The sequence below is a fragment of the Miniopterus natalensis genome, chromosome 2 (genome assembly GCF_054644295.1).
Source record: "Miniopterus natalensis isolate mMinNat1 chromosome 2, mMinNat1.hap1, whole genome shotgun sequence".
In the NCBI taxonomy this organism is placed as follows: Eukaryota; Metazoa; Chordata; class Mammalia; order Chiroptera; family Miniopteridae; genus Miniopterus; species Miniopterus natalensis.
In genome coordinates this window covers 105,467,876-105,702,259 of record NC_142082.1, presented here as the reverse complement: position 1 = coordinate 105,702,259, position 234,384 = coordinate 105,467,876, and the positions used below count along the sequence as shown (strand labels likewise).

The window sequence follows — 234,384 nt, the reverse complement described above, 5'->3', positions numbered from 1 at the left end:
GCTGGACAACTCCACTTGGTAAACTTAAAGTACCTTGAACTCATATTTAGTTTTCCACTGTTTTTTTTTTTTTTTTCTTCAGTGTTTCCAATTTCTATGAATGACTTCACCCATTGACTCAGTTGCCTGAGCCAGAAACCTAAAAATAATCCTTAACTCCTGCTTTTTCGCTATCCACATGTAATCGTGTGTCAAGTCTGGAGATTCTATCGCCTAAAAATCTTCAGTCCACCTATGTCTCTCCATACCTTTGATCGCTGTTCCAATTTAAGTTCTTTCTCGCCTGAACTATGGTAACCGCTCAGGTCTTGCCCCTGTCAGATTCCTCTCTACTCAGTTGTCATATTGCTTTGTCTAAAAGCAATCTTGTCGTTTTTCATCTCCAAACGCAACACCTCCAAACTTCTTTACTGTTTACTGTCCGACTCCCAAACTTAATCTCTTACGCTTTTCCATATACTACGCAGAAACTACTGTGGTGGTTTGAATGCACCGTGCTTTCCCTCACCGCTGAGCTCTCACAGGTGTTTCCTTTGTTGGAATGTATTTGTACTCTCCTGACCCCACCCTACAGTTTCCTATACCCCCGTCTGACTAAATTTCTACTCATCCTTCACCTGTCAGCTTAAAGATCACTTCCTCTGGAATGCCTTCCCTAATGCTCTAAGTTTGTTTAGTCAGCAGCAACCTGTGTTTTCTTACCAAGTTTTTTGAAATTGTTTGTTTAATTGCTTTATTCCTCAGACTATAAGCTATAGGAAGGCAGGGACAGTGTCTGTCCCAGCTCCTAGAATAGTGCTTGGTGTTTAGAATGTGTGCAGTAAATATCTGTTAAATGAATTAATTAATGAATTAATACATTCACCCAATGAATTTGTCTTTTGTTTTATTGTCTCATCTTACATTTACATATAATAAATTTTATTTGAGACTCTACTAGGATGCGACATACATAATATCCCTCCATTTGATTATAACATCCACAAAAGTTGATCCCCAGTTAGTTATACCCACCCGTCTAAACTTCATACACAAACACTTTGAGGGGATAGTTCTATTTCAGTTAGCCTTTGTTGTGTGACAAACCACCTCAAAAGTTCATGTCTGAACATGGGAACTTTATTATTACAATTCTGTGGGTTGGGAATCTGGTATTCTCATGGCTTGACCTGGAATCACTCATGCAGCTACAGTCGTCTGACAGTTTGACTGGAGCTGAAGGATCCAAGGTGACCTCACTCACATGTCTGGCAGTTGGTGCTGGCTGTTGGCTGTGAAGCCTCAGTTCGCATGACTTCTCATTCTTGGTAGGGTAAGTGGGGCCTTTTTCACAGCATGGTGTTCTTAGTGTTCCAGGAGTATGAGAGTAGACTCCTAGGCCTAAAGTCTAGACTCCAAAATGTACAAGTCACTTCTATGACGTTCTATTAGTGAAAGCAAGTCATAAGAAAAGCTCTGATTCAAGAGAGCGGTAAAATAAACTCCATTTCTTGACAGGAACAGCAACAATATTAGCTTGCAAAGAGGTATAGAGAAAGAAAGGTGTGATTCATTGCATACAATTAGGATGATTTACCACAAAATTTAAGGGTTTTTACTACTTAAATCTGGACAACCATATTATTCACACAAAAAAGGAAAACTAATGAAATTCTAAATACAAGTAACATTGAAATAATTCATTTAATTAAACATTGAATTAAAATACAATGGTTTTGCTTTAACATTATTAGAGCAGCAAGGACCTGATAGACCTTTAGTATAAGCACAAACTCCCAAAAGTTTTTATTGTTCCTGTTTATTTCCTATTATTCTTTCAAGTTATACTTATTATTATTATTTTTTTTAATATACCTTTATTGATTTCAGAGAGAGGAAGGGAGAGGGAGAGCGAGAAACATCAATGATGAGAGAGTCATTGATCGGCTGCCTCCTGCACGCCCACAACTGGGGATGGAGCCCGGAACTCGGGCATGTGCCCTGACCAGGAATCAAACTTCGATCTCCTGGATCCTAGGTCGATCCTCAACCTCTGAGCCACACCTGGCCGGGCTTTACTTATTATTTAAACTATCTCTCTAGTAGAATATAACATTATAGAATAATGATTCTCAGTCATTTTTATCTGCCTTGATACTCCTGAGAAGTCTGCAGCGGTCACTCACACTAGCAGTGAGTCAGGTTCTAATTTGACATACAAAGGGCTGTATATTTTATTTTTAAAGAGACTTTTTTATTAGCCTTCATATAGTTTTTATCTACTAAAGTATATAGTTTATGATAAACAACGTTATTTCAGACTATTACAGAGGAGACGACTAGGGAAGGCACGCTAATGTAAAGGACGGTGATGTTCCTAAGATACTAGACTAGCTACTACCGTACTGTATAAATGAGTAATTCTGTCTCACAAGGACGGTTTTAGACTAAGCACACTGAATTTAGACTAGGTGAAGTTGAATTGTATTATTAAATTCCTTAATTGGTCAGTTCTATTTTCCCTGGAGGAAAGACTTTTTTAGAATATTAAACTTATAAATGAGCTGAGAGAAACAGCTTTCTTGCACCTCGGTATTATTTAGAGAGATTTCAAAATCTGAGAACACTTTTGCATTGTTGTTTTCTACTTGTAATTAGGAAAAAAGCATTAGATGACTTTAGGATTTGCATTTTTACTTTTATTGACTAATTTCTTGTGACACCTTGATGGGGACAGAAATTTATTTTTTTCTACAAATAAAAACGCTAAGATTCTGTAAAAATATAAAATAAAATAAATGTTTCACCTTTTCAGATAATTGTAATTTCTTAAAGGTTGGCAATGTGGAATCTAAAGTTTTATATATAAACTTTTTTTACTCTTACATTAAAATGGTAATCAACATTGTCCTTGAATGGTTTTTTTATCTAGTTAAGATTTTTATAACTTTAAAATAAATATAAAAATTTTTTACACTGTATTCTTCTAAAATACAATGAAATGGACTCTCTACATTCTTTAACTTTGCAAAAAATCAAATATCATTAACAAAGCTTTAAATTCATTTAAGCCAAAATAATTACAGTTTATTCTGCATTTGGTGATCTGCGATTGAATGTAATTAAGTTCAACAGTTGAATTCAGTAAACAGTTCTGTTTAGTTCCCACCCAGTGCTATGTCTGAACATCACTTTAAATCAGTATTTCTTAATGTGTGTCAGAATAAGGTTTGGAAAAGGCCTTATTGCTAGAAAAACCAGATTTAGTATTTAGAAAACAGACAAAAAATGTTATTTGTATTACAAACTACAGAAAGTAAAATTCAACAGACTCGATTATTAGGAATACATATATGACATACTTAATACTCATTTTTGAGTGGGATTTGGAAAACAGACTTTACTTCATAGGGTACAAATCAGAATAGGAAAGAGAAATTCAATTTTTATGAACTGTAAAGATTGGAAAGCTATGATTTAAAATATTCCTTTTTCCTTTATCATGACATTAATAAACAATCATCATTTGAAATATGGCATTTAAAAATGTTAAATGACTTTATCTACCGATAATGTAGGCCTGAGATGTATGTTATCTGCAAATTCTTATGGAATGCCACCATGCATTATCAAACTAATCCCTTCCTTTATAACTTCCTTTTATATATTTTAATGTTTAAATGAAAGATCTGTTAGTCAGTATGTTCAAAATTCTGGCATATGCCCAGCTGGCATGGCTCAGTGGTTGAGCAGCAACCTATGATCCAGGAGATCATGGTTCGATTCCGGTCAGGGCACATGCCTGGGTTGTGGGCTCGAGCCCCAGCTGGGGGCATACAGGAGGTGGCTGATCAATGACTCTCTCATTGTTGATGTTTCTATCTCTCTCTCCCTCTCCCTTCTTCTCTCTGTATTTAAATACATTAAAAATGTATTTTAAAAAAAATTCTGGCATAAATGTAGTCTCTCTTTTATTTTTAAAAAATTTTTCAGTTACTGTTTACATTTAATACTATTCTATATTAGTTTTGTTCTGGGGTGACCCGCGACAGACGACCACCAGAGTTTGTGTTTGAATTTTGGAGCCTTTATTAGCTGGCCAGCGGCTACAGTTGCAGCATCTCACACATGTAAGAGCTGAACTGCAGCCCTGACCCTTAGTTCTTCCTTCATTTTATACTCTAACTACAAAGGCCCTGCGGTAAAGGGGTTTCCAATAATTTGTTAGGTTGTCAGCTTTTGTTACAGGAAACAAGGGGGGGGGGGGCTTTAGCAACATAAAAGGGATGATTTAAACACAATGTCTTACAATGAGTAATGGGGTTATGCTTGGCTAGAGAGTGACTGGTTTATTTTTTCTATAGGAACTCAGGGGGAGTGGTAATTATTGGGCTGGCTTGTTGGGCCTTGTCCTGTACAATAGGGATCTTTTTCTACCTTTACTGTTAGTTCCTTAGGTATATTCTTCTGGCCATGGTGGCCAGAACAGTTTCAGATTTACAGAAAAGTGGTTGGAAAATCATGTACTTTACAGAGTGGTGCCCCCTGCTTCTTTGAGTTCCCAACTGACCCCAGGCATATTTATCATGATATTATTGCCTATGTGCCCTATGCTGTAAGCTACATCTCTGTGACTATTCTGTAATCACCAATTTCTACTGCTTAATCCCTTCAACTTTTTCACCCAGCCCTCCTAAAGGTAGGCTCTTAACCAAAGCTTTTCTGTATATGCATTCTTTCTCTCCTGGAATACAATCTCACACTCATTAGAATGATCCTATTGTTTGGTATCATTGCCTTCACTATCACCTTGAAGTTCCACAACTTTTTTTTCTTTAAATATGTCTTCATTGATTTCAGCGAGAGGAAAGGAGAGGGAGAGAGAGAGAGAACCATCTATGACGAGTCACTGGCCACCTCCTGCGCCCTCCCGCCGGACTCCAGCCCGCAGGTGCCCTCACCTGAGTCCCACCGCGATCTCAGGGGTCATAGGTCACGCTCACCCGCTGAGCCATGCTGGCCCGGCAAGTTCCACAACTTTTGAAAAAATTTTAGACCTTTGCATATTCCTCATATGTAACTGATAGGTTAGTTTATCTCTTCTTCAAGATAATGAGTGCGGCGCCGAGGGCGTGCCTGAGGAGGTGGTTCCGGCGGCCACGCTAAAGTCATGAGGGAACCCAGGAGGCCCCTGGGGCAACTGGGCCTGGCCCCACGCGTGTCCTGACGAATTTTTCACCAGCGGGTCCTCAGTCAAGGTGGACCCACCCCCACCCCCACTCCCGCAACGCATTCCTGGAGACAGGGCAGTGAACGGATTCGCCTGCACCGCCCCCGGGACAGCGGAGCGCGGCGCTCGCGCGGTGGAGCCGTCAGGAAGGGGGGCGCCCAGCGAGCCTCCGTGGTGTCCCCTTGGCGCTTCCTCCTGGCTTTCTGGCTTCGAGCGGAGGCACCCATGACCCCTGGGGACAGCACTGCCTCCAACCACCTGCATTTCCGCTGCTCCGACGGCGGAGCTGGAGCGGCGGGGCCTGGCCTGGGGCGACTTAGGAAACTGGAGTGAGAGCCTGGGCCCCAAGGGGCGCGCGGCTTGCGGAGCAAGATCCAGCAGCCCAGAGGCCTCGGCGATGACCCGCGGTTACCAGCGTTTTTTCTGGTGCCAGTTGACTCCTTTTGCCGTCCTCTCCCCGGTGCACTTTGGGCTTGTCCCACTTCCCACCGTTAAAGCTTCCTGTTGGGGGGAGCGGGAAAGAGATAATGAGTAAATATATTTGTACCTATAATTAAGGTCTACAAAAACTATTTGTGAATTATCACTGTCTGTTGTCCTCCCTTACTTATCAACAACTGCTTTCCAGCCAGACCATCCGAAACTCATAGAAGGTAGTCTATGTCTACCTTCCCTCAAAGTGCCCACAGCTTACGTCTACCCAACTATCGGTATTATTTACTTGAATTTTATTTACATTTGTAGGCCTTTAATAATTTCCTAATCAACTATTCAACTGAGGAATTAAAGGGCTGTTATAAGGCTAAGAACAAGATTACCAACGAATTTAGGTGCATTATGAGTTGTTCCATTCAGCAGTAAGACCATGGACATGTATCAAAGAACATCTTATTACTGCCTTAACCGTTTTTGCTCAGTGGTTAGAGCATCAGCTTTCAGACTGAAGGGTCTCCGGTTGGATTCTGGTCAAGGGGAGGTACCTGGGCTGCAAGCTACAGAGGCAACCAATTAATGTGTCTCAATGTTTCTCTCTCCCCTCCACTCTCTGAAAAGCAATGAAAAAAATATCCTCAGGTAAGGATTTAAAAAAAAAAAGAAAGAATATCTTATTACTGATTTGAGGAAAATATTCTGTATTTTTCAGTTTATAAGGTCTTTTGCTGTCTTTTTGGATTATGGTTTCATTTTGGATTTTAATATGATATCCCCTACTGCAAGTGGGGATAAGTGACAATTTGAACTTATTACATAGAATAACTAGTGAAACTTTCAAAGCGTACTGTAAAAAAAATAATTTAGCTAGGTAAAACATGTCATTTGAACCTCTAAATCTGTGTTTACCAAAATATTTGTGTAATTTGTAAAGTAATCTACCAAGAGCTTCTAAATTTAAAAACTGGGTGAAATATTCTCTCATAATTGGTTTAGATTAGCCCAAATATATTCCAAGGACTTTATCAATAATTTTCTATACCACTCATGACTTTATAGAGGACAGATAACACAGACCTTTTTCTCTACTGTACCAACCTAGATATGAGAGTAAAAATATAAATAATAATAATGGAGAGGAAATTATAAATATCAGTCTTCTACCTTCTGTCTGCTCGTGGTTTTTCAAAATTTTAAAATTGTTGCTGCCTGGCTGGCTTGTCTCAGTGGTTGAGCACTGACCTATGATCCAGGAGATCACTGTTCGGTTCTAGTCAGGGTACATGCCTGGGTTTTGGGCTTGCTCTCCAACAGGGGGTGTGCAGGAGGCAGCCAAACAATGACTCATCATTGATGTTTCTATCTCTCCGTCTCCCTTCCTCTCTCTCTGAAATAAATAAAAATAAATTTTTAAAAAATGGTTACTAATTCTTTGTTTCCCTGGTGTGGACACCCTGGACAGACATGTACTCACATTTTCTTTAATGTGTTTATATGTGTAGTGTCTGTTTTTCTGTTCTCTCTCAGAGGACAAGAGCTGTTATTTCTTAAACATACCATTAAGTGAAGGAGCACACTAAATACATGCTACTTCAATTATATTGATTCTTACACTAAGGTATATTATTGCTGTGAAGCCTATGATTTCTCCTGCACAACTAAGAGAAGCCAGAAATTTACTCTTTAGTTATTTGTATTGAGCTAATTAAAAGTTAATTTTTCCAGAAAGGCAATGGTTCTTTCACCAGAAAAAGAAAAATCAGTACATGGTTCTAAGAATGAATAAAGGGAGAGATTTGAGAGTATTTTCATAGTCATCGAGTAAAACTTGGAGAAAGGTAAAAATTGGCAACAGTACAAAATGCCAGAAAGAAATCATGTGAGATAAGACAGGTAATAACTAATCATTAAATTTAGAAATTAGTAGGTCATAGAGCAATTTAAATAAAGTTATGGAGTCAAAATGCCGTTCCTAGTGAGTTGTGAAGTGAATGGAAGGTGAAGAAAAGGAGCCAAGCATAGACTCAAGATTCTTTGGTTGTAGAGGAAAAGGTGGGGTATGGAAAGATGGAAATTATAAAGGAGAATCAAAGAAAGCTTTTACAAGCTAGGAGAGATGAGTATTTCTAAGTACTGAGAAGGAAGAACTAATGGAGAAGTGGAAGTTGAGTATATAAGAGAAAACTCAAAGTCCCTGAAAAGATAAAAGAAAAGAGAGCATGATGAGAAGGAGAACACACCTGTCTGTAAAGCAGGGAAAAGAAGGAAGGAAGTATAAGTACAGAGATGGTAAGTAAGTGGGTGTGAAGACAAGAAGTTGAGGCAGTTGATGCCTTTGAGCTATAAAGGCGGAGGTACTGGGAGGGCAGCATTAGGGGCTTGAAGCAAATGGTGAGTGTCCAAAATGGCAACTGTGGAAATTAAGAGGAGGAGCAAACATTTCCTATGAAGTGTTGTTCTTCACTTCTGAGGTCTTAACTAAAGTCAGACACTGTAAATTTATAGTGGTATTGTAACCGAACAAAAAAATGGAGGTTCTGCTACCTGCTACAGTGAAAGCCAAACTCTGAGACAGGTGCTGGTGCAAAAGGAAAGAGGTTTATTCAGGTGCCATGACATAGGGGAATAGTGGGCTCCCATCTCAAAGATCATGTCTTTTCCAGCTCAAGCCCGCCATTCTTATAGGGATAGGAAGGAGAGGGCTTTTTTTTTCTATCCAATTATCTTGCTAGATTTTGACGTGCTTGGGGGCCCTATCCATTTATATTTCTAGCCTTAGCATACTGGGGTCCTATCCATTCATCTTTCTAGCTTTTTGCCCTCAGTGTAAGAACCTACCATTGCTTCTATCTTGGCCAACAGAGGAGACTCCTCAGCACTCTGACTGACTTTCTACAGTAACAGTATCATTTCCCATAAATGTGAGCCATTCTCCAGCAGCATACATAGAAGGCAGATGGTAAGAATAATCTCAAGTACAGGTATTATCAGCATAATTACAACAGGAAGACAAAAAGAGGTGAGATTATTGGCAAGAACAGTCAATGTTATGTACCCAAGAACTAAGCTGAGTAGAAAAGTAAAGTCCTGGAGTTAGAGAATATATCAAGTTATTGTCCCCCAGGCTGCTCTTCTCACAGCCTCCATATATGTTCTTCCTCTCGTATTTCCCATTCTGATTAATGTCAGCTACTTTAGCTACCTTCCCTGTTCTGGGTCCAGTTAATTGGAACTTTCAAATATCTCCCATTTCCTTCATCATATTAGCATCATTGACACTCTTGTTTAGGCCTTTGCCTTCATATGAATTATTACTGTAACCTCCCAAATCTTCCAGCATTGTGGTTTTTGAAAAAATATGTTTTTATTGATTTCAGAGAGAGGAGGGAAGAGGGATAGAGAGATAGAAACATCATTGATGAGAGAAAATTGTCTATCGGCTGCCTCCTGCATGCTCCCTACTGGAGATCAAGCCTGAAACCCAGGCATGTGCCCTGACTGGGAATAAAACCAGGGCCTCCTGGCTCACGGATCCACCCTCAACCACTGAGCAACACTGGCTTGACTTTTTTTTTAGAGAGAGAATGGAAGGGAAGGAGAGAGGGAGAAAAAAAAGGAAAAGAAGAAAGAGAAACATTGGTTTGTTGTTCTATTGTTCTATTTATTTATGCATTCATTGGTTGATTCTCATATGTGCCCTGACCAGGGGTCAAACCCATAACCTTGATGTATCAGGACAGTGCTCTGACCAACTGAACTACCTGGCCAGGGCCTGCATTATTCTTTTTTTTTTTTTTTCCAGCATTGTTCTTAATTCATCCTCTGCCACTGGAATGATTTTTTTTTTTTTTTTAATTATCAATCTGTGTTAGGTGGTTGCAAGAGACAGATGGATTGAGAATCACCTTTTGGCATTTGAGTGAATGATGACACATTACCTAGATATAGAATGAAAGAAGAGCAACCTAACAGGAGAGGCAACACACATGTAGGGAGAAATGTTATACATGCATTCAAAAACAATTATCAAGCATCTGCTATGTGCCAGGCACTCTTCTAGATGACGAATATATGACAACAACAACAAAAAGATAAATTACCTCCCCTCATAGAGCTTACATTCTATTGGTGAGGGGAGATAAAATAAAAAGTACAAGCAAATAAGTATATGCTATTTTAGGTGCTGATAAGGTCTTTTTAAAAGTAGATAAGGGAGGGAGTAGAGAGAGTGGAGGGTAGTAAGGGAGGCTAGGGTAGTCAGAGAAGGACTCAAGATTGATGACATTTGCCCTAGCTGGGTAGGTCAGCTGGTTAGAGCAATGTCCCGATATCTCAAGGTTGTAGGTTTGATCCCTCGTCAAGGCACATACAGGAATGGATGCATGGATAAGTGGAACAACAGATCAATGCTTCTCTCTTTCTCTCTCTCTCTCTTCCTCTCTTTCTTTAAAATCAATAAATAAAAATTAATCAGATTGATGACATTTGAATAGAAGCTATGCTATAAAAATACAATGACTACAATGAAAGTTTGCTAGATAAATATCAAAGCAGAAAGGATTACTTCCAATTAAAGAGACAGTATTTGTGTCGGCCTTGGTCAGAATTTTATGGGTGTGGAAAGGGTCAATCCAGATAAAAGGAAGAATATGAGGCAAAGCTTAAAAGTGCATGCTACATTCAGAAATTAACCAGTTATCTATAGTAATAGAAATGATAGGTTCTGACTGTGGCAGTGTTTGAATACCATATTACTATCTGGACTTACTATTTTCTATTTTGTGTGGAATCACCAAAAGTTTATGACCAGGAGCGTGACATGTCTAGAAATGTGCTTTAAAAATAATCATCTTTTATTTTATTTTGAAACAATCATCTTCTATAGAATGGATTGGAGTAGGGAAAGACTTGAGGCAAAAACACTAATTAGAAACTTACTTTAGCTTTTTTCGCCCCTGTAATGAATTTGTTGCCAGAACACAGGTGTGAAAACCACCACTAAATCCAAGCCAAAATGTGAAAGAAAAAGACTTATACCAACATCATTTTCATTGAATACATAGATTCTGGCAAGCCTACTACTACAGGCCATCTGATCTATAAATGTCGGACAGACAAAAGAACCATCAAAAAATATGAGAAGGAGGCTGCTGAGGTGGGGAAGGGCTCCTTCAAGTATGCCTGGATCTTAGATAAACTAAAAACTGAATATGAGCATGGTATCATCATTCATATCTCTCTGTGGAAATTTGCGATCAGCAAGTATTATGTAACTATCACTGATGTCCCAGGACACAGAGACTTCATCAAAAACATGATCACAGGCACATCTTGGGCTGATTGTGCTGTCCTGATTGTTGCTGCTGGTGTTGGTGAATTTGAAGCAGGTATCTCCCAAAATGGGCAGACCTGTGAGCATGTCCTTTGGGCTTATACTTGGTGTGAAACAACTAATTGTTGGTGTTAACAAATGGACTTTTCTGAGCCACCCTATGGTCAGAAGAGACCGGAGAAAGTTGTTAAAGAAGTCAGCACCTACATTAAGAAAACTGTTTACAATCCTGACATAAGTAGCATTTATGCCAATTTCTGTTTAGAATGGTGACAACATGCTGGAGCAAAGTGCTAACATACCTTGGTTCAAGGAATGACAATGCAAGTGGAACCACGCTGCTTGAAGCTCTGGATTGCATCCTGCCACCAACTCATTCAACTGGCAAGCCCCTGTGTCTGCCTCTTTAGGATGTCTGCAAAATTGGTGGTATTGATACTGTCCCTGTGGGCCGAGTAGAGACTGGTGTTCTCAAACCTGGTATGGTTAATTTATTAACCTTTGCTCCAGTCAACATTACAAATGAAGTAAAGTCTATTGAAATGTACAATGAAGCTTTGCGTGAAGCTCTTCCTGGGCGTAATGTGGTTTCAATGTCAAGAATGAGCTGATGCCCTGGCCAGTGTGGCTCAGTTGGTTGAGTGTCCGCCCATGCGCTGAGAGGTTGCTGGTTTGATTCCCAGTGAGGGCACATACCCAGGTTTCAGGTTCAATCCCTGGTTGGGGTGCGTATGGTGGGCAACTGATAGATGTTTCTCTCTCACATCAATGTTTCTCTCTCTCTTTCTCCCCCTCCCCTGAGCTCTAAAATAAATAAATTTTTTAAAACCCCACACACATCTATTAAAGATGTTCATAGTGGCAATGTGGCTGATGACAGCAAAATGACCCCCCAATGGAAGCAGCTGGCACCACAGTTCAAGTGATTATCCTGAGCCAGATCAGTGCCGGATATGCCCCTGTGTTCGATTGTCACATAGATCATATTGCCTGCAAATTTGCTGATCTGAAGGAGATTAATTATTGTTCTGGGGAAAAGCTGGAAAGTGGCCCAAAGTTTATTTTTATTTTTTGTTACATAAATTAACCCATTTATTATAGGCTAGCAATGTTTCAAATTTTGGAGCTTCTACTGGTCTTTCAATTCCTCCAGTCCTCTAATGGCATACTTTACTGGGTCGACAGAGGTGGTGGTGTAGGTCCAGGCCCCACCAGCTACAGTTTTCATGCAGGAACCATAGCGCCAGTTCCCACAGCTAGTCTCTTCATCTTGGTTTTGCCACAGGAGGAGCAAGTGTACTTGGAGTGCTGGCTGATTTCAATTTTCTTCACCATTATCCTTAGGGAGGTGCTGCAACTGGTTCTGTATTTACCGATGATTCCAACCTTCTTGGTGCATTTAGCCACGTCACCCCAAACTAGGTCAGAATCCAGAGAGTGGCTCAAAGTTTTTGAAATCTGGTGATGCTGCCATCGTTGATATGGTTCCTGGCAAGCACGCGTGTGTTGAGAGCTTCTCTGCGTATCCTCCTCTGGGCCATTTTGCTGTCCGTGATATGAGACAGACAGTTGCTATAGGTGTCATCAAAGCAGTGGACAAGAACACAGCTGGAGCTGGCAATGTCACCAAATCTGCTCAGAAAGCTCAGAAGGCTAAATGAATATTATCCCCAATATCAATCATTTCAGTCATAGTCAGTAGCGAAAGAACAGTATCAGAACTGTTTGTCTGAGTTGGCCATTTAAGTTTAATAGTAAAAGACAAGTTAACGATAACAATACATCATAAAACCTTCAGAAGGAAAGGAGAATATTTTGTGGACCATTTGGGTTTTTTTGGTGTGGCAGTTTTTAAGTTATTAGTTTCTAAAATCAGTGCTTTTTAACAGCAACAACTTGACCAAAAACCTGTCACAGAATTTTGAGACTCATTAAAACAAAGTTTAATGAGAAAAAATTTTTTTATTGTAGTTGTTCAAGTGAAAGGTAATGAGACCTGTAGTAGAAATAAATAGGAAGATATATATTCGAGAACCAGTATGAAGATAAGATCGCCATGATTTGGTTTTTAAAAAATGTAGGGGCCAAAAGAGAGACAAAAATATTGAACCAAGGTGCCTGGGAAGATCTTGATGTAATAGAGAAAATCACAAAAGGAAAAAAAGGCAGTTTTAGGAGAAGATGGCAAGTTTCTTTTAGACAACCTTAGGTCTTATATCAATGAAGAGTCTCAGCTTTTCCACAGCAGTAGGTGCGGCTCTGAGACTAAAGTTTCTCTCCCCTGACCAGGTATCTCAGTTGGTTAGAGCATCATCCTGGTATACCAAAGCTGAAGGTTCAATTCCCAGTCAAGGCACGTACAGTAATCACTCAATGAATCCATAAATAAATGAAACAACAAATCTATGATTCTCTCTCTCAGCAATTTTTTTTATCCTCACCTGAGGATATTTTTTTCCATTGCTTTTCAGAGAGAGTGGGGGGTGCGGAGAGACTTCGATGTGAGAGAGGCGCATCAATTGGTTCCCTCCCATAGGCGCCTGACCAGGGTTGGGCATTGAGCCTGCAACTGAGGTACATGCCCTTGGCCTGAATGGAACCTGGGTCCCTTCAGTCTGCAGGTTGATGACCTAACCACTGAGCCAAACGGGCTAGGGCTCTCAGATCAATTTTTTAAAAAATTTAAAAAGAAAAGAAAGTTTCTTTTCCCCTACTCCTGGGACACCTTGCTCTTCTGGAAAGGTGAGACCACAATTGGGTTTTGAACTAGCTTATATTATTAAACCCAATTTCTCACACCGCTCAAGAAAATAGAGTCTGCTATCTAACAAAAACAACAGCATTTATATACATAATCTCCTGACTGTCCAAATTGAACCAGGGACCCTATCTTGGTTTAAGACACCTGGGCATTGAAGGAGAAACAATTTTCTTATCTTCACCCTCTTGAAATAAGTTTGTACATTACAACACATAATAATCCTGTGATCCTTTCCACGACTATGCGTTTCTGCATCATTTTTCATGAAAACAAAGTAGTTGAGCAAGAACCAACTTGGAGTGCACAGAACTAGTTCGTTCTGACCCCAAACATCACACTGGTGGAGCTGGGTTGCAGCTTCCTTACGCCCTGCCCCCAGAGCTGTGTGCAGAAATGAAACTACATTTCCCAGCGATCTCTGCCCGGTAAGGCGCTAGCGGGGGCGGGTGGCAATGGGCGTGCCTCCTTGCTATTGGTGCGCAGTCCTTGTAAACTTGCGGGCTATTGGACGGATTCGTGCACGCTCAGTGGCGCCGCGACGCTCCCTGATTTAACTTCTGTTTTTCCGTTGGGTTGCGTGACTCGGCGGCGTTAGTGTCGCGTGAGTATAGTTTCGGGTTTCGGAGGAGGGAGCTAGGCTAGGGGTCTCGGGGAGGGAAGCCCTGGGGAGGGGAAGTCACTGTGGCAGCTGTGCGGGAGCGAGGGATGTGAGCCTGAAGTGTGCGTGTGTGGGGGGGGGGGGGGGCGGGGGGGGGTCATCAGGAAGGCTGGGGACCGGAAGAGGAAAGTTAAAATATGCAAAGGGAAAGATTTCGGGGTGCTGGAGCCTTGGGGAGCTGTAGCGCTGAGAGAGTCGAGAACGGGGTGGAATTGAAAAAGGAGTAGGAAATTAGCTCGTCCTGCAGATGGATTGCGGTATTCCCTCGCCCCGCGCTAATCTAGTTAAGCCTCAATTTCATTTGTTAAATTGAGGGATAATAAAAAATACTTAACAGAGTTGTGGGCGTAGATAAAATAAATGTCAGAGTGCTAAACAAATGTTGATTGTAGGTAGGCCGGCTATAAAAAAATATACCTAAACAAGGGTATCGCGGAGAAGGAGAAGGAGAAGCTAGGTGGAACGCAGTCATTTATAAGCAAGGGTGTTGTCTTTTTTGGGGGGAGGGGCGGAGGGCGATGCAATAAAGAGTAAGGCACAGTTTCTACCTGCAAGGAACATGCACTGTCATAGGAGAAATGATAGCAACAAAGAACTCCAATATGTTAACATTTAGAGAATTACAAGTGCAGTTCTTTTGCAGTAAGATCATTTTGGATGGAGAGACTCAGGAAAGAGGTGGAGGAGGTAGTATTTGAGTTTTTATATACAGACTGGGTTTCATTAAGTAAGTTATGAGAGTGGAGGGAGCTATATTCCAGTTGGAGAAACAAAGGCATGGAGGTGAGAAAGTTTTCTGGAAACCGAGGGTATGGTTAGGGGAGTACAGGGAAATAAGGCAGGAGAGATAGGTTTGTCCTTAGATAGAAAGCAGTGACCTCTAGGCTGAGTTTGATTTAATGCATTTGGCTCTGAGGAGCTACTGATGAATTTTATTAGGTTTAAGAAGGTAGTCCAGGGGAAACCAGGGGTGAGTAGATAGTGAAGTCATTGTAGTAGAGTGGGTAAGAGGATAGCGAGATCCTGAATTAGCATGGTTATTGTCGAGGTAAAATATAGATGATTTTTATATGGTTGAATGAGAGGGTCAAGAGAAGTAGTAATTAATGAATTTAAATTTTCAAGTCCAGGTTGCTTGGAAGATGCTGAATTAGTATCTAAAATAGGAAAGTCAGAAGGAGCATGTTTGGATGAAAAAGTTGATGTGTTAGGTTTAGAAAGTGTTAGTTTTGAGGTGCTAAAAAAATACGTGACTTGAGTGATTTTTTTTCTTTTTGTTAAACATGTCAAACTTCAATGGAACATATAGGTGAAAATGTCCATTATGTAGTTGGAAATTCAAGCCAGGAGATTGAAAGAGATCTATTTGTTCATTCAACAAGTAGTTGTTACTCTATGTCAGGTAGTGTTTTGGTGATAGAGGTAATCATAAAAGCAGTGAAAATAGTGACATTTCCAAAGAAATGGATAGAGGAAATAGTAAAGAAAATTGAGAGCCCGGCCGGGTGTGACTCAGGCCCGGCCAGGCGTGGCTCAGCGGTTGAGTGTTGACCTAGGATCCAGGCGATCCGGGGTTCGATTCCCGGTCAGGGCACATGCTCATGTTGTGGGCTGCAGCAGATCAATGACTCTCTCATCATTGATGTTTCTATCTCTCTCTCTCCCTCTCTTTTCCTCTCTCTGAAATCAATAAAGATATATTAAGAAAAAAAAAAAGGAAGTTGAGGACAGAACCTTTTGAACCAAGGGAAGAACATAGTCTGCAGTTACTGAGTACCTATTATGTGTCAGACTCTGTGCTCAGCCCTTTAATTCATTAGTTCACTTAATCCTTACACTAACCTTTAACATATGTGCTATTTTCCCTATTCTTTAAGAAGTAACTGAAGTTTAGGGAGGTTAAATAACTTGCCTGAAGTCACGCAGCTAATAAGGGACAAAGCTTTGACTCAAGCTCAAGTCTGTTTGATTTCAGAGCCTACACTCTCAACTACAAAGCAATATTTTTTAAGAGGGTGGTCAGCATTGACAAACATCCAAATCATGGAGTGACTTGTTGGATGGTAGATGGGAACCTAAAAGAGTAATTGAATTTATTAATTTGTATGTTCGCTGACCAAGAACAGCAACTTTAGTTCAGATGTTGTAGTAGAAGTCAGATTGTTAGAGATTATAAAACAAAATAAATGTGAGTGTAGACAACTTTTTGTAGATGTGCAATAGTCTGGAAGGAGAAGGAGTGAGACTGTCTTTGAGGGAGAAGAGATTGCAGGTTGTTAGAAGGCTGTTTTAAAGTTATAAATTACTCTTAAATAGTTTTAGAACAGTGATATTTGTCTTTAAAATGTCACCCATATTCATAAAATGGAATGTTATTTGGCCATAGAAAGAATGAAGTACTGACACATGCTACAGCATGGATGAATCTTGAAAACATTATACTGAGTACAAGAAGCCAGTCACAAAAGACCACATACTGTATGATCCCATTCATATGTAAGTCCATAATAGGAAGGTCTATAGAAACAGAAAGTAGATTAGTGGTTGCTTAAGGCAGGGGTGGGATGGAACACAAGGGTGATGGCTAAAGAATGTAGGATTTCTTCTTGAACTGATAAAAATGTTGTACAATTGACTCTGGTGATGATTGGATCTACCTGTGAATATACTAATCATTGAATCATACACTTTAAATAACTGAATTGTATGGAATGTGAATTATATCTCAATGAAGCTTTTATAAAAAATGTTGCCTGTAATCCTCTCATACCAACCCAATTACCATTTTTATTTTCTAGGTTGTTTTCTACAAGAGGCAGATTGGCCCAATTTGGAGTTTTGTAGAAGCACGTGAGTTTGAAGAAGGAAAGTAATCTTTTAAAGAAGAGAATAAAAAGAGAGATGGCATATTTGAAGGGTTGGCTGGTAGAAGAAAGCAGATAGAATGACAAAAGCAGGAACATTTTTTAGCTAGATTGGCTAGTAGAAGAAAAAGATGTTGAATAGAGTCAAATTCATATTAAGGATTAAAATTATTTATTTATTTTAAAAAATGTATAGAGTCCTGACCGGGTAGCTCAGTTGGTTGGAATGTCATCCTGTACACCAAAAAGTTGTGGGTTTGATTCCCGGTTAGAGCACACACCCAGATTGCAGGTTCGATCCCTGGTCAAGCTATATAAGGGATAGAACTGATTGATGTTTCTCTCTTACATGGATGTTTCTTTCTCTCCCTCTCTCTAAAAACAAAAAAAAACAATAAAAACAAAAAGTATTACCCAGCTGATGTGGCTCAGTGGTTGAGCGCCTGCCCAGGAACCAAGAGGTCATGGTTTGATTCCCTTTCAGGGCACATGCCCAGGTTGTCTCTCTATCTGTTTCCTTTCTCTCTCTAAAAATCAATAAAAACATGTTTAAAAAAAATAAATGTACTGAGCTCCTACTATGAACCAGGCACTATTTTAGTTAGTGGGAGTGCAGCAGTGAACACAATAGATAAAAATGCCTGCCCTTAATGAGTTTCCACATACCAGTGTAGGAAGTCAATAAATAAAATATGTCAGGTGGTAATAAGTGTTGTGGAGAAATGAAAACAGAAGGTGGGTGAGGGAATGCCAGAGTGTCAAGGAGGACTTCACCAAGAAGGCGACGTGCAAACCCTGAAGGAGAGGGAGCAGGCCATATATAAATGGGAAAAACGCATCATAGAAGAGAACTGCAAGTGCAGGAGCTCTCATGTAGTTCACCTGGCATGTCTGAAGAACAGCAAAAAGGCCAGTGTTGTTGGAACCACGAACAAGGGAGAGAGTAATAGATGAGGTCACAGAAGAAATGGGATAGCTGGACCCATGTAAGATCTTACATGCCTTAAAGACCTTAGCTCTCTGAATAAAACGAAAAGTTATTGGAGGTCTTTGAGCAGAGGAGGTTTGTGTTTTGATATATTTTAAGTAATCACTTTAACTGCTTTGTTGAGAAGAGACTGCAGGGCATGGAGGGGAAGCATCTGGGCAAGAGATTATAGTAGGTTGGACCAGGGCATTATTGACATGAGTGGTTGTCAGATTTTAGATATGTTGGTGGTAGAGCCAGTAGTATTTGCTAATTGATTTAGTATAGCATGTAAGACGAATAAATTTTTCTAGGATTGTTGTCCTAAACAACTGATGGAATAGTGTTAGTCTTTACTGGGATGTAGAGTTCTGAGAAAAGGTCAGATTTGGTGGTAGGAGGTATATGTCAGGAGCTCGGTTTTGGATCTGTTAAGCTTGTGAGACCTGTTAGACATCCAAGTGGAGATATGAAGTAGGTGGTCAGATATGTATGAGTAAGTGGAGGGCAGAGGAAGGACTGGAAGTAGGTGTATACTTGAAAACCATGAGACTTCATGGGGTCACCAAGGCAGTAAGTATAGATAAAGACAAGGAAGAACTGGCAGTGACTAAAAATTAATGACCTGTGAGGAGGAGGAGAACCAGGAGCATGAGGTGTCCTGTAAGCCAAATGAAAAAAGGGTTTCAAGGACTAGGGGAGGAGGCACTCTAGAGTTCCTAGCAGGAAAATGGTTATAGAATTAACAATAGTGGTTATCTCTTCACACTTTTTCACAAAAATCTTCCCTAAAGGACTAAAGATTGTAAGCAGACATATGCCAGGTAGAACACAAGAACAGAACATTACAATGTCTCTTTTAAATAATATATTTTTATTAATTTTTAGAGAGGGAGAGGGAGAGAAACATCAATGTGACAGAGAAACATCAATCAGTTGCCTCCCACACCCCGACTGGGGATCGAACCTGCAACCTGGGTATGTATCCTGATCAGGAATCAAACCAGAGACCTTTTGGTGCACAGGATGACACTCAACTAACTGAGGCACATTGGCCAGGGCTCCATCGTCTTTTGACTGGTTCAAATCAGAATGGATTAACAAAGTGTGCTTGATATGAAAGCTTTCCCCAAAACTAATTTTAAAAAACTTCCTCTCCCACTCTTCTTTCTCTTCTCCCTCCTTTACCTTGGTATTCCTTCCCTGAGGTTTTTCTTCCCCTAAATCTCTGTGATAAGATTGTTTACAGGAATTTAAGATCTAAGCAGCAGTTCTCCCTTTCAGGGTCAGGCAGTGTCTTCTCTTCCCCCTCTTCTTCATCCCAGTCATGTTACCTTTGCCTTTCTCTTTCCTAAGCTCCAAGGGCTTTTTTTTTGCTTCTGTAACTTGTTTCCTGAGCCTATGCAGCCCAGCTGGCTCACTTCTGCTACCTCTGTAGCTTTCTAAATAAATGGAGATTGTGAATGAACCTTTTAAAACTTACAAGTGATATTTTTCTTTCTCTAAGATAAAACAGTAGATACAGCACACCAAATAAAGATAATATCAATGGCTTTGTATTCATCTTAAATTTAGCATAATGGGTCCTCTACCTTAACTTCCACTTACTATCTCTTGCTTATTAGAAATTTTCTGCATCTCCCTCTCCTATAATTTCAGCAAAAAGATTATAAGTTTCTTTTGCATTGTTGCAGATAACCGTCATAGTAAGGAGCCTTTTCTTTTTGTGTTTAACCATCCAAATATTAAATGCCATTCTGATTTTATTTGGAAATAATGACAGAGAATACCTTATGAAAATTCAAAAGTCATAGAACTTCAGGATTCAGAACGACTTTAAAGAATAGTACTACATATTAAAACATCACCTTCTCACCGGCTGGCACACGAAATGTTGGAGAGGGAACCAGTCTGTATGTTCTGTATTGGTTTGTCATCCTGCCCTCTCATTCTGAATTTTTGTGTGTTTGACAGGTGTGAAAAAGACAGCATGAACTTTACCCCGATGTGTACCCCTGTCTGCAGAAAGTAAGACATTTGCTTATTTTTTGAGTTGTTAAAGAATCAGGACTTCGACGAACCAACATCACCGCAATTAATTTAATTTGAAAAAAAAATCAATACTTCTGGAGCCTTAGTGCAAGTTAACTTAGGAACTAGAAGGGTTTGGGAAGCATACTTCCAAACTCTGGATTTGAACTATATTAGACTCATTTCTCTATTCCTATTAAATGCAATTCAGATTAAAAAGTATGACATAGTAAATGGTAATAACAGAATCCAGACAGTTTGAGTGGGCATTGTTGGGTGCATCCCAGATTTCAGAGGAGACAACCAACATATACAGGCGACTTCAAATTCCGATTCTGCTGTCACCTTGCTGCATGACACGTCTTCCTCATCCTCACTGCCACAACTCTCATCTGCAAAATCGCAGATATACCTCTTAGTTCATCTACTAGCCTATTCCCTAGAATTGTTATAAGGCAACTGCCTTGGAAAACATGAAACATCGAGTAAGATACTATTTCTGTTGCAAGCTTTTTTTTTTTTAGATTTTTTTAATTGATTTTTAGGAAGAGAGGGAGGGAGAGAGAGAGGAGAATGTCGATGTGAGTGAATTATCAGTCTCCTGCATGCCCCCTACCGGGGATCAAGCCCACAACTTGGGCATGTTCCCTGACTGGGAATAAAACCAGCAACCTTTCAGTACATGGGGTAACACCCAACCAAATGAGCCACACAGGCCAGGGTTCTCACAAGCTTTTAATGATTGAGACAGTACTAGATATTTTTTCCTTTATGGTAGCTGAAACTACTTTATTTTTTTAAATTGTCACCTGAGGATATTTTTTCCATTGCTTTGCAGAGAGAGTGGGGGGGGGGAGGAGAGAGAGAAACAGAAACAGAAACATCGATGTGAGAGAGACACATTGATTGGTTGCCTCTCGCGTTCACCCTGACTAGGGCTGGGAATGAGCCTGCAACCGAGATACGTTCCTTTGGCCAGAATTGAACCTGAGACCCTTCAGTCTGCAGATAGATGCTCTAACCACTGAACCAAACTGGCCAGGGCTGAAAGTACATTCTAATACCTCTCCTATACATGCTAACTTATTAAAAGTGCTGACCATAATCTTCATTAACTACAACTCTGGGCTTCTGGTATCGTGTTTCTCCACTCTGCTGTCTGTTTTGTTACCTTGTACATTGCAATCAGTTTGCTAAAATGGATGTTTTCAGATGAGGGTTTCTTCACTTCTGCATCATTTATTTTCTAACTTTGATTGTTTTAGCTTAAAAACACTTCTTGTCCAAACTTTGATTACCCTTAGATCTTGTTGGGTCTTGTTCTGTGTAATTTAAATGTCTCCAATGGTAGAGATTAGGATCTGATGTGGTTGTGTAGTTAGTAACTCGGCTATATTTTCTAATGCTTACTCTTACGTAATGTTACTATCAACATTTTCTTCTGTGTCACCTTGTGCATATGTGCATGAGTTTCTCTAGAACAAAAGGAATTGCAATTTTACTGGATTCTGCCAATTCATTACCTGTAGTTTCACTAAGTTACAGTTCACCAGCAGTGTATAATTGTTACTGTTGGTGTATGTCTTGTGGTATTAAGTTTTCTAACTGTTACTGTCTGGTCTTACTTTATATTCCATTTTTTTAAATGAATTTTAAAAATTCATTAATTATACGCACTTTAAGAACATAAACCTTTTTTATTTAAGAAATTATGTTTTATAAATGTTTAGAAAGTTTAATGAGTATGTCCTTTCTAATTTCACATAGGCCGACAACTTTTTCCAAACATGATGCTGCGTGTAGCCTCAGTGGTTCTACCAGGTGGAAGGGAGTATCTTTCTCAGATTCAGTGGAGTCAACTCCTTTGCCTTCCATTGAAGATCGTCTGGCTGTTCTCTGCCCTTCTCAGGAGCTTCTGGAATATTATCAAAAGAAGATGGCTGAGTGTGAGTCAGAAAATGAGGACCTGTTGAAGAAACTGGAGCTATACAAAGAAGTTTGTGAAGGCCAGGTAAAAAAGAGATGATGCATGCCCTTTTAGGACTCTGGTGAAGTGTTGTCATGACTGAGAGAAGATCTAGAAGTGCCAGCTTGTATCACAAGCCGATATTTTTCAGTTCCCTTCTACCCCAGCCTGGCTACCTACCCTTTGAGTCCCTCATTGGACCATAATCCCCCCAAACTGCTCTACCTCTAAAATCTTAAACTCTTACATCTCGGTCCCTCTTATACTTCTAGTTCTTTCAGCCCCGTGCAACTGACTTTATTATTACCTCCATGGCTCCTTGACTTTTCAGTTTTCCAAATGTTGCATGTCAGTTTCTGACATTATGTCCTTCCCTTCTAACCTGAACCCGTCAGGCTTCACTTTGGTAATAGCTGTACTGCCTGCACATGACTCCTCGCTTATTCTTTTGCTCTACTTGCATAGCTAAAACCCTAGCTATAACTGAATCCTACTCTCCTGGAGCAGGGTTTGCCAACCTTGGCCTATCAACATTTTGGCCTTGGTAATTCTTTTTTTTAAATATATTTTTATTAATTTCAGAGAGAGGAAGGGCAAGGGAGATAGAAACATCAGTGATGAGAGAGAGTCATGGGTCAGCTGCCTCTGGCATGCCCCCTGCATCTTACTAAATGGTATGATTGCCTATAATTCTGCCCAGCTCTTATATTCAATTATTTAGTAAGTTCTGTTGATTCTGCTTCCTAAATATCCCTTAGTCCATTCAAACATCTTCATCATATTGCCTCACCACTAGTTCAAACTCTCATTATAGCTTACCTGCATTATTGCAATATCCTCCTTAACCAGTATCCCAGCCTCCAGTCTTATACCTCTTCAGTCTGCCTCTTGCTTTTCACTCCATTAATACTGAAATACTTGTAGTTGTCCAAACATTTAAGACTTTTTGATGGTTCTGTATTTACTGTTCTCTTTCCTGAGAGTACCCACCCCCATCTTGTTTCTAGCCGTCTTCATCTTTCAAGTTTCAATTTTATTTTTTAATCCTCACCCAAGGACATGATTTTTATTGATTTTAAAGAGACAGGAAGGGAGAGAGAGAAACATTGATCCATTGCCTCTAGTATGAGTCCTGACCAGGCATTGAACCCACAACCAAGGTGTGTGCCCTGACTGGGAATTGAACCCGCAACCTTTTGGTGTACGGAGCGACACTCCAACCAACTTGGCCATCCAGCCAGGGCCAAGTTTCAACTTTTTGATGGTGGTCTCTGACTTCCCAAATAGACTTGAGAGATTTTATTCTTGCTGTACTTTCCCCCTCTACTATTTTACCAGACATATTTCTCCTTTAAATAATTATTTTATTTTAATTGTTTACATGTCTGTCTCTCCACAAAATTCCTCTGCTCTAGGCAGGAAAAATACCTTTTCTTCTTTGTGTTCTAAAATTTCATAATGCTTATTGAATAGAAGGCATTTTTTAAAAATTGTGAATAGAACAGATGAATCATCTGGCATTCTGGATTCTATAATCTGTAAAAGGAAGATATAAGAGCTTTAACATTATATGCAAACATCATACACACCCTGTAGCTTTTAAACTCAAGTCTATATACAACTTATTGTCATTTGAAGTCTGTATTGGAGTAACCATTCACATTGTAATATTTCTACAAAAACTCACTTTCCATACCCAATAAGAGAGATCTTTTCAGCTAGTTTTTCTTTTTTTAGCACAAACTAGAATGGGATTTGCAGCAGAGGGAGGAAGAGATTGCTGAATTGCAGAAAGCTCTAAGTGATATGCAAGTCTGCCTCTTCCAGGAACGGGAACATGTTTTGCGTCTCTACTCAGAAAATGACCGGCTGAGAATCAGGTACCAAGTAGGAGAAGGGAAATGTGGGAGTTATATATCTAAATTAAGATAAGATTCTCTGTGGTAATTCTCTTAGGTTGTATTTCCCAGGAAAAAGGCTGAGATGGAGATTTTGCCTGCAGGATGGTTAGTAGGGAGGCTCTCAATAACATCTATGAGGAGACTTGAGCAGGGAAGAATTTGGACTGTGACACAGTGGTAACAGAAGCTTTAGCCATCCCTGTAGGGAGCTCTGAGACTGGAACAACCTTTCAGAGGCAAAGTAGTCAGACTTTTGTACCTACACAGTGATTGGTCAGTTGATGTAGGCTGCCGCCAGGGAGGGGGTATAACCTTGAGAGAGGCAGCCCTCTTCAGCCAAAGGCAGTTCCTGGAGAAGGACTCAACAGCTAAGGGACAGCTGTGTTCCACATCATCTACTATAGTACACTTTTTTTTTAAAATAATTTTTTATTTGTTAATTACAGTTGATGTACACTGTCATATTAGTTTCATGTGTACAACCCAGTGATTAGACATTCATATAACTTATGAAGTGATCACCCCAATAAAACTATTCCCTACCTGGCACCATACACACTTTTTACAATATTATTGACTATATTCCCTGTACTATATACACATCTCATCACTGATCTGTAACTACCAATTTGTACTACTTAATCCCTTTACGTTTTTCACCCACCTTTCAAACTCCCTCCTATCTGGCAACCATCAAAATATTCTCTAATCTATGAGTCTGTTTCTGTTCTGCTTGTTTATTTTATTCTTTAGGTTCCACATATAAGTGAAATCATATGGATTTCTCTTTCTCCGTATGATTTATTTCACTAAGCACAGTACCCTCTAGGTCCATCCATGTTGTTGCAGATGGCAAGATTTCATTGTTTTTTATGGCTGAGTCATATTCCATTGTATATCTGTACCACTTTATCCATTCATCTATTGATGGACACTTGGGTTGCTTCCATATCTTGGCTATCATAAATAATGCTGCAATGAATATACCGATGTATATGTCTTTTCTATTTAGTGTTTTGGGTTTCTTTGGGTAAATACCCAGAAGTGGAATTGCTGGATCAAATGCTATTTCTGTGTTTAATTTTTTTGAGGCACCACAATACTGTTTTCCATACTGGCTGTGCCATTTTACATTCCTACCAGCAATACACAAGGGTTTCACTTCCTTCATATGCACATCAACACTTGTTTTCTATTTTTTAAAATAATAGCCATCATAGTGGGTGTGAAGCAGTATCTCGTGATTTTGATTTGCATTGCCCTAATTAGTGATATTGAACATTTTTCATATGCTTGTCATTCATATATCTTCTTTATAGAAATGTCTATTTAAGTCCTTTGACTATTTTTGAATTGGATTGTTTGTTTTATTGTTGTTTAATTTTAAGAGTTTTTAAATACATTTTGGATATTAATCCCTTATGAGATGAGTGATTTGCAAATGTTTTCTCCCATTCTGAGAGTTGTCATTTTACTCTGTTGATAGTGTTCTTTGATGCACAAGTTTTAATTTCCATATAGTTCAATTTGTATATTTTTCCTTTTGTTGCTTTTGGTATCATATTCAAGGAATCATTGCCTCCAGTGTCACTATTTTTTCTTCTAAGAGTTTTGCAATTTTAGCTCTTACATTTCAGTCTATGATCAATTTTGAATTACTTTGTGTACGTGTTGTTTGATAAGAGTGCAACTTCATTCTTTTGCATATGGATATCCAGTTTTCCCAGCACCATTTGTTGAAAATATTCTTTTCCCCATCTAAGTTGAAAATCATTTGGCCATATATGTGGGACTTATTTCTGAGCTCTTTGTTTTATTGGTCTATATGTCTGTCATTATGCCAGTACCACACTGTTTTGATTATTGTAGCTTTATAGTAAGTTTTGAAATCAAGAAGTGTGAGTTTTCTAACTTTGTTCTTTTTTCAAGATTGTTTTGACTATTTGGAGTCTCCTGAGATTTAATATGAATTTTAGTGTGGATTTTTTTATTTTTGCAAAAAGTGTCATTGGGATATTGATAGGAATTGCATTGAGTCTGTAGGTTGCTTTGGGTGATATTGACATCTTAATATTAAATCTTCCTATCCATGGACATTGATGTCTCTCTATTTATTTGTGTTCTTCAGTTCCTTTCAGCAGTGTTTTTGGTATAGAAGACTTTCACTTAAGTTAATTCCTGAGTATTTTGTTCTTTTTGATGCTATTATAAATTGAATTCTTTATTGTTAGTATATAGAAATGCAATGATTTCTGTATGTTGAATTTGTGTTTTCCTACTTTGCTGAATTCACTTACCAGTTCTAAGAGTTGTGTTTTGGGTTTTGTTTTGTTTGATTTTTTTGGTGGAACCCTTAGGGTTTTCTAGATATCTTAGGGTTTTCTACATTTTTGATCATGTCATCTGTGAACAAAGATAATCGTACGTCTCCTTTTTCAGTCTGCGTATCTTTTCTTTTTCTTGCTTACTTCCTCTGGCTGGCACTTCCAATACTATGTTAAATAGAAGTTGCAAAAGTGGGCATCCTTGTCTTGTTCTTGATCTTAGAGGAAACTTTCAGTGTTTCACCATTGGGTATGATGTTTGCTGTGGGTTTTTCATACAGGGCTTTTATTTTACAGAGATTGTTTTCTAGCTTGTTTAAGGGTGTTGAATGTTATCAAATGTACTTTTTGTATCAATTGATGATTGTATATTTTTCCCCTTTCATTCTGTTAATGTGGTGTATTGCATTGATTAATATTTATGTTGAACTGTGCTTTCATTCCAGGAGTAAATTGCACTTAATCGTGGTGTATGATTATTTTAGTATGCTGCTGAATATGTTTTGCCAGTATTTTGTTGAGAATTTTTACATCGATGTTCATAAGGGATGTTGGTCAGTAGTAGTTTTCTTTTCTTACATTGTATGCTGCCCTCATAGAATGAGTTAGGAAATGTCTCTTTTTCAGTCTTTAGAAAAGTTTGAGAATGATTGGTGTTAGACCTTTAAATGTTTGGCATAATTCGCCAGTGAAGCCATCAGTTCTAGGGTTTTTGTTTGTCAGGGTTTTGATTACTCATTCAATCTCCTTAATAGTTTTAGCTTTGACCTAATGCAGAACTTCTTTTCAACTGAAAGCTCATCTTCCATATCACTTGATATATGGGTCAGAGCAGTATTTGAAAGTATAGAATATGTTGTCTCCAGAACCTGAAGAGTCCTTCCCAGCATTATGCTTCCTTCTTGGTGATGGTAGGTGTGAGGTGCAATAATTTGTCCTTTACTTTGAAGGGAATTTTCTGGCATGCCTAGAACAGACCCCTAAAACTTCACTGATGTGCTTTGTAAGGTTTACCTCAAACTCTCTGGACCCCATATATCTTACCATGGGTCCTAATGCTCTTGCCATTTCTTGTCCAGTTTGATTTAATATCATATCACCAATAGTGAACTAATGTAATCTGTAGAATGGCCAGATCCTGGTCGCTTCAGACTGATTTGATAGAGAGCAGAAAAGTTAACATGGTCATAGAGAAAGACAGAAGTATGCTGGACCTGGACCAAAATTCCATTTATTACATGATTCCCATATGCCCCAGTGCCATGATAATGCTTCAAGTCACCAGGTATCAATGTCAGCTCAGACCATATATCTAGCAGTCTTTGAAATGCTTGGGTATTTCTTTTTCCCCATTGTACAGTTACTTGAATAAATGGCCATAGACCCTTTGGGGAAGGACCAGGGGTATCATTACCATGTACACTTGCTGTGGTGTCACCAGGCCCTACCTCCTGGGAGACCCAGTTCTTCCTTCAGGTAATAATCTCTAGGTTTCAAAACTGGCTGAGGTGTGGAAAATTGAGTCAGAGATTGTGATTTTACATAGGGGCCTTCCTCCCTCTTTGATTTATTTTAATTGTTTAAGCTATACCCTGTTAACCCCATCTGTCTTACTGCTAATATTATGTTCTATAAATCATCTCCATATCACTGGCTCTGAAATCTCATTTTAGAGTTTGCTTCCTTGGTCCATATCTGATATAAACTGTCTTAGGTTGGGTTCCGTGGAAAACAAACTGCAATGAAATGTACTTGCAGGAGGTTTATTGGGGAGTGTTTTCAGGAATAACTACTTATGAGGGAATAAGGAAAGTCTGATTAGGCAGAAGTTGAACTGTGATTCATTTACAGCCAGACTCAGCCAGTGCCACAAAGTGCCATAAAGTTGCGACAAGAGGATTGGGCTTTTGTAACCCTCCATAACCAGACACTCGGTACAGGCTGTCCCTTGGCTAAGGCAGTTCCCCTTGACTGATGTCAGTTCTGGAGAGAGATTCAGCTGTGAGCCATCAGCCTGCAATGCTACTGATAGTTGAGAGAATGAACCTATCATTTTGGATGAGGAGAACCTAAGCAGTGTACCCTACCACCCACTACAGTGTTTTTCTAGAACCAACTAAGAAATTAGTTTCAGACCCCTTCTCTCTGAATTCCTAAATATATGTACCTGATGTTTTCAAAATTAGTGCTGAGGTCTAGATAAATCCTATTCAATTTTAATTTGAGGTTACCATTTTTTTAAAAAGTAAGAGGGAGATCCTTTAAACAAAAATTTACTTACTCTGGACATAATGTGTGCTTACTCTCTATGAGAATTACAGGGAACTAGAAGACAAGAAAAAGATTCAGAATCTCTTGGCTCTTGTGGGAACAGACACTGGAGAAGTGACCTATTTTTTTAAGGAGCCCCCCAACAAAGTAAGTAATCTTTGGTATAGAGAGCATGGTAAACGTGGCTTTTACAAAGTACAGTCTCAGGTCCATAATCAGAGCCATTTTGGTGCTTGCTAAAGAATTTAGAATGAGAATTAGTTATCATACTCCCATATCTACCTAAGTTCTCAGAGCATTTTCTATAATTATAAAATGCTTTATGATTTTATTCTTTTTCTTCAAAATTCTTGGGAAGTAGCATTGTTTACCCATTTCACTACTTGGAAATCTAAAGCACAGAGGAATAAATGTTTTGAATGAGATTAGAGAGGAAAGTTGGGATCAGACTTAAGTTTCAATACTCAAGTTTCTTTATTAATCTTTGTTTATACTGATTACAAAAATAATGCATAGTCTTTATTAAAAACAAACACACAGACATCTGTATCTCATAAAAGTGGCAGTTTCACATGATATATATATCCCAGAGATAAAGCTGTTTTTCCATTCATATAGGAATATATGAGTATATATTATTTACATTTTTTTACTTCTCAAAACAGTACCCCAGTGAGCATCTTTATACATATCTATATATGTATACTTCTGTGTTTTTATTACTTTCCTAAAGGCCCTTGTCAAAGACCTATTTATTTATTTATTTATTTATTTTCCTCACCGGAGGATTTTTTTTTTCCATTGCTTTTTCAGAGAGAGTGGAAGCGGAGAGAGAGAGAAACACCAATTGGTTGCCTCCCACACATGCCCTGAACGGGGCTGGGGATCGAGCCTGCAACCAAGGTACATGCCCTTGACCAGAATCAAACCTGAGTCCCTTCAGTCCTAGGGCTGACACTCTAGCCACCGAACCAAACTGACAGGGCAAGACCACTTTTTTTAAAAGCAGATATTACTAAATTACCCTGAAGATTTTGTTTGTCTGTTTTTAGTTTATATCACCAACACTGGGTTTTATCCAGTTTGTTACTTTGTCTACTTTGGTCATATGTTTGACATTCTTATATGAATATATCAATTTTGACCAATTTAATTTATGAATAGTGTTGATCTGTGGCACTAAAGCTCAAAAGTGAAACATTACATATATAGGAAGGCTATTTCTATACCTTCTTTTTGCTTTTTCAGGTCAGCATTCTCCAAAAGACTATCCAGGCTGTAGATATATGTGAACAGAATGAATCATCAGCTTTCAGAGCAGGTACCAACCATATTATACGTTCTCATTGGTGCAAAACTAAAAAACACAGTGCAAATAGGAATTTTTTCCTACTATACAATGATAGTGTTCATAATGATGCCCCTGGTAAGCTGAGATCTTACTGAGGTTGTGTTTTGGTTTGTAGTTTTTTTACCTTTCCATGGTGTTTGTTTATTTAGTTAGTTAGTTATTTTGTTTGTTTTATTGATTGATTTTGGGGAGACAAGGGGGAGAGAGAGAGAGAGAAAGAGAGAGAAAGAAACATTGATTTGTTGGTCCACTTATTCATGCATTCATTGGTTGCTTCTTGTATGTGCTCTGACTGGGGATTGAACCTGCAACCTTGGTGTATCGGGATGACACTCCAACTGAGCTACCCAGCCAGGGGTCCATGATGTTTTAATAGAGTAGAAATAAAGAATATGTAATTAGCATGCTTACTGTGATAAGTCGTAAAACAGACTTAGACAACTCCTAAAAGCACAGAATATTACTTAGCCTCTCTAAGCTTCAGTCATCTTATCTTTTTCTTTTTTAATGGAAATCTTAATTTTCTTTCTTTTTTTATTGATAACTGACAATATAACATTATATTAGTTTCAAGTGTACAACATAATGGTTTGATATTTGTATATATTACAAAATGATCACCACAGTAAGTAGTTAACATTACCACACACAGTTACTAATTTTTATTATTATTCTGAGGACTTTTAAGATCTACTCTCTGAGCATAAGCTTCTTTAATTTTAGTGTTGCTTATTTTAACAGTAATTTTTGTCTTTTACAAGCTGGGTGATACATCATAATCAAAATGTTCAGATTTTTTTTTTATTCCTTACCCTTTCTGATTAAATAAGATTTTACAAAGAAAATAGACATGTCGAAGGAAAATTTAGTAGTTTATTCTTCAGAAAGATGGATATTATTATTCAGGTGACATCCTAGCAGAGTTCCCTTGATTCCTATTTGAAAAATTAAGCACTAAAGTTATTGTATGTTTTGCTTTTTCTCCATTTCCTTCTCTTTTAGGTAAATGAAACTGAACTCCTATGCAAAGGTAATGCTGATGCTCAAATAGCAAAAAGCTAAATAAAGGTCCTTATTACTTTTGTTCTCTATTTTAGATTCTAAAGTAAGCAAAAGAAAACCAGCAATGAGAGAGAAGGAAGAAAGTTCTGAGCAGTACCAAAGAGACATACAAACACTTATCCTGCAGGTAAAGAACTTACTTTGGCAGACCAGAACAGTTTCTGCCCATGAGCTTAGCTCTGCGTGCCATGCAAGTATCTCCTTGTATACATGTTACATTTAGGCATCATGTGATTAATGAAATTGAGGTTATTTCTACTTTACAAAAGCTTTTATTTTAAAACCATTATTCTGTGTTAACCATTCTAGAGATGCTATTCTGAACCTTCATTTCACTCAGCTTATATGCTAAGCTCTACTCAACAAAACCATCTTACAATAAGAATTCCTTTTGTGGTTGCCTGGGGGATACACAAAGAGTTGCAGTTGTCTGTGCTGGTAGATCAGCCTTTGGGGGAACATCAGTTTATTTAGTGCATGTTTTCTAAGTCTAGGAAAGTAATGGATTATCCTCTTATCACCTGGTAATAGTCTGTCATTTGTAACCATGATTTTTCATCTAGATTCACTCAAGCTTCCGTCATTATCAGGGGGACTCTGTTGATTTAAATGACATTTTTGTCTTTGGCCAGTACTGTATCTCCATTTGTAGTCATGACAGCCAGACTCAGAGAAGGAAATTACATTGTATTCATTTTGCTTCACTTTTTAAATGAAAAAACGAAGAAAAGAATCATTCTATTTCTGTGCAACTAGGGAGTTTAAAAGGAGACAGTGCTAAAAGTTTAAGAAGGGAGATAGTGAAGAGGTGAGAATCAGGGTAGGGGAAACTGGGTTTTCTCACTTTCTCTGTATAATACAGATGCTTTGCTCTGTGTGTAGCCTAACCGCATTTATAAGTCACTAAAGAAGAGGAGCGTCCATTGAGGCTCTTCTTCTTTTATCTTGGTGCCCTGCTTTTGTTTTTTTTGTTTGTTTGTGGTTTTTGTTTTTTTGTATGTGAATCCTCACCAGAGGATATTTTTTTCCATTGATTTTCTTTTTTTAGAGAGAGTGGGAGGGAGGGGGAGACAGAGAAACATCAATGTGGGAGAGACATGTAGATTGGTTGCCTCCTGCATGCACCCTTACCCGACCAGAGATGAAACCTGCAACCCAGGTATGTGCCCCTGACGGGGAATCGAACCCTTGACCCTTGAGTGCATAGGCGGATGCTCGAACCACTGAGACACCAGCCAGGGCTTTTTGTGTTTTTTGTGTGTTCTTTGTTTTTTGTTTTTTAATTTTTCTGGAGAAAGGCTAACTTTTAGAGATAAGGAAAAAGAGGAAGCAGGGCAGGAGTGGATACCTCACCCTTTCTGCCTGTCTAGGTGGAAGCCCTGCAGGCTCAGCTGGAAGAACAGACGAAGCTTTCTAAAGAGCAAGTTGAAGGGCTCATGGAGGATAGACGGATCCGCATTGAAGAAATACAAGTTCATCACCAAAGAAATCAGGACAAAATCAAAGAACTTATGAAAAAGTGAGTGTTCAAAAAAGCTGCACCTAACAGATTTAAAATTTTTTTGAGTGGCTTAAAATTAAGTCCTGTACACTATGCTGCTAAAAGTATCAGACACCCCTGCCTCTAGGTAGGTAGTATCTGGACTTTTCCAGGAATGCTGTTGATTCTTTTCTTGAAGAGCTGGTAGGTATTTGACATGCTTCGTTTAACCCATTTGAGTGCTCCTGCTTGATCTTAGCGATTAAGAAATGTTCTTTTATCCACTGATAGGTTAACTGACTCAATACAGTAGGACCCTTTTCTTCTGTTTGGCCCTTCATGAATCTGGGAAGATATGGCTTTCCATACTCTCTGTACTCACTGCTTTTGTAAGTTATGTTCTTGTTTAAGTTGTTGCAGTAGCCTGAGTGTTCTTCCTATCACTGATTCCTTTGTATTCATTCTGTCGTCTTCCTCACTGTTACTAGTAGCTCCTCCATTAGGCCTTATCAAGTGCTTAAAAACATTTGATAGTTCCCTGTTTATCTTACGATAAAACCCTGATACCTTAGCATAAATTATTAGGAACTTCATCTGGCACTAAATTAACCTTTCAGTCTCACTTCCTTTTCTATTGCTGTAGTTCACTTTGTTCTTCAGCCTAACTAATAATATCTGTTGTTTATGGAACACTCGCTATGTGGCAGGTATCTTGCTATGCAGTGTTACTCCTCTGAAGACTTCCCCAGGCAGAATTAAAATTTTCCTCCTCCACATTCCCTTAATGATTAGCATGCTTCTGTGATGACACTTATCACCTATTGTAATTATGCCTTTGTTCCTGCAGGGTCTTGCCCTGTGTGCATAATAGGCACACAATAAACATCTGTTGAATATTTGGTGATGCTTATCAAGTTGCTTCTAACTATCTCTTTTCTATGTTAAACATCCTACATTTTAAAATATTTTTTCATGTTATATTCTTTATCCCTTCATTGTTTTTTTATTGTCTTCTCAAACTTTTCTAGTGTCTCTTCCTCCATTTTAAAATGTGATTAAAGTTGGATGTGATACTCAAATTAAGATTTCTGACCAATGCAGGCTAGAAAATGCCTTATTTTAGGTATTTTGTGCTTATGCATAATAGCACCTTTGCTTTTCATTGGATTTTAATTGTTTTTAAGGGAACAGTATTTTTACTTGTCATAGTAATTTGTAATTTTATATCTGTCTTCCAGAATATTAATAACCATCCTAGTTTAGCATCATCTGCATATCTGAGCACATGATCAGTTCCTTCCATTATGTCATCCTAAGGATATTAAATGTCATGAAATCCAAGGCCATTGATGACTGCCCTTTGGGTGTCACTTTCAAACCATTTGTACATTAACAAGACCATACTTTCCCAGTTTGTAATTGAGAACATAATGTAAGATAGAATAAAATAACTCATTGAAAGCAAGAGGTAAGCTTGTGGTAACTGAATCAGTCTCCCTTTACACACACACACGCACACGCACACACACATTTTTCAATTTGCTGACAGTTCCTCTACTTTGTGACTGGCATTATGCTATCATTTTTCTCATGAAAAGAGCTAAGTGGATCTGACATTATTGTTCAGCGGAAATTTATAGTGACTACCTCACAATATTTAATACTCTTTGCAAATAGTTTGATTATTTGATACAGTATTTTTCTAGGTGTTGGTATTAAATTGATGGGTTGCTTACTTCTAGGAATATTCTTTGTTAAAGATACAAACATCATTTTTCTATTTCTAAATCTCAGGAGTCAGCAGGAATCTATTTAGTACCTTGTGTATGTCTATTAGTTGCTACTGTTCTAGACAGTTTGGTGGTAGCAGGGCAAAAATATATATGATAAATAGTATATGCTTTCATTCAGGTTGGAAAACATGCATATTGACATGAGAGTTAAAACATGAGAGTTTATAAACAAGTTGAATTATAACACAAGACACTAAACTTAAACTGATAAGGAATGTCAGACAATGGAGAAATTAAATGGCCTGAAGCTGTCGAGATGACTGCATAGAGGAAGTTAACTGATCTTGAAAACAAGACAAGATTTGATATTGGGCAGTTTACATGTAGAGCACAGCATAAACAAATATAAAGCTGTTCTTGACATTTTAGAGTTTGTATTAACCCTCAGAACACCATGAGTTACTTCTTTATTGTAAAGTCTAGTGCCTGGGAATAGTCCATACTTATGCAGGCTATCTGTAAATATTTCTGTAGTCCTAATAATTGTATAATATGAAATTAGCACTTGGCAAAATATCTGTAAAGACCAGCCTGTGAAACAGTGAGCATGGGTAGGTACATTACATTTTATCCAGTAAAACACATTGGGTTGCCAGTGATCAGATTAAGCATTTTTAAAAAACTGCTAATAATATTTTACAGAATTTTTATATTGTACAATTTTTAAAGAACCTATGTCTTTCTTTTGTTTGACATAACTGTCGTGTGTGCTGCATAAGCATCTTCATGTCCACATTTGTACTTTCTTTCATAGTCTCCATCACACCCAAGAATTGCTCTATGAGAGCACCAAAGACTTTTTGCAACTCAGATTTGAAAACCAAAATAAGGAGAAGTCGTGGATGCTTGAAAAGGATCAGTTGATGTCAAAGATTAAGCAATACAGGGTACAGTGTAAGAAGAAAGAAGATAAAATTGGAAAAGTTTGGCCAGTTGTTCATGAGAGTCATCGTAAACAAAATGAATATATTAAGGTAATTTCTGTGTATTTACAGAAATTCTTTCTTGTTTTTTCTGCAAGAATTTGAAAGAACTCAGAGAATTCCAAAGAACCTAAGAATTATCATACAAGATCCATTCATCCAGGAAGCTGATGTAGCAACAACCTCAAGAAACAGGTTTCAAAGAATAGCTCATCTTTACAATGTTTGTAGATTTAGAAAATGAAACGATTGATTGATTCATTTATCAATTGATTAATCGATCAATCAATCAGTTGATTCATTTCATTCAATAATTTTTTGTTTTTGTTTTTTTAAATATTCTTTTATTGATTTCAGAGAGAGGAAGGGAGAGGGGGAAAGAGAAACATCAATGATGAGAGTCATTTATCAGCTGCCTCCTGCATGCCCCCTGCTGGGGACTGAGCCCGAAACCCGAGCATGTGCCCTGACTGGAAATCAAATCTCCATCTCCTGGATCAAAGTCAATGCCCAACTGCTGAGCCAAGCTGGCACAGCAACAGTTGTTCTTTGTTATTCTTATTTTTTTTTTGTAATCCTCACCAGAGAATACCTTTCCATTGTTATTTATTTATTTATGTATTTATTTGTGTAGTCTTTATTGATTTCAGAGAGAGGAAGGGAGGGAGAGAGAGAGATAGAAACATCAATGATGAGTCATTGATTAGCTGCCTACTGCACGCCCCCTACTGGGGATCGAGCCTGCAACCTGGGCATGTGCTCTGACCAGGAATCTAACCGTGATCTCCTGGATCCTAGGTCAATGCTCAACCTCTGAGCCACGCCCGCCAGGCTCCATTGACTTGAGGGAGGGAGGGAGGGAAGGAAGAAAAGAGAAACATCGATTTGAGAGCGACACATTGATTGGTTGCCTCCCATGTGGGCCGTGACTAGGGCAGGGGTTGAACCTGCACCCCAGGTATATGCCCTTGACTGGAATCAAACCCACGACCCTTCAGTCTGAGGGCCGACACTCTAACCACTGAGCAAAACTGGCTAGGGCCCGGCTATATTACTCTGCTTTACTTGGGACAGTTCTGAACTTCATTATCTACTCTTCACAGAGCCAAAAATATTTGTTTTATTTTAAAGGATTTCTACTGTGTACACTTTAGAAAAAGGCTAAGACAATCCTCTTTCAGACGTTCTCCAAAGTTCCTTACTGTCTTGTTACTGAACTCATTTGTACTGGAAATCCTTTCATTCCTTCCTTTCTTTACCTAAGTGCTGTTTGAATTACCTAAGTTATAGAACTGAGTGCTGTTGTTTTTCCCTGCAGTCCCTAAAAGATAAGTTAATACAAGAGAAAAAGCTGTCCAACATGTACCAAGAGCAGTGCATTTCCCTGGAAGAAGAACTTGCCCGAATTCGTGAGGAAGAGGGAATGAGGAGAGAGATCTTCAAGGTACAAAATTCTCTGCCACTTATGTGGAAAGTCAGATGGCTCAGGAAATGCTTCCCTCATTTTCATATGCCTCCCCATTTCCCTGTATTTAGGATCGCTCTAACAAGATGGGGAAGCGTTTACAGGTAATGAGAAAACGCTATGAGGCCTTGGAGAATCGGCGTATCTTGGAAGTAGAAGGCTTTAAGACAGATATTAAGGTTCTCCGGCAGAAACTGAAAGACTTGGAACAAATGCTCTATAAGGTAATTGCTGATCCTGAATTACTAAAAGGGAGGAAAGGGATACAGATGAGAACACATGGTTGTGAGGGCTCCTCAGAAGGAAGATGTGCTGTTTCCCTGAGGTAGGTACTAATGGATCAGCACCCTTTAAGTCTCACTAAAACTGATTTAACAAGTACATGCTAGAGGGAAGACAAAAATAGGTTGAAATAATTGAATGACTGCATCATTATACTTTTCTCTAAACTAAATTTAACAGAAATTTTCATCCCTCCCAATTTAGTAGATTAAAAGAACTGTTTTTTTTACAAATAGGGAAAGTAAATAATTGAGTAACAAAGTAATTTTTCCCTACCAGACACAGCTTTTTGTAGAAACAAAGTTGCCTCAAAAGCCTACTTACAGAGATTTAACCAGTTGTCTACATACCCTAAACGATCACTATGTTCCAAAGTTGATTGTAAAAAAGAAGAGGTACGCGCTAGCCGGTTTGGCTCAGTGGCGAGAGCATTAGCCTGTGGACTGAAGCATCCCGGGTTCAGTTCCAGCCATGGGCTCGTACCTCAGTTACAGGGTCCGTCCAAACACCCTGGTTGGGGCACGTGTGGGAGGCCACCAATTGATGTGTCTCTTTCACATCAATGTTTCTCTCTCTTCTCCCTTCCACTTTCTCTCAAAAGCAATGGAAAAAAATATCCTCCCTTAAAGATAAAAAAAAAAAAAGAAGAGGTAATTTCTTTGGCAAATTTACCAGTGATGTTTTTGTTGTTCTCTTTGCTCATTGTTGTTTCTTAATCTCTATCTTGAGGCTCCTTTACTGTTCTATGGGAAAGCAGAGTGTCTCGTGCCTTTTCTGCTTTAATTTGACTCTACATTACTATCTTTTAGTCACTAAAACTAAGGATTGGATTTACCTTATGTACCAAATGTCTCATAAAAAGGAGCCAGCATAGCCTGGTCTTTGTGACTGATTTCTTTCCTCTGGCATATGCTGTAATCATTTATTCGGTTTGGTTTTGTTTTTTTCAAATCTCTAGGCAACATTTAATGCCCGGGGAAACCAGGATCTTGCCATTTTGTGTGAGGTTCGTGACAGCAATAGACGGGCACATAAGATTCAAGGAGAACTGAAGAGCCTGAAGTCCAAAGTATTTGGTCTGGAGCATGAACTTAGACTCTGTTGATGTTTACTTTTAGAAATGGCCCTTGTCTGTAATGAGTCTATTTTCTGAAATCTGAGAAAAATGTCATCTCCCAGAAACTGCGGGCAGAGTTGACTAGAGTGGCAGTATCCATTATTATAAAGACAGGGTGAAGAATCAGGGACCACTAAAAAAGCCATTCTTGAATGCTAAACTTTCTATTTTTTTCTGTCCTATTAACCTTTTTTGTTTTGTTTTGTTTTGTTTGGGGGGGGTGTCTGAATTATAACCTGAATTACTTAGAGATGTTCTCACGTTATTTTTCCCCATTTATAATGGGAGAGTTTTGTTTTCTAAGAAGACAGTGACCATGAAAACTTAGGAAGAGAGGATATTTGCTGTGACCTTGCTGACTGTCATTAGGAGGAACACTTCCCTTGAGGAGAGAAAGGCATCCACCCAGATTGCCCTTCTCCTAGGCAGAGAGACAACTGTGGAATGTGAATAGGCAGTAATTCTGCTACTTAACTTTCTTCAGTCAAGAGCTCTGAGGTCTAAATTACTTTTATGGACACTCAAACTCATGAAGTTTCACCAGAGGGCGATAAGACCCTGCTCTTAAGCACAATGTTTATCTAGGAAAATAAAGGTGCCACTGTGGTTAGTATGAGTAAAACTTAAATGATCCTTGTAAGAAAAGTTCAGTATTGTACCAATAACATGTTTTTTTAAAATAATGTATATATTTTAAATTAACTATTTTTCAATAAAATATATAATTGAAAATATTCTCTCTGAGTTTTCTATAATTTTGTGGTAAAATCACGTTTATATTTTGTTAATGACTCTGTTTACTTACTTGGCCCATGGTCTCTACAATCCTGTACAAGTATTAAAGTTTTCCTAAATGTATCCCTTGAAGTCATCTGCTGTTGGAGATAGCAAAGATAGTACTAAAGATGATGGCACTAAGATTATCCATTTTTTCCACCTATATCCTCTTTTAGGCAAATTGCTGTGCATTTGATGCAAAATAATTGTGTGTGTACCTGGACAACCTCTGGGAAATTAGTTGGTCTTAGCTTAGTGTGGCATTTTATGATTTACCCAGGAAAAAGAAATGGAAATTACTCAGGTTTTTATGCTTGTGTTAAGGAAAGTGGTAATTATACGGTCCGTAGGAGATGCTACTTAAAAAAAAAAAAAAAAGCTTACGATAGCAAATCAGGCTTTTTTCACTAATAAGTTGAGACAGAAATTCCCAGAAGGACCAGCCCTAAACTTTAGAGGGATGTACATAGCAGATGGTTCTTCCTTTTGTCCTAATGCTTTAGGAATTGGCTCTTCATGACTTGCTGTTTTGATGCTAGGCAAAACACAAAGCCCTGTTGAATCAGAATTTCAGAGTAAGAAGCAATTATAGACCATATGATCCAACTTTTTAATTTTATATATGACTGAGACCTACCACCACTGACTTCAGCTATCAGTTAATAGTTACTAACACCCTGGCCTCAATTCCAATAACATTCATTTTCTTATTAACTACCCATTAGTGTAGTCAGTCTCTAAACACCATCAGTTAAAACTACACCGTCTTCAGTAGCAGTACAGAGTAGTGGAAAGAGCCTGCCTGGGCTTTGGAGAACCACAGGTATAGGTTCAATCATGTCTCTTCCTAAATCTCTCAAGGCTCTACTCTTAATCTGTAAATTAGAGATGAATCTATGTGCTTTAGCAGGGTGATTGTGAGGATTAAGAGAAAACCTAGTATCCAGAATATATAAAGAACTCTTACAACTCAATAAAAGGACAACACAAAAAAAATGGCCAAGGTATCTGGATAGACATTTCTCCATAGAATATATATAAATGGCCAACAAGCACATTAAAAGATGCTTGTCCTGGCCAGTGTAGCTCAGTTGTTTGGGTGTCATCCCATGCACCAGAAGGTTGCTGGCTCAGATCCTAGTCGGCAAATGCCAGGCTTGTTCCCCAATAGGCAGAAGGCAGCCAATTGATGATGTGCTCTCACACTGATGTTTCTCCCTCACCCTTTCTCTCAAAATCAATAAAAACTATTCTTTAAAAAGAGATGCTCAGCATCATTAGTTATTAGGAAAATGGAAATCAATAATGAGGTACCACTTCACACCCACTAGGATGGCTGTAATACAAAAGATAGTAGGTGCTACTGAGGGTGTGGGGAAATGAGAAGCCTGAAATATTGCTAATGGGATGTAAAATGGTATTGCAGCTTAGGAAAACAGTCTGACATTTGCTCAAAAAGTTAAACAGCTACCATATGATTCAGTAATTCCACTCCTTAGGTATATACCCAAGAAAAATGAAAATATACATCCCACCCCTAGCCTTTTTTGCTCAGTGTTTAGAGTGTCAGCCTGCCAACTGAAGGGTCCTGGGTTCTATTCCAGCCAAGAGCACATACCTTGGTTGCAGGCTCAATCCCCAGCCCTGGTTGGGGAGCGTGTAGGAGACAACCAGTTGATGGGTCTCTCTCACATCTCTCTCTCTCTCTCTCTCTCTCTCTCTCTCTCTCTCTCTCTCTCTCTCTCTCTCTCTCTCTCTCTCCTCCCTCCCACTCTCTGAAAAGCAATAGAAAAAAATATCCTTGGGTGAGGATTAAAAAAAAGAAAATACACATCCCCACAAAAACTTGTACATAGATGTTCATAGCAGCATTATTCATAATAGCCATAAAGTGGAAACAACCCAAATGTCTATCAACAGGTGAATAGGTAGGTAAAGAAAATATTATTCATAGTAAGGAATGAAGTACTGACATATCCTGCAACATGAGTGAACCTTAAGAACATTGTGCTAAGTTAAAGAAACCAGACACAAAAGGCCACACATTGTGTAAGTCCGTATACATGAAATGTCACAATAGGCGAATCCATAGCAATAAAATAGGTTAGCGGTTGCCAGAGGCTGAGGAGAGAGGTTTGGAATGAGGAGTGACTGCTAATAAGTGTAGGGTTTCATTTTGGGGTCATGAAAATGTTCTAGAATTAATAGCGATGGTTGCAAAACAATAAACTAAAAGCCACTGAATTGTATACTTCAAAAAGGGTGAATTTTATGGGTTGTATATTTTTTGAAAGCCCATGAAATAGCTTAGTTCTGTGCCTAGCATACATTGGGCATTCAATCATGGTTAACTATTATCTATATTTTGGCTTCAATTGACTTCCTATCAAGTGTCCAGTATTGTTATTCAGATTCCAACATGTATTTAATACCATTCATTTCTTCATTCAGCATCTTATTCTGAGGTGCTTTGTATGTACTAGAAATTGTGCTGGATCTTAAGTTTGTAGAGAACATGGAAATAGACTTTGGCCGGGGCACTTGCAGGGGGCAACCAATCGATGTGTTACTTTCACATTGATGTTTCTCTCTCTCTCCTTCCTCCCTCCCTTTCACTCTCTCTAAAAATCAATGGAAAAAATGTCCTCCTGTGAGAATTAACAACAAAAACAACAACAACAAACCAGCAGAGGCGACTTAAATGAGGTCATATTTGAGCTGAATTGTAAAAGTGAATTCGGAATCAGACAAGAGTTTGGGCATTCTAGGTAGAAGGACAACATGTGTGGCTCAGCACATGTTAATTGGCAACCTTGCCTTGACTTTTGGAAAGGGATAGTTAAATATTAAATAAAGGACCTGGCTGGCATGGCTCAGCGGTTGAGCATCGACCTAGGATCCAAGAGATGAGGTTTGATTCCTGGTCAGGGCATATGCTTGGGTTGTAGGCTCAATCCCTGGTGGGGGGCAGGAGGCAACCAATCAATGACTCTCTCATCATTGATGTTCCCATCTCTCTCTCCCTCTCCCTTCCTCTCTCTGAAATCAATAAAGATATATTTTTTTAAAAAATTAAATAAAGGGATCTAGAACCTGAATGAAACTAATATATTGTCATGAAGACTTGTATAAAATTTTATTTGGCCCCAAGCTCAAAAATGAGTCAAGATTGAACTGGTTGTCCTGGAGTTCTTTTTTCTTTTACTTAGAGTGATTTCTCCACTCCAGCCCTACACCTCCTGTACCTGATAAGCTTCTGCAGAAAATAGCTATGTTCTCTATTTGCAAAAGGCTCTGTTCTCTTTCTTGTTTCATTCCAAAAAAGACCTTATAAGCTCTTTTTTCTCTACATGTTCTCTGCTTAAGTCCTCCTAACACCTTTGGGATTCTGTATTTTACATCAACTCAGTCCGACTAGACCCCTCTCAAGTTCATCCCTCCCCATCTCCTGGTGCATCACAGCTTGTCTCCCAGCCTTACCTCCTGGGCACTGGCAATTGGGGGTGCTTCCCTGTCCACATCTGCACTGACATTGCCCCTGCTCTCCTGCTTCTTAGCTCACTTTGCTCATCCGACTCCAGTGTCTGCTTGGCATGCCCATTCCTTATCTCTGACCCCTCTTCCTCTTGTCCCCTCAGTGTTGCTGTTCCCAGGATTCTGACTTAGGCTCTCCAGCAGTCACCCATGTCCTCTCCCTACATGATCTCATGCTTTTTTCCATGACTCCAGCTACTAATGTTGAGAATGTTTGGTTTTTTTTTCTCCTACAGGTCTCTAAAATCAGGAGTAATCTCCCTTGAGAATACTATGAAATTTTAGGGGAAACTTACCTAAAAGCAAGATATTCAACCTAGAAACCCAGCATAATACAGGGATTGGACATTGCATAGCAAAGGGCAGATGACCTAGATGAGAAAAACAATTCAGAGACTGCTTTGAAATATCTGAGTTCACTTTCTAAATACTCTAAAGGAAAACTGAGAGTGTGAGCTGTTTTCTGAAAAGGGCTGTGGTGCCTGGCCAGTGTGGCTCAATAATTGAGTTTCTACCCATGAACCAGGAGGTCACGCTTCAATTCTCAGTCAGGGCGCATGACCAAGTTGGGGGCTTGGTCCCCAGTAGGGGGCATGCAGGAGGCAGCAGATCGATGATTCTTTCTTGTCATTGATGTTTTTCTCTCTCTCTTCCTCTCTCTGAAGTCAATTAGAAAGGCCTGAGCTGACAGAATGCAAGGTTTTCTATGCACATCTCTCCCTGATCTACACTGACAGTTCTCTTTGGAGGGCAAGATGCCTGGCTGAAGAGCAGAATCTTTGTCAAGCAGAAGACTGAGAAGCGCCAGGACAAGAGGAATGTTTGGGAAGAGCTCAGCACTTCGCTTTTTCCAAAAAACTGTTCTTCATGCCAAACACCTGCCCTGACCACCTTCCACCACCACCACACACACACACACACACACACACACACACACACACACACACACACACACACACACACTGTGTATGTGGCTAATGCATGAGGGAACAGGAAAACAAAACAAAATCTTCCTCGACATTACTAGTTTCACTGACTGTCCTTGTTTCAAATCACTAAACTGGGTTCATCTCCTTTCTTCATAGCTTAGCTAGATGAGAATGTTCTGTTTCAATTAGGTTTTGCAAACTGACTTTAAATCAGACACTCCCACTTGGAACTTAGTGTTGGCCAAGGAAGGAGATGAGAGGCTCCTTCACTGCTGAGAGGTTCAGAAATCATTCTTGTCCAGACCCTAACCCCTTCTCAGTCCTGACAACCTCAGCATTAATGAGGTTTGCTGCCTGCAGAGGGCGTTAAGACTAGAAGAGCAATGTTGCTCTTTCATTTTCCCTCTCCAGGGCCAAGTTAAATTCCGGACAACTACATACAGTGGGGATTTTTGTTTTCTTTCTTCCATCTCCAGTCCGGGTGGCGGCAGAGCTCAAAGAGTAGTCTGTTCTGGGGAAAAGACGGCGTCTGCCTCTCTCCCAAACCAGCCCTGATCAAATCCCAAGCAGCCGGTCCTTAGATAACAAGGCTGAGAAACCCGAAACCAACAGCTCTGACTCTCATCAGTGCCCAGCATCACCGTCTGGAAACCGAGACATGTTGCTGAGATGCCACAGTGATTGAGTGTTAAGTGGCATGGCTGGGGTTCTCTCACTGGGGTTTATAGCTTGAACCTATGAACTTAGACAATGAAGGTTTTCAGAAAGTCTGTCTTGGGCTTGAGCACTTGAGCTGCTCTGTGGCACTCTGCACATGTACCGGCCTTTAGGATCATTGTTCTCCCCTAGCAAAGCCATAAGGTAGGTTAATCCAGTCCTGCCATCCACTGGGCGGGCTGCCTGCAGCCATTCCAGCAGGTGAGTGCATTCAGTTGTGCTTGAGGCAAAGGAAAGAACATCCAAACTCCATTTCTGCTTTATTAGGGGAAGCCATCCTTAAATGAATAGGCTCTAGAAGAGGTAGAGCCTCATATGAATGGAGAATGAGAACATTTTCCATGCCCGGCCGGTGTGGCTCAGTGGGTTGAACATCGACCTAAGAACCAAGAGGTCATGGTTCGATTCCCTGTCAGGGCACATGCCTGGGTTGCAGGCTCGATCCCCAGTAAGGGGCTGTGCAGGAGGCAGCTGATTGATGTCTCTATCTCTCATTGATGGTTCTCTCTCTCTCTCCCTCTCCCTTCCTCTCTCTCTAATATCAAAAAATAAAAATAAAAAAACTTAAAAAAAAACAAAACATTTTCCATGATTACAGATTATAGAATGTAGAACCAAAAAGCTCTTTTAGTGACTGGAGAAGTTGTGAAGTCAGAGGCCTAGAGACCTGCCGCTTATCCTGAAAATACTGAGAACACCCTCAGTGCTGCAGAAGGTGGTGCCAGAGAGCTAAGGCATGCAAGCAAGCTGCCCCTGAGTCACCATCTGTGCAGCCTCACAAAGGGGAGTATGTACACACCTGTGTGTGTTTGTCCTTGTGGGGACCAAGCCTGTGGGATGTATCCTCGGGAGAAAAGAAAGAGGTACCAAAAGTTCACTCAGAGGTATGGGCACTGAGGAGCATGGGCCTGGAGCCACGTGGAGCCACACAGCTTCTAACATCAAACATGTGCCAAGACTTGGGAAGCTACTCAGAGTTGTGGGTCCTTATGCTTTAGCTTCAGCTGTGAGCCCTTCACTATTATTTGTAGTAGCAGACTGCTGGATGCAGGCAGGAGAATGTCTTTCTTGGGCTTGAGCACTTGAGCTGTTTTGTGGCACACTGCACATGTACTGGCCTTTAGGATCACTGAGAAGGGTGAGGATTTTTTCTAGTGGGGTTTACTGGTCAGAGAGAGGTGGGGCTTCAGGGAAGGCTCATTTAGCCTCTTTTTCAGCACCAGCTAATGAACGACCAAGAGTACTATTCATCCTTTCTCTTTGTAGGTTTCCCAGCAACAAAGCAAATCTGAGTGGAGGGAAATAATTGGTATTACTCAGTTGAAAAACCCACAAGTCAAAGTTAATTTTTGACTTGAATAATTGTCTGCTGACTTGCTGGGGAATCCTTTACCCTGGGGGAGGCCAGCAGGAAGATAGGTTGTAATAATTAGAGGCATTAATACTGCAGACTGGAAAGCAAAGCAAGACCCAACTATAGATGCCAAACTTAAGCTTTAAAGCATATAGTTCTGGTCTAGGTCATCATGCTTGAGGACTGTATCAACAACTTGTTTGTATGGGAGGAAGATGAAGTCCTACGCTCTCGATAGGTGAATTGCCAGGGATCTTTTTTAGCCAATGTGTTTTGTTCTGACCCTTCAGCATATCTTCTCTGCCCCCCCTTCATCTTTTTTCTGACTCTCCATGATGCACATCATCTTCTATAGGAATGGTAAATATTTATCTGTTTCCCTATCTAGTAGGCAAATATTTAGGACCACAGATGGTGTAACCACGCAGAAACTTCATTTCTTTAATATGACCTTTCTCTTTCCTGTTGATTCAAGTGGCTTCATCCAGCTCCCTGACTCACCCACCTCCCTTTTCCTTGCATAAACTCACATGTGACTCTAGGTTTGACACCATTTCCTTAAAACTAAACCTTTACTTTCTTGGCTGAAAACTCCTGCTTGCGTTTGATTGGGCTTTGATGCACACAGGTGAATGAACCCCTTTAGTTTGGTAACAATGGAGAAACTAAGGCTTGGTCAGAACTCATAAAATTCTTTCCATCATCCAGACAGAAGGGCCCAACTATACTGGAAATCAAGAAAATCAGCCAATAAGAAGTATTCAGTGAGAGTTTCCACCTTCTCCAGGGATTGGCCTCCATAGTAGAAACTCTACTGAAATATTCGTACAAGATGAACTCATGGAAGGAGGGGATAGGAAAAAGATCTCTTCAGTAAAGAGCAAAGCAGGCAGCATTGATGAGGGTGGGGATGGGGGGGAAGAGAAGAATTGTCATGTGGCTGGATGAGTTATAGATGTGCTGAGAGTGAGCTCAGAGTTTCCAGGGTGAATACAGTTCTTCAGGGGAACTTCCAGGGAAACAACATGTGTAAAGAGGGAGAAAAAAAAAGCACTGGTTCTGAAGTTAGGAAGCCTGAGTTTGAGTCCCATCTAAGATACAAGTCACCTACATCACTTTATTTTTCATTGATTTTTAGAGAAAGGAAGGGAGAGGGAGAGAGAATTATGACATAAGAGTGCAACAGCCATTGGCTGCCTCCTGCACACACCCCAACTGGGGATCGAACCTCAACCTGGGTATGTGCCCTGACCGGGAATCAAACCGGCGACCTTTTAGTGCATGGGAACGCACTCAACTAACTGAGCCACACTGGCCAGGCATTTGAACAAGTTATTTTAAATCTCTAAGCCCATTTTCTTATCTGTAAAATGAAATCAGTGAAACCTACAGCTTTGGGTATGAATGATTTAAATGTGTTGAAAGAGACAAAACAGCCCTGGCTGGTGTGCCTCAGTGGTCAGAGTGTCGGATCATGCATCAAAGGGTTGATCCCCAGTCAAGGGTGAAGGACATGTGCCTCGGTTACATGTTCGACGGTCCCAGTCAGGGCACACGTGGGAGGCAGCCAATCAGTGTGTCTCTTTCACATTGATGTTTTTTTCCTCTCTCTCCCTTCTCGCTCTAAAAAAAAAAAAAAAAAAAAATCAATGGGAAAAAAATATCCTTGGGTGAGGGTTAACAACAACAACAAAAATAAAGAAAGAAAGAGATAAAACAAATAAGTGTTTGTCAAGATGACCATGACCATGGCACTTGGGAATAGCTTTAGCACTGTCCTTTCTCTCTTAGAAATTCTCTCAAAGGAATTCAAACCTCCAGTGTCTCAGTCTAAAACATTGGCTTCGTGATGGCCCAGAGATCCACATTGACTTATCATCAGAATTTCCACTACCAAGATATCTCCATTAGATACATTTGGATAGCAGAGAGGCTCCTGAAGTAAAAACAACAACAACAACAAAAAACCAGAGGAGAGTGAAGGTCTGTATGGGCATAAGGGATTATGGAAGGTCAGGCCAGAGAAGGAGAAGTCTGGGTACAGTGGAGAGAAGAACAGAGGCTAAAGATCTGGTTCTAGTTTTGATTTCATCACTTACTGGTCATGTGAACTTGGGGCGGGTTATCTTAAGAAACTGAACTTATGAAGTTCATTTGCTAATTCTCATTTGGTTGTGAGAAAGAAAACAGGTGATATAGATGTAAAAATGCTCTGTAAGGTCAAAGGTGCCACATTATACATAGGTGTCAGGTTTTGGGAAATGGGAAGGGCGGTACTGGGCTCATGAGTTACTTATATTCTGATATCCATATAGACTAGAATAAAAAGTGCTCTGGATACGAGACTTCTGCTACCATACCTAATGGTCACTAGACACCACAAAGGATGATCTGTTCAAGGCTCCTCCAGAGTGCTGTTTCGGCTGCCCTGCGCTTGCTTTGAGCTCCAGACCCCTGTTAAGCTAGTGTCTCCATCTTCATCATCTACTGGGACCTCATCAGCCTTGATGAGATGTTCTCTGACACCTACAAGGTCTGGGGGATTGCAGATGGGGTGTGCCTGAAGGTGGAGAGGAAGATGGTGGGTAGGACAGAGGGTAACATGGTTGACTCACTCAGTGGAAATGCCTCCACTGAAGGCCTCAAGGGTGAAGGTACTGAAAGCACAGTCATCGCTGGTGTTGATACTGTCATGAACCATCATTTGCAGGAAACCAGCTTCACAAAAGACCAACCTATATCAAAGATCACATGAAACCAATCAAAGGGAAACCTTAAGAACGGAGACCAGAAAGAGTAAAGCCTTTTATGACAGGGGCTGCAGAACAAATCAAGCACATCCTTTTTAATTTAAAAAACTACCAATGCTTTATTGGTGAAAATACAAATCCACATGGCATGGTTGCTCTGCTGGACCACTGTGAGGATGGTGTGACCCCATATGTGATTTTCTTTACGGATGGTTTAGAAATGGAAAAATGTTGCCCAGCCAGCATGGCTCAGCAGTTGAGCATCGACTAGGATCCAGGAGATCCAGGTTCGATTCACGGTCAGGGCACATGCCTGGGTTGCGGGCTCGATCCCCAGTCAGGGGCATGCAGGAGGCAGCCGATCAATGACGACTCTCTCATCATTAATGTTTCTATATCTCTCTCTCTCCCTCTCCCTTACTGTCTCTGAAATCAATAAAGATAAAAAAGAAAGAAAGAAAGAAAGAAAGAAAGAAAGAAAGAAAGAAAGAAAGAAAGAAAGAAAGAAAGAAAGAAAGAAAGAAAGAAAGAAGTTAACAAATTTGGCAGTTTGGATCCCTGTCATCATATCTGGCTGCTGCTTTTCATTCACACACCAGGACTGGGACAAATGGGGCTGATGGTATCTTGAGCACTTCATTTATTTTGACCTTGATTTATTTGGAGCAGAGGCATTGTTTTTAAGAAAAAAATGCCATATAGTTTGTCTAAAAAGAAAATGCATTTAAACTAATAAAAATTAGCCCAGCCGGGTGTGGCTCAGCAGTTGAGCCTCGACCTGGGATCCAGGCGATCGGGGTTCGATTCCTGGTCAGGGCACATGCCCGAGGTTGTGGGCTAGATCAATGACTCTCTCATCATTGATGTTTCTATCTCTCTCTCTCCCTCTCCTTTCCTCTCTCTGAAATCAATAAAGATATATTAAAAAAAAAAAAAAAAAGCTTTAACAAGTGACAGGAGGGCACAGAATTAGAAGCTCTAACCTGATCTCTTCCTTTTCTGAATTTCTTTGGAGTTCACTTTTTGGACCAGCCTTTAAAGTGTGAGATTTGCTTTTCTGTGGGATATCTTTTCTCCTCAACTAACTGCATGCTCTGTTTTACATCTCTCCCCATTCTCACATAATAGATACTTCAAGGGTTTGATTGATTGAAGTGACTGCATATGTTCTCTCAGGAGGGCCAGTTTTGAGGCCTGTTTCATTGCAAAGTCCTGAAAGTGACTCAGCCGTAAATCCCGTCCTGCAGATTGGTTGTCCCCAATGAGAGGGAGACTCTATTTACATGGACCCTGGTCATCTCTCACCTGCCTCAGCCAAGCTTATGCATGCTGGCTGTTCCTGTCTCAGTCTTTTGGAGAGAAAGAGCATGGGAAGTGCACACAGCTGGGTTTGGGACTGTCACAGAGACATTTCCCTGGGGCCATTTATTAATAGAGATTTGTTCTTCAGGTTCACCTTTTGCTAAACAATTATACTGAAAGCTCTGGTGGGTGTTCACTCCAAGTGCTACCTTCATTCTCAAATATTACTGAATGCCAAATGGGCATGGTGCTATGAAGAGGAACCCCAAAATATGCCACTTTGGGATGGATATTGATGATTTTAAGCTGGTTGATTTTATGAAACAGCAGACCTGGGAGAAGTCTGAAAACCAAGTAAAAGTTACCCTTTGTAACAGAACATTTACATTTATAAGGGAAATCTCCATTTGTAACGGTGTCCCCTTCACTGTACCAGGCCTGCCTTCATTATTATGGGAGAAGGCATGATCTTACATCTGCTTAACAGTCTTACCCTTGCTTACTGTGGTTGTCCTGGAAACCTCCTATAACTGACTCTTCACCCGCAACATCCTTGTCTTTAGCTGAAAGTGACATTTAAAAGGTGATGGCCTCCACCATTTTGGTTACTCAGCTTTCCTGGGTCTCTCCCATGTATACAGAAAATGTACGTGTTATTAAACTGTAATGTGTTTGCTCCTGCTAATCTGTCTTGTGTTAATTTGGTTATTAATTCAGCCAGAAGAACTTGAAGGGTAGAGGATAATTTTTTCTCCCCAACATGCTACATACTGAGGATGCGAAGTTCCCACTTTTGAAGCCTCACAGTGAAGTTGGGGGGAACAAGGCTTACACTCAAAAGTGAATCTGTACATATCAGTGGGTGGGGCCGCTGTAAATTCTACTAAAGCTTCAGGGAGGGTGGGGTTGCTCAGGATTGGGGTGGTCCACCAAAGCTTCATAGAATCCGAAAAGGACCTGGAAGAAAGGGTCAAACATGACCAACTAGAAAGGAAATGTGTTGAAGGGCAGTGAATAAATTCATTATAGCTGGAGCAGGTTTCAGATGGTCACAAAGTTGGAAAAGGTTTTGGAAGATCTTGAATTCAGATTACAGTTTGCATTTTAATCAGGAAACAATGGGAAGCTACTAAATATTTCTGACCAGGTGTATGGATGTGTAAGAGAATTTTATAAAGACTATCTGGTAAGTGGCTCAGTTGGTTGGAATGCCATCCCGTGCACCAAAAGGTTGCAGGTTAGATTCCAGTCAGGGCATATACCTAGGTTGTGGGTTTGATACTTGGTCAGGTGTTGCTCATCACTGATGTTTCTCTCTCCCTCTCCCTTCCTCTCTCAGAAATCAATAAAAATATATTTAATAAAAAATAAAAAAATAAAAGTTACAATAGCCCAATAGAGACAATTGGACTATTTGAACATCCAACTAAGGTGGTAGCAGAGAGAAGGGAACGCATAGCACTCCATTCTCTGAGCTTGTCTTGGAACAGTATGTGCATGTAATTCGTTTGCTTTTAAAATATCTGGAACACTTTGGTACCTCCACTTTCTCCACAGTCTGCTGACCATTTTCCCCAGGAGTAACAGTGGGGAAAAAAACTGCATTATTACCTGCTGAGTGACTGAGGCACTTCACTCTGTTCCTCTGGACCTTAATTATCTCATTTAAATTAGATAATGTTTTACCTGCCTGAAGGCAGAGAACTGGAATACTACTGAATGTCTTCATCTTTTAGACTTGAGTTTCTATCTTTTTTGATTTTTAATTATTTTTCAGAGTTCTCCATCATCTATTCTTCCCCAACAGCTATTTCATCATAGTCTTGGAAAAGTTACTTGGGGTTCACTCTGGGGGCCATATAACTTCCCGGTGCCTCTTGGAGATGTGGTTGAGGCTGGGAAGGAAGTGTCTTCAAATCTGACCTGGAAGAGGAAACTGTGGCTGAATTAAGTGGCCACTGCCTCCCAGCTAATATCACGTCCACCCTTGTTAGGTAAAGTAGGGAGCAGGGTAGGTGTAGGCCAGGAAAGGCCCTGAAGCCAAAATCTCAGGCTTCACCCCAACCTGAGCCCCCACCAGAGCCCAGCATCTACCCAGCTTCACTCTTGCTTGGGGAGCAACACCATCCAGTGCCAGGGAGGTACTTCAGTTTCCCTCAGTCCTGCAGAGTCCAGATCGTCCCTCGCCCTCACCTGCACCCCACCAAACTCTAGTGGGCGGGGCGCCAGTTACTAGTCCCCGCCCCCCCCGCCCCCCCTGCTGTCCCAGGAAGGCCAGAGGGGCTCTTTCCCCTTCCCAGGGCGCCTCGGAGGCGGGGCCCACCTGTGCCCTGGGGGCGGGGCCTGAGGGGGGCGGGACAGGTGGGTGAGCCTCGGCCGCAGGGCTGGGAGAAAGCCGGGGCGGGAGGGGGAGAGCGGAGAGGCGGGCTGGCGCGCACCTGGGGAACCCGCGGGTGGGCGCCGTGTGCGAGCCAGCCAGCCCGCGAGCGGGGAGGGAGGGAGGTTAGGCGCTTGGACCCGCAGAGGCGTGGAGAGGAGAGCGGCGCGAGGAAGGCACTCGGGAGGAGGAGCCGCTCCCGGGGAGACCTGGGGCCGGCGCGCGGCGGCCGCGCAGCTGACCGACCCCTGGCGCGCGGAGCATGAGCCCGCGCCCTGCTGGAGCGCGGCCGGGGGAGGCGGCCTCGGCTCAGCCCTGAGACGCTGGGCTGGGGCTGGGACCCCCCGCGCCCGGGGCGCTGGGCCCGGCCGGAGGGCTGGGGCTGGCGGCTGCCGCCGGGGCGCAGCGGCATGGGGAGTCCCCGCGCCGCGCTGCTCCTGCTGCTCCTGCGCCCGGTCAAGCTGCTGCGGCGGCGCTTCCGGCTGCTGCTGGCGCTCGCCGTGGTGTCCGTGGGGCTCTGGACTCTCTATTTGGAACTGGTGGCGTCGGCCCAGGTCGGCGGGAACCCCCTGAACCGAAGTAAGTAGCACCGGGCAGGGGGCGGGAGAGGGCGCGGAGGTGGGGAGGGGTAGCACCGCCGGCTCCAGCGCTGGGGAGACCCGCCTCGCATCCTCAGACCCGATTTTGAACTCGTTTTTGTCTCCAGGTGCTCGGCGCCGTCCGCCGCCTACTCGGGGAGGAAGGGCCGAGCCCTGGCCTGGCCGCGGGGCTGCTTGGGGTCGGGGCATCCTCGGGGCTGCTTGCTCTTCCCTAGGAGGGCAACGGGGAGAGAGGGTCCCCCCCGCCCCGTGGAAATGCTGGCCGAGACGTGGGGTAGTTCCAGCGGCGCCAGGCTTGCGGCGCCCAGGAGGAGACACGCGCGGTCCACGCGCGGGCTGTAGATTTGTGTCTGGGATGCCCTCGCCGTCCTCCCGAGGCCGCGCGCTCTAGTCTGCGCGGCCCAAACTTTGCTCACCGCCTTTCTAGGGCTCGCTCCATTTCTTCTCCTGGTGCGTTTTCTGCGGTTCTTCAGTTTAACAATACCTCTTGGAGCCACCTCTCCTTCCCCTTCCCACACGCCATGCCCCAGCTCCTTCCTCTTCCTCCAAGTCTCCCACCTTCTCCTTGAGCCGTCCCCTCTCCTAGTCCTGGCCATCCCTTGCGCCTAGTTATTTGAAATGAAGCCCTCCTTGGGAACTCTGCCCAGTAATTGGGCTGGTTCAGGGAATTTACCCAATTCCCAGACCCTGCTCAAGGAAACAACGGACAGCACAATGGATCACTTAATGCCTTTTAACTTAGCCAAAGCTACTTTTCCTGGGCCTCAGTTTCCTCCTACGAAAATGGGGAGATAATGGTCTCTCTCTTTTTACTTCAATAGGCGTGGCATTCCGAGGTGATTTTCAGTTTTCTATTGGAGCAACTAACAAGTAAAACTCTGAAAGTATCAGGGACTGTAAAAGGTCCATGTAATAGCTGAAGGAGTGGAGAGACTCCCAGAACTACCAGGTTCCCTTCCCAAGCCCAAGGGGCAGAGAGGTTCATAGTTTCGGCACATCTACTCCCATTAGTGCACTTTCCGCTCTCAGGAACGGAAGGAATGCCTGATGAAATTACTGGTGAGAAGAGCCTCTGACATGTCCTGGCATCAGCTGCTTTGTAGAGAGTTGGGTGTGGTGCTTTGTCTTCTATAGCCAGAGAAGGAATGACTAGGGTCAGTAATTGGGCTGGTTCAGGGTTGAGGTTATGTGACCTCCCCTTCTTGATCATTTCCAGGGTCAGAGAGCTCAGCACATCATGAAGAAGGCAGTTCCACAGCTCTAAGTAGGAGAGTTCTTCCTTCTGATGACCCAAATCTGCCTTCCCATAGCTAGTTCTGCCCTCCCCTGAGCCTTGTTTTTCCCTCTGAAAGACGGTGAATCTACCCTTCTATACCCTTCATAGTGCCATGTGGATGAGCCCAGCTGGAGTGTGTGCAGGTGGGAGTCCCAGGGAAGGAACTTCCTTCTTTTCTACTTGGGATACCTCTTCTCAGTTTTATTCATGTGGTGGCCAGTGGGATCCTCCGCATTTGTTTTGTGACCCAGAAATCAGTGACCTCCCCTCACCCTCACCTTTACCTCAAATGTGCTTTTTCCTCAGAGACAAGAAGCATTTGCCATAATCAGAATCTCCCACTCTGTCTCCTGTGGGCTGTCTCATCCGTAGCCATCAATTCTTGGGTCTGTTTGGTTTCCCTTCTAGTTGAGTCTTAACTCTGACTGGATTTGCTTATTCTTGGTTTCCTTTTCCAAACTGACTCTTCAGAAAAATGTTCCCAGTTTCCTATTCCAGAATTGGCTTTCTGTTTCCTTAACTATCATTTTTAACGAGAGTCCAAGCCTGGACACTGATGGATCACTTCGAACCCTGAAACGCATCTGCTCTACAGGGTGGCCTTTCACCCTGGCCATCCCATTGTGTTCTACTTTTTCTTTTTGGAATGAGATTTAGACAGTGGCTGCGGTTTCTGGCTCCTTGTCTTCCACCCTTCTTTGTTTGTAAGAAGCCCAGACATCTTATATCCAAGTCCTCTTTTCCTTGTAGGTCTTACTCCCAGCTCAGAGCTGTTCCTCTGGAGGGAGAGCAGGGCAGGAGGAATTAGGAAGTAGAGAGGTAGGAAGGGAGTAGCTAGCATTCCCTCTTCTACATCTTGGCCAATCCACGGCCACCAGGGTAGTAAAAATGTCCCCTCCCAGGACTGTACCCGTGGCCTTGACCACAGCAGCTGGAGTCCCATCTTGGCTTTGCTCCCCAGCAAGCCACCCGGCCTCCTCCCTCTAGCAGTTCCTGCCAGCTCACTCCACCACCAGCTTTCCTGTCATCTGTAAGGCCACCCTTCATTAAAGAACCTTTCATTTGCCTGTCCCTGTGTGACTGGTACATCAGTCTGGTGCTGGAAGAAGTATATGGAGAGATGGCAGTCACAAACTCTAGGGTGGTAAAGTAATGACAGGAGAGCAGCCTTCCTGCTTCATCTTTATAGAAATAGCTCAGTAGTTTAAGATGTGGGTGAAGTGAAATTTGGGCTCCATATGTAAAAAAAGATACAACCACAATTGGAGTAACTTCAGAGAAAAGCAACCAAAATCATTAACGGATAGAAAATGGGTCCCTTGGACAAAGTAATTGGAACTGTTCACTCATTTAAACAAATATTTATTGAGCAAGGCATTGTGCTATGTCAGTTAGATATAATGATGATGAAGGTTATGGTTTCTGCACTCTTAACAGCTTTCTCCCTAGGAGAGGAGTTCGGGTGGTGCACATATAAAATAATTGTAATATGAAACAGTCATTAAGTTTTACAAGTGTGGAATTTAGATGTTGCTGTGACACTTCTGGTTATGGGACACAGCTTTTTCAACTAATTTCATGGAAATGGTGACATTTCAGGAGATCTTAAGGAGTTGGTAAGGTTTTAATGGATACAGAAAGAGAAGGCAATTCCAGTCAGAAAGAGCAGTGTAAACAAAGACCAAGAGGCAGGGGCAAGAGTAGTGTCGAGCCCCTGGTTTGGTGCAGCAGAGGGTATGAAGGAGATTATGGAATGGTGCTATATTATGAAAGACTTTGAATAACAACCTTAAAGAATGGCACTTATAGATAAGAGCAGTTGAAGGCTTTAGAATAGGGTAGCCAAATAGAATGGAACACGCCCGGGTAGTAGTAAAATAACTTAACAATACTTTGGTAGGGATGGTGGTGCCTGAACAGGGTACTGAAGGACCTTTGCTGTGGCTGGCATTAGCCTGTTAGCTGATGGGTCATAAAGCTCTCCTGGGGACAGGTCAAGGTGGTAGTGGGGCATTCAGAGGGCCTGAGGTAGTCACTGTATCCCAGCATGTTTCTAAGTATTTTAATAACTGGTACAGCTGTAACAGTGGTTACCGGCTGAAAAGCAGCTTTAGGAACAGACTATTTTTGGAAGTTAAAGCCTCTGCATTCTGGCAGGTTTTAACAAGTTATACCCATTTGTTCAGATTGAGTTAGCTAAGTTCTGCCTGAGGGGAGAGGTCTGGACTAAAATGGTTTCTAGGTTCTTTGCTCTATAATTGACCTGCTGGGACCAACTTGGTGCTGGAGCCAAGAGATCACATTTGGGCACAGAGCCAGGGCTGAATGACCCTGTGCACCAGCTTCTTTCTAGATCTCCCAAGGCTGGGTCTGGTGTGTCCCCATTTAAGTGCCAGGTTTACCTGCTAAACCCCAAAGTGTTCTTAAGCTCAATTAATTGGCTCAATTAATCTAATCAGCTTTCACTGCCTTAAATCTATAGCACATCTCTCTGGTTGGCTCTTGTGATTTCTAATTGACTTTGAGTGGACTGGGGAGCCACAGCCCCAGATGTCAGGCAGACACTTCAGCTCCTGGGGTCACCACAGCCACTCCGATTTGGAAAGGATACAAACCCTCCCTTAACAGAGGTAACGTGGGGCAGAACAGTAATCTGAGATGCAGGCAGGGAGAGAGGGAGAAACAAATGAGACAGATGTGTGGGCAGAGCAGGGATGGTGTGGCTTAGAGTTGAAACGCAGAGCACAGGCGAGTGGAGAAAGGAAGCACAACTGCTTCATGTGTTCCTTGCTGCCTAGGACTCTGTCTCTCGCTGCCCTGGCTGGGCTGGTCCTCTTTGCAATGCGTGGAACCTCTGGCTTCTGTTCCTGTGTCCTACTTAGCTGTCGTTTTGCTGCCATTCTGGTCACCCAGATGCTGCCTGTAACTTCAAATCAATATTCAAATCTGGTCACATACCAGGCACTCAAATAAACACCTTCTGGTTATGGATGGTAAGCTCAGAATTTCTGAGCACCTGACAGTTCAGTTTCCACTGGCAGATACTTTATCAGTAACCAATCTAAGAATAGAACCTAGCAATTGTTCGTGGTACCATAATACCTATAAACAATAGCCTTTATACACAAATGCAAGGATAAGAATTAAGCCATCAATGCTTTTTTATTATAAATGTGTTTTCTTTGGACCTACCACTGTACCAGGGATGCAGTATGTGACAACGGGAGACCTTACTTAGACATGGTGTCTTCTTTCCCTGGTCTCTTCAGTGTCGGTTTCCATGTGGCCAGCAGAATTGTGGCCACACAGCCACTCTCTCTATCCTGCCCACCACCCAGGGCCCCCCAGTCTGAGTAGAGGCCCCATTCACCTGCTGGGTGGCGCTGGGCTGCTTACTGCTCCCCGTGGTGGGAGTTGTTCAGGCGCCCTGTGTGGTTATAATTGCTTTGCAGCACAAGGTCTTCTGAAGCAACCACTTCTGTGCTGGTTTTAGGAGCGGCTGGTAGTCGCACTGCAGTAATTTTCCAGGCCACGGAGCCTGGTCTTGCCCCCCAGTGCTAAGCTTTATGGAGCAGAGCAGCGCAGCCGCCATAGCAGAGTTTGCTTTGGAATGGGGCCTAGAGGCTGTTCTTGGAGTTGGCGGCTCACTGTCCAGTTCTCTACCAAGTTCCACCAGTCTCAAAATCTACCCTTTTATTTTCCACTCGCACTTTTCCTTATATCCAAGGGTATAAATGAAGTCAACCATACATTTTGTGCTTTCAGACAATCCTCCTTTGACCCCGTGATCCATAATTAATAGATTTATATGTTATGTGATTTATAAAAACACGACGGGAAGAGGTGAGAATAATTTGGATGGTGTATATAAAGGGCGTTGGCCTAAATATATGTTCTGAGCAAAGCATGGCAGATAGATCTTTAAATTTTTATAGACTCTTAGGTTCTAACAAGTGCTGCCTTCAATGTTAGAAGTATCCATAAAGCAAGCAAGAATGAATGTTATTTTTACCTTGTGATTTTTAGTATGTAATTAATTTTTTACGCTGAAGGGTTTTTTTTGTTTCTTAACTAAAGCAACCTTTAGTAAAGGATGCAAATTGTCCTTGGGGTCCCTGGTTGCATGTGTGGTTTTTTGTTTTTTAACTTTTCACTGAAGTATTTTTTGTGTACAGAAAAGTGCACATGTAAGTGTACAGCTTGATAAATTTGCACAAACTGAACATACCTGTGTAAAGAGAACCCTGGTGAAAAAACAGAACATTACCAGCTCCCCTTGGGCTTCCTTTCAGTCACCATAGCCTAGATATACTAACTCAGGAGTATTCAAGGACGACCAAGGACCTACATGCTGTGAGATACAGCCCTGTGAAATTCTCCATTAGAGCTGCTGCAAAGATGGGATTGAGGAAGATTGCTTATCCTGTGTATGAGAGTCCTCCCAAAAATATTAGAAATAGCTTCTCTTGAGCAATCAATTCGTTTACATTTTTATTGGCCATGTAAGTTGTAAAACCACTCAGGCTTCTCACTTTTTTTTGTTTTTGTTTTGTTTTTTTGTTAATCCTCACCTGAGGATATTTTTCCCATTGATTTTTAGAGAGAGTGAAAGGGAGGAAGGGGGAGGAGAGACAGTGGGGGGGAAACATTGATATGAGAGAGACACATCGATTGGTTGCCTCCTGCACACACCTCGACCAGGGTCGGGGATAGAACTTGCAACCCAGGTATGTGCCCTTGACTGGGAATTGAACTGGCATCCCTTTGGTGCTCAAGCCAACGTGCTGACCACTGAGCCACAATGGCCAGGGTGAGGCTTCTCCCTTTGTGTTGATCATTAGAAAGCTTCAAATTCAATTTATGGTCCATCTGGGGAAAAGTGTAAAAGATTTTATGATCTGCATTTTGGTATCAATTTTATGTCTATACCTTTATTTTTAATTTTTTTCCTCCACAACTACTTCTAGTTTATGTCATTTTATATTATACAGTCCTTGAGCACCACTTTTAATTTTTTTTGGACCAAACCAAGGCATACAATAGATCAATAAAATTGCTATGGTACATAAAAATATGAAGGAGAAATTAACACTCACCTATAATCCCACTACTCTGATCAGAGGTTGTTGGGGGGGGAAAAAAGTATAATAAGTGGTGATAACCAGATGCTGGATTCTGGAATATCTTAAACAAGAATTCTCCATTAAAAAACAAAAAAGCTCAAAATTATTTTTGTGTTTGTGTGCGCGTGTCTTTAGTTTATTTAGGTATTGAAAAATTGAATGACATTCAAAAATAAATCCCCACCTTCTTATGTATGAAAAGAATATCAAAAGCTTGGAATTTACTGGCAGATGTTGGGGCCTGAGCCACCTTTATTTTAAACAATGACATAAATGCAAGGAAAATTCAATAAACCTTGGGTGACTCCTGACATTACTGATGAAACAACCCAGGCAACTGGCCAGGAAAGCCAGGAAGCTCAAGTTTGTCATGTGGGCTGCTACCCCTCCAGACTCCTTGGGGACACTGAATGTGAAGATCTGTGGCCACTGCCCAGCCTGTGGCTTATAGATGTACAAAATCACAAACATCAGAGATCCAGCCCCTTTACTAACAGATGAGAAAAAAGCCCAAGAAAGAGACATTACCTGCCTCCTCTACCCATTTCTTTTAAACTGTTCTGTGATGTGGAGCAGAGGCTGTGCTTGCATCCCACTCCACTGCAGGTAGAACTGTGTTTTATTGAATCAGGACCTGGGAGGAGGGCCCAAAGATGGGAAAAAGAGAAAGAAAGATTGGTGGGAATGGAGAAATGACATACCAGGCAGACCAAGGATTTTATATATAAATGCCCAAGAAACTGAGTGATGTGTATTTTTCAAATTTTATTTCCTTTGCAAATCTTGAATGACTGCAGAGATGATTCATTTTAAACGAAGTAAAATGTTTATGGAGCATTTACTCTTTTATGGGGGACTAAGTGGGATAAAAAGCATTGATGATTCCTGGAAAAAATTAAGAAATTTGAAGACGGCAGAGTTCAAATCCAAGGTCTATTACTCACCAGTTGCAGAACCTTGTATAGTGTACTTCCTTCTTTTCAAGCCTCAGGTGCTTCATCTGAGTAACGGGACTATAATGCCCTCTCTATAGAGTCTTTCTTATAACTAAATAAGATTTAGTGAGCCTACCACATATTAAGTGGCCATTTGGATTTAACATAAGAGTAGCACATATTAGGAGCTTGGTGAATGCTGGTAGGAGTTAGAGAATGGCTGGGCAGGCAGGAGTGGATAGATATATTTTTCAGCTAGCCCTTTTGCCAATGCTTCTTCAGTTTCTCAGTTCAAGACACAGCTGTGCCCAGTTCCTCAGCAGTCTCCAGGCCATCCATGGCCAGCACCTGCCACCTAATACACATTCTTTAACCACTCTTTCTCCTTAATGTTCAGCACTGCCTCCATCCTTCCTTTCTGACCCAGGCAAATATTTGCATTGGGGGTGGTGGTGAGGGGTATGTTAGAAGGCAAGGATTTTGCTGAGAATGAGAGATGTTGGGGGATGTTCCAGGTTACAGAAGCTCAGCAGTTGGGAAAAGCTAGCCTGTCCCTCTGCTGCATGCCTCTGGGCACTCTGAAGATTCCTGGGACTGGAAGGCAGGAACATTGGGCAGGTATCTCAGTTTCAGTCCTACCTTTGCAACTGACTTATGGAGGATCCTTGGGCAAGCCCTTTTTCTTTGGAGGGCTTCAGTTTTCTAATCATTGAAATGGGATGCCTCTCTCAGGGGTAGGCCTGGAACCTCTCCAGTGTCACTATGGGGCCAAGGGGACATTCTGACCCTGATCTTTCAAGACTCAGTTGCCTAAACTAAGAGGTGGCAGCAATCCCAGTGCTTCTGGCTACTTGGTCTCCAAGGTCATCTCTCACAACATGGTCTCCATACAAGCAGTTGCCTCAAAGATTAAAGGGCTCTCTGCTGAGATCTTCTTACAAATCCTCTGATCCACTCCTTTCCACCCTGCCTGCCAACCGAGGGTTCAAATGGATGCATGCAGGCATGTGCACATACACACCCTCCCTCAACCAGCTGATTTCCTTACTCTGCTCACCACCACTTCTGAGTCAAAGATTGCCTAGGGGAAGGAGGACATTGAGGATTTCCTCATGAACCAGGGACAAAATCTTTTTTATTTTTTAAAAAATATGTCCTTATTGATTTCAGAGAGAGGAAGGGAGAGGGAGAGAGAGAGATAGAAACATCAATGATGAGAATCATTGATCAGCTGCCTCCTGCATGCTCCTCACTGGGGATCGAGCCCACAACCCAAGCATGTGCCCTGACTGGAAATCGAACTGCAATCTCCTGCATCATAGGTCGATGCTCAACCAGTAAGCCTCGCTGGCCAGGCCAAAATCTTAATATATACTCTCAGTTCTTGGTTTTCTTTTATTATTTCAGCTGAGTTGAGGGCCTCAGGAAAGGGACAGGAGGATGGGGAGCACATTACAGGTAAACCTCCAGCAGCAGAGGCAGGGGAAACTGCACAGGCATAAAGAAATGGGAAGAAATTAGAGAAAGAAATTGAGGGAGAGACATCTACCCCATTTTTTCATTTGATTCAGTGACTATTTTTCTTTTTTTTTAAACTTCTTTATTTTTTTCCATTTATTTTTTAAATAGAGTGGAAGGAAGAATGGGTGGGGGGTGGAGATAGACATCAATGTGAGAGACACATCGATTGGTTGCCTCCTGCATGAGCCCTGACTGAGACCTGGGATCGAACCTGCAACCCAAGTACGTGCCCTTGACCAGGAATCGAGCCGGTGACTCTTTGGTGCGCGGACTGATGTTCTAAATGCTAAAGCACACTGACCAGGGCAATGACTGTTTTTCAAATATAAGTTTTATTTTACTCTATTTCAAATTAGGTTCTTTTTGAAATATTGTATTATTTTTTTGTTTTTAATCATTTAAAACAATTTATTTAATCTATTACCTAAAGTTGTTAGTTGCCCCAGACTAAGAGGCTGCCAAAGTGTTAGCATCTGCTTGCTGTTCTGACATTTACAACTTCATTTATTTGGCCCTGAAGATTTCCCTTACATTATGAAGAGGTTAATTATGTAAATAAAGAGAAATTTGTCATATTTGTCCATCATTTCTTAGTATTTTGCTGCATTTCCCCAAAGGAAGTCCTTTTGCTTGAATTTTTAAGGCCTCCTCCAGCTCCTATAGTCTGTGATTATTTGTGTGTGTGTGTGTGTGTGTGTGTGTAATTAAAGGTGAATATTTCCATTGGAGGAATATAGCATAACTTAAGTAAAAGTTTAGGGAACAAAACCCTAAACTCACAGGGTATGAAGTAGATGAGGTTGATTGGAGTGTTGAGTGCCAAATTGCTGCGTGCGAACTTGATGGAGAGCAACACCAACTTTTTAAAGCAGGTATTCGATATGATAGAAGGCAGTATTTTCTTATATCGATCCACTGATTCATATTTTAATTTTCAGACATTTATTGAACACCTTTTATGTCCTAGGAATTGTGATTGTAGGTAGAAGTTTGCAGGATGGCTTGGAGATAGAGAGGCCACTCAGATGGTTATTGCGGTGACTTAAAGTGTGGTTGATGAGGGCCTAGTTGAGGAGTGTGACAGAAGAAAGCTGAAAGCTGTTAAAGACAGAAGTGACAGAATTTGGCTGTAGAGTTTATGTAGAAGGCTAAAGAATACTTAAATTGTGGGTTTTACACATGGTTCCCTGGCTACACTCTGCCATGATAATTTTAATTAAGGGCTATTTTGCACACCCAGCATCTCAAAAATGTCCTCAGGAGAAAAAATGTGCTTTAATTTCTTCTTATACTTTTCTCTCTGGGACTTGGATACAAAGGGACTAGGAGACAGCCACTCATTCTTTCAATACAAACTTATCAGGCACTTGGATGTGCCAGGCAATGTTGTAGGAATTAGGAACATAGAAGGGAACCAGAAATTTAAAGGCTTTAATTTCATGGAGCTTACATTTCATGAGGAAGACACAATAAACACATAAAAATAGATAAGAATTTCAGATGGTGATGAGTTTTTGGAAGGAAATGAAATATGGTTTCTGGACGGAGAGGTAAGAGAAGAGGCTAGCTTGGAGAGTGAGGGTTCTCTCTGAGATAGGACTTCCCTAAAATAGGTAATTTAGGGATAACGGACACAATTAAGGATTAAACACTAACTGAGTGTCAGGATTACAAATACCCCAGGAATTCAGAGAATGGGAACTGGGTAGAAGAGGAAAAAAATGTAGAACCGGGTCATTGCTCATATCAGGATGAGCATCTCTTTCCTGCCACCTCCCGTTGTCCTGAAAACAATGTCCTCCTTTACCTTTCCGGCAGGAATGGAGTCAGCCTCAACTCTACAGGGAGTACCAGAGAAGGGTACTGGCCAGAGGCTCTGCCTAGGCCTGGGGAGAAGTAAGGCTGGTTGTTTTCCTCATTACAAAATTAGATCTCAAAACCAGGATTCTGGGAGAGGGTGGCCTATTGACAGCCCTATTGGAATTAACTCTGCTCTCCCTTCCCTCACAGCATCTTTTTTTGGTGCTTCCATTAGTGCACTTATCAAAGACAGCCTTACATCAGAGTTATTTATGTCTGTGTTTGTCTTCCCCCATGAGATTGTGAATTTCTACAGTGCTGGACCTCGGAATTCTTTCCCCTTTTGTCATCCTGGGGCAGGGAGTTTTTAACCTTTGTGGCTTACATGCACTTACAGAGTCTGATGAAGAAACTGTGGACTCTCTCCCCAGAAATTTGCCTGCCCCCTCATATATTTTGCATGCTGTTTTGGGGAGGTTCACAGGCCCCTGACACCTATTCATGGATCCCTCATAAGAACTCTGCCTAAGTGCTTTGCTCAATATCTAGTACATGGTAGGTTCTCAGAGTTTGATGGACTTGGGGACATCCTTCCAAATAAATCCCTTTACTCTAGTTGCAGGGTGCAGATGTTAGGTGGGAGAAAGAGAGCCAGGAAGCAGTCCCTCTGCTAGGAGATGCCGAAGAGTGTGTATAAACTCTGGAAGTAACCATCCAGAGAGCAATAGTTTCACCCTCACTTCTTGTCCATGGAGAACCTGAATTGGGGTCTACCTACCTTGGGCTGGTCTTTTCTCAGATTCTTGACTGCTGCTCTCCAGTGTCATGATACTCCTGCTTGCCTTTCAAAACTCTGCCCATCATCGCATCTCTTCCCTGAAGCTTTCTTCAGTTATTTCAGTTCCAGCTGACTTCACTCTTTTTGGAAGTTTTGTTGCACTTAAGTGGTCTGAAACTCACAGTTGATATTTTCTTTTATTATTATCTTTTAGATAGTTTATTTTATTTCTACTTCATCTGGGTTGGTCTTGTGTACTCCAACTAGGTTGTTTAGACAAGCCAAAAGTATTGGTCATGGCTGTTTGCTCCCCACAATCATTGAAGGAGTGCTTGGAAGAGGCAGGTATTTAACTTAGAATTGAGTCCACACAGCCTTTACTGTGCTCACGTTTCCTCCATAAGAGGAACAGCCATCCTTTCTGCCTTAACATCTGAGGTTGCTGTTGTAGCCTCCATTGCACTTGCTAGTGCCTTTATACTGCCTTTTCTTCCTTCATCATAACAGTGGTCAAGAGGAAGTCTCTAAAGTCAGACTTGAGTTTGAATCCCAACTCCAATGCTTAAGCTGTGCCTCCATCAGCAGAGTCTGAGCCTCAGTATACCTCAGTTCCTTATCTGTAAAATGGGACTATTAATAGTACCTACCTTAATTGGGTCTTTGTTGCAATGATTAAGTGAAAGAATGCATATATAGGACTTAGAACAATTCCCAAAACATGTTTAATAAATATTAGCAGCTATTATTGTTTATTATAATTTAACCAGCTTTTAGAGCCCTTTTTCTCTCTTTGATTGGTTTTTGGATATTACCTTTCACAAAGAATCTTAGAATGGGAATGGATCTCAGAGATTTTTAAAATCTAAGATAGAAAATACCTGCGTTTCTTATTCCAGGCCAATGGAAGGTATCTCCAATAAAACTGAGCCCAGATATAATCTCAGTCTTTCTCAAATACCTCGCCATGCAGTCACTACAAATTGATTTGAGTTGCCTCTTAAAATACATTCAAGTATATCTCTTTGCCCAACCTCCTGATTTTACCAGTGAAGAATGTAAGGCCTAGAGAGTTTTAAGCTACCTTCCTAGAGAGTGCTGGGCTCAGCACTCCCGATGCTTTGGTAGTGCTCTTTACAGCACACTGTACCAATTACCATTATCCTATTGCTCATTCCCTTTTCGTTTGCTAAGAATGCTCCTTTTAATGTCTGAGTTTCATGAGGCACCTTATTTCCTACCTGTTCAAGCAATTTAACATGCATATAAACCTGTTCTCAAGTTTATTTAACTAGCTGAAGTTATTGCCACCTAGCTGGGGGTGGATTATGTATCCGACTCAACTACTGTTGGGAGTGATCTATGGGTTTTCTGAAATTTCTCCATGACACCCTGTATTGATATGGATCATTGAGGGTAACCTGTAAAAGAACTTGTTGATATTAAATTCTCACATTTAAGGGCAGGGCAAGACTTGACATTTCTCATCTAACAGGTCCTTTGTTCCTTTCTCTCTCCCATCCTCAGAACAGAGGTCATACTACTAAAGAAGTGTAGAGCTTCTTTTTATTTGGGAGGAGGACTTGGCTTAAACAACAGAAATCTATTCTCTCCCAATTCAGGAGGCTGAAGTCTAAGATCAAGGTGTTGGCAAGTTTTGTTTCTTCTCTAGGCCTCTCTCTTTGGCATGTAGATGGCCCGTGTCTACATTTGGTTGTCCCTCTGTCTCTAAAGCTTCTTTCAAAAAACAAAACAGAAGTGGGGTTATGATTTCCTCTGTCACCTCTTTGAGTTGAGGAAGGATGGGGAGTAGAAATAAATAAAGTTGATCTTAAACCAAAAGAGTCTTGGAACACAGGAATCATGAAGCCCTTTGGTAGAAAAGTACATATTTCAAAAAATTGTTGTCTTCTCCCTTATTCTCATCTCTGTAGAAAGGTACGAGCTAATGAGAGCCAGTATTTCATAATCCTGGTCCTATTCGGCAAGTGGAAGTCCATTACTGGCAATTCTCTGTGGGCGTAGCAGGTGGAATGGGTGACAAGCTGAAGACAAATCGCAGAGAGGTAACAATAAGCTGGTTCAGAACATGTTTGGAAGAGTACAGAGAGGAGGGGAAAAAATATTCAAGCTTGATTTAGCGTGTCGAATAAGAATTTGACTTTGCTCCGATGCGTAAAAATTGGAAAAATGTTTGCATAAGGAACATTCTACAATGGTGACATTTTAATTGTATTTCTCAGGAAATACCTCCTGTCTGTTATGGAAGCAGAAACTATTAAATTGAAAATTTCTATTTGCCACTTTGAGAAAAAAGCATGGGTACAAACTGCCTAAGGTATTTGTTGATACAAAGATCAGGGAGGTTCAATTTCTGGGAAATGGAAGTATAATATTTTTAAGGAAAAGTTATGAAATATTTTAAGCACTCCATATAAATCTAAAGTCATTTTCTGTTTATCAAGATAAACATATATTGTATATAACTTGGTTTGCTCAAAATGATTATACTCAATATATTTAGAAATTGGAAGGCCTGAGAGGCAGGAAAAAAAATGCATAGTTGTTTTTCTTCTAAAACTAAGGGGGAAAAAATCCCCAAGAGAGAGTTGTTTTTCTATATTTTTCTGCACCTTTATATCTCCGGGAAGGTTGGAAAGTTCCAAGGTGGTAAACATTCCCTAGCTGGCAGGGTTTCTGTGAGCCAATCATGTGAGGGAAGGAGTGGAAGGGGAGGGAGAACAATACAACCTTGTTCTCACATGGATCCTTTCTCCTGGGAACTTGGGGCAGCTTAGGCTGCAGTCACATTTTAGGATCAGAGGTTGCTACTTCTCCTGAAGGAAGATTGGTTCTTTCCACCTGTTGGGGAAGGTACCTTTTGCCACAGCCCATGTATGGGTGCATATGAAGCAGTGGGGTTGGGAAATTACACCCATCTGGCAGAATGAATCCTGTTCACTAGGAGACTGAAGGTACAGTCTGCTACCTCCCTTATACAGAGGAGAAACTAAGAGGCAAGAGGAGGCTGGCGCAGACATAACTGTCAAACCTACTTGAAGGAGTTGGGAGGCTCACTCTCCAGTGTGCTGACTCTCAGCACTAGGTAAGATACATGGGATGGTTCAGAAGTTCAGCAGGCCATCATAGTATGTAGTTTAGAATCTCTCTTGAGTAACTTAAATCTTGCTGAGGGTACTTTGTTTCATGGTCTGGCTCTGATGGTGTCACTGTCTTATCCTGCTCAGAGCCCTCCACTAGACCAGTGAGCTGATGTTCCTTGGACTGCTGAAGCTGTGGTAGGGGGACAGGACTTGGAATCTTCAGCAGCGAAAGGGGATACACCTGGGGACACTTTGGGCTACCTGCAACTAGCTGATGAGAGAGACAAAATGAACTGTTAGAGAAATATGGAGGAGGGAATCATACTTCTAAGGAGTCCTGGTAAGAAAAACAGTGAGCAACAGTGTCAGGTACAGAGGAAAGTTCCAGAAGGTCGAAGATTAACCAGCATATTTGGCCAAGGAGCAGGAAGAGTCACTGGTGAATTTTATGACTAGTTGAGGTCTGTTGTTGCAGAGGAGGAAAGTAGAAACCTGTTATAGAATCATAGTGCATTTGGGCTAGAAGGGAACTCAGACTTCTTTTTTTCTCTTAAATACATGGTTAGGGCTAAAAACCTTGGGCTAGGAGTCATGGGATCTGTGTTCTAGACTTGGTTCTAATATGAACTGGCTCTGTGGCTTTGAGCAAGTCAGTCCTGCCTTCTGGGCCTCAGTTTTCTTATTTGTAAATGAGAAGGCTTGGCTATTGGGTCCTTGGTTCCCTCTGATCTGACATTACTCCCAGAGAAAGTGGTACCTGCACCAGCCCTGAGGATCCCCAGCTGAAGTGGCTATAGAAAGACTGGAAACAGAGACTCAGAGAAGATGCCTGATTCAAATCTGGCTCAGATCATGGAGCTGTGTGACCCTGCATTCCTATTTAGTCAGGACTGGGAGTTGGTCCCTGGGTCCAGCTCTTATCCCTGAGACAGTCACCATCCTCTACCTTCTCCCTATCACATTGTCTCCTCTCCTATTCACCTGGAAATAGAAGGACAGGCTCCACAGGTGTGAGCGGTGAGGGGGGGGCTGAGGTTGGGTGCGCTTTAGCTAATGGTCTTTAGGGAAAGGATCTTTGGGAAGCTTTTGGCTGGAGCCTCACTGACTTTGGAGGGCATTTCCACAGGCCCTGGTGACCATGGTCAGCTTTCTCATAGCCCTCCTACTCCTCTTGAGCTATGGACCATGGATCAGTCCCCACTCAGAGCCTTGCCACCCCCTCCCTGCTTCCTGGGCAGCCATCACATAAACACCGCTGTGTGCTGAGCCCAGGGGTGGGAGGGACATCTGCCCAGTGATTGGCTTTTGGGTTGCCTGCTTATTTTGGCAGCTCCAGCCACAGGCTTCCTGACCAGACCATCAGAAGCTGAGGGATCTAGAGGTGGGGGTCAGTGAGTCAGGGGCTCAGGCTCTGCCTCTGGGAGGGAGTTTGCCCTAAAGGTGTCCCTCCAGAAAGCCAACTTCCCTTCCAAAAGAAGGCGGTGAGCAGTTCTGGAGTCTTCCTCACAGGGTCACTGACTTAGGTCAACTAATTTGATAAGCATTCCCTGGTGTTCTGGATAGTGGGAATAATGATCTTGACCTCACAAGGTTGTGGTGGGAAAATTGAAAACCTGGCGCATCTTAAAACTCTCAGTAAAAGTTTGCTTTCCCTTTTTTTGTGTTCCTTGAGTTAAGAACAGGACAGGGTGTACCTTTTAGGTGCAGACATGGAGGAAAGGCAGAAGCAAAGCAAAAGTCAAGTTCCATACACACACAAATGCTTCCACTTTTCATGTGCTTCCCCACTTTCCAGCCTGGGGCTGACCATGATGGGAGAGCTGGACTTTGCTCTGTGCTGCCTTCCCCTAACCCCTTGTTGTCGTGAGACAGACGTGAGACAGACAGGCTCTCAGTCATTACCTCACCGCAGGGCCCCCGTCTGCCAGAGTGAGTGGTGGAACTGCCTGGGTGGAGAGCTGGCGGCTAATTTTAGACCTGGAGACTCCCTGCCAACAGTTGTGGCTGGGCAGCAGCTGGGCTGGGCTGCCGGTGGGGAGTTCTGAGTCTCCTTGCCGGGAGCCCAGACGCAGCCTTGCAGGTCTGCTCTCGCGGGCACACTCTTGCCTCTCTACCTCAGCTGCAGGGAAAGCCTGGGACAAAGTTTCTCTGCACAGAGGGTAGGACCTTGAAGCCACCCCTTTCCTCAAGGCTTCCTTACGCCTTCTTGCGTTAAGATATTTCTCTCCTCCATCTCTTCCCAGGTGGCTCTGTAGGCCAGAAACTACTGGTACAAAACCTTTATAGTGGGCCAGTGGCCTTTGAAAAGGGGAAAGAGAGTATCCACCAAATGTCCTGGATTTGCAGGTTGAATCTATCCTCCCACACAACATAATCTAATACATGCTATCAACCTTTTCCCTATTGGCACACATAGAAAATGACAGGAAAAGATAATATTTTTTAAAAATCATACATATGGGGGTAAAGAGATAAGGGTATTTGTGGTTGGATGCAGCCAGTTTTAGGGTTCTGCTACTCCTGGAACTCAAGGGGTTGATACTTTGCACATCTGTTATCCATCTGAAGCCCACTAGTGGGCCCTGGCACACCAGTTGGGATGCTCTGATATTTTCTCCAGTAGCTTGCTATAGTCTTTATGCATGCCAGGTCCCAGCCCCAGGAAACATCTCTGTAGATGAATTGTAGACTTATGCTGGAAGGGAACCCAGGAGCATGGAACCTATCCTCTTCTTTTTACAGATGAGGAAACTGAGGCTTAGAGAGGTTTGCCAAGGTTAAACAGCTAAGAAGTAAAAAACCTTGTTCTGGTTCTAGTTCTGCAAGGACAGTCATTCATTTACCCAACATTTATTCATTTAGGCATGACCTTTAATGCCTTTAAAAAAAAAAAAAATCTTTATTAATGTCAGAAAAAGGAAAGGAGAGGGTGAGAGAGAGATAGAAACATCAATGATGAGAGAGTCATTGATCGAGCCCGCAACCCAGGCATGTGCCCTGACTGGGAATCGAACCCCAGTCGCCTGGATCCCAGTTCGACGCTCGACTGCTGAGCCACGCCCAGCCAGGCTGAACTTTAATGCCTTTAAAGTTCAATACTCTGGGGATACAAAGATGAAAAATAGTTGCTAGGAGTCATCTATTTTTGATAAAAAATTAAGGAAACAATGTCCAGAAAGGTGGTTATTTTGGGGGAGAGAAAGGGGATGTGATTGGAGAGAGGCACAAAGGGCTTCAAGGAATTGATTGTCAGTTTCTTAAGTGGAATGATGGGTACACAGGTTTCAGTTCTTTAAACCATTCATATATATTCCTTTATATATGTGATATAATTTTTTTAAGAATTGGAAAATGTAGGACATTTACAAACTAGAGATAAGTGGCCTGGTGAGTTAGGTAAGAAGGAGAGAGACAAGTAAATCAGTGATTACATGAGAGAGCGGTAAGCGCTTTGACAGCTGGAATAATAATAGCCCAAGCTTGTGCACTGAGACACGATCTCATTTACTCCTCTCAGTGGCCTTGTGAGGGCTAGGAACCTTTATATTGCTCCCATTTTACAGGTGAGTAAAGTGAAATTAAGAAAGGTTACTTACCAGTTCAGGATTTTATGGTGAGTAATCTTTGCAGTCAAGTTTGAGTACTCACATCTCAGCCATTACACTACCATGGTGAAGGGCAAGTGAGTTGACTATGGGGGTGGGGTGGGAGATGGAAAGTTACTCTCTAAACTTCTTTTTCCCAATCTATAAAATGGAAGTAATTTTACTTGCTGCTCCTTCTTGTGCAAATAATTTGAATATAAAATGTCAGTGTAAAAGCTGTCATTTATTAAGAACTAACGTTATGCCAGCTACTTTTCAGCTGTTACCTCCTTTAATCTTCCTTCTGCCCTATCAAGAGCACAGGATTCTTAATTTACAGGGCAGACTGCCTCCTTGCTCTCAGCATTCCTGTTAACAAATCTCTCTCCTTCCTGACTTCCTTTTCCAGCCAAGATGCTGGCTTCATCTTTGTGAGTGATAGTCGTTCTGGGGCTGATATGCTAGAGATATGAAACACCTGTCCATACCCTGCTCATGGTGCAAGTGATGCCATCCTGCTGGCACCTGCTAGGTTTCATGGTTATCTCTGGGGGCCATCCCCCTCAGCTGAGAAGATGGAAGCTTTTAAATCATTAATCTATTGTGATGGTTTTTGGTCTGGCTGACATTTAAATCACCTGGGGAGCTATAAAAACTATCCATATCAAGACCTCACCTCAAGTCAATAAATTATTTGAGGGTAGGGAGAGGTAAGCATCAGCTTTCTAGGTGATTCTAACAGGTAGCCAAAGTAGAAAACCTTAGGTTCTTACTTTTCTCTCCACATGGAATGAACTAAGAAATAAACAGCGATGAAGAGATAAGGGAGTACATAGCTAAGCACTGAACTGACCAGAGTGCCCTGGGGCCCAGGTTGATCCAGGGTTAGGCCAGGGAAGACTGAGAATAAGACAAGGAACAGAGAAGGAAGGAGACAATGGGGTAGAAAGGAAAGAGAAGAAAGTGAAGAAAAAAAAAGCTTCATGCTAAATTGTCTCCTATAATGACCCCCTACCTTTCTAATGGTATCTGTTCAGTGAGTTCAGGACCAGCCAATAAACATTTGATCATGTGATGAATGGAGCAGCAGGAGATACAAAGAAGTGTGAACTACAGCTGGTATTGCAAGAGTTATGATGTTCTTGCACAGACAAATATGCACATCGGAAATAATACATCCCCTTGATATGTTTTCCCCAGCACCCAGGCAAACTTTACCTCTGGGTAAAGCTTATTACACTTGCTTAGAGTCTGTCATGTGAAAGCAGGAACAATATCTGTTTTGTGTCACCACTCTATTGCCCAGAATCTAGCATTATGCTTGCGTCAAAGCCAGCCCTCACCTGACCCTATATTTGTTTAATTGAATCTGATTGTTTAAAACAACTAGAGCAAGGTGAGTGCTAAGGGAACCTGGAGCATGCTTATGTGCTCAAGTGCGACATAATCTAGATGGGGAGGAAGGCTTTGTGGTGGAGGTGGGATTTGAACTTGGACTTCAATGATGCAGAGGGCTTAGGTAGACGAAGATGAGAGAGGATGAAGACAGAGGAATAAGCAAGGATGTGCCAAAGGCATGATGAGGAACCTGGTCTGATGAGACAAGAGGGAGGGAGGGCAGGGAGAGGAGGGAGGTCCTTACCGTCTGAAGGCAGCTAGAGTTAAGGGAAAGTTAGGGAGGAACCAGCTTTGGAAAATGGGTGCAGGCTCAATAGATAAGTGAAGGATAGATGAGTTACTTGGCCATTTAAATAAATTTTCTGTCTCTACTTTGAACCTGCTTTTATAACATTAGGAATCAGCAAATTGGGATCCCTGTGGTGGGATCCGGCTGCTGCTGGTGTTCGCCGTGGTATGTATTTACAGATGTTCCATCCAGGAACAAGAGATGTTAGGAAACCAAGACCAAGAAATACTAAATAACCTCAGAATTGATCATTCCAAGGCCTTAGCTGGAAACTAAGAACGGCAGATAGTGTTTCTCAACCCTGGCTGCATAAGAGATCATCTAGGAAGCTTAAAAAATAATTGAGGCAAAGGGGTAAGGCTATTCAAGCATATGCATTTGTCAGCACTCATGGAACTTTGCACTTAAAATGTGTACATTTTGTTGTATCTAAATTATACTTAAAAATATAAATTTTAAAACAAAATAGAGCAGAGCAGAAACCCCAAGGGGAACCAGTGCCAGAGTAGGAAAACCTAAACTGTAATCGACAGATTGCTAGAGGCTCGGCATGGGCAAGTCTGAGAGTTAAAAACTTCAGGGGGCAGATCTAATGTACAGCCTAGTGATTATGGTCAACAATACTGTATTATAAACTTCAGAGTTGCTAAGAGGCTAGATCTTAATTGTTCCACCACAAAAAAGAAATGGTGATTATATGAGATGTTATTTTTAGCTGACTCTTTGGCGGTAATCATACTGCATTATATAAATGTATCAAATGAACACATTGTACGCTTTAAATTTACACCATGTTATGTGTCAGTTATATCTCAATAAAACAAAACAACAAAGACTTCAGGGGGATCCAGTCATGGAGCCCACATACTTTTGTGAGTTTTACTTCCAGGAGCTCTAGCAGGTCCTCACAGTGAATACTGAAGAAAAATCCCCTCCTGCTTCCAACAGAGGGAAGTGAAAGGAACTACCTTGAAATGTACCAGAGCACTCTGTTTTTCTTAACAAGTCCTGTCCTAAGGAAAAACTACTTTACCAGAGCCTAACCTATCTGGGGGAAGGGAAATACCCAACTCCAGCCCACTCTAGCCATACTGTTCCACCTAAGGGTGGGAGTGGTAACTAAGAAGCCCTGGTGAAGCTCAGTCCAAGGGCACAGGCTCACCAAAAGATTGAGACTAATCATGGGACTATAGAACACTTGCCTTCCCCCCACACCTTACTGACACGTCACTATAGGCCTATTTACTGCAGTTCCTTTTACCCAGTATATCATGTCTACCTTTCAATAAAAAATTACAAGGCATCCAAAAAGGCAAAAACACAGTTTGAAGAGACTAAACAAGCATCAGAACCAGAGTCAGATATGGTGTAAATATTGGAATTATCAGACCAGGAATTTTAAAATCTATAATTAATGTGCTAAAGGCTTTAATGGAAAAGAAGAGAACATGTAAAAACAGATGGATAATGTTTAACCAGAGAGATGAAAATTCTAAGAAAGAATAATAAAGAAATTATACAGCTCAAAACACCATAATAGAAATGAAGAATGCTTTTAAATGGTCTCATTAGTAGACTTGACACGGCCAAGGAAAGAATCTCTGAGCTTGAGGATATGACAACAGAAACTTTCCAAATGAAAAGCAAAGAGAAAAAAGACTGGGGGGCAAAAAAAAACAAAAAAACAAAACAAAAAAAAAACACATTATCCAAGGACTGTGGGACAGTTACAAAGGGTATAGCATATTTATGGTGGGAATACTAGACAAGATGAGAGAATGGAACAGAAGAAATAGTTGAAGCAATAATGACTGAGAATTTCCTCAAATTAATGTCAGATGTCAAACTACAGATCCAGGAAGGTCAGAAAACACCGAGCAGGATAAATGCTCACCTTCCCCATCATTCAAAGTTCAGAAAGTCAAAGATAAAAAAATACTCTGAAAGAAGTCGGGGAGCGGGGGGTGTTGGGAGGGGTGGGGGTGAAAGACAAACTACCTCACCTATAGAGGAGCAAAGATAAGAGTTATATCTGATATCTTTAAAAACATACAAGCAAGAAGAGAGTGAGGAGAAGTATTCAAAATATCAAGAAAAAAAAAAAGCCACCAACTTAAAGAAATTGTCCTTCAAAAGTGAAAGAGAAATACTTCCTCAGACAAACAAAAACGGAGGGAATTTATTGCCATTAGACCTGCCTTGAAAGAAATGTTAAAAGAACTTCAGAGAGAAGGAAAATGTATAGGTCAGAAACTCAGATCTATGTAAAGAAAGGAAGAGCATTGGAAAATGAATATGTGAAAGTATTCTTATTCTTATTCTTAAACCTAACAAATAACAGGTGTTCAAAATAATAATAGCAACAGTATATTCAATTACGTATGCTTATATATAAACTTATGTATGTTTAAACAGCAATGGTCTAAATATACCAATTAAAAGACACATTGTCAGATGGATCCAAAAACAAGAGACAACTATATGTTGTCTACAGGAAACCCACTTTAAATATAAAGGTATATAGAAATGAAAAGGAATGGAGAAAGATATACCATGCTAACATTAATCAAAAGAAAGCAGGAGTAGCTATATTAATTTTAGAATATTTCAGAGCAAATAAATTTATCAGGGATAAAGAAGGGCATTATATACTGGTAAAATACAACAGAAAGTCCTAACAACCCTTAGTGTGTATGTGACTAACAACAGAGCATCAAAATACGTGAGGCAAAAAATGATGGAATTGCAAGAAGAAACATGTATCCACAATTAGAGTTGGAGACTGTAACACCCCTCTATCAGAGTTGGACAGATTCAGCAGGCAGAAAATAAGTAGAGACATAGTTGAATTCAACAGCAGCAGCATCAATCAACTGGATATAATTAACATTTATAGCCTTCTTCACCTAACAATAGGGTATTATACATTCTTCTCAAGCTCACATGGAACACTCATCAGGAAGAACCACATCCTGGGCCATAAAGCACACTTTAACAAATTTAAAAGAATAGAAATCATACACTGTCTGCTCTTTCAGACCACAATGGAATTAAACTAAAAATGAATAACGGAGAGATAGCTAGAAAATCTCAAAATACATGGAGATTAACCACATACTGCTAAATAACTCATGAGTCAAAGAAGAAATTTCAAGAGAAATTTTAAAATATTTTGAACTAATTGAAAATGAAAATACAACTAATCAAAATTTGTGGGATACAGTGAAAGCAGTACTTAGAGGGAAATTTATAGCATTGATTGAAGGCATATATTAGAAAAAAAATCTAAAATCAATAATCTAAGTTTACATCTTAGGATATTAGAAAAAGAACAAATTAATTATAAAATAAGCAAGAAAAGAAATAATAAAAATTGCATCAGAAATCAGTGAAATTGAAAATAGGAAATCAGAGAAAATCCACAAAACCAAAAGCTAGTGGTTCTTTGAAAAGATCAGTAAAGCTTCTGGCCAGGCTAACTAAGAAAAAAGGAGAGAAGACACAAATTACTAGTAGTATCAGAAATGAATCACTATGGATTCTGTGGACATTAAGAGGGTAATGCAAGAATATTATGAACAACTCTCTGCCTATAGATTTGTTAACCTAGGTGAAATGGACCAAGTCTTTGAGATATACAGTCTGCTAAAACTTTCATAAGAAGAAAGGGGCAATCTGAATAGGTCTGTATCTATTAAAGAAATTTAATCAAAAATTGATAACCTTCCACAGCAGTAAGAACAAGACCCAGATGTATTTACTGGTGAATTCTACTAAACATTTAAGGAAGAAAGTAAACCAAATCTCAATAGTCTCTTTCAGAAGACAGAAGCAGAAGGAATACTCCTAATTCATTCTATGAGGTCAGTATTTCCATAATACTAAAACAGACCAAGAAATTGTAAGAACACTAGAGACTATTGTGTCTCAAAAACATATCTGCAAATACTGAACAAAATATTAGCAAATTGGATTCAACAATGTATAAAAATATTTATATATCGTGACTAAGTGGGATTTATCCCATGCAAAGCTGGTTCAGCATTCAAAAATCAATTAATGTAATCCATCACATCAATAGGCTAAGGAAGAAAAATCGCATGATCACGTCAATACAGAAAAAGCATTTGATGGAATCCAACATGTATTCAAGATAAAAACCCAGCACATTAGGAATATACTCAATAAAGAACATCTTCAAAGCACCTACAGCTCACATTTTACATAATGGTGAGAAGCTCAAAGCTTTCTTGCCAGAACAAGACAAGGATGTCCTCTCTCACCATTGCTTTTCAACATTGTACTAGAAGTCCTAGTTAATGCAATAAGACAAGAAAATAAAATAAAAGATATACAGGTTGGGAAAGAAGAAACAAAACTGTCTTTCTTCAGAGATGACAAGATTATCTCTGTAGAAAATCTGAAAGAATCAATTAAAAAACCTGTTGGGGTATATGTGAGTGAGAGAGCAAGTGAGTGTGTGTGTGTGTGTGTGGGGGGGCTGCTTGTTGTTGGTGGTGACTTCCTCCTCCCTTCCACTTTTCCCCGTTCCTGCCAGCTGAAGTGACTGCTCCCTGGGGTGTAGGAAATGAGTGATAATGTTGACATCAGAGGTGGAGAGTGACAGAAGAACAATTGAGGTTTCAATCTGCAGCTGAAAATGGGCTCTTCTGGAGCAGCAAGTTTGTGCACTGAAGAAGGTGAGTTCCAGTGCTCAACTGTAGACCAACTACCCCTCCTCAGACAATAGCCTCTATACCACCACCAAAGGAAGCACTCAGACTCCAGCTCAGAGTCACGCGTGAAGAGCCCCAAAGCAGGAAGAAACTCCAAGGGAGGTCAGCTAAGCTCCAAGAGGCAAGCCAGCAACAAAAACTGTCTGTCTTCCCCGGTGTTTCATTCTCCTTTCAGTTCATCCTTAGAACCCTCAGAACCACTTAAGAGACTACATTTTTTTCCCTTTTTAAAAAATTAAAAAAAAATTTTTATAGAGAAGTCTTGGGTAACAACTCTCCTTCTCCTTCCCCTTCCCCATTTCCACTTTTTTTTAAAAAAGTACTCACCTGAGGATATGCTTTATTATTGATTTTTTTTTTTTTTTTTTTTTGCCAGAGTGGAAGGAGGATGGGGTGGGGAGAGAAACTTTGATGTGATCCCATACCTGCCCTAACCTGGGATCAAACCCATAACCTAGGTATGTTCTCTGACTGGGAGGAAAACCCACAACCTCTTGTGTACGGGACTGCGCTCCAACCAACTGAGCCACCTGACCAGGGCTCCACTATTTTTTTTAAACACTTTCCTTCAGGGATTCCCTGTCCTCACCAGCAAGTTTTAAACCAAAATGCCCCAACTTGGCAGCTTTCCTTGTGGAGGACAGATAGACAGCCAGGCTCTGAACACATGGTGTCCTCACCACCCACCAGCTTCTGCAGCCCTGCCAGGCACTGGCCTGGAGGACTCCTGCCTCTCCTACGCCTCTCCTCCCAGCCACCCTCACCTCTGTTTGATAGACTATGAACCTGTGGACTGCTCTACTTTAAGAAGATGACTGGTTTAAGAAGTAGTCAGAATTACCCCATCATGTTTTTAAGGATTTTTTTTTTCTAAAAAGCTATTTATTGCTCCTCTTGAAAGACTAGATCCTTGAAGTTTGTGTTATGAAAGGAAGTGGGGACAGATTTGCAGCATGGTGTCTTTGGCCTGTTTTACTCCTGCTTCTCTCAGCCAGTCTTAGGGAGGGCCATGTGACACTACTGTGGTATGTGTGTGGGACGTCAGCAGTGAAGTGGTAGCCGCCAGAGAGTGCTAGGGGGTGAGGCAAGGTGGGAGGTTTGGGTGGGGTAAGAGTTTTGTATTGAGGGCCAATGATGATTTTTTGATACTTATTTCCTGCTACTGAAATTTGAATCTGAGTGAATTGTCCCTATTTCCGATGATTTGATAGTATTGCAAAGCAATAGACTCATAAAGTAATGAACAAATCTTCCTTTCTTTCCGTGTGTATTTCTAAGAAATAGAGCCAACTGATTTTGTATATAAATACCAAGAGCAATTTACCTGGTACTAAACCTGCACCCTAGTGCAGCCCCTTCCCACCTTCACCCCACTCCCTTTCCAACTGTTCTGGAACCCAACCCTATTGTGTGATCCATCCCTGGTTTTGGCTGCGGACAGCAGATCCAAGTGAAGGGTTTTGTGTGTTTAGGCGTCATTTCTTTGTCTTTTAACTACTCCATTCCAGTATTTGCTCATTTCCAGTGTATATTCTGTAGTCTCAGTCTGTATTTGATCCCATTACATGGAAATAAAAAATATGTTGTACATACTGCCAAAGAATTGTCTTATAAGTTAAGGCTTCCCCCTTTACTATAAGACTATAAATAAAAACTTATTGATTGGAGCTGGAATTACCATGGCTGCTGGCACCAGACTTGCCCTCCAGTGGATCCTTGTTAAAGGATTTAAAGTGAACTCATTCTAATTACAGAGCCTCAAAAGAAAAAAAGAAAAAACAACGTATTTTATCCTTAAAAAAACAAAAAAAACCTGTTGGGACTGATAAGCAATTATAGTGAGGTGGCAGGATACAAGATAAATATACAAAAGTTCATTTCTTTCCTATATACCAATAATGAACAAGTGGAATTTGAAATTAAAAACACATTACCACTTACACTAGAACTGTCCAAAATGAAATAGATATCTAACAAAACATTTACAAGGAGGAAAACTACAAAACTCCAGAGAACACAATCAAAGAACTAAATAAATGGAGAGATATTCCATGTTCATGGATAGGGAGATTCAATATTGTCAAGATGTCAGTTCTTCCCAAATTAACCTATAAATTTAATACAACCTCAATTAAAACCCTAGCAAGTTATCTTATGGATATCAACAAACTGATTCTAAAGTTTATATGGTGAGGCAAAAGACCTGTTAATATCCAGCTCAATGTTGAAGAAGAACAAAGTCGGAGGACTGACACTACCCAACTTCATGCTACAATAGTAATCAAGGCAGTGTGGCATTGACCAAAAAAAAAAAAAAAAAAAGGACAAATCAATCAGTGGAACATGACCAAGAGCTCAGAAACACCCACATAAATATAGTGAATTGATCTTTCACAAAGGAGCAAAGGCAATACAAGGGAGCAAAGATATTCTTTTCAACAAATGGTGCTGGAACAACTACATGCAAAAAAATGAATCCAGACCAGACCTTTTACCCTTCACAAAAAATCAACTCAAAATATATCACAGACCCAAATGTAAACGTGAAACTACAAAACTCCTAGAAGATAACATAGGAGAAAAGCTAGGTGACCTTAAGCATGGCAATAACTTTTTAGATATAACACCAAAGGCACAAACCATGAAAAAACAATTGATAAGTTAAAGTTGTATTCTCTACAAAAGCCAGAGTCAAGAGACTCGGAAGACAAGCCACAGACTGGAGAAAATATTTGCAAAAGACACATCTATTATCCAGAATATACAATGAAATCTTAAAATCAATACTAAGAAAAAGAACAGCCAAATTAAAAAATGGGCAAAAGACCTGAACAGATAGCCCAGCAAAGAAGGCATCCAGAAGACAAGTAAGAAATGAGAAAATATATTTAGTATCATAGGATATTATGGAACTTCAAATTAAAACAACAGTGAGATATCACTACATACCTGTAAGAATAGCCAAAAGTCAAAACACTGACAGTATGAAATGCTGGTCAGAATGTGGAGTGACAGAAACTCTTATTCTTTGCTGGTGAGTGTGCAAAGTGGTACAATCACTTTGGAAGATAGTTTGGTAGTTTCTTACAAAACTAAACATAACTCTTACTATATACTCCAGCAATCATGCTCCTTGGTATTTACACGAAGGAGTTGAAAACTTATGTCCAGTCCATACAAACACCTGCACACAGATGCTTAAAATAGCTGCTTTATTCATAATTAACAAGACTTGGAAGCAACCAACATGCCCTTCAATAGGTGGATGGTTCAATAAACTGGTAAACCCAGACAGTATACTAAAAAGAAATGAGCTATGAAAAACGCATAGCTAAGTGGAAGAAGCCAATCTGAAAAGGCCACATGCTGTGTGATTATAACTATTTGACATTCTGGAAAAGGCAAAACTATGGAGACAATAGAAAAACAATCAGTGATTACTAGGGTTTAGAGGGAAGGGAGGCATGAATAGGCAGAGTGCAGAGAATTTTTAGGGCACTGAAACTATTCTGTATGATACTATAATGGTAAATGCATGTTATTATACATTTGTCCAAACCCATAGAATGTACAACACCAAGAGTGACATTAGTAACCTTAATGTAAACTATGGGCTTTGGGTGACAATGATGTGTCAATGTAGTCTCATCAATTGTAACAAATGTACCATTCTGGTGGGCGTTGTTGATAGTTGGGGAGGTAGTGGGTATTTGGGGACAGTGGGTATACAAGAACTCTCTACTTTCCACTTAGTTTTGCTGGAATCTAAAACTGCTCCTAAAGATAGTTTATTAATTTAGAAAAAGACATGGTAAGGGTTTGTTTGGCCTGTTTAATCCAGAGTTATAAAGAAACACAAAAAATGGATGCTCACCCCCACCCCCATACTGTGATTTAATTGGTTTTGGGCAGGGCCCGAGCATTGGCATTTTCCAAAAGTTTTCTGGATGATTCTTATCTGCAGCCAGGGTTTCAACCCACAGGTTCAAAATTTTGGAGCAGAAGAAATCTCAAAGATAATCTGGTCAAGCCTACTCATTTTACAAATACGTAAACAGAACTGGAAATGGAGCCTCCCATTGGCCAGATTTCATGAATATTTTTCCAAACCATTATCCTCAGCCTCCTTATACTCTATAAGCCTGCTACACTGTACCATTCCACATTCTCAGACTCCTAGACTAACCTCATCTAACTCCTGTTTTCTAAATACACAAGTTCCTTACAGCAGGGTACATCATAGTAAATCTGTTGTTCAAAATATTGTAAGTTGAAAATCCTCTTAATACTATACTTACTTTCTGATCATGTGGCTGACTGGGAGCTGTGGCTCAGTGACACTGCCCAGCATGACAGTACTCTACCACATATCCCTAGCCCGGGAAAAGATCAAATTTGAAGTACAGTTTCTACTGGATCCCTATCACTTTCACACCATCATAAAGTTGAAAATCTTAAGTCAAACCATTGTAAGTCAAGGACCATCTGTATGGTAGTTCTTTCTGAAAACAAAACAAAACAAAACAAAACAAAACAAAACAACCAAACAACAGCAGCAGACACACACACAAACTGGACAAGTTTAAGTGGCAAGGAACTCAGTCCCATAATGATCTGAGGATTCATGGCACCCTGATCTGATTTACATGTATCTTACATCCTAATTGTCTCCACAAGGGTTCCACAAAGCCCATGTATGTGTTTGTATCTTGTTTTCCCAATTAGTTATACCTGTTAAAATACTTGTTTGTCTCCAAGATTGCTGTATATGTTGTAATATTTTTTCTTTATTGAGGAATAATTTTTACATATAGCAGTATGCATGGATCTTAATTGCACACATAGTTCAGCATATACACCCATGTCCCCATTACCCAAATCAAGCTATGGAACGTTTCAGCCACCCCAGACTATTCCTGAAAGCTTCTTTTCAATCAGTTCTTCCCAGGGGTAGCTGCTGTTCTGGTTTCCCTAACAGATTTGCTTCTCCTGTTCTTGAACTTCATATATGAATGGAGTCATACAGTATGTACTCTCTTGTGTATGGTATTTTCACTAGAAATGGTTTTGAGATTTGTCCGTGGTGTGGCTTATGCTGATAATTCTTTTTAAAAAATTTTTTTTATATGTTTTTATTGACTTCAGAGAGTTCAGGAAGGGAGAGGGAGAGATAGAAACATCAATGATGAAAGTAATTGATTGGCTACCACCTGCATGCCCCCTACTGGGAATCGAGCCCACAACCTGGGTATGTGCCCTTACCAGGAATTGAACCATGATCTCCTGGTTCATAGGTTGATGCCCAACCACTAAGCTACGCTGGTCGGGTAATAGTTCTTTTTTTAAAAAATTTGATAAGTGGTATTCCATATTGGTTAAACCACTATTTATCCATTCTTCTCTTGATGGAAATTTGAGTTTTTTCCAGTTTGGGCTATTATAAGTAAACTATAAACTTCCTTGTACAAGACACTGTAGACATATGCTTTTATTTATCTTGGGTCTGTAAGTGTAGAATTGCTGGGTCGTAGGGTAGGTATATGTTTAATTTCTGTAAGAAACTGCCAAACTGTTTTCCATAGTATTTGTATTGTTTTATACTATCACTAGCAAGAAATAAGCATTATAGCTGGTCCACATCATTGACAACATTTGGCTTTATCAGTCTTTTTAATTTTAGTAATTCAGTAATTTAGTAAACCATAATGAAATGGTATCTCATTATGGCTTTACTTTGCATTTCCTAGATGACCAGTGAGGTTGAAGACCTTGCCATTCACCTTTTTTAAAAAATTCTTTCATGAAATATTTCAATCTTTAGCTCATTTTTTATTGGATTGTCTCATTTATTTCCAGGAGTTAAAAAAAATATTATGGATATTAGTCCTTTGTCAGATATGTTTTATACAGTTTTTCCCACTTGCAAGGCTTTTTATTTTCTTTGTCTTTTCATGAGAATTTTATAGCTTTGATGAGATCCAAATAATTAATTTTCTTCTTTATAATTAGGCTTTTTATGTTATAATTAATTTTAATGTTCTATCTAATAAATCTTTGCCTCTCCTAAGATTATTAAAATATTATCTTATAGAAATATTTCTTCTAGAAAATTTATTTTTGTCTTTTGCGTTTAAGCCTGTGATCCATTTTGAATTAATTTTTGTGTATGGTATGAGATGGATTATAGTTAATTTTTTTCCATACAAATATCTATATGTTCCAACCCTTTTGGAAAGATTTTTCTATGTTCTTTTCCCCATTTAATTGCATTGGAGTCCTTATTGAAAATGAAGTGTGTGTGTGTGTGTGTGTGTGTGTGTGTGTGTGTGTTTCTGTTTTTGGATTCTCTAGTGGGCTATCTGAACAGTCCAAATTTGACACCAATGTAATCATATTTTATCAATTGGTGTCACTTTATTGTAAGTTATAAAATTTTGTAGTGTAAGCTCTCCAACTTTGTTCTTTTTCTTTATGATTGTTGTGGCTATTTATGGTCCTTTAGCCTTCCATAAAATTTTAGAATTAGCTTAATACATTCTAGAAAAAGTCTGCTGGGATTTTGAATGGAATAAAATTGGGGGAGAATGGACATCTTAGTAATATTGAGTCTTCTAATACATAATGGAATATTTCTCCACTTATGGAGGTTTCCTTTAAATTCTCTCAGCAGTGGTTTGTAGTTTTCAATGTGGAGACCTTGCCCATCATTCACAAAATTTATTCCAATATATTTAATGTTTTATGATGCTATTGTAAATGATACTGTATTTTAAATTTCATTTTTAATTGCTTATTGATAGCATATAGTAAATACAATTGATTTTTATATATTGACCCTGTATCTTACAATCCTGCTAATTAATTTATTAATTCTAATAGTTTGTCAATTTTGGGGTTTTCTAGGTACATAATCTTTAAGTTAAGGGTTAATGCAGTTTTATTCTTTCCTTTCCAGTCATTATGCCTTTTACTTATTTTTCTTGCCTTATTGTGAAGGCTAGGACCTTCAGTACTGTTTTGAAATACAATGTTGTTTTGATCTTAGAGGGAAAGCATTCAGTAATTCACCATTATATCTGGCAAGACTTTAAAAACTATGTTAGTATATCTGTCACTTTCCTGACTTTATCTACTAGCTTTTTATATATAGCCTCTGTTAAATTTTCCATCTAATTTAAACACAAATCTTCAAGAAATGGTGGTAGTTTTAAAAACAATAAAAAGTAACGGTAGCCATAGAGGTGAGTGGTGGGTTTTATATATGTCCTGGCACTGATGGCCCAACAGCAGTAGAATACTATTAGTTGGAGAGGCAGACCACACTTCTCCATGGGTCACTTAGCCTGAGATCTCCTCCTTGAAGTTCTCATCTTCACGGCACAGGTCATTTTAGAAAAGGGCCTGATTGTCCATTCTTTAAGATGTAAAGTTCACATTGCAGTGTCTGGCATTTTGAAGTCAACCCCTTACATTAAACTGAATTCTGCTTAACTAGCTCTCAGCCTGAATTTAGGAGTCAAGAGGTCAGGAGTGTAAGTCCTTGGGCTCTGTAGTCTCTCCTCCCCTTTCCCCCATTTTCCACCACTCTGTAGAAGCCATGCAGGGTTGGAAGGGAACATAGTTTAAGTCACTGAAGCCAACACCCAGGTATAATTTCTATGGGGAGAACTTCCTGAGGGATATGGTTTTCTCTGTCCCAGACATCCATGAGTAGTATTGGAAGCAGAGGCATTAGGACAAGTATGCAGGAAGATTCACAGATGGGCCCCTTGTCACTAGCCATGTTGATGAGCGAGTGGTCCGAACACCAAAACCTGGAGCACACAGGGCTCCTGGGAGCAGTGATGGGAGAGTAAGCTGGAAAGACAGGCTGTGGCCTAATGCGGTGGTGTGGTCTTCCTTCTATGGTAACAAAGAGCCATTAATCAGAGCGTTTTCAGGATTTAGACTCAGATTTCACTTGTTTTATTGGGATTATTGTGAAAGCCCCTACCTAGCCCCTTTGGTTAGGAGTTAAGAAATTGGGGGTGTAAAAGGAGACCTAGCATTTTAGTTACTTAGCTTCAGGCTCTGCCATAAATATGGTGCTGGAATATTAGTAATAACTAGTATTAGGGAAGCACTTTCTATGTACGAGGCATAATGTGAAATACTTTGCATACAGTAGCTCATTTAAATCTTCAAAGCATCCTTGTGAAGTAGGTACTATTTTTCTTTTATAGATAAATAAACTGAGTCTTAAGAATGGTTAAATAATTTGCCCAAAGTTATACACTTTCACATTGTAAGAGAGTCAGGATTTAAAACCAGCCCCCCAGGCGTGGCTCAGCGGTTGAGCATTGACCTAGGATCCAGGCAATAGGGGTTCGATTCCCGGTCAGGGCACATGCCTGGGTTGTGGGCTCGATCCCCAGCAGGGGGCGTGCAGGAGGCAGCCGATCAATGACTCTCTCATCATTGATGTTTCTGTCTCTCTATCCCTCTCCTTTATTCTCTCTGAAATCAATAAAGATATACTTAAAAAAAAATAAAAAAAATAAAACCAGCTCTGACTTCAGAACCCATGTTCCTAATCACTTCAATATACTCAATATACTGCTTTTTTAAAGTGGTTTAGGCACAGGGGTGGGGAATATCATTTGGCCTGGCCCTGCCAAGGCAATCGCAGGTGGAACTCGAAATTCAATAATTGTAGGAATGTTTTTCATAGCTAATTTTAAAGTTGATAATTTTGTATGGCCTGCAAATGATGTTATAAATATCCAAATGGCACTTTGCAGAAAAAAGCTTCCCTACCCCAGGTAGAGGTTTATCTTACTGGGGGAAGACTTCCAGTTGCCTCATTAAGATTTCTCATTTCCTCCTGAATTCTTGGGACTTTCTGTTTTCCCTTAGTCACCTTGACTTTCATTATAAACTTTAATTCATTGACCAGTGCACCCTTCTCCAAATGTACCAGCTGAATTGAGAAACTGAGGAGTTATCTAGACCTCAAACACGCCGTAGGTAAGATGTGATTACCTCTGAGCTTCTTCCTATTTTCTGCACTTGGGAGAACCCACTGTATTTCCAGGGCCAGTGCTCAGGGCTTTTGTGTGTACAGTTGAGCAGGTTGTATACTATATAGATGCTCCCCCTCCATGGGGTGAATGGGGACCAATATCTAGCATGAGCTCCATTTACCAAGCTATATTCCTGGAGGAAGGATACAAAGGCATCAGACAGTCTAATGATGATTCTGATTGTGCTAGAGGGTTAAGTCTTGCTCTTGGGTAGCTTTTTAATCTTTACTTAGAATTGTATCCCCATGAAATAATGGAACAGGGGCCACTTGGGTTGCTAAGAATTACACAAGTATCAATGTTCATGACTTACATTTTAAAAATATACATTTATATATTTTACTGATAGTATGTATTTTATGTTTATATATGTATCTATTAATGTAAAAGAAGTTTCACACCCTTCTCCCTCACTTGTATTCCAATATGTTTTCTTGAGGGATAGAGAAAAGTTGGAATTTGTTAGCTCCTTGAGAGTTCTGAGGAAACCTAAATGTGCCCATAGATGTGCTGTGCCATGTCACCTGTCAAGGATCATGGCAGAAAAGATTGAACGCTATGGAACTAGAGAACAAGTGGTAGTAACTCAGCTCCGTGCCCATCACTAGTCCCTGCTTTTCTATTCTGGTATCTCTCAGCTTTGTTCCTTAGACTCCCTTGATGCCTTCATTTATTCTTTATTCGTTTTTTAAATTGAAGCAAAATTCATGTAACATTGACCTTTTAAAGTGTACAATTCAATGGCATTTAGTATATCCACAATGTGGTACAACTGTCACCTTGGTCTAGTTCCAAAATATCCCACACCCAAAGTCGACTCTAGCTATTAAGGAGCCACTTTTCATTCCTCTCACCCCCAGCCCCTGACAGTCTCTAATCTGCTTTCTGTCTCTATGGATTTACCTATTTTGTCTATTTTGTATAAATGGATTCATATAATATGTGACCTTTGGTATCTGGCTTCTTTCATTTAGCATGCTTTCAAGATTCATGCATATTGTAGCATGTTATTAAGTACTTCATTCCTTTCTAGGGCTGATTGTATGGGCATATCACATTTTGTTTATCCTGTCATCTGTTGATGGACATGTGGGTCACTTCTGCCTTTGGCTCTCGTGAATAGTGTTACTATGAACATTGGTGTACAAATACTTGTTTGAATACCTGTTTTCTGTGCTTTTGGGTATATACCTAGGAGTTCAACTTTCTGAGGAACTGCCTTCATTCATTCTTGCTGAGTACTGAACCAGGTGGTGGCTTCTCCCTACCATGGTTGACCTCCCCTCCATTCATTGTTTTTTTAAAAGGGTTTTTTTGTTTGTTTGTTTTTTAGAGAAAGAATGTGGGAGAGGAGGAGAGAGGGAGGGAAAGAAGCGAGGGAGAGAGGAGAGAGGGAGAGACATCAGTTTGTTGCTCCACTCATTAATGCATTTATTGCTTGCTTCTTGTATGTGCCCTGACTGGGGATCAAACCTGTGCCCTTGGCGCTTTGGGACAACACTCCAACCAACTGAGCTACCTGGCAGGGCCTCCCCTCCATTCTTACACCTTTGCCTCATCTCCAAGTCAGGATGTAGACATTTTATTTTTCTTATTTTCGTCACCAGTGTTCCCAAACCCAGTGCCTTCCTGGAGCTGTGTAATCTTTTTATTGCACCTCTTGTTCAGGGCACAGCCATCCTCTACAGTTTTAATTTCTTACCCTAAGCACTTCCTAGTCTGTTTCCAGTCACTGTGATCCTTAAGTCCCCTCCTGAGTGCATTGTACACTGGCTTTCCTCGTGTCTTCCCACTTCCACCTCTCCACTTCCACACCTACCCCAGGTTTCCTGTGTAATTGCTAAACAATTAAAGGACCTGCCTCAGCTCTTCTAGTTTTATTGCCCCTTCCCCCGTGCCCTGGTTACTTACCAAGGGCTCTGTGCTTTCTCCTGGGCTTAGTAACTACCTTAACAGTGCCCCATAGTTGGCCAGAAGAGACATTGTTTTCCCTCTTCCCATTTTATGCTGCCTTATGCTTCTTCTTCTTCTTTTTTAAATATGTCTTTATTGATTTCAGAGAGCGGAAGGGACAGGGAGAGAGAGGGATAGAAACATCAATGATGAGAGAGTCGTCATTGATCGGCTGCCTCCTGCATGCCCCTGACTGGGGATCAAGCCCACAACCCACGCAGGGGCCCTGACCGGGAATCAAACTGTGATCTCCTGGATCCTAGGTCGATGCTCAACCGCTGAGCCGTGCCCGGCCGGGCTGCCTTATGCTTCTTATTGCTGAATGAGGTGCTTCCTTCTCTAGCTTCCACTCCACCCTTTCCACCCAAGTTCAGTTGCCACCCAAAGAGTAGACACTTCAGACTGCACATAGGTCACTTCAAGGCCACATAATGCTGGCTTTGGATTCTCTAAACCAGTGCCCTCTACCATGCACTAGAATGGTGCTCTCTGACCCATGATGAATTTCAATAGCTACATCTGTGGCCCCATTTACTGTTGACTTCCCAATTTTATTTTGTTTTTGACACATTCCTTGTATGTTTGTCCACACGCACATTGTTGATTTTCAATTAGCTCTCAGAAAGCAGGGATTCCGGCATGTGTGAGATCATAGGCTCTGGGCAGGAGGGAGAGGCAGGTATGGCTGGGGTGGGACCACTGGAGAAAGAGAATTTCTAGATTGGAGTAACAAGCTGAGGAAAGCAGATATATGGGGCTAGGTTAGAAGAACCAAAACACCAGAGTTGAGGACTTACAGTGATAAGACGGCATTTATAACTTGGTCTTCTTGAATGTTCCCAAGACCATCCTTGAAGAGGCTTCTTCCAGAAAGCTAGACATTCAGTGGGCCATTGCCCTGCCCTGAAAAGATTTCAGTGATGGTGTCACCTGGATAGTGGTATTGGGAAATCCAGTTAAATGGCAAGTTGATGAATCTAGGACACGACAGTGGAGCTTTGTTGTGGTGAGAAGACACAAAATCTGGTGGGAGTGTTCTGGGTCAGAACTCAGAGATCCCAACAATGTGGAATCTGAGGACAGGACTCTTTTAGAGGGTGGGGAAGGCCTCTAGAGACCGATGTTCCTTCAGGAAGCTTTGAGCTTATCTGACTGTGGCCATTGTGACTTTCATTTGTTTAGCTCAGGAAGGTCAAAAACTTAGGGTTCCATCAGGTGTCTTAAGTAAATGAAGCACGCCATATGTAAGTGCAAACACACACTTTGTGTGAGTTATGAGGACCTTGGTACACAGGATTGACTGATGGGCTAATGTGAACCAACGCATCTCCTTAACCAGTTGGGGTGGGAGCTCTCCCTTAAGGCCAGCAGCAAATAACAAGGGGAGAATAAACCTGAGCACCTTGTTGGGCTTCAGGATAAACCAGACACATGGGGTAAGGATTGGGTTTCCTTCCCAGTAGGGGAGATCTGGTCTAGGCAGATTAGCTTGTTTATGAGTGTTTTCCTTATTGCATCCCCTTAGGACATGAACCTAGTTGGCTGACCTTGCGTAAGCCACCTGTTGACAGGGCTTCCCGTGTCCTGAGCTGGGCCTCCAGCACCTTCCTGCCTTCTTGTCCTCAGTCTCTGACTTTCAGCAGCTGTCACTGTTGAGTACCTCTTCTACTAGGCTTCTACACTCAGTGCCTCATAACTGTGCCCTCAGGGGCTCCCTTGGAGGTAAAATACTGTAGCATAGCCTTGGGAGTTCTGCTCCTACTGTTGCATTAATTCTGAGTGGTAAAGACAAGGAAGATGGCATAGGGCTATAGGGCCAAGAGACAGATAGATGCAAAGGGATCAGAAGGAGAAAGGAGAAACCACTGGGAGGAAAAGAGGAAGTGATAGAAAAAGACTCAGGAAGAGGCCAGCAAAGACCTAAGGAAAGAAAAGTTAAAATCTGGGAAGGAAATGAAGAGGTGAGTGGTGTTCATTGTGCCGAGTGTGATCATCCTTGCCATTATTTCAGGAGGAGTGATACCCATGAGCACTTTTTCCTTTTTATTTAAACAAATTCCTGAGTAGAAACTCCTAGACAGATGCAATGGCTCAACAGAGGCAACAGGTAGGATGTTGTTGAGTTTGCCACCGCTGACTGATGTTTTCTCAGCAGTGAGATCCTGGGAATTGTAGGGAGTGTCTGCAGTGACTCACACAACCACAAGGCTTCCCTGATTTGCAGCCCCACCTTGCCTCCCTTTTCTTTCTCACCTACACACCTGTACACCACCTACTGAGTGACCACACCCCGGAGTCTCCAATGTCTTCAACTCTGCTTCTTCACCACTGGGCTGGGCTGCAGGTGACACACCCTTTTCCCTCTGACTGCCACCTCTCTCAAAGCCCAACTTCCTGGGAGCCATGACTTCTCTGCTCTCAGTTGTCAAATTCTCCATGAGCTCTTGCACAAAGCATTTTTTCCTGTCAGTTTCTCAGATTTCTGACCTGTAAGATGAACCTCAGGCTTGCTGCTAACTCCTTCTTGCTGTGTGGAGCAGTGAATTATGTCTTTAAGGAACTTGGAGCTTTGTCAGACGAAAGGTCGCTGCTTTTCCCTCTCCTACCCACTGCCTGCACTCCTGATGGCCAAATCCTGCTTTGCCCTCCTTACTGTTTACCATGCAGTTAAAGCCCTTGATTACCATAGCAAGTCACCTGAGGTCTGTGAACCTCGGTAGACCTCAGTTCCATAGCCATTGCCCTCTGAATAGCCTTCATCCCGCTCACCTCTGTAGTGTCTGGCACTGTTGACCACCTACTTCCAGTTTCAAAATGATCAAAGTAATGCATATTCGTTGTTAAAAATAAAAAGAAAGAAAAAGAAAACCCAACACTATAGACTTGAATTTAAGTAAAATATAACAATCACTAGCCCTCTCTCTCCCCTCTCCCACGTAATGATGAAATATGTCTCAAATCCAGCCCCCTCTCTCCATCCCCTTCTCTAAGCATTTACCAAATTAATGTGTGTGTCTGTTATCTCTTATTTGAGTTCAGGATCTATTCATCTGCTTGTCTTCACTGTTGGGCACAATGCTTAGTAAACAGTAGGCATTAATTATCTGTTGAAAGAACAAATGAAAGAATGAGGCAATAGTAAGAATATTGGACTGGCATTCAAATCTCTGCTGCTTACTTGTTGAGTGAACCTGTTTCTTTATCCTTAATGTTGAGATAATAATTTATGCCCTCCTTGCCATCCTGTGGGGTTCCTTTGAAATTAAACATGACATCTGGCATGGTGTGAGCCTTCAACAAGCACTTGTTGAATCAAAGTCTAAAGGGACCCAGTTGCCCTTCTCTCTCCACAAAGCCAGGCCTGCTTCCCGCTGATGAATGGCTCCCACTGTGTGGAGCGCACACTGCTAGCTATCGAGAAAGGGATAAGAAGCTGCCAGCCTGACCTTGGGATGCTTATGGTTTTACTGGGAAGACAAGGTCAGGCTCCACCCAGTATAGCTGCAGTGTTTGGGGAGAGGAACAAGAGGAAGACACCTTGAAGGGAGCTTTAGGGAATATGTGTGGTGATGGGAGCTTGGTAGTTAGTTTGAGAAGAATGAATGAATGAATGAATGAATGAATGAATGAATGAATTTTTAGGCCCACATTTATAGGTTCAGACAGGATATTCCATGTGGGATACACATGTGACCTCACCAGTTATCTCCTCCCAGACCTCAGCTGATCCTTCCAAGTCAAGGACTCAAACTTTTTTACCATGATCCATAAAAAAGGAAGACTTTACATTGGCAGTACAAGCCTATACACTTACACATTGTAGATACAACTGAAACAAAATTGTAACAATACAATACTTACACTATGTGAGATGACTGTGATAAGTTTCTTTCATTTTTTATTAAAAAAATTTTTATTACTTTTTTTAAAGAAAAATTTTGTTAGAGTGTATTTGAGTCAAACTGATAATATGTGTTAGGGAGCGAGATCTCAAATGCTCCCCATTTCTTGCATTAAAAAAACACAAAAACTGCTTGTGACCCACTAAATTGATTTCATGGACCACTGATGGGTTGTGATCCTCAATTCAAAAAGTACTGCCCGGCTCAGTGATTCTACTTGAAACTTTCTTTCAATTCCATTCTGCTGTATCTTATAAGCTCCAATTTTCAGTTGAGAAAACCAAAGCTCAGTGAGGGTAAGAATTTGTCCAGGGATATATACCTAAAAATAGGCCAAGCCAAGGTCAGACACAGGTCTGTATAACTTCAGAGCCCATTCCTCCAGTCATGTCCCTTTCTCTGGCACTTTGTCTGAGAACCTATTTTTTTGTACCGCAGGATATTTGGCCAAGGTGACAATTGAGCCTGTTACATAACCCAAAGCTGAGCAGGCAGCCCTTAGACAATGAGATTTTAATTCCCCCTAGCTCAATATGCAGAGTTGGTTATAGAGAAAAGGTGTAGTAAAATTAATCTGCTGCACAACAGCCAAAGATAACAAGATAAAACCATGTCTCCATGCCCTCACCTCTCCCTCCCTTCTTTGCCTCCTCCCCCCCTTAGTCTCCTGTGCCTCCCCAGGGAAAGAAGAAAACCTTAAGAAATGCAACCAGAGAAGAAAGGATGAGCTGGAAAGAAAGGAACTGAGGAAAACCAGGAGTACAGACAGAAGAGGATTTCCAGAGAAGGCTGTTTATACAGCCTTGGACCTCTAATATCTTTGAAATAAAAAAGCTTCCAGAAGTGAATGAACTTTATGAGGAGAAGGAAGCAATTAAAGGGGTTGTCCAGTCACAATTATAAAATCATGGGCAGTGCTAGGGGAGAAGGAAGAGGGGCCTAGGTGCCCTGTTAAGATAAGGAAGCAAGCTGGTCCTGGCTGGATAGCTCAGTTGGTTAGAGCTTCCCAATACGCCAAGGTTGCAGGTTCGATACTCTGTCAAGGCACATACAGGAATCATCCAGTGGCAAGGCACTGGCTGAGGCTGATTTTGCACCTCCCGGGAAGCCCCAGAGACAGTGCACGTGATGGTCAGACTCAACCACACTGGATTACAACCCTACCACATCCACGAGTGGCACACTCAAGGGGCACACTTGGTGAACACCAAAGTTCCTCTAAGTAAATCCTGATCCATAGGGGTGTCTCCAGCACAGCAGCTCTTTGGCTGTAGTTGCAGCAGGTCCTCACAGCCGATTGGCCTGGGGGTCAATTCCTCCCAGTGATGCCAACAGCAACCAAGGCTCAACTACATCAGGACAGTGCACACAGCCCACACAGGGGAGCACCTAGAAGGCCCAGCTCAGGTGACTGGGCAGGCTGAGCCACTGGACCTTACAGGACAACTACTACACAAAGCTACTCTACAAATTCCAGGAAATATAGCAGCTCTACCTAATACATAGAAACAAACACCTGGAAGCAGCCAAAATGTGGAGGCAAAGAAACTTGTCACAAAGGAAAGAAAAGAAGAAATCTCTAGAAGAGGAGCTAAGTGAAATAGATCCAAGCTAGCGAACAGATACAGAGTTCAGAATTTTGTTTATAAGGATGTTCAACCATATTAGTAAGAGTTTTACGAAAATAACAGAGACAATCGATGACATAATAAAGTACCAATTTGAAATGAAGGCTACAGGAACTGAAATGAAGAATAATTTACAAGGAATTAACAGTAGAGTAGAGGACACTGAGAATTAAATCAGCAATTTGGAACATGAGGAAACAAAAAACACCCAACCAGAAGAGCAAAAAGAAAAAAGAATCCAGACATATGAAGATAGTATAAGGGGCCTCTGGGACAACTTCAAGAGCCCAACATTCATATTTTTGGGGTGTCAGAAGGAGAAGAAAGAGAGCAAGAAATTGAAAACCTATTTGAAAAAATAATGACAGAAAATTTCCCCTACCTGGGGAAAGAAATAGACTTACAAGTCCAGGAAGCACAGAGGGTCCCAAACAAGAGGAACCCAAAGGGCCCAGAGCAAGACACATCATAATTAAAATGCCAAAGGTTAAAGACAGAGAGAATCTTAAAAGCAGCAAGAGGAAAGCAGTTAGTTACCTACAAGGGAGCACCCATAGGACTGTCAGCTGATTTCTCAACAGAAACTTTGCAGGCCAGAAGGGAGTGGCAAGAAATATTCAAAGTGATGAAAAACATGGAACTACAACCAAGATTGCTCTAGCCCGGCCGGACGTGGCTCAGTAGTTGAGCATCGACCTGGGATCCAGGTGATTTGGGTTCAATTCCTGGTCAGGGTACATGCCCAGGTTGTGGGCTTGATCAATGAATCTCTCATCATTGATGTTTCTATCTCTCTCTCTCCCTCTCCTTTCCTCTCTCTGAAATCAATAAAGATATATTTAAAAAAAAAAAAAAAAGATTGCTTACCCAGGAAAGCTATCATTTAGAATTGAAGGTCAGATAAAGAACTCCTCAGACAAGGAAAAGTTAAAGGAGTTCATCACCACCAGACCAGCACTACAGGAAATGTTGAAGGGTCTTCTTTAAGAAGCTAATGAACAAAAGAATCTGATGAACTAAATAGATCCAGAGATATTGACGCATGCAACAGACAATCATATTTCAGAGGAAAGAGGGAAGGAGGGCAGAGGGTGCGAAGAAATTAACCAAAGAAGTTATATGCATATAATCATAACCCATAGACACAGTCGATAATGGGGTGAAGGCCTGGGGAAGGGGTGGGAGCGAGGTGGAGGGGTCAGTTGGGGGGAAAAATGGGATACCTGTAATACTTTCAACAATAAAGATAAATTTAAAAAAAGAACAGCATTGAATTGTAAAAAAAAAAAGAAAAAAAAGAATCCAGTGAACCCAAAAATAAGTGGAACAACAAATTGATGTTTCTCTCTCCTTTTCTCTCTAAAATTGATTTTTTTTTTTTTTTTAAAAAGGAAAGCAAGTTGAGACAGGGAGCAGAACTGATGTCCTGCGAAGCTGGTCTTTCCCCCACTGTGTGATAAGCAGTGAATAGGTCACTGGTAGAATTATTGTTCATGCTGACATCTGCACAGGCCAGAATGAAGTATAGACTGTATAACAAAGACCACTGTTAGGTTAGGTTTGTTTTCATATTGGAAACTAACAAGCAGAACTGGTTTGAATTGATTTTAGTACTTATTCCATCCATGGACCTTAAAGCACAAATTTTATGTATATAATTTCCCCCCCTTTTTTTCAGAGATTTTTGCAACATCCTGAAAAGTGCAGTGATTATTCTATGACATAAAACTAAAACAGAAACTGGCTCACTGCTCACTGGAGGTGACAGCATGAGTGAGTGGTATAAACAGAATGAAAATTTAGGTCTGATTTCTAGATCTAAAGTTCTATCTGCCTTGACTGCCAGGGTTAACACATTCACCTCAGGGAGGACCTAGGCTGGGTATGTATAAAGAGTTTACCACTCCTGAAATGTATTCCTTGCGTCCTCCCACAACCACATCAAAACTACAACTAAACTGCAGAACAACCATCATGCAGAACCACGTGAAATCTAGCTGAACAGAAGTTCTGTAATTAAGGATATAAAGAAGCCACATAAAGACTGATAGGAGTCACAGAGAGAGTGGGTTGGTCCCACATCCACATATGGCAGATAAAATTGGGAGGGATGTCTCTGCTTCGGAGGTCACTTCTGAGGAGTGAGGGCTCCCAGCCCCACACCAGGCCCCCCTAACTGAGGGTTCCAGTACCAGGAAGAGAAGTCCCCATAACTTCTGCCTGTAAAACCCAGTGGGGATTGTAGCTGAGTGAGATGGAGGGGGGCTGGAGTCCCTGGCATTCCTCTTAAAGGGACTGTGCACAGACTTACTCTGACTCACTCACTCTGAGCTCCAGAGCTACAGTAGCTGAAAAGGCACCAGGAACATACAGGGAGGAACTGAATTGTCTGGCATCAGGGCGAGAGCTGGAGGGGCAGCTTTCACCCAGACAGAAGTGCTGGCAGAGGCCATTGTTCCTTTTCTGAGCCCTCTCTCAACAGGGCCGGCAGGCGGGTGTCGTATCTGAGTCTCTATCAACCTGGCTCATACTGTTTGCCCCACCCTGGTGATTACCTGAGACTCCGTCCCGCCCAACTTGTGGGCCCACCCAAGCTGTTTCCAGTGGCTTTCCCTTAAGAATAGCCTCTCTTGCCTCATACATAAGACTTTACTAAGATCTCTCACACAAGCACCATCTGGCCTCAGTGTGCCCCATACCTCTTGCTAAGTGACTCCAGACTTGCCACTAGTGGCAGCCAGCCTTGATTCTCAGTCTGGCTTGTTCTGGGCACCTCCAAGCCCAGCACAAGTAGCAACTATTTGCAGATTGCTCTGTAGCTCTTGCTGGGGGGCCCCAGGCACCTTGGCCTGCACCTCCAAGGAGGACTCAGAGCCAGTGCCCCTCATAGACAGCTTCAGACCACGTTGAAGCATCACCTAACCACTGCCACAAACAACTCACTCAAGAGGTGGACTCAGCACCAGAGCCTTGATGAAGTAAGCCCTGCTCTGTGGGGTGGGCCGCTGCACAGCTGATCCTACATGGTGCTTGCAGCCAGTCCTTGCAGCTCAACAGCCTGAGGGTAAAACTCTCCCATTGACGTGCCAACAGCAATCAAGGTTCAATAGGAAGGTGTACACAGTCCACATGGGGCGGGGGGGGGGGGTTGCACCTGGATTGCCCATCTTTGGGGAACAGGTAGGCTGTGCCACTGGACCCTACAGGACACCTACTACATCAGGCTACTCTACCAATCCTGGGAGACATAGCAGTTCTACCTAATACATAGAAGCAAATGCAGGGAGGCTGCCAAAATGAGGAGACAAAGAAACATGTCCAAATGAAAGAACAGAACAAAACTCCAGAAAAAAAACCACACACAAAAAGTAGACAAGCAATCTACTAGATGCAGAATTAAAAACACTGGTTGTAAGGATGCTCAGTGAACTTAGGGGAAGGGTAGATGAACTTACAACTTTAACAAAGAGATAGGAAACATAAAAATGGGACTCTAAAAAGAACAAGTCAGAAATGAAGAATACATGAACTGAAATGAAGAATACATTATAGGGAATCAGCAGTGGAATAGATGAGGCAGAGAATCAAATCAGCAAGTTGGAAGATAAAGAAGCAGAAAACACCCAGTCAGTACAGCAAAAAGAAAAAAGAATTTAAAAAAATGAGTGTAGTACAAGGAGCCTCTGGGACTACTTTAAGCATATCAACATTTGCATCATGGGGGTACCAGGAGGAGAAGAGAGGGAGCAAGGAATTGAAAACCTATTTAAAAGAATAATGACAGAAAACTGCCCTAACCTCATGAAGAAAATAGACATAGAAGTCCAGGAAGCACAGAGAGACCCAAACAAGATGAACCCAAGGAGGCCCACACCAAGACATAATTAAAATGCCAAAAGTTAAAGACAAAGAGAATCTTAAAAGCAGCAAGAGGAAAGCAGTTAGTTACCTACAAGGGAGCACCCATAGGACTGTCAGCTGATTTCTCAACAGAAACTTTGCAGGCCAGAAGAGAAATATTCAAAGTGATGAAAAGCAAGGACCTACAACCAAGATTACCCAGCAAGGCTATCATTTAGAATCGAAGGACGTATAAAGAGCTTCCCAGACAAGAAAAAGCTAAAGGAGTTCATCACCACCAAACTAGTACTACATGAAATGTTAAAGGGTCTTTTTTAAGAAGAAGAAAATAAAACATAAAAAATATGAATAATAAAATGACAATAAATACATGTCTATCAACAATTGGATTTAAAAAACAAAGTAAACTAACAAACTGAACAGAAACAGACTCATAGATACAAAGAACATTTTGACAGTTGCCAGAATGGGAGGGTGGGGTTGGGGGATGGGTGAAAAAGATGAAGGGATTAAGAAGTTCAAATTGGCAGTTCCAGAGTAATCACAGGGATATAAAGCACAGCATAGGAATATAGTCAATAATATTATAATAACTATGTATGGTGTCAGATGGGTATGAGATTTATTGGAATGATCACTTAGTAAGTTATATAATGTCTAATCACTGGATTGTACACCTGAAATTAATATAATATTGCATGTCAACTGTAATTAAAAAATAACAGATTAAAGTAAAAAAAAAAAGCAAAAAAAGCATATCACTCCCCACCAGTCTTCTAAGAGTAACTCTGTTTAAGTCTCCATTATTCTATGTCCTCTGTTCACTTACTAGTTTGTACTATATTAGCTTAATGTGTTGGCGCTTTTGTAAAAAAACTAATTTTTATCTTTTGTATTAGTCTAGTGTTCTCAAATTTGAGGTTAAACTCCTTAAAGTTAGGATAAACTCATAAATCTTGTACTTTTTAAGCCTTCTGTCCTCAATCCCCACACCTCCCCCCCAAACCCACATGCATATACGCATCCCATATATCTTATGAAGAAGCAACCATAAGGTTTAATAGCTATCCTGCACTGTGTAACCAGTGACTTAGCTAGACATTTGGTAGCTCTTTCTTGAGACACTTTGGGATTTGACTCTCTTTCTGGAATAAATTAACATCAGACGAAAGAATAAAGAGGGGATGTGTGACCACCATGCCCATCTCCCCCAGGGAAATTGCAGTAGCACCAGTGGCTCTCAAAACATGTTCCTCTCCTGTTTGTTCCCACTGCAGCCTCCAACCTTGGATTCATAAGAGCCTCGCCAGGGAAAGTAAGGCATGTCTATACCCCCTCTTCACCCCACCCCCATCCTTCTTGGGTTGGAGCATTGCTTTGGATAAACCCCAAATCAAGACTTGGCTCTTGCTGAAACTTGCCTGGGGGAGAAATTTGCCCCTATCCTTGGGTTTGGCTTTTGCAGTTTCTGGCCTTTCTCACGCTTCCTTGTCCCATTTTCAGAATGTTCCCACTGGATGAGATATTGTCTCCCTGACACACTTCATTGTCATGGTGGAGAGTGTCCTGAAGACCCTTGTTTCACATTACCAGGTCCAGGATTGCTATCTTTAGAGAGATAGGGGTCTGAATAGGTCTGCTTCTCAAATTGTCCTGTATCTGGAGTTGATAGGAGTTGGGGGCGGTGAATGGGGAGCCAGAAACAAAGCTCTGTGAGCCCGCAAAGGATTTCCAACCCTCTCCCATGAAGAGCCCTAGATCAGTGACAAGTGGGAGCATTGCCATTTGCAACTCCATCCATCTTTTTTTGTCTTCTTTCATTTGCATAGATTTGAGCCAGTTAAGCATCAGCCAATACTTTCCTTATAAATCAGACTAACTCAATTTGTCTTTCTCATTTTTTTAACTTCTGAAACTGCATAGGTGCAGTATACCTATAGATACATCGCTGAACAGTTCTATGCAGTTCAGAATTTTTTTTTTTTAGGGACTGAAATATTTAAATGCATTGGGGGAGCTTTAGTATTTAAAGCAATGTGAAGTTTTCATTTGCATGTGTTTATCATCAGATCATAGAAGGTAACATTTGGAACAGTCCATAAATGTCATCATGATGGAGGGTCAGAGAAGGTTACTGGGATCATAAAACTAGTGGGAGAACAAGGACCAAGATCCCTACCTCCTGCCACCTCGCCCAGCACTCGGCCTATTACAGGAACAGGGGAATATCGCACTTTTCCAAGTTTGATTCTCCTATATTTTCATTCCCATCTCTTTTCTGCTACTTAAAGACATTTTTTTTAAAGTTCAAAATCATATAATATAGTGTCTTCCCAGAGGAAGACACCCCAAAGGAAGAACTATAAAAAGTTTAATATGCCTTCCTCTTTTCTATGCCTATGTGATACTTGTACACATATAAATCCCCGTATTTATAGACATAATCACATTTAAAAATAAACCTTTTATTTTAGGATAGTTTTATACTTACAAAAAGTTGCAAAGATAGTACCGAGAGTTCTTATTTACCTCACACCCAGTTTCCTCTATTACAATAAGTATGGTACATTTGTCACAATAATATTGACTGACACATTATTAACTAAAGTCCATACTTAATTCTGATTTCCTGTCTGGTATCCTTTTTCTGTTCCAGAATACCAGTTACATATATCATATTACATTTATTCATCACATCTCCTTAATCTCCTCTTGGCTGTGACAGTTAAAAAAAATTGTTTTAATAGCTTCACTTTTGTAATATATATATGGCAACTTTTTTTACAAACAGTAAACCCTCAAGTTTGCAGACCTTGATTTAACAGACTTAGGATTTAACAGACATAATTTCTGGTCCATATGTCATATGTGAAAATTAACACCCTGTAAATTTTAAAATGCTTTAAACCAAGATTTGCTTATAATTAACAGGTTATTTTTTGTTATTAATTCACCGTTATTTTTAACAAATTTTAGTGAATATGCCATATGTTGGAAAAAGACTAGTAATTTATCTGACATAAATAAATACTACATATCTACAACTATCGTCTACATACTTAAATCCAGGGGTCACCGTTTGTAAACGATGTTTGGCAAATGATTAGCACGTAATCATACCACATCAAGGTTGGTTATTAGTTCTGTTGTCGATTGGGGTGACTTTCTGCAGCAGTTTTAACTACTGCCCCCCTCCCACCGATGTTCTCCTGTGCTAAGCCATGCCACAGCCGTGTGCATTTGTTTACTTGAGGTGACTGGTGAATGCACGCATTTACTAGACCTATTCAGTATAAATTTAAAATTACAGTAATATATATAGAAAACTTTTCTGTGAAATTAAACTTTTCATACGTACTTAATTTTAATTACATAAAACTGTCTACATAAATAAAAAAGGTAAATTAACTAATTTGTCAGTTTTTTGACATACGCATTTGGAAAATCTACTTTATTAGATAGTGGACCTTCAGCTTTAACGGGCACCCCTTTGCCCAAATTTGTCCGTTATATCGAGGTTTTACTGTAACTATGTTTTGAACATCTCACACGGTTAGTGAGTGAGGCCTTCCACACCTTTTCAGATCTCCTCAGTGTTCCACTGGATGGTTCTACCCCCATCATTTACACTGCCCTTGGCAGAGAGCCCCTGTCTGAAAGTGTCACTGGGCCTACTGCTGTCTCCTTATCAGAGGCAGAGAACTAAAATGTAAATGAACTGACAGACTCAAAAAAAAGAAACCTAGTAGCCTGTAGTACTACTGGCACTACCACCCAAACCCCTCACCTTTCACCCCTCTCCCCACACATGGCTCCATATGTATGAGGGTTTACATCTCAGGTTGAAGTGCTTTCCTATAAAAGGCTTGGGCTTGTCTGGGAGGCCTTGCAAAAGATAAGAGCGCAGTAGCTGTGGGGCCGACCACTTTGATGTGCAGAACATTCCATGTCACTTCTAACCCTGGCTTGGAGGCCACCTGTCAGGAGTGCTTGAGTAGAGGGTTGGTGTTATAGTTAACCTGTGAAAGAAATTTCTGATGATCATCGATTATAACTGGAAGAGATGTGAAAAATGACCTAGCCCAAGTCCCGTAGCCAGTGGGGGCAGAATGTCTTTCTTCTTCTCCAGCTCCAGCTGGACCTAGGGTGGACATCCCATTAATATTAGTTGATGAAGGGAAAGCTTTCAGATCCTTCCCATTGTCTCTGTGACCTCTGAAGGGCCAATGCATGTTTTGAAACTTTTTTATTTTTAAATTTTCCCTATTTAACTCAGGTTTGATTCTCTGCAGGTGTCCCTTGGAAAATCATCCACTCTGATCTGCCTTAAACCCTCTCTCTTAAACATTACCCTCCACCCTCAGTTTCAAGTTTACCACTCAGCCCTGGCTTTTCCCTTTGACCTCTCCTTTCACAGGCCCCTATAATCAAGCTCCAGCAGTCCTTTCCCAACCAGGGGTCGCAAACATGCTCCTTTCAGGACTGGAGACTTAAACCACAGTAAGGGAAGAAATAAAAAACCCTCTTTGTCTCATTCCTCAAAGCCCCCCAGCAGACTTCCCACACTGTAAAATAGCATAAGTCATTTTTCTGAAAGGACCCCAAGAGCCAAGGTCCTTTGCTCCCATTCAGCCTCGTGAGGCTGGCAGGACTGTATGACTGGCTGGGCAGAGGCACCAGGCTCCCAGCCCTTGGTAGGGAGCTCCATGTGAGGAAGGTGGAGATACAACCACCTACACTCGGCTGGTTTTTCTCACTCGGCACAGAATCTCTGCCAGGCCCCAGCAGGCATTCGAGACAGACATACTCCCACCACACTGCTTGCCAAGACTTCAAAGATGATGGACAACTTGCCCTGAGGCTGATGGAGGCTGAGGACACAGCACCTACTGACTTTCGCTGTACCTTTGCTGCCCCTCCCTTCTAGAGCTCAGACCCTTTTAGGGGTGAGTAGATAGGCTTGCTGAGCAAAAGGGCTGCAGCCTAGAAGTACTTTGCAAAATGCAATTGATTAATAATAAATGAGCATCAGAAGGCTGCCTGGGGCTACTGTGCTTTAGAAACTGACCGCACTGAGGGGACAGCAGTGAGGGAGGTTTCCAGGGCACGAGAAACTTGGGAAGCAACACAAAGTAGGGGGAAGGGGAGCTTCCTGGGGGATTTGGGTTATACGGAAACCCAGATATGGAACTGGAGAAAAAATAGCAGCTTTGCTCTCAGGGCGTCTTTACTCTCCCAAATGCTGATTGCATGGACCCAAATCAGGCCTCAGCTCTTGTTTGCTGGGACCTATTTTAAGAGACTCTTATAAATAAACAAAGGCGGAAATGCCTGGGTGGGGGTGGCAGGAGGATGTGGTTCCACTCCAGGACAGGATCTGACTCAAATCACACCTCCCTTCTGGATTACACGCTGTCAGGAGGGATGCCTCTGAGGTGGTGTTTGGAAGGAGTGCTGAGAGCAGGGTTGTGGCCTAGAGAAGTTCCTGCCAGCCTTGATGTGTGTCCCCACCACTGCCCTGGCGACAGGACAGAGAAGTGTGCTATGAGTGGGTGGTGGGCGCCGGGAGGATAGGAGACCAGGAAGCCTCCTCTGCACACTCCTGGAGAGCCTCGGTACTCTTTCACCCCTGGTGCATTATACTGAAATTATCCACTTAGGTGTCAGTCCTCCTTTCCCCTGCTAGAGGGACTGAGTCTTCCCTGAAAATGGAGACCTTCTTTGACATACCTTTGTTCCCCTCCAGGACCCAGTGAATTCAGTCAGTGTTTATTGATCTGAACAATCACCATTCTTAGAGCCCACACAAATCATCTATACCCTTACCTATATTTTCTAGGTAAGATGAGTGATGGGCCCAGGTTGCTTCAGCTATAGTCAGCTGCATGTCATCCCCAACATGTCCAACTCCGGCAAATTTTGAAAGGGTTGGGAACACCAGGGGAATATCAGTGGGGTACCGCCATGTGGGACTGAAATGTGTAACAAAGGACAGGCTTCAGATACCCTCCTGGCAATTTTGCACATGACAAGTCTTTGAAAAACGGAGAATTCTACTCTACAAGCATTTATTTGCCCGGATGCTGAGTTGGTTATCTGTGGGCTTTGTAAGCAATGGAAATAGGACGACTATTGTGTCAACTCTTCGAGGGGTTGGTGTGTGGGTTCCTTGGGGGTGAGAAAGCACTGTGGCAGGAGTAGCAAACCCCCCCCCCATGGTCAGGTTTCTTCATGTGATCTGAGAAATGCTTTGTGGGGGGTGGTAGGCAGGGGGAGGGACTGGTAAGGAGAGCTGGGCTGAGAGGGAAGCTGGCCCTTTCAAGTGCAAGTCAAACTCTTCAGTGAGTCAGACACTTCATGCCCTAGAGTGCAACGTGAGTCATTTAATCTAATTGGTTTTATAGGTAAAGGATCTGGGGGTTGGGTCTGAGAAGGAGGGGCACTTGCTATCTACAAACCCTACCTAGGTAGCTTTGAAAAGAAACCTGTTGCCTGCTCTCTGGGGATTGTGATAATTAAATTGGGGTAAAGATGCTTGGAGGAGGGAGAATAGAGACCCAGATGTTGGGGTGGAAAGTGAAGTAGAGGCCAAGGGGGCATTATTTGTTCATTAAAGTATAATTCAGTGGTTTTAGTATATTCACAAGGTTGTGCAACCATCAATGCTATCTAATTCCAGAACATTTAAATCATTCCCAAAAGAAACCCAGTACTCTTTTAGCAGTCACCCCCAGCACTGGCAACCTGTAATCTACTTTCTTTCTCTATGGATTTACCTATTACAAACATTTTTTATTAATGGGATCATACAATATGTGGCCTTTTGTGTCTGGCTTCCTTTTCTTTAACACAATGTTTTCAAGGCTTAGCCACATGGTAATGTGTATCATCAGTACTTCATTTCATTTTATTGCTGGATAATACTTTATTTTGTTTATCCTGTCATTATCAATGGGTCTTGGGTTGTTTCCACTTGTTGACTGTTATGAATATTGCTGCTATGATGTTTTCATTTCTCTTGGGCATATACCAAGGAGTAGAATTATGGTAACTATATATTTACCTTTTTGAGAAACTACCAGACTGTTTTACAAAGTGGCCACACCATTTCATATTCTCAGCAGTGTGTGAGGGTTCCAGTTTTTTCCACCTCCTCACCAACAGTTGTTATTGTCTGTATTTTGATGATAGTTATCCTAGTGGAAGTGAAGTGATTCTGTACTTGTTTTTAAATACTTTCTACCTTTTCTTGCCAGTTAAGGTGGGTCACCACTGTCATCTTCATTTTACTTGTAGATCAACAGTCCCAGTTAAATTGTATGACATAAACATAAAAAGTTTTAAACGATTGAAAAGACGTCCTTGACATTATTGTTGAGGGAATAAAGCAAGTTGTAGGTAATGAGTATAGTGTAAGTGCAACTTTAAATAAATGCCTATGTTTCTCATTCTCTTTGTTTTTTTAATGTTTTAATTTATCTTTATTGTTGAAAGTATTACAAATGTCACCTTTTCCTCCATTGACCCCCTCCACCCTGCACCACCCCCTCCAGGCCTTCACCACACTATTGTCTTCACCACACGATTGGGTTATGCATATGTGCATATAAGTGCTTAACTTAATCTCTCCCCACGCACACACCCACCCACCTCTGCTTTCCCTCTGAGATTCATTGGCCTGTTCCATGCTTCTATGTTTCCAGATATTTTTTGTTCATTAGATTCCACATATGAGTAAGATCATGTGATACTTGCCTTTCTCTTACTGGCTTCTTTTGCTTAGCATAATACTTTCCAGGTCCCACCATGCTGTCTCAAAGAGTAAGGGATCCTTCTTTTCTACAGCTGCATAGTATTCGAAGGTGTAAGTGTCCGAGGAGATGCTTGATATGATTTCAATCTTGAACTTGTAGAAACTTGTTTTGTGTCCTAATATGTGGTCTGTCTTTGAGAATGTCCCATGTACACTTGAGGAGAATGTATATTCTGTAGCTTTAGGGTGAAATGTCTGAAAATGTCGATTAAATCCATCTGATCTAGTGTGCCATTTAGAGTCACTGTTTCTGTGTTGACTTTTTGTCTGGAAGATCTATTCAGTGAAGTCAGTGGACTTTATTTTATTCAATAAAGTCCCCTACTGTGACTTTATTGCTGTTAAACAGCATATATTTGGGTCTTGTTTTCTTATCCATTCAGCTACTCTATGTCTTTTGATAGGAGCATTTAATCCATTTATATTTAAGGTTGTTATTGATAGGTACTTATCTACTGCCATTTTATTTCTTTAAATAAATGACTATGTTTTTCATTCTCTCTATTTCAGCTTTTTTATTTTTATTTATTTACTTATTTATTTATTTTAATATATTTTTATTGATTTCAGACAGAAAAGAAGGGAGAGGGAGAGAGAAATAGAAACATCAATGATGAGAGAGTCATTGATTGACTGTCTCCTGTGTGCCCCCTACTGGGGATTGAGCCTGCAACCCAGGTATATGCCCTGACCGGGAATTGAACCATGACATCCTGGTTCATAGGTCAATGCTCAACCACTGAGTCACACTGGCCGGGCTCTATTTCAACTTATTACAGCAGTCCCTTTAACATTTCTTGTAATGCTAGTTTGGTGGTGATAAACTCCTTTAGTCTTTTTGTGTCTGGGAAGCTCGTTTTTTCACCATCTATTTTGAATGATAGCCTTGCTGGATAGAGTAGTCTTGGTTTCAGATCCTTGCTTTCCATTACCTTGAATACTTCATGCCATTCCCTTCTGGCCTGTAGAGTTTCTGATGAGAAATCATCTGACAGCCTTATGGGAGCTCCTTTGTAGGTAACAGATTGTTTTTCTCTTGCTGCCTTTAAGATTCTCTCTTTGGCTCAGCCAGCGTGGCTCAGTGATTGAGCATTGACCTATGATCCAGGATATCATGGTTCAGTTCCCAGTCAGGGCACATGCCCGGGTTGTGGGCTGGACCTTCAGTGGGGGGCATGCAGGAGACAATCAATGACTCTCTCATCATCGATGTCTCTATCTCTCTCCCTCTCCCTTCCTCTCTCTGAAATCAATAAAGACATAGTAAAATAAAAAAAAGATTCTCTCTTTGTCTTGAATTTTTAGTATTTTAATTATGATGTGTCTGGGCATGGGCCTCTTTGTGTATTTTTCTTACTTGAGATTCTCTGTGCCTCTTGAACTTGTGTGACTTTTTCCTTCACCAGGTTAGGGAAGTTTTCTGCTGTTATTTCTTCCACTGTGTTCTCTAACCCTTGCTTACTTTCTACATCTTCTGGCATTCCTATGATATGAATATTGTTACATTTCATGTTGTCCCACAGCTCCCTTAAACTGTCCTGTTTTTTAATTGTTGTTTGCTTTTGGTTCTCTGATTGAATGATATTTTCTACCCTGTCTTCTAATTCACTGATCCGATCCTCAGTTTCTGCTAATCTGCTGTTTATTCCTTCTAATGTTATTTTAAATTTTATTTCTACTGTTATTCTTAATTTTCTTTATAGTTTCCATTTCTTTTCTCATGCTGTTGAGCATCCTTATGATCAGTATTCTGAACTCTATATCTGATAGATTGATTATATCCATTTCATTTAGCTCTTCTGCTGGAGAATTCTTTTGTTCTTTCATTTGGGGCTTGTTATTTTGTCTCTCCATTTTGGCTCTCTGTTTGGATTTGTATCTATGTGTTAGTTAGATCTGCTAGGACTCCCACTCTTTTGGATGATCTCTGGTGCAGGACAGTGAATCTTAGCTATCTTTTAAATTCCATGATTAATTCTTGGGTTCAGGTGGAGGGAGGGCAGAGTGGACTAGAGCTGTGGGAGGAGAATCCAGAGGTGCTGTCTTGGGAGCTGGAGCTCAGAGGGCAGCCATCTGGATTCCTGTGCTGAGCCATTTCCCCCTATGGCAGAGGACTAGTCCAACTATGTTTTAAAAATATATACTCCAATCAGATTGGCAAAAATTTAAATATTATGTGCTGCTACTGAAGTTGCCTGGAAACAATCACTTTTAAATAATGCTGGTGACAATGTGAATTGTTTTCAAAGCTTTTTGGAAAGTAAATGTTAATTACTGAAATTAAAAATATATATACTTTACCTCGTAATCTCACCTTAGAACTTGATCTGTAGAAATCAGAGCAGCCACACATGCTTGAAGTATTGTTTGGAAACAGTTGAATGTCCATTAATAGGAAAATTGTTGGCTACATTATGTTGTAGCTATACCATTGGAATATTATTGCAACAATAAAAAAAAAAAAATTATGTTTTGCCCGGCTGGGTATGGCTGAGCGGTTGAGCATCAACCTAGGATCCAGGAGATTGCAGTTTGATTCCTGATCAGGGCACATGCCTGGGTTGCGGGCTCGATCCCCAGCAGGGGGTATGTAGGAGGTAGCCAATCAATGATGACTCTCTTATCATTGATGTTTCTATCTCTCTCTTTCCCTCTCCTTTCCTCTCTCTGAAATCAATAAAGATATATTTACAGAAAAAACTGTGTTTTGACCTAGAGAAATGTCCATAATGTGAGTGAGAAAAGCAAGTTCCAGAGTAATATATATAATATGAACCTATCTTTTAAAACAAACAACTAATAAATTCTGTTAGTGTGCGAGCAAGTGGAAAGAGATGGAACTCTGCTTAACTATTAACATTAGTTATGGTGGGGAGGGGTAGATGGAGAGGATATACTTTATACAAGGGCAAAAGTAGGTTTATGGTTATAAGTACTCAAAACAAGAGTTATTCTTGTATTATTATTAATTATTGTATTATTTTTCATATGAAAACTGTAAACCTACTTTTGCCTCACCCCGTGTATGTGTCTGTAGTTCACTGGCTGTGGTGAATGCCTGGAATTTTTAGGAAATAAATGGAACTATGCATAGGGAAGAGTTTGTGGTCAAAGCAGAATAGTGGACAAGAACAGATGCTGGAACCAGAGTCCCAGGGTTCAGATCACGGCTCAGCCACTTACAAGCTACATGACTTTGGGCATGTTATTTAATCTCTGAATTTCAGTTTCCTCACTTGCAAAAAGGAGATGATAATAGTACCTACCTCAAAGGGTTTTTATGAGAATTAAATGAGGTAATATTTGTAAAATGTTTAACATACTGCCAGGCACATAGTAAATGCTAAATGTATTATCTCATTATTTTTAATATCGCCTCCAATATTTATTGAGCACTTACTTTTTGTCACTCTCATTTGACCTTCATAATAACCCCATAAGGTAAATCCTACTAATATCACTATTTTAGAGAGAGAAACCAAGGTTTAGAGATTAAGATTACATGGCTGGACACCATGGCACTGACTCTGAGTTCTTTATCTTAACCATTGTGTGAAACTAGATGGATACTGTTAACAGTGACATCATTCATTCAACAGGTGCCTACCATGTGCCAGGCATAACAGACTAAATGTGTGGGGAGAAGATAGTTTTTATACATATACATACATAATATGTTTTGGTTCCAGTCAGGGAACCAAGGCAGGTGCCTGGGTGGATCTTAGAAGAGACAGGTGTAGCAGAAACAATTCAGGTTGCCCTGTACAATCTAGGTCTCCATAGGGACAGTTACTTCCATTCCCAGACCCAACACCTCCACCTGCTTCCCAAAATACCTACTGTAGACCTGCTTCACCACGAAGTCTTCACTGATCACCAGGATCCTCCTGTCTGAATTCCAGGATCTTTTTTAAGGTTTCATTGTGCACATGTTATGTTACCAAGCCCACCCTGCATGCGTGAAGCAGAGTTGTGTAGTGGAAAAAGCACAGGAGGGATATAGACCTATTTGTGAAAATCCAGCCAGATGGCAGGGCTGCCACCTGTGACTTCTCTCCTGACCTGGGCTGGTTCCTTAGCCTCCCTCCCTACCTACCTCCCTCCTTCCTTCCTTTCTCACCTGAGATATTTTTTCCACTGATTTTTAGAGAGTGGAAGGAAGGGAGTGAGGGATAGAGAGAGAAACATCAATGTGAGAGAGGCATATCAATTGGTTGCCTCCAGCAGGTGCCCCCACTGGGGCCAGAGATTGAACCTGCAACCCAGGTACGTGCCCTTGACTGGGAATCAAATCTGCAACCCTTTGGTACTCGGGCCAATGCTCTAACCACTGAGCAACACTGGCCAGAACAACCTCCATTTCTTTTTTTTAAACTGTTTATTATAGAAACTTTCAAACATACACAAAAATAGGGAGAACAGTATGCAGAACACCCATGTACAGACCACCCAGCTTCAACAATTCTCAGCAGTTGGCTAGCTTTGCTTCATCTGGTCATTCACTCCCGCTACAGAATTTTTAAACAAATGCCTGACACCCAATAAGTTCATCTGTAAATACTGCTGTTTGTGTACCTAATATGAAAAGAATTTTAAAACAATACCACAATACCATGATCACACCTAACAAAATTAACCACAATCCATAATATATATCATCTACTCCATGGTCTAGAGCAGCCTCCATTTCTTTACCATAAATGTGTCTCCATAATATTGACTTCACAGGGTTGCAGAGAGGATTAACTGGGCAGCAGTGGGAAGACTGTGGACTCTGGAACCAAACAGAAGTAGTTTGAAATCCATTTTGGCCACTTACAAGATCTTGAGCAAATCCTGTAAACTCTTTAACTTTTATTATTAGGAGAATGGGGAGAGTTATTGTGGCCTGGAAATTAATGAATGTAAAATGCCCAGCTAAGAGTAAAGAGCTAGTACTATGAATACTAAAGGAACTGCCTGTTGCCGGTCTGCATGGAACAAATGTTAGTTTAATTCATTCATGAACCTAATTACTCTTTCTAACTGAATGAGGGGATGTGGGGAGATGAGACAACTGAGCTTCTGAGAGGTTAAGGAGCTTGCTGAGGGTCACACAGACAGACATTGGCACGGCTGGGATTCAATACTATATATTTCTTGCTGAAAATGGATTCTGATTCTGAACATAATACTTGACCAATTACCATCCCAGAGCCAGGCAAAGCAGCTATGTATAACATATTAGATGCTCAATAAATACAATTAATTGACTGCTCATGCAGCTTCCTCTTTTTAAAAAAAAATAAAATCCTTACCCGAGGATATTATTTCCATTGCTTTTCAGAGAGAGTGAAAGGGAGAAAGAGAGAGAGGAACATCGATATGAGAGAGACACATCAATTGGTTGCCTCCCCCATGCACCCTGACTGGGGCATCAAGCCTGCAACCAAGGTACGTGCCCTTGGTTAGAATCGAACCCAGGACCCTTTAGTCCTCGGCTGATGCTCTAACCGCTTAGCCAAACTGGCTAGGGCTCATGCAGTTTCCTCTTTAAAATTCCTTTTTTAAAGCTTCCTTCCCACTATGAGCCATTTAGTGCAACCATCAGAAATCTAATATACTGATCCAAAAAGCCAATTCAAAATAAATAACAGACTGTGCAGTCTTTGTGAGAAAGCTGTACTTGTTTTTGTGTGGTGGTGAACTCCAGGGAAAACTAGCTCAGTGCCTCAGCCCACTCCAGGGAATATTTGTATCTTACTACAAACTGCCTACAACAGGCTCTTTGAAAGATGGAAAACATATTCCCCTAAGACCTGGGATCGCTAAACAGTTAATAGATCCTCAAGGGTTTTATGTATTACTAGGATACTGACTGCTATCACAGGTCATTAAATATCAAAGTTTATGCCCAGGAAGCCAAAAAATAATCTAAGTTCTCTGTGCCTCACTTGTCTTCACAACTACCCCTGGTAGGAGAGAGTTCCTGAAACCATTTAGGTATCACACTGGTAAAATGAGAGTCACACAGATCAGAAAGGTTGAAATATTAAACTGTTAGCAGCACGCAGCTCAATGGTAGCAAGTCTCCCTCTTGCTTTTCATCTTTGGAGTTTTCTTGTACACTGGTTCCTTCTCCAAAGCACTCTGTCTTTTACTTTCTCCTATTTTTTATTTTTATTTTTTATTTTTAGTAAGAATTAGAGTAGTTTTGTGCAATTTGGAGAGCAGTTTCTATCAGCTCGTCTCTGGCTATCCTTGAGTTCCTCTTTCGTTCCTACCAGACCTTGTTCATTTGATGGTTCACTAAGGTTCTTTAAGCCAAACCAGGCACACAAGTTGCTAAGGCCTCAGGGGAGAGAGGAATGGGGAGTTAGTGTTTAATGGGTATAGTTTCAATTTGTTATGGAGAGGGACTGCAGTGGTGGTTGTGCAACAGTATGGATATACGTATGCCAGTGAGCTTAAAAATAGTAAAGATGGCAAATTTTATGTTTATTATATTTTAACACACACATACACACTTATCTAGAAATTAAATTTTTTAATTGATTTTAGAGAGAGAGAGGAAGGTAGAGAGAGAGAAACATCGATTTGATGTTCTACTTATTTATGCATTCGTTGGTAGATTATTGAATGTGCCCTGACCAGGGATCAAACCTGCAACCTTGGCATATCGGGACAATGCTCTAACCAACTGAGGTACCTGGCCAGGGCTAGAAAATAAGATTTTTAAAAGAGAGCAAGAGTCCCCTAAAGAAGGAGCTTCCTTAGAGGCACCTTTGGGTTGCAACTTTGACATCTGTGCCATTATGAGTGCCCACAGGGTGTTAAAGACAGCCTTTGGCTGGTCAGCTTTTCAAAATATTAGGGCTGGTGCCTGTCATTCATTCAGTCTCTGGCCAGAAGATACCTAATCAGTTCTATGATGATAGATATGTCAGGCCCCTCCCAGAACCCTCCTTGTCATTCATTCATTCATTCATTCACTCCACATACATCAAGTGCCTGATTTATACAATGGGAATATAAAATCAGGCCCAGATAATTTAACCCTTCCCTGTAGCTGGGATGTGTTGAAACTGCTCATTTCAATTGATTTATACAGTGGGAATGTATTAACAAACAAGACCTAGTTCCTGCTAATTTTCATCTTCCTCCTAGATTGGGGTTAGAGTTCTCCCCTGACACCCCAGCCCTATAGCCCACTTAACTCCATAGCCACAGGTGAGCACTGTGCTATGATGTACCGAGCCTTGAGTTGAGAATCAAAGGCCTAGGATCTAGCCTGGCATTAACACTGGCTTCCTTGGACATTAGACAAGTCCATTAATTTATCTGTGGGTCTCTGTGTCCCCATCAGAAAAATGGAAATAACTCATGGGATTGGGATAAAAATAAGAATGAGACTGCCCTGGCCGGGTAGTTCAGTTTGTTGGAGCATCGTCCCGATATGCCAAGGTTGCAGGTTTAATCCCTGGTAAGAAAACATTCAGAAAACATACAGAATGCACAGATAAGTGGAACAACAAATTAATGCTTCTCTCTCTCTCTCTCTCTCTCAAAAAAAAAAAAATCAATAAAAAAGAAAAGAAAATAGAATGAGGCCAAGAATATGAAAGAGCTCTGATATAAAAACCTTAGGTAGATGGATCATGGTGGGATGGTTGACTCAGGGATGGGGGCTCACATACAGCTTAGGTCTCTGCCCTTGGTGTGGTCTAATCCTTGAGGTTCCATTAAAGTGATCTTTTATGGGGACGAAGAAAGCATGCCTTTCCCGCCCCATTCATTGCGTCTCCTTCCCGAGAACAGGTTACAACCACCTCAGCTTAGCTTTGGCAAGTTACCTTTATCAGACCTCACAAATCTGGCAGCTGGCAGCCCTTCAGATCAGACAGTGGATCTTACTTGTTTTCAAGCCTGATGCAGAAAAGAGAAAGGACTCAATAAGATACTTTGTTCTCATGGGGCGAGAGGGCTGGGAGGCTGTGGCTTCTGGCTTCTGGCTTCTGGTCCCAGACCTGGCCCTGTGTTGTCCTAGAAAACTTTCTTGGCCTCAGGGTCCCTAGTTCTTCCTGATTTCCTTCATGATGTTGTTTTTCCTAACAAATAAATGGGTCTGTGACAGATAGTTAAGAAATTTTTAAAAAATGAGTCCAGTAAACTGGGTTTGAAAATTTTCTGCTCTGTTATCTAGAGGTAGTGAGGTCTTGGGCAGATATGTATCCTCCTAACTGCCCAGGGACTGAGTTTTCTCACCTGTAAAATGGGAGTAATATCAGTATCTACCTGAAAGATTGTTAATGAAGATTAAATTGATAATGCATGTAAGGTGCTTAGCATGCTGACTGGCCTGGGCTAATGCACATGTTAGCTGCTGTGGTTATCCCCTGTTAAATGCACAAGGTACTAACCTGTGAGTGAGTTAAGTAGTTAATGCAGGAGGAGGGCTTTGTAAAGTGCTGTTCTCTGCCCAAGACCCTTTTAACATTTTACTGTAGTCACCTCACAACCTTCATAATTAACATAGTTATCAAATATTTCCCACTTCTCCCCTCCTTGTCTCAGTAGCTGGCTAAGTGATGCTCTTCTCCTTTTCAAAGCCACACCGAACTTTGTCTTTTTCCCTTCTGGTCTTTTTTCCAGTCTGTTTTTTTCCCTTCTAGTCCCTATTCTTTCTTTCTATAACACCTTCTGTCTCTAAATGTCCTCCAAGAAGTATAACTATGGAAACCACCCCTTTCCCTCAGGTTGGGGTGGAACCACCTCCACTAGTTGAAAAGGAGAGTTCCAGGGATCTTGGGCCTCCAGTGCTCCCTCCTTCCACTTGGAAAGCAGCAGAAGAAAGAGCATTGGCTTTTGACTAGCAACTAGGCTATTGTCCCACTATGGCTCCAGCCCCCCAGAGCTTCCATGCACAACGTCAAATCTTCAGGTTAGTCCTGGTGACGTTTCTGCTGAAATACTCCATTGCCATCTTAAGCAATCAGAGTTTTTGACCTAGTCAGTTTGGCTCAGTGGTTAGAGCATCGGGCCTGTGGACTGAAGGGTCCTGGGTTTGATTCTGGCCACGGTCATGTATCTCGGTTGCAGGCTCAATCCCTGGCCCAGTCAGGGCCTGTGCAGGAGGCAACCAATTGAGGTATCTTTCTCACATTGATGTTTCTTTCTCTCTCTCTCCCTCTCTCTCTCTCCCTCTCTCTCTCTCTCTCTCCCACTGTTTCTGAAAAGCAATGGGAAAAATATCCTCAAGTGAGGATTAAAAAAAAAATCAGGGTATTGTTATATCTATGTTGCTTCTCCTGAACTCTTTGGGACCCTGAGGACCAGTTCTCTTATCCCAGAAAAATGTTTGCCAAGCATTTTGCCTGAGGTTCCTACAAGTCTGGAAAATCATCTAGCAACATCACATCATTAGCATCCAGTTGGCTCCGCTGTCTAATGTGCGCCTGCCTTTTACATAAAGCAGAACTGGCTCGTGTAGGCCCTGCATGTGGGCACAGATGTGAGGGCCACAGCACACACGAGTCCACAGTCATGTTGGTCCTTTGATTTACCACGACATCTACCCCAACTGCACCTAGGAATGGAGCTGAACATCTCTGTTTGTACGTATCACAGCAGTTGGCAGAGTACTAAGTGTACAACAGGTGCTCAATAAATGCCTCATGGTTGATTCATTTATTTACTCTCTCCCAACCTGCTGATTGCATACTCTTGACCACCACTAAATTCCTTCTTTGAAAGACTCCAGGAGGGAAAGGATCAGCCTTCATCTTTCTCCACATTCCGAAGCTTGCCTGTGCCCCAGTCTGGAAAGAAGACTGGAAACGACAAGCCTAGTGGGCTCAGAGGGATCCTCAATACCAGAGTGGGTCTTGTCTAGGTCAGCCAGAGGATTAAAGCACCTTTTCAGTGGGCTTGGGCCTGTTTTAGAAATCCTGGACCTGTTATCGCTAGGTATTTCTGAAACCATCCCATTTCTTCAAGGGTCTTCAGTCCAAATTGCCCTTGGATAGAACTGTTTGTGGCTGTAATTGTTCTGTTACTGACTAGTAAATGGGGCCTTAGATGTTGTGGGATTTTGTTTGTTTGTTTGTTTGTTTGACTTTTGTAACAATGTTGGTGATGATGACATATCCTGGAGGTACCTCAGGGCCTGGCCAAACCTTCTGGGGCCTCTCCTGGTCAAATCTACGGCTTGGGGAATGGAAAGTTCCTGAGCTGGGCAGTGTACAGACAGACCCTATTTCCCAGCATAGCCACAGCAGACTAGAAAGGGCATTTGCCCTCTATCTCCTCTCCTCATCTACCCCCTTAAAGTGTTATACTTGAATCTGGATGTTTGGGTGGGCAGGAAACACTGCCAGCAGGGCTGAAACGTGAGCACATAGCTGGCATAGCTCCGATGCCCTCTTCTGGGTCCCCTTTAGGCGGCATTCATCAGGGCAACAGGTACAGTCCCTTGCCTCCCACTGACAAGCCTTGACCTGCCCACCTGCCGGCAGCCACAACCAGTACAGCAGCTCAGGGGCTGACTTGGCAGGGAGATGGGGAGTAGCTGGCTGTTCTAGTTCCTGAGCTGGGCTCAAGCAGCAGCAGCTTGGGGAAGGGGGAGGTTGTCAGGGAAGAGGTTCATCAGGGCCCTACGCATTTCTGTCTGCTCATCAAAGAGGTGTTCCAGGGACCTCCGAATTCCACCTCTCTCCTGCTCCTCACTCCCCCGCCTCTCAACACCTACGAGGGAGAGTGAGACGGAGCTGACCAAACCATTTATAATCCTCTGGGCCAACCCCTGCCCACAGACACACACACAGCTGGATTCTTTACCTAAGGTTGGGAAGGAAGAGGTGCAGAAACCAGGAAGAGGGTAGCAGGCCTGTGCTCAGGTGTTTCATGTCCAGTTTTCTAGCTGTTTTGGGTCTTCATACTCACTCTTGCTTTTCTTTGGCTTTTCAGAGAGTGTTTGTCAGTGGCCAAACTGGAGCAATCTGGAGTGTGTGCACGGCAGGTGTGGGTGGGTAAGTGGGAGGTAATTGCGAAGGGTTGGGAAGCACGTAGACTGGTGACTAAATGAGTACCTGACACAGATAGTAATGGCAGATATTGTAGAGGTGGACAGAATTCTCAAGTATATTCAGTAGAGAGTAATGGAATTAAAGTCACAGGCTTTTGTCCTGAGTTCACATACACTGGCCTGTCTCACTTAGTACCTTTGTGACTTTCAGCAAGATTTTAACCTCTAAGTCTTGTTTTCCTGAAGGGTTGTTGTATTAAATAAAATAACCTATATTTTATTTAATATTAATATAAGTGTACATATGCCTGACACATAAACATTAACTGTTGAGGTTACATTAGTAATAATTCCTCTTGCATCATAATTCTGTGTGTTACTGGCCAGAAAGGAAAAGTTAAGCCACAGCCATTGGAGCTTTGGGTTTGCCTTAGAGACTTCCTCCCAGGTGACAGTCCCTGGTTTCCTCCCTGGCTGTCTGTGCCACCTCAGGTTTCTGGTGGGGTCCAGGCCCTGCTGGTTTCTATCATAGCAGCTTTGTTCTGCTGAGGATGTGTGACTGGCCCTCACAGTCCCTGTTTTTTGTATCTTGGGATTCTGTGCTGGGTCCTGGCATTTATGGAACCATGGTCTGGGTGTTCCCTGCACAACCTTCTGTTCCCCAGAGGGACAAGGGCGCTGTCTCTGTTCAGTGTCTCTGGATTTCATCACCTTTTCTCTGTTCAGATACTGGGCTTCTTGGTACCTGGATCTTTGGGTCCTTTACACCTAGTAGAGCCTGTAGGGCCAGCTCTACTAGGCCACTCCTTCAACCCCATGTTCCCATGGCCCTGGCAGGGTCAGTTCTTCCCCTCTTGCAACATGTTTTATCTCAGGAGCCTTGCTCCAAGGCTGGAGATAGAGCTTCAGAAATACTGTTTCTTTGCCTCTGTCTCCTGGATGTTACACCTCCACCTCTAATGCTTCCACTTCTCTTTCAGGCATTACTCTTTTTGTTTTGTTTTGTTTTGTTAATCATCACCCGAGGATACTTTTTTCATAGATTTATTTATTTTTTTTAGAGAGAGTGGAAGGGAGGGGGAGAGACAGAGAGAAAGAGACATCAATGTGAGAGAAACACATCGATTAGTAGCCTCCTGCACATGCCCTGAATGGGGCCAGGGATCAAGCCTGCAACTGAGATATATGCACTTGACGAATCAAACCTGCAACACTCTAACCACTGAGCCAAACCGACCAGGACTCAGGCATCACTCTTGACGCTCCATCCTAGGTTCCCTGTCTTAGTAAATGGCAACTGCAGCCTTCGAACTGCCCAGGTCAGAACTCTTTGAATCAATCTCGATTCCTCTTCCCATATCCAACACATCAGCAAGTCCTATCAGCTATACTTTCAAAATCCAGAATCTGCCTGAGCAGTGAGGGGCTTCCTTTCTTCTTGGTGTGAATGTCCTGCTTGACCACATGACACATCAACCAAAGAATCAAACCGGAGGTCAGTAGAAATTAATGCAGGTTTTGGATCTGCAACACTGGAACTGATAATAAAATGATAAATCGCAGGGTGTTAAGTGTTTTTTATGTTCCAGGCACTAAATCCTTTACATGGGTTATCATGTTTACTCTGTGACCTTGGGCTGATGTCGTCTCCTCTCTGTTTCTTCATCTCTAAAACAGAGATGACAACTGTTCACAGGGATTTGTGAAGATACAGTAAAATAATATGTGTGAGAATCTTTGAAAAAAAGCACCAAGAGATATATGTATGTCATATTTTCACCAAAGGCCCAAGACGATCATCTTCAGGCCTTTGAAGGGTCCATACCACACAGAGGAGGGATGTTGGCAAAGTTCCCGCTGATGGTGAATTTGATAGCCCAGCTTTGTGAAGGCAGAACGTGAGGCCCATGGTGGTGCTTTATCTGTCACCTGAGATTGGGGTGTCTGTCTCCTGGCACAAATGTGACACCTGTTGCAGGAGAAACAGGCCCTGGCAGCTGGCACTCTGGGAGGAGAGGTCTGGCCAGGAACAGGAGGAGTTTACTTAGTAGAGGGCAAGCAACGAGTGTCAATAGTTAAATCAGCACATTCTTTAGCTCCATGTTCCCCAAGGGGGCTAAGCAATGCCTGGGTATCCACTGGCTGGATTAATACAGAAGAAAAGACAGGGGAAAAGGAAATACCAAATGCCCAGCCCAGCGCCTCATACTTAATATGCTGAGTATTAAGTGTGTGTGTGTGTGGAGGGTGGGGCTGGGGGGCAGATGGATGTGTGATGAGGGAACAGAAAGCAGTACCCATGAAACACAGGAAGTGTTATCTTGCTCTGTTACTGAGTCACTGAGTCTGCTGGCCTGAAGTCCACTTACTTCTCTGGTCAGTAAGCACAGAGAGAAGAGAGTGAGAGAGCTACTGGCCATTTGCAGTTTATAGAATTTTGTAAGATTTTTTATTCATTTTTAGAGAGAGAGGAAGGGGAAGGGGGAGAGAGAGAGAGAGAGAGAGAGAGAGAGAGAGAGAGAGAGAGAGAGAGAGAGAGAGAGAGAGAGAAACATTGATGTGAGAGTGAAATATCAATCAGCTGCCTCCCACACACACCCTGACCTGGGATCAAGCCTACAGCTCAGGCATGTGCCCTGACTGGGAATTGAACTGGCTACCTTTTGGTGCATGGGATAGTGCCCAACCAACTGAGCCACACTGGTCAGGACTGCAGTTTATAGAATTTTAAATGGGCTGGAACTCACATCTTCTGACTCCCAAGTCCAAAACCCCAAAGTCAGAAATTGTTAGGGGAAAGGAATTCTTATTGAGTACTTACTATGTGTGTCAGACACCACACTAGGTCTGACATGCATAATTTAGTCCTCACAGTAGTTCTATGAGGCAGGTTTTTATCCCCACCATCCAGATGAAGAAACCAAGGCCAGATTTGTTAAATTACTTGTTCAAGTGGTCACTGTTTGTAAGCGGTGAGTGTACAATTTGACCTTTCTGACTTCAAAACCTTGCTTGTCTTTCTACTATGTTGTGAAGTTTGCAAAGGGAATTTCCTACTCCTTCAATTACTGAAGGCTGGGCTGTTGCCTTTTCGGGTATTTCAAAGCCATCCAGACTCACCTGTGACCCAGGGGCAGGGCATGGTTAGGTTTAACCTCACTGATCCCTGTTTCCCCCACAGTGGGTTTGTCCTTGTTTACTGAGAGAGCCACCTCTTACCTTCTTTTAAAGAGAAATAGAGCCCGGCTGGCATGGGTTAGTGGTTAAGCATCAACCTATGATCCAGGAGATCTCAGTTCCATTCCCGGTCAGGGCACATGCCCGAGTTGCGGCCTCGATGCCCAGGAGGGGGTGTGCAGGAGGCAGCTGATCAATCACTCTCATCATTGATGTTTCTATCTCTCTCTCCCTCTCCCTTCCTCTCTATGAAATCAATTTTTTTTTTTTAAAGAGAGAGAAATAGAGCTGTATATTAGTTAAAGGTCATAAAGACAGATTTTGTTCAGTACTATCACAATCTGGGAGAGAGACTTCAGTATAGAACTGGGCTCAGTTCTGAATACAGCAAAGTCAACGGGATTAATAGCCAAGAAGCAGAGTGAGTGGGTCAGTGCATGAAAAATTACTAAGAGGAGACATCAGGGTTATGGGGTTCTTACTAAAAAGATTTAACAGGATTCTTCCCAAAAACTGGGATAGGCAGGCCAAGGACAGGGCCCAAGGATGAGCCTAGTCTGCAAGAGGGCTCAGAGGAGCCTAAGGTTTGGGCAAGGAGAAAGTCTTTGTCAATCCCCAGCAAATGCCAAGAGAGGACATGCTGAAGACCCACAGTGATAGTTCATTGACCTTGGGGTAAGTTGTCTCACTTTTGGCGTGACTTTTAAGAGTCAAAAGAATTTGACTGGAATTTATAACTAGTTATAAGAAAGAATGTGCATCTGAGACCTGTAACTCCCACTGAGAGGGCAAAAAGCATTTTTATTATTATTTCCTCATAGCTTTGTCTGAAGTAGATGGTTTTTAGTCATAAGTGCAAAGTCCAGGAGGAGATGACCCAGTCATTCAGAGGCAGAAGCAATCAGGGCCTGCCCTCCCCCTCCCACAGTGCAACTTATTTTTCACTTGGTCACCTGAAGCCCCAGCCACTAGCCAGTAGCTCCTTGGACTTGGGAAGTGATGGGGCTCTTAAATGAGATGTGGCTGAGTTGGGATTAGCAGATGAACAACCAGCTTCCCCCTGAGCTCATCCAGAAATGCAGGGTGTAAATCTGGGAGCATTTGTTCTCTTTCTGCCTCACTCCCATATCCTCACCTCACTTCACTGGCCCCAGAATCCTGCTTCCCCAGAACATCCCCTGCTTTAACTAATCTAACCTGCTGTTTCTGACTGCCAGCTGGCCAGCCATGGAAACAGGAGAGACCTTGATGGCAGAGGGATAAACTGCAGAAGTCCCTGTAAACATAACATGAGCAGAAACTTGATGTCTATGCAGAGACCTGAAAGTGCAGAACCCCTGAGGCCTCTGCCCCCAGGACTCCTCAGAGTCTGTGCCAAAAAGTGCCCACAGGAACAAATGTAGGTGGAATGAGAACATGCTAGCTTGTGAGACAGAGAGACTCTCTGTTCTGATCCCAGCTTTGAAACAGCTAACTCTGTGACTTTAAGCTCTGAGCTTCTCTTTCCCCATCTGTTAAATGGGAGTAATCAGACCTGGCCTATTTCAGATTCTTATAAGTCTCTAGTGAGATCATGCCTATGAGGTTCTTAGTAAACACTAAAGGGCCACACAAACTGTGTAAGAAAACTATCCCCATACTCTGTCTCCTCCTGGAGTCAGCTACATAAACACTCAATGTAAAACATCAATGTTCACCTTCTGTGGGCCCATATTTGTGGGATTTACTCTTTCCTGTGTCTGTGTCTCTCCTGGTCCCCGCATAGGGGTTCCTGCGACACTTCTGCTTGTGGCCAGCTATTGGCTCCCGGGGATCAGAGATGTTCGTAAAGCTCCTGTGTGCAGTATCATGGGAGCATCTTGATGGAGCTGTTGGAGGCAAAGCAGCAGCTCATTAAAAATCCATCTGAAGAATGGGTTCTAGACTTAGCCTTGTCACTATTTACTAAGTGAACCTGGGTAAGGCATTTGACCAGGCAGGGTCCCATTTTCCTCATCTGAAATGACTAGGTAATCTTTTTAAAATTTTTAATCCTCACCCCAGGATATTTTTCCCCCCACTGCTTTTCAGAGAGAGTGGAAGAAAGGAGGGAGGGAGGAAGGGAGGGAGGGAGAGAGAGAGCGAGCGATGTGAGAGAGACACGCATTGATTGGTTGCCTCGCACACTTGCCCCGACTGGGGCTGGAGATTGAGCCTGCAGCTGAGGTGTGTGCCCTTGGCTGGAATCAAACCCGGGACCCTTTGGTCTGCAGGCCAGTGCACTAACCACTGAGCAAAACCGGTAGGGCAGAAATGACTAGATGATCTTGAAAGCTCCTTCCAGCCCCTGATAGTCTATGATTCTGGTTATGGCTAACAGTGGTTTGGTTCCACATAGTCAAAGTCTAACAGCCATGCCCAAGCCATCTCCTTGACACGTAGTAGGCTCTGACCCCCCTGTGACTATCAGTGCAACCACTGAATTCTGATTTCCTCCGCCCTCACCCTCAGCGCAGCTCCTTGCCTCGCTGCTTGGTTGTGAATGCGTGCTTGCCACCCAGCAGTTTCCTGTACCCCCTCACCATCATAGTTTGGCTTTTAGCCTTCCCAGATGTGTGTAAGCCAACCAGTTCCAGAGCTGTCAGGATGTAGTCACACAGCCTCCAGATCAATCCAGGAATATCTAGGCCTCAATGCTTATAAATTTGTTTGACACACACCAAGTCCCAGGCCCACCCTTTCCTGCCTCCCCCAGCTCTGGTTCCATCCAGCAACCCAGCAATTAATGTTGTGCCATGGGGGAGGGGGTCTCCCCAACTAGATATCACGCTGTTTCCCTGGGCTTGAAGGAAAGAGACTGAGCTGGAAAGAGAACTTGTGCAGGGGAGAGCTTAGTTTCACTGCCTTTCACAACCATTGTCCCACAGCAGCTTCTGGGAGAAATCTGCCTCAAATGGCAACTGGGGAAGAATCAGCCTGTACTGGGTTACCAGTGGAAGGCCAGTGCTCCACTTTCACATGGCCTGGCTCCTTGTCTGACTTGTGGAAGACAGCAAGTTCTAGTGGCATATCAGCTCATTTCCTCTCTCTCTGCCCAATTGACCTTGGAAAAGGTGGTAATTTTCTCCCAACATCACCACTCACACTTCATACCCACCATATGAAGAGGGGTGAGGAGTAGCAGAAGGAAAGATGATTACTTCTAGTATTTTCCCCAGCTCTTACAGCTTTATGAGATCTTTAGGTGATGTTGACCTTGTTCCTCTGTTCTCTCCTTTTCATAGGGTATGGCAGCTGGAGAGAACTGGCCAAGGCTCTGGCGAGCAGGAACATTCCAGCTGTGGATCCAAATCTCCAGTTCTACTATCCCCAGAGGCTAGGCCTCAAGGTATGTGGTGGGACCAGCGCATTTTCCCTCCCAGTGAGTTAACATGGGACTCGCTGCCCCTGCCCTTATAGCCGTAAGGGAAACCTACTTTTCTGTGGTAAGAGAGGCAGAGGAGAAAGAATCCCTGGGATGGCAGCCTGGCATCAGAGGATTTCCTAGCTGGGTGGGTAGAGATGTGCATCCTGTGCTCCTCAAAGCCATCACATAGTTCAAGATGCTCATGTCTCACCCTCCAGGTATGTGGCCGCCATCTCTAGCAGAAATAGAGGGCCTGAGGTGGGACCAGCATGTCCTGCCTCTTGCCGGCATGAAGACTGGGCTGGTACTTTACTTACAATCCCAGATCCTTGCTTCTAAGAGTCAGAGGTGATGCCATAGACAGACGGGACCACCACCACCACCTCACAAGTAGCTGGGGAACATATGTAATGGAGCATTTTTCTTGTAGTGTTTCTTGGGCAAATGGTCCCTAATGAGGCAGGAGCAGCGGCAGGGGTGGGAGTGGGGGGAAGATTAGGGAAGTTCAGTTTAGCCCAGAGCCCTGAGGTTGAGCCTAGAACAGATATGGATCCCCAAGACTGGACCAGAACCAAGCTGAACCTGTAGACTTGCACAGTAGGGAACAATTGGTATGTCCCCAAGGGACTCCCACTTGTTAGGACAAATGAGTGACAAATCTGGGCAGAGTTCTGGAGGGATATAGAGGAAGGGGAGACAAAGTCTTTGCCCTCTGGAGAGCCTGATCTAATTAGAAGAAAGTTTATTTCCATATGAGAAGACTGAAAAAATGCAGGAAAGTAAAAGAACTGCAAGAGTATACATTGATGAAACTGCAAGGAGGCTTATTCTTGAGGGATATAGTATGAATGAGAAATAGAGTGTCTCTTAAGTGAATAAGCTTCCTGTGGCCACGGCTGTGTCTCCCGATCTCTACTCCCCCAGAAGCACTTTCTGGGGCCCCGAATCCTGTTCTCACCCTAATATTCCCACCAAGTTCATTCTTCACTCTTCTGCCAGGACCAAGACTTTGAGCGAGGTGGGAGCAGTAACAACAGCTACCTGAAGTGGAATAAGGCTGTCCCCTGGCTCTCAGAGGTAAGGGACTCTCTGCTGTCCCTGTTCTTTAGAGGGTTAAAAAATAGCTTTTACAGATAATTCCAGACCACAGGAATTTTTTTCCTATGGTTATCGTTAAAAATTTTTACCTAATTCGAAAAAAAGAAAAGGTTTCCAGGCTCATTTGATTTTCTTCCTTTAGAGAAGAACTAATATTTGCTGTGGGCCCACCATGTGCCAGGCTTTGTGTGTATGATCTCATGTCAGCTTTATGACCCTGTAAAACTGTATCAAGGTCCTTATTTTATAGGCCAGAAAAACAAAGCTCAAGGAAGCCACGACTTCCATGTCCATGCCAATCCCCCATCCTAAAGACAGGCTTTCCAAACAGTCTTTCTTGAACCATTAAGTCCTGTAAGACAGTCCAGGAAGAAAGGAGTGCATTGTTTAAAAAGGTTTAGAAGCTATATACTGCATCCACTTCTTGGAAATATGCATTAGCACATGGGAGTTTCTGAGAAGTTTTGCAGTAATCTGTTTAACTTGGTTTAGCTCAGCATGTACCAAACTCATTTGCCTACTGAATTGCTTTTTCCCATGAAACATCTATTAATAGTCTGTGAAACCAGTGTTTTAAGGAACATACACTATGAAAACAGTGTTTGAAGGAATATATGCTGTTTTAGAAATTTTAAAAAATATATCTATCTTTATTGATTTCAGAGAGAGGAAAGGAGAGGGAGAGAGAGAGATAGAAACATCAATGATGAGAGAGTCATTGATTGAGCCCATGACCTGGGCATGTGCCCTGACCGGGAATCCAACCCTGATCGCCTGGATCCTAGGTTGACGCTCAACCGCTGAGCCACGTCCGGCCGGGCTAGAAAATTTTTATAGGAAGCACTTAAACCTGTGAATGAAAGTTGTCCTAATCATCATATCTTTTATTTCTATAGAATTTGACAGAGTCTTTTTCTTTTGGTCAAGAAACTGAAGTTTAGGGAGGCTAATTAACATGCTCAAAATTACCCTGAGTAAATGCTTATGCCGAGACTCCATAGTACCATGGTGCTTTGGGGTAAAATTTTAAATTTGGGTTTCATATTTTACGACTTGCCCACAACCCATTGTCTCTTATTCATGAGGCCTGTGGACATAGCTTACTTTTCTGGGCTGGTTGGTGCTGGCCAGCCCATTGCCTTTATCCGTACTCATCACAAATTGATCTCTTCAGCCCGGGTGATTTCACTTGCAGTCTACCCATTTGTGGTGGGGCAGGAGTGAAGGAGGCAATATCATGTTAAATGTGACATTAGGATGAGGTGATTCACCTGGTGAAACTGCCTCTGTGTAAGCCCTGAGTGAGAGAAGATGGATTACAACACTGTACACTTGTGCTAGGTGACATCATCAGGTAATTATGCCCCACCCCACCTAGAGGTAGTATTTTGAAAAGAAGGTGCCTTAAAGACCATTAGCCCAGTGATCCAGCCTTCTCTCCTTTGAGCACAGTTTGGATCATCTTTTTTTATTCTCCTTTTCATATGTTTATTGACTACTGTGTTTCTTCTCTTTGGGTTGCATATTTGCATCTCTTGCCCATTCTTCATTGGGTTATTTTCTGTCCATAAGTTAGCAATATAAGTTCACAAATTACATCAAATGTTCATAAATTATTTATCAATTAGTGATATTAACTATTGGTCACATGCTATAAATGTTTTTGCAGTTTGTTTTTAGTGACCGGATCATTTTTCTTTTCTTTTTGGATTATTTTTCTTGATGAACCAATTATTTTGAAAGATTAAAACTACCTAACATTCTGCATTTATTAATCATTAACTTCCCCACTTCTTTCGGCCCATCAAGAATGGAGATATGTATGAAATGACAATGGTGAACAAATAGTAAATAGTGGTTAATATAGGAATAACTTTTTAAAGAAATAGTTGATCTTTCAGTGTATGGCTTTTTGGTGGTAAATACCTGATTTCCATTGACTATGTTTTTGTTTTTTTTATCCTCACCCAAGGATTATGTTTTTATTGATTTTAGAGAGAGAGAAACATCGACTGGTTGCCTCTCGTACGCACTCGACTGGGGATTGAATCCACAACCTCGGTATGCTCCGTGACCAGGAATCCAACCCATAACCTTTTGGTATACAAGCTGACTTTGTTTTTTTTAAATATGGAAAGTAGCTTAGAAAATCCCCATTATAGTCCTCAGGGATCTTCAGGAAGTCATTGATCCAATTTTCTTATTATACTAATAAGGAAAACAAGGGCCTGAGAAGTTAAATAACATAGGCAGTCACACAGCTGCACAGTGGTTCCAACTCTCAGCCCGTCGATGGGACCTTTGTTCCCATCTCCTTACCTGTCTCCTGTCTTTTGACATATAGTTTCAGCAAGGAGTGCCCAGGTTAATGATATGTCATTTATTGAACTTCTACTACCGGCCAGGAGCTGTTAAGTTGTACTATTATCCCTCATTTTCAGGTAACGCAAGAGGGGTTAACTCACTCACTCACTCACTCACTGAAGGTGGCACAGCTGGTACACAGCCTGCTCTGAGGGGAGCAAGGAGGAACGTAAGGCGACTGACACCAGTCTCTTCTTTGACTGTCTCCCTGCCCCAGACTTTGGCTGGCTGCTCAGTCTCTGAGGCCAGAAGTTACCCTTGAAAGCAAAACAGCCTTGAGCATTCTACTTGGTGTTTCGGAGAGAGGCCATCAAAGTAGATGGCTGGGGGGCTGGCCTTCATGGGGAAACCGCCCTCAAAAGCTGATTCATATCAACCCAAATCATAAGACACTAAATAGCAAGCCCCACTAATTAAACCTCAGCACCAGTTTATTCATTTACCCATCAGTATATGCGTCCTTTGACCAAAACATTGTCTGTTCAAGATGCGTCCTCTGGAAAACGGAAAGAGTTATATGAAAGAAATTTGGTGAACAGAGAATCAGATCAAAGCAAGTCAGAATTTTCATGGGTCACGCACGTCGTGCGGGCTTTGGAGAGGCACCGTCTCTTGAGGAGAGGGCTGGGGTATACATTTCTTCTCAAGCTTTCCTTCCCTCCCCCCTTTTTTGGTTATGGTTTTATTGAGATATAATTTATATACCATATAATTCACCCATTAAAAACACTAATGTACTTTCTGTCTCTCTAGATTTGCCTGTTCTGGACATTTCATATAAATCAAATCATACAATATGTGGCCATTTGTATCTGGCTGTTTCCACTGAGCATCACATTTTCAAGCCTCACCCACGGTGTATGTCAGTACTTCCATTTCTTCTTATGGCTGAATAATATTCTACTGTGTAGATGTGCCACATTTTATTTATCCATTCCTCGATAGATGGATATTCAGGTTGTTTCTGCTTTTTGGTTATCATGAGTAATGCTGCTGTGAATGTTTGTGTACAGTTTTTTATGTGGATCAGACTTTCCTTTTTTTAGAGCCCAGAAACGCCGTCATTGTACACTTTGGTTACCTCAGTGAGATACAAGTGGCATCTCTGTTCATTTGCAAATCGTCGTCTGTTCATATGGGGAATTTACCCATTAGGGTTTCACCAAGTGTCCAGAGCCGCCTCTTACCTTCACAGAGCCTGGAGCTCTTGATTCCAAGGTGGAGCTCTTTCAAAGGACAGGTGTGAATAGGGAATCAAGAGTAGCTTGAGCATCTAGAGACTCGGAACAGGGGTCTGGTGTACAGGAACCAGTGGCCTCCCTGTCCTGCTGTGTTGGGGTCATGCGGTCCAGTCCCTGTGCTTCTCCTGGGTGAGTCCTCACTGCCCCATGAGGTGAGCCAGCAGCCAGCTGTGCTGGTTTTGTGAGTATGAATTTGACTGAGCAGCAGTGCGGCACAGTGAGGGCCAGTGAGTGAGGCTCACATCCTTTGACGGGCTTCTGACCTCTCCTGGAGGCAGAGCCCACACCCCTGCCTTCCTGCCGTCTGCATCCCATACCTCTTTTGAGGACCACATCTCTTTTTACCTTTAACTGGTACAAAGCAGTCACTCAGTGCTTGTAGAATAAATGGGGGAATATATGGTTCTGGGCTTAACTTCTCCAAGCATTTGTTTATTCAAATAATTAAGATATGCAGGGAACACAGAGGAGGGAGAAGGCCTCGGAGAGAAAGATTTGAGAAGAGCCTTTAAGGATGAGCTGGAGTTTGCAGGTGGGGAGGAAAGGAAAGGGCCCTCTAACCAGGGAATAGTATTTGCAAGGTACTGGAGAGGTGAAGGAGTTTGCTGTGGGTGGAGTAAAGGTGTGTGACAGGGAGTGGTATGAGGTGAGGCTGGGAAAGTAGGTCAGTCGTGCCGGGATAAGGTTTTGTTCTGAAGCCTCTGGGAACCTCTGGAGCAGCAATTCTGCGGGCAGTGTGAAGAATTAGTAGAGAGGGAGAAACTTCGTTCAGTTGGAGGCTCTGCTACAGGCCTGGCAAGCCCAGTGAGGCCTGGCAGAGGCAGGTCATGGGGGTGGAAGACAGTAGACCTTCCTGTGTAAGGACCCATCAGGCTGGCCTCCCCCTCCTCCACCCATACTTCAAGACACCCTCCCCACTTCCACAAGGATAATTGCTGTGTGTCTTTGGGGAGTCAGTTTACCTCTCTGGGCATCAATATTCTCACCTCTAGAATGAGAGGGTTCCAACAGATACATTCTCCACTACTTGTAACTGGAAGTTCTAAGTCCGTCATTGGTGGTGGCAGTGCTGTGGCCATGGGAGCCCCACTGCCCTTCCCGGGGTCTTAGCCACTGCTGGACAATGGAAAGTGGGCAAATGGTGGTGCTGATGAGCTGGGGTCCCACATCCCTGCCAGATACAAAGTCTCCAAAACTTGGAGGGACACAAATCCTGGTGGGGTCACCATTCTGGGCCTGGGGAGGAAGGTGGTGCCCCCTGGTCCCTGAGAGACTCCCCATCTATAGCCTAAGGGTGGATGAAGCATGGTTTGAGGGCTAACAATGCTGAGTGAGGGCCTAGATCTTCAAGGAGATGGGTAGTACTCTTTCTGTACTCTTGCCTCCCCCTGCCTGTGGTTTCCTGCAGCATCTCAGGTGAGACTCTGAGAGGGAGGTAGGAGGCAGCCAGCCCTGCTCTTTCCTGCTTCCCTCCTTTCCCCACTGTGGCCTCTGGCCTCCTGGCTGAACACAGCAGCTTCTCCAGTGGTATCCCCTCCCTCTACATTTTTTTTAGAAGATTATTCAAATTTTAATTGCTCCAGTATTTTGGTGGTCATATTTCCAAACATGAACATTTTATCAGTTTTTAAATATATATACTTTTAAATTTATTTTTATTGTTGAAAGTATTACAGATTTCCCCGTTTTTGCCCCATTGACCCCTTCTACCCCGCCCCTGCCTCAGTCCTTCTGCATTTTGTTGTGGTTCTGAGCACACTGCTCTGGAAGTCCCAGAAAGGGGCAGTGAGGAGGCCGTTGGCAGGAGACACTGAGTCTTGTAAACAGGACTTAAGGAATTTCTCCAGAAGTAGCACAATGTACCCATTCTTTCCTTCCAAGAAGGCTTAACCCGCCCCCCACCTACCCAGCCCACATTCTGTCTCCCACCCATCCCAGCCCCCCACTCATATTCCCTGGACTGATGGCCACTTCCCAAGATCCCACATTCCTAGCGCTGAGCAGGCCAGCACACCCAGGAAGTGCTAAGCTGCTGAAGGGATGGCAATGACAGGCTCTCCTTGCTCTTTTCTGGATCCAGCTGTGAGCTAGTGTTTCCCCAAGCTGGGGCCTGTACCCACGCCACCAGCCCCGCTCAGATCTTCGGCATTCCTGTTGAGGAGTTTTCCCCAACCCCCATGTTCTCTCCCCTCCCCTCCCTTCCCTCCCACCAGATCTCTTGCTGGAGACCTTGTCACTTATTCTATCTAGGCTTCCAGTCTGGGGGCCCTTCCTCCTCTGTTTTCCTAAGGGCAGTTTAGATGTTGGTAACTGATGGGCCACAATGGGGAGGGAGGGCAGGGTCTGTTTGTGTAGAGTAATTGAGGTCCCCCCTCCCACAACCTGGAGATTAAACTCTGGGGGAGGGGAGGAGAAAAGAGCTGAGATGGGGTAATCTGAAACTCTTTGTCAGGATAAATTGGGACAGTATCCCCATGCTTCCCCTCCCCTCTCGAGCTACAGGCCTCCACCCACTCAGAGTACTCGCTGCTGCCTTAGTGCTTTCTTTTGCAGGGGGCCCTCTGCTCCAGGCCTCCACACCCTGTGCTGAGAAGGAGAGAGAGAATACATCTTCTGCTCCCACCTTCCCGGGTCTTCAGAAGCCCCAGGCACCTGGTTCATTATTCAGGCCGTCCTGGGCCCAGTGAGGCTCTGAGTTCCCGAGAGCAGTGTGAGGCCGGGTCTGCAGAAGGGTCCCCAGAGACCTCCTGCAGCGCTTTCCCAGCTGCTTCCCCACAAGGGGAGCCCCAAGCGTGAAGGCCACTGGGTAGATAAGGTTTCACCAGCAGACAGCTGTGGAGCTTTCCTCTTACTAGGCATTAGGGGAAGGGGAGAGGAGGAGAGCAAGTCTTCAGCTGAAACCCCAGCTTGGCACTTCCTTCCAGTTCCCTCTGTCACCTCTGTCATGGCTGTTACTCCCCCTCACCTGGGGAATGCAAACCAGCCCCTTCCTGCATGGAAAGAGCTGGGAATGCCCTAGCAGGTTTGGCTCAGTAGTTAGAGCATCGGTCCGCGGACTGAAGGGTCCTGGGCTCAATTCCGGGCAAGGGCACATACCTTGGTTGCAGGCTCGATCCCCAGCCCTCGTTGGGATGTGTGTGAGAGGCAACCAATAGATCTGTCTCTCTCACATCAATGTTTCTCTCTCTCCTCCTTCCACTCCCTCTGAAAAGCAATGGGAAAAATATCCTCTGGTGGGGATTTAAAAAAGAAAAGAAAAAAAAGAAAAGAAGAAAAGAAAAGAGAAAAGAAAAGAGCCTGGAGTGTGTGTGTGTGTGTACACACATGTGTACATGTGTACATATCCATGGCCAGAAAAACAGACCCAAGCCTCAGGGCCAGGCCATGGGGATGAAGTTCCTGAAAGAAGCCTTGGGTGCCAAGGACGGGAATGGGACTGAAATGGGCCATGACCTTCAACAATGGGAGGAACACTCAAGCTGGGGCGGCAGTGGCCCTTGCCTCTGTCTCTCCACCCAGCCTCTTCAAGCCACAGGAGCTGCAGGGGCAGGTTTGGGGGTGCTCACTCTCACCTGCTTCTCTGCCCTCACAGTTCCGGGGCCGTGCCAACCTGCATGTGTTTGAAGACTGGTGTGGCAGTTCCATCCAGCAGCTCAGGAGGAACCTCCACTTCCCACTGTACCCCCATGTGAGTGCTGTGGGCCCCCCTCTCCTTTCTCCTTCCACACCATCTCCTCCCCCTCTGCCCCTTTCTGTTTCTTACCCCCATCTTCTGTCTTCCTCATCTTTCCTTTTTTTCTGGTTCGCTTTCTTTCCTTTATCTTGTGGGCCCTTCTTTCCTCTCTGCACAGTATCTGCTCTGTTCATCATTTCAGCTTTACACTCTCATTGTGGCCCATGATATAGTTTACCCAGGGCCACCGCATGCACTTGTCCAGTTGTGCATTGTGCAAGGTCACCTGGACAAGCAGTCCAGTGGGAGCGGAAATCTTGCCTGCACTCCACACTAAGCCATGCCCTGGCCCGTCTTTCTCACTCCCTCCTGGTCTTCCCACCAGTCCTGAGAAGACCAGTCTCTTCACTTTCCTCTTCCCTTTTCCGGGTAACTGTTTCTCTACCTTTCTTGGCATAGATCCGAACAACTTTGAGGAAGCTGGCCGTGTCTCCCAAATGGACCAACTACGGTCTCCGCATCTTTGGCTATCTGCACCCCTTCACTGATGGTGAGGCCAACCCCAATGTCCCACTCTTCCACTTCCTGCTGCAGAGTTCTTTAGGGTGTCCAGAGAACATAAGCCTGTAGCTGTGAAATAAGTCTGCACTGGGACCCTGTTAGTGCATCATTGAGGATAGGGGAAATTGAGTCCAGGTGAGGTCTCACCCAGTCCCCCCACCCCCCCCACCAGGCTGTCTTCACTCCTTGACTTGCGGAGTCTGGAGCTAGCTCACCTCTCTCTCTAGTCTTCCCACCCTACAGTGTCTCCCAGGATGGAGAAACCCCACTCTACAAGAGGGAAGCCACATACCTAGCTCCCGAGAGAATTTGCTACACATAACACAGGCCTTCAGTCCTGACACTGATGTTCTTGCTCTCACCTGGATTCTCCCCCACCACCCAGGGACAATCCAGTTTGCCATTGCTGCAGACGACAATGCGGAACTCTGGCTGAGCCATGATGACCAGGTTTCAGGCCTTCAGCTGCTGGCCAGTGTGGGCAAGGTAGGGTCAGCTCAGCCCAGGAGCTCTCCCCTTGGTCCCAGGTGCCAGGCATTGAGGGCTCCGTCAGTAGACTCTCACTCCCACTCCCAGGCTCCATCAGCAGACTCTCACTCCCACTCCCAGGCTCCATCTCATTACCACTGGTATCTGGTGTGATTGCCAGGGAAGAAGGTGGGAATGAGAAGCATCCTACTTCCCCATCCCATTTTACACAGCGATACACAGAGGTGTGGGGAGGAGGAGAGAGTTAGTCTGAGGCTGGGAAAAGACCCGAGGAAAATTCACCTCTGGGCTGGGCCTGGGTAACATATATATTTTGGTTCGAGGGTCCTTAGCTCAGTGCTAAGGACTCACCCAAGGAGACGGAGTGCTGGGGCCCTTCTGGGAAGGGGGTGGAGGTGCTTCTCGCATGGGTCACTCGGTCACTCCCTTAACTCCCTTCTGTTTTCTCTCCCATCATCACTCATCATCTTCCTCCTCTCGCCCCTCTCCCTCTCAACTTTTCTCCTCATTCCTTCCTTTTTCTTCACTCACCACCTCCTGTCCTTCTTATCTCCTTTCCTCCACCTTTCACTCATTCCCTCCTCACACTTCCAGACTGGAAAGGAGTGGACTGCCCCTGGAGAGTTTGGGAAATTTCGAAGTCAAATTTCCAAGCCAGTGAGGTGAGTAGGCAGTGTCATGACATTCTCAAGAGCAGCAAAGAAACCCCAACCTCTCCTAAGTGCTGAGGCCAAATCCGAGTCAGAGCCCAGTGTGTCCCCTTTATTCTCCAGCCTTCCTTCAACCTGTCCCCTCCACTCTCCAGCCTTCCTTCAGCCTGTCCCCTCCACTCTCCAGCCTTCCTTCAGCCTGTCCCCTCCACTCTCCACCCTCCAGCCATCCTTCAGCCTGCCCCCTCCACTCTCCAGCCATCCTTCAGCAGGTCCCCTCCTCTCTCCAGCCTTCCTTATTCCCAAGGTTCAGTGTGCTGGGCACCCATGCATTTTGGTAAATGAAGTCTTTGACTTAGAAACCATCTGGCTCATTGTTCCTCATTTTACAAATCAAGAAACTGAGGCCCTGAGGAGGCTATGATTTAATGAACATCTCACAGCTATTTAGTGACACTCAGGGCTGGAAAACAAAAATAGGTCTTTCTACCAGTCCTTTTCACATTTTCTCCATATCCAAAAATGTCCACAGCTATACAGCCTGAACACTGCTGCTCTGCCTGTGCTGTATAAAGGTCTAGTCACAGCGGTCCCTTGGTAGACTGGAGGGAAACAAAGGCCTTTCCTGGCTAACAGTGGCTGGAATCACTTTTGCACGCTGCAGCGAGTACTTAGCCCAACTTCAGAGCGCCACCTGGTGGCTGGCACATGCAAGCAAGAACATGCACTGGCTTCCTGGTAATATCTGTGTTGATAACAAGACAGTCCACTGCTGTGTGCCAGCCTCTGTGGTGTAATTCAGCTCACGACATGGACTCTGAAGCAAGGTTGTCCAGGTCCAAATCCCAACTCCACCACATTACCTCAGCAACTTTGGAAAATTACCCAAGATTTCTGTGCCTCAGTGTTCTCATCTACGAGCAAGGATTAAGGGATTTCGTGTATCTAAAGCACTTAGAACAGCGCCTAGCACACAGTAACAACTCTAAGGGTTAATTATTATAAATTTTTATGCTCCCTATTGTCCTGTAAGTAAGTACTATTATCATCACCATCTTCCAGAAGAGAAAACGAAGGTTACACTGTTAGTAAGTGGTGGAGTGGGGACTGTAACCCAGGGGGTTAAATGGCAAGATCCTGGGACTCTTAAGAGCACAGAGAAAAGGAAAAGGGAGAGTATGGGTGGTGGGGTGAGGTGGGAGCAGGTGGGCGCAGTGGAAGAGGAGGGTGGAGGGATGGCCACGGGGTGGGAGACAGCCTTCCGTTTCTCTGCTCTCTCCTGCCGTCAGCCTGTCAGCCTCCCGCAGGTACTACTTTGAGGTGCTGCACAAGCAGAATGACGAGGGCACCGACCACGTGGAAGTTGCGGTGAGTGTCCCGCCGTTCCTGCCTCTCCTGGCTCAACTCTTAGCCTCACCTCTTCCCTCTGCCCTTGAACCCTTTTCAAAATCTAGCTACCTCCAACCTTCTATGTCCACCTTCTCTCTTCCAGTGGCGACGGAATGACCCTGGAGCCAAGTTCACCATCATCGACTCCCCTTCCCTGTCTCTCTTCACAAGTGAGTAGTAGGCCCTGCCCCTAGCTTGAGTCGGAAGCCAGGCGTGTCCACACGGGAGGCTCACTCCACCTGGGGAAGTGGGTCAGGGAAGGGGTGTGGTGTGGAGGCTAAAGCTCGAGGTGCTTGAAACATGGGTTTGAAGGGACAGGAACAGAACCTAAAGGAACCCTAAGGTCACAGGTCCTTAACTCGGGTCAGGGACCCCTTTGAGAACCTGATGGAAGCTCTTTGAGCCCTCATCTCAGAAAAATTCCCTTGTGTACCCACATACAGTATTTTGTGTATAATTTCAAGGGGATCCAGGGACCATGAGGCTCACTCCAGATGAAACCCTGAGTGAGGCTAATCTCCTCTTTCACAGATGAGGCAACTATGGCTCTTTCCAAGCCATGGCAGAGGAGAGGAAGCTTTCCCAACTGCTTTAAACTGGCAGTAAATGAACTCCTATTATACTATTCATTGCTTATGATTTCCTAACAAGACTCTTATTCGGAGGTCCCATTGAGTGATTGTCACCTGGCAGGTGGGGCCATGTGGACCCTGGATGTATGAAGAGCAGACAGGGCTAGAACCTAAGGGAGGAAGGGAAAGGGAAGTGCTGGGAGGGGACTGGGAAGGCAGGGGGAAGTGTGTGTAAGAAGGGGAGAAAAGGGAAGGGTTGGGTTCACAGGAAAGGGTGGCAGTGTGGAATGGGCATAGTGAGTGGGAGGAGGTTGCTGGTGACCAAAACAAGAGGCCCATAAACAAAGTCAAGACAGAGGAGTAGGTGGTGAGTTGCTGGGTTGCTGGAAGAGGAAGAGGGGAGAATTGGAATCCATAGATTCAATGTGAACTGAGAAGAGAGAGGCCCATAGCAAAGTGCAGGTAAGAAACTAGTAAGATGGGTGATGGTGGCGTAGGTAACCATGGTACCCACTGCCTCCCACAACCACATCAAAATTACAACTAAAATATAGAACAAGCATCACTCAGAACCTCCTGAAATCTAACTGAACAGATGTCCTACAACAAGGGAACTAAAGAAGCACATTGAAACCGGTGTGTGGGGGGAGACGTGGGGTGAATTGGGGCTGAATTGCGGAGACGTGGCCATGGTCCCACACCCAGTGCCATGGTTTAAAACCAGAAGGGATATTTCGGTGGTGGAGGTTTCCCGGAGGAGTGAGAGGTCCCAGCCCTACATCAGGTCCCCCAGCCCAAGGTTTCAGGGCTGGGAAGAGAAGTCCCACAACTTCAGGCTGTAAAAACCAGCAAGGATTGTGGCTGAGGGACACGGAGGCTGCGGGAGCCCCAGGCGTTCCCCTTAAAGAGCCCACACATGGACTTACTCAGATGTGCTCCCTCTGAGCTCCAGTGCTAGGGAGTAGCTTGAAGGGAACCTGGGACATTTGAGAAGGAACTAACTTGCCTGAAATTGGGTCAAGAGCTAGAGGGGCAGCTTTCTCACAGACAGAAGAGCTGGCAGAGGCCATTGCTCCTTTGATGAGCCCTCCCCTCACAGAGCTGGCAGGCAGGCATCATATCTGAATCTCCAGCAACCTGACTCACATCTTTTGCCCTACCTTGGTGATTCCCGGAGACCCTGCCTCTCCCTACTCGCAAGCTCATCCAAGCCATTTACAGTGGCTTTTCTATGCAAATAGCCTCTCTAGCCTCATGCTTAGGACTTTCCTAAAATCTCCCAAACAAGCAGCAGCTGGCCTCAGTGTGCCCAATACCTCTTGATAAGTGGCCCCAGGCCTGGCACTACCAGCAGCCTGCATTGGTTCATAGCTTGGCCTCTCCTGGGCACCTCCAAGTCCAGCACAAGGAGCAGCCATCTACTCTTTGCTGTGTAGCTCATGCTGGGTGGCCCTGGGCAAGGCACAGGCAGAGGGGGACTTTGCACCTCCCAGGAGGCCCTAGAGACAGTGCACCCGGTAGTCAGCTTTGACCACACTGGATTACAACCCTACCACATCCACGAGTGACACACTCAAGAGACGGACTCAGTGAACACCAAAGCTCCACTGAAGTAAATCCTGCTCCAGCATACCAGCTCTTCAGCTGTAGCTGCAGCTGGTCTTTGCAATTGTCCTGAGGGTCAATTCTTCCCAGTGATGCCAATAGCAACTAAGGCTCAACTACAACAAGACAGTGCACACAGCCCACACAGGGGAGCACCTAGAAGGCCCAGCTCAGGTGACTGGGGAGGCTGAGCCACTGGACCCTACAGGACACCTTCTACACAAAGCTACTCTACCAATTCCAGGAGACATAGCAGCTCTTCCTAATACATAGATACAAATACCAGGAAGCAGCCAAAATGTAGAGGCAAAGAAACATGTCACAAAGGAAAGAACAGAAGAAATCTCTGGAAAAAGAACTAAATGAAATGGAGCCAAGCAAGCTACTAGATACAGAGTTCAGAATTATGGTTATAAGGATGCTCAAGGATCTTAGTAAGACTATTAAGGACACTAGTGAGACCATCAATGACATAATAAAGTACCAATTAGAAAGCAAGGCTACACAAACTGAAATGAAGAATAATTTACAGGGAACCAACAGTAGAGTAGAGGATGCTGAGAATCAAATCAGCACTTTGGATTATGAGGAAGCAAAAAAACACTCAACTAGAAGAGCAAAAAGAAAAAGAATCCAGAAATATGAAAACAGTGTAAGGAGTCTCTGGGACAACTTCAAGCATACCAACATTCGCATTATGGGGGTGTAAGAAGGAGAAGAAAGATACCCAGAAATTGAAAACCTATTAGAAAAAATAATGACAAGAAACTTTCCCTACCTGATGAAAGAAATAGACTTACAAGACTTACAAGTCCAGGAAGCACATAGAATCCTAAACAAGAGGAACCCAAAGAGGCCCACAGCAAGACACATCATAATTAAAATGCCAAAGGTTAAAGACGAAGAGAGAATCTTAAAAGCAGCAAGAGAAAAGCAGTTACCTACAAGGGAGCACCTATATGACTGTCAGCTGATTTCTCAACAGAAACTTTGCAGGCCAGAAGGGAGTGGCAAGAAATATTCAAAGTGATGAAAAACATGGAACTACAACCAAGATTGCTCTACCCAGCAAAGCTATCATTTAGAACTGAAGGTCATATAAAGATCTTCACAGATAAGAAAAAGCTAAAGGAGTTCATCACCACCAGACCAGTATTACATGAAATGTTGAAGGGTCTTCTTTAAGAATAAGCTAATGAACAAAATAATCTGACAAACAAAATAGACCCAGAGACACTGAAGCATGCAACAGATGGTCGTATCTCAGAGGGAAGAGATTAACCAAAGAAGTTTTATGCGTATATGCATAATCCATGGACACAGACAATAATGGGGTGAAGGCCTGGGGAGGGGGTGGGAGGGAGGTAGAGGGGGTCAATGGGGGGGGATGGGACACCTATAAAACTTTCAACAATAAAGATAATTTAAAAAAAACCAAAAAAACCTAGTAAGGTGGACCAGAGGTAATTAGCGTTGAGTGTAGAAGGAGAGCTCTATTTGTGGCAGAAGACACATGAACCCAGAAGTCAGAGGGATGGGGAGCAGGGCTGCTGGGAATACTAGGGGTGCCCTGCTTGTGGTAGGCATTGCTGATCTGTCTGTCAGAGAGACAGCATAACCTGCAGGCTGAGGCTAGATTGCATAGGTTCAAACTTTGCCCCTTATTAGTTGTGTGATCTTAGGCAAATAACTTAGAGTCTCTTTGCCACAGTTCCTTGTCTGTAAAATAGGAATAACTAATAATAATAGCACATAAGTCATGCGGTGTTACAAAGATTAAATGGGTTATTTGTAAGATGCTTAGAATATGCCTGGCTTATTATTTAGTAAGTGCTATATATGTGTGTGTTCAGTAAATTAAACATACTTATAATGACAGATTTCCAGCAGATAGCAGTAAAACATTTTGAAGATGTGTCTTTTTTCCAATTCACACAAAAATTGTGGTGTGTGCTAGTCATGGGGCCAGTGGAAAGGGTCAAAGGGAGATAAAGAGCTGAAACCACAAGTTATGGGGGGCAGGGCTGGAGGGAAGAGGGTTGAGCACATCCTGTACTGTTCCTGGGGTATGCAGGACCCTTGACTGAGCCTCTTCCTGGCCTCTCAGAGAGGCAGAGCCTGGCTTCTGGGTGGGGTTTGCTCCAGGGCTCACAGCTGCCCTCTGTTCTTTCCTCCCTGGTCCAGATGAGACGTTCCTAAAGATGGATGAGGTGGGCCACATCCCACAGACAGCAGCCAGCCATGCAGGTTCCCCAGACTCTCTTCCCACAGATGAGCAGCCCCTCGCCGACATGCTTCAGCCTGACCCTCGTGACACCCTCTATCGAGGTGAGGCCTTGGCTGCGTACTACTCATCCAGTCTTGAGACAGTGCACCGCCAGGTCCATGGTGTGGGTGGAGGAGACTCAGGAGACCTGTCAGTTCTACCACAGTGTCTCAAAACCCAGAAGATTGTAGTGTAAAATATAACATGCATACAGAAAAGTACAAAAGTATGTATGTACAACTTTACATTATAAAAATCATCGCAGAGCACACATTTGTGTAACTGCCACCCAGGACTAGAAAGAACTAGAACCCAGAAGTTCCCCCTGGGTTCCTCTATAGTCACAAATCCCATAGTTTCTTACTGGATTCTGGCTCTTGTCACCCAGTGAGAGAAATATATTCCCACTAACATATTTAGAGTCTTAAACTCTAGGGAGTGTGTACATTTTAAAAAAGAACAAATTCATGTCCTGCACCCCCCCTTCCCCCGCTTCTTAAAAAAATGCAGTTACTGCACTGCGCTAGGGTGAAGCCTAGGGGGCCTCTTGGAAGTCTAGAGACTTCTCTAAACCTTGATTGAGGCTAGCCCTGTACAGAGATCCCAACTCAATACTGTGCCTTGAACTAGGGACAGTCTGAGTCCTCTGCCGTCATGGTGCTCCACGAATGCCAGAAGAATGGTGCCAACCTTTGTCTGGCAGCCTCAGCCAGTGGCCATAGACTCTGACCACAGCTGCTTTGAGTGAATACATAGGTGCCTGCTCGGGGCAGAGGACTTCAGCCCTCACCCCTCAGCCAGGAGCCTTTGTGGCTCTAAGCCAGCCCGTTTCAGGCTTTCGCCCCCATCCTCACCCCTCTTCCCTTGCTGTTCTCAGTGCCTCTGATCCCCAAGTCGCATCTCCGCCATGTCCTGCCTGATTGTCCCTACAAGCCCAGCTACCTGGTGGATGGGCTCCCCCTGCAGCGCTACCAGGGCCTCCGGTTTGTAAGTCTGGGGCCCGGACAGTGGGGGGCAGGAGTGAGAGAGGGCTTGCTGCCTATGGCTGAGATGGGGGTTTGTTGAGGCTGACTTCCCCTCCTCCCCACATCCATACCGGCAGACAGGATGGCCTCACAGGTCCCCAGGCTGGGAGAACTAGCATTCCAAGTTGCTTCTGGCCCAGGCAGACTGCCCTGCAAAGCCTGAGAGTGGAGTTCTGCCTCAGGAAGCCCCATACACCATTTCTGCCACAGTGGTGAGGTGAGGTGGGCTGGCGTGAGGCTTCTTACACTGTTTCATGGGCCATACACCCCTGTCCTGCCTGGGTCAGTCCGGCCAGCCGGCCAGCCAGTCAGCCAGTCTATTAAACTCATAGACAAGGCACTGGGGAAATGAACTATGGAGGGGAACTAAAGAGAATCTCCAGCCTGTGGAACCTGGAGAGGCAGAAGAACCCCGTTCCCAGATCCAGCGATGATTACGAGAGTGCTGGAGGCAGAGGGAATGGCCAGGACTCAGGATGCCTGGGCGGCATTGAGAAGGTTTTGGTTGGTGATTGCCTTGAGCTATGTTTAAGGGAGGCAAAAAGCAGTTTAGTAAATAACAAAAGGGGCTGTTCCAGGGTGGTGGGCGGTTGCAGGTAGAGGTGTAGAGGTTGTAGGAGAGGATAAGATGGCAGGAGGAGGAGGGAAGGGTCTGCAGCTGGGGGGAATGAGCTGGATTGGGAGATGAGGGACGCGTGCACTGGGGAGCTAGCTGGATCAGGGGTTGTGTTAGGTCCAGAGAGCCCGGAGAGGAGGCAGAAAGAGTGGAGTGGGCCCTGGCTGGTGTGGCTCTGTTGGAGCGTCGACCCATATACCGCAGGGTTGCAGGTTCCAATCTGTTGGCATATACCTGGGTTGCAGGTTTGATCACCGGTTGGGGCACATATAAAAGGCAACCAGTCGATGTTCTCTCACATAGATGTTTCTCTCTCTCCTCTCCCTCTCCCTCTCCCTCTCCCTCTCCCTCTCCCTCTCCCTCTCCCTCTCCCTCTCCCTCTCCCTCTCCCTCTCCCTCTCCCTCTCCCTCTCCCTCTCCCTCTCCCTCCCCCTCTCCCCTCTCCCCTCTCCCCTCTCCCCTCTCCCCTCTCCCCTCTCCCCTCTCCCCTCTCCCCTCTCCCCTCTCCCCTCTCCCCTCTCCCCTTCCCCTCTCCCCTCTCCCCCTCCCCCTCCCTTCCCCCTCCCCCTCCCCCTCCCCCTCCCTCTCCCTCTCCCTCTCCCTCCCTCCCTTCTCTCCCATTCCCTCTCTCTAAAATCAATAAGCATATTCTCAGGTGAGGAATAAAAAAAAGAGAGAGAGAGAGTGGAGTGGAATCCTGGTCTGCGTAAGCAGATGTTTCATTCAGAGCTCAGAGCAGCCCTTCTCTCCCTACCAGGGCAAGTCCCTAGGATCTGGGTGTGTGCTGGGGGGGGGGGGGGCACTCAACTCTGGTTGGCTGATTTCTTACCAAGATCCCACCTTCTTTGTCCTGCTGCTTCTTTCTCTACCTCCAGGTTCATCTGTCCTTTGTTTACCCCAATGACTACACCCGCCTGAGCCACATGGAAACCTATAACAAATGCTTCTACCAGGAAAGCACATTCTACCAGGACAGGTGAGCAACACTGAATGAGGCAAGAAGATGGAGCTCTGCAGGAGCTAAGGGAGCTGCCTGGACCAGAGGGGCTGCACATGCCCTTCCAGCCCAAGGAGCCTTGGCCCTTCTTGGGTTCTTCCCATACTCACAGACTCCCACGCACTCTCACTCAGCCTCCCTCCTCTGCTCTTGTCCAGAGCATGACTTTAGACAGCTGCTGGGACTTCCAGCAGAGCCTCATGCTTTGCCTGCAGGGCACCAGTGCCAGCCTGCCTCTCCCTTCCTCCTGCAGGTTCAGCTTTCAGGAGTACATCAAGATTGACCAGCCTGAGAAGCAGGGGCCGGAGCAGCCAGGTACAGAGTGAGAGCTGAGGCCTCCAGGTCAGGCTGGGAGGGGTGACCATGGTCTGTTTCTAGGAGAAGTTCAAACCATGCCAGCCCTTCCCCAGAGGAGCTTAAAATCCAAACCACACCCAAAGTTCAGAGCAGTAGTCCCAGCTTTTTCCATAGAAAGGCACGTGTTGTACAAGAACATGACTGTTGGTAACAGCCCGCTGGGTCAGCCGGAGGAGGTTCGGAGCCCTGGAGATTACTTGGGCTGTCCAAGGGCACACTGTCCTAGCATGTCATTTGAGAAGTTCTGCTACACAGAAGCACTTTCTTCCTGTGGCCTTTCTTCTTGAGGCACTAGGGCCAGGCTAGGGCCGTTTGTTGGAATCCTCCACATGCCAGGCCCCTGCTAGGCACTTTGTGCACTTTATATCTCTCCATCTTCACCAAAACGCTGTGGAAGATGGATCATTATTCCCTTTATGCAATGAAGAAACTGGGGTTACTGAGATTGAATGACTTGCCCTAGGTCACACAGTAAGTGGCAGTGCCCAGGTGCCATCCCATCTGAAACCCCCTGGAGTATCACACATAATCATCAACCGTCTTCTATGTCTTCTTGGGGAAGGGCTGAGAACTCTGACGTGAGGAACGGTTGTTATTCATGACAGGTTTTGAGGAAGGCCTTCTGGAAGAGTCCCAGTATGGAGAGGCAGCAGAGGTGACCCCTGACTCCGGTGACCAGGATGCCAGGATGCCAGAGGGAAAGCAAGCGCCTACCTCCACCGCCGGGCAGGATGTCACTGACTACCGCCTCCGAAGCCTGCGGAAGCTCCTGGCTCCGCCCCAGGAGGGGCTGCTGGCCCCGTTTTCCAAGCAGAACTCTACAGCTCCCTTCCCAGTGAAGAGCAGCAACATCCCAGGCCAGCAGGCAGAGAAGAGGGAGAGAAAACCCAGACCTGAGCCCAGCCAAGATCCACCTCATTCTGACACGTGGCTCCCTGGCCACCTGGTGGGGAACCTGCCTCAAGTCAAAAGGCCCAGGCCCACTGGTGACAGCCCCAGGAAGACTCTAGGGCAGTCCCAGTGGCTTAATCAAGTTGAGTCATACATTGCAGAGCAGAGGAGAGGTGACAGGATGGAGCCTCTGGCCCCGAGGAAGGGTTGGCCTGGGGAGGAGGAGGTGGTGGCAGCTGCGGGCCAGGAAGTACAGGTGGAGGGAGAGGAAGAGGGTGAAGAAGAGGAGGAGGAGGAGGATGTGAGTGAGGTGTTCGAATATGTGCCCATGTTTGACCCAGTGGTAAACTGGGAGCAGACCTTCAGTGCACGGAACCTTGACTTCCAAGCCCTGCGGACTGACTGGATTGACCTGAGCTGTAACACCTCTGGCAACCTGCTGCTTCCAGAGCAGGAGGCTCTCGAGATCACACGGGTCTTCTTAAAGAAGCTCAACCAGAGGAGCCGGGGGTAAGGTAAAGGGCTCTCCTGGCGCCCGGGCTGAGGCATGTGGCCGCGTGCTGGCCCAGGGGGGAGGGACCTGTGGGCTGGAGCAGGTTCCCCTGTTGCAGACTCCTGGACAAGGACAAGTGCCTGGAGCCCCTGCTCTCGGAGGTGACCTGGACCAGTCAGGTCTTTGTCCCACCATCAGGAAAGGTGCTAAAATGCCTGGGTTTCTGACCCAAGAACACTGGGAGAGCCTGGCAAATGTGGTCCCCTGTCTCAGGGAAGGAACTAATAAAAAGACAGATCAGTTGCCTGACCAGTATGACTCAGTGGTTGAGCATGGATCCACGAACCAGGAGGTCACTGTTTGATTCCCTGTCAGGGCACATGCCTGGGTTGTGGGCTTGATTCCCAGTTGGGGGCTTGCAGAAGGCAGCCGATCGATGATTCTCATCATTGATGTCTCTGTCTGTCTCTCTCCCTCTCCCTTCCTCCCTCTGAAATCAATAAAAACATATTTTTTAAAAAAGCAGTCAGGCAAAACTGAGGCTGAAAGAGACTAATAGGAACCCGATATGGGCTAGAAGGGCTAGGGCAGAAAACATGGCTGAGTTCTTTGTTGTTTCAGTCATTTGACCAATCAACATTTTTTCAATTGAGATGAAATTTCCATACCATTTAACTTACATTTCAGAGTGTACATTTCTATCACTTTTTAAAGGCTCCCTAATAGTAGTTAATTCCTATTCCTCCCTCCTCCTAGTCCCTGGCAACCATTACTCTACTTTCTCTCACTATAGATTTACCTATTCTAGACATTTCACATAAATGCAATTATGTAATATGTGGCCTTTTGTGTCTGTCTTCTGACACTTAGCAAAATATTTTCAAGGCTTGTCCGTGTTGTAGAATGTATTACGTATTTCAGTCATTTATATTGCTGTATAATATTCCATTGTATGGATATACCACATATTGTTTATCCATTCATCAGTTAATTTACATTTAGGTTGTTTCCACTTTTTGGCTATTATGAATATAATGCTACTATGAACATTCGTGTACTAAGTTTTTGTGTGAACATGTTTTCAGTTCTCTTGGGTATACACCTAAGGGTAGAATTGCTGGGTCATATGGTAACTCTATGTTTAACATTTTGGGGACCTGCCAATCTCTTTTCCAAATCAGCTTCACCTTTTTACATTCCCATTAGCAGTGTGTGAAGGTTCTAATTTCTCTACATCCTTGCCAACACTTGTTATTTTCCTTTTTTAAATAACCATCCTTATGTGTGTGAAATGGTATCACATTGTGGTTTTGATTGGCATTTCCCTAGTGACGAATGATGTTGAGCCAACCAATCAACATTTATCTAATTGTGTATTATGGCACTGTTGATTGAACAAAGTATTTTATTAATTAGGGTCAACTTCTAAAGGAAACTCATTCATTGTATACAATCTCAGAGCTATAAAAGAGTTTAGAGATCATCACAGCTCAGTAGGTGCATTTTTAAAGATGGAGCCACACATACACACGCACACCCCAATCAAAAACAAGTAAAAGATAAAGATGGAAGCAGGGAACACTAGAGAGGTTAAAAACATCTTGCATAAGCATCTTAGCGAATGGTAAAGCTAGGACAAAAACCAGAGTCTCTTGACAACTGGCCTTGCAGGCTTTACCACACCATGCTATCCCACAGTGGGGGAGAGAATTACTCAAGCCCCCACCCTTTTTGCCATAGGAGATACCAGTTACGGCGCATCGTGAATGTGGAGAAGCGTCAGGACCAGCTACGTGGGGGTCGCTACCTCCTGGAGCTTGAGCTGCTGGAGCAAGGCCAGCGCCTGGTGCGGCTCTCTGAGTATGTGTCTGCACGAGGCTGGCAGGGCATCGAGCCAGTTGGAGGGGAAGAGGCTGAGGCCCGGAACCTGCAGGGCCTGGTCGGCCCACACAACCGCCGGAGACAAGTCTTGAATGTCCGGACCCCAGAGCCCAAGCTGTGCTGGCCCCAGGGCTTCTCCTGGAATCACCGAGCCGTGGTCCACTTCATCGTGCCTGGTGAGCCTCCAGCTGAGCCTGGGCACTGTCAGTGGAGCAGGGACCCTAACAGTAATCAGGTCTCTGCTCACTGACTCGATCTTACAGGAGCTTATGAAAATGGCCACTTTACAGTTAAGGAACTGAGGCTCACAAGAGAAAAGTCACTAGTCTGAGCTTACATGGCTAGAAAGCACTGGAGCCGGCCATAGATACTGACCTGAGGCCACCACTCTTTCTGTGGTACCAGGTTTCAGGGTTGGGTGTGATAATCCGCTGGGGTTGCATTGGGGCTTACAGGTGGTCTGGGTAGATAACCAGAGAGGGTACCTATTAGAATGGGTTAGCTGGTTTTTATAATGAGAAAGGGGACTCTGTAAGAGACAGAAGTGTAACAATGGGGTAGGACAGGAAATAAGGATGGTAATAAGACGGACGGAATCCAGGGTTACGCGTGAGAGCCTGGACGGTTACCATGCAAGGACTCTAGGCAAGTCCCAGCCGAAGGCCTTCTCAGGGGGCCTGCCCAGGAGACTGTGCAGGAGCAGGGTGGAGAGGCCCCTTCAGGCGAGCTGGCCTCTGTTGTGCAGCATTGCTCTGGTTTCATAGCTGCGTTACCCCCGAGCAGAGGTCTGACTGGACTCCGTCACGCGGGACCCAGGAGTGGACATGCCTTCTTAGTGTCACCTCTGCTTCTTTCTCTCTGCCTCCCACTTGGGTAGTGAAGAACCAGGCGCGCTGGGTGCAGCAGTTCATCAGAGACATGGAAAAGCTGTTCCAGGTCACCGGCGACTCTCACTTCAACATCATCATCACTGACTATAGCAGTGAGGACATGGATGTCGAGATGGCCCTAAAAAGGTCCAAGCTGCGGAGGTGAGCAGGTTTCCTGGCTGGCGGGCAGCCTGAACCCTCTTCCTAAAGTCTCGGGATTGGTGGGTCCGGGGCAGAGCCAGAGGTCTCATCCAGCTTTGCTGATTCCCTGTCTCTGCGCATAATCCCATTTCCAGGCACACATCGTCTCTCCTCTGTGTCTGCTAATGGCCTTCAAGCCAAGTCCTAATGTTCAGGCCCTCTCCTCTCCTCCCCTGCAGCTACCAGTACCTGAAGCTAAGTGGAAACTTCGAGCGCTCAGCTGGACTTCAGGCCGGCATAGACCTGGTGAAGGTAAGTGGACTGGGAAGGGCTTGGGAGATGAGATTAAGGATTGGTTAAGCGGTAGAGAGACATTTGGGATGTGTAAGGCGGTCAGCTCCTCAGGGAGGAAGGAGGAAGGAGACAGGTGCTGCCAGGGTAGGACTAAACAAATGACAGTGGAGTATTTGTCCTGAGTCCTTGGAGTCTGTACAGAGTTGGGGGAGGAGTCAGAATTTACTTTCTGATTGTAAGAACTGTGCTCTGATGCCCGGGACCGTGGAAATCTGCCCAATAGTTTGTTTTGTGAAAGTTTGTCAGTCATACAAGTGGAAAGAACCAGGGGATTGTCCTAGAGAGTGGCTTGGTCTCCTAGCCCTGGTCAGAGGGTCTGCTGATCCTCCCACATCTGTCCCCAGGACCCGCACAGCATCATCTTCCTCTGTGACCTCCACATCCACTTCCCAGCAGGAGTCATCGATACCATCCGGAAGCACTGTGTGGAGGGCAAGATGGCCTTCGCCCCCATGGTGATGAGGCTGCATTGCGGGGCCACCCCCCAGTGGCCTGAGGGTGAGCCCTGCCCTGGGTTAGGGAGGGTAGGAAAGACCCCTCTGGCCTTGTTTCTTAACCCCAGAGCTGGAAACAGCAGCATCACCCTCCCTGCCCTCCTGCTCCTCTGCTCACCTGGACATTCCAGAGATGTGCCCCCAGGGCTGTGCTGACGGCCACAGCAATGATGAACATGGCCCACCCCATCTTCCCCTTTATTCATTCATCAAACGTTTATTAAGCATTTACTGCGTGCCAGACTCTGTACCCTGTGAGGATACAAAGATGGAAAGATAGGCCCCCTGCCTCTGGAGAGGGAAATGGCCAAGGAAACTGACACTCTATGCCTTTAGTAGCTATTGTTCTGAGATCCCACTGTAGGGCTATCACCAGCCCTTGGTTACTCCCTGGTAGGACTGCTGCTTTCACTGGACCCTGAACCTTGGCTCAGGGGCTTTCCCCCCAAAACAGTCAAAGGACTTGCCCAGATGTGACAGTTTTCAGCTGCAGGCACCCCATTGTCCATCTTTCAGAAAAGACTCTAGGGATGCCACCTGGAGGCCTGCTTTATTCCTTCCTCCTGGCCCCTGGCTCACCTCACCTGGAGCTTCTTGTCTGTCCACAGGCTACTGGGAGGTGAATGGATTTGGACTGCTTGGCATCTTCAAGTCAGACCTAGACAGGATCGGGGGCATGAACACCAAGGAGTTCCGAGACCGCTGGGGTGGGGAAGACTGGGAGCTGCTGGACAGGTGACTGGGAAAGGGGGGCATCTGAGGGATCTGATCAGGAGCGGGAACAGGGCGAGAACATCCTAGACCCGTCCCCTAGGCTGCAGACTCCCCACAAGCAAGTGAGGGCACTGTACTTGGAGGAAGCGGCACCACTTACTGGGCTCCAATTACTTCCCTTGCTGAGACTCAGTTTCTCTGCCTGTGAAAAGAGAGGATACTGCTTCTGTCTCTTTCACAGGGCTGGCATGGAAAGTGCTTGGTAAACTGTCAGGGGATAAGAAAACTGATCTGTCCCAGTGTAAATGATAATGTTCTGAGCAGCAAGTAAGTTGCAGTGGGAGCACATGGCTGCATCCTCCAGGTTGGAGCTCCCCTTCCCTCCCAGCTGTCTGGGGAAGGAAGATGAAGTTGTGGGATAGATAAAAGAGACAGGCCAAAGGGTCAGGGAAGACTTTGGAGCCAGCAAAAGAGGTCGTGTGGACCATTAAAGGGCAACAAGCTCTCCAGGAGGTCTGGGTCCCTGGGGAGAAGGGAGTTTCAGGGAGCAGGAAAGAGTCACTGGTATGAAAAGCCTCAGAGAAGGACACAGCAGGGAGCTGGCTGGGTTGGGACCCCAGGTCATAAGGGACTGTGGACTGCATGGTGAGGACGCGGAGGCTGTGTTAGGATGAGATTCTTCTTTCAAGAAATTTGCTGCCAACAGAAGGGAAGGGAAAAAGGATGATACTTGGAGAGTTGAGCTAAGGGGTGGGGGCAAAGGAGAGAGGAGGAAAATCCAAGAAAGAAAGGGTGTAATTGCTGGAACAGTGTCCAGGGGAGGTGGACAGGGCGAGGTCAGGAGCACCGGGGCAGTGGGGACCTTAGCAAGGAAGAGATACGCTTCTTCCTGAGAGACAGGGCAAGAAGCAGCCACCTGTCATTGGGAGTCTATACTGGCAGGTGATTCACATCCCTTCCCTCATTTAATTCTCCCCACACCTCTGTGAGGCAGGTGTAATCATCTCCATTTCCAGATGAAAAAACTGCATCTTAAGAAGTTAATAACTTGCCCCAAATCTTGCAACTATTAAGTGCCAGAGGCTTAAATACTGGAAGTGTTTAGGCATTTTCCCTAGAGGGAAGAAAGGAAAGGAAGTGACAGTTCTACTAAGAGAATTTAAGGTGCAAAGGAGGGAGGCTGAGAGAGCTTGTATGGGATAGCCCAGCTTTCGTAAAGCCAGATCCAAGTAGATTCCCAAAGTGGACAGAAGCCTGGGCTAGTGGTCACCTCCACCCCCATCTTCCTGCCCTTCTGGGAAGATGCAGCCCTCTGGTTCAGTTCTCAACCCTCCTGCCTCTGCAGAGGCCCAAGGAGAAAGAAACTGCTTCACATTCCAGTAACTTCCCCGCGTGCCCGGAGTACATGCCTCTGTGGAGGGACTCCCAGTGGGCTGTGCATTAGACAGGGGAGGGCTAGGGGCGAGGTGTGCTCCAGCCTCTGCCTGTCAAACACTGTGACATGTGCCCTGCTGGCTGAGTGCTAGGAACTGGGCCGAGCACCTACGCCCACCTGCTGTAGCCTTTACTCCCGCCCTCCAGTGTGTGTGTCGTTGTCCTCTTTCTGGATTAGCAGACAGGCCCTGAGAGGTGGCGTGACTCATGGGGAATGGAGCTGGGATTCAGACTCAGGCTGGCTCCAGAGCCCACACTCTGCACTACCCCCTGCTCCTGCCCTGTGGAGGGCCAAGCAGGAAGCAGGTACCGGGTCTGCTGTATGCGGAGCGGCTGCCTCCTGTGCCTCTGTGGCTGACCCTGCCCTCCCCCACTCAGGATCCTCCAAGCAGGCCTGGAAGTGGAGCGTCTCTCCCTCAGGAATTTCTTCCATCACTTCCATTCCAAGCGAGGCATGTGGAACCGCCGCCAGATGAAGATGCTGTAACCCCGAGGGGTGGCCCACTGGACCGACCACTTCCTGCTCCTTGGCTTGCGGCTGCTCCCCCAGCACCCTGCTGACTGCTGGGGGAAGCGAGGTGGGGAGCAGAAGCCATGGCTGGGCCCCAGAGGCCTCAGCACTAACACCCCCACTCCACCAGGAGCTGTCCCCTCACAGATAGCTGCCAAGGCCCCTCCCTCCATCCTCTGGGCCGCCAGGTGGAGGACTTTGGGAAGGGCGGCCTGAGGGGCTGCTCGCTCACCGTCACAGAGGTGGAACAGCTCCTGGGAGGCTGCGCAGTTAGGTCAGGGAGGGGAACACCGGCCTGAGTGACACCATCCTAAAGCCTCAAGGTGCGTGCCATCATCCACCCCGTGTTCCTTACAGGAGCAGTGACCAGGAAACTCTTCTATTGGACATATTTTATTGTTTTGTTTTTTCAATCAGAAAAGCAAAACTATAACTGTCCAGACCCAGCATTGACCCTACATGAGGGGGATGGAGTAGTGCCTTTAGGGGGTGTCCCCACTTGCATACCTCAGACCCACTCCTGTGTAGAGCTGTGTCCCTCGGTCTGTGACCCGGCAGCTGATATATAACCAGAGGAGCTGGCCCCACGGGAAGCACTTCCTCCACTCTACCCCAGGCTCGTGCCTTCCAGAGACACGCACATCTCTCCCAGGTAGTCACTGAACAGCTCGCCACCAGTTAGGGCATTAACCTTACCCTCCATGTGGCGCTAACTTCAGACCCATCAGAAGCACAGAACTGGCACCCTCTTCCTGGTGCCACAGGGGGGTTGGGAGACAAAGTGGTGGGCAGTGGGCTCATCCCCGGTGTTTGGCATGTAGGCCAAGCAGGACAGGCAAGATGGAAGGGGCAGGGAGGAAAGGGGATGTGGGTGTAAGTAACCCATGACTTAGATGAGAGGAGGGGGTTGGAGTCTAGCAGGAAGGGATGAAAAGGGAAGTGGAAAGTGGTGAGTCCTCGCAGCCCAGCTCCCCCAGACGTGCCCTCCTGCAGGGAGAGCCCCGGGTGGCCTTGAGTGGAAGAGGAAGGGGTGGGGGTGAAACTGAACCATAAAACAGGGACCAGGGTAGGAAGTGGCAGGGCGACAGGTTTGGGGAGGTGAGGGCATGGGTCTGAGATCTCTTCCCCAAGTGGAAGGGAGCAGGGGCCAGGAGGAAGTGAAAAGTGAAGCCAGTTCAGGGAAAATAGCCCTTGGCCTCTGTAGCCTAGGCCACCCTTTCTGTCACCTGATGGTCACGCACTTATCTTGCACTAAGGATCCCCAGGTGCCTTTGTGGTGGGGATTTTTCTACTGCTGCTGCCTCTGCCGCTGCTGCTGAATTCACCGATGGTGCATTGGACACTGGATCCTGAGCTCCAGTGGCTGTTTAGGGAGGCGAGCACGGGGCTCCCTGCTGTGAGGAAGGGCTTATGGGGGTGCAGCGGGGCCCTGAGGACAGTCAGCCAACCCAAGCTCCATGCTGTGACAGTCCAAGGCACAGCCTTTGAAGGGCCTACCTACTGGGCCCTGTATTCACCAAGAGCATAAACTTGGCCTAGGGGAGAATGGAGCCTGTTGAGAACCCTTGAGCTCGAAGAGCATCCTTTCCTCTGTCTTAAGAAATCACAAAAGACAAGGACTTTTCAGTGACTCTGTGGCCTATGGATGCCCATGTCCGTATCTACCCCCTGGGCTGTAGCTCTTTAGGGTCCCTGCTCTAGCTCACTGCCTTTGGGAAAGGTCTGTAGGGAGTAGGCAAGAGCCACAGTTGGCCGGCTGCGGTGCTAGGTTTCTTTCTGGGGCCACTCGTCACTGGGCATTCACTGGGAGGCTGAGCCAGTCCAAAGGACCCTCCTTATTCACTTCTCCTGATAGCAGGAGCCAGCCCAGCCTCCCTTGCCCTGCCCACCACCCCCTCTCGCCCTGGCTAGTGCCTTGTGTTTGTTACCTCCACACCATCTGCCTTAAGGGGGAGAACCTGGCAAGGAGTCCTACTCTGTAGGGAAATGTCTAGGGTGGGGGAGGGACTGGGATGGTGGGAGGGGAAGCATTAAATACAGCATCTTTGTAGAAAACAGAATGGCTCTTGCATTTTCCTGTTGCCCATCATGGTGGGAGAGGGTTGGGCTGGGAGCCCCAGGGTTCCCATCTCTGTCCTTTGGCCATCAGGCATCTGAAGGACATGCCAAAGACCCTTCCACACCACCTTCCACCCATTACCATTTGTTTGGTGCCTGCTGTGGGGCAGCCTCCTCTGCGCTGTGGTTTACTCAGAAAGAGGATAACACTGGTCCTGTATGAGGAGCTCAGTCTGAGAGTTAGACCAGGCATTTTCTGTTCCGTAGATTAACGGAGTTGGTGGTTTCCCTGAAGCGAGGCTGGTGGACGCCCTGGGTGAATGAGGCTAGAAATAGGGCCAGAATCGTCTCGGTGAACAGTAGAGAGGAGCTGAGGTGTGGCTTATTCTAAAATAGCAGACAGTCTAAAAACCTTTTCTGCTTCAGCTGGGGATGCCCTGTTGATGCTTTACAGGTACAGACTGACCCCCCAATTATATTTGGCATAAACATAAATCAAAATAGTTTATGTTTCTCAAACACATGCCTAAGACAAGGTGCTAACATGAAAGCTCAGACAGGCTTATGGGAGGTTTTGAAGAGTGTGCAGACACACATCAGTCTAGAACTGACAAATCTGCCATTGGTGTAGCAGATGGTAATTGGCCCAAGGCATGTGGGGCCTGAGAAGTTGACTCAGAGAACAACCCAGAGGAGAGGGAGTGATGTAAAAGCCTTTTCTCCTTCCAGGCTTGGAGTTTGCTGCTTTGAGCCCTTGCCAGGACACAGATGGAGAGGGCAGCTTAGATGCAACTAAAGACATAAAGGTTGACTTCAGTGGATTTGCAGATCCCTTTATAGATAGAAATCATTCCATTTTACCTGGGAAAATAGGCCTGGGGATGGATGGGGCAAAGGGAAGGAATGGAGTAGAGTCAGAACGAGAGCCCTTAAGCTGGTGGGCTTGGCCTTAAGTTGACATGCGTCAGGTGCAGGTGCTGCCAAGAGGAAAGGTTGGCACTACCCCAGTCTGAGCTCAGGACTCTAGACTAAGATGGGATTCACTTAGACCAGTAAAATATCCCATCTTCACTCGGGTGCTGTAGTAGGAAGCAGGCATCTACATTGCCCTTTCAGGAGCTCCCAGGGGCTGTGGAAAGTGCCCATCAGCCTGACAGGTGAGGGAGGAAAGAGGCAGGAGCAGCTCCAGATCCAGCAGCTGTGGGGGAAGCAGAGAAGAGGCATGAGGCAGTGTTCTCAGATTGCAATGTGCCCTTGATTCCCCTGGCAGCCTTTACAAGATGCAGGTGCTCACTCTGTAGAGCCAGAGTGGGCCTGAGATTCTGCATTTCCAGCAAGCTTCCAGGTGCTTTTGTTGCTGTTGGTTCATGGACCACAGTTTGAGTAGCAAGAACTGCTGGACAATGCCCAGGGGAAATCCCATATCTCCATCTTGCCAGAGGGGCAGAGCCAACCACTAACTACACTGCATCCCACCCATCTCATTCTGTGGAAAAATCTGAGCCTAAACTGAAGGAATAGCACCATTAACAGCACAGGGGACCTTTCCGAGTCCCCATCCAAACTTCTCCAAGATCCCCTCCTTGCCCCAGATCTACTCCTTTTGCTTGGAGAGCATTTCTCTCTTACCCCAAACCCCCAGAGGTGAGAAAAGGGCCACCTAGGGAGCCTTTGGGCCTGAGGACCTCCCATCTTCCCTCACCTGGGTCCCCAGCTGAGCTCAGAGAGGATTCCTTGAGGTCCTGGCTGCCAGGAACCCTGTCTTATGTGCCCCGAAGGCTGTGATGAAAATATTGATGACAACAGTGATGAAGACCAAGATGGTGGCAGCATTGTTGAGCTGGTTTAGTCGCCACTGCTTTTCTACCTCATTCAGGTTCAGCCGTGCTGTGGAGAAGTGGAGAGTGAGAGGTAAAAGTCAGGGTGGTGGCCACAGCCTGGAACTTTCCTCACAAAACCCACTGGAGTTCAGAGAAAGTCTGGCACCTCAGAGATCCATGTGACAGAAATCAAGGGAGGTGGTATCGTTGCACTAGAGCCTCTTCCTTCGTGACCAGTTTGTGGGATCCATGCTTCAGAGAATCGGGGTTTGGGAACTTACACTGGGCCTTCTGAGTGGAGATACGTTCCCACACAGAGGTGATGTGGAACTTCCCTACAAGTCAGTGAGGACACCAGCAGCGTTGTGGAGTGGCCACTGTATGAAACGCCAAGAGCTAGGGCAGGGCGCTGGGCATCACTGTGTAGGTGTTACTGGGGCATTTGTAGGTGCAGAGGCCTAACTCCAGGTTAGTGTATGGCTGAGAAGCTGATATGTGCAAATGCAGGGTGGTACAGGGGGACACTTGGGGCTCATCTTCCCACTAGGGGCCACGGAGGCCAACTCCAGGTCTGGGCTCACCAATGACCATGAGGAGGATTCCGATGACGACCTGCAGGACCAGAGAGATGCTGATGAGAGTGATGAGGGTGGCATAGTATTGAGACGACGGCCCTTGCTCCAGCACCGTTTTCAGCCGCATGGCATTGGACATGAAGAGAGCCACATCCAGCATGCTCTCCGCCACGCTCTTCTTGGTGGCATAGTGATTCAGGTTGATGGGCTGGCTCCCGGTGTTGGGGTTCCCAGGCTGTAAGGGAGAAGACACAGGCTTACCTGGGAGGCTCTAGAACGGAAGCAGTTGAGGGACTGGAAAGAAGAGAGAGGTTTTAAAGCTTTCCCCTAACCAGGTGAGGGCAGGTAACACCCTCCTCAGTTTTATGGCCTAAAAGAACTCTGAAATGATGTTATGTTGTAATTTATATTTCACAATGGGTAGGGTCACCCTTCCCTCACACCACACATGCATCTGAAGAAAGCCAGGAGGAGTCTCAGCTCCTTATAAAACAGTACCTTACTCATTTTATGCTATTTTACCTGGGCCAGGCCTGGCCTAGGGTCACTCTGTTTTCCTCTTAGAGGAAAGCCTCTCAGAAAACAATAGCAGGAGGTTTGGGTGGAATAGGAAAGGCACCTCTTCTCCAAGGATGGTGTGGTATCAAGGTGGGGCGCACAGTTTAGCAAAAGGATCCTGAGCTGAGTTCAGATCCCAGTTAGCCCTCGGCACTGGCCACAGCCCTGCTCAGGCACACTAGCTGGCCCTCAAACACAGGCCAAATCAAAGCACACATCTGTATGCACTTACGTATGTTAAAATCTCTTAATTTATTTTCTGGCTAGGATTGACTGACATATAATTTACATTTGATATGATATTGAAATAGAAAACAAAGCTCGTATCCTTGAGAAGTCACTAACTCCAAAGATGGAATCACAATGCAGGCACATGGCTTGGACCTCTGGGTTGAGCCAGGAAATCCAGACTGGGTGCTGCAGGCACTGTTCAGTCACTCAGGAGAACTTGGGTACATCTTAGGGAGATTTATTTAGGAGAGGTGCTTGGGATGATTGGCCTCGGAGGGTCCAAAAGCAGGAGACCTGTTGAAAGGTATGGTATTGATTTAGGGTTAGGGTGACAAGGAACTAACCCAAGTGGAGATGAGAAAGGGGAATAAGGAAGGACTTTGAGAGACGTTACAGCCTGGGGTAGGAAAGCGACCAGCAGATGACCGCAGCAGGATATCTGTTGAGTGGGTGGGTAACTGGATGGCTGGATGGGGTGGGTCTCTCAGGGAGAAAAGCCCTACTCCAAAATGTTGTGTATTAACAGTGGACAAAACCTTAAACCCAAATAGTGTGTGAGGGGTGGGTACTTGGGGACACAGAAATGTCCCCAAGCCTCAACAAAAAATACTATTTATAAGTTTTATGAGAACTTCTAAGCTTTTGTTATTAAATTGATCTTAGGGCCTCTCTAATTTCGATTTGTGCCAGTTCAGGATTGCTTCATAACTGAGGATGCTGCTTCAGAGTCCAACTTGGTGGTGGTTGGCTCTGCAGGACCCTTCCCCCCTCTCCGCCCAAGCTCCTGAAGGCACCAGTTTTCCAGATTGTCCACACGGTGGCGCCCAGCATCCAAAGAAGTGACCTGAGCACCCAGGCTGCCCCGCTGGCAGGATGGTGTTTCTCCCAAGAGGAATCCACTGACAGGCGGGGCTTGGTGTGAAAGCTGGACTCCTTGGAGGCCCAAGACAGGGATCTCAGTTCACAAGTTTGGATAGGCCAACCTAAAACCTACCAAACGTGTGTCAAATGAGAGTTAAAGGATAAACGAGTACTGAGCTGGGGCCAGAACTAAGTGGGAAACCAGCACAACCTGCTGCAAGAGGGACTGTGGTTAGAAGGGACCTGATGGTGAGACCCTGGAAGAAGTTGCTTTGAAAGGGAGGAAAACTGTTTTCTTAATCCTTCGTGGCCAGTTTAGGTTGAGCCCTGCCCTGAGGCAGAGGGCTTGCTGAAATGACCTGAGGGTCCTCCCTTATAGCCTGATGATTCGATTGGATGAACCCCCAAATCCTACAGGGTGCCACCCTTTTTACCCACTGCCCAGAAGTTAGGAGCAACCCAACAAGGGGTGAGGAGAGGACGGTGGGGGTGGCAGGCCCAGGGATGGACCAGGTGGCCCTCGGTCCTGCCTCTAGGAGCTGGCCCTTTAAGGCTGGGCCCTAGCAGCTGGGAACAAAGGCCCGGGAATGTGGGCTGGGTCGGCCGAGGAGCCACCCAGCGTGAGTCATTGGTATTTCACTGGACTCGGCCCCGCTGTCTCGCCAGCTCCCTCCCCTGGCCCCAGCCCCCTCCCAGAGCTGAGGGGCAGCTCTGGAGGTGCCCGAGGTGCCTGGAGCAGCCTGCAGGCTCTCTCCGCCAGAGCTTGCTGGGGCCTCCCTCCCCTCAAACCCACTTGTCCTGCCCTAGTTCCTGGCCCCTTTCCTCTGGTTCCTCAGAGCAGGGGCTGGAGGGACAAGGACTTCTGGCTTCTGGGCCCAGCTCTGCCTCTGGGCTTGGCACTTGGGGCCTCAGTTTTCACATCTATAAAACAGGAGGAAAATCCTGCCTCTGGAGGGGTGGAGGCTATGGAGAAGCTGAATGAGACTTTGTTCTTCCCCCAAAAGAAAGACAGAACTCCAAGCTCTCCTCATTTTTTTCCATTCTGAGATACGTTTCTCAACGACCCTCTGTCTCTCAGTATATGCTGTCTTATTCCATCCCACCCCACCCAATCCCTCCACTGTTACTGGAGGACAGTAGGTGACCCCACCTGAGACTCCAGAGTCCCTATTGCAGAAAGGCAACCTATTCAAATCCTGCCAACCAATGAATGACACCTGAATACTAAGGGAGGGGGGATTTTGGTTGATATGAGGTTGGAACAAGGGCGGGTGTGGGGAGATGGGAGTAGATCCAGAGTTCCCTCCTGGAGCACATGGAGGTTCCGGGCAAAAAGAGGACTTGGGTTTAGTGATGGGGTTAGGGTGATGCAAGGGGGTTAGGGACACGTCAGGCACCCTCCACCCCATTCCCAGTTTGCCCCATTCCCAGGCCTGTCCCAACACCACCATTTCCCTCCCTCTTCCTCACCCTTCCCTCTGGTTCCAGCTCAGACTTCCCTGGGTAACAGCTCTCTTGCCAAGTCCCAGCTCCCCAGGTTGGTATGGATTCCAGCTCCTGAAGTCATGGATTGCTCCATTATTCTGCCAGACGATTATTTACCCCTTAATCCAATGCTATTTTTGTTTCTTTACAAAACTTGTTGGCTGGGAAGGAATGCATCTTTTAACAGAAAAGTGAACAAATTTTTACATTGTTTATTGACATTGTGGTCAATAAGGACCACAAGCTCCGAGGTATCATTCTGCATTTCTTGGAAACAAGATTTCAAAGGGGTAACTGTCCTACCAGAAGAACATGGAAACCAATGCTTGGAGTGTTTAGGACCTGGAGCCCATGGCCACAGTGAGTGAGTACCCTGTGGAGAGGATCCAGCCAAGAGACAGGGATTTGTGGCAGCCAGGAGAGTATCACAGAAGGCACCCTGGGCCCAGGTTCAAATCCTGGTTCTGCTACAAACTGGGCTCCTTTTCTTATCTGTGAGATAAGGGGGGTTGGGATAAGTGATTTCTTGGGTCATTCTAACAAAGAGTAATGTAAGGATGGGGAAGCCCCTCCTCTGAGTGGAGTATTATCAGGAGCTGAGAATATTTCTCAGAGAGAGGCAAAGGTCAGGCTGCTATAGAGCCAGGCCCAGGGGCAGATCCAGTGAGTCACTTTGCTTCAAGACATTGGTGACCCTCCAATGAGTCATTCTTGTCAGCCTCAAGAAAAGCCATGTGGCAGTCTGCCTGTGTATCAGTTCAAACTCAAGGCTACAAAGTAAGCTCAGAGGGGCAATGTCCTGTTGGCCCTCTGTTGGTCTCAAAATGACTGAGCATCCCGAAAAGCCAGGTCTCACCTGAAAAGGCTGGTTTCCCATAAAGGAAAAGGGCAGATCCAGCCCAGGAAGAGTATTGATTTGGGTGACCTACTGTGCCACTTTGCTTTTAATTAGGTGCCTGAGATCCCTAGTCCTCTGTCAGAATTAAGTTTGAATGGGCACCTGGGTTTGTCCTACTGTGCACACATACAGTAGGCCCATAATTACAAAGTATATACCTTGTACCTGGCATAGGGTTAAAGACGGGGCAAGAGCCAGAGCCATTGTCTAGTCCTCACAACAGCCCTGTGAAGTTGGTGAGGCCATGATAATAATAGTTGAAAAAGCTCAGAGAGCCTAAGTACCTTGCCCAAGTTCACACAGCACAGTTTTTATCCCAATTCTCTGTGTGCCAAGCCTGTAATTTTAACCCTTACTCTGCTACCTCCCAGAAGCTGAAGACATACTACCTGGCTCCAAGGAGTTTAGGATCTAAAGATAAAAATCTAAAGATGAAAGAAGACAATTAAATAGTCCCATAAGGATACATATATACACTTGCTAAGAGGAGGTATAATACCTCTGAGTGGAATTTGCATCAGGTTTTCCTGAATTTACAGTGGGTCAGTGCCCTTCAGCCCCTGCACTGCTGTGCCAGGAAGGGCACTATACCCAAAGGCAGAAGGCTTGGGTTCAAACTGGTAGGAGGTAACCTGGGAATACAGAGTTGAGATAAGAGAGACTTTTATCTGTATCTTGAATTTTGAACCATGTGAATGTTTGAACTCTCTTAAAAAAATAAATTTAAAACAGAAACAAATATGCGCCCCAAAAGGCCAATGGTGAAAATAAATAGGTTAAAATAAAACAGAAGTTATAACTTCATCTTGCTCAGGCCTTACCCTCTCTATCTGTGAAATGGGAATAATATCTGCCCTGTTTAGCTCAAAGCTCTGCTAAAGAGATCAATGAGGTAACGTGGATGAATGTGCTTTGAAAACTAAAGTATTAAATCACACTCAGGATTATACTCCCACCTGTGGGCCTAGAGGCCTTTTAAATAATACGTCCTGATTCAAGGCCTGTCCGAGCCCAAATTTCGAAGTCACCTTTTGTCTTCTCAGCAACCCCCATGGTCTTTGAAATGCCTCTTCTCTACTCCATTAGGCACCCTCTCTTCTTGCCCCCATAAATCTCACCTTCAAGCTGCACCAGGCTTGTTTCAGAGAGGAAATTCCCGGGCAAGCCAGCCTACACCGGGTCTTCACGCTCTGTGCTGTGAGTGGGCAGTGCAGATGCTCCCAGTTGCCTCCACCTACCTCCTCCCACAGGGGATGGGGGAGAGCTAACCCCCCTCGGGGCACCGCCTGTGCCAGGTTCCCTGATGCTTGGCAGTACTGGGCCACACCAGATTACTCACTGTTCCCTGAACACACCCCACCCTTCGCTCCAGGACTTAAGACTCCTCTTGCCCATGCTACTCCTGCCCCCAAGGAAGCCTCCCCTGCCTCCTAGACCCTGTCTCCACTGCGCTCCACCCAGGCCCTGTGCAAAAGCTGCCATGCTTCCTGCTGGCCTGGGCTTTGTTTAGACCTCTCTAGATGGCCTCTCACTCCCTGCTTTACTGCAGGGACTCCATCTTCCGTGTTCCCAGGTCCCCACGGTGCCTAGCTCAGTGACTTGCCACATTAAATACATGATAAAAGAGTGACTTTTTTATTTGAAAGAGTTGCTTCAAAGAGATTACTCAAAAAGGGCTAAAGAAAGGGTCTTTAAGGATGGGATTTCAGGCATAATGGCTTTTGGGTGAAGGGAGTTGGATTTGGACAGTGAATCTTTGCCTTTAAAATAAAAGCCCCTGGCCCAGGGATAGCCCTTTCTCCCCTGGTATCCTGCCTCAGGGAATGAATGACTCAGACTGGAAGTTGTCACTGGTCTTCAGGCCAAAACCTGCAAAGGCCCAGACCCTTGAGGCCTCTGTCTGGGGCAAGTGCTCTGACTGCATCCGTCCAGTGCCAAGAGCAGTGAATCTTGCCTTTAAAAATCAACAGCGTCTAATCCACCTTGGGTGGGGTGCCTTTTGCGTGCTATTCTGGTTATAACACCCAACCGGCCTAGAAATCTCCTTGGAGCCCTGGGCACAGTCTTGCTGTGAAGCTCCAGCCCTTGCCCCAGGCTGCAAACCCGGGCTTCGCGGGACCGCAGCCCTGACGAGGCGCGTGGGAGGAGCCGCCTCTGGGAAAGCCTGCAGTGCCGCCATCGTCCACCAGGGGGAACCCCAGGAAACAGCTCCGGGGGCCCTGTGTGAACTCAGCCTGCCAGGGCCAGGAACCCAAGTGCTTGAATCCCTTTCTGAACCAAGGAAGTCGACAGGGTTTCTCTCGAACAAAAGAGGACTACATATAAACGGAAACAGTATGCAGGAGAGATGGGAAGGCTCAGGGGTTGCGATAGGAACCCCTAGGATTTGCTTGCTCTCCCTTAGGAAGCATTTTCCACCTCCTCTGCAAGAGATCACCATGTCAGTGGCTTTCAGGAAACACTCATTTGTTAGGGTCCAAAGTTAGTCATGGGTTTGTTACATAGAAATTTCCAAAGAATTTTTCTGCTCTCTCCCAATACACACCTTAAACAAAAGTACTTTCCGAATTAGCACCTTGCTCCTGGGTGCTTTTGCTCTAGGCCCCACTTTGGGGCTCCCAGCAACATTCCCTAAGCCTACCCAGACCATCTCTGCTCGTTGTAATCTGACTCATCTTTCAAGAGCCAGCAGACCGAGCTAAAATGTAAACAATAGTACCTAAATAATGATAATGCTGTATTCCAGGCACACCCCATGAAAGTGGGTATTAATAGTTCCATTTTACAAGTGAAGACACTGAGGCTCAAAGAGATTACCTGCCCAAAGTCACCAGATACTAAGGGATGGTCCCAGTGTCAAAACCCTAAGCCTAGATTCTTTTTTCTGTATACCAAATAGTTCTTAAAATGTGGTCCCGGAAGCAGCAGCAGCAACAAGCATCATTTGGGAATTTATTAGAAATGCAAATTCTTAGGTTCCACTCTAGACCTACTGATTCAGAAACTCGGGTGGAGCCTGCCATTCATGTTTTAACAAGCCCTCCACGTGGTTCTGATGCAAGCTCAAGTTTGAGGGCCATTGGTCTACACCTTTCTGCCAAACTGCTTACTATTTTCTAAGCTTAGTGCTAGATGCATTCATACGGATTTTGTCATTGAATTCTTCTAACAACACCTATTTTACAGATGAGAAAATCGAGGCTCAGAACAATTCAGTAATTCTGCCCAGAATCACCCAGCTGTTAAGTATTAGAGCTGGGGTTTGAACACAGGCAGGCTCTGGAGCCTGCATTCTTAACCACTTCACCATACAGTCCCTGTAAACAGAGGCTGTGTAAACTCAAAGGTGGACATCAGTCTAAAGTATGTTTAGGAAATCTATCTAGATCTTTCCACTGAACAGTACTGAGTATTTTGTACCAGCAGCCAGCCTGCTCCAGCAGCTCATCTCCCAGTACCTGTTGCTGCCCAGCTGCTGATCACGGGCCTGCTTCTAAGGGTCTGATACATTTATCTTAGATCTTCCTCATGTCTTCATTCAGAAGCATTTACTGAGTCTTTTTTGGTTTTATAAAACCTTAGATCTTGTGGTGAAACCTAAATCCAGATAGGAGGCCTAAACACAGGTAAGTAAAAATGACTTTCAGAACAATTAATCATAACGCAAAATATCAACATTCTACATAATGGTGTGATTGAGTTTCGTATGTCCCCACTAGATTGTACGTTTCCAAAAGGCAAGAATTATTTCCTTGGAATTTCATACAATTAGAATAAGAAGCAATAAGAACTGTGTCTACAACCTCTGGCTACAGTCCAGGTGAGGAGACCTCATGAAATAGATCGTATCTGACACTGAGATGGGAAAAAAGGAAGGTGGTGAATTTCCCACTCCACCCAGCCCTGCAGAGAGCCTGCCAAGATTCCTACTCAGTTCAGTTCAACAAACATGTTTTCAGTGCCTATCATGTGCTAGGCACCTGGGATCAACAAAGATCCCTGCCTTCCCTATATCCCTGTTCCCCTAACTCCCTAAAATGACAAGGCTTAGCAGAGAACAAAGTGTATAAAGGGAGAAGTCAGGAGATAGGGTAGTTAATCTTACCCCAGTAGATAAACTTCATAGGAACATTGACTTTATCTGTCCTGTTCACTGCTATGTCCCAGAGCCTGGCACTTAGCCTGGCATGCTGAATGAATGAATGAGTGATGCATTTGTCACCCCCTGTTTTTATTCAGAAGGGGCTTAAGAGGCAGGACTGTGGTGAGCTGTGCTCCATGGCCCTCTTATATGGAGCCCTCTGGGGGTGCCAGTAAATGGCTGTCTTACATGGGCATTATGTGGACTCCCAACTCCCTTCAGTACTTCAGCACAGCATGAGCGCGTGTGTGCGTGTGTGTTTACTGTCCTTGTGGTTGGCAGTGTCTGGGTCCTGGCATAGACAGACAGGCTGCAGATGAGGAAGAGAAGCTGCTACACTCATTGGAAGAAGCCCAGCTGCAGCTGCAGGGGCAGGAGAAATCAAGATACAGAGGAGTTCCCAGATCAAAGCCAGGGGGGAAACAGCCCTCAAGGGTCAGCCAGCTCTGCGACAGATGTCCCCAGCTGGCTTTAGCCAATCCAGTGAGGGCTGGACTCAGAAGCAGCCTGCCAGGCTTGCCCCGCAGCCCCAGCCCTAGGAGCCCCCTGTTCTCCCCGCCCTGGCCCAGCAAATCCCACCTGGGTTCTCACACCTGCTCTCCCTTCCTTCCTCAGGACTTGAAAGCAGCAGGGACGTATAAAATCCCACGTTCTCCCAGCCCCAACTCCTGCACTCTGAGCAGTAGCTCTGACGTCGTGGGCCAGGGTCTGGGGAAAATAAAGGTTGAGTGAATGGTTGTGCTTGGAATCAAGGGGTCTGAGCCGAATCTGGCTCCCATTTCTGCTCTCTGTGACCTCCAGTGCCTCCGGCAGGTCATGCAGCCTCTGTGCTTCTCAGGTTCCTCTTTAGTAAGGTGAGAGGACACCACCTCTCCCCCCTCGCTGCTAGGAGCTAATGTATGGTCTAGTCTATACACAGAAAGGGTGCCAAACTCCAGAACGAGATCTACAGCGAGCGCTGAATATGTTAGTGCACACTCCAGCATTCTTCCAGATTTACAGCCTCTTTTAATAACTGCATTTATTCAGTATTTACCATGCACCAACACAAGGGGAACCTTAAATTCACAGAGATTAAGTAACTTTGCTGAAGTCACGCAGCTAGAGATAGGGGACTCAATATTTGAACCCAGGTCCGTCTGAGGCCAGAGCACACACTCTTAACCACTGTGCTGTTTTGCAAGCCCCTGTTTAGCTCTCGTTCGTTACCATCTTCCTGGAAGGTCAGGGCCCTGGGGAAATCTTTCCTCTTGCCTAACACAATATCTGACCAGAAAGGCAGGCAGGCTAGTCCTGCCCTCAGCCACTGGCTCCAAACCAGACTGGAAGCACCTTTTCTAGAGCCTAAGGCAATGCCCCGGGGCAACAAAGCACTTGTTGGTCACTGCTGTGTTCTTACTCCCTTTCTAAAAATACAAAGAGCATGAACCCTCCAAGGCCACTAAACAGATATCCAGTTGCTCTCCGGGGTCAGTCCTGAACAGCCCAATCCTGCCACCTGGCACCTGCTCCCTCTGGGCCCCCTGCCTGACAGTTGACCCCTATGTCCCTGTGACTGTTTACTACAAGGCAAAGTCCAGTTCTGCAGAGGTGGGAGCTCCTGAGCAGCCAGGCCCAGCCCGGCCCGGCCTCGCCCATGGGGAACTGTGGGACCCCTAAGCCCAATCAGAGCAAACACTTTTTTGCTGGGCTTCCTTCCCACAGCCGTAAAATGGAAGCATCAGTCTCTCCAGCCCCTGTGGAGCTGGAGCAGCAGCCTGGTTCAGGGATATGGACGCTCAGTTTCAGCACTGCCCCCAGTAGCTGTGTGACCTGGGTCCTCAGTTAGCCACCTCGTCAAAGGGAATAATATCACAAAAGCAGCAACAGCAATAGCCTACTTTTAAAGATATATATTTATGTACACAGATATATCTGAGATGATGTGGACTAAGGTATTAAGTCATCTCTAGGCATTAGGATCTGAAGTGTTCTTTTCCTTTTTGCTTCATCTGTATTTTCTAATTTTTTCCTCAATGATCATGTGCAGTAAAAAAAAAAAAAAAAAAGTTAAGCCCTGGCCGGATGGCCATTGGATGGAGCATTATCCATGCTCCAGAAAGGTTTCCAGTTTGATCCCTGGTCAGGGCGATCAAATGGATGTTTCAACCGATGGATGTTTCTCTCTCACATCAATGTTCCTCCCCCTCCCCTTCTCTCTAAAAACCAATAAGAAACATCCTTGGGTGGGGATTTAAAAAAAAAAGGAAAAGAAAAACTGTTAACCACATAATTGGCATTTAAGTATTTGTCTTGACTTACAGGACAGTTTGAGAATAATGTTTATGAAAGTGGCTTGCAAACTTTAAAGTGCTTTGCAAGTGTCAGGGGTTCTTAATATAATTTTCCTGAGTGCATTTTGGAACCACAGGGATGGGTAGCAACAGTCTCCTTCCAGCTCCACACCAGGAAACCCTGTAGTTCAGAAGCACCCCTCTGGAGCTCACCAGTTCTACCTTCACTGCAGGAAGAGCAGAGCGTGTTCGACCATGTGACGGCTTGGCTGAGGCAAGGACATGGCCTTATGGTGTAACAACCTAGCCTGCTCTGTGGATGACTCAGCAGTACTGGTTGAATACCCACTGTGTGCAGTGCCCTGTACTCTGTACTGAGAAGATAGCTCTGTTTGCTTTCCAGTCAGTCAACAAACATTTAATGAGCATCTATCTACTTGAGGCAAGTCAGAGCACAGAGGGCGTGGCGCAGGAGGTTGTGAGAAACTGCGGGAAGGGACGGGTGTCATGTGGGATATACAAATGAAGTGGGAAAGCAGGAGGACATCCCTCTGGGAAGCTTAGTGGAGACCTGGTGGGTGTCAATGCCATCTCAACGGGATCTTGAAGGACAAGAAGAATTCTTCAGAATGTTCTTCCCCTGGTAATCACAGAGTCCCTGCCTTGGGAACCAACACTGTAACAGGAGAGACTGGTAAACACACTGGTACAAGGTTCCCAAATGGGTATTAATGTAACCCACAGTAATTTGTAAGGACCAGTACAAAATGAACAGGTGAGGCCCCAAGTTCAGAGTTATTAAGAATTTCGAGATGGCTACATCAGAGCATTAAACCCAGCAGGTGCCGTTCTCAGTGCTGGACCCATCTGAACAGGCCCTGTGAAGTCAGCCCAGGCTACCAGTAAGTGCAGGGGGAAAGTATTAGGATTTCTTGTTGCCAAGAGGACCACAAGCCTTGGGAAACCCAGTCACTGTGTCATTGTTTGCATCTTGGGTCAAGGTTGGCCTCCAGAAGCTGAGATAACCTAGCCAGATTTTGTACTTAACTATTCCCTTTTGTGGCCAGTTAGAGTGTTCTGCCTTTTATATAATGGTACCCAAAACACCAGAGACTCTCCAAGGGCCAGAATGGGGGAGCAGCAAAGAATACAATCTCAGATGCATTCAGAGGTGGAAGTGTGGGAGGGGTGAGAAATGCTTCTCACTGGGAAGTGCCGGCCCCACCTAAAGGCATCTCGCTTCAAACTGTGCACACTTCTGTCTGCTCCAGGGCATCAGTTTCTGTTCTGTGGCCAACCGTCTCATTTTACAAATGGGGAAATAGAACCAGAGAGGGCAAGGGACGTGTCCAAGGTCACATAACTAGACTGTGCTGAAACCAGAACACAAGTTTCTGTAACTTCCATCGAGTACCCTTTCCCTAACAGCCAGGTGCCTTTTTCAGTGCCCCCTGCACTGGACTGTAGGCCCAGGGTGTGGGGCTGTGCTCACTAGTGGTCTTCAGACCTCCAGGACCCTGCTTGCTCTAGAGAACCACTGCTGCTCACTGGAGGATGCCATGCCTGGGCTCTAGTGATGTGAGAGGAGTGGTGTACCCTCCCCACCTCTAAACCTTTAAACTTTTCTTATGAGCAGGCGGTGGAATTGCCAGGGATGGACATAGGCCCATGCCAATGTCTGGGGAAAACAAGGCGAAAGAGACACAGTAGGTACCAGGGGCCAATTTCTAATCCTGCTACTAACAACCTGTCAGGGTAGGAGGCTCAGTATCTTTGTCAGGGTTAAAGAGTGTTGGAGTGAGTCCTGACCTGAATCAACAAAAAATCTAGGGAGAGTCGGGAGTCAGGACTGAGAGTGGAGCACCGACTGCGAGCATGGAGGTTGGGATCCACCAGGAAGCTGTACCTTCTGCAGGAAGCAGGCTCAGGATGGGCCCAGGAATGAGTCCAAGCTGAATGTCCCTGAGGCAGGAACAACTTCAGTGATAAGTTAGCTGCAAAAGGCTGTCAGATCTTTCAGTTGTACAAGACCATGTTTCTGTGTGTGTAATCTTATAGAATTTGCACAGCTGCCTAAGGACATAAGCTGAGGCTGCATATGAAAGATGGGCAAAGTGAGCCCTAGAGGAGCGAAGTCGCTTTCTTAAGGCTGTCTGACCAGTTAAGTCCTAGAACTGAGATGAGTCTTAGTCTGAAGCTCTGGGATCTGGTTTCTGATTACTCTGCATCTCACCACCTCCTTCCAACACTCCCCCTGGCCTCCCGCCTGTGCCTTCGTGCAGAGGGAGTGGGAGGGCCTGATGCATTGTGGGCAGGTTCATATTTGTAGAGTGGTGACTGCACATCCTGTCCCCACTGTTTGGAATGTTCTCTGTGCTCCTCCTTGCCATCTGCCCAATGAGTTCTTCCCTCCATCAAGGATGTTTCTTCACCATGAGGCCTACAGTGACACCTTCCATCTCATGACTGTGAACTCCATCAGTGTAGGAATGTTGGCGAGAGGCTGGCACTTACTGACAAGTAGACGTTGTTTAGTTTAGTTTATGAAGAGAGGAGGTGACCGGCCCAGGCCCACTCTTCAGATATGAAACCACAGCTAGCACACTCTGTTTCCCAAACCAGTGACCCACAAAGGCAACCTTACCTAGTCTTTGCACAGGTGTAAACAAAGGTAGGTCTCCCCCTTTAAAAACATGCTGGTGTGTGAACAGCCAAATTAATTTACAGGACAGCAAAATGAGAGATGGAGGGAGATCCATATTGCAAATGGATTCCCCACAGACTCTTTTAAACAGCACCCTTGGTGAATATTTTTCTAATCTTAGAAGCATGACCTGAAATCCAGAAGCCATAAAGGATCAATAAATTTGACTGCATGAAAATTAAAACTATTTTAATGCATGATGATGATAATAATAATAGCATATACCCCTATAAGACTTATTTCATGCCAAGTGCTACACCAAACACTTTATATACATTAACTCATTTCTTTCTCATAATAATCCCATGAGTTAATTGCTGTTCTTACTTCTCAGTTTATAGGTGGGGAACCAGAGGTGGCTAAACCATGGTCATTGAGCTAGTGAATTAGAGACGAAACCAGGATTATCACGTTGTCTGCCTTCAGGTTCTGTGCTCCGGCCACTCCCTACATGGCCACACACCATAAAATGTCAGAAGACAAAAACAAATGAGGGAAAAAATTGCAACACATAGGACAAAGGACTGATTTCCTTGATATACGTTGAGGTCTTTAAAGTGAATTCAATAGAAAAATAGAAAATATGAACAAACAAGCCACTGAAGAAATATCACGAATGGCTATTTTGTGTGTGTGTGTGTGCATGTGTTTCCTATTAGACTGGCAAAGATTTAACTGCCGGATAATCAATATTGGTGAAAATGTAAATAAGTATTTTAACACACTTAGTGGTAATGTAAATGTAAATTACTGCCAAAGATATCCAAATTACTACAGTATTTTTGATGGCAATTATCTAGTAAAATTTAAAATAATCTTAACAATTTACATAATAGATTCACTTTTAGGAGTTTTTCCCATTGAAAATACTCATCAAAGTGCATTTTATCCAAGTAATGAAATACTGTATATGTCTTAAAATGAGGTAAATCCTTATGCATAAATATGGGAAGGTATATAAAATGTATTTAGTGGGGGGAATATCATTATGAATATGATATGATCCTATATTGGTAAAAACTAAACAAAATATTCAGGGTATCTATCTTATATTACTATGCTTGAATATAAGCATAGGGAAAAATATGGAAGGAATTTATATCACAATAAGGACTTTCCCTTTCTAAGTTATATATTTTTCCAATTTGAATTATTGATAACTAACACATCCTTTTATAATCTGGAAAAACATAATAAAGATAATATTAAATATCTAATAAGTAAATAAAGAGCAAACGCCCTCCCTGTTTATTCATTTATCTACAAGCATGTCCTAGGTCTACATAGCTACTGAGTCCCAGGCACTGATGCTAGATGTTGGGGATACTAAGACTGATAAACACAGCTCTTGCCTTCAAGGAACTTCTTTAATGGCAGGAACAGGTGGCAAATCTAGTGGGAGCCATCAAGGGTGGAAGGTGCTAGGAGAGAAGTGTGTCCTGGGTTCAGTTCTCCCGGGCTAGGGGAGGGGCCGCTGGGACAGAACTTTGAGAGATGAGCAGATAAGGCGTCAGCAATCTCAGGAAACGCAGGGGCTCAAAGCTCAGGGACTGCTCGGCCTCAGATGGAAGGTAGGAGGCTGGAGAGGTGCGGGGATGGGCCAGACCAGGAGGGCTGATAAGATGCCTAGACTTTATCATGAGGGCAGTGGAGAGCAGTAAAAAAGTTTTCCTCGCCTGGCCGGCGTGGCTCAGAGGTTGAGCATTCACCCAGGATCCAAGAGATCGAGGTTCAATTCCCGGTCGGGGCACATGCCCAGGTTGCGGGCTCGATCCCCAGTTCGGGGTGTGCAGGAAGCAGCTGATCAATGACTCTCTCCTCATTGATGTCTCTCTCTCTCTCCCTTGCCCTTCCTCTCTCTAAGATATATATATTGGAGGGTCAGGAGTTCCAGGGTGACACAACGGGTCCGACACACAGCAGGGACAGTGGGTATGGCAATGGGACAGCCCAAAGACAGGTTAAGGAAGTAGAACAGTCAGGACTTGGTGAATGATTGGATGCTGAGGGTGTGGGAAAGGGAGGGGTAAAGGATGACACCCCGTGTTCTGGGTTGGGTGGCAACCCCTGCGCACTCATAGCCTGGAATCTGGCCCTCAGAGTTGCAGCCCCAGTAGGATTCAGTTAATGAACAACTTCCCAGGAACGCAGCTCTTGTGTAAAGCGAGGGGCACCTTTGGCAATCTTCTGCACGTGTCTATTTGCCTCGTGCCAGTTACAGTGGCCTTCTGGGGCCATTGCACCAGGGCCTTTGGAAGCCTATCAGGGGTAAAAGTCCTGTCTGACTGATGCTCACTGCTGAGCATAACCTGGGACTGTATCACTTTCCAGGCGGGTGGTGAGCCATGTATTATGATCACGATTACAGGGAGATGGGAGAGGCAAAAGATTACGGTGGGTGATGCGTCTTTTCAAAATGGTGTGGTGATCTTTGTGTTCCCTGGCTCCTGTCTCTGGGTGTCAGAGTCATTAGGGCCCCTCACCTTCCTATGGTTCTTGTGAAACAACAGTGAAGGCAGTTTTAGGTCCTTAGGCTGTTGGAGCCCAGCCTTTAGCAAGATTCAAGTGGCACAGCCTAAGGCATCACCCCTCACCTCGCACTTGCTGACAGCACTCTGCTGGGGCAAAAATAGCCCTATCACTCTCACAGTGCCCAGGCCCACGCTAGTCAACAACCTGGGCTTGCTGGCTCTCTTGACACAAGATCCTTTCTTTCCTCAGTTATCACTGCTAAGACTCCCCAGCTGAAAACTGAAGGCTGTCTGGGCTGCTACCTTGGTCAGAGTGCTGGGAGAGGTTCTGATTGCAGAAGCCTCTGGAATGGCAGTGCTGTCAGAGCTCCATAGAACTGGTGTTAAAATAGAGGCCTCTTGGTGTCTGCTGTGGACAGATGTCACTGGGGGAACAGTGGGGCGTCACCAGGCTAGCTTCTTTCCCCAGGTCCCTTGGCGTGTCTTATCTTATCATGTAGCTGGGCTGGGGGTGTTGCCAAGCTTTGTGGGAGCTGCCTCTGAAGGCCAAGGGTTTTGTCCTGAGGTATTTCTCAGCGGCGAGGGGGCAGAGTCTAGGCCTCATTTTCACAGGAAAGCCTTCTGAGAGAGTGAATTGCTTAGTGGGCAGGTGTAGTATGTGAAATAACTTGTCATTTTGAGAAAAGAGACCCCTTATTTTTACCAAGTCATCCCCTTGCTACCTCCCTGCTCTGCTCATCCCTCCAACTGTTCCTTAAACCTAAATGCCAGGCTATAGCCAAACACATATCTTGTTTGCATTCTTGGTGAACTTGATTAATGAAGTCAAATCCAGCTTTTCTATTTGCTAGCTAGGGATCTTAGACAAGCTGGGTTCTCTGAGTCTTAGTTTCCTCAAGTGCAAAATGGTAACAAATGACAGTCTGGTTGCTGGAAGGATGAAAAGAGATAATACATGAAAAACAGCGCAGTGCCTGCTAAAAATACATGGGGGTTACTGTCATTGCTGGAGGTATTCAGAATGGATTTTTAATGTCGTTGCCCCATTTCTAGAAACTTGCTGTTTTGTTAATCTTTTAAGTTTATTTTGATAGTCTTTGTTTCTTCTTCATCCTTTCAATTTTCTACTTTATTTCTTTAAGCCTATTCATAATTCTAAGTCTTTAAAATTCAGTGTGTATTTTACACTACAGCACATTTCAATTCATATGCTAATATCTAAACTTTTCAAAGGTTAAAGAGAAATTTAGTTTGTACTTAAAGAAAAAATATTTTACCTGCTTTCATATTTTAATTAAAATTAATTATCATTAAATAAAATTGTTACAATCCAAATGCCCATCAACTGGTGAATGCATAAATGCAATGTGATATATTCATACATTGGAATACTATTCAGCAATGAAAAGGAATGAATGCTACAACATGGATGAACCTCAAAAACATTATGTTAAGTGAAAGAAGCCAGATGGAAAAAAACTACAAATTGTATAACTCCATTTATATGAAATGTCCAGAATAAGCAAATTTACCGAGACAGAAAGCAGGTCAGTGGTTGCCTGGGGTAAGGGTAGGAAATGAGATTGATTGTAAGTGGGCACGAGGAATATTTTGAGGGTGATGAAAACGTTAAATAAAATTAAAAATTTAGTTAGCCATATTAGCCACATTTTGAATTGCTTAATTCTAGTCACACATGGCTAGTGGTTACTGTATTGGACAAGGCAGTTATAAATATTATAATTCATAAGCTTATATAAGTATACATTAGGTTCTGTACCTTATGAAATTTTCTTTTTTTTTTTTTACCATAGTGCAATAAAACTACAAATTAAGGCTTAAGTGACCACAATGAAATAAAACTGAATAAAGATAGACATTTAGGTCAATAAAAAATAATTGAGAGTTCAGAAATAAGTGCTCACATTTCTGATCAATTGACTTTTAACAAAAGGGCAAAAACAATTCTATAAGGAAAGATTAATCTTTTTACCAAATGACACAGGGACAACTGGATATTTATATGCAAAGGATGAAGTTGGACCCTAATCTCACACTATACACAAAAATTAACTTAAAATGGGTTATAGAACCAAATTCAAGAACTAAAAGTATAAAACCCTTAGAAGAAAGTATAGACATAAATCTTTGCTACCTTAGGTTTGGCAATGATATTTTAATTATGACAAGAAAAACATAAGTGCTAAAAGAAAAAAATTTGAACTTCATTGAAATGTTTCAAATGACACCATCAAGAAAGTGAAAAGAAAAATCAGAGAATGGGAGAAAATATCTGCAAATCATGTATCTGATAAGGGGTTAATATCCAGAATATATAAAGGACTCTTACAAATAAATAAAAAGACAAATAACCCAGTTTAAAATAACCATTGTCTAAAAAAGCCCCAAGACCATCCAATAAGCACATAAGAAAATAGTCAACATAATTAGTCATCATAAGTTGCTATTGCAAATTAACTTCACACTTCCTAGAGCAGCTATAATAAAAATGACTGAAAACATCAAATATTGATGAAGATGCAAATGAAGAAAGTGAAACTCTCACTGCTGATGGCAGTGTAAAATGGTGCAGCCACTTTGGAAAACAGGTTGACAATTCTTCAAAAGGTTAAATATAGACTAACCATATGACCCAGGTATTCCACTCCTAGATATCTACCAAAGAGAAGTGAAAACACATGTCTGCATGAAAACTTATACATGAATATTTATAGCAGCCTTGTATTCATAGTAGCTGTAATAGAATAAACCCAAATGCTCACCAGCTAAAGAAGAGATAGATAAATATAGTATATCCTTACAATGGAATGTTATTCTGCTAAAAAGGAATGGAGTATACTTATACATGCTATAACATGATGAACCTTGAGAACATTACGCTAAGTGAAAGAAGCCAGGCACAAAAGTTCACATATTATATAATTCCATTTACATGAAATGTCTAGAATAGGTAAATTGATAGAAATAGAAAGTATAGTTGTGACTGACTAAGACTGGGAAGAGGGAAGAATGGGAAGTAACTGATAACAGGAGCAATAAAACTGTTCTAAAATTAGAATTTGATAGTGGTTGCACAACTCTCTAGCTATATTAAAATGAATTGAACTTTAAACAGGAGAGTTTGATGGTATATAAATTGTATTCCAAAAAAAGCTGTTTTTAAGAATCAATTAGACTGTTTAGTTAATTATGAGAATCAGAACATATTATGGAATGTGGTCAAAGCTGTTAAAGGTAAATGCTGTCAGGCCCTGGCCAGTGTGGCTTAGTTGATTGGAGAGTCGTTTTGTACACCAAAAGGTGGCAGTTTCGATTCCTGGTCAGGGCACATATACAGGTTGTAGTAGCAGCTGGGGTGCCTGCGGGAGGCAACCAATCGATGTTTCTCTCTCTCTCTCTCTCCCTTCCTCTCTCTAAATATAAATTTTTTAAAAAGGTAAATGCTGCCAGTATAAAAAATGATGAAAATAAACAAACTAAAATTCACTGCAGAAAAGTTATGAAAAGAACAATAAAACATACCTAAGGAAAATAAAAATAAGGAATAAAATTAAGATGATTCTGGAAATTTGTGAGTTACAAAGCAGAATAGTGATAGATTCAGAAAATAAACCTCTGGGATTGATTTTTTCTGGAAAAAAAAGTGCAATAACCATTCCCTGAAATTGTAATCAAGAAAAAACAAAAAGAAAATATGAATAAACAAAAGTAAAACTGATAAAGATGTTATAAATATAATAGGAGAAGAGATTTTTTTAAATGAAAAAAATTTGCCCTGGCTCAGTTGGTTAGAGTGTTGTCACAATATGCCAAGGTTGCAGGTTTGACCCCCCTGGTCAGGGCACATACAAGAATCAACCAATGAATGCATAAATAAATAGAACAACAAATCTCTCTCTCCCCCCCCTTCTTCCCTTCTGCTCTCTATAAAAAAAAATCAATAAAAAAGATTAAAGGTTTTCTAAACATTAAAAAATGGCAAAAGAGGATGCTGCAGTCACCCCCTGCAAAGAAAATCAAGTCTACACCTATACAGGGTGTCACCAAAAAAATGTATGCATACTTTAACAGCTGGTAGCTCAATTTTGAAAATGAAATGTGTTTTAATAAACACTGCCTTTATAATTATTCAAAGTGTGTGTGTATATTTTTTTGGGACACCCTATATTTAGAGCAATTTCCCCTGAGACACAAGTGAGAACCAATTGAATAACATCTGCACAAGCAAGAGAGAGAGACTGAATGGAGAAGATTGGGGGAACCATGAGAACTCCCTAGGAGCTGAGGAAATGATCCAGGACTGGAGGAAACAGTGAGTGCCATTGTTTACATTTTCCCTGGACTTGGATAGCAGGTAGGCACTTTATCCAGATTCTTTGGCTGACCTGCAGGTCTGCTGTAGTGCATCCCCAGCCACCCTTCTAGAAGCTAGATGCAGCAAGAATCGGAGTCCACCATAGTGGGCATAAATGGGGCCGCTTTACCTAGAAACTGATCCAATGGGTGCAGCAAGACCCTATTAAGTGCATCCACTGGGCTGCATGTGCACAAGGGGTTCCCCCACCTGGAGAGAGTGTAGAGCCAGCAAAATGCCATGGTACCTAAATGCTGTGGTGATAGTAGGGCACTCCTGTGCACACGTGTGTGCCCACATGCAGGGCTGTCCCACCCAGATAGGGTGTAGAACTAGCAAGGTGTGACAGTGCATGCATGCAGGGTTGCCCACCTGGAGAAAGTGCAGAGATAGTGGAGCACTGCAATGTCTGAACTCAGAGCAGTCCCTCCCAGATCTGGTTTGGGCAACAGACAAGTAAAACAACAGAGAGGCTGCATGCACAATGGCAGCTCAGCCCTCACCAGGCAGACTTGCCTAGAGCAGAAGGGCAAGGAAGCGCACACACACCAGACTGCCCCCCTTGGAACCCACTCCTTCTGGCCAGGCAGCACAACAGGCACGCCACATGGCCTCCCTGACTACAACTGGCCTGCCAAAACCATCCAGCACACAGTTTACATAAAGGCCACTTTTTCAAGATTGGGAGAGATAGCTATTTCATCTAAGTCATGGAAACAAACACAGAAAATAAAATAAAATGGGAAATAAAAGAATATGCCCCCAAATGAAAGAACAAGAAAAAACATCAGAGAAAAAACTCTAATAAAATGGAGATAAGTAATTTGACTGATAAAGAATTCAAAGAAATGGTCATAAGGATGCTAAACACTCCTGAGGGGAGAATAGAGGAACTCAGAGGACACTTCAACGAAGTTAGAAAATATGATCAGAGATGAAGAATACAATACCTACAATGAAGAATACATTAGAAAAAATTCAAACAGCAGATTAGTTAATACAGAAGAACAGATTATCAATCTGGAAGACAGAATAATAAAAATCATCCAATCAGAACAGCAAAATAAACAATTTTTTTAAAAATCTTCACCCAAGGATATTTTTTCCATTGGTTTTTTAGAGAGTGAAAAGGACAGGGAGAGACAGAGAAACATCGATGTGAGCGAGACACATCGATTGGTTGCCTCCTGCATGTGCCCCTACCCGAATCAAATCTGAGACCCTTCAGTCTGCAGGCAGACGCTCTAACCACTGAGCAAAACAAGATAGGGCCTTCCTACCAGTTTTGCCATGGCTTCTTTACATCCTTAGTTATAGGACTTCTGTTGAGCTTGATTTCAGATGGTTATGAATGACGGTTGTTCTGTAGTTTAGTTGTAATTTTGATGTGGTTGTGGGAGATCCTGAGTACCTTGTTTACCTCCATTGACATCTTGACTGGAAGCTCCAAACAAAAGTTTTTAATTTTCATGAATCCAATTTATTTTTTCCTTTGTTAATAGTGCTTAGATATACTCTTACATTTTCTTCTAAGGCTTTTACAATTTTAGCTCTTACGTTGATGGCTATGATCCATCTTGAGTGGATTTTTGTGTATGGTATGAGGTTCAACTTCATTCTTTTATGTTTGGATATCCAGTTGTCCCAGCACCACTTTCTGAAAAGACTTTTCTTTCTCCTGTTGAACTGTTTTGGCACCCTTGTTGAAAATCAACTGATCATAAATCTGTGAGTTTATTTCTGGACTCTCGATTCTATTTCATTGATCTATATATCTATCCTTATGCCAGTATCACACTTGATTACATATGTACTGTAGCTTTACAGTAAGTTTTAAAATTGGGAGAAGTGAGTCTTCCAAAATTGTTCTTTTTCAAGATCATCCTGGCTACTCTGGGTCCCATGAAATTCCATCTGAATTTTAGGATCAACTCTGCAAAGAAGTCAGCTGGGATTTTGATAGGGATTGCATTAAATTTGTAGACCAACTGGGGACTATTGCAATCCTAATAACAGTAAAGGGATCTTTAAAAGTATAAACTACAAGGACAAAGAGAATGGGAGAAGAAACCAGTAGAACAAAGAGGGGCATTAAGTTGGCCCAGCAGTGGAAGCTGTGGCCTGATGCCTACAGAAAAGAACAAATAATGGGACATGAGCAGTTCAAGAAGACACTAGATTTAGAAATAGAAGGTATCAAGGAATGTGGGAGTGAAGTACAGAGCTGAGAAGGAGCTGGGCCTAAAGTCTTTTTACAGAGAAATTTAACCCTCCAGATTTCCTCCGCCACTCCCTCAAAAGTGACAGCTCTTCCTCAAGGCAAGAGACTAGAGATTTGTTCTCTACTAGAGCAACCCCCTTGCAATGTTGTTCATGAGTTGCTTTAGGTTCACAAACTTTGTTATAGTCCCAATATGGTAAATACAGAGAGTAAGAAATAGTATTTAAAATTTTTATAAAACTTTGAAATTGCCTTAACAAATTTAAGTATTTTCTCAGTGGATTTTTCTTGCTGAACAGAATATAAAGTAGTTTGGATGTATGAACTCTACTGTGAGTCACATGTGGTGGGACATGTGTACTAGTCATGTGCAGTAGAACTATGTGTGGGTCCCTGACCGAATGAGAATTTAAAAACTAGTCCTTCATGAGTAGTTTGAGAAGCATTCTCTAGAGACTTACAGGCTTGATTTTATGTACAGGCTGACCTCGAAGGTACTGCTGGTTCTGTTCCAGATCACCGCAATAAAGCAAATACTGTAATAAAATAGGTAACAATTTCCCAGTGTATATAAAAGTTATGGTTACACTATACTGTAGTATGTTTAAAAAACCCCATGTACGTACCTTAATTTAAAAATATTTTATTACTAAAATATACTAACCATTATCTGAACATTTAGCAAATTCTAATGTTTTTGCTGGTGGAGGGTCTTGCCTTGATGTTGATGTCTGCTGACTGACCAGGGTGGTGGTTGCTGAAGGTTGCGGTGGCTGTGGCAATTTCTTAAAATAAGACAACAATGAAGTTTGCCACATCCAACAGCTCTTTCTTTCATGAACAATTTCTTTGTAGCACGATGCTGTTTGATAGTATTTTACCCAAAGTAGAACTTCTTTCAAAATTGGAATCAATCTCTCAAACCCTGCTACCACTTTATTAATTACATTTATGTAATAACTTACATCCTTAATTGTCATTTCAACAATCTTCACAGAATATTCACTAGGAGTAGTTTTTATCAAAATAAACCAATTTCTTTGGGTATCTGTAAGAAGCAATTCCTCATCCATTAAAGTTTTATCATGAGGTTTCAACAATTCAGTAACATCTCAGGCTGTACTTCAAGTTCTGTTTCTCTTTCTATTTCCAGCACATCTGCAGTTACTTCCTCAACTGAAGTCTTGAAACCCTCAAAATCATCCATGAGGGTTGAAATCAACATCTTCCAAACTTCTGTTAATGTTGCTATATTGATCTCTTCCCATGAATCACAAGTATTCTCAATGGCATCCAGAATGGTGGATCCTTCCCAGAAGGCTTTCAATTTACTTTGCCCAGATCTATCAGATGAATGACTATCTATGTAAGCTACAGCTTTATGAAATATATTTATCAAATAATAAGATATGAAAGTCAAAATTGCTTCTTGATTTACGGGGTACAGAATGGGTGTTGTATTAACAGGCATGAAAACAATATTAATCTTGTACATCTCCATCAGAACACTTGGGTGACCAGGTGCATTGTCAATGAGTGGTAATATTTTGAAAGAATTTTTTTTCTCTGAGTAGTAAGTCTCAACAGGGGGCCTAAAATATTCAGTAAACCATGTTATAAACAAATGTGCTGTCATTCTAGCCTTGTTGTTCAACTTACAGAGCACAAGCAGAGTAAATTTAGCATAATTCTTAAGAGCCCTAAGATTTTTGAAATGGTAAATGAACATTGCCTTCAACTTAAACTCACAAGCTGCATTAACCCCTGACAAGAGAGTCAGCCTGTCCTTTGAAGCTTTAAAAGCAGGCATTGACTTATCCTCTCTAGCTATAAAAGTCCTAGATGGCATCCTCTTCCAATATAAGGCTATTTCATCTGCACTGAAAGTCAGCTGTTTAGTGTAGCCACCTTCATTAATTATCTTGGCTAGATCTGGATAACTTGCTCCAGCTTCTGCAACAGCACTTACTCCTTCACCTTGCACTTCTGTGTTACAGAGACAGCGTCTTTACTTAAACCTTATGAGCCAACCTGTGTTAGCTTCAAACTTTTCTTCTTCAGCTTCCCCATCTCTCTCATCCTTCTGAAAATGGAAGAGCGTTAGGGCCTTTCTCTGGATTAGGCTTTGGCCTAAGAGAATGTAGTGGTTTATTTAATCATCTACCAAACCAATAAAACTTTCTCCATATCAGCAATAAGGCTGTTTCACTTTCTTGTTTTTCTTCTTTTTTCTTTCTTTAAAAATATATCCCTATTGATTTCAGAGAGAGGAAAGGAGAGGGAGAGAGAGAGACAGAAACATCAGTGATGAGAAAGTCATTGATCGGCTGCAGCCCGCAACCTGGGCATGTGCCCTGACCGGGAATCGAACCCTGATCGCCTGGATCCTAGGTCGACGCTTAAAAGCTGAGCCACGCCCAGCCGGGCTATTTCGCTTTCTTATCACTTTCGAGTTCATTGGAGTAGCACTTTTACTTTCCTTCAAGAACTTTCCCTTTGCATTCACAACTTGGCTAATGTTTGGTGCAAGAGGCCTAGCTTTTGGCCTATCTTGGCTTTTGACATGTTTTCCTCACTAAGCTTAATTATTATTAGCTTTTGAGTTAAAGTGAGAGACATTCAACTCCTCCTTTTACTTGAACATTTAGAGGCATTGTAGGGTTATTAATTGGCCTAATTTCAATATTGTTGTGTCTCAGGGAATAGGGATGCCAGAGGGGAGGGAGAGAGACAGCTGATTGGTGGAACAGTCAGAATAATACTTGTTCACGATCTTATCCAGGTGTGGTTCATGGTGCTCCAAAACAATTACAATAGTAACATCAAAAAGCACTGACTGCCGACCACTATAACAGATATAATTAAAAAGTTTGAAATTTTGTGAGAATTATCAAAATGTGACACAGAGACAGGAAGTGAGCCAATGTTGTTGGGAAAGTGGCATCCATAGAATTGCTCAATGCAGGGTTGCCACAAACTTTCAATTTGTAAAAAAGCACAGTATTTGCAAAGTGCAATAAAGTAAAACATAATTAAACGAGGTATACTTGTATAATTGGAAGAGGGTTGAAGCACCTGACTGAAAATCTGGATTCTGAAGAGTACAATATCCAGCCTTCATCCCACTCTCATTCGGAAAAACTGTCATACCCTCCCCCAACATCTATCCCCAGATAGGAGTCTAGAAGTTTCTTATCAGAAAATATTTAATGGCCCAGAGAGAAACTTCCAGACTGACATTTAGAAGGGCCCCCAAAGAAAAATCTGCTTGACATCCCATCTCTATATCTCGATAGTGAAGTTCTCCAACTGACAAACTATACCCATGCACACAAAACTTAAAACAAGCTTTGAAGAGTTTGGTGTGTTTTTTTAAAATAGGCTTTATACTAAAATGGCTCAGAATTCAAACGATTCAAAAGGGTACAATGAAAAGGTCTTCTATCTGTCACTACCTAATTCCCTCTCCATTCAACTGCTTAGTGCCTCACTAATATAAATGAAAAGACTACGTGGAAGACAGAGACCAAAATAAAGAAATAAGAAACACGAGAAAAAATGTAAAGAGAAGAAAATTTCAAAAAGGAAAGGAGCAATAGTGCTGCTGAGTTGGCTCAGCAGTTGTTTCGATTCCCAGTCAGGGCACATGCCTGGGTTGTGGGCTTGATCCCCAATAGGGGGCATGCAGGAGGCAGCCAATAGACGTTTCTCTCTCACACTGATGTCTCTTTCTCTCTCTCTCTCTCCTTCTCTCTGTCTTTCTCTGTCTCCTTCCTCTCTCTCTAAAATCAATGAAACATACTTTTTTTTTTTTAAAGGAAAGAAATAATAATATCCTGGAGACAGAAAAGAAGCTATTACATAAATAAAATAAGGATAGTATCCTCTTAAAAAGAGAAATATTCAGAGAATAAAAAGAGAGAACTCTTGAAAATTAAAAATATAAAATAAAAATATATTTAAAATTCAACTTGGCCGGCCATGGCTCAGCGGCTGAGCATCAACCTAGGATCCAGGCGATCGGGGTTCAATTCCTGGTCAGGGCACATGCCCGGGTTGCAGGCTGCAGCCGATCAATGACTCTTCAATCACTGATGTTTCTCTCTCTCTCTCTCACCCTCCTTTCCTCTCTCTGAAATCAATAAAGATATGTTAAAAAAAAAATCAACTTGAAAAGTTAGAAAAGAAGTTTGTAATATCTCACAAAAAGTAAAACAAAGAGATAAAGAGGTGGAAAATTAGGTACAGAATATAAGAAGATTAAAGGGACAGGCCAGGAGAGCCAACATGCTAATAACAGGAGCTCCAGAAAGACGGAACAAAGAAAGGAGAGGGGGGGTAAATAAATAACAAATAATCAACAATTTATTTTCTACAGCAGGGCATAATTTTCCAGGTCAAAATAATTCATCAAGTGTCCAGTAGAATGAATGAACAAAGACCCATGCCGGGGCACATCATTGTGAACTTCCAGAATACTGGAGGTCAGAGAGGAGACTAAAAGCTTTCAGACAGGAGATACAAAAGACAGAATTGAAATGGCATTGGTATCACATAGCCACTCTGGAAGTTAGAATTCTATACGTGGGAAAACTATTGATCAAGTGTAAAGACACTTTCAGTTACACAAGCAAAAATTTTACTTCCTTTGCTCACTTTCTTAGGAAGTTACTGGAAGATATGCACCATGAAAACAAGGGGGTAAATTAAAGAAGATACGGAACCCACAGGACTGTGGGTAGAGACACCTTAGCATTAACCAGCACAGAGGGGAAAGGAAGAAAGGAAGGGGCAGAGGAAGAATGAAGCAATGTGATAAGTGCAAGAAGAAAGCAGAGTCCGCAGACTGAGAGTCCTCTCTGGCTTCACCTCTTCCTGAGGCCCATTTTCAATCCCGTATTTGCTTTCTGAGACACCCAATATCCTTGTAATAAATTCCTCTTCTTACTCAATGAGTTCACACTGGATTTCAGTCACCTGCAACCAAAAGTTCATTGCTACTCAAGGAGTTCAAATCAGCAGCATCAATATCACCTGGGAGCTTGTAGAAATGTAGAATCTCAGGCTTCCCCCAGACCTACGCAACAGCATCTGCATTTTAACAAGATTCCCAGGTGACTTATAAGCACATTAAAGTCTGAGAAGTAGCCTTGGTGGGGTAGCTCAGTTGGCTTAGAGCTTTGTCCTCATATGCCAAGGTTGGGGGTTCGATCCCCTGTCAGGGCACACGCAAGGGTCAACCAATGAATTCATAAATAACTGAAACAACAAATCATTGTTTCTCTCTTCCTCTCCCTTCTTCTCTCTCTAAAATCATTAAATAAGCCCAGCCAGCGTGGCTCAGTGGCTGAACATTGACCTATGAACCAGGAGATCACGGTTCAATTCTTGGTCAGAGCACATGCCAGGGTTGCAGGCTCGATCCCCAGCAGGGGGCATGCAGGAGGCAGCCAATCAATGACTCTCTCTCATCATTGATGTTTCTATCTCTCTTTCTCTCTTTGAAATAAATATATATACATATACATATACACATAAATCACTAAATAAATAAAAACACACCATAATTCTTTAAAAAAAAATTCTGAGAAGCACTGTCCTAATATACCTACCTTGCAAAGTTGGGTACCAGGTATATTAAAGATAATATGTGAAATATCTGACTACATAATAGGTACTCTGTAAGGTATTCTGCAGATGATGATGAAACTAGGAAAGCTTCGGAATGACAATCTCAGGAAGGGTTTCTGGAACCATGGCAAATGATAGCTCTGAACCAAATTACAAAAACAGGCACAGAACAGAAAAAACAGAGAGCACATTTATGCCAGGAAACAGGTTTCAGCTCTATTCCAGGAACCTGTCAGGTTAGTCCATGTGTTGACATGGGAAACCATTAAGAAAAACCACCTCTCAGGTGTGGCAATTGGCTGTGAATGAGTGACAGACACTCAGCATCCGGGATGACGCTTGGCTGGGGGAATGCTAAGCTAATACTACCTTTCTCAGCAGAGCAAGCATTCTGCCCCAGCACTTAGGAAGTAGGTCAGGAGGAAATATCCTGAGTGAGCAGCTCCTAATTGCTTTTTCAGGCAGAAACCTGTGGCCCACAGGACTGGGGTGGAAGGGGGATGGGAATGAGAGGAGGTTGGGGGCTCTACTGCGGGGCAGGAGTAGGAAATCATATCCCATTCTTGGCAGGAGCTAGGTTGCCTCTCTCATAGTTTTTCTGGCTCAAGTCCTTTGGCATTCAGCCACCTTCTCTGTGCTTGGGGGTTCCCTTGACTGTCCAATGCTGAGGAAATTTGGACAGAAGCTGGGATTTTAAAGATTTCAAAGGAAAAAGATGTGCTTGCAGAAAGTCAGTGTCCCATCTCAGCCCTCGGTGTGCTGTGGACTGAGTACAGTTGTCCCAGATCTGCACTTCCCCAGGAGTTATTGGTCATTACTTTCTAATTGTCCCCCAGTTGTATGGCACTGTACTCAATCCTTGAGCGTCTTCTCGGGAGAAGCACCTCAGCCCTCCAAAAATTTATACAATCGAGTCCCCAGTCCTTTAAAACAACTATCAGAATCTTATCCTATTCAGAAATAGCAAACTCCAGTATTATCAAATGGCTGTTCTGGGGAGGCCGATTATAGTTGCCAACTCTGTTGCCACCACTACAGCAATAAAACCTTAACATTAACCTTGAATAGCAGCAAATACTTAATAATGTGCTTACTATGTGCCCTAGCTGGTTTTGCTCAGTGATTAGAGTGTCAGTCCTCAGACTGAAGGGTCCCAGGTTCGAATGGCCAAGGGCACGTGCCCCGGTTGCAGGCTCTGTCCCTGACCTCGGTTGGGGCGCTTGTGGGGGGCAACCAGTAGATGTGTCTCTCTCACACTGATGTTTCTCTCTCTCCCTTCCACTTTCTCCGAAAAGCAATGGAAAAAATATTCTCAGATGAAGATTAAATAATAATAATAAGTGCTTACTATGTACCAAGCACTGCCTGAGCATTTTACATACTTTAACTCACTTCATCTTCACAACCTTGTGAGGTTAAGTACAATTTCAGCCCCCATTTTACAGATGAGAGAGCTGACACATAAAGAGATCGAGGTCACATCGTTAGTAAATGGCAGTACGACTCCAGAGCCCCTGTTCTTCAACCACTGTACTTAAACCAAGGGCACAGATGCCCTTGGTGGACAAGGTCAGCAACAGCTCTCTTGCCAGCGAATCCCATTTCAGCCTTAACAAGCTATCTGATTTTAGCCAAATAACTCAGAGGCAATATGGTGAGGAGCAAGAGCAGAGGTGTCAGAGTTAAAGATCTAAATTCTACTCCTGGCACTGCCATTTAGAAAGGCTACTAATGCTGATCGAATGCAGAGCACGTGTCAGACGCTGGGTGATTTTCATGTTTCATCTTCCCAGCTAGCCTGTGTGACCTTACGCAAGTCTCTGTCCCTCACTGGGTTTCAGTTACCTTATCTGTAAAGTGCACAGATGGTTCCAGTGATTCAATCTAGACAACACTCATTGAGAAGTTACTATGTGCACAAGTGCACTCCAGGAGCCAAAGGGGCACAGAGATGATAAAATACACTCCTTGCCCTTGTGAGGCTCACTGTCCAGTTCTCTTTCATTTTGTGAGTCCTTTGGAGTTGAGCAGGTCAATTATTATCCCTGCTTTTTAAAATGGGGGAAATGATGTTTGAACGTGGAAGGTCACTCAATTCAATTGCAGTCAAACAGTGTGAGCCCTAGGTTGACTCCTAGCTGGGGGCTCTTTCTGTTCACAATTGTCCCACCTCAACTTACACCACTGAGATAAAAAGCTACAAAGTCTACTTTGAGTTCTTAACTTCCCAGTCATTTTGTATCACTCTTCTGCCTTGCCAATCTCGACAAGGTCAAACACACACGTGCATACACACACACACACACACACACACACACACACAGAATCACTGCTGTCAAGTGACTGGAAATCAGCCCCCCTCTGGCAACCCTCCTTTTTTGCGCAAAGCCCTGAGTGCAGCACTGAGATGGCAAATGCACTGTCAGCGAAGCCACAGTTACCATATGCATTGTGACTCATTGCCCTATCCGCTGAGTCGGAACCGAAGCCTCTTGCCCCACCAAGTAATTACTGGTGAACAGGAAGACCTCAGCTAAAGATAAGGTTACTCTGGTGGCTGAGAGGAAGGGGTCAGTGAGCACCACCTTCTGTTAGTCACACCTTGTACTACCACAAGCTCCTCTACAGAAGTCAGCACAGTGCCCTGCATGCAATAGGTGCTCAACACAGCTTTACTGGTAGATTAGCTGCTCCGAACTACTCTGCCCAGCACAGCTGCAGGATGGGGTTGCTAGGCAGGAACATAATATGTGTGTCTAGCACCTAAAGGAAATGACTTCAATTCCCTCTTGTTGAGTAGAGCTGAGCTAGGCCTACAAGAACCACAGTACTGAAAATCTATTCCATAAAAAACTGTTATAATCTCACTTCTGCAATCTATCCTAAGAACTTCCCTTTTTGTATTCTAGGATAGAGGAAGAGGCACATCTACCCCATGCCTTTCTTGAAGTGGTGTTAAGAGTACAGAAGGATTTTAGAAATTATTTAGTCTAAACTCCTCCTGGTCATATCTTCCTAAGTTTCTCCATGTTGATGTTCTTCCCAGGCTTTTGCCACATCTCTTACTTGGCAATAACCTCCTCCCAAAGCTAGAGTCAGGAGAGACAAATACTTTGGTGCATTTCCAGCAACCAAGGCCACTATTGCTCATTCTAGGAGGTCATCCCCCAATATCTATTTGACCTTCTTGCAGGGTGGTAGGCTGTTTGACTGGGTTCATGACCACCTAGCTAAAGTTAATTCTTTCCAATCTCTTTTGCAGAATGTCCACATGACCAGGTTCTGGTTAATGAGAAGTTAGCAAGAATGATTGAGCCCTTAAAAGGAAGGCCATGCCTTCCCTACCCCCTCTTGCCTTGATTGGAATTTGGACGTTGTGGAGAGCCATCTTCAACCACGTGGATAAGTCACGTATCGTAAGAGCAGAACAACCAGCTAGAAGGAGCCTGGGTCCCTAACACTATGGAGCCACCATAATATCCCTGGACTGTTTGCACTCAGACTGTTACACACAGGAGAGAAATAAACTTGCATCCTAAGTCTTTATTTTTGGGGTTTTGCTATAGCAGCCAAATCTGTATCCTAACTAACACAACCCCATTTGGGGTGTCAGGGAAGTCACAACCTCCCCCTCTCTGAGATTCCCCCAACTCTACTCACCCAGGAGGTAGCTTAGAGAGATTATATTTAAGGGATCATTTAGTGGTCTATGAATGACAAGTGGACTAGGGGTTGATATTCCATCAAGCAAGGCCAGCTACTCAGATTCTTTCTTTCATGAACTTGCAAATGAGATTCACTATTGCTATTCAACTGATATGCTACTCAACATAAACCAAGATGCACAAGAAAAAACAGAAATGAGAGGCCAGGCACCCCCAGGGAGACAGAATGAAAGAAGCTGCCCAGGCTGGTATGGGCTTCCTACGTTCTGGTTCCAGGCCTTTGCATGGCCTTCATAATCACTCTGCACATGACTCCTGGAGGAGATCCTAACACCTTATAAAACCCCATTTGGTCTTAGATGCTTTAGGTTCATTTCTGTTACCTGTAATCAAAAGTGCCTAAGTCTCTTCTGATCCTTGTAAAGATCTGGGCATCCTTGCAAGCCAAGGACTCGTGCTGCCCAGCCCCTGGCACACTAGATCCTTCCATCATTGCAACGATAGAAGATTCTGAGGTGAACTAAGTGAACAGGTAGATTGATTGCCTGATTGGTTAGCAGAACAATACATGGATTTTGCAAGGGCCGCTAAGCCTCATGGAATCACAAATTCTAAATCTGTGATAAAAGGGGCAAAAGGCATCAGGCAAAGTGTGGCCAAGGAGGTTTAGTGATGTGCCCAAAGCCACACAGCTCAGTGGCAGAGCCTGGACTGGAGCCTTAGCCCTGGGCCCCAGGCTCACTCTTCCCCTGCCCTCCCTGGCTGGCCTGATTTTTGGGGGTGCTCTGACGCACCAGGAATAGCTCCCACATGCTGATGAGCAAACTCCCTTTGACAGCTTTGTCAAACCTGTCATTTCTGTGGCTTCTAGGGAAAGTGCAAAATTGTTCTTGTCTCTTTTTTCTGTGTCATTCTCTCTAATTCTAAATCTCACCATGTATTTTGAAGAATAAATGGCTTTTCTTCCATGGAAAGAGAAAAGAGTGCACCTCTAGTGTGTGTTAGGCACTTTCCAGCTACTATTACATTTAAATCCTCTAAGAACCCATTTTCCAGAGTAGTGAGGTGAGGTTGAGGAAAAATAAGCGCACAATACAGGTAACATGACATGCCCAGGACCTGCAGCTAGCAGGAATGATACTAGGAAAGGAATCCGGCTGGTCTGGCTTGAAACCCCGTCTGTGTCTTGTACATGATGTCATATTGCCTCCCAAAGACCAAGCTTTTCAATCCTTTTTACCTTTATTTTCTGTGGGTGCCTGCTCAGCAGGGCTTGATTTGGGTAGTTCAGTGCTGGGCTGGTGGTAGAGGAGGGGTGGTGTGCCCATGGTGCCCGTGGGAGGCTCAGCAGATGGCACTCTTCTCCCAGCCATGCCCTCTCATTTCCTCCTCTAGCGGCCTGTCCTCCCTTCCTCTCTACCTCCACTGTTTCCCACTTGCCTCAGGCCATGCTTCCCTCCTCCATCTCTAAGCATTCTTTAATGCCTGGGCCCTCCAAGATTCCTGCCTCTCTCTTATCCTCAACAAAGAACATCTTGGTTACTCCTCCTAAGTGCTACATTCTTCAGAGAAGTCATCTAGTTAGCTCATTTTTTCTCAAAGAAGGAAACAAAGGCCCCACATCTCAGAGCTCAGCTTGCCTGTTTTTTGAGCTGTGTTTGCACCCAGAGCTGAGTATCTCTCTAGCTCAGGTTCCCAGAGGCCTGAGGGCAGGACTATGTCTTCACATGCCGGGTGGCATGCATTGTCAGCGCCCTATGAAAAACAAACAGCTGTCATGCAAAGACAAGGAAGCTGCCTGCCATGGGGAGGCTGTGGTCCTAAGCTTGAAAGATGTAGGCCTGAGGTCTTGACCTCTTCATTTAGCTCACAAGCTCATATCCCTGACACTACCCACAGAGGCCAAGCAGGGATTCCAGGGAGATTTTGCATTTCCGTGGTCTCTGAATAAAATCCTCTCTGATTTTACTGTGGAGTAGAAATATAAATATAGAAATATAGATACATAATCTCTATTAGAGATATAACCTCTATAATAGAGACTATTATAATAGAAAGAGGGCTTGATCCTTGGGTGGTGGCAGCATCGTTTTCAGGAGTGGATTGTCAGAAAATGATCTGTGTAGGAGCTCTCTTCGTTACAGTGAAAACTATGATTGCTCTGGTCCCAGAGGTGACAATGACAGTGTCACTCACCAGGAAACTCACCCCTGCACTCCCTCCAAATAGGAAGGAGGCCAAGATGCCAAGAACAGGGACTTTTTGACCATGAAATGGGTCTGTCTACCAATTTACAGATTAGAAGCTAGACTTCTGAATGGTGTAAGGAAACTGCATTGCGCTCCCCTTTCTCATACTTTTAAAATTTGTCCAAAAAGGAACACCTTTCCATACAGTAGCCTCTTATGTGACCTAATTCGGGAGATAAGAATCCCTAGTTATGCCAACAAAGGATTAAAAATCCCTGGGCACTCATCTTCCAAAATAAACACTAGGAGTTTCTGGCACTTGCAATGTTAAAACTGCCTGCATCTCATGAAAAGCGTGTGTTACCCCTGCTGTTATGCTGAGTCCTGTAACCTGAGCACGGTTGTAGTGAAGGCTGGAACATGCTAAGAGGATGACAGAAGAAAGAAAATGGGGATGTGGCAAAGCATAGTGTCACTGCAAAGACTTTTTTCCCTTGCTGTAAAAGCCCTGGCCCCATGCTGAGAAGCCCTCTAACCCCTGCCTCTCTACCACCCTTTCCCCCCTCCCCCCAGCCTTCCTTCTGCCTCCCAGACTTGTCTTCACAATAGCTGATGAGGTAATTGTCCTGGCCAAAACACAATTCACCTCCCTTTTTTTCCTGGGCTTGTAATTAAGGGGTATCTGTAAAGCTCTCAAGCTCCTTGGGATAAAAGGACCACTGTGGCCCCTATGCTTTTTCTCAGGGTTCCCTGAACTCCCAGGGAGGTTATTGCAGGTGGAGGCTCACAGTGCCAAGTGCGGTGGGTCTGGCCACAGTCCTCAGCCAGGCTCACAGGTGGCCCTTGCCCCTAGGCCTCTAGGCCCCTTGGTATCTGTCCGCTTGTCCTGTTTTCTGTTGTTTGTTCTTTCCCCAGAATGTTCTGATTTCCTCACCTCAGCTCTCTTTGTTTAGCCACAGAGGCAGGGCCCTCTTCCCAGGAAAGTATTACACTTCACAAGTGGTCAGAAGGCACCCTGAAGCCTGTCCCTGCACCTGGCTGGTCACTCTTTCTCTGGGCATTGCTGTTCACAGGTCTCATGCCCAGAGACCTCCATCCATACCCAGCTCCCACATGGAGGCAGTGCTGTGCCCTGGCCAGGAGTACAGGCTCTGGGGTCGCCAGACCTGAGCACCAATCCTAGATCTTCCATCTACTGACTGTGTGACCTTGACCTTCACCCCACTGTACACGAGGTTCGGAATAGTTCCTCTGTTACAGAGACGTTGTGAGAATTAACGAGATAATTTGTTTGAAGTTCCTGGCCTTTGGTAAGTGCAATCAAAGTGGTTTTCTTTTCTAAGAAAAGTTGACTGTAGCCCTGTAGTCACCCGATGGATTCAGATCAGCAGTCTTCCTTGGAGAGCCAAAACAAATAGCTCTTCCTGCCTCACCCAGTGCCTTTCCTGCCTCTGACTAGTTGTACTTTCTGACTGGGCCCAGGGCACAGTATATGAAGCTACGGAAGAGGTACCTGGAGTTCAACTGATTTACCTCTCCAGGCAGGAACATGAGTATGAAGTTCCTGCTTTACCGCCTTAAGGATCACTTCATTTTCCTTTGCCCAACTTAAGGGGGATGAGATAGTGTAATGTGGTCCCCATTTTCAGTCTTTTCCTTTCTAGAGAGAAGAGTTACACTCTGCCCCTTTCTAGAAGGGAGCCCGAGTCACGGCAGGGCATGACCTTCATTAATCAGACCTGTGGAGTGTGGGAGAGATTGCAGCCCAAGCCTCGCCTCCCACTGCAGACTTTCATCACCACCCTTCCAGAGTGGGAGGCCTGGCTTCATGAAGGAAACTCAGATCTCAAGGGGGTTCTCTTATCCTGCCCAGCTCCAGGGAGAAGCTGGGGGTGAGAGAGGAAGGGGAAGGGGCCATGCATAGGGAGCTTTTTCCTCTTTTCCAAGGCCTTAGCCGGCCAAAGACCCCCACCTCCCTTTCCACTCTCTCTCTCCCCCACACAAAAATGATTAGAAGAAAGAATAAAGCCAGCTGGAAATGGCCCAGGATCCTCTTCCCTCACAGTCGCCTCTGCTTTCTCTGGCTCTTGCTTGTGGGAAGGAACAGAATGAGCACTACAGTGTCCCTTTGCAAAACACCAACAATCTCTTGGTTCAAAAACTCCAGAACCAACTCTACATACATATTATTTGCATATAATGTGTATATTACTGAGATGTTCCTTCAAATGCTCACATTGAGTTCTCTCATGGTAAAGTAAGTGTCCTTAAAAGGGGATGCGTTTGCTCCTGGCTTCTAGGTCCCTATGGTTTCTATTTAGGACACAGTACATTTCTCAGCTTAATCATTCTGGTTGGGTAACTTAGGTTACCCATTTATCCGGTCTGCAAAATGGGAATAATAATCCCTGTCTTCTACACGGGGTTATCATGAGGATTTAAAAATGAGATAGGAACCCTGGCTGGGTGGCTCCGTTGTTTGGAGCGTCATCCTGCAGACCAAAAGGCTACGGGTTCAATTTTCATTCAGGGCCTGTGTGGGAGACAACTGATTGATGTTTCTCTCTCTGTCTCTCTCTCTCCCCCCCCCTCAAATCAATAAAAACATATCCTTGGGTGAAGATTAAAAAAATAAAAATGAAATGGCAGATGTAAAACCATTTTATAAACTGTAAAGAACAGGTAAAAATTTCAGATTTTATTATTGTTATTAAAATTATTCAGTGGCCCTGGCTGTGTAGCTCAGTTGATTAGAGCATCACCCCGGAATGCCAACATTGTGGGTTCAATTTCCAGTCAGGACACATACAAGAAGCAACCAATGAATGCATAAATAAGTGGAAAAACAAATTGATGTTTCCCTCTCTCTCCCTCTCTCTCTCTCTCAAATCAGTAAATAAATAATTTTTTTAAAATTACTCAGTGAATAATAATACTCTGGTAGTTGGAAAGGGGTAAAGCATTTTCCACAGGCAACTAGAGGGGAATCTGATTAATTGATTTAATGCCAAATGTCATAAAAGTCCCTTCTGTCCCCTTTGGCAGTTTTCTCTGGTGCAGATGGTGGCAGCCCTGTTCTGTGAATAAAACTATCCCAACCTGTAGGAGCTTCTAGCTGGACAATGCCAAGGTTCAACCCTGACTGCAGTGTGGTTAAAAATCCTGTGGGATTCAGTGGTGGGGTGGGGGGAGGGCTGGGAAGGCAGTGCTATTTTAGGACTCTAGAACTTTAGTGCAAGAAGGAGTTTAGGGATCAGTGCTCACCCCTCCATTTTACAGATGAGGAAACTGAGGTTCAAAGAGGTGCATGTCTTGCTCAAGACTCCCAGCAGGCTTCAGTTAGCAGTCTAGGTTGACCCAGTGAATGTCCGCCTGACAGCACTGTGGCCGGAGGGCCTGCTCAGTCACAATGCCAGAGCACTGGGCTCTGGGGAGACAGCGGTGTTGGATCAGGAGACGAATTGCCTCTTACCCCAGACGTTCTGTCTCAGTCTGAAGAGATAAAGAGGTTCTCAGCCTCCCAGGGGAGCAAACGGCAAACACACTTGGTTAATAAGAGCCCTTGGGGAAGTGACAAGAGCTTGAAGAACAGTGCACACACCTTTCTCTGAGTCTTGCCTTTAACCCACCGCCTGGACTAGGGTGGTTTTAAAAGGCTGAGCTGCCAAAGCCTTGAATGGTTTCTTAGAGCTTTATGAGAGCCCTGCTCAGGTGCAGAAAAACTGGACTCACGTCTTCCAGGCAGAGCCACGTGGGCCCCACAGACAAAAGAGTCTCAGAAAGGTCAGGCTTGTTTCTGACAAGGCAGCAAAAACAAATCCCAGTACTTTTAAGGCTCATGAGCCTCATGGGGAATTGGGTAGGGAGTGGGGGAAGGGGAACAGCAATTTCTTTGGAGGGAAGCTGTAGCCAGAATAAACGTCCAGGAGGGAGAAAATTTGTCCTAAGGACCATCAGATTTAATTCAGCAAGTATTTATTAGCAGTGTAGGGTATGTCCAGCCCCAAGCTAGGCACTTGGGGTAGGGGACACAGAATACATTTGGCCCCTGCTTTCAAGGAGCTTGGTGGGGATACAAGACTCTTATAGGAGTCAAGAGTCAAAAGGCAGAAGTTTTGTTTAAGGCCAAAGAGAAAATGCTCCAGAAGGAATGAGAAAAATCAGGGTGGATTCATACAGTCCTAAAGGGCTTCACAAAGAAGGGGAATCTTTACATTAGACTACACTCTTCAGTTAGTGGGTGAACTGGGGAGGGAGCATTTTAGGATGGAGAACAGCCTGGGCAGAGGTAGAAATGGGCATAGGAACTCACCCTTTCCAACCTCCTTTGTACATCAGCTCTGAGCTAGAATCAGAATTTTCAATAAGTGCTGCCCTCAAGGATTGAGTATTGTCCATGGGGTCCACCTGGGTCCCTGGAAGCTGTGGCAAAGACTCTTTTAGTCTCTTGGAAGAGAGAGGCTTCCGCATTACTGGTAAGCTGGGACTAGGTTTAGGATGATTCCTTGAGTTAAAGGGTAACAAAACAATTGAGTCCTAGAGAGAACTCAGGAATCCTGAGCCTAGTCAGCCTTGCATAACATAATACTGTATGCATAGTGGTGACCTTCGCAGGTTCTGAATTTAGACATGGCTTTGAATCCTGTCTCTGAAGCCTTTAGTAACTCTATGCCATTGTCATTCACTTCTTTAAGCTTCAGTCTCCTCATCTGTAAAATGAAGATGATAATAATAATACTTAACTCACAGGGTTGTTCTAAGAACTAAATGAGGTTTGGGTGAACCCACGGCTGGCACCCACAGCCTGTGACAGCCATTGTTATAGTTTTGTGTTCCAGTTTATGGCCAAGACCTGGTGTTGCAGCTGACTCTCTTGTCTGATTGTTTCCCAGATCTGGAAAGCCCTAAATAATCATGTCTTCCATCAGGTGCCTTCGGAGACCTCTCAGTGAGGGAAGAGTGTGGGAAGTGTGGCTGTGGGAGAGGAGGCCGTTCCAGGGCCAGCGGGAGACTGGGTGCCCTGAGCCGTCTCCAGCTGCCTTGGGTGCCTGCAAAAAGCCCAGGAGATAATTGGGAGAACTGGGCTCTGCAATGGGTTCCATTCTCCCTCACCAGGAACTTCATTTTTCTAGACCACAGTTTCCTCATCTATAAAGCAAAGAGCTTAAATTAGACCAGTGATTTCCACTTTGTGGGAGGGGGAGAGGGTCCTCAGTTACAGCATGGGGTCCTTGGATCCAGATGTACACCAGACACTGCCTACAACCAAACAAATAATTCAGCTCACATGTAGGTGCTGAGCTCGTTTTCAAACACCACCCCCCCCCATGCTCATGTAGTTTTTAAAATACATATTAAAGGATTATTTAAGGCACAGTAGCTTTTTATCAACGTGCAATTTTTCCTTCACAGATACTAAAAGTATAATTACAATTTCTTGGAGGAATCCAAAGATGTTTTTGAGGTTTTAAGTTTTACAAGCATGAAAAGTTTGGCAACTACTGAATCGCATAAAGGACATACTCAACCTTTCCTGGACCCTGGCCCCTCATTCCAGACTGACAAGCACCCCTCCGCTTCTAACCTTAATCCTGTCGAATCGAACGAATAGCAGCTAATAGGACAGATTCTCCTGTAGCAGTAAAGACAAAATGGAAGGAAAAGGGACAGGTAAGAAAGAGTAGTGTGACTTGAGGAGAGGAAGACAACTTTTTGTAAGGAAATCTGGGAAATCCTCAGGATTCTGTCGGTTTGGAGGTTTTTTTTGAAAAGTGACCTGTCACTTCCCTGTATTTGCCATTGTTTCCCACTGCGCACATGTTTGCAACACATGGGAAGTGGGAGGAACTGGAATGTCCTCTAAATTCCCCTGACACCCTGTTCCCACCTTTATCCTCTAGGAAAATTTGTCGTTTTGTTTCACTTTTCAGGAGGTCTAATAGAACCTGATAAAGGTTAGAGACCCTTGTCCCAGAAAAAATGCTGCCACACCTACACATATATGTATAATTTTACACACAATTTCAATGGGTTTGCAGCTCCGGAATTCATCCTAGACCTGCTTAGGGATTTATGGGTCCCAGGTTAAGAAATCCTGCTCTTGTGTGGGTTGCTTTCAATAAGTTTAAATTTACCTTCTCTTGGTTTTCCATAGATATAAGCTCTAAAAGTCCCACAGGACTTTTAATGGGATCTTTAAGTGTCCCCTAACCCAAATGCTATTATAGGCTCCTTAGATTCCGGAAGATTGGATCAGAAAAGTCTGCATGGTCTAAGGGGGAGCATCACAAAGGTCAACCGCCTCAAGGCTAGCTTCTTTGGGTAGCTGGTGTGAGGTGAATGGAACCAAGAAAGGGGCTTAGGAACAGAGTCCCTTGGAGAGTGAAGAGTCCCTCCTGACTGTGCTATTTTTGTAAGTTTCTATCATAAGAACTGCGGGCCTGCAGACCTGTAGTCCTTAAAATGGAAAGCTGCTCTCATCTCTGGGAAGGATCTCCCAGCTCCACCCGTCCTCCCACCATCCTCCCACCTACCCACCGGGGCAGCTTTCCTTTTACCTTCAGATCCTGTGTGAAGATACCTTTTCTTAGGGCTCATCTTCCTGTTGAGACAGCCTGCTCAGCTTGCTCAATGCTGTGAGTCCCTGAATGAATGAGCCCAAATCAGGGGAGGTTTTTTCCCACGCACACAAAGCACAGCTCTGTATCTAAAAGTCCAGTGGTTATTTACCAACTTGAGCCCAAGCTCAGTTGACCCCAGAGCATCCATCCTTACACTTAGTTTGCATCCAACATGTGCCCTGAGATGAGTAAGAGGGAAATAGGTCTGGGGCGGTGGGGAGGAGTGTCTGGGGGAAACCAACAGATCCACCAGTGAGAGTCTGCCAAGCTTGGCTAGGGAGGCTGCAGTTTGTACCAGGCAAGGGAGGTAAATTCCCCAAATACCAGGATGTTGGGCAATATTTCAAAGAATGAAATTCATTGCTATTACAGCCCTTCCTCTACCCCCATCCTGAACTCTATGTTCCATTCTTTTCCTCTACAATGTACTATGCAAATGATTCATTGTTCTCTCTAAGCTTACCCTGCTGGGTTCAATTCCATCTTGGCTTTCTAGGACCCTAAAACTATAGTTGTCTAGATAGCTTTACAGGTTGTGTAAGGGTATGAGCAGTTCAAAGGAAGATTGGAGGGGGGGTGGGGGGGTACATACTCAAATTCTTTCATTTAATTATTTTATTCTTTTTTAAAATATATATATCTTTATTGATTTCAGAGAGAGGAAGGGAGAGGAAGAGAGAAAGACAGAAATATCAATGATGAGAGAGTCATTGATCTGCATGCCTCCTGCATGCCCCCAGCTGGGGATCGAGCCCACAACCCCAGCATGTGCCCTGACCAGAAATCAGACCGCGATCTCCTGGATCCTAGGTCGATGCTCAACCACTGAGCCACACTGGGCTGGGCTAATTATTTTATTCTTATATTTTATTTATTTATTTACTTATTTTGGTGAGTTTAATGTCATTCTTTTTTGAAATTTTTATTTACTTACTTAAATTAAATTTATTGGGGTTATATTGGTTACTAACATTATTGCTTGATTTTAAAAATTATTTTATCCAATAAATATTCATGGAGCTCTCATCGTGTTAGGATACTAGGATATAGGGGAACATAAAGATGTACCAGGATATGGAAAAATATAAGAATAAATACGATTTGAATTCTGCTTTCAAGAACTTGCTGTATAATGGAGGAAATAAGATGCATAAATAAGCCACAATAAAATACCATATAATTTCACTTATATGTGGAATCTAAAGACAAAATAAATGAACAAACAAAATTGAAACAAACTCATAAACACAGAGAACAAACTGATGGTTGCCAGAGGGGAAGGAGCTTGAGGGGCTGGGTGAAAAAGGTGAAGGGATTAAGAAGTACACATCAGTAGTCACAAAATAATCATGGGGATATAAAGTACAGCACAGAGAATATAGTCAATAATATTGTAATAACTTTGTATGGTGGGTACTGAAAATATCAGGGGATCACTTTATAGAGTATATGATTAGCTAACCACTATGCTGTACATGCTGTACATCTGAATAATACAAAATAATATTGAATGCAAATTCTAATTGAAAAATAAAATTGAAAAAAGAAAAAAATTAACTACAATATATGAGTATATATTTTTTTATTTTTTTCCCCCTAGCTTAGTAACTATCACATAGCTAGTAATGTTTAAGCTGGACATTGAAGGATGGGTTAAGAGCTGGAGAGCTGAAGGTGAAGAAAAGACATTCTAGGTGGAAGGAATGATATGAAAAGAGACTTGGAAGCAGCAATGGTGGGTCTACATGCAGAATAGCAAATACAGTTGACCCTTGAACAACACGGGTTTGAACTGCAGGGGTCCACTTATACGTAGATTTTTTTCAATAAATACAGACTGTAACTGTATTTTCTATTCCTTATGATTTTCTTAATAACTTTTTCTAGTTTACTTTATTGTAAGAACACAGCATATAATACATATTACATACAAAATATGTGTGAATAAACTGCTTATCTTATTGGTAAGGTCAACAGTAGGCTATTTGTAGTTAAGTTGTTGGGGAATCAAAAGTTATACATGGATTTTTGACTGCTATGGGGGTGCCCATACTCCTAACCCCCATATTGTTCAAAGGACAACTGTAGTTTATTTGGCAGAAGACAGGGAAGGGGAGTAGAAAGGGAGAAGGCTGGAAAGCCAGGATGGACTTGGCCAGTGGAGGACCTTGAAGGTTAGGCTTAAGAGTAGTTGGGGTTTTTAGGGGGAATCATTGAAAGTTTCCAAGCAGTGAGTTCAGGATGATCATAGCTGTATCTCTGAAAGATTACTTTGGTAGTTCTGTGGAGGCTGGATTGGAGAAAACGTTTTTTAAAAAGGTTCGGGTTGTCTCATTTGGAGGAGGAGACTTCTACAGGAAACTTCTACCAAGCCCCTTCTGGTCAGCTAAGCCAACAAGTGACCTAGATCTCTGTTTGCATTGGTACTTACTGTTTGGACCTTTCAAGGGGAGCAGAATAGTGTAGTTATTAGGAGCAGACTTCGAGATCCAACAAATCTTGGCTTGAATTATAGCTCTGCTACAAACGAATTTCACAGAGCTTTATCCATCACATGTAAAATGTGATTTGTTATAAAAATTAAATGAGATAAAGCCTGTTCAAACACCTATTAGCACAGAGGCAAAGAGTAAGCAATTAATAAATGGTTGCTATGATAATCATTATCATATGACTCACATGGTAGATATGTGTGTAGAGAGGGAGAATCATCTCTTTTATTAGGTTATAAGCTGCTGGAGGGCAGGAAACCAGTCTTTCTGTGTGTGCCCTCAGTGCTGACATATCTTCTTATACTAAGTAGACAATCAAAAGAAAGGAATAGATAACATAATAGAGGGATAACTACAACTCAAGATTTCCATGAAACTTCAGATAATCTGTCCTCTTGAATGAAGATGGATATTTTCTTGCTTGAAGTACCTCTGTTCTCAGATGTACAATCACTCTAATGTGGCAGATATGGAGAGAAATCCTGGTAGATTTGGGGGACGAGAGGAGTCTGTCCTCAAGACAGGACATTTGCAATTCCAGGCAATGTTTGGGACTCCCTGGTCCTGGTAAGCATTAACCTGAAGTCACTAAGACTTCTGGGACTGTTCTTAATGTCCATGGTGTGTAGAGGTATTTATATGAAGCCTTCCTACTGAGCAGCTGGATGCCTCCATGGTAACGTTGGTCTAGGCCTGGAGAAAGAACTGTGCTAGCGAGAAGGCAGTGTGAGCTAAGCAGCAGTACACAGCAGTATTTGGGCCCTGGATTCCTGGTCTCTTTTCCTAATTCTGTCGCCCCAGAACTAAGAAACCTTGGATGATCCTGTCTCCTCTCTGCGGCAGGGCCTGTTAACCACAGTATCCCTGAATATTGATTGAATCCTTGCTACCTGTGTATGCCTCCTGCCCTGTAAGACAAGGGTGTGCTAAGTGCTTCAGGGGCTGCAGGGAAGGATGAGACAAGTGCCTGCCTTCAAAGAGCTTCACTCCTCTCAAACAGAAAAGGGGAAACTCAGGAAAAATATGGCACATGATTAAGATATAAACAATGGAGTCAGACTGCCTGGCTCAAATACTGGCTTTCTCACTAGCTGACATGGGGCAATATTGAAACTTGGTTGCTTTATCTGTAAAGCAGGATTAATAATTGCCTTACCTTATAGGAGTACTATTAAGGGTCAGATAGTTTATGTAAAGTTTTTAGTATAGTACTGGCACATAGCAAGGACCAAAAATTGTTGTTTATTATTATTACTCTTGATAAAAGATGATTTGTCCTTTACTTTTATATATTCCCCCAACACCCACCCTTTGTGCCAAAAGGTACTCAAATATTTTTGGGGAACTATAATTAAGTACATTTCTTATTTCCAAATGAATGAAATAGGTAACTAGGAAACTTAGGATAGTGAGGCTGGTGGTATGAGCTGGACAGTCAGGGAAGGCTTCATGGAGAGAGCAAGATTGAAGTGGACCTGATAGGTTTGGGTAGGATTTGGATGCATAAGACAACGCAAGGAGGACTCTGATTATAAAAGCCTAGAATGAGCTGGGGGTTCAAGAGAGGTGGAGGCAACTTGGTGAGCACAGCCACAGCATGCCACAGGCACACTAAAGATAGCACCACTGTGCCCAGAGTCTGGGCTCAAAGTGTTGTGCCAGGCCCAAAGCTGGAGCCAGAATCCCCTGGGGCAGATTTGGGGCCCAGGGACAGGAGCCCATCAGCTGCTCAGGAGACCCTTGCCAAAATCCCAGTCTGCAAAGTCAAGTCCTTCCACACCCTGTGCTAAACTGGAGGTCTCGGGGTGTGAAGATTGGCCACAGGGACAGGCAGTCACTAAGGCAAGGAGCTGCAGTCCAAAGATCAAGGCCAAGTGTGTCGGAGGCCTACACGATCCCTGCACAGCTCTCTTTGATCCTCAGGCTGAGCTGATATGCTGCTCTGGTGGAGAAGTGACCATGGGTCCCCAAACCTCTGACAGACTGTGTGTCATGACACTTTCCAGAAGGAAAAGCAGCATGTGAAATTCTTGTCCTTTTCGCGTGTTCTCTGGGAATCTCCCCAAGAAGTCTCCCTTCCCTCCCCAGGGGGTAAGAGCCAGGTCTTTCTTTTCCTCTTTTTCTCCTCATAATGTCACATACAGTGAGTGTTCGGCCCACAGTAGATGCTCTTCCTGTCCGTAGTGCACAAGCACCAACATAATAGTTCATGGCATTTCCTCATTTTACAGACAAGGAAAGAAAAAACATAATCACAGTAATGCTTCTATAATATATGCCAGTCCCTATTCTAATACACACTTTGCATGTATTAACTCATTTAATCCTCACAATAATGCTCTAAGGTAGGTACCATTATTCAGGAACTTGCCCAAGTTCACACGAAGAGCAAGCAGGTCACATAACTAGCAAGGTGGGATTTGAACCTAGGCAGTCTGGCTCTGTTGGCCACTGTGTGATGCTACCCGGCTGGCACTAGCAGAGGCCTGATAAGGGGGAGAGTGGGAACACAACCAGGGATCCTGTCTGCCAGTGAACCTACTCAAGACTCCACCGACTGGCTGGGTGATGAAAACAAGACTTCAGTCCCTGCTGTCCTTAAGGCCTTACTTCAATTCCTATCTTCAGGTAACTCCACAATAGAAGAGTGAAATTTTATCAAACAGCCCCCAGGCTCCTTCCTCAGGAGACAGGAGACACTGGGGACTGCCTGTGTGCAAGGCCACTCCCCCCCCCCCCCCCCCCCCCCGGTTCCATTTTAAAGAAAATAGTAAACACCTGAAAATAGAGTTTTTGAAAGAAAGTGACTCTGTAGTCATAATTATAGCCAGAATGGGCCACTGCTTTCTAGAAGCAGGAAAGCTGCTTCTAAACATAGCCTGCAAAATGCAGATCCCCAAGGAGCGCAGCCCTCCCACCCCATTGGGGTCTCTCACTCAGAGGCGGGGCTGCAAACTCCCTTCTAAGAGGCCCTCGCTTAGCAGCACCCCCAGCAGACCAGATCCAAGTGCATGAGGGAGAAGGGAGACGGTCTGCTTTATGCCTAATGTTCTGGAGGGGAAAGAGCTGTGTCTTAAATATGTGCAAGAATCAAGGGTACATTCGAAAACATTAAAAAAGGCCTTCAACTGTTGAGTGAGGACAGGGTTAAGCTTTGGGGGTCTGGGCAGGGTGAAGGAAGAGAGGCAAAATACAGAAGGACTTGTGGGGGAGGCCTTAGCAACCCCCTGTCATAGCCTTGGGATCAGGCCTATTTCTATTTCTAACCCAGTGCCAGGCACTTGAGTATTGTCCTCCACCTAGCAATTTGAAGACTGCCGTGGGTATGCATATAACAGAACAGGATGCTCCCTGGACAAAAGTTCTGAAAGAAAACCAAACCGGAAGACTAGCCCCCACGCCCCCACTTGACTGTCTAATGACCTTTGGAGAATGTCCCGGACATGCATGGGCATCTGTGAATTTACTCACCTGGAGTTGCTTCTACCTCGTGAGCCCTGGATCAGTAATAGGAAGTGCAAAGCCTCTCCCTGTGTGGTGTGTGCGTGTTGTTTTTCATCATTGTGATTCACAATCCCTTTTCTTGCTCCTCCCCGATTTTCAGTTAGGGGAAAAAGAAGGTGATAAAACAAAAATGAAAACAACCCCACCAAAGCACAAAGGTTTCTCGGAAATTTTACCTGAAACTCCATGGCTGGAATTAGGTATGCAGATTTCCGCAACATCCCTTAGGGAGCTGAGCTTACTGTACACCCTTTAAAATAAGAGATTTTTCATCACTTCAAAATTATACCAGAAAGGCATGCAGATGAGAAGGTAACTAGCGTGTGAAGAAGCCCAAAATATTTGGTAAGGATGCTCAAATTTGGGAAAATGCAGCTGAAATAACAATTTGTGGGTAGAATATTGGCTGGGAATTGGCTGCAGAATTACCCATAGATTGAAGGGCTTTGGGGGGGAGATTGAAGTTTGTCCTCAGGCTCAGGGTACGGGAAAGGATTCAGTAAAGCTAGGAGTCCTGTGTGCTCAGGGTTTAACATCCCAAGCAGCCTCATGCTGTCTAAGGCATGACCGGTAGGTAGAATCAGAGATTCCATTCAGCAAAAGCAGACAGAAACAAATCTCTTTTTTTTTGTTTGTCCTGGTTGAAAATCAAACACAGTAGTCATCTGAAGAAATTCCAGTGTTGGGAGTGTTGAAGCCAGGAAGGGAGGGTAAAAATGCAGGCAACTTCTGACCACAGGAGAAAGGAACCCAATGGCTCCTCACATGCCATCATTGTCCAAAACTGTGCTCTGGAATGCCCACGGGTGTCTTGTGTCTCCCCTGATTCTAGCCCACAGGACACTGCTTACCCTCTCTTTTCCTATGTCAGCTGGCAAGATTCAGCAAACTTGTCTGGGACTGAGCATCCTGAACCACTTGTGCGCATCACAGGTAATTTCCAGCTGTTGTGGAAAAGCACTGAATGAAGAGATAGTACTAGGTCCTGATGAGGCTCAGCATGTAGGTGAGGAGAGGGAGAAATGGGGAGAAGGCTCTAAAGGTCAACTGCAATGTCTCCCAGTGTTCATGTGCCTTTTCAACAAAGACAATTCCATTTGATTCACTAACAGCTTTAGAAAACTTGACCTTTTGCAAAAATAAGGAAACTAAAATTATAGCCTGCCTGTAGCTTGGACGCTTTGGAAGCACCACACCACAGTGAGGCAATCTAGATAGAGTGCCAAGCCAAAGCAGAGCCAAGAGTGGGAATTTTATGCCATTAACACAAAAGGTAGGGTGGGGAGAGTTGAACGTGGGTGAAATCTCATAAGATCTTAGGTCCAGAGCATTTTCTAACAGTGAATTTCAATAAGAAGCTTTGGGAAACACCTCAGTCTGGTATTGGACTTGGGGCAAAGATCTGCTTTTCTTTCCAGGGGAGTCCTATGAAAACTGAATCAATTCTTGTTCTCTAATAATTTTTTCCATATCCCCTCCTGGACCAACCTACCTACAACATGCTCCACTCCTCTGTTAGAAAAAAAAACCATGTCATTTAAGCACTTTAAAGGCTGTCCTACTGTCTGCTAAATCAAGTGCACATTCCTTTGCCTAGTTATTTAAAAAGCCTCCATAATTTAGCCCCACCCCACATATCACATCAGTGCTCTCCCACACATACCCCCAAAGTAGTCAGGCTGGCCCTCTCACTGTCCCCAGAGAGCTTACTCACTCCTGTCTTTGCATTTTAATGCCCGTATTCTTCATCCGAAACTCTGAATTTAAATTTACTCTTCTTCTTTAACAATCCCCAAAAGGCCCTATCTTTGGAATATTTTTTGCCAACCATTTCAATTTTCTTCTCTCCCATCTCCAAGTAATTACCAAGTCATAGATAGATAGATAGATAGATAGATAGATAGATAGATAGATAGATAGATAGATAGATAGATAGAGGTATTGTGTGTGTGTATATATATATATATATATAGCCTCCCCAACTATGCCATAAGCCACCATGTATATGGATTTTATGTTACAGTGCCTCATATAAATTGTGCTCAATAAATAACTATTGATTAATTGCAGTCCTTCTTCTATGAGTTAAAGACTGAACAAACACACAAAGTCAGTCTCATTCCCATCATGTGAGATTTCAAAACAACATGGTTTTGCAAGCATATTTGGCTCCTTTAACTTTGGTAACACAGGGAAGATGTAGAGAATGGTGTGCCTAAGGTAGTAAGGGAATGGGTTCAAGACAGAATAAAGTGCTCGCTCATCACTGACGATTTGAATGCTTATCCGAAAACTGGGCACCTCTAGGATGTTGTACTCTTCTTCGCATTGCACTCTTCTTCGCACCAAAATATTAAATTCTTTTGCCTTTAAGACTTTTCTCCTCCTTCTCCTTTTCTTTGAAGGAGTGGGTAAACATATGAGAAAGAGGTTCAAAAAAACCATATACTTCTTACAATGGAACATAGTAGCCAATAGACCAAAGGAAAAGAGAGCACAGAAATAATAAGCCATAAATAATTGATTTTTGACAAGCATGCCAAGACCATCCAATGGGGAAAAGGCAGTCTTTTCAACAAATGGTGCTGAAAAAAACTAAATATTCCCACCCACAAAACAATGAAATTGGACCTTTACCTTATACCATATACAAAAGTTAACTCAGAGTGATTCAGAGGCTTATATTTAAGAGTTAAAACTATAAAATTCTTAGAAGAAAACAAAGAAATCCCTGGTTAGTGTGGCTCAGTGGTACAGTATCAGCCGGCGCCCGAAGGGTCATGGGTTCGATTCCCGGTTAAGGGCATGTACCTAGGTTGAGAGTTTACTCCCTGCTCTTGGTAGGGGGTGTATGCAGGAGGCAACCAATCAATATGTCTCTCTACCATTAATGTTTCTCTCTCCCTCCCTCCCTCCCTCCCTCCCTCCCTCCCTCCCTCCCTCCCTCCCTCCCTCCCTCCCTCCCTCCCTCCTTTCCACTTGCTCTGGAAAGCAATGGGAAAAATATCCTCAGATGAAGATTAACAAAACAACAACAAAAAAGAAAGAAAGCAAAGAAAAATCTTCATGATATTGGATTTGACAATGATTTCTAGGATATGACACCAAAAGCACAGACAATACAAGAAAAAATAGATAATTTGGACTTCATCAAAATTAAAAACTTTTGTGCATCAAAGGAAACTATAAGAGAGTGAAAAGACAATCCACAGAATGGAAGACAATATATGCAAATCATATATCTGATAAGGGATTAATATCCAGAACATAAAAAGAACTGCTATAATTAAAAAAACACACACACAAATAAACAAAAATGAAGAACCCAATTCAAAAATGGACAAACAACTTGAATAGACATTTCTCCAAAAAAGATATGGTCAATAAGCACATGAAAGGATACTCAACATTATTAGTCATTAAGGAAATGCAAATGAAAACCACAATGACATACCACCTCTTGCCCATTAGAATGATTATTGTAAAAAAAAAAAGAAAGAAAAAGTGTTGGCAAAGATGTAGAGAAATTGGAAGCCTCATTAGAATTAGAAGCTGGGTCCTGGTTGGGTGGCTCCGTTGGTTGGAACATCACCCTGTGCACCAGAAATTTCAGGTTCTGTCCCTGGTCAGGGCGCATACGGAAGGCAACCAATTGATGTTTCTCTCTCACATTGATGCCTCTCTCTCTCCCTCTCTCTAAACACATCCTACCTCCGGTGAGGATCAAAAACAAAAAAAGAATTGGAAGCTGTAAGAGTTAGGTAACGTCAGAGGAATGACAGGGAGAGAGATCCCCTGGGTCTCTCCCTCTGAAATTTCAGCAAGGTGAAGAGCTATAATTCAACAAAGGATTCTCTGCTCAACATCTAGGCACTATTGAGAGATATGCACATTGAAACATCTAAAGAAAAATTTTCTATCTGGACTTTAATTTTTTTCCAACCAATTATCCTCATGGAATTTACAAATAATTTTTTTGACTACTTGTTTGGGAAAAAAAAGCATTTGGGTATATATATATAAATAAATTATAATTTCTTTTTAATATAATAAATATGTACATTAAAGTAAAAAAAAGATTAGAGTTATCATGTGATCCAGCAATTCCACTCCTATGTATATACCTAAGAGAACTGAAAGCAGGGACTTAAACAGATACTTATACACCAGTGTTCATAGCAACAGTATTCACAAGAGCCAAAAGTTAAAGACAACTCAAATGTCCATCAACAGATGAATGGATAAGCAAAATGTTGTATATACATGCAAGAAAATATTATTCAGCCTTAAAAAGGAGGAAAATGTTGATATATGCTGCAATGTGGATGAAACTCGAAAACATTATATTGACTGAAAAAGGCCAGACACAAAACAACAAATTCTACTTCTACGAGGTGCCTACAATAGGCAAATTCATAGACAGAAAGTAGAATGATGGTTGCCAGGAGCTGGCGGGGGGTTGAAATGGGGAGTTAGTGTTTAATGGATATGGGATTTCTGTTTGAGATGATGGAAACACTCTGGAAATAGATAATGGTAGTAGTGATGATGCACAATATTATTGATGTACTTAATGCCACTAAATTTTATACTTAAACATGGCTAAAATGGTAAATTCTGTGGTACAGATAGTTTACCACAATAATTTTAAAAAAGGAAAAAAAAGAAAGAGAATCTGAATCCAATCATGAGGAAATAATCAGACAAATCCAAATTGTGGGTCATTCTCCAAAATGGCTGATCTGCAGTTTTCAAAAATGTCAAGATGAGGGAAGGACAAAAAGGGAGATTAGGGTACTGTTATAGATTAAAAGAGACTTAAGAGACAGGACAGCCAAAGACAGTGACTAATCCTTGACTTTATTTTAATTTTTAAAAAGGAGAAGAGCTATAGAGAGCACTGCTGTGTAGATAATTGGGAAAAGTGAATATAAACTATACATCAATGTTAAATCTCTTTGGAGTGATACTGGCATCGGGGTTATGTAGGAGACAAACTCTTTTAGAAGACATATGTTGAAGTACTTAGGGATGATGTCTACAATTGACTTTCAAATGGGTTGGATGGGGTGGGAATGTGTGATACAGAAAAAGATACAGTAAAAAGGGCAATATGGAGAAATGTAGGCGAAGAGTTTAAAAACATTCATTGTACTAGTCTTTGTGCTCTTCTGTACTGGAAAACAAAAGTTAGAGGGGGAAATAGAATCGTCACTTTGGTTCCCAAGTGGTCAGGGAAACAATGACTTTCTGTGACTGAGAAAAATGCTGATCTGTTGGCCCCCTTGGATCATCCTGTTTTACTGGACTCATGCCCCAGGGTTGCCAGAAGGAGCTGAGAGGTGATTATTTGGGAGGTGATTTTACCTTGATCACATCAGGATCTACTGTGTTGTGTTCTTGTGTTTATCAAGGTTTTAAGGCCCCGAAGGCAGGGCCATGTGTCACTTTTCTTATAACCCTCCCTCTCCCAACATCCCCAACCCCATGCTTTATACAGTGCTAAGTACATAATAAGCGTCCAGTAAATATTTTTTTATTATTGACCATCCCATCAGTATAGAGAGAAAGGCATGTATAAAAGTATAAGGAGTCAAGGATGGGGTCAAAAGGTTTACCCTAACTAAGGTATTAAAATGCTGCTGGGTAGGGCCTTGCAGAAGGAATGTCAAGTGTGGGCTTTGACACAATCTAATTCTCTGTGGCAACCAGGTGTTACTGACTTAGGTGATGATTAGGGCTTAGGTGTGGAGTAAAAGAAATACAGCCCTGGCAAAAGCTTATGAATACCCAAGCACAGAATGTCCCCAGCTTGGCCCTATGGTGCAACTGTTCTCACAACCCTGTGAATTCTTCCCAAGGAAGCAAGGCCAAACAATGGTCTGCGGACCTTGAAAAAGGGAGTACCTATTCTGGCTCCTTGAGCAGAGTCACTGTGCCTTGAAATTTCTGCACCACTTGGGATTTAAAGAGAACAACAGGAGCCTTTACCAGAAGATGGAGGTGAGAACAATCTCCTGCACTGCTTTAGAAGGAAGGTGCTGCCCACATGCCCAGCAAGATGCAGGGGAACACCTAGGCCTGCTGCATTCCACCTCCAGCTGAGACACCAGCGTGCTGCTGTGTTGCAGCTTGTTAAGGGAGTGTAGACTTGCCCTTCTTGTCTTGAGTAATTTTTCAAGAGACTGGAAGAACTAATGGGTAAATTTGTTCTCTGTCCCAGCCAGGCCTTCTAGGAGGGAGGCCCTCGGTTCCATTGTTATATACAATGCATTATTTCCTATTAAATCACTAGCATTGACACTTAGTTTTAAATTCAATTGACTTTTATTACATACTTTCTTGTACTGGTCTCTGATTATTTCATCTAAGTTCCAAATTTCCCCACAAAGTTACAAGCTTCTTGGGGAACCATGTTCTATGCTGCTTTGCCACCTCTATTTCCCCCCGCATCCTGTATTGTACACAATAACTATAGGGGTGTGTGAAGAATCTACTGTATATTCATATTATGTAATTCTATGTGGCAGTTGAAAGAATGAGGTGGAGCTACATATTCTGACATGGAGGAATTTCCAATTCATATTATGGTGTCAAAAAACAAAAAGCAATCAGGCACAGTATGAAACACTTTATGTAGAAGGGATTAGTAGAAGAAACAAGGGCTTGGTATATATATGTATATATATCTGTATATTTCTTTCCTCATACATATCCCTGGTCACAGACATCATTATAACTAATATAGGAGAACTCAGTAATTTCCTGTATTTTTCTTTTCAAAAGGAATTGTTAATATTTAACAAATAATAAATGTAAAGCAGTTAGCATTAGACTTGCCACAATAAGTCACACTTATAGCACTTATATGGGGGCAAGCATTGTTCTCAGTGCTTTACATAAATTAATTTGTTTCACCCTCATAATAGTCCTATAGGAAACTGAGGCACAGAGAGGTTAAATAATTTGCCTTTGGTTAGACTGTACAGCTAGGAAGTGGAAGACCCAGGATTCAAGCCGAAGCAATCTAGCTCCAGTGCCTGTATTCTTTCCTTTTTTAAAATTGAATTTATTGGGGCGACATTGGTTCACAAAACCATACAGGCTTCAAGTGTACAACTCAGCACAACATTATCTGCACACTACATCATGCGCCCATTGTCCCAAGCAGTCTCTTTCAGCCTCCACTCTCCTTCCCTTTGCCCACCTTCACCTATCCCCCAGGACTGTATTCTTAACCCCTATGCTGATGTTGTTCAACAAATGTGACCCTTTCCCTACCACTCTCCTCCCTTCTCTGTGTTTCTACATCTTTCGTACACCTCAATGATGGCACTCAAAAAACTGTGCAAGAATTAAAAAGAAAAAAATTCCATTCCTCACCCTAACCTATTGCTTCGTCTATGGATTTGAAGGTTTGAGGTACCTATAAGGAGATACTGCTGCTTTCTGGAAACTATGTATGGGTCGTCACTTTGAGATCATGATCATTTGCCATGACTTTATTTAGTCATGTGATATACATAGATTTCCCCAAGTGCCCCCTGAGAATGGTTTTAGCCCCAACTGTGGATCATATCAAGCAGAGTCTCAGCTTAATGGTCCAGGTGTAATGAATCTTACATACTTGAAGGTGGAGTGGACCTGGTAACTTTCTGAGGATCCTTGGTAGGTTTCTAAGACTCTGATTCTTGGCTCCTCAAAGCCCTGAGGCATTAAGATTGATGCTGCCCGAAAGAAAACTCAGAGGCTTTGCCCCAGGCCCGGGTCTCCAATACTGTGTTGGAAACTACACCACATTTAGTGCTGTTCCTGATTAAATCAGTATGCTTTAAATTTGCAAGACCTATTGTCACAGAATATGTATCTCTAGTTCACACATGGAATGTTTGCTCTCTGGCAGCCAAATGCACTTGGAACTGGCAGTGATGATCTCATGAAGCAGGAAAGCTGAGCAGTCAGTCAGATGATTAACACATTATTGAGATGGAAGAGTTGAGCATCACTTAATGAAAATATCTGGGCATTGCAGAATCAGGAGTTTCCTAATTTGGGGGCAGCCTAGGAGCCATCAAATCCAACTTCCTTACCTTACAAATGTGGAAAGTGAAGTTTTAAAACAGGGTAAATATCAGGGCTTCTGGCCTGACAAAAGTTAAAGTGTAGCCTGGCTGACACAGCTCAGTGGCTGAGCATGAACCAGGAGATCCCAGTTCGATTTCCAGTCAGGACACATCCCAGGTTGTGGGCTCAATCCCCAGTAGGGGGTTTGCAGGAGGCAGCCAATCAGTGACTCTCTCATCATTGATGTTTCTGTCTTTCTCTCCCTCTCCATTCCTCTCTCTGAAATCAATAAAAACATACACACACACACACACACACATACACACATAAAGTTAAAGTGTATTTCTTCTAATACAACATAACCTGGACAAACAGCACTGTACCCGCTGAGACCTCTCAAAGGCTTCAGAACTTTCAGCGCTCAACTAGTCATTAGCTAATCCCAAGGGCTTCATAACTTCTATTCCTCTTCCCTTTTTAATAGTAATTTAAAAATTTTTTAGCCCAGCTGGGCATGGCTCAGTGGTTGAGCATCGACCTAGGATCCAGGCGATTGGGGTTCAATTCTCGGTCAGGGCACATGCCTGGGTTGTGGGCTCGATACCTTTCTTTTTTTAATTTTATTTTTCAATTACAGTTTACATTCAATATTATTTTGTATTTCAGGTATAAAGCATAATGGTTAGATAATCACATACTTTACAAAATGCGCCCCCGCCCTGATACTTTCAGTACCTACCTGGCACCATAAATAATTATTATAGACATTGCCTTACTTATTGTCCCATCAAAACAAAAATCCTGTCTTCTATGTGTATAATGCTCTCTGGTTTTCAAAGCTACCACTTATACCTTCTTAAACAGCCCTACCCACTCACTGACAAGGGGTTGTTCTGGGGACATGGGATGTGTCTATTCTGTGGGAGCACGTAAGTTAGGAACTGGGAGACTGATGTCCTGCTCACGCACCCTGAACACCTGAAAGTAATTGCACTGAATTGCTCCCCATGTCTTACTTTCCCCTTCTCTAGATTGATGATATTTATGACTGATTTGCAGGCTAATTCTGATTGGTGAGGCCTTGCACAAATAGAATGCCTTATTTTTTCTCTGCAAGGTTCACCATTTGAAATCTTACAATTTGCAACACCATGGATAAACCTAGAGGATGGCAAAGGGTCAGGAGGATGGAAGGAGGAATGTGCCCCAAGCTAGGACGCTCCTCACAGAAGTCAGGAAAGAATTCGAGATCACTAACTTTGCTTAGATCTCTGTGCTAAAGACACAGGCTCTAGGGGAAATCTTTTATAATATTGCCCTAGAGTTAGGTTGTTTCCTAGTCTGCTCTCCCAAGATGTCTTTGATATGTTCAAAGAGAAAACTACAGGCTCAAAATGAAGTCACTTGTGCAAAAGCCTATGACACAGCCTAGATGTAGACCTGACTTAATTGCAGCTTTAACCTTCTCCAGGAATGTAATCTTATTCTGTCAATCTGGAACTTTCTGGTCAGTACCAAGGGTGTAATCTGTTGTACGGTCCCTCTCAACCCCGCCCCTCAAGGAAACTGAGACAATCTGCCAGATGAGACATGCCCCTTTCCCATAAGGGAGAGTAATGAAACAACCCTTTCTTTTTTTAATTTTATTTTTCAATTACAGTTTACATTCAATATTATTTTGTATTTCAGGTATATAGCATAGTGGTTAGACAATCATATACTTTACAAAATACCCCCCCCCCCCGATATTTTCAGTACCTACCTGGCACCATAAATAATTATTACAATATTTTTTATTATATTTCCTATGCTGTGCTTTACATCCCAATGACAATTTTGTGACTACCAATTTGTACTTCTTAATCTCTTTACCTTTTTCACCCAGTTAGCCAAACCCCCTCCCCTCTGGCAACCATCAGTCTGTTCTCTATGAATCTGTTTCAATTTTGTTTGTTCATTTATTTCATTCTTTAGATTCCACATGTAAGGGAAATCATGTAGTATTTGTCTTTCTCTGACTCACTTATTTCACTTAGCATAATGCTCTTTAGGTCCATCCATGCTGTCACAAATGGTAAGATTTCATTTTTTATGGCCAAGTAATATTCCATTGTATATATGTACCACAACTTTTTTATCCACTTGTCTTTTGGGGAATTGGGCTGCTTCCATATCTTCCCTATTGTAAACAACGCTGCAACGAATGTAGGTGTGCACACATTCTTTTTAATTAGCATTTTGGGTGTTTTTAAAATATATATATACCCAGAAGTGGAATCTTGGGTCACAAGGCAGTCCTATTTTTAATTTTTTGAGGACCCTCCACAGTGGCTGCACTAATCCACATTCCCACCAACAGGGCATCAAGGCTTCCCCTTCTCCACATCCTCGCCAACACTTGCTGTTGGATTTATTTTAACAGGTGTGAGGTGATATATCACCGTGGCCTTAACGTGCATTCCCCTGATCATAATAACTTTCTTTTTTTTTTTTTAAATAACTTTCTTGTCCCCACCCAACTTCTGCCTATAAAAACCTTACATATTGTATGTTCAGCTCTACTTGCTGGATGGCATGCTACCCCATTCATGAATCACTCAATTAAGCCAATTATGTCTTCAAGTTTACTCGATTGAATTTTTGTTCTTTAACAGAAAACAATGTGGCTTTAGGGTAGAACTGAGCTGGCCGCCACGTTGTACAGCACAGACCTGGCACAGGCCTCACCCAGAGCACGGCGGGGTTAAAGTGATCGTCAGAGTCGGCCAGCCTCGGCCCTGAATCCCAGCCCAATCACTTACAATAGCTCTGACATTCAGCAAATTGGCTTTTCTGAACTTCAAGTTTTCTCATCTGTAAAATGGGGTTAATGATACACAGGTGCCCTGAAATACCGGGGGAAAAAATATATGTAAAGTGCCTACTTGATACAAAGCAAGTGCTCGGAAAGTGGTAGCTATTGTTATTAATAAGACAAGGAAAGCCTAGGGGAAACTATGCAGAAAACCAAAGGCTCTTCAGCGAAGAAGGAACCGAAATAGTCCCGCCTGGGCTCCACCCACCCCGCCAGCAAGTCCGCTCGGGGGGGGGGGGGGGGGGGGGGCGGGCAGGAGGAGGCTCGCGCCCTCCCCCAGCCCCGGCCTAGCCCGCGCGCCGGTACCGCCCGAGACAAAGGCCGGGCTGAGCCGGTAGGTGGGAGGGGAGTGCTTTGTTTTAGGAAAGAGTGAAGACAGCGCACGATCTTCAGCTGGGGGAAGGAAGAGATAAAGCCACATTACAAAAACTCAAGGCCCAGCGCAGGACGGCCCCAGGGCCGGTGGGGGAGGGTATCCTCGGGCCGCTTCCCCCTCAGCAGCCGGCGCGCCAGGGTCAGCTGACTGAGTGCTCCAGGGCCCCGCCCTCCCGCCACAGCGCGCCCGCGGCCCCGCTCGCCCCGCCCCCGGGCCCCGCTCGCCCCGCCCCCGGCCCCGCTCGCCCCGCCCCGGGCCCCGGTCCCGGCCCCCTCCCAGCCAATCAGCCGCCGCCGCCCCGCTGGGCCTCTTGCCCTGCGCTCCCGCCCGCCTCTCCGGGGTCAGGGCGGGAAGAGGGCCGGCGGCTCCCCCGAGTATCCCCTCGGAGAACAGCCTTCGCCTTATGAGAAGAATATTCACACAGCCGCGGAGGCCTCTGGCGGGGAGCGCACCGCTTAAGGACGGGCAGGCTGCCCGACGTCCGCCGCGGCCCTCCGTGCCGGCCGCACTGTGCCGGGCCTGTTCAGGAGCTTTCCGAACATCCATCAAGTGCCGTTTAGGGCTCCGGGAAACAGTGGCCTTTTCTTCCCTCCAGACCCACCCCACATCTTACCCTAACTGACCCCGTCCCTTCCAGGTTGCTCACGGATGCGATCGTCGCGTATCTTAGCCTCCCAGCCCAGGCCGGGGGAGGGAAGGAAGGGTGGGACTTGTAAGAAGAAATGTTTTGCAGCGTAGAAGCTCCAGCCCTCGGGCCTGAATCCACCCAGCGCGAACCAGGAAAGGGAGGAGAGAAGGGACACGGGATTCTGCCTCTTCTCTGTGTCTGGAGCTTCACTTTTGTCCCCTCAGTCCTCACAGGAACCCTGTAGAGAGGCGTATCCTTGTTCTAGTTCTGGAAATGAGGAAACTGAGGCTCTGAGAGATTAAGAATGTTACAGCTACCGAGGGTCTGGTTTCAATGAGGCCGAAGTTTTCTCCAAGTGAGGGGGCTTGTACCTGGGCACCAAGTAGTGTTTAGACGCAACCCCCTAGGGCTCCCTTGTTTGCTCTGAGAGCAGGCAGCAAGGGCAGTAGATGCTTCCTTGAGCAAAGATAAAGGCCTTCCCAGGCCATCTCCCGTCTGGATGCAGTAAGTCCACTGCTTAAGTAGAGATCACTCTGTCAGTTTGGGGGGGAATCTTGAGTTACCAAAACATCTTTCAGGTCGGTGACTAAATAGCACTTTCTTTGACCCACAAGCCTGGGTCAGCCGCCTCCTACAGGACTTGTACACATCCTTTTTTGGTAGCCCTTGCCACACCACATTTTGCAGTTACCTATTTCCTCATCTGTCTAGAGTCTAGATGAAAGGAAGCTACCTGAGTGCAGGAACCCTGTCTTGACACTAGCCCAGGATGCCAGTGTTCCCCAGGAACTCTATGTGTAAACCACTGAAGTAGAGTTTTGAAGTTTGAAGGAAGCCCTTAGCTGGGTGGCTCAGTGGTTAGAGCCTCGGCCTGTGGACTGAAGGGTCCCTGGTTCGATTACAATCAAGGGCATGTACTGCCTTTGCAGGATTGACCCCTGGCCTCGGGTGGGGCGTGTATGGGAGGCAACCCAATCCATGTGTCCCTCTCACATCCACGTGTGTGTGTGTGTGTGTGTGTGTGTGTGTGTCCCTTCTACTCGCTGAAAAGCAATGGAAAAAATATCCTCCGGTGAGGATTTAAAAGAAAATTTTTTTGAAGGAAAACTGAGGGGAATGTTAAAAACCTGACCTTTAACAATTGTGACAGTAGCAACAGCTATCACTTTTTGAGTGTTTATTATGTAACAGGCATTGTTCTAAGTCAGAGATTTTAAACCAGTGTGCTGTAAGAATTTTTAAAACATGCAATACCTGACTACTTAGGGGCACTGACCTCTTTTTCCTTAGATTGTCAAATAAAAAAAATGACAACAGCCAACACAACAGTAACCAGCTGGTGTGAATGCCCTGTCTTGAACCATAAATATGTAAGTCATATAATAGAGTTGCATTTTATTGGTCACATGGCACAATAAGGTTGCGTCTGATTGGTTAATTCTTGGTACCAGAAATCCTTATTTACTAGTAAAGGCAGCTGATTTTTTAAAAAGTCACTTTGGAACAAAAAATGTAGGTAATTACCTTTTTTGGTAAATCAATCAAAATTATACTTATTCTTTTTGTCAGATCTTATACTTTTTGGTGTGCTGCAGAATTTTAGTAATTAGGTATGTGTCCCATGAGATGGAAAAATGTTGAAAATCGCTGTTTTACATGCTTTAGTGTTGTGCTCTTCAAACTTAAATGGGCATTTGAATCATCTGTGGGTCTTGTTAACCTGCAGATTCTGATTCAGTGTGTCTGGGGTAGGGCCTGACAAGCTCCCAGGTGATAGTGCATGAATCATACTTTGTGTAGCAAGACTAGTGTACTAACTTTTTATCTTAATATGAAATAGGTACTACGATTACTGCTATCGCTCCTCTTTTACACACAAAGAAACTGAGAGGATGGTCATCTATGAACTTAGGTCAAAATAAATTTCTGGGCAGTGAGGGAGGGGAGAATGGTATGAGCAGGGCACTGCTGTAGAAGGAGAAACAAAATTCTTGGCAGAGGAAACTATTTACAAAAGCCTGATAGAAGCTGTTTCATTCATTAGGCACAATATGCATAGTCCTTAGGACTATGAGCTTTCCAAAGGCCCCAAATATTTAAGACCTGAAAAAAATTATTGGCACCTACATATGAAAACTAAACATTTGAATTAATCATTCCAAACTTCAAATAATGAAAAAGACTTCCAAAATTTTTACATTAAAAAATTCACATTTGGTGAGTGATATAGGTATATTTTAATTCATTTGATTAAAAAAAAAATAGGGTAGGGTCTTTCAAGCCTAGGGTCTATCAAGGATAGGACAGGGCCTGGCCATATTGGGTTTGGATGTAATCCTGAGGGCAGCTGGGAACCAGTGATAGAAGCAGGAAAATGTTCTCTGTGGCTACAGTGAGGAGAATGGATTGGAGGGAGGCCAGACTGAAGGCCCAGAGGCTAGAGACCAGATAGGTGTTTATAGTATTCCAGACTGTAAGGTGTTTATAGTATTCCAGACTGTAAGACAATCTCTCCTCCTTGCCAAGATTAACATAAAATCATAGCATTAAAGAACCCAATTATTCTTTGATTTCTCAGGAGCCCAGTCTGACTCAGCATTCGAAATTAATAATTGGGAACGAGGGTTTTGCCAACTCCTTTGTCATTAAGGCCAATGATGTCACAGTCTAGGGGAGGTATTTAAGAGCGCATGCCTTGAGTCAGACAGCCATGAGTGCCAACCTTAGCTCTGCTACTTGCTAGTTGTGTCAGTTTGCGTAAGTGATTTAACTTCTTTGAGTCTCAGATTCCTTATTGGTAAAACGGTCATAAATACATTCCTCACAGAATTGAGATAAACTCTATATACAGTGCCTCCCACAAAATAGATACATATAAATGGTAGTTGTTATATGTGCCATTGATCTGAGTTTTGTTTAGGAGGGAACAGAGGGTGGAGTAAATCATTTAATCTTTTCATCAATCCTCTGAGGCAGAAATTATTGTCCCCATTATGCAGACAAGGAAACTGGGGCTCAGAGATGAGATAGCTTAGTGAACTAGGAGCCGAAAGCAGGAAGCTTGCAAGAACTGGGATTTGATATTTATTCTGTTTGTACACTCTCTCCAGGAGTCAACATCGGCTGCTTCCACTACTGTTTGCTGGGTCCAAAACCTGTTCCCCATAGTCACAGCATGAAGAGTCCTGATGTCCAAGAGCACCCCACTGAACACTCTCCTCGGGGCTCCAACCTCCATTTCCCTTCTTTACCAATCTTGCCTAACTTCCCTACTACCTTGCCCCACAATTTTACAGCTTCTAGATTTCACTTACTACAGAGCTTGTCTCTTTGAGACTCAGACAGATCCGCCCTGGACTGGGATGCCTTCCAAGGTACCTCCCTTTAAAGGGAGTAGATAAGTAGGTCACATAAGGATGGTAGGCAAGGAGGCTGACTTTTTAAGGGAGGAGGAAAACTACTGCCCATCTCATGGAGAATGGAAACCAAAATAACAGGGGTGTTCTCTGTCTCTGTCTCTTTCTCATATGCATATTCTCTCCTCTCCTCTCTCCCTTCTCCCCTCTCCCCTCTCCCCTTTCCCCTCTCCCCTCTCTCCTTTCCCCCTCTCCCCTCTCTTCTCTCTTCTTTGTATCTATCTCACACTTATAGCCCCCTGCTGGCTACTATTACTACGAAAAGCACTCACAGGCAATACTGAACTCTTGGGGGTTGGTAACATCAGTGGAAATTTTATGGAGTAGAAAGCTTGTCTACCATTTGCTCCCCTCCGTCCCATCCTGCCTCTTCTTCAAGCCACCCCTACAGCTGCGAGGAGAGGAGGAATCTCAGCAGAGGATTAGGAGCTTCTGTTCTGTTGACTGCTCCTCAATGGCCTGAAAGCACAGAGACCTGTAGCTTGGATGCTCTGTGGGGCTAGGAAGGTGCTGGCTTCCAGTGATTGCCTGGAGTAGCCCAGGATCTGGTTAACAGAGAGTCTGTTGTGGCAACCAGGACAAGTCACAGGTTGTTCAAGATTTCTGTTCCTCACCCTCACCCCTAACCCTCTTGAAGGTAGTTCACAACAAGAGGTATGGATGGGCATTAAATTATGTATATTACTGTGAAAACCAGAGAGACAGAGACAGGGCGTGGCATTAAAGGTACAACACTGCCAACCCAGCCCAGCCCTGCTATCTATCCCTAGGGACTGAGCCATGTTTGAATCACAACACTGGGCGGTCACACTTCTAGGAAAGTGCAGCTGAAGGGGAAAGGTCCTGGCTGTGTGAATGGGACCAGCCTGGTTGTGTACAGATTAGGACTGAAAATGTGTATCCGGGCAGACATCAGTCCCTGGACTCTGTGCCCAGGGCACAAGGCAAACACACAAAAACAAAGACCAAAGCCTGACCCTCCTACCTGGGGGTCAATAACTCCGGTTCCCTGGAGAGGGGTTATGGAAACAGGGAGTTCACCTCTGGAGAGGCCGGGAGGGGGAACGGGGCGGGGTTGTGGGGGGTGTGGGGAGTGTTTCCATTCTCTTGCCATGGAGCCTGGTGGACTTGCAGCTCAGAGGCTCGCTGTTTCAGGACACTGGCAGCCCTTTTGTAGAGATCCTCCAGACTACAGATACAGCTCTCTCCCACTGGCTCATGTTTCAGCACTGCCCCCTTCCCTCCTGACTCCTGTCCTCAAGGCCCTGGGCAGACTCTTTGGGAATACTACGCCCCTCTGGTCTTCTCTACCTCTGCAGAAAGGGAGTGCCCCCCACCCCGGGTGTCTGTGCCCCTGTGCCCCGTGGCAAAGTCCCACTCTTGCCTGTAGGTGCTCCCCTCCCTCCCATCAGAGGCAGGGCTGGGTGACTGGAGAGAGACATCCATCTTCACCTGTGTCCTTCATTATGCTTAATGTCTCCAGTGGGGTAGGCCTGCCTAATACACCTCTTTCCCAGGCTGGAGTAATCCCAACCATCTCTCGTCAGAATGGGTGTAAATCACACGCATGTAGTAGCAGGGGCTATGGTGGTACCTCACCTTGAAGCAAGTTTAGATTTGTGAGGCTTAGACCCTTTGTACTCTCAAAAAGTGCCTGGCAGCTCCTCTGGATGAGGCCTATGCCAGGACTATGTTGTAGAATGTGGTGGTCAGCTAATTTCTACCGTAAAGCCAACATCCCTGCCTGGTCCTGGGGGGATGGGAGCCTTCATTACTCTAGGTCTCGTATAAATGCTATTTCTTGGCTTACCTAGGATTCACTAGGAGAAAGAAGGCCGGTCTTGGAGCCTCCATATCCCCCTGCATCAATCAGCCATGTATCTAAGCAGTGGTTCTGAAACTTTAGTGAGTGTCAGAATCACCAGGGGACTTGTTAAAATACAGGTTGCTGGGCCCTGCCCCCAGGGTTTCTGATTCAGGAGGTCTAGAGTAGGGACTGAGAATTTGCTTTTCTAACAAGTTCCCACGTGATGAGCTACTGATGCTCCAGGGACCACATTTGGAAACCTCTGAGCTAGAGTATAGCAGAAAGAAAATCTAGGTTTGAGTCCTAGCCCTGCCACTTTTCTGCTCTGTGATCTTATACTTGATCTCTCAGAGCTTCAGTTCCTCATCCATTAGAGGTGGAGTAATGACCACTGGGTAGTTGGGAGGATTAGATTACATCTTGTATTTGAGAGACACTTTCACTGTGCATGGCAAACTAAATATATGAGCTTGTCAACAAATACAGTATTTATTGAGTAGCTTGTCTGTTGCCCATTTGATATCCTGCTCAATGCTGTGACTGACTTTGGGCAGTTCATATGAGATTCTAAAGCCCAATTAAACATCACACATCTCTGGACCTCAGTTTTCTCCTGTACCAAATAGGCCTTTAAAAATATATATATATATCTTTATTGATTTCAGAGAGAGGAAGGGAGAGGGAGAGAGAGAGTTGAAACATCAATGATGAGAGAGTCACTGATTCGCTGCCTCCTCCATGCCCCAGACTGGGGATCCAGCCTGCAACCTGGGCATGTGCCTTGACCCAGAATACGAATCAGTGATCTCCTGGATCCTAAGTTGATGCTCAGCTGCTGAGCCATGCCCGGCCAGGCCAAAAAGGCCTTTGGTCTATGAGACTAATGACCCCTCCAGGTCCCATTTATTTTATTATTATTTTTAAATCCTCACCCAAGGATATTTTTTCCATTGCTTTTCAGGGAGGGAGGGAGAGGGAGGGAGAGGGAGGGAGGAGAGAGAGAGAGATATTGATTGGTTGCCTCCCACACATGCTTCCGACTGGGGCTGGGTATCGAGCCTAAAACTGAGGTATATGACCTTGGACAGAATCGAACCCAGGACCTTTCAGTCTGCGGGCCGACGCTCTATCCACTGAGCCAAACTGGTTAGGGCTCCAGGTCCCAAATCTGGGATGGGCGTTAGGTCTTGGGAGGCACAGCCAAATGTTTTATTACTTGCCCACCTCTTTCCAGGACCTCCACCTGAAAGCACTTCTGCAGAGCAGTCATTGGTCAGTTCATCCCTGGGGAGAGTAACTTGGCCCTCAAGGACCATTATGATCTGGTTCCAACCTACCTCTATAATCATATTTCCCACTGTCTCTACTCCATTCCCCTTATAATCTAAACAAATTGGACGATTAGTCCTTTCCCAAATATGCCATGTCCTCCTGCTTCCAGCCTTTGTTCACACTATACTCACCACTAAAATACTTCTGCGAGTCCAAGTCCTTCTCATCCTTCCATCCTTCCAAGTTTGCTCGGTGCCTATCTCCTCCAAGAAGTCATCCCAAATCCCCCTATCATCTGTCTGTCTGTCTAGCTGGCTAACTATCATCTTATGTATCTATCTATTCAATACAAATGCTTTTTGTATTTTTCTTTAGGTGATAGTAAGACATGCTACTGAAGTTATAACGTATAAGATCTAATTAAATCAGGGATGCAACCACCTCACCCCCTTCTACTTGTGTCTGATATTGTACCTCTGAAGGGGCTATATAGAAACTCAGTGGTCTGCAGTTTTGTCCCAGGGTGTCACATTTCTAAAGTTTATTCTTGGAGCATTTCAGATATGAAACAACCACTTAAAAGGAGTGCCTACTTAAAAAAAGATTCATCAGCCCTGGCTGGAGTGGCTCAGTTGGTTGGGGCACTGTCCAGTACACCAAAAGGTGGCGGGTTCGATCCCCAGTTCTGGAAGCAACCAATTAATGTCTCTCTCTCTCAACCTCTCTCTCTTTCTCTCCCCCTCCTCCCTTTCTCTAAAATCAATAATAAAAAAAAGATTCATCAGCTGTTTATTTTCTATGGCAATCGTAGACAGGGAATAAGTATACATGTGTGTATATATGCCTCTAGGGCTCATTTCAGAACTATATTCATTTGCATATAGCACATCTGCTTCTCTAACTTTCTTTTTTAAACTACAGGTTTTCTTTTCTATTCTAAATATAATATATGGGCTGGTAGAAAATGTGTAGAGGAAATAAAAAGTAAAAATAAAAGTAAAATAAGAAAAAAAAAGTCATTCATAATCCAGAAATAACCAGTATTAACATTTTACTGTATTTCTTGTGAATAGTTTTCTTACATGTATTTACTGTATATGCTTTTTAAAAGAAATTTGGATCAAGTGTTTATACATTTATATATCCTACTTTTTCGACTTAACATATAATTAGTATTTTGGTATTCCTTTAAATATTCTTCCCAAACACTGAAAAAAATTATTTCATGATATCTGTTTACAGATTACCAAAACTTACTTAACCATTCCTTTATGTTGGACACTTCACTTTTTTTTTTTGCTATGAATAGTATTCCAATAAACATCCTTGCATAACTGAATACATCTCTGCTTATTTTCTTAGGCTGATTCTGGAAGAGGGAATACTGGGTCATTCTGAAGTCTCTTGTTACATACTACCAAATTGGTTTTTGGAACTTCCATTTGAAAATACTTCTAGAATACTTTATCTACAATTCTTCTTTTATTCATAAATAATGTTTACCTCTAGTTGCATTCCACTTCTTTCTTGCTGTACTTAACCCCTTCTACAGTGAAGTTGCATTCAGTATGTACAAGTTGTAGTTCCTCCACTAGGAGACCATATCTGACCATCTTCACATCTCCCTCAACATTCAGCACAGGTAGAAAAAGGGGACAGAGGACTGGATCTATTTTGGCAAACAGTAAGCAGAAGAGGAGCTCCCTTTTGGGAAGGAGCAAGTCTAATGGCCTTGAACTCCATACTTAGGGGTAGGGTTGCAACACTAGTTGAAGGGGAAGCAAGGGACTTTCCTCAACCCTTCAGACATTCAGACTCTGGGAGCTGGGAAAAGATGGAAAACTATTCAAGTCTAGAGTTCGGGAGAGGAGAAGCCTTAGTTCCCTGGCAGGGCAGGGGCAAGACAGAAGCTTGGAGGTCACAGGAGAGGGGCAGTTTCAGGCATTCACCTGGTAGAGAACACTTGCTTTGAGTACCGTGTGTCAATCTTTTTTACACCCAAATGTACCACTACTAACCATCCCAATATCATAGGTTTTGACCTAGGGAAACACCCGGAACACTGATTATAGAGGCTTAAATTAATGATTTTTAGATTGGAGTTTCTCAGATTTCAGTTGTGCCCTGTTTGTGATTTCAATGTAGTGAGAATAAAGCAGCAATATGCACAGACACATACACCTGTGACTCACAGCATCCAAACCAGCCACGGGTCTGAACAGTGAAGATAGATACAATTATTAAAATATTTGGGGTGTGCCCACATCTCTCACTAGGTCTGTATAAGGTGTTAAAACATATCGTACAACTTCCTTTAGCCTCATTGTAAGCAATATAAGTTTTGAAATCACAGGTTTGATTGATTAGCTGTGGTTTTGTAATACAAATGAAAACTATAAAGATTACTATTACAATTAAAAATTGTCAGCCATTGGTAATGCTTTTATTGTCCGTTGGTGATAATTGAATCATATTTTTGGGAAACAGTATTTTAACTACACGGTTTCTTTATATAATTGTGTATATTTCTTCCACTTAATGATGAGTCTTCAAAGGTCAGGTATCATGGTTTATTTGCTACTTAGTACAGTGTTGAAGCTCAGTAAATATTTGTTTTGTTTTAGTGATGGAATAGTGATCAATAGGAGTTAATCATTGTACTTGACAAAATGAAGTCTCCAAGATCAAGATTATAAAGGAGAGAACTATAATTATATGATAAAGAAAGTTTCCCTGGTTTAAATACTGTGCCATTATTGTTTGGATTTGGGCTTTAAGGTGTTCAGGAATAGATAACACATTTACAAGTTTAAGAATTTGTCTTGGGGCTATAAAACAGAGCAACATTATTTAGCTTATGCAAAAATTCAACCCACTATAATGACCTCATTAACTAAGATAACTTTTCAATAACTAGCATAGAGTGGCATAATCATTAATCAGTAACTCTTAGTTGAATGAATGGATGAAATGACTTAGCTACAGTCAATAGATTCTTACCACCCCTGGGAAACCATTAAAAAAACAAACAAACAGAGAAAGAACTGAACTTTATTTAGCACATAATGTTCTAGGGCCTTTTCTATTCCTTTCCTCTGGATTTCATGCAACAACTGCTGCATGAGGAGAAGATAGGATCATGCTCCTAGGGACAAACACCTTGACCTGTCCGTAACCAAAGCTCACCTTCCTCTCAGAAGATCACAGTGACTCACTTTTCAAAGAGGATTCAAGACCTAATTTGATCCAGAACTGAAGGGGAAGTTGTAGAAACCAATGGATAAGCTCTGATCAACCAAACATATAAATGGTCAAAGGAAAGTATGACTGAGATACCAGAAGAAAAGAGTATGTCGGGACAGAGAGAATAATTCTAATTAAAAGGAGAAAGGTACCCCAACACTTTAGTTACCTGCCAGAGAGAAAGACATTTGTCAAGCCCTGGCCAGTAATTTCATTGTCCTTAGCCCTACCTTCCTCTTTCTTTCTGAACCTTTCAAATGCTGAGCCCTTACCCTGTAACTCAGGATTGTTCAGTCCATCAGCACATGAGAAACTTGTTCTTCAGAGACTGAAAATGAGCAATACTGTTCCCTTAGCTGCTATGGATGCAATGGAAGCAAGAGCTAGATGAAGCATCAGAAGACCTGGGCTGGAGTCCTGACTCTGTCCTGTTCCGGTTGAGTGACCTTATGTCTACCCGTGATCTAGCTAACTCAAGGTTTCCTTAACTCATTCATTAAACAAATATTTTCTGAGCAGTTACTGCATACCAAGCACTAGCCTTGGGCACTAGAGATACAGCAATGAATAAAACAGAGGAGATCCTGCTCTAGAGGAGTTCCTGTTCTAGTGAGATTATAATAAGTAATCAATCATCAAACAATGTAACTTCAAAAAGTGAGCAGTGCTGGGGGGGAAATAAAGTAAATGCTAAAGTCAAATTGAGAGGAGGATTCCTATAGAGAGGGTGCGGGGAGAGTCTCCTCGAGGCAGTAACATTTGAGCCAAGACCTGAATGTACTGGGAGACAAAGAACAGAGGATTCCAGGCAGAGGGACCAGCAAGCCCTGAGGTGGGTCCACGTTTGGGGCTAGATGACAATCAAGGAAAATGACACTGGCATGTGGTTGCACTAGATCAATGGTTTTGACACAGAATTCCAAGTAATGCTAGAACTTCCCTGGTTGTGTCTCAGGGGTTGGGGGGAGGTCAGGGGCAGAGGCTCTGCCAGGCTCCCACTCTGCCCAACACACAGCTGCTCCTCCTGAATCTGAAGCATATACTAGGGTGCTGCTTAAGATTTTGTTTAAAGAATATACTCCGTGACCAAAAATTCTTGATCTCAATTGTCTTTCCACACTCTAATTGTCAGACACTATGAGAATTTATCATACAATTACTGTTGATCACTCAAGAAGGGTTGGCTCAGATCTATTCAATAAACAGAGTAGGAGAGTGCTGACTCCTGCGACCCTCCTCTCCTCTCACCAGAGCACCCCATTCCCTCCCCTACGGTGATAGACTGGAACCTCTGATGCCCCACAAGCCTATCCCAGGGAGGGAGGGACACATGCCTCTGCCTCCTCCTAGTAGACTATACTGATGTTCTTTCCCTGCACTGTCCGATTGAGACTCTGTCCTACACAGCAGAGCTTTGTGGAGAGAGCCAAGAAATGACTCCGGTTTTTTTCCAACCTGTAAAATGCAAAGCTGGCCAGCTGCCTTTCTTCCTAATCCCAAAACTCATATCTTTCCTTGTCTCCAGAGAACTGCCTGGTAGCTCTCAAATAACTCTCTGCTGTCCCGGGGCTTGGGGAAAAGCGCCGCACAGAATGTGAAATCATTTTCTGGTAACATGAATCTAATTAGCTCTTTGACTGACAAAAGGAAGCAGAGGCCCAGAGAGATTTAAACAATCCGTTTCTCACATATTTAAAAACAAGTGAAGAACCAGGCAGGGAAACGGAGAGAAAGAGAAAATACGGAGATAGGGCATTTGGAGAAGGGAAGTAAAAAAGAGAACTGGGAAAGGGGGGAGAATATCAAGTGACCAATATATTAATCCTTTCTTCCCCCAACTTCACCCCAGCTCCCGTCTCCACTCCCCTCTCTCTCAGAGAGAACTTACTTGAAGGTCGATGGTTTCTGTCTCTGATTCCATCTTGCTTCCCCCAAGTGTCTTTTCAGTGCCCGGGACAGACTGCGTGGGCTACTCCAGGCTTTGCTGTCTGAGTCTCCACTGCTTCCTTTGGGTGGGAGAGAGCACGCAGCTGGCAGGACAGACCTGCTATTCATCCACCCGATGTGGGATGCCTGGCCTGGCCTCAGCCCCTGGGAGAAGTGTACACACGCAGACACGTGCAAGAGAGGGAGAGCGAGAGCGAGCGACCACAGCACTCCAACGGTGGCATGTGGCACATTGATAGGTGGCCTTTTGAATTGGAGTGACAGCATCATTTTCTCCAGTGGCCCCAATGCTCCTCCAGTCCCAGGGGAGCCATCCGAGGTCACCCAGCCTGCTTTGAGCTAGGAACTTGAAAAACAGCTTGAGGATACTATCTGACTTCACAGTGGTGGAGCCGAGTAGGGTTCCTGAGTACGGGTGGCCTCTCGCGTATTCCCAAGACTCAGGCCTAGGGACTTCTGTTGTTCTTTCTTATGTTCCCTCTATCTTAAAAAAAAAATTTTTTTTTAATTGTAGTTTACCTAATAGGCCCCAAAGCATAAGCCTTTTTCTACAAAGTAAATAAACAGCACATTGTTATTGGCAGGGAGGTCGATGCTCTCATTTTCTTCCGTGATTAGCCAGAAAGAGAGCAGGGGAAAGTTATACCTTCAAACTGTTCATGCAAGTAGTTGCATTGTCCCTGCTTTTAAAAGAAAGTTACCAGAAGCGAGGTTGTTTTGGAAAGGTGTTCTTTCTGTTGTTTACCTCAGAGCCTCAAATTCTTGTGGCTTGTTCCTGAAGCTGGTTTTAGACAGCAGCTTGTGTCTGTGTGGATATGGGCACGTCCCTGAGGTCACGAGGGGGGTGGTGTTGGAGGGGAGTCACCCAATTCAGACTTTAAAGGTGGGCGGAAGACGAGCGAAGTCACACATTTACTCTCACCACATTCAAATGTAAAAAGAGAGGAAATTTCTTTATATCTATTAAGTGATATAATGTTTTTATAAATCCCCACCCTACCAGACAAGTGGTGAGAGGAGGAATGGACTATATTTCAGTCTAAACTAAAGTGGTAAACAGTTCCGTTTCAATAGAATGGTCAGTCTTTCAGATTTCCACCCATCTCCCCCAAAGGTGGCATCTAGGGGCCCAGAAGAGGGGTGTGTTTTATGTATGCTTGGTGATGGAGAGGTGATGGCTCTCGGATGTACCCTGTGGCCTGTCCGTCTCTGGAAGTTTCTGCTGTGGAGCTGCTGGGCAGGGCTGGGCTGCCCCTGAATTGAGGAGTGCTCAGCCTGCTCCTGGGTCTTCTGCTGGCCTTGGTGGCTGATGTCTGTGGCCAGGATAACTCAATATACATTCTCTGTTTGCTCTTAAGGACCCAGGGGGCTCCCTTGTTGACTCTGCCCTATGTTGGCTCCCATGGTGATGTGGACCATCCTGAGATGTGCTCCCATCCCAGTGGTACCAGCAAAGTGGCCCACCCTCTCAGGTAATCCCCTCTGAAAACTCCCCTATCAGACCCTCGGCTAATCCTCCTCTTTCTCTTAAGGTACATGGGGACTGAGAACTGCTGAGAAGGTCGAGCTCAGCCCCACTTCTGGTAAAGAGTTTTCTTTGATGTGGCTGTTCCAGGTTGGTGCAGGGACAGCCTTTGAGTCGATCTTCCAGACTCCAAAGTGGAAGAGAGATGTTGAGCCTGCTCTCAGCATTCCTTCAAAATCCACCAGCAATGCCCACCACTCCCATCCCCCAGAACAGTGCCACTTCGTAATAAGCACTATTCTAAGCACTTTAGTACAGCTCACTTACTTAGTTCTCATAACAATTCTGCAATGTAGGTAATACTATTACTCTGCTTTACAGATCAGGAAACAGAAACACAGCTTAACATTGCCCAGGCACTCCGACTCGGGTCCACACTCTTATCCATCATTTTGGCTCAGAAAGGAGGGATTGAGACACGTTTGGATTCCTGCTTCCCTTCTTCCCATAATCCCCACAATCTAGGGTCAGAAAAGGTGGACTTTGTCTTCTTTCTCTTACTGTTTGATTAGGGTGTGCCTTGTGAGGAACACTATGATAATAATTTCAAGAAGAAATAAAGAAATTTAGAAAATCCTTTCTCAACAAAACAGGACTACCGAAAAATATTGTCTTACTAGAAAACAAGATGTCAGAAGCAAATGTCAACTATTTCTTTTTGCATTCCTGCTGTGACAATCCTGATCACCCTTTAGATAATTATACGTACATATATATATATATATATCCGTATACATATATATATATACATATATATATATATATGTACATATATATATTCCCTATTGATAAGCACATTGGTTTTAAAAGGAAAAAGCTATAATTTGCTATGGTAATGGTTTTGGTTTGGCAAGATCTTTCTGGATTTGGACCTTTTCCCACCTCATAGGCATCACTTGGAAGTAAATAGCAATCAGGATTTGGAAAGTGGTTTATCTGCTGTGACTCTGGACCAGGCGTCAGCAAATTTTTTCTGCAAAGGACCAGAAAAAATAGCTTTATGTGCTATACGATTTCTGTCGCAACTACTGTCCTCAACTCTGCTATTGTAGCGTGAAGCAGCTGTAGAAAATACATAAACAAATGAATGTGGCTGTGTCCAATAAAACTTTATTTACAAAAACAGTGGGCCAGATTTGGCCCCACAGGTCACAGTCTGCTGACTTTTGTTCTAGAATATAAGCAGAAAGAGAATCTGGAGTTCTAATTATCACAACTATGTCCAGTCTTCTAGATCATGTCTTTCAATCTAATTCCCACTTGAGAGGTAACAGCTGAGGCCCATACTGCAAGGATAATATGTTCAACACTATGGGGATATAAAAATCACAAAACGCATGCCTGTGAGAAACATACCTGGAAAGTTAAGCTATAGTGAAGCGTGCTTCTGACGTTTGGCTGCAATACTGAAACTATACCTGCACGAAGGCTCTTCAGTCTAGATGGGAACGGTTCTTATTTCCCTTTACTACTAAGGGCGACTTTTACAGTGTGATGTTCAAGGGACAATTTTAGGGAAACTGCCTCTTGGGAAGAATTTTTTAGAACATGCTTGAAACTATAAAACACTCAGAGTCACTCAGAAAGTGATAGTGGAATGGGAGACTACAATGAGGCCCTAGGGATGTCTTACTATGTAGGAGGCACAAATTGTTGTAGGGTACTGAGGAAGCCAGCAATGAGATCTCTTAATGCTGACAGTGAGAAAAACCTACAGTGGACACCAGATGACCTGGGTTCCTGTGTGTGCTGAATCACTGTGTTCTTAGGCAAGTCACTGAACTTCTCTGGATCCCATATTCTTCTTGGTGAAAAGCAAAGCTGTCAAAAAAGATGATTTCTAAGATCCTTTCAACTCTTAAATTCTGTTTCTAATGTGTATTTATATTAAACACTTCCTATGTAACAGTATAAGATCTCAGATCCAGGCCTGAATTTTAGTATGTAAAAGTCAAGGATCTCTACTGGAATATTCATAAAATTTTTAAGAAAAGTTAGCCCTATCTGTTACCTCTGCTAGTGAAGGCTGGGCAGGTCAGACATGAGACAAACAAGATACCAAAGTGAGAATAAAGGCATACTTTAGAAAATGCTTGCAAACTCATGTAAGCTCATTTACACATTCATTCAGCCTCTTCCAAACTCACTGCTCCAGGAATCCCAGGGCCAGGAGGAATGGGAAAGGGAAACTTTGGGGGGGGGGAAGGGTTGTCCATGGAGGGAGCTACCAGTGCAAGGACTGATGAGGAGCCCAGGTTGGCCAAATGGGTAATTAAGAATTAGATTGGGTGGCCCGGCAGGGCGTGGCTCAGTTGTTGAGCGTCGACCTAGGATCCAGGAGATTGAGGTTCGATTCCCTGTCAGGGCAGAAGCCAAATGCTCTCATCATTGATGTTTCAACTCTCTCTCCCTCTCCCTTTCTCTCTCTGAAATCAATAAAGATATATTTTTAAAAAAGAATTAGATTGGGTGACTTTAGCACTGTCCAATAGAACTTTCTGATGGAAATGTTAAAGAACATTCCCAGTCTCACTGTTCAGTGTAGCAGCCATTAGCCACATGTAGGTATTGAGTACACAAAATGTGGCTAGTATGACTGAGGATCTGAATTTAAAATTTTATTTAATTTGAATATATTTACATTTAAATAGCTAGTAGCTACCATATTGGACGGTGAAGTGCTAGACCAAAATTCAATATATTCAAAACATTGAGCAGAGAGAGAGAGAGAGAGAGAGAGCTCATGGACAACAGTGGTGATTGCAAGGCACTGGGGATGGGTGGAGGTGGGAGAGGGTATAGGGGGGATAAATGGTGATTAAAAAAAAAAAAAGCAAAATAAAATAAAGAAAAAAACATTGCTGAACTGTGGCCATCACTTATTTAATACTCCCACCCTGGTTGCTCATCTCTTGATAGATGTTCATTAGACAAAAGCCTGATTTGACATAAATAGGAACTCTGGTCACACAGCTCTCGTGGGAATGCCCCCTGAGACCCGGGGATGCTCTTGGTTGTGGTAAGTAAAATTCCCCTTCAGTCTTTTGCACTCAGGGCAGGGGGATTTTAACTGTGACTCACTGTTCAATGAATGATTAATAACAGAGCCTTGTCATGTTGATAGGGAACACTTCTCACATCTTACCTCTGTGATGAAGTTAAAAGGTGCCTGGCACTCTTTTGGTGGCTTAAGGGAGTGAGGGGTCTAATTGTTGATCTCTTCTTAATAAGAGACATCAGTGGTTTTCAAAGTTTTTAAAGCAAGGGAACCCTTTTTTAAAATGAGATTTTACGCAGAAGTTGACATAAAGCAGATTAAAGTGAAACTGCTGGGACCCTGGAGTCGGGTCCACTCCTCCCTGCCTGTCTCACCCTCTGTTTCTCAAGCTACCCCTTAAGGTACCTCTTGGGAACTCCTGGAATTCTGAGCAGGTGACATAGTTTACAAGGCTTTAAGGGCCTTGGGTGTGTTAGGGCTGGGCAATCACAAGTCATACAAAATTGTGTGGCATTTTTCAAGTCTTAAAATGACATACTGGGGGGGGAAAAAAAGGAAAATGAAGATATAAAAAGCACAGTCAAAATTGTGGCCACTTATCCCAGCAGCAGATGGGATGCTGGTCCACAGGCCTTTTTTACTGACAGTGTTCCTCAGACAGTGAAGGCTGAGTGTCACTGTTGCACTTTTTCCCAAAGAGCACAAAGGACTCACGGTTGGAATGTGGGGGAAATGAAGGCTGGAAGGTGCCATGGGGAATGGGTACTAGGCTGCAAGACTGGTGGGAAGAGGCGGGGGCGGGAGGCTCAGACAGCACAGCAGTAGAGTTCTTAGTAGAGTGTGGAAATCAGAGCTCCGAGACTGAAAAAAACCCTCAGTGATGGAAGTACCGGTCTAACCACTTCATCTTACAGATGACAGAGGCAGTTTAGTGGTGAAGGTGGATTAGAGAATTAGGAGCTAAGTGCCCTGGTTATCATTTTAATCACATGGATATGCACATGTGAGTGTGTGTGTGTGTGTGTGTGTGTGTGTTGGCATGCGAGTGAGACAGCTAATATGGGAATAGTTGCTTATTATTTCAAAGTACTTTGTACATCTTTTATTTTATTTGATCTCACAATGACCTAGTTGCAATTTATAGATGAAGAAACTAAAACCAAAGTGACGTGCCCAAGATCACGCAGATACCAGGTGATAGGGCTAGGACTCAATTCAAGATTTCTTCTTTTCAATTCTTTCTCTTTTTTCCACATGCTACTGCTTAACATATACCCCTAACCCCTGCCACACACTCAGACAGTGTGATGTGCAGTAGGATTGTGTGTGCACACATGCATGCGCGCGCAACACACACTCTATCATTATTGCTGGCTGTGCAGTGGAGCTAAACCAGCTGTTGATGACAGTAACTTACTATCAACCAAGGAGAAAGACCTACTTTTGACTCCTGGTCCTGCTATTTACTAGTTGTGTGTGTGTGCTTTCAAAAAGACTTTATTTTATAGAGCAGTTTTAGGTTCACAGCAAAATAGAGGACACAGTACAGGGATTTCCCACATACACATGCACAGCCTCCCCTACTAGCAACACTGGGCGCCAGATTGGTGCATTTGTTGTGATCGGTGCATCATTATCACCTAAAGTCCATAGTGTACATTAGGGTTCACTCCTGGTGTTGTACATTCTATGGGTTTTGACTAGCTGTGCTTTTGAGCAAGTTACTTTTTGCTTCCTTTCCCCCTGTAAAGATGAGGATCATAGTATCTAACTCATAAAGATCATGGCGAAGACGAAACTAAACCAGATCACGGATATAAAGCAAATTACCTGCCTTGCACAGAGTAGGAAGAACACATTAAATGGAGCGGATATGAATTTTCATATGAAGGTCATCAGTATAAGCCTGGCTGTTAAACCCTCCTGAGTCTTTCTCTTGTTCTTTAGCTCAGCCCAGAGCCTCTAGTCTGGGCTAAGATAATTCTGCCAGAGATGAGTTCTAGAGGTTCCTTAAATATATCAGCCCACATTGATTTATTGTGCTGCTGAGAGGAACTTAAATTGTAAGTATGGTTCTTGGAGGAGGAAGGGTTAGCTGAAGTAGGGATAAAATGCACGGACATTTACAAAACCTTCAAGTTGGGCCATGGGACAAGAAGGTTCTGATTGGATGACTTGCTACAAGAAAGAGAAGGGGAAGAGAAAGTGCAGAAGGGAAAAATCAGAGTGTGGGGGTGAGCTGCTGCTTGAGCTACTGTGAATGCAAAATAAAGAAACATTCTCAATGAAAGTTTACCAAAGGAGAACTCTAATACTGCAAACTATAGAATATGCAAACCAAATGAGCCTGCACACTTATGCCCACTTCTCCTTCACACTGCCTACCTTCGCACATCCTCACAGAGAGCAGCTGGGGGAGAGTTGAAAGGAGCAGAACTCCAGCATCCCTCATTTTTAATTTGTGAACAGCCTGCTGAAAAGGTTTTGTGCCAGATGCTCTCAGTTGTTCCTTGACAACCAATTCCTCCCCCTGTTGTTTTTAACAACATTTAGAGTTTGAACAATAGTATTTACATGATTGTTTCATATACAACCAGTCAGTAAGCTTTTTTTTTCTTTCTTTTTCTTTCTTTCTTTTTTAAAAAAATATCTCTTTATTGATTTCAGAGAGAGGAAGGAAGAGGGAGAGAAAGATAGAAATATCAATAATGAGAGAGTCATTGATCAGCTGCTTCCTGCATGCCCCCCACTGGGGATTGAGCCTGCAACTTGGGCATGTGCCCTGACTGGGAATTGAACTGAGATCTCCTGGATCATAGGCTGATGCTCAACCACTGAGCCACGCCCAGCCGGGCCAGTCAGTAAGCTCTTTGAGGACTTCTACCTCTGTACCTCCCATAGCAGTTGGCCTGGCAGACAACGCAAAGTGGGTGATCCTGGGTTTCTGCATAGTGTAGTGCTGGGATCCCCCAACCAAGTCAGATGCCCAAAGAGATTCTTGTTAGAAAAACTGTGGGTAGCTGAGCCCCAAGTGATAGGGTACAGAACTGGAAGTACAATTTCCTAAGCACTTGTCATAAGGTGACATCAATCACTTTATGATCTGAGGTGAGTCATTTCCTATCTGTTACTTTGGTTTCACTCATCTGCAAAATGGGGAGTATAATTTTATAAAGGACATGTATTCACCTTTTTTCCTGATTAAAAAGTAATATATGTTCATTATGGAAAACATAAACTCTACAGAAGAATAAGAAATAAGGAATAAAATAAAAACCACCCGAAGACAAATACTGTCAACATTTTGGTTTATTGCTTTTCAATCTTTTCCCCCCGTGTGTGTGTGTGTGTTCCCAGAACCAGCTACATAATTTGCAATGCCCAGTGCAAAATGAAAATGTGGAGCCCCTTGATCAAAGAGTACTACAAATTCTAAGATGGCAACAGCAGAGCATTGAACCAAACACAAAACCTTCTCAAGCACAGGGCCCTGTGTAACTACACAGTCCTATGCTTATGAAGTTGGCTCTTTATAGTCCCTCCTCAAAATAATAAGAAAATCATTTAAGGACTGCTTTCTATGTGTCAAGTATTTTACCTAAATTAGTTCTAATTTAATTCAACTTCCCCAAAATAAATGTACTTTTTTCCTCACCCTCACCATTTTTCAAATAAAACAACTGGGGATCAGAGAGTTTAAGTAACTCATCCAAGTTTATATAGCTAGTAAGTAGCAGAGACCATATACACATCTTAGTCTTTCTTTTCTAAAGATTTTTAAAATTGACTTTTAGGGAGAGAGGAAAGGAGAGGGAGAAAGAGAAACATGGATGTGAGAGTGAAACATTGATTGGCTGCCTCCACATGGTTTTGTATAATCTGAGTGCAATGCCACTTAAAAAAAACTTTAAAAAAATTTTTTTAGAGAGAAAGGGAGAGAGAGAGAGAAACATCAATCGACCCCCTCCTGTACACTTCCTACTGGGGATTGGGCCCACAATCCAGGCATGTGCCCTGGCCAGGAATAGAACCTGTGACCTCTCAATGCACAAGAGATGGCACCCAACCAACTGAGCAACACTGGCCAGGGCAGTAAAAAAAATTGTAATGAAATTGAGATTACACTATATATAAAATATATTGCAATCTTTTCTATTTTATATCATGAATGCTATTTTCCCCTGTGTTTCTTAGTCTGTCAGGCTAATAACACAGACTGGTTACCTTATAAATAGCAGAAATTTATTGCTCACAGTCTAGAAGCTGGAAGTCTGAGGTCAAGGTGCCAGCATGGTCAGGTGGGAGCTCTCTTCTAGACTTCTTGTATCCTCACATAGTGGAAGGGACTAGAGAGCTCTGTGGGATCTCTTTTGTAAGGGCAGTAATCCCATTCACCAGGGCTCCACCTTCATGACCTAGGCCCCCTAAGGCCACACTTACTCATACTATCACCTTTGGGGTTAGAATTTCAACATACACATTTGAGGGGACACAAATATTCAGATCATAGCCCATGTAATTAAATATAGGAGAAAAGAGTGGCTATTTGTGAGAAATACTGAAGTCCCAGATGATCAGGTATTGAAAATAATTTCATTGCAAGATTATATTAAATACAAAGCACCAATGAGGCAAAGCAGGAACATGTAGCCAGTGGAAACTTAACAACCCATATCCCCCATCTGATGAACAGAACATAAACTTCTCATTCTACTGCTCTGAATGTCCTTCACATGAGAGAAGATATCTTTGCATATCCCAACAGCCAAGAAGATTTTTGTCAATCTCACTTTCTATTGTTTGCAAAAGTGAAAGCAATGAGGTTTATTTTCTAAGTACAAATGATATTATTACATGGAATACAATTTTCAACCTCCCCCTTAGACAGACAGACAGACTCTCTCTCTCTCTCTCTCTCTCTCTCTCTCTCAAATATCCCAATAGGGGGAGTGCATTCCCCTCTAACCCTTGACAATCATTGAGCTACCCGTAAAAAGAGCCAGTTCTAAAGCTAGTAGTTGAAACCTTACAATATACTACTCCAGGCTTTGGGAAATTTACTTAATCACTCTAAGTCTCAGTAGTCATATCTGTTATACGGAACTCATAAGAGCTACTTCAACAGTGCAATGAGGAAAAGACCTAATAGGTAGGCCTTTCCCAAAGCCAGGCATCTCTAAGCCAAGAGCCAAACTTAGGTCACTGCAATTAGAATTCCTTTGGAGGCCTTAATTCCTCAATGAAAACTGCAACCATGATTGTAGTACCTGGGATCAGGAGCTGGGAGAGGAGTAAGGCCTATCAGTGTACACACTTCCTCCCACAAGTCACTTTTTCCCCCTTGGTTGATGAACTGTGATTAAAAGAAAGCCAGTAAACAGCTGCCTTTTTTAGGGGAAAGAAAAAGCACAAAATGCAACTCACAGCCTTAGGGGTATGGGAGGGAAAGAATACTCAAGTAGTTATCGATCCCCAAAGTCAACTGAGTCTTGGGGAGCTGAACTAGGGACACCAGCCTTAGTCCAGTTTCTTCTTTAACAGGAGCTGGGGCTCATGACAACCCTGGGCGTCACCTTCATTTCTCAGTGAGGTTGAGCAGCTTGCCTGTGGTCAAACACTAGTTAACAGCAGAGCCAAGACTTACATGCAAAGCTTTTTACATCACATCTTCTCGAATTCTCTCCTCCGTACCTTCTTGCCTAGTTAAATCGGGCATAAAAACCTATTCTGAACCCCCTTGAACTTGGCAGACGGATCTTCCTTTCTCCATTCTGTTTCTTCCCTCCATCACCAGTACTTCTTTTCTACACTTCTCAGTCACAGCGTTTGGCCACTTCCTCCACATACTAGGTAAGCTGCAGGTTTTCTAGCACTTTCAAATTTACTTTGAAAAGCTTACCAATGGGAAAGACCCTTACACGTTTCTGTCTTTGATTTCTCCCCCA

General features: G+C 43.5%; 3 protein-coding genes and 2 pseudogenes across 6 annotated transcripts; 3 read left to right on the top strand and 2 right to left on the bottom strand.

Annotated features, from left to right (window-relative positions):
• Positions 1-12,102: 12,102 nt before the first annotated feature.
• On the bottom strand, positions 12,103-13,531 carry LOC107546419 (large ribosomal subunit protein eL43 pseudogene; annotated as a pseudogene).
• A 729-nt stretch (positions 13,532-14,260) lies between these two features.
• Positions 14,261-38,404, top strand: CCDC77 (coiled-coil domain containing 77). Of its 4 annotated transcripts, none has more exons than XM_016224888.2 (13): positions 14,261-14,335; positions 17,191-17,242; positions 20,198-20,251; positions 22,022-22,265; positions 23,958-24,100; positions 28,767-28,863; positions 29,965-30,037; positions 31,165-31,256; positions 32,500-32,648; positions 35,157-35,376; positions 36,644-36,769; positions 36,862-37,014; positions 38,031-38,404. In XM_016224888.2, the coding sequence occupies exons 3-13, from the start codon at positions 20,214-20,216 to the stop codon at positions 38,175-38,177; spliced, it is 1,482 nt and encodes a 493-aa protein (XP_016080374.2). In that variant the 5' UTR covers positions 14,261-14,335; positions 17,191-17,242; positions 20,198-20,213; the 3' UTR covers positions 38,178-38,404. The 4 variants fall into 4 exon arrangements, with proteins under 4 accessions (XP_016080374.2, XP_087670597.1, XP_016080371.2 ...); XM_087814471.1 differs by having other exon boundaries at positions 17,191-17,258; positions 20,199-20,251; XM_016224885.2 differs by lacking the exon at positions 14,261-14,335 and having other exon boundaries at positions 17,122-17,242.
• A 9,581-nt stretch (positions 38,405-47,985) lies between these two features.
• LOC107546418 (translationally-controlled tumor protein-like) lies at positions 47,986-48,521 on the top strand (annotated as a pseudogene).
• A 3,818-nt stretch (positions 48,522-52,339) lies between these two features.
• On the top strand, positions 52,340-150,560 carry B4GALNT3 (beta-1,4-N-acetyl-galactosaminyltransferase 3). The gene is made up of 20 exons (XM_016224801.2): positions 52,340-52,508; positions 122,731-122,834; positions 123,852-123,929; positions 131,148-131,243; positions 131,688-131,778; positions 132,175-132,275; positions 132,873-132,940; positions 134,218-134,296; positions 134,421-134,487; positions 138,679-138,822; positions 139,638-139,747; positions 141,277-141,377; positions 141,652-141,713; positions 142,361-143,156; positions 144,880-145,196; positions 145,898-146,051; positions 146,270-146,342; positions 146,729-146,882; positions 147,487-147,613; positions 149,405-150,560. The coding sequence occupies exons 1-20, from the start codon at positions 52,340-52,342 to the stop codon at positions 149,511-149,513; spliced, it is 3,000 nt and encodes a 999-aa protein (XP_016080287.2). The 3' UTR covers positions 149,514-150,560.
• Positions 150,561-152,125: 1,565 nt separating this feature from the next.
• Positions 152,126-223,931, bottom strand: NINJ2 (ninjurin 2). The gene is made up of 4 exons (XM_016224880.2): positions 223,858-223,931; positions 153,997-154,225; positions 153,298-153,482; positions 152,126-152,793 (listed from the first exon to the last, which is right to left on the bottom strand). Exons 1-3 carry the CDS (start codon positions 223,888-223,890, stop codon positions 153,316-153,318), a joined length of 429 nt encoding a protein of 142 aa, XP_016080366.2. The 5' UTR covers positions 223,891-223,931; the 3' UTR covers positions 152,126-152,793; positions 153,298-153,315.
• Positions 223,932-234,384: the final 10,453 nt, after the last annotated feature.

Coding starts and splice junctions, on each gene's coding strand:
- NINJ2 (XM_016224880.2), bottom strand. CDS start 223,890: ATGGAATCAGAGACAGAAACCATCGACCTTCAA. Junction 154,226..223,857: donor CAGAAACCATCGACCTTCAA/GTAAGTTCTCTC, acceptor TCTCCCTTACAG/CCTGGGAACCCCAACACCGG. Junction 153,483..153,996: donor AATCCTCCTCATGGTCATTG/GTGAGCCCAGAC, acceptor ACTTCTCCACAG/CACGGCTGAACCTGAATGAG.
- B4GALNT3 (XM_016224801.2), top strand. CDS start 52,340: ATGGGGAGTCCCCGCGCCGCGCTGCTCCTGCTGCTCCTGCGCCCGGTC. Junction 132,276..132,872: donor TGCTGGCCAGTGTGGGCAAG/GTAGGGTCAGCT, acceptor TCACACTTCCAG/ACTGGAAAGGAGTGGACTGC. Junction 134,297..134,420: donor CCGACCACGTGGAAGTTGCG/GTGAGTGTCCCG, acceptor TCTCTCTTCCAG/TGGCGACGGAATGACCCTGG.
- CCDC77 (XM_016224885.2), top strand. CDS start 17,139: ATGTTGCCTGTAATCCTCTCATACCAACCCAATTACCATTTTTATTTT. Junction 20,252..22,021: donor TGTACCCCTGTCTGCAGAAA/GTAAGACATTTG, acceptor AATTTCACATAG/GCCGACAACTTTTTCCAAAC. Junction 37,015..38,030: donor TGGAACAAATGCTCTATAAG/GTAATTGCTGAT, acceptor TCAAATCTCTAG/GCAACATTTAATGCCCGGGG.